The sequence below is a fragment of the Plecotus auritus genome, assembly GCF_963455305.1.
Source record: "Plecotus auritus genome assembly, chromosome: 7".
NCBI lineage: Eukaryota > Metazoa > Chordata > Mammalia > Chiroptera > Vespertilionidae > Plecotus > Plecotus auritus.
The window spans coordinates 91,772,849-92,037,156 of record NC_137774.1 but is presented as its reverse complement, the minus strand read 5'-3'; the positions used below and the strand labels follow the sequence as shown (position 1 = coordinate 92,037,156).

The window sequence follows — 264,308 nt, the reverse complement described above, 5'->3', positions numbered from 1 at the left end:
TGATCAGGGAGTCAGCAGACCAAGGGCTGGGGAAGGGCCCATGGAGGGCCTGCAGGCCTTTCCTTGCCTGGTTATCTGTGGCTGGGTGTGTGGAGAGGGTGTAGGGGAGGCCAGAGAAGGTGCAGGGAGGGTATCCTCTCAGAGTGAAGCCCATTTCTTAAATTAAGTCAAGTTGGCTTTAAACCTCACCACATTGATTTGGTTTCTACCAAGCCCTGGCCTCAACTCTGTTTGAGACTATGCCTAGGAATACGTTGCCCCAGTTAGGCATACCTCCTCCTGCCCTCCCCCTCATCTGCCTCTTGAAGCCCCTGCTCCACTCTCCAGCTTTACAGTGGGAGCTGCTTCAGGGGAGAAGGAGAGAGGGCCTGCAAGCTGGCTGGAAGCAAGCTTTCTTACCTTCCTTGGGCCATCTTTCTACCACACATGAGATGGAGAGCCCCTGAGCACTCTCACCCCTTGCACTCCCTTGCCCTGGCTCAGAGGAATAGACCTCTATCTTGGTTTCCCTATCGGCCTGCTAATTTCCTAAAAAGGGCTCCTTCCCTTGTGTTACTCATTTCAATGAATGGCATCACCATCTGTGCTGGCTTTTCTCTGTTTGCTCCTCTGAGTCTCTTCCCCACCCATCTCTGTCCTGCTCTGGGCCTTGGGAAGCTGACCTCTGCAGACAGGTTACCCAGGCTCCCTTGCTCTTGACTTCTGGTTGGATTCATCTGAGAGGAAGTATCGCCAGGAGAATGAAGGGTGGGAGGAGAGAGAAGTTAAGTATTTATTCCCTTGCTGAGCTCCTCTCCAACTCTGGTCCAATAGCCCCTTGTCCACAGCTCAGTTTTTCTGGCTAAGTTCTGGCATTTTTTCCTTCCCTGTGGCACCTGAGGCCTAGAGGTGATAACAGTTCCCACTGTTACAAGTCTCTGGTGCTTCTCTATTCTTTATTGCTCCATTCTCATATCCCACCCACACCTCTGTGCAGAGTCCCTTCATCAATCTTTCTTCAAGTAAACCTTTGGAGGGGCTGTCTACTTCATTCTGGGCCCCTGATCCATCCACCCTCCTTCTTTAAGTCTAGTCTCAAGTCAGAACCCTGTGAGACCTTGAGTCCTCCAGTTCCCCCTTCTTCCTACAGACCTTCCACCTCCTGGAACTGTACCTCCTCTTCACCCCCCTCCCCATGGTGTCTGACTGGGCCAGGCCTTGCTTGGTCCTGGTCCCCTGAAAAGTACCCGCCCCTCCCCATTTACTCTCTCCTGGAACACGCATCTCTACTCCAATAGCACTTGATAAATGAACCCTTCCAAGACCTCCCCATATAAAACAGCATCTCCTCACCCAATACTGTTTTTCACTCCTTTAAAAGAATCATTGTGGTAAAGTATACATAAAAGTTACCATTTTAATTATTTAAATGTACATTTACATTGTTGTGCAGCCATCACCCAAACTCAAACTGAAAATGCACACATGAAACATTAACTTCCCATCTCTTCTCCCCTGGCACCCACCATTTTACTCTGTGTCTATGAATTTGACTACTCTAAGTACCTCATATAGACAGAATTATACATAATTTGCCTTTTTGTGTCTTAGCATAAAATCCTCAAGGTTCATCCATATTGTGGAATGTGTTAGAACTTTCTTCCTTTTTAAGGCTGAATAATATTTTATTATATGGGTAGACCACATGTTGTGTATTCATTCATTCATCTATCAGTGAACATGTGGATTGTTTCCACCTTTTGGCTCTGGTGAACAATGCTGCTATGAACATAGTGTACAAATATCTGTTTGAGTCCCAGCTTTTAATTCTTTAGGGTATATACCCAAAAGTGCAATTACTTCTTTGTTTTATTTTTTGAGGAACCACCATACTGTTTTCCACAGCAGCTATAACATTGTCGTTCCCACCAGGAATGCAAAAGGCTTCCAATTTCTCCACATCCTTATCACCACTTATAATTTTCTATTGTTTTTAAAAATATAGTAATCCTAATAGGTGTGAATAGGTGTCTCATTTTGGTTTTGATTTGCATTTCCCTGATGACTAATAATGTTGAGCACCTTTTTGTGTGTACCTTGCCATTTGTATAGCTTCTGTGGCATATCTCCTTATTTTTATCTTATCGCCATCTGTCATATTACCCATCTGCTTATGGTTGTTTTTCTCTCTTCACACTCTAGACTTTGATCACTGCTGTATTCCCAGTTTCAGCACATAGTAGGTATTCAGTAAATATTTGTTGACTGAATGACTAAATGCTTCTCTTGATGGTTTCTCAATCCATCTTCTGCCTAGCTTCACCACCCAAAATGTTGGCTGTTTTACGTTCTGCCATAAATAAACCTTTATGGAACAATAGTGCCATAAATAAACCTTTCCAAAGTAGACATGGGACTCAGTGTCTGATTCAGAGCCCTGCATCTAGAGCAATTCAAGCTCTCCCATAGCCCAACTCACTTGCCTTCAATCTGTCACTAAATTTGGCATTGTCTGCCTTTTCTGTCTCCTCGCCCACCAACCAACCCTGTATCTCCCACTAGCCTTTATATTTGCTGCAGCACCTTTTTCTATTTCCATGTCCTTCAACACCCAGCTCCAGGGCCAACTCCCTTTCCAGGTGCCTGTCCTCCCAACCCCTGGTGCCTGATCATCTCTGCCAGGGGCCCCATGCTCAGGGGCAAGGGCAGGAAAGACCCTGTGATGAGAGACCTGGCCAAGCCAGGCTGGTGTCTTCACTCACCAGAGTTCCCAGGCCCAGAAAGTGGTTCATAGTGACCTTGACCTCAGAATTAGCTCTGCTCTTTCTTTTTTGCCCTACCTCTGCCACCCTCTCTCTGTGCCACCCTGAGTCTAGGATATGAACTTCATGAAGGCAGGGTTGGGTCATGGCTAACTCCATATATCCAACACCAGCATAGAGGAGGCAAGAATCATTGTTTGTTGAATTGAGTTGTCTGTTTTTTTTTGTCTGTCTCCAAGCTATTGTCTGTACTCCTCCTCCACCCCCTTCTTCCTCCTCTCCACCCCTCAGTCTACTTTGCTCTCTTTTTCTCTGGCTCTGCCTGTCTCTTTCCATTTATATCTTTGTATAATGTGAGGTAGACACACACCTTGGGGGCACTTGGCTTTGAAGTCATTCCCTCTCATCCAGTGCTTCTCAAAGTGTTTCCTCAATTCTCTGCATCAGAACCACCTTAAGTGCTTGTTAAATGTAATGGTGTCTGAGTGCTCTCCAGACCTACTCTAATGGCCATCTATTGCTGCGTAACAAATATTCCAAAACTTAATGACTCAAAACAACAACCATTTTATTATATCTCACAAGTTTGTGGATCAGAAATTTGGGCAGGACTTGTCTAAGTGACTCTTCTGCTCCATGAAGCATTAAATGGAATCACCTGGTGTTTTTCAGCTGATTAATGGTTGTGGATTGGAAGGTCTGGGCTCTGGTGGGGATGGCTGGGTTCAGCTCTCCTTCTTGCTTTCTCCAGGTAGTCTCTGGCCTCCTCTTGTGGTGTCACTAGCAGAGTTGTCAGGCTTCTCATATGGCAGCTCAGGGATCTGGAAGCAAGTGTTCCAAAAAAGGGGAATTAGAAGCTGCTAATCTCTTAAAGCCGAAGCTCAGAACACACATCACTTTCCCCACTTTCTATTGGTTAAAGCAGTTACAGAGCCTGTTCCTTTTAAAATCGCACTCCCCCACTTATATTCAAAGGTGGGGGACATAGATTCCATCTCTTAATGGGAGGAGGGGCCAGGAATTGGTGGTCGTCTTTAATCGGCCATATCTCTGGAGTCATACTCTGAGTTGGACCCACAGTCCCTCCTGAAATTGCAGAACTGATGCGATGGCCCTCATTTACACTAGAACTCATACTCCACATGCCTGGGGCTGTTACCTTGCCCAAAGCCCAGATTTGCTGCTGACTAGCTGGAGTTGGGAAAGCCTCACTGAGCCTCAGTTTTTTTTAATGTGTAAGATGGGGCTAGTAATTCCTGTCTCTGAGGATTGTATTCCTTTTCTAATTATTATAGATCTTCTCACTGTCGTAGCTTGCAGTGAATTGGTGATGTAGGGGAAAGGCCAGTGATGTTCTGCTGTCTTGCTACCTGGAAAATAATAACACCTGGCATCTGTATCCCTCTCCCTGTCTGATACTTTAACTGCTCACTCTTTGCCCCTGTCCAAACCATCAGTGTTTCTCTGCTGTTGTGCTTTCTCTCTCCTCGCTCCCTTCCCTGCTGTCACCCTGGTGGCCCCTCAGAGTCCAGCACTCTGCTGGGTCCACACTATGTTTGAGAATCACACTGCCTCTTCCTCTCTTGCCTCTCTGCCTGGCCCACCCCAGGCCTCTTCCTCTCCATTTCCTTCCTCCCCTTATAGCCTCTCTCTCTCTCTCTCTCTCTCTCTCTCTCTCTCTCTCTCTCTCTCTCTCTCTCTCTCTCTCGCCTGGGAAATTGAGGAGTCCCTTGTGGCAGACGGGCAGGACTGACCTTGAAGCAGATCTTTAATAAAAAATGAGCAGAGGCAGCAGCCTTCCCTATTCACCTCCCCTAGTCTCCCCTCCTCCTTTAGGTCTCCTGCTTTCCTCTCAACTTGTAAATCTACCAGGCCATTGCCTTCATTAGGGTCCTTTGGGAAGGTGCAGATCCCTGGGATGTGGTAATGTGAAGGAAGGAAGCTTTTGCTGGGACCAGGGGAAGTGGTAGAAGAAAGGAAGGGGCTATACTCTAAGATTGTGGGCTCTGCCTGCTCTGCCTTAGGACTTTACATGGGAATTCCCGCCCCTACCCAAGGCCTCACAACTGTGCCAATGGTTTAGCCCCCACCCTGGCCCAAGGCCATCCTTGGCTGGAGTTGGGACTTATCCACTCGGGGGACTTGGAATTAAATTCCCCACAGACCCAGGTTCCCCTTAGCCTGGACCCAGGAGTGAGAGTGGCCCACTTTGAACTTGGCTGTATCCCAGAGATTATGCTCATCCTCATTACCTCTAATTTTCACAGTTCTACCACACATGAGATGGAGAGCCCCTGAGCACTCTCACCCCTTGCACTCCCTTGCCCTGGCTCAGAGGAATAGACCTCTATCTTGGTTTCCCTATCAGCCTGCTAATTTCCTAAAAAGGGCTCCTTCCCTTGTGTTACTCATTTCAGTGAATGGCATCACCATCTGTGCTGGCTTTTCTCTGTTTGCTCCTCTGAGTCTCTTCCCCACCCATCTCTGTCCTGCTCTGGGCCTTGGGAAGCTGACCTCTGCAGACAGGTTACCCAGGCCTGGACCATGAGCTGAGGATCATTGTCCATCTCACAGATGAGATCACTGAGGGTCAGAGAGGTTCAGAGCTGCCCATAGCCATCTAATCCATAGGTGATCTGGCCAATGACTTGAGTCACAATCTGTCTGACCCAAAGCCAAGCTTGCCCCCTGAACCACTGGCCTCAGAGCTGTGCATAGGTCTTATTTCTACTTCTCAAGTCTGCAGCCCTGGCCCCTGCCATGACCAGGGCATACAGCTCCTTCTCCTCTCTGAGGCTCAAATCCACTCAGGCCCTCAAATGTGGGTCCTACGGGAGGGACAGACCTCCTAGAACCAGATTGCCAATTCCTCAGCTCTTCATATGTCCCCTCTCCCCCTGGACCTCTTGGGACCCCAGAGTCCACTGTGAGCTGTCCACATGGTGGGTGTGTGACTCTGGCCAGGGGAGCTACTCTGCCCCTTAGTTCTTGACAGGGTATATAGGACATGTAGACATATGTATGGATGTGTGTGCACAGAAAGTGGATATAGTGTGTGTAAAGATGTGGGGAAAATGAGTAAATGAATTTGCAAATTAATGAATGAGTGAGAAGTCATTCAAATGGATAAGTGAATGAGGCACTGAGTCAGTGAACTCTGCCCTTCCAGCAAGGTAGAGGCAGAGTGAAAAGATTGTGTCCTTTGTGAGTTCTCCCTCTCTATGAGGCCCAATGTGACAGAGAAGTCAAATGTTCATTCTCTGCTTCCCGAGAAGAGAGTTGTCAATGGGACATGAATGCCCATTCAAGAATTATATCTGCCAACATTCCTTGCATGTATATAAACCATGTGACTAATTCTCACCAATGGAATATAGGCAGAAGTGACATTTTCCTGGAAAAGGCACCTAAAGAGCAAGTGGCCCTCTTTGTCCTCTTCTCTTGTCCGTTGGCAGGGTGCTCAAAACTCCAAGGCCCTGGGGAGGGGAGAGAGAGCCACAAGATGGAAGGAGTTTGGGTACCTGTATTATCACATGGAGAAGAGCTGCCTTCTGACCAAGAACATCAGCATAAGTCTGTTAGAGAATGAGAAATAATAAGTAGTGATAAGCTACTGAAATTTTGTTATAGCAGCTAACATTGCCCTAATTAACACACTTATATAAATTAACCAGAGGCCCAGTGCATGAAATTCATGCACAGGTAGGGTCCCTAGCAGCTGCCAGCTGGGGCCTTCCTTCATTCCGTGCTGCCCTCTGGTGGTCAGCACATGTCATAGCAAGCGATCAGACTCCCAGTAGGTGGAGCTCCTGAGGGGACACTGTATATTAGGCTTTTATATATAGAGATTATTCATTGTCAAGCTATGGATTTTAGCTTTGAAACACTCAAGCAGAAGCTGTGGAGACTCTTGACAGGTGTCTGTGATGAGGGCCAGCCATTATCCTTTGCCTGCCGTCAGTGGGATAGGCAAGTGGAGACAGATAGCATGACCACACTGCTTTCTCCTCACCTCTCACATTCAGGAAGGGGTTAATGTTGCTCCTGGGTTGGGAAGGACTCAGTTGCAGGGGTTAAAATGACTAATTAGACAAAACTAATCTACAGTGTTAGAAGTCAGGAGAGTGGTTATTCTTGGGAGGTGGTGACTAGAAAGGGCACAGGAAGGCTAGTAATATTCTGTTTCTTGATCTGGATGCTGGGTACATGGATGTGTTCTATTTGTGAAAATTAATTCAGCTGTATATGGAAGATTTCTACACTTCCTGTGTGTATATCGTATTTCAAGAAAAAAAAATTCAATGCCCAGGAGAGGGAATGTTAGAGTGAGGAGAGAAAATGGGTGAAAGAAGATGAAATGGAAACAAGGTGAGAACGTCAGCAAAGGGACAAAGGAGGGGTGTGGGCAGGGCAGAGGGCAGCCCTGCCCCTTTAGCCATCACTGTAGCCTTAGACATTCGCCTTCTCTCTTTCTTTCTTTTTTTTTTTTTTTAAATAAATCTTTATTCAGATTATTACAATTATTTCTCCTTTTTTCCCCCATAGTTCCCCTCCAGCCATTTCCCACCCCACCTTCTGCCCTTACCTACCCCCCACTGTCCTCATCCATAGGTGTATGATTTTTGTCCAGTCTCTTTATGAACCCCCCCATACCCCTTTCCCCCTGAGAATTATCAGTCCACTCCCTTTCTATGCCCCTGATTCTATTGTATTCACCAGATTATTCTGTTCCTCAGGTTTTTAATTCACTTGATTTTTAGGTTCACTTGTTGATAGATATGTATTTGTTGTTCATAATTTTTATCTTTCCTTTTTTCTTCTTCCTCTTCTTTAAGAATGCCTTTCAGCATTTCATATAATACTGGTTTGGTGGTGATGAACTCCTTTAGCTTTTTCTTGTCTGTGAAACTCTTTATCTGCCCTTCAATTCTGAATGATAGCTTTGCTGGGTAGAGTAATCTTGGTTGTAGGTTCTTGCTATTCATCACATTGAAAATTTCTTGCCACTCCCGTCTGGCCTGCATAGTTTCCGTTGAAAAGTCAGCTGACATTCGTATGGGTGCTCCCCTGTAGGTAACTAACTGTTTTTCTCTTGCTGCTTTTAATATTCTCTCTTTGTCTTTTGCTCTTGGCATTTTAATTATGATGTGTCTTGGTGTAGTCCTCTTTGGATTCCTTTTGTTTGGGGTTCTGTGGGCTTCCTGGACTTGTAAGTCTATTTCTTTCACCAGGTGGGGGAAGTTTTCGGTCATTATTTCTTCAAATAGGTTTTCAGTATTTTGCTCTCTCTCTTCTTCTGGCACCCCCATAATTCTGATGTTGGTACGCTTGAAGTTGTCCCAGAGTCTTCTTACATTATCTTCAACTTTTTGGATTTTTTTTTTTGCTTTTTGCTTTTTCGGTTGAGTGTTTTTTGCTTCTTTGTATTTCAATTCTTTGACTTGATTTTTGTGTTCCTCTTGTCTGTTTTTGGGTCTCTGTATAATATTTTTTATTTCAGTCAGTGTATGTTTAATTTCTAGTTGGTCCTTTTTCATATCTTCGAGGGTCTCGTTATATTTATCGGCCTTTTCTAGGATATTCTTAAAAAGCCTTATAACCGTGGTTTTGAATTCTATATCCAGTCGTTTGTTTTCCTCCATTTCTTTCGTTTGTGATCTGATTCTTAGACGCCGCATTTTCACTGCTTCCCTGAGTTGGTAGATTTGTGTGCTAGGTTTCCAATTTGGCCCAGTGGGTCTGCCTCCCCAGTTAACCTGAGGTGGACACTCTTGGTGCACCCCTTTGTGGACTGTGTGTACAGCCTTGTTGTAATTAAGTCTTTATTGTTGTTGGTATCACTGGGAAGAATTGACCTCCAGGCCAGTTGGCTGTAAGGATCAGCTGTGTCTGTGCTGGGAGAAGTCCGGTGCTGGAGACAGCCTTATAGGATTAGACTTGCCAAATTGCAATAGCCTCTGTGCTCAGCTTGGATGGGGTGGAGTCTCAGTCTTGGCTTCCTGTCAGCCTTGCCCTTGCTAGCACGTGTGTGCCTTCAGTCCTCTGCCTTCCCGGCTCCCGATTCTCCGCCCGAGAGTCCAGACTCCCCCCACAAGAGCGTGGGTCTCCGGGGGCTCGCCTGGAACTGGGGTTCACTGCAGTCAGAACTGGGGCTCACTTCAGTCAGAACTGGTGTTCAGTGCCGTCAGGAGCCTCTGACTCCCTTCTGCTAGGGAAAGCCTGTGGCAGCCTCCGCAGCCTTTGTGCACACTGGCGCGAGCGGACTTTCAGTCTTCCGCCTTCCCCGGCTCCCGAGTCTCCGCCCGAGAGTCCAGACTCCCCCCACAAGAGCGTGGGTCCCCGGGGGCTCGCCTGGAACTGGGGTTCACTGCAGTCAGAACTGGGGCTCACTTCAGTCAGAACTGGGGTTTTGTGCCGTCAGGAGCCTCTCACTCCCTTCCGCTAGGGAAAGCCTGTGGCAGCCTCCCGCAGCCTTTGTGCGCACTGGCGCGAGCGGACTTTCAGTCTTCCGCCTTCCCCGGCTCCCGAGTCTCCGCCCGAGAGTCCAGACTCCCCCCACAAGAGCGTGGGTCCCCAGGGGCTCGCCCGGAATAGGTGTTCAGTGCAGTCAGAACTGGGGTTCAATGCGGTCGGGGGCTCCCTTCCCCCTTCCGCCAGAGAAAGCCAGCCAGGCACTCCGCCGCCCTTCCTCTCTGCGCGCACAAAGACCCTTTGCCGTACCTCCAATTCTCTGTGAGCTTTTCTCCTTCCTTCTAGTTGTAGAATTTTCACTCAGTCAGCTTTCCTGCGGTTCTGGATGGTGTCCGTTCTGTCTTTTAGTTGTAGTTTTGAAATTGTTGTGCGAGGCAGCAGTTTAGGTGTTTACCTATGCCGCCATCTTGGTTTCTCCCGCCTTCTCTCTTTCTTTGGCAGGTCACTGTAAGTCATCACCCACCACCCATTGTCCCTCCATCTTACACTGGGCACCTGCTATGTCCAGGTCCAGGAAGCATTCAGGCTGTCCCCCTGGTGGGTGTCCTGGCCTGAGAACCCTTACCCCCAAGCAGTGTGTGGCGAGCTGTCCTTGGAGGCCTGGAGCACAGGCCCCTCCACATTTTCCAACCTGGTCAGGGCACTCGTTGGGGGTGGGAAGGGAATAGGAGAGGCTGCAGAGATGGCAGCTGAGGCTATCTTGAAGGATGTGACCCAGTTTTATCTCCAGCATCTGTCTGCCACCTGAACCCATTGCACACATCCACATAACACACAAGCATCCAACTCACACACAGCTCACATGTATCTCACATGCATGCCACATGCATGCCCTCATGCTCCTTCATGCTACAATATATGCCCCATATACATCCCAATTACCTGTCCCACACCTGTGCCTCATACGCACATCCTGTGCACACACCCCATACATGTGCCACATTCATGCCTCATTGTTGTTAGGTGCCATTGAGTTCGCTCTGATTCCTGGCGACCCTGTAAGTGAGTGATGGTCACGATGTCCTGTCCTCAATAGCCCTGCTCAGCTGGGCTCATGCCTGTGGCTTCTTTTATGGAGTCAATCCATATTTTGTCTTCCTCTCTTTCTGCTGCCTTCTATTTTTCCCAGCATTATTTTTTTTCCCCAAAGAACCCTGCTTTCTCATGAAGTGCCCAAAGTAGGACAGCTTCGGTTTTGTTTCCGGCTTATTTGCTCTAGGATCCATACCTTGTCTACTCATCTACATACACACACTCACAAACCTATCTACACCTCCTCTACAGCCCTCAGACACATCGCATCACACAATTCCTGACATACACAGCACACACTTATACACACCAACATGAACATCCATGCCCAAAAACATGCACCAGCAAGATGTGCTGGGACAGAGATGGCCTGCCTGTGGGAGAAGCACATCCACAATGAACCAGACCCCCGGGACCCAGAGGTAGGAGTGGATTGACTGAGGGTCCCTTCATGGGGTACTAACTAACACGGGCCCATCTCTTCTATGAGGCCTAACTGTACAGTGGCCCAAGAGGAGCCTTCTCCGAGCTGTGGAAATCCTTACATGAAAGGACAGATAACTCATGTCCTTGTAGGGATCTGCCAGAGTCCCAGGCTCTGCCCAAGCTGACACAGCAGGCTGAGTGAGCTGGGGGCAGGGCTGGGAAGCAGAGCCAGGAAGGAGGCTGCTGAAGTTCCCGGGCCTTGGACTGGACCAAGCCCAGCTTGCCCACTCCAGCGGCCCTGGGGAGAGGTAGATAACTCGGGGCAGGCTGTCAGTGTAAGACAGGGAGAGTGCTGGCCTGTCTGGAAAAGGCCTGCACATGTGTGCGTGCACACATGCAGCATTAATGCACTTAATTGCACACTAAAAGCCCCCCAATGCACTAATGTCAGCAGGGTCTCTTTCTCCCCCCTGGTTTTGCTTTAATTACTCCTTCAGGGACCCTGGCAGGCCGAATTTGCTTTTTGAGCCAGAGGCCAGCTTGCTTAGTTCAGACAAATACTCACAAACCTATCTATGCCTCCTCTACACCTGTACAACCCTCAGACACACATTGTATCACACAATTCCTGACATACACGCACATACTTATCCCCACACCAACATGGGCCCCACATGTGCATCCATCACAAAAACATGCAGCAGCAAGATGTGCTTGTATGTTACGTGGATGTGTGCAATGGGTTCAGGTGACTGGAATCATGCTGGCCCAGCCCTGTGTGTGTGGGTGGTGGGAGGGGGAGGAAGTAGTGAGACCCTGTGCATCTGTGAGGCCTGTGGCTGCTCCTCAGACCCCTGTTTCTTTATCTCTGGCTCTTGCACAGCCAAGCCAGAGCCCTCTCCCAGCAGCCCCAGCCTCAGACCAGGAGGCTTCTTGTGAGCCATAGGGGGCCCTGAGGAAAATCCCAAGGATTGTCACCAATTATTGAGTGCCTACTGTGTGTTGTAATCCTGTCAGCAAGCCTAGCAATGGGCATCATCACCTCATTTTACTGGTGTGGAAACTGAAGCCCAGAGAAGTTAATTTGCTCAAGGCTCTACAGCCTTGGGGACCTGGAGGGGTGAGGAGGTATAGAGAGAGGTGAACTCCTTTTTACTTTATTTTATTGACTGGTTTTGAGAGAGAGAGAGGAAGAAAGGGAGAGGGAGAGAGAGAGAGAGATTTGTTGTTCCACTTATTTATGCATTCATTGGTTGCCTCTTGTATGTGCCCTGATCGAACCCGCAACCTTGATGTGTTGGCACAACGCTCTAATCAACTGAGCTGCCTGGCCAGGGCACAGAGTGAGGTGAGCTCTTGTTGGCTTTCAGCAGCCTCATCTTCTAGGCTGTCCTTCAGGACTACTCCAGCCTTCTGGACTCTTCCTTCTGGAAGGTTCTGTTGGACTGGGAAGCATGATGTCCAATTTATAATGAAGCATGGTGTCACAGTTTGTGTTCTATCTTCACGTTTTGCTCCTCTGAATATCTTCTATACGGCTATTTAGTTTTCTCTTTAAATCCGCTCCTGTTTGTTTGTACTCTGCCTGTATGAGCAATGCTGCCCAGAATGTACTGTTTCTAACCTTTAAACACACATCGCAATAAATGTGTCTAAGTCACGTCAGAGCCCGTTAGCGAGACCTTGCCTGGCACCAACCACTGTCGTGGCCTCTGCTTCCGTGCCAGGACTCTCCAGTGTGTGGTCAGCGTCCCTCCCACCCTCTCCTGTGGCCTCTGCCACAGTCCTCCCCCGCCCCCCCCCCCCCCCCCCCCCGCAGCGAAGCAATGACCTTGCTCCTCGCCTCTGGAAGGCACCTTGGGCTGGTGTCTGCTCAGGCTTCTGTGAGGACTCAAGTCCCGCCCACCAATCACTGCTGGCAAGGTCACTTGACTCAGTCTCAGTGAACCAGACCCCCACATCCCCATGCCCAGTAGGTACCTAGGACAGAGAAACTGTCCTGTAAAGGCAGCTAAAGCTGCACTGGGCTCGTACTGGGGTGGGGCTGGCTGGGCAGTTCCTCTCTGCTCTCCTGTTTGTAACAGAGGCCTCCTTACAGGCATGCTGGGAGATGGCAGCTGTGGAAGTTTCTGGGCGAGAAGAAGATGCTTTGTGATGCAAACAGGCACTTCATATACATACACCACATATCATATACACATACTACATGTACTATACCACACATACACATGTACATTACATAACACACACACACACACACACACACACACACACACACACAATCAACCCAGCCCATGAAAAGAGCATTTCCATTTCCAATCACCCCTACCCAGGCCCACCAGCCCACTTGCCTTTATCCCTGGCAGGAAGGAAGTTAACCTAATTACTGGCCTGCAGTCTGCCTAGCACGAGGCTCTCAGCCTAGCTGGGAGAATATTAACACCTGCAGGAGCTCAGGAGGGAGCGAGCACAGCGGAGGGAAGTTATTTTTAGGCAGTGGAGGTGGGGTTTGCAGTGGAGCTGAGCTGGTGGCTTAGGGAGGAAGGGGCTACACAGAGTGATGAAGAGTTACGGCCAGGCAGACCAGGCAGCCTGGCTGTGACCTCTCCTAAGAGGGACCAGGCCAGCCTGAGGCCCCCAGGAAGGGAGGGAGGGGACTGAGAGAAGGAGAGGGACTTGCCAAGACTTCCTACCAGAGCTGTCCGACTGAGCTGGGTTGCCAGCTGGGGAGAATGTGAAATGGCTCTAAAATGGGGAGAAGGCTCTGTGTGATCTGACAGCTTCTCTCCCACACTCACAGACAGACATACAGGATGGGAGAGCAGGGTGGTGCTTCTCTGTCAGGCCTTTGAGAGTAGCTGGGCAGTTGCAGGGGCTGTGACTTCCTCAAGGCATGGCAGTCTGTGAATGGCTGGTCCCTCCATTCAGGCCCCTGATGTGAGTCAACACCCTCCTCCAGCCCTTATGGAATGCTGCCAAGAATCTGCCTCCCAGCAGGGGGCACAGTGGGAGCATCTCCCCTCCAGAAGCACATAGACTTCAGAGCATGGTGAGCCAGGAACCCAAGAAATCCAAGGTTCTGGTTTCAAGAGACAGAACCAACCCACATGCAGGGAGAATCTGCCCAGTAGTGGAGGGAGCTACTGGGAGACACAAGATGTCTAAAACACAGCCCTACAGAGGCTGCAGGCACCTTGCTGAAGGGGGGAAGTTCTGCAGCTAGCCTCCCTGGGTTTCAATCCCAGCTCCCTTTACCTGCTGTGTGACCTTGGACTAGTTCCTCAATAGTTGTACCCACCTTAAAATGTTGTGATGAGGAGTAAAGGGATTATGCCTGCAAAACACTTAGGAGGGGTATACCAGTTTCCTGTGCTATTGTAACAATGTTTACAAATTTAGTCGCTTAAAACAACACAAATTTATTATGTAACAGTTTTGTAGGTTAGAAGTTCTAAAATCAAGTGTCAGCAGGGCTGTGTTCCTTCAGAGGCTCTTGGGGAGAATCTGTTTCCTTGCCTGCCTTTCTAGAGGCCATCTGCATTTCTTGGCTCATGGCCCCTCCCTCCATCTTCAAGGCTCAGGGTAGCATCTCTAAATCTCTCTCTCTCTCTCTCTGACCTGCTTCTGTCGTCACATCTCCTCCTCTGACTCAGACTCTCCTGCCCCTCTTTTGTAAGAACTCTTGTGATCACAGCAGGCCCAACCAGGTAATCAGGGAGACTCTCCCCATCTTAAAGTCTTTATTTTTAATTTTTATTTTTTTATAAATCTTTATTGTTCAGATTATTACAATTGTTCCTCTTCCCCCCGCCCCCCATAGCTCCCCTCCACCCGGTTCCCACCCCACCCTCTGCCCTTACCTCTCCCCCACTGTCCTCATCCATAGGTGTATGATTTTTGTCCAGTCTCTTCCTGCACCCCCACACCCCTTTCCCCCCAAAATTGTCAGTCCACTCCCATTCTATGCCCCTGATTCTATTATATTCACCAGTTTATTCTGTTCATCAGATTTTTTATTCACTTGATTTTTAGATTCACTTGTTGATAGATATGTATTTGTTGTTCATAATTTTTATCTTTACCTTTTTCTTCTTCTTCCTCTTCTTAAAGAATACCTTTCAGCATTTCATATAATACTGGTTTGGCGGTGATGAACTCCTTTAGTTTTTTCTTATCTGTGAAGCTCTTTATCTGCCCTTCAATTCTGAATGATAGCTTTGCTGGGTAGAGTAATCTTGGTTGTAGGTTCTTGCTATTCATCACTTTGAATATTTCTTGCCACTCCCATCTAGCCTGCATAGTTTCTGTTGAGAAATCAGCTGACAATCATATGGGTGCTCCCTTGTAGGTAACTAACTGTTTTTCTCTTGCTGCTTTTAATATTCTCTCTTTGTCTTTTGCTCTTGGCATTTTAATTATGATGTGTCTTGGTGTGGTCCTCTTTGGATTCCTTTTGTTTGGGGTTCTGTGTGCTTCCTGGACTTGTAAGTCTATTTCTTTCACCAGGTGGGGGTAGTTTTCAGTCATTATTTCTTCAAATAGGTTTTCAGTATCTTGCTCTCTCTCTTCTTCTGGCACCCCCATATTCGGATGTTGGTATGCTTGAAGTTGTCCCAGAGGCTCCTTACACTATATTCATATTTTTGGATTCTTTTTTCTTTTTTTTCCAGTTGGGTGTTTTTTGCTTCTTTGTATTTCAAATCTTTGACTTGATTCTTGCGATCCCCTAGTCTGCTGTTGGATCTCTGTATATTATTTTTTTAAAATATATTTTTATTGATTTTAGAGAGGAAGGAAGAGGGAGAAAGAGATAGAAACATCCATGATGAGAGAGAAACATGGATCAGCTGCCTCCTGTAAGTACCCCACTGGGTATAGAGCCCACAACCTGGGCATGTGCCCTTGACCAGAATTGAACCTGGGACCTTTCAGTTTGCGGGCCGATGCTCTATCCACTGAGCCAAACCGGCTAGGGCTGTATATTATTTTTTATTTCAGTCAGTGTATGCTTAATTTCTAGTTGGTCCTTTTTCATATCCTCGAGGGTCTCACTAAATTTATTGGCCTTTTCTAGAAAATTCTTGAAAAACCTTATAACCGTGGTTTTGAACTCTATATCCAGTCGTTTGCTTTCCTCCATTTCTTTCATTTGTGACCTGTTTCTTTGTTTCCGCATTTTGGCTGCTTCCTTGAGTTGATAGAGTGGCTTTGTGTGCTAGGTGTCCTATAGGGCCCAGTGGGTCAGCCTCCCCAGTTACCTGAGGTGGACACTCTTGGTGCATCCCTTTGTGGGCTGTGTGCACAATCTTGTTGTAGTTAAGCCTTGATTGTTGTTGGTATCACTGGGAGGAATTGACCTCCAGGCCAATTGGCCGTGAGGATCAGCTGTGTCTACGATGGGAGAACTTCTGTGCTGGAGACACCCTTATGAGACAAGACTTGCTTCAGTGGGGCTTTGGTGCTCACTGAGTCTGCCCCCTGAGTGTGTCCCTTATGGATCTGAGGAGTTGTAATCTGGATGGTCCCACTCTGACCCCTGGTTACACTGGCTCTTGGATCTCCAAGGAGGTGCAAATTTAGCCTCTGCCTGAGGCCACCCAGCAGGAGCTACGGAGAGATCTGCAGATTCCTCTTCTTTGTTTGGGTTTTGGAGGTGCCCAGATGAGGCCCAGCTGTGAAGCAATGCAAGCTGCTGTCGGGCCTTGGGCCTTTTGGATGTTCTGGGTCTCTCTGACTCAGCTGCAGTTTGATAGGTAAGTTTAGATTTCAAAGGACCAGGCCATTCGTATGCAAAAGCCTCTGCACACAGCTTGGATGGGGCAGAGTCTCAGGGCAGAGCAAACAGCAATGGTTTCCCGTCAGCCCTGCCCTAAGAGGCCCCTGGGTCTCAGTGTCCCCGGTAATCGCTGCAAGCACCTCTGAGAGAAAGCCGCCCTCGAGTTTTGCCCACTGCCAGACAGTCCAGTTTCTCCCCGTATGCATCTGGGTCCTGGGTCCCCAGAGTCTCGCCCAAAACTGGAGTTCAGAGCAGTTGGGAGCTTTTGTCTCCCTCCCGATTGAGAAAGCCAGCTGCGTACTCAGTTGCCAGCCCTCACCACGTGCGCGTCTCCGTACCTCTGCCTTCCACAGCTCCTCTGAGTCTCAGTGTGCTTTTCTCTTTCCTTCTAGTTGTAGAATTTCCACTCAGCCAGCCTTCCTGTGGTTCTGGATGATGTCCATTTTGTCTTAGTTGTAGTTTTGAAATGGTGCGAGGCAGCAGTTCAGGTGTTTACCTATGCTGCCATCTTGATTTCTCTCCCCCATCTTAAAGTCTTTAATCACAACTACAAAGTCCTCTTTGCCATGTTAGGTGACATATTAACAGGTTCCAGAGATTAGGACATAGACATCTTTGGGGGCCATTATTCTGCTTCCCACAAGGAGGCTTGGGAGGTAGTGAGTGCTCAGCAGACATGAGAGAGGGAAAAAATGCTCACTGCATGGATAGGGTGATCCAGTCCTACAGCTGAAGGATGGTTTAGCCAATAAGGGTTTCCAGGGGCTGCTGGGGAAAGTTGGCCCTGTTTTGGGCAAAAAGAAACATCAGGATAAGGTACTAGAGACATTACAACAAATCCCTGGTACACAGCTCTTTACAGTTTGTAAAGGGATTTTCATGATGATGTCATAGACGAGGAAACTGCGACTCACCAAAAGGGTGACACTTCACCCAAGGTCACTCAAGTATAAGTAATAGAGTCAGGACTTGAATCCAGGACTGTTTGATTCCCAGTCCCGGGGGGTCTTCCCACCACACCCTAGGTGCCTCTGCCCACCACAACTGATACATGCATGATGGATTAGAGGCCAGAAAGCCAGGAAAGCGGGGAGTGGGCCCCAAGAGAAGTGCACAGGGCACTAGGCTTGTGGCCCAGCTGCCAGAGCTTCCATCCTGCACTGTCACTCAAGCTGTGTGAGCCTGGGCAATCACCTTGTCCATAAAAGGGCTGGTAATGGGTGGTTGCTACGTAAAATGACAAACCCATGTATCAGCACAGGGAGTGGTGCTCGAGTGTGGGATTAGCTCAATAACATGCTTTGCAAAGATACACATTTGATTTTTAATTTCACAAGCAATACTCATTGTACATTCTGACCACTATCACAAGGGATTTCTCACTTCAATATTTAACTATCAAAGTATATTTGTTTCCTGAGGTGGCTATAACAAACCACCACAAACTAAGTGGCTGAAACAATAGAAATGTGTTGTCTCACAGTCCTGGAGGCCAGAGGCCACAGATCAAGGTGTTGGCAGAGTTGGCTACTTGAGGGCCATGAGAGAAAACTGTTCCAGGCTTCTCCCTTGCCTTCTTGTGGTTTGTGGGCAATTTTTGGCATTCCTGGGCTTGGAGATGCACCAACCCTGTTCTGTGCACATGTCTGTGTGCAAATGTCTTTTTTATAAGGTCACCAGTCTCTAGTGCAGCCGTGGGCAAACTATGGCCCGCGGGCCAGATCCGGCTCTTCTATCCGGTTCTCTTGCTCTCCCCTCCGCTCCTTTACTTTGAATTTATATTAGTTCACACAAACACTCCATCCATGCTTTTGTTCCGGCCCTCCGGTCCAGTTTAAGAACCCATTGTGGCCCTCAAGTCAAAAAGTTTGCCCACCCCTGCTCTAGTGTGATCTCATCTTAACTAATACATCTGCCACAACCCTATTTCCAAATAAGGTCCCATTCTCAAGTGCTTGTTAGGACTTCAACATATGAATGTTTAGGGACACAATTAAACCTACAACTTCAAATACAGAGTAAAAATCTGGGAGCACCCTACAAACAACACACACTCCAAAGACAACTTCCTCCTCCGTTCTAGAAATTCTGGAATACATTCTAGAATACACACTAACTGGCATGTATTCCTTCAAGACCTTTTGATATGCATTTACATTCTAACACAAATAAATTTTTGGGAGTGTTTTATCGTGTATGGAATCATTTAATTCATGTTTGTTTTCACTCAGGAAGTTGTGGAGAGCCTTTCTTGTCAGATGAGTGCTTCATTTATTAGCTTTGGCCTTGGGGAGGTTGATGGGATAGATGAAACCACTGGGAAACCACCTCAAAGCCCAGCATCTAGAGCCTCCCCTCTGGCTAAAGCATGGCTTGAAGGTCAGCAACTTGGTGCTGTGCTGGGGGCAGGGAGCTTGCTCTCTAGGTCAGCTCTCCAGTTTCTCTTGTCAATGAAAGAAAACACAAACCTATAGAAAATTTTTATGAGTTTATTTGAGAACATGCCCAGAAGTAAGACCTTAACGGATTGAGAAAATGCTCTGGAGAATGGTAGTTATACAGTTTTTTAAAAAAAATGCATTTAGAATCAAAGAAGAGAAAGTAAGGAAGGTTACATAAAATCCATTGGTGGAAGATTAAGAAGGCGTGAGAAAGCAAAGTGGGGAAATTTCTAGGATTGGATAAAAAGCAAAATGGAGAGATACTCCTTTTACGTTGGTGGATACAGGATAGTTAACATTTAACATGTACAGCACATAGAGATGGTATGCAGGCAGCAAGATAACAATGAGTCTCATGTTTGTGCTCTGGTGCCTGCAGTTGTGCCTTCGAGGGATTTGGGAAAGAAAATTACTCTGACATTTCAAAGGTATGTTTTCCCAGCTGCATAAGAACAATGGACAGGGCTGCTTAGGGTATGAAGATTGACCTTGGCTAAGAAAGCTATAGGACTGGGACGTGACTACCTGCTATGACCTGCCTGGTTAGGAATTTATGACCAGACCATTCTGTGTGGGTACTTTCCATCCCTGAGCTTGTCAGGTCTGCCAAGGAGTCCCTTTTACGTTCACACTCTGCAGAAGGGGCCCCATTCCATGGCAGTATTAAAATATTTGACCATCAGGAGCACTTTGGCACTGGATAATCAGTTCAGAAGAAGCCATGATGCCAGGCATTACCCCTTTTTTCTTTTTCTAAAATATATTTTATTGATTTTTTTTGCAGAGAGGGAGGATAGTCAGAAACATTGATGAGAGAGAAACATCAATCAGCTGCCTCCTGTACACCTCCTACTGGGGATGCTGCCTCCTGCACACCTCCTACTGGGGATGTGCCCGCAACCAAGGTACATGCCCTTGACCGGAATCAAACCTGGGACCTTTCAGTCTGCAGGCCGACGCTCTATCCACTGAGCCAAACCGGTTAGGGCAGGCATTACCCCTTTACCAATGGGAGGGCCAGGATGTCCCAGGAGATGAATAGGCAGATTGGGGCAGCAGCTGTTGATTAGTTGGTTCATGTATTTATTTCACAACCAGATCAGCTGTACTGGTGCAAGCCAGTTGAAGACCAACCCACCTGGCCCTCCTTTTGGCATCTGGTTCTGGGTGGCCCTATTCGACTTCGAGGGAATTTAGCATCCAGGAGAAGAGGAAGAGGAGTTAAGAAAAACAGAGTTTTGGTTGGTCAGCTGCCCTGCTTTCAGAAGTTGCTCCCAGCAGTGAGCCCACAGGCCCAGGATGGCAGGCAGGGGAGGGTGTGGTGGCTTCTTAAAAGTGGGTTGAGGATCAGATCCGTCTTGAGATGTCTGGGAAGCACTCTTGTGAAACTCAGAAATGCAAGCACTGGGAGGGCCCAGGCCCAGTGCCCTTGCGAGGCCTGCTGGAGGAGCTGCTGCAGATGCCTACACAGCTGCAGGCCTCAGGCCCTGGGCCTTTCCCCCCTGGGTTTGTATTACTTAATCCTCCTCCACCCCCTTCTGTGGCCTGCCTTGCTGTCTATACTGGGAGGAGCCCAGGGTTCCCGATTAACAGAAGTGGGAAGTTACCCCCAAGCTGCTCTGCCAACTCATCTCGTGGGGCATGGCCTTGAGTGTATTGGGCAAGGCTAATGGGGAGGAGGGAGTTTTCTTCCCAGACCCACTTCCCTGTTTGTCCCCTGCACTGATATTGTTTCTAGGCCCTGCCTCCAAACCTTGGTGCCAGTTACCACAGCCCTCCCTGGATTCCCTCCCACATGCGTTATCCCTGTCTGAAAGTGGCTGCCCCTCCAGCCTGGGTGATCAGAGACCAGGCAGGTCATGGAGCCAGATTTGGCTCTGGAATGCTAATCCTCACTCCACCACATGACCTTGACAGTCCCAAGAAGCAGTTTTGTAGCCCCAGCCTCTGTCTCCCCCTCCAGGCTACTTGGTGGATCTGCAGCATAAATACCTCCTATTCGGAGAGGTCAGGGTCATTCTCTCCGCTTTCCTTATTATAATTACCCAACTTGGCTATGTCTCCCTTGGATTAAATGGCAGCCTCTTTGCAGAATCAACTCTTTCGCCATCTAATTACCCTCGTTGTGGGTGCTCCACTGCTTCCACACCAACTTCCTCAGCTCTCTAAAGTCTGGTTCTTGCCTTCCCCTGGCAAAGGCCTCAGCCAGCTCATTATGGTCATTTCTCTATAAGTGTCAACCAAATTCACTATCGATGACAGATCAAAACACATGCATGCGATTGGCGCAAGAGCTTTATATGTATCAATTTAGCCTTTTATAGATATAGAATAAACTTAATTAATTAGACCTGCTTTCTGATTTAGCTAAACTTTTTCCAGCCCACCTTCTCTTTCAGGTAATTGTCAGCAACACAGCAGTAAATACCAACACGAAGCAGATTATTGTGGCTCATGCAGGGGGAACAAAGGGTAAAATATTTAACTGCAGCAGTGTTTGACTATATTCTGTGCAGTGAGAAAACCTGAATTCATTCTCAAGGTCCACCATTTCTTACTTCTTTTCAGTTGGGTCAAGTTTCTAAATCTCCGTTTTTCAGCTAATTAAAAGAAAATAGGATTCCACCAAGTCTCCTATCTACCTACTCCAGGACTTCTGTGAGGATCAAATGAGATGAGGCACGGGAAAATGCTTCACAGACATTTGGTTAAAGTGTAAAATGTCTCCACCTGGTTATAAAGCAAGTCGTGTTCCTGGGCTGAAGAAACTGCAAGGAGGCTAGTTGTTAGGGAGAGGAAGCTGGGCGTTGCTACATGATGTCATTACCCGGATGCTTAGCATATTAGCCTTATACTAGAGGCCCGATGAACAAAATCCGAGGAAGGGGCTCAGCCCTCACAGCCATGGCAGCTGCCTCGGCAGTCTGGAAGGTTGTTTGGCTGTCTGGTCTAATTAGCATATTACACTTTTATTATTATAGATACTCAATCCCTGGGTTTTTGTTCCTCACAGAGGGGAACAGGAATCCTGTGTCAGGTGACCAGAAGGCAGGGATGGCAGCCAGCTCTGGGATTGGGAGGTGTATAACTGAGGCTTGAAAGCAGGGATGCAGTTAGTTTAACCCACGCTGCTAACTGCTGATGCACTTCTGGGAGGTGGAAATGGACCTGGGAGATGCTGCTTTTCCTCCATGTCCCTGTCATTTCTCCCATTCACTGTCATCTCCTTTTGGGCCTTCAGCCCTTTAGCTGTGGGGCATCCCCAGTAGACATCTTTCCTATGTAGGTGTGGTCCGCAGCATGGGCTGCATCATAACAAGTCCCATCCTAGAACTCTGTCACCACCCTGCTCAGCACCTTTGACATCCTCCCTGTTCCCACTACCCACAGGATGACCTGGCATTCAAGAACCCCCCGTCCCCCCAGAATGACCTCACTACCATCATGTGCCCTATGCTGCCAAACACTTCATCACTCGTCAAACATGTCCTGAGCCCATTCCAAGCCCAACCCACTCCTGCTGCTGCCTGGTGTGCCCAGCCTGCCCTCCCTGCTGGACTCCGACCCAGCCTGCAGGGCCAGCTCAAATGCCATCTCCTCCTCTCTCCTGGATTACCTATATGGAGCAATCTTCTCTGATTCTGGCCTCTGCCAAATTGTCTAGAAGCAACCTTGTCCTCTATCAAGTCCAGCACTTTTCTGATACTAACGTTCCTGGCTTCTTTGTAAGCCCTGCAAGGAAGGAAGCTATTTAGTGTAAAGCGCTCTGGGGTAGCCAGTGTCAGTGTGGTGGACGGCCCCACCTCGCAGCATAATCTGGAAAAATGTCAAACATTTTAGCTTCTTGACCCTTCTTATTTTATAATCCTCACCCGAGGATATTTTTCCATTGACTTTTAGAGTGGAAGGGAGGAGACGGAAAGAAACATCGATGTAAGAGGGACACATCGATTGGTTGCCTCCTACACCTGCCCTGACCTGGGCCAGGTCTCTAGCCTGCAATTGAGGTACATGTCCTTAACTGGAATCGAACCTGAGACCTTTCAGTCTGAGGGCTGACACTCTATCCACTGAGCCAAACCCTTCTTCTTGGGCTGTTAGATCAGAACTTCTGAGGGGTGAGGCCAGAAACCTGAATTTTTTTAAAAAAATATATTTTATTGATTTTTCACAGAGAGGAAGAGTCAGAAACATCAATGAGAGAGAAACATCGATCAGTTGCCTCCTGCACACTCCCCACCGGGTATGTGCCCGCAACCAAGGTACACGCCCTTGACCGGAATCAAACCTGGGACCCCTGAGTCTGAAGGCCGGCGCTCCATCCACTGAGCCAAACCAGTCAGGGCCAGAAACCTGAATTTTATGCAAACTCTGGGAGGTACTAATGTAGTAATAACTGGTATATGGGATGGGCACTGACCTTTGTAAACCAAGACAACCTTTGTTGAGTCATCTGTACTAGGTCCTGCCTAGTCAGGGTTGCTTCAAGGAAGGATCCCATGAAATAGCAAACACACCCAAGATTGAACTAGCACAGTGCTTCACATATAAAACCACTGGGAGGAGTTAGTCTTAAAGCACAGTGATGTTCAGGACTACACTTTTTTTAAAATTGATTTTTTAGAGAGGAAGGGAGAGGGATGGAGTAAGGAACATCGATCAGCTGCCTCCTGCACACCCCCTACTGGGGATGTGCCCGCAACCAAGGTACATGCCCTTGACTGGAATCGAACCTGGGATCCTTCAGTCTGCAGGCCGACGCTCTATCCACTGAGCCAAACCGGTCAGGGCAGGACTACATTCTTTGTAATAGTGAAAATCTAAACCACCTAGTTATCCAACAGTGGAATACATTTTACAGTACATTCACCCTAGGGCAGTGATCGGCAAACTCAGTCAACAGAGCAGCAAACCGCGAGCCGCAGTTTGCCGACCACTGCCCTAGGGTTTATCCAGCTATTAAAGGTGATAAAGGAAAATACATCCACACTTTCACCTGTGGTAGCTAATCTCCAAAGTTGGCTCTCATAGATCCAGGCCTCCTGGTACTCAGATCTTACGTGGTCAGTGCACTCCCACCAGGCACCTGGGCTTGACTGTGACTTGCTTTCACCATGATGTGGCAGAAGTGATGCTGTGCCAGTTCTGATCTTAAGCCTAATGTCTGACAGCTATTACCCTTGCACTTCTGGGAACCCTGAGCCATAAAGAAATCTTCCCACCCTACAGTAGAGGCCTCATGAAGAGTGAGGCCCGAGACCTCATGGAGAAGTCCCAGCACCCCCCGCCCCCCCACACCAAACACCAGCTATGTGCCTGAGCCATTGTCTTGAGTGTGCTAGGACCTCGAAACTGGAGGAGCAGAGCCTCCCAGCAAAACCAGGTCAACCGGCAGGATCCTGAGACATAATAAAATGGCTTAAAAGCAACTAAATTAAGTGTGTGTGCTACATAGTAACAGATAACCAGACAAGCTGCAAAATGGCACATGAAGCATTATCTCAACTTAAGAAATATGCAAAATTAAGAGGACAAACACTATTTATTACAGCGACTTTTTTCTGCTTTATTTTTTGCCTAAGTTTTAGGTTTTAAACAATGAACATGTATAACTTGTTTAAGAAAACAATGATGTCATACTTGACTGTAAAATCCATTTGTTTCAGTTCCACTGGGTGTCCATAGCTCCACCCTGACCTGCCCTTTCACCTTCAGTGGAAGGTCATCACCACTTGCCAGAAAGTTCCCCATTTCCACTGCAGAGACCACGGATTTGTGGAGCAGATGCACCCAACACTTAAGGGAATCAGGTCTCCCTTTAATTCCCTGCATTTGTCCTAAGCTAAGCTAGTACAATAAAGTCTCTTTCAGGTGAGGAAGAAAGACACAAAGCCGCCTTTCCCTCAGGATAGACAGCATTGTGTCCTCAGCCCTGCCACCCAGCTGGTATTTTGGTCGTTTCTGCCCCCATCCCAACTTTTCTCAATATTGCCTATGGGATGTTAGTCACTTGAATATTACGGTTCCAACAGAAGAGGACAAAATTCAAAGTGGAACAGAGGTCAGCCAAGGCAGCCCCACTGTAGAAGATGGTACTGTTCTCTTAGCCAGAAAATACCACACAGAAAGAAGCAGGGGCAGAAAACAGTGGCCTGGCATCAGGCACCAAGCTATTACCCCATGCGGGTGAAAGGACACTGAGGAATCAGGCCTCAGCTGACCCTTCTTTAGTTTACACTGTGGAATGCAATGGTGCAAAGAATAGAGCTGGGAGGAGCAGTTACTGATATTTTAGACTTTCTTGAAGCTGCTGATGAAACCATCTTGCTTCAGTCTAATATTTAAATAACATGTAGTTTTTATTTGTGATGAAATGGATGCCAGATACTCTGAAGTCAGCTCTAATGGGGAAGAAAGCACAATTTTTATGGAAGAGACCTTGAAAAAGAATATCAAAGCCTGCTTTTATTGATGCACCAGTAGTAAACTGACCCATGATCTGGAAGGGATGGTAATGTTAATACATATCCATCATCAAAACTGAAACAGAAAGATATCTGAAATGGCTTTTACAGTGACATGATGCCTTAATAAGTTAAGGAAATGGATTGCTCACTAACTGCTTTCTCATTTCATGTTCTTTACGAAGTCTTCTCCTTTCTTGATTGAGGCTTTCAGCTCAGGAATGGCCTCAGCTATCATCTTCTCTTCGAAAGAGGAGATTTTGCCGATGCCTAGATTCTTCTCAACGCCCTTTTTCTGAAAGAGAGAGGAGACAGAACAGTTTTACAACAAAGTTAGTTTCCATGAGTGAGTTTGTTATAGAAAACCCAACTTTAACTTCATCATCTGTGCCTAGACCCATGGTTGGCAAACTGCGGCTCGCGAGCCACATGCGGCTCTTTGGCCCCTTGAGTGTGGCTCTTCCACAAAATACCACGGCCTGGGCTAGTCTATTTTGAAGAAGTGGCGTTAGAAGAAGTTTAAAAAATTTGGCTCTCAAAAGAAATTTCAATCGTTGTACTGTTGATATTTGGCTCTGTTGACTAATGAGTTTGCCGACCACTGGCCTAGATGATCCACACCTATGGCTCTGGGCAGCTGCTGCAAATACCCAGAGCTCAGGCTTCAGCCCGACAGTCCTAGGCTGGGATCTGGGCTGTGACTCTATGCATGTACCCTGGACAATGGTTTCCACACCAAGACTGCTTCCTCATCTATAAAACGAGCATACTATCTACCTCAAGGGAGACTGTGAATACACCTGGGAGACTCGGCCCATCAAGTACTCAACAATTAGTAGCACTTCAAGTTATTCTCCCTGACATAGAGCATACTTTTGGGTTCTAGTTTCTTTCCCAAGTTGGTAAAGGACTGAAGAAACATTTTATTATCCATCTGAATTGAATGTAATTAGGTAGGTGAACGTCTGACATTAGGCAAACAACACTGTCTCTGCTACTGTCCATCTCCTTGGAAAGCCCTTCCTGACCCGGACAATCAGCCTTGTGTGCTCCTTTCCTAAAGGTCTCACCACATCCTGCTCACGCCTGCGCTGAACTGGTTATTGAATTAATCTATTTAATGTCAGTCTGTGCATCACAGAGAGCCCCTGAGGCCTGAGGCCACGTCTTATTGACCTTTGAACATTGGGTGTCTGTGGGAAGGGCCTCTTTGTGGCACAGAAAGTCACTAATCTGTTTCTTTCTGGGAATGAGATGAAGGCCAGCACACATTTACCTGATTTCAGCAGTTTCACACTTAAGAAAGAAATGGAAACCTTGGCTTGATGGTTTGTGTGAATGAGATCTAGGGGCAGTGGCTCACTGAAGACTCAAGAGTCAACGCAACAAAAACCAGCCTGGCTAAAGCCAGCAATGTGACCAGATGGGCTCCATCCTAGACACAAGTTTCAAGGGAACAATCAGCAGAACATCCTAAGAAGGATACCCAGTGGGATGAGGAGCAAGGAACCAGGGATGCCTGAACTGGGAAGTGTAACAGCTGTGCATCATTTCCAGACTTCTTTGGAGGAAGAATTAGGCTTGGCAGGCCCTGAGGTCAGAACAAGAACTAACAAGTAGACGTTACAGGGAAATGGCTACAGGCTGGGGTGGAGAAGCCTCTTCGTTCAGAGCAGCCTGTGGGAGCATCTCTTTCAGAGAAGGTCTCATCAGGAAACACACTCAGGCAGCCACTGATGACTAGCTGTCATGCCCACGGGCAATGAAATTCCCGTGCCAGCCAGGATGTGCCAAGCCCACAGTCTCTCTTTGCTCTTAATTCAGTGATGCTCCTCCACCCTCAAAAACCCAAGCACTGGCCATCCAGTGAGATGTAGTGACTGCAAAAAAGAACTCTGAATTATGAAGCAGCCAGACAGGGCAGACCTAAGTCTTAATTAGCGTGAACTCTCCGTCCACAGTCAAGAGACCCAGCCTCTGGGATACATACCCCCAGCAGCAATGGTGTGGAGAAATAGGGACAGTCCGTTTCTTGGGACTTAATAAAGGAACATTCGACAACTCCTTCCTTTCCGTTGATTGCATCCAAAAGGGAAAAGACAAACCGGGCTCCAGCATATGCCATGGACAGGGTGGCAGAGCCTAGGGGGACACAGAAAGGTTAGCCAAGCTAGCACAGAGACTGTAAAATCCAGGTACGCCTGTCCTGCCAGCTAAATAAAGCACCTGTAAAATCTCTAGCTTTAGTCGTCCAGAATTTAGGTCAGCAGTCCTCAATCCACAAACTCATGAATGGCATGAATTAGCTTTGCCAACCTCAAACACCACTCTACTCCACTGAGCGGGCGGAACTACCCTCTGATATAGGGTTTTCTATCAAGTGAACATATAGGAAACTTAGAAAAAGGTTTGCTCCTTGCAGTCTTCAACTGTGAACTCTTTTAACAGTGACTCTGGCATCAGCACCCCACCCATGAACTGCCTCCGAGACCCTACCTGCTCCAGCTTTAGCCTTGACCACCTCCGTGCCAGCCTCCTGGATCCGTCCAGTGAGGGTTGTCAGCTGGTCCTGGGGGAAGTCCACCTTGGGAGTGCACTGCAAGCAAAAGTCACAGGGATCCTGTGAGCAGGTTCAGATTGCACTCTCCTCACCCTATTCACAGAGGGTTCTTTGCATCATCAATACATGGGAAACCAAGAGCCTTTCTTTAAAAAAAAGTCAACTTTGTTGGGAGGTGTAGTGAATTCCCTAATAAATTTAAAGAACTTTTTATATTTTGGACTAATTTTAGACTTACGGGAAAATTGTAAAAACAGTACAAAGACTTTCCTCACTTGTTTTCCTCATGTTAACATCTTAACACAAGCACAGTGCAAATAGGAAGAACAGGAGATGAGGACATCTAAACTCCAGACCTTATTAAAATATCACCACTCTTCCCCCTACTGTCCCTTTTCTGTTCCAGGACCTATTCAGGACCTTACAAGCAATGGACTAGGTTATTTCACACCTTAGTCATTCTCTAACAGTTTCCCAGACTTCCCTCGTCTTTCGTGACAATGTCAAGAGTACTGTCACTCATTTTGCAGAATGTCCATTAGTTTGGATCTGTAAGGTGTTTCCTCGGGATTTTGTGTAAGGTTATGCATTTTTGGCAAGATTAGCACAAATATTTTGTGTCCTTCTCAGTGCACTGTTTTTCGGGTTTATGAGGTTGATTTGATATCATTCTTAGTGGTGTTACCTGGTCTCTAGTCTAGTTATTACATAAAGCAGCTTTGCTTGCTCTGACCTCAGCAGAAATTCATGAATGTTTCTATCAGCAGTTTTCACTGTGTGCTGGAGCTGGCTGCTTTGAGCACCTTCTGACTACACTCACCCCATACAACTGTGGACCTGAAACACTGGAAGCTGACCACAGCCCCTCACCAGTCAAGAAACCCCTGGACAACTGGGATGGGGCTGCATCCATAGCATCCTTTCAAAATACAACAGATCTTTGTAATCTTTGTCAGTCTGTCCTGAGTGCCTCGAAGTGGATCTTAAGGCTTCTTGGCAAGGTCACAAACATACCTGAGAGATCAGGGGGATGATGGTCTTCCCAGCATGGCCGCCAATGACAGGAACATTGACTCGAGCTGGATCCAAACCCTGGTCAACAAAATGTGAAACATGATTAACTTTTAACAAGCTCTTTTGAATATAAAATATGTCACATCTACCCAAAACACCAATATTGGAAAAATCCACAGAAATCAGAACAAAACAAAAAAAATTAGAAGAGACTGACTCCAACCCTGTGCAAATCTACCATGGCCCCACCCCACAGTCTGACATCAGTCTGAACACAGGCAGTGAGGAGTAACTTGTCATCTTGTGAGGTCACGAGGTTTTTCCTTTATAATGAGTTGAAAACTGCCTCCTTGTAGGCACCCCTGCATTGTTCCCTATCAATCTATCTTCTCAGAATCAAAGGATGACAGTCCTCTTTCCCACAGCTAATGTTATTTCAATGCACAAGCCCAGACTTATGTGCCCACACTTTGTCAAAGAACAAATCAAAGTAAACTTCAAAACAATTCCAGGAAACTAAGGGTGAGAAATCTGTCAACTCAAACAATGATTGGGACAGAAAGAACAAAACTGGGAAAGCTCAGAACACCCTAGTTCATTAGTGGGCTAGCTGAGAGAGGCTGGTTCGTTTGTTAAACTGAGGTACAATGCCCCTAAGGACTCTGTGAACCAGGTATTCTTATGACAGACAAAAAAAGAACCTGGTGGAAGTTATGGGTCGGAGGTAACCTTTTCCAAATGCTGCAGCTGCTGAAGAGAGCAGCCCTAAGTTAGGAACCGCCAAGCCTCTGGTGGTGGTGGTGGGAGCAGGGGGGGGTGGGCGGAGGGGGAGCCAGGGACAGACAGGAATAGCAGGATCAACTGTGAAGCAGGGCGCTCAGAAGCCAAGGTGCTGTGCAGTCACCGGGGTCACAGGCATGAAAAAAGCCCCTGCTTTTGAGAAACCTGATGTCTAATGAGACAATACTAAGGGCCGTTCCAGCACAACACTATGGAAGCCAGAGGAGCACTTCATCAGCATGGGGAAGGCTTCCTGGGACTGACCTCATTCACCTGGGAAGGAACAGGAGGACTTGCCCCAAGGGAAGCATACTCTAGGCCTGTGGTTGGCAAACTGCGGCTCGCGAGCCACATGCGGCTCTTTGGCCCCTTGAGTGTGGCTCTTCCACAAAATACCACGGCCTGGGCGAGTCTATTTTGAAGAAGTGGCGTTAGAAGAAGTTTAAGTTTAAAAAATTCGGCTCTCAAAAGAAATTTCAATTGTTGTACTGTTGATATTTGGCTCTGTTGACTAATGAGTTTGCCGACCACTGCTCTAGGCAAAAGAAGCAAAGGCCAGTGGGTATGAAGAACGCATATAACATCAGCAGTGTATGAAATGTAAACTAGACAATTTTTGCGAGCCTAGTGGAAAGGGAATGCGAAAGTAAAAGGGGTCCAGGTGGCTGTGAGGGCTGAGGGAGGAACCAGGCACTGGGAGCTTAAGGGTCAATTTTGACTCAGGCAATTTTTCAGAATGTCAGACAGACTGAGGTAAAGGGCAGTTCACTTAGCTGACACTTGTCAAGCACCAGATTTTCTGGGAGGGGTCAAGATCCTCCATTCACCACCTCTAACAGTAAGGCTTCTAGGCTGAGAAGCACTATCTAATAGGACTTTCTATAAAAATACAGCAGTCATATGTGGCCATCAAGCACCTGAAATTTGACTAGTGTGATGGAGGACAAGCACTTCTGATTTTATTTATCTAATTTACCAGCCACATGTAGCTACTTCACTGTGCACAAGTAGGGGCCCAGGGGAAACGGTGTGCTCTGACAGCTGGCAGCACCGTGGGAACCCTAAGAGAATGAGCACTACTGCTTTCAGGAAACTGGGGTACAAGCTTCAGGAAGCTGGAACCTGGGCTCTCCAACCTGTGCACTCTCAGCTTCAATGTGATCTTCTCCACAAAGCCTTAAAGTGTCTCTCCATTCAACAGAGCTCCCAAGGCCTGGGGCCATGTCTTATGGACCTTGATGACCACCACACCTAGAATCAAGCCTGAAGAACACGCTGAAGTATGGATTAAAGTAGGTTGTCATCAGAACTCGAGACAGACCTGTCTGGTTCACAGGGGAGTAAAATAAAGGCCAATAGTCCTGTGTGTGCAACTTCTCACTAAGCTGTGTGCATGACAACGTCCCCTACTTTAGAGAGGCTCCTCTTATCTGAAAAGTCAGGAAAAAAATGGTCTGAAGTTCAAGGAAACTTTTTGGGGCCAAAATAAATGGTTCTGCTGGATCCACACGAAAAAGATTATACAGCAAGTTGTGAAAGGCACGGAAAACGCCAGATCTAGCACTGATGCCAAACCCACCTCAGGATGAGTCCACAGCTCAGTCCAGCAGCCCAGGAAGAAGCAGACAGCTGGCAAGCAGAACTCTCAGAGAAAAGCTACCGCAGGTAACCCAAGAAGGGGAGTCAGAACTACAGCCTGGGGACAGCAATTCTGCTATCTTAGGAGCTATCCAGTAATTTATCTAATGATTAGCAGGTAAATGCTGTTAATACTAGTTTTCAGAGGCAATGAGCTTGAAGAGCACAATTCAGTCCAGCCAATGAGAAACCTAGGGAAAGCCTGAAGCATCAAGAAGAGAAGAGTAAGCCGAAACCGGTTTGGCTCAGTGGATAGAGCGTCGGCCTGTGGACTGAAGGGTCCCGGGTTCGATTCCGGTCAAGGGCATGTGCCTTGGTTGCGGGCACATCCCCAGTGGGGGGTGTGCGGGAGGCAGCTGATCGATGTCTCTCTCTCATCGATGTTTCTAACTCTCTATCCCTCTCCCTTCTTCTCTGTAAAAAATCAATAAAATATATTAAAAAAAAAAAAAAGAAGAGAAGAGTAAGCTAAGTTAAGACTAAAGCTGTTGGTTTAAATCTGCAGGGGCCTGCTGATGCCCCAAGAAAATGTGAGAGCTATTTCCCACCACAGGGCAAGTTATTAAAAACATGTAAGCCCGGCCAGGGTGGCTCAGTGGTTGAGCCTCCTCCCATGAATCAAGAGGTCACCAGTTCCATTACCGGTTAGGGCACATGCTGAGATTGAGGCTTGATCCCCAGTAGGGGGCGTGCAGGAGGTAACCAACTGGTGACTGGTGTTTCTCATCGATGTTTCTATCTCTCTATCCCTCTCCCTTCTTTAAAATCAATAAAAACATATTTTAAAAAATTAAAAATAATTAAAACTCCCAAATTACAAGTGACCTGTAAATGCCCTGATGTTTTCTATGCCCATAAAACAACCAAGGATGGCCCAAAGTTCAGAAACGGGAGCTTGAAAGATACCCGATGTGGCTCTTACCTTCAGTTCTGCAACAAAAGCATTGGCTCTGACAACGTCCAGGGTTGTCACCCCAAATATCTTATTGGGGTTGTATACTCCATGCTTCTTAAAAACTTCAGATGTGATTGGGATGGTGGAGTTAACCTAATAAATCCAAGAGACAGCATAATTTGCCAGGCATTCTGAGAATATAGTCATGTATTATAAGAGATGGGCTATAGGGGTGGACTGCCTCTGCTACCAGAGTGCCTCCTTCCCCCTCCACATGAACAAAGAAACTCGGCACTGTAGCAGGCGCTCTTCCCCTTGGTGGCCCCTGAGCCCATAGTTCAAATATGCACGACACCCTGGAACTATCAACTTTAAAATGTGATGATGGCTACACAGGACATCTTCAGCTCCAGCTAGAACTTACACCTGAATGGCCATTCCTAACAAAAGACCATAGCACAGGGCTAAAAGCTCAGATGGCACAGGGTCAAGTCCCAGCTCTGTCACTCCATTGGTAACCCGGGGAAAGCTACTTTAACTCCCTAAGACTTGGTTCTTTATCTGTAAACGGGGATAAAACTACCTCATAAGGCTGTTGAGAAGATTAAATGACTATGTACATGGCAAGTGCCTAACACTTGGTTCACAGAAACAATATAATTAAAACTAAACAGCAAGATATATATTATGCCCGGCTGGTGTGGCTCAACAGTTGAGCACTGACCCAGCAACCAGGAGGTCGCCGGTTCGATTCCCAGTTAGGGCACATGCCCAGGTTGCGGGCTTGATCCCCAGTGTGGGGCCGTGCAGAAGGCAGCCAATCGATGATTCTCTCTCATCGATGTTTCTATCTCTCTCTCCCTTTCCCTTCTTGTCTCTCTAAAAATAAAAAAAAATATTAAAGAAAAAAAAAGATATATATTAGGCACTAGTCAGCTCCCTGATAAAAGAATCAACTGCTTTCTACTTTTGACCAAATGGCCCTGAGGAAAGGTGAGCAGGTTGGGAAAGACAGGATCCTCTTCTCAGAGGCCACTGCATAAGCTCTGCATGTTTATCAACGGTCACGTTCCTCAGTCAACATCACTATCATGGCTCTGTCAATCAGGAGGGAGAAATGAATGAAGAGGGCTACTGCTGAATACAACCCAAGGGCCTGATAGGACAGTTGTGGGAACCTTCCAGAGAGGACACAGCAGAGTTTCTGAACTGAAGATTAAGCAGGCAGGACCTGATGTCACTGCATATGAGATACATGTGTAAGTTTGAGAAGGAAGGGAGCATTGGGGAACTAGGAATTGCAAACCCTGGGTATAACATAGTAAAAGGAGTTCATCAGGCTCCCACAATCATGGCTGGAAGAAGCCTTAAGAATGGACTTATTTTCCAGGTTGAGAAACTAAGATTATTCAGATAAGGGAAGTGATTTGCCCAAAGGTATACAGTTGATGGAAAAACCAGGTTAAAACTCACTTAGTCTATGCCAGAAGGAATCCTTAGGAAACAAATGTAAGGACCTCTTTTTAGTGCTCCCAACTTACCATTTCAGTATGTTAGTCTGATTATTCTCCCCATAAGACATTAGTACACTTTTGCTGTGAGCTTTCATATGTATCAGCAACCTACCCGACAGCAGCACTCACCGGATTTGCAATGACACAGATCATGGCCTCAGGGCAATTCTGGGCACAGGCAGCAGTCAGGGTGGCCACAATTGTGGCATTGGTGTTGAATAGGTCATCCCGAGTCATGCCTGAGAATGATCCAATTCAAGATGTTCACAAAGCACAGGACAAATTTCTAAATATGTGCCAAGAGCTGTGTGTTAACTGTCAAACATGAGTGACACAGGGTCCCCATTTTATTTATTTAAACATATTTTTATTGATTTCACACAGGAAGGGAGAGGAAGAGATGGAAACATCAGTGATGAGAATCATTGACCGGCTGCCTCTGGCACGCCCCCCACTGGGGATTGAGCCCACAACCTTGGCATGTGCCCTTGACCAGAATCGAACCCAGGACCCTTTAGTCCACAGGCTGACGCTCTATCCATTGAGCCAAACAAGCTAGGGCAGGGTCCCCGTTTTAAGTTAAACTACCTTGTAGAGAAAATAGTCCAGTGTGACAAGTGCTGAAACAGAGGTCTGTGAGGGTGAGGAGTGGGGATGGGAGTCAGGAAGAGTGATATCTGAGGAGGAGGGTCATGAAGAATTCCCAAGGTGGAGACAGGTGGAAGAAAGGGCATTCTAGGCTGGGGAGGAGGGATGAAAAGGAAACACGAGGCCTTGATTTTTATACCATGGGCAATGGAGAGCTTTGAAATTTTTTCTGCAGCAGACAGATCTGACTAGATTCATTTTTCATGGAAAACCACTTCCTCAACTGCCTTGTAGGGAGATGCTAAAGAAGGTTTTCAAATACACACCTGGTTTTCTCGGGACTCCAGCTGGAATAACCACCAAATCACAACCTTTCAGGCAGTCTGGCAGCTGCTCAGGTCCGAGGTAGCCTAGAAAAAAACGCCCAAGAGAGCAATCTTATAGTTTGCAACCAAGAGAGGCTAGCACATCTATGGGGACAGAACCCAGAGAACTGCCCCACCTGTGTCCAATGCTGATCACAGGCCACAGAAAGGCTGGCAAGCCCACCTGTGATATGATTCCTTTCCTTGAGGACTGCCATCCTGTGAGCCTGACATTTCTGGCTGGCAGGAATGACCCCCTTTCATTCTACTTTCCTCCAGCCTCCATTTGCCCAGGCCTGGATTCTCCAGGGTTAACCCTCCAGGTTTGCATAAAACCAAACCAAGCCAGCTGCTAATCTTTACTCCCTAGCACATGTAAGTCGTTCTCAGCTCCCAGTTAGAAGAGTTGCTACTCTACATCATGATCATCCTAACAAAAGTGCCATCTTAGGGTCAGACCAGAAGGCACACTGAAGGCCACGAAAAAAACCCTATGTTGATAAAAAAGAACTCTTAAGTATTAGTACCTATTTTGTTTATTCCTAGTATCTGAGGAAAATAAGGTCTATATTCAAGGATTTCAGGGAAATCTGCTCCAAGACCAAATCTGCTTTGATTTTAATAGACTTTTTCCTTATTTGCAAAAGCTTTCAGAAACGCAAATCTACAACACAAAAGAAAATGAACAAACAAATTTAGTGGGACTATGGAAGGCTCATAAACATATGACTTGACAGTCAGCCTCCTGTGTTGTCTGTACCTTTCTGGACAGTAATTTGGTACTTTATAGTAACAGCTTTAATGTAGTCACACTTACTCTAAGTGCCCTAAGGACTCTAAGAAACAAAATATAAAAATGAGGATATTTATCACAGCTTATATATTTAGAGGAAAACAGGAAAGAGCCAATGGCCAACAGTATGGGAATAATAAGAAGTGATAAATTATAGTAAAGCTTTAAAAGGATGTCACCAAGAACTTGGTACATGGGAAATGTTGCTAAGATGTGAGGGTAAAATAAGCAGGACATATAATTTTATGTAATTATTAATTACTTCTTGGATAACATATCTCTATCTCCCAAATAGGAAGGCAGATTTGTCTAAGGTGGCCATGCTTTAGAGAAGGTAACCCTGGGTGGAGAGTTGGCCCATAACATGGGCATGAGACCTACAACGACTAGGAACAGCATTTCTCACTGCCCCAAGTCCCAGCAGGAGGCTCCCCATCACCATCCTCACAATACTTTTCAAGTTAGAAAAAATTTCAAATGGACAGGTCACACCATCTTTATTTTTTGGAAAGATACTGTTACTTAAATTTTTATAGATTCAAGTCCAAAAAAGTGTGATCATTTGTAAAAGTTAATTCTAAACTGAACATGAACATCCCAAGTCTCTGAACATCTAGTTTCATTCAAGGCTCTTACTGTAAACTTGGATCCTAGCCTCCTAGGGAGAAGAGATGTAAGTTCTCCAGGCCCAGTGTGCCCAGTACCTTTCACAGTCGCTCTGGTCTCAATGTGGCTCAAATCTGCAGCCACTCCAGGTGTATGAGCAATATCATAGAGGGTCAGGCGGCTCACCAAAGGGCTATTCTTCAGGAGAAGCGAAAGGGGCTGCCCAATTCCTCCAGAAGCCCCGAGCACAGCTACTTTAGCATTGTTCTAAAAAGTGGCACAGAGAAAGAACTCTTAAGATACAATCAGCATTAAATGGATTCTCATTAAAAGGATACCTCCTGCAAAGTACTGCACTGGCCTCTTATTGCACAGATGCCAAAGGAAGATACAACTGTAATTGTACCGTCCAAAGATCCAGTTTCCTTGTGAAGGTTAGAGGCTTGCCTCAGGAACATGGGGAAGAACTCATGTCTGTAGAGATTTGTGACAGGGTATACTTATAGCAGCCTCTAAAAGATGAATAAGCTTTACTCATTCAGGCAGCTGGACTGGTAACAGCAGCCTTACTTTCAATCTGCAATTTTAAAAACTATAAACTAACATTTATTGAGTACCTACCCACACTCTAGCCATCACACATGGGAATGCAGTAATGAAGACCTCTGCTGGCTCTGGAGTGGACATGCAAGCAGATGTGTGAGGAGCTGAGGGAAAAGAGCTATGTATACTGTGTGCAGAAGAGACAGGGTGGCAATCAACTGCCTGGGGAAGAGGGATCAGGTAAGATTCCAGCATAATCTTGGCTGGAGCCTAAGGCAGGATTAGGAGGGATATATATGTTTAAAAAGCTCCTTCTCTCCCAGGTAAGTTAGATCTGCATGCAGCCCCAGACTCCTTACCCCAAATCAACTCCCAAACTTTGGTGTTCATTAGAATCACCTGCTGAGGTCACAAAAACAAAACCAACAGAGGGCCAGGCTCCTTCAAATAGGCTCTATCAAGTTCCCCAAGTGATTCTGACACCAAAGTTTGAGAATCACTACTGCTCCACATCAAGCAGCAGTTGGCCTGGGCATGTCAGCTGGAAGCTTTAAAAGTGATAACTTAGTTGGGAGGGTGGGGGTTAGTCAACAGAGCGGCAAACCGTGGCTCGCGAGCCGCAGTTTGCCGACCACTGGCTTACTGGAACTAAAGTAATAAAACCTGACTTTAAAACAGCCACTCAGAGCTAAGTAGATCTAATTGGTCATCATCCAATCGCCTTCATTTTTTAAAAAACAGCTTCATTGAGATGTTATTTTCCATACCATACAATTCACTCATTTAAAATGTACAATCCAATGGTTTTTAGTATATTCATAGTTGTACAATCATTACCCTTTAAAGCAACTCTTATTTTCCATTTCCTTACAACCCCTGGCAACCACTAACCTTCTTTCGTCTCTAAGGACCTGCCTTTGCCTATTCTGGATATTTCACATATGAATGGTATCACACAACACACGGCTTTTTATTTGGCTTTTTTTACTGATCATGTTTTAAAGGTTAATCCATGTTGTTATCAGTACCCCATTTCTTTTAGCCATTCATCAGTTGATGGACAACTGGGTTATTTCCACCTTTTGGCTATCATGAATAGTGCTGCTATGAAGAGCCAAGTTTTTGTGCAGACATGTTTTTTTTAATTTTATTGATTTTTAGAGGAAGGGAGAGGGTTAGAGAAAGAAAAACACCATTGATCGGCTGCATCTTGCATACCTCTACTGGGAATTGAGCCGGCAACCCAGGCATGGTGACCTCTTGGTTCATGGGTCGATATTCAACCACTGAACCACTCTGGCAGGGCTGTTTTTAATCTCTTGGTTATATACCAAGGAATGGAATTGATGGGTCATGTGGCTACTCCATGTTTAACCTTTTGAGAAACTGCTAGACTGTTTTCCAAAATGGCTGATATTCATCCATTAAAGCTCACTACAATTCAACAGGCACCTACTTTTGCTACCCGCCAGACTGGCCCGCAAAGACTCACAAACTTAACAACACCTAGTGTAACAAGTGACACTGAGGCAGATTCTCAGAAGAGCAGTAGCACAAATAGGGGTAGAATAAACTGCTAGAGGGGGTTTTGAAGGATGGTAGTTTACCAAGTAGATAATGGAGGGAAGAGACAAGTAGTCCTGACAGTTCTTTATGACTCTAGCACTGTTGGATACATATGGCGAAAGGAAGAAGGGAGGGCCAAGCACAGAATTATTGGGTCCTGGCGGGCAATGGGGAACTACTGAAGGGCCTCAAAAGCTGGGAAGAACATGACCAGATCTGGGTTTCAGAAAGATATGAGACAGAGTGGAAGATGGACTGGAAATATACAATAGAAGCAAGGAGACTACTGTAATAGTTCAAACATGATTGAAGAGTGGGATAAAGGGAGCAGCAAGGATGGGTAGATTATGAGGGATTTGAGGAATAGTAGCTATAGATTAAGTCACCCCCTTCCCATCTTCACCCAAATGGTGAGTAGAGGAAGGAACCTGGGGTGACAATATCTGGCTCAAGCAGACAGCACTTCCTTTAACCAATAGAACTGACAAGAGTTTAGAGGTTTTGCCGAAACCGGTTTGGCTCAGTGGATAGAGCGTCGGCCTGCGGACTGAAGGGTCCCGGGTTCGATTCCAGTCAAGGGCATGTACCTTGGTTGCGGGCACATCCCCAGTGGGAGGTGTGCAGGAGGCAGCTGATCGATGTTTCTCTCTCATCGATGTTTCTAGCTCTCTATCCCTCTCCCTTCCTCTCTGTAAAAAATCAATAAAAAAAATATATTAAAAAAAAAAAAGAGTTTAGAGGTTTTGAAGAAAGGATAACGAATTGTTTGGCACACTGAATTTGGGCCACTTGAAACATCCATGCACAGTAGGTCCCTGGACAAAAGACTTGGTCTGGAGGTCACAGTGTCTGCACTGGAATTAATGGAAGCCAGGAACATGGACAAGGCACAAAAAGGAACAGAATGAGAAGAGCACTAGGGACAGAACACCAGCATTTAAGGGGTGGGAGGAAGGCCACCCCACCCCAGACATTTTAAACAACCAATTCAATTACTACTTCTTGGTGATCTTTCCTACAAGGGGCAGGTATGAGCCTCTCCTGATCGGGACTGCTGGGCGAGAGCCTGTGGCAGGCTCAGTGGGGCTGGGATGAGCGGGAGCAGCAGGCGGTGTCGGACTGCTGGTTTCAGCCCAATACCCGCAGGCCACACTGAGGGACCCCACTGGTGCACAAATCTGTGCACCGGGCCTCTAGTTAAATAATATTAACAGATACATTTTATAGGTGAGGAACTGAAGCAAAGAGGTTGTAATATACCCAGACTCACAAAGATAGCAAGTGATGAAGCTGGGATACAAGCCAAACATAGGCAATTTGAATCTGGAATTTGGGATCTTAAAAAGAGTCATAGAGAAAATAGATCTATGCTAAGTCCTGTTCTAGAGCTCATTCCCATTATACAAAAGGCATTCTTCCTCTCTAGGTCTCACTCAAGTCCCGACCAAAATTCCAGATATTCTCAGTGTTGTTGTTTCTAAACTAAACTCACAAATGAGACAGGAGCCTATTCCTGGCTGGTAGGCAGGCAGCTACCAGGAAGTTAGGAGACAAACTGAGAAAAGATAGCAGATGCAACAACTCAAAGCACAGTGTGTGGTCATCTAGGGCATCTGGATCCTTTCACTATTACTACTCATTGTATTCGACAGCAACTGATACTGGTAATAATGGGCTTCTGTTATTAAAAGCAAAAATCAAACCAAACAAACCCAAAACCAAAACAACCCCACACAGTACAATCTGCTTAAAGAGTGCAAACTCTAAATGCATGTACTACAACTAAGATTTGCATTTTTTTTAAAAAAATTCTCACCTGAGGATATATTTTTCATTGAGTCTAAAAAGAGGGGGGGAGGGAGGGAGGAAGGGAGGGAGAGAGAGAGAGAGAGAGAGAGAGAGAGAGAGAGAGAGAGAGAAACATCGATCAGTTGCCTCCATACTTACCCAGACCAGGGATTGGACCCGAGACCTTTTAATGCATGGGATGATGCTCTAACTGAGCCATACTGGCCAGGACTTTTATTTAAGTTGCTCCTTTAAAGATGAACCCTAACCATGGCCATTGTGGCTATAGCGTCATCCCACGCACCAGAGAGTCTCGGGTTTAATTCCCAGTTAAGGGCATGCACCTGGGTTGCAGGTTTGATTCCTGCGGCACATGTGGGAGGCAACCAACCAATGCATCTCTCACATAGATGGTTTTCTCTCTCTCCTCCTCTATCCCTTCCACTTCCTCTAAAAATATCAGTGGAAAAAGTATCTTTGGGTGAGGACTTACAAAAAAAAGAAAAAAGATGAACCCTTGACTACACAGAAAACTAGTCAGACCAATTCAGAACCTGAGATCTGGCAACCATATCCACTTCCAGATCTTCAATTATCATTTCCATATCTTTTTCCTAATCATATGGACTCCCAAATTCCAACTCCACATTCCCAGTTGTATTAGGCATTTCACTGGTCCCACAAACCCAAATGTCTAAATAAATTTATTTTCTTTACCTCTCCCATCCCAAATGGTACCCGTGTTCTCCCAAATTCAAACATTTGAACAAATTCTGCCTCCTCCCTTATTAGAAACACCCACTTAGGACATGAAGGACTTGGCACCTCAAATATCTTCCCATTATCAAACTTAGGTCCTCAGTATCACCTCTAAACCATCCTTTGTAAAATTCCAAGTTTTAATCATTTCCTTGCTCAAAAAGCTTCTGAAGTTCCTCATGCCCAAATTACTCAGCCTGGCTTCTAAGGCTAACCAGGGCAGTGGTTCCAATGTGGGAAGCACAAGATAATTCCAGGATAAAAATGGCCAAGTTTGTGTTTTTGTTTTTATCTGATAAAGAATTAAACTCTAGCCCTAGCCCAGTGGTCAGCAAACTGCGGCTCTCGAGCCACATGTGTCTCGTGAGCCGCAGTTTGCCGCTCTGTTGACGAGAGTTTGCCGACCACTGCCCTAGCCAGTTTGGCTCAGTGGACAGAGTATCGGCCCGGGGACTGAAGGGTCCTGGAATTCTGGTCAAGGGCACATACCTCAGTTATAAGTCCAATCCCGGCCTTGGTCAAGATGCAAGCGGGAGGCAACCAATCGATGTGTCTCTCTCACATCTGTCTTTCCCCCTCCCTTCTACTGTCTCTAAAAATCAGTGGAAAAATATCCTCAGGTGAAGATTAACAAAAAATAAAAAAGAAACTCTAGCAAGAGACAGATTGACCTGATGCCCTCACTAGGGTCCTTAAGTCAGTGTGTCCTATATGACACACAAGATGAACACAACCTAGGAGCAGGGAGAAGGGGGATGACCTCCTCATTCACTCCATCACTTTCAGTGTGCTGAGGTGGTTATTGTTTGTATATTACAAAATCTCATCAACTTAGTTAATATTTATAAAAACACAGCCTTTAAGTGGTGGAAGCTTTACTATGAGGTGAGAGTCCTTGGTAATCCAGGGGTTAGTTCATGATCTCTGGAAAAGAGCTGTCTATAAACTTGCTGACCTTTCCCAGGTTGAGGAGTGGTTGTCAACAGTACACTGCTTAGCAACTGTTTTGAAAATGGACACAGAGTAACACTTGCTTCATTTACAAATTTGCTTTTTAAAGTCTCTTCTAGTTTGTTTTTAAATTTCTATTTTTTGTTTGTGTTATACTCTAGCACATATCCGTAGAAATAAACACATTGAGGTTGCTCTGCTCTACACATTTTTACTGTAAAGGATACAGGATCTAAGGTCTCTAGACCAGTGGTCGGCAAACTCATTAGTCAACAGAGCCAAATATCAACAGTACAATAATTGAAATTTCTTTTGGGAGCCAAATTTTTTAAACTTCAACTTCTTCTAACGCCACTTCTTCAAAATAGACTCGCCCAGGCTGTGGTATTTTGTGGAAGAGCCACACTCAAGGGGCCAAAGAGCCGCATGTGGCTCGCGAGCTGCAGTTTGCCGACCACGGCTCTAGACCAATGTAACATTTGGCTCAAACTCATCTTTCTGACATACTGCCTTTCCAACATCTCTACTTGTATGTGTAACAGGCATTTTAAACTCAACATATATAAAACTGATATATTCCACCTGCCCCAAACCGCTCTCTTCCAGCAGTTTTTTCCCATCTCAGCAAACCCCAAAGCCTCAGAGTCCTCCATTCTCCTCTTTCTCTCAGTACTCCTCACCAAATCATGTCAGTAAGTCCCACTGTCTTACCTTTGGTCAGTTCCCTTCTCCCACTCCTCAGCATTAATCTTCATCACCTCCTACAGTCTTAAATTGATTCCTTTTTGGCTTATCTCAAGTGCTACTTCTCATTCACCTTGATATCCCCTGCAACACCCAGCCCAATTCTTGACAATCACGGATACTCAAGATACTTATTTTTCACATGAATTAAATGCACAGAAAAGTGATCTGAAGGACAGAAACTAGATAAGAAATTTGGAATCTACTTTAATAATCACCCCCCTTTTGGGTGTGGCAAGGTAGACATCTCTTGGGTTTTGATTTTGGTTGTATTTAGAATCACCTGGGGCACCTGGTAATAATAGAGGCCCAGATCCTACCCTCTTTAAATATTGGCCTGTTCTTTATTAGCTTTTTGGTGATTCTGCCACACGCCAGAGTTTGAGAACCACTATCCTAGAAAATATAGTTAAAAATAGCTTAGGCTTTAGTAATTCCAGGCCAAGTAATGCACTGTTACAACACTGGGGGCAGGCCCAGTCCACTACAGCATAAGGATCCTTCATAAAAGTCCTTAAGAGGAAGTAGTGTTCAGGTTCTTGAAGGGTTGGTTATCCAAAAACCATTGACAGTGATCAGGAGAGCTGAATTTTAATACTCTGGCTAAATGACTGTTAACTTTGGACCAGTTCTCTACCCTCGGTCCACGCCTATCTGTACTATGGAGTTAATAATTACACATTATTTGTACGGATGCTGCAAGAAGAACAAGGTTATTCACTCAACGTTGCATAAAAACATAAATTACTTTCGACCCTAGATCCCTGGCTTCTCAACCTTGAAGGACTGCAGTCTAAGAGCAAGCAAGCCCTCTGGAGAACCCCGAGGGGTCGAGCTTGGGGATTAGAAGAAGTGCACTGGTTCTGTAGTTGGGGCACCTTCCCCTCTCTCTTCCGTACTTCCCGCCCGGTATCAGGACCAGCCTAGGGTGCCCAACCGCCGACCAGTACCCGGCGGCCCTGCGGTGCAGGCTGGCCCCCGGGTCAGGGCTGCTCGCAAGCTAGGGACACACGTGGCCCAGGCCGGGGGCTTCCGCCTGCAGCCAGCCCCTCGTCGGGCCTACCTGGGCCGAGGTGCTGAAGCTGCGGCGGAGAGCGGCGCCCGCAGGCCGAGCGAGGGCGGAGAGCATGGCTGGGGCGGGAGGGCGCGGACCAGCAAGCGAAAGAGCTGGCGGCGGGCAAGTGACTCCAACGACCTCCACAAGATGCAGGGCCTCCTGGCTCTGTTCCGCTGGGCCTCGCGAGAGGAGCCCAGCTTCCGGCCCCGCCTCACGTCCCAGATCTCGCGGTATCACGGCTGTCCCGTTGGAAGGCGGAACGACGCTCCTGGCCCAGTGGGAGTGCAGCCTAAGGCTGGTTCGAATCCAGTTCGGCGAGTGGGGGAAGGGCTGTCAGAATTGGGGGACAAACTACCTCCCAAGAGGTGCAAGAGGACGGGGTTTAGGCTGGAAGAGCCTTAGAGGAGCCATTTTCCAGGTGGGGCTCTAGGCAGACTCTGACTGGGAGATTGGCCAGCAATCGCGCAGCAGGCCTGGCGGACTGGGTGCCGTCCGAAACCCCCCGACCGCAGCTGAACCCACTACCCCTGCCCCTGGAAAGGAAATGCGGCGGGGAGGAGAGGTTGAGCGTCCCAGAGGTGGGGTGGCAGGATGGGGGCTTCTTTAATCTGTCCCTCTCATGCACCCCTTTCTCACACTCACGTGCCGCCCACCCCCTGTCCCACTGAGGCACCGCAATTGAGAATGACCGACTATGAGCACTGACTTAGCTCTAGGCACTGTTCAATGAGCTTTTACAGGACAACAGTCTGTGTTACAGAGGAAGAAACAGGTATCTAGGTAACTTATGTTTTCACCCAGTCCCCAACCCTCAGGTCTGGCCAGCAATGCTGGGAACACGACCACATTGTTTCTGCTCTGGGAACGAAGAAACTGTGACTGCAGTTAAGGGACTTTATTCAGAGTTTACTCAGAAAATAATGATGTGGTTCCTGCTCAAAAGGAGTTGATGATTTAAATTTATAAATTAAGTTTAAGCTTCATTCCCCTCCTCCCCCTGCTATTTTCTGGGCTTACAAAGAATCCTTACCGTCAAAAAGTTCAGACAAGTGGGGCAGGTAGATTTGCTGCAGTTTGTTGCCTTCAGAGAGGAATGCACAATCCCATGGTGGGTTGGTGGGGAGGGGGGAAGGGAATCTATGACTAAGCCTGCTTGGAAGCTGTTAGGAAAGCAAAGATTAAAGGAACAATTCCCATGGGTGCTAAAGACAAGGTAGTGCATGGTGACTGGTTTACTATTTCCTCCCTTCCACTTGTTTATTGAGCTACTAAGATATGCCAGCCCAGTCTTGGAGCTGGGTGATCAACTGTGAACAAGATCCACTCATTTTATGCCTTTAAGACACTCAGCATCTAGTGAGAACCAGAGGTAAATTGCAAGCAGCATGATGTGGGCAACACTAGGAGACTTAAGAGGTACTGTGGAAACACAGAGGAGGTGTATCTAACCCAGATTTGGGGTGTGGGTGGGGCCTGTGTGAGAGAAGACCTCCAGAGGATGAAACATCTAAGCTGAGAGACATACAGGAAAAGTAGAACTACTCAGTGGGCCGATTCAGCTCCAGAGGAGCTGGGTATTGGAATTCTCAAAGGAGAGGGCACTAGGAGCTAGACCTTGTACAATGCAAAGTGTTTAAAGGAGAAGAGAGCCCAAAGAAAACCCTGGAGGTAGGAAAGCCTAGGCCTATATTCAGGAGACAGTGAATAGATAATTTCTGATGGAATGGGGATGAGAACAAGCAGTGTCCTTTATCTTGCCACTGACCACATTCTCTGGTTATTTACCTCTCTATTTTACGACTAGAACTTTGAGCATCTTGGGTGAGGTATCTCTTTAATCTCTGTGTCTTTATTGTCCAGCATTAACCAGGCTGAGAGTGAAGCTTTGAATTTGGGGAGAGTTGAAATGGTTTTAGATAAAGCTGGAAAAAGGTCGGAAAAAACAGATTGTGTAGGACCTATGAACATTAGCAGAGAAGTTTGTATTTTATTTCTTGGGAAGCAAGTGTTTATCAAAGGCTTTTATGTTGCCACCACAACTGTGAAGATTAGACTGACCCGGGCATGCTAAGGACTTCAAGGGAAAAATGTGGGGGGCAGGGAGATTGTGTAGGAGGCTATCGTATGAGATCGAGATCAAGATCTGAGTGATGACGGTGTTCATAGAAATGGAGAACGTGGGGCCAAAGAGGGAACAATCTTAAGGGCTTAAGAAATGAATGAAAGGGCCCTGACCGGTTTGGCTCAGCGGATAGAGCGTCGGCCTGAGGACTGAAAGGTCCCAGGTTCGATTCCGGTCAAGGGCATGTACCTTGGTTGCGGGCACATCCCCAGTAGGTGGTGTGCAGGAGGCAGCTGATTGATGTTTCTCTCTCATTGATGGTTCTAACTCTCTATCTCTCTCCTGTCCTCTCTCTGTAAAATCAATAAAATATATTTAAAAAAAAAAAGAAATGAATGAAAGGAATGTGGGAAATCAGCCTGAGAGAATTATATTTGTATAGAAGTGGAATTCAGGGGTTGTGTGGAAGGAGAGCTGGCTGGAGAAAATAAAGAGCTCCATTTAAGATGGGCTGAATTGGAAGTGATGGTGAGTTGTTCATCTTATCTAATAAAAGAGTAATATGCAAATTAACCATCGCTCCATTACACAAACCACACCCACCAGCCAATCAGGAGCAAGTATGCAAATTAACCCAACCAAGATGGCTGCGGCCACAGAAAGAGCAGGAAGCTTGGGTTTCCCTGGCAATGGAGGAAACCAAGCTTTCCGCACACCCTGGCCGCCCCAGGCCTCCACTCAAGGCTACAAAGTTTCAATTATAGAAGATAAATTAATCCCAACAAAAATGGCGGCAGTCACGGAGCTGGAGAGAGCAGGAGGCTTGAGTTGCCCCTGGAGATGGAGGAAGCCAAGCTTCTGCAGCCCTGGCCTGCCTTGGCCTAGGCTTAAGGCTACAAAGTTTCAATTATAGAAGATAAATAAATCCCAACAAAAATGACTGCGGCCACGGAGCGAGCAGGAGACTTGACTCTGCTGAAGGCTACAAAATTTCAGTTATAGAAGATAAATCCCAGATACCAGGGCCTCCCCTTGGATCGCCGAGGGGCGTGGCCAGCCTGCAAACCACCACAGGCCCCTTGCCAAGGCCTGCCCCACGCCCCAAGGGAACCCCCACCCTGACCTGGGACACCCTTCAGGGCAAACCAGCCGGCCCCCACCCGTGCACCAGGCCTCTATCCTAATAAAAGAGTAATATGCAAATTGACTGTCACTCCGACACACAAGATGGCTGCCCCTATGTGGTCAAAGATCCTGCCCCCATGTGGACACAAGATGGCTGCCACAAGATGGCCAGCAGGGGAGGGCAGTTGGGAGGGACCAGGCTTGCAGGGGAGGGCAGTTAGGGGTGACCAGGCTGGCAGAGGAGGGAAGTTGGGGGCAACCGGGCCTGCAGGGGAGGGCAGTTAGGGGTGACCAGGCCTGCAGGGGAAGACAGTTAGGGGCAAACAGGCTGGCAGTGGAGCAGTCAGGCATCAATCAGGATGGCAGGGGAGTGGTTAGGGGGTGATCAGGCTGGCAGACAGAAGTGGTTAGGGGCAATCAGGAAGGGAGGCAGGCAAGCAGTTGGGAGCCAGCAGTCCTGAATTGTGAGAGGGATGTCCGACTGCCCGTTTAGGCCCAATCCCGGTAGGACATCCCTCGGGCAGTCGGACATCCCTCGAGGGGTCCCAGATTGGAGAGGATGCAGGCTGGGCTGAGGGACACACCCCCATGCACGAATTTTGTGCACTGGGCCTCTAGTATAGAAATAACAGTAGACAAATGGGGAGTTACTTCTAAGAAATGTGGGATTGAAACTCAGGAGAGAGGCCAGGCCTGAAGTCATCCCTCTCAAAGGGAAAGTTAAGGCCAGGAGAGAGAAGCTAGAATCACAGATTCTCAGGCTCACCCCCACAGATGGGGCTTGATACCCTCCCCATCCCTGCCAAGTTAGCCCTGTCATCATCTCCACAACTCACTACCTCCCAAGTCCTTTACTGGGGCCATTCCAAACAACTTGACAACAAAGCTGTCCTTACAATCAGCTCCTATCTGCTTCCCTTTTAAATCCCAAGATTGTTCATAACAGTCTTAACAGCTGCTGTATCAAGCATTGACTATGCCAGGTGCTATGCTCTGCTTCGCCCATGTAACTTTCACTGAACATACAGGGCTGTATTCAAGAAGCCTAGTGCATTGTAAAACAGATTTATGTCTTCATCCCCACTCTTTCTTGAAATATTTGGTTGCCGTTGGGTTACATCTAGTCACCAGGACAGACTCACTGCAATAGCCTAAATGTCTAGTTCACATTAATAGTCAAAATTCTGAATTTAATTCAAAATTAAAGCAACTCTCCTTCTCTAGCTTTAGTTAGGCTCCTACCTTTCCAGAGGGTGGTGGTTGACTTCTTTATTTCTCCATCTTGCTTCCTCATCTCCCCTGTACCACCACACCATGCAGACTGAGGCTTCAGACCCATTGATATTGGAGGAGGATGTAAGAGTAGAGATGGGGCAGGAAAGGTCCCTTTGTCATGTGGCATTAGTAGTCTGTAAGCTTGATGAGAGTTTATCTGATTCTTTCCTCCATGCAGTTTTTGTGGGTCTCTCTTAACTGCAGTTTCCTTGACCTAGGGGTTACACTTGTCTTGCTGCTTTCAGTTGCTCTCTCAGCCTCTGGTTTCTGGAATCCCCCACTACCTGCAATTGGTCCTTTGGCCCTCCAGGTGGCTCCTCCTAGGCAAAGTCCATTTAACACGGCTTCTACCGTGTTTCCCCGAAAATAAGAATCCTCCGAAAATAAGACCTACTTACAGGTTTCCTTCTGAGTGGAATATAAGGCATCCCCCGAAAATAAGGCCCCCAGGCTCTGTCTCAGAATGAAAATTAATTTACCGTAAACTGGTCGCTAGGGCTGCCCCGACTGGCGTCTAGCAACCAGTGACGTTATGCGGAGTCCTGACATCACTGCTGTGTGGAGGCGGAGCAGAGGTCGGAGTGAGCCGTGAGCGCGGGGCGGGATAGAGGAGGAGACTTTCGCAGATGCGTGTAGAAGAACAGGAGGATTAGAGCGGATGGGATGCGGTGAAGGTGGTGAGTGCTGGTCTCTCTCTGGTGACACTACCTGATGCTCGTGGCCGCCTTCATGATGACTGAAGGTTCTCAGTCAGTGGCAGACCCTGCTCCAGCCCAGATCCAGGCCCCAGCAAGCCCAGTGACAGTCCCCAGGCAGGCCCCAGGGGGTAAATGTCTGATAAAGGGGTAGGGGGGATGTCTGGTGAAGGTGTTCAGTGGCACAGGGGTGGGGGGAGGGGGATCACTTAAAATGACACAGGAGGATCAGAGGGGACAATCAAAATGACACAGGAGGATCAGAGGGGACAATCAAAATGACACAGGAGGATCAAAAGGGGTTACTAAAATGGTAATCCCCCCTCTGATTCTCCTGTGCCATTTTGATTCCCCCCTCTGATCCCCCCTGTGTCATTTTGAGTGATCCCCCTCCCTCCACCTTGATACCCCAATTCCTTTTTTTTTACCCCTACAGTAGAAATGAGCGCAAAAAGAAAAAGCTACTCCGTGGAGTACAAGAAAGGAATCGTGGAAGACTTGGGGCCAAAATCTTACTGCTTTCTGCAAAGAGAAGATGTTGAGTATCCGATTGGTTCAGAAATGGCGAGCAAAGTATGGTAACCTCATTGAACAAGTGGACAAGGGAAATTCTGAAAAGCGCAAGTGTGGATCAGGTCGGCAACCATTATTTTCCGAGCTGGAAGACCTGATCTGTGAATGGGTTGTTGACAGGAGAGCAAAGGCTTTGGTTGTGAATAGGGATCAGATTCAAGAATTTGCCCTTGCAATGGCACCACAGTTTGACATAGCCCCCGAAGACTTCAAAGCATCACAACACTGGCTGGATAATTTCCTTCAGCGAAGTGAACTGTCTTTAAGAAGATCTACAACATTGTTTAGGTTGGAAGATACTCAAGTTATTAAGCGAGCACTTGCATTCAAGTCCTTTATTGATGATTCTGACTTCTCTAAATACAATCTTTCCAACATGATTGCTATGGATGAAACTGCAGTGTTTATGGGCCAATCATCTCAAACAACAATTGAAATTGAACAGCGGGGTGCCTCCTTGGCGTACATTCCCTCCACTGCTTATGAAAGTGCATGTGTTTCCTGTATTTTGGCAATTCGTCTGGATGGCACTAAAATCCCACCTTTAATCATTTCTAAGGGCAAGAAGGAAAAGATTGAACGTGTTTTGGGCATTTTTATTCTTGAAACTGAAAAAGCCTGGGCCACACAAGCGGTTATAAGGGAGTGGGTCGATTTAATGCTGCCGCTTGTTATGCAAGGGAGCCAAAGAGGTCTGCTAGTCTGGGATGCAGCCAGCACTCACCGCGCTAAAGACATGAAGACATTTCTTCACGAAAGAAAAATAGATCAGATAATGATTCCCGCAGGAATGACGGCCTATCTCCAGACTCTTGATATTGCAATAAACAAGCCATTCAAAGACAATTTGTGCATGGAAATTAATGACTACATTGAAAATAGAATGGAGAGATATCAGTGTGGAAACTTTGTGAAACCTAAACTGCAAGAAGTTGTGACTTGGGTGAAGAATTCATGGGAGAAAATCACTGACAGTTGCATTGCAAATGCACTGCGAGCAGGCTACCTTGACAAGAAGTACTCATTTAAAGACAGTGGTATTGCTAAACATGAGAGATTTGGTCCACTGATTCTGAAAGAAATGGAGTCACAAGAAATTCACCAGGAAATTCAGGAATTGGATTGTTATGATGATGTTCCAGAAGATGATGACATGATTGTCATTGAATAAATGAGTAAATTCTTGATACTGTAGGATTCACAGTTTGTCTGGTTTGTGTTGACAACTACCGTACTACTGTATACAGGTAATAAATTTCCTTTATTTTCATTTAACAATAAATGTGTACCGTATTCTTCTTCATGGAAAAATAAGACATCCCCTGAAAATAAGACCTAGCGTGTCTTTGGGGGCAAAAATTAATATAAGACACTGTCTTATTTTCGGGGAAACACAGTAGTTGGCCCTCTATCCTGCCTGGGCCACATCTGGTCTATAGGGAACACTAATGCATCTTTTGCCTCCACAGATTATGGGGTTGCAGACCATTTCAATGCAGCGGCCTCAGACTTTTCCAGGCGAGGGCCTACCACCAGCTTCTGTGCCTGCATAAGCTTCAGAGGGCACAGTCCAAGCTATTCTAGGAGTTTTCTCTCTGGTTTCATGAATTATGAATGTTTGAAACTTGTGTTTCAAACTTGTGAGATGTGAATTTTGAAAAAAAAGAAGGGTGCTGAAAGGAGGGGCTAAGGGGAAATGGGGAGGGGGAAGGATTAGGTAGGAGAGGATGAGGTCAAAGGATGCTTATCTCTGACTGGGAGAAAGCTAGAAGGGCAATCGGGCAGTGTGCAGGGGAGGGCCTTTCATACTCCGTGTCTTTAACTTTTCCAGGTAGAACTGGAAAATTATACAGAAGTTGCTCAATGAGGACTCAAGGATGGTGAGGAGGTTTGGATAAGAGTTGTAGGCCTTGGAGAAATCCTGGACAAATGAGAAATGATGAAAAAAGGATTCACTGGTGGTTATGGGAGCCAAGCTGAAGTTCTATAGTGTGTACTTTCTGTGTGTCCAAGTCCTCATTGTTTCCTATGCCCAGATCCCACACCAAGATCATGGACATACAGGTTGGGCTACAGACTCATATCCATATACACACCTGTGTATTCACATCTTTTTTTTTTTTTTTAAATCCTCACCTGAGGATATTTTTCCATTGATTTTTAGGGAGAGTGGAAGAGAGAGGGAAAGACAGAGACAAACACCAATGTGACAGAAAAACATCGATTGGTTGCCTTCTGCATGATTCCCAACCAGGGCCTGGACTGGGGAGGAGCCTGCAATCAAGGTACATGCCCTTGACTGGAATTGAACCCAGGACCCTTTGGTCCACAGGCTGATGCTCTATCCATGGAGAAACACTGACTAGGGCTGTATTCCCATCTTTGAACACATAAACACATGGATCTACACAGGGGATTTATTTTTATTTTTGATTGTCATATATGATACAGTATACCAATTTTAAGTGTTCAGTTGGTTGGTTTTGACCATTTACACCTTTGTAACGTCCACCCCAAACATGCGACAAAACATTTTCATTCCAGAAAGTTTTCTCATGATTCTTTTCATCAGTTCCCAAGACACCTACTTCCTGTCACCATAGATTCATTTTGCATGTTCTTCATTGTATATTCTTATACACAATATACAAATACATTGATACCCACTTTGCCCTAACCCCACACGAACACAAGTCACACACATGCACATACACTGACCATTTTGTACTGTAGGCTTAGACTGTGTTTAAGAGCTATTAGATGTTTGCTATTAGGTCACATATTGTATAATAATCTACTTTCTCTTCAACCCTAAAATCGTATCTCAAGTGAAATATTTTAAATCTTTCCTTTCAGAACCTTGGAGCTAAAACAAAGAGAGAGGTGCTAAACATTCCACCTTGCATGATAGTTTTCTTTATTTTCCTCTAGGGTATTGGAAACTGGGGACATATATTTTAAAACAGCACCATATTTAAATAGATAGATTTAGCTTTTAGTTGTGGCTTATTCCTGCTTAACGTCAAAAGGATTTGACTCTCCAAGATACAGTCCAGTAGAGCAACTATACGGTTATGGACTGGCAGAGTAGAGGCAGCAGGAAGCTGCTGGCAAAGAGCTCCCAAGAGCTTAGAGTCACTGATGGTGATAGAGCTAAGTCAGGAACAAAACCTTCAGTCTTCCAGACTAGTCAGATGTCAGGGAAGTGAAAGAAAAGCTGAGTTCAGAGTCTGGTCAGGGCCAAGGACCCATGTCAGGAGCAGAAGGTGAGGCCTAAGCCCATCAAGGAGCAGGGGAGAAACAAGTGCTAGAGGCAGAGTTGGAGGAGGTGAGACCAGACATGGTGGCCACAGCTTTTGGGAGATGGGTGTTGCAGTTCACCGGCTCTTATCTCCGACAACTGATTTGCTGCATAGGTAGACCTGTCAACTTCACAAGACCACTAGGCACCTCTTTGATGTAGTGAGCCTACATTTGGGGACATGGAAGTGAAGGTAAGATAGGAGATAAGGGATAGGGATGTGAGCAGCTGGTTCTAGACCTCAGGCCCATACCTGCTACTTCTGAAATACAGAGTTACTGGCTGTCACTAATAGGACCTGGTGCCCCTCTGAAACAAGAGATTTCTGTACCACTTCTGTATGCTCTGAAGCTCTGGGGTATTGTGGCCTGGGACTATGACCTCTAGCTTTCAAGGTTTAGGCACAAGAAGTGTTAGGCTGGAATCAAGGAAAGACTGTATTAGATCCTCGGGCAACACCTCTGGTCCCTATCACTTATAAGCTTGGCCATATCCTGCTGTGGTATTTGCCCTGAGATTCTTTGAATGGTGCTTTCTGTGTATTGGGCTTGTAGCCATCACCAGGTCCTAAATGAAGCTGAAAGGAGAGAGCTAGGGTAGGAGTAAAGGAACTTCTGTTTCCTAAGCTCCCGCTCTATGCCAGGGTCAGTACTGGGTAGTTTATATCAGTTATCTCAATGTAACATTCATGTAGCCTTTTTATTTTTTTATTTATTATTTTTTAAAAATATATTTTATTGATTTTTTACGGAGAGGAAGGGAGAGAGATAGAGTTAGAACCATCGATGAGAGAGAAACATCGATCAGCTGCCTCCTACACACCTCCTACTGGGGATGTGCCCACAACCAAGGTACGTGCCCTTGACCGGAATCGAACCTGGAACCTTTCAGTCCACAGGCTGACACTCTGTCCACTGAGCCAAACCGGTTTCAGCACATGTAGCCTTTTTAGTGTGTATTACTGTCTCAGTTTGCAAGTGAGGGTATTGATATATGCCACTGAATTTAAGCCTTGGTCATCCTGGCACAGCCTCAGTTTCCCACAGAGAACCAGGGGGTTAACGGGGCTGGCTGTGGACTCTGACTCATATCTGTGCAGTTCTCTGGTCCCTGCTCAGTCAAGAGCCCAAAGTGAAGTTCATGATCTCTCTGGCTTCTCCAGGAGCATTAAATGATACTCCTTTCCCACCAGAAGCCAATGCCCATCAATTGTGCCCACCCAGATTGAGTTGGAACGAGCATTAGGCCAAGCTCTCAGTGTCCGGGAACTCCTGTGAGAAGCCTGGGGTCAGGCCTAGCCTCTTATAGCCATGCAGTCAGTCAGAATGGAGGGCCCCAGGCATTGAGAAAGGCTGGGTCCAGCCAGTTTCCTCTTCAGTCTCAGGCTATGGCAACCCCTACCAACTGACTGCTTTCCTCAAATATAGACGTGCTCTCAGTGGAGCTGAGCTCACCAGACCCACTGCAGGACTGCTCTTGTCTGACTGGGAGAGCTATACACAAGCCCCCTGGTTTAGAGTTAGGTCATCACAGGGAGGGTGAAGTACCTTCTTCCTGGTGGGTGTCTAGTGTTTTGGGACAAGGCCTGTGCTGGCACACTGCTCTCCTGACAGAGTAGGTGGCTTTGCTTGCCACCCAGAAAGTTGTGTGGATTTGTCTGATGGGTCAATTAATAGAAGTTCAGTCTCTCATTCCATCAAACCAGATCTGCAGAAGGTGCTCCCCCAGACCACCCTTCCCACCAGCAAGAACTATCTCACTAAGCTCCCTGAAAGTCTCTTAAGAAGAGCAATGCTGTGCTGAAAGAGTCCAAAGGGGGATGTCTTAAACTTGCCATTTTGACTCCACTGTTGAAAACGACTTTGTAGAAATAATCAGTACAAATGAAATTCACAGTGGCAGAAATCATACTCAGTAAAACCTGATTGAGGAATCAAATCTTTAATGTAAAATTCACATGGAAAAACAGACATGATTTTGGAAAAAATAATCTTGACTAAACAAAATGGAAAGTAAAAAAAAATTAGAATTAGTTAACTGAAATATAGAAAATCAATTAAGGAGTAAATCAATGGAATCGATTAAGGAAAATATTTTTGGCAAAATCTCAAAAATAGTTTGATAGTTTTATGTAAAAGTGCAATATCAAAATATTCTTAGGGCTCAAATGGTGGAGCCAGAACATCTTAAACCCTGTAGATTTCAGTGTAGTGTTCAAAGGGATGTTAGCTCTCAGTCCTCCACCCATCCAGGCTAGTGGTACCACTGATCTTCAGCTCATGGGGTTGTGTCATCTCTCAGAACCCTACTGTGATATTCAGAAACTGCTCTCATCCCTCCTGCACTTGACCAGCACATGAGGGGCAGTTCTTGCCTGACCAGGGAGAGTGCTGTCTTTGGGAAGGAGATAAGTCTGAAGAAGATCCTTGTGGCTGAGTTTTTACCTGGATGCCAAGAGACAACCCGTTGGGCTAGTGAATAAAGAGATAGAGGTGGTAATGGGGAAATATACAGTAGGTGGGAGCTTAAGGATGGGGTGTGAGCGATAGACCAGATAGGTTGGAGCCAGTTTTTAGATTGGCTTAACAAAGTGGTTGGACTAGTCCCAAAGCCTGTCCTCTCTCCCCTGTACTCACCACATCCAGAATGGCCAGCAGACAGGGCTTTCAGAGGCTGAGGATCTGACCTGAGGTGGGGGTGGGGAGGTCCTTAAGAACCTACACATGGAATCGTACAGGTGGAATCTATATGTATGACATCATGTCAAGAAGGCCCTATTGGTGACCACAGTAGTGAACAAGAAGGACAAGTTCCCTGTCCTAACAAGCCATACATTTCAGTGGGAGGAGACTGTTGATAAAGCCAACAAACAATGAGTGATAATGTCAGGTAATGACAAGTGAGGTGAAGACCAACTTATATTTTGAAAAAGATCACCCTACCATGTGAAGACTAGACTGTAGGGAGAAAGCAAGAAGTCCAATTGGCAAGTATTGCATCATCAGGAGAGGGATGATAATATCTTGGTCTAGAACGTTAACCCCAGAGATGGAAAAAAGTAGATGGATTTGGAATATATTTAGGTAGTAGAGCTAATAGAGTAGATGTAAGGGGTGGAGGGAAACAGTAGATGTGGACTTATGTAACTAGGTGGATAATGGTGCTATTTATTGAGACTGAGAAGACTAAAAGATAAACATGCATTAGAGGTGTGGGCATGTGTGAATTAAAAGCCCAATATTGGTTATGTTACATATGAGATGATACTTAGGCATCCAAGTGGAGTCGAGCTCAGTGGAGAAGTCAAGCAGGGGTACAGTTTGGGACTCATTGGTATACAGGGGTGAAATGAATCAGCTAGACTCTAGATTTTAGAGTGGTGGTTCTCAACTAGCATTTTTAAAATTAAGCAATAATTTTCAGTTTACTAAATGAAACAGACCTGCAACATAGTCTGCATGAATACAAAAGCCATCTATAGCAAGTGACAAGGAAACTGGGTAAAAGGGGGGAAAGCATTGGAAAAAAAGATTCTCTTGAAATAAAAAAATCAAACCGTTATTATAAGGGACGTTACCAAGAACTGTTATATTTTCCCCATCTCATTGATGGAAGTCAACAAGAACATCTAGCACTTTGTGTTCATGTCAAATGTCAGATCAGAGCATCCTAACAAACAAAAAAGAAGCCCTTAATCTGCCAAACCATATAACAGTATATCAATAACTAACTCCAGAGTTCAAATTCAAAAGAAGAGAAAATGGCAATTGAAAAGCTGATGTGGCAGTAATCCTATGAATGGGTTTTTGATATCTCTTCTTCCAGGGGACATTTGGCAACTCCTGGTAATTTTTTTGGTTGTTACAGCTGGATTGGGGGAGGTTTGCTACTGGCAACCACAGGGTGGAGTCCAGGGATGCTGCTAAACATCCTACGATATACAGGTCAGCCCCCACAACAGAAGATTGTCTGGCCTCATCAGTACTGCTGAGGTTGAGAAGCCCTTTCCTAGAATGAAAGTATAGATAGAGAAGAAAGGTGACTATGACCAAGGGCATTCTTACGTGAAGATAGAGCCTCCCATAATGAAGACAGCAGGAACAGAGGTATGAGGGAAGCCTGGAGAGTATGTGTGTGTGGACTTCTGGAAGTGGAGAGTATTGGGGAAGGAGGAATGCTCAACTGGGTTAAACGCAGCTAAGAAATTTCCATCATTTGAGCACAGAGAGAAGTGACTAATGGATTAGGTGAGATGGACATTGTGATGACCTTGATAAGAACAGTTTCTGTGGTTTGATAGGGTTAGAAGCTCCAGGGGAGAAGCTTGTGCCAATAGCCAACACTTACTGAGCATTTATTTCCTCCCTGCTCAGAATACCTTACGTGTAATTTCATTAACCCACACACTACAAATAGGTACTATTATGCTCATTTTATAGAAGTGGCGATGCTAATATTACCCCCATTTTACAGAGATGCAAACTGAGGTACACAGAGACTAATTACCATAAGACAGCCCATAGTAAATGCCACAGCTAGGATTAGGATGTAGAGAGTTTGGAGGTGAGGAAGTGGAGACAGTGATTCAACACCACCCTTTTGAGAAATCTTGCTGTAAAGAGAACAAAGATGGGTACAGAGGATGTTTGTGTGCTAATAGGAATGATCCATGTAAAGGTTGAAATTGATGGAGGGGAGGCTGAGAACAGAAGTTCTTGAGGAAGTGTCAAGGGTTTGGGCTCTCCCTGAGCATCATACTGGTAACTGAAGTGGACCCTAACTGTTTTGATCAAGATGACCTACCTCTGGATTCAACTTCTCCATCAGTTCCTATTGGTGCTGGGCAGCTCCTTGCAGCCTCCACCCCTTGCTAAAAGGAGGCTTCCCTGCAGGGAGCTGCTGCACAGGCCCAGCCCTTCCCCTTCAGTGTCCTTGGAGCACCAGTCATGCTCAGGAACCAGTATCTCAGCCCTGTAGTCAGGAGCCAGGGCCCAAGTTGGCGAGGCGGTTTTGTCAGTACACATCAGCAATTCTCCACCCAACATTGACCTTCATGATCCATATCATAAGCCTCCTCAGGGTCTTCACTCATTACTCTCTCCCTGCTGTTGCCATACCAGTCTCCTTAAACTCTCTCAGGTACTGAATGTTTTTGCCTTCTTTTTCACCCTCTCTTCTGGCTAAGTCTTGCCTAGCCTCCTGTCTCAGCTTAGCAGTCACATCTCAGACAGCCTTTCTCTGATTCCCGCAACTAGGTTAGGTTCTCTCATTAGCACCTACTCCAACACTGAGAGTATAGTGCTTTTCTTACTTGTGTTTTGTGTCCAATGTCTGCATTCCATGCTAGAATGTAACCTTCATGAAGGTAGGTCTAGTTTACCACAGTTATTTTCAATGCCTGGCATGTAGTAGATGCTCAGTAATTATATGCTAAAAAAACAAATGAACTGTTGACTATTTTATAGCTTGCTTGTTATTTACATAGTTCATATGTTATTATATAGTTCAATATTTTATTCTCTACACACATTTCACTACAAAATTTATTCTTATTTTTATCAATCTTTACCTGAGGATATTTTTTTCATTGATTTTAGAGAGAAGGGAATGGAGAGAGGTGGGGAGGAAAAGGGAGAGAAAGGGAGAGAGAGAGAAGAGAGAGAGAGAGAGAGAGAGAGAGAGAGAGAGAGAGAGAGAGAGAGAGAGAGATGAGAGGTGAGAGAAAAACATTGATCAGCTGCCTCATGCATGAGCCCTGACTTGGTCAAACCCACAATGTTTCAGTGTATGGGACCATGCTTGAAACCATGGAGCCACAGCAGCCAGGGCTCACTACAGAATTTTGAGGCTTTCCTGATTTATGTTCATGATTACTTTAATCTTTGCCTGAAGATGCATTAAGAAAGAGTTTAATTCAATATCTTACTTTTTGAGCACTCATTTAAAATAGAAAGAGGTAATAAGCTTTACGTTATTGTTTCTTCCCTATAGGATGGCTAATTTGGTTCTATGTGAACCAATAGAGCTTTATAACATCTTGAATCAGGTCACAAAACTATCCAGATTGACTGAACCCAACTATCTCTGTTTATTGGGTAAGTACTTAAAATATTTTGTGGATAGCACTCTTCAAACATTATTTTTGATGAACCAAAAAACTTTTGGGGATAGAGGAATAAATGACTAGAAATAAGACTTATTAGGCATAGCGTAAAATGCTGCTACTCGTTCACATGACTTGGAAATCATTCCAGATTAAATCTAGATGTTCCTGACTCCTCTTGTTTTAGTGAAATATAGCAAACATCTAACAAATATATAGTAACAGTAATAAACACCATGTATTCAGATTTAACATAAATTAAATGTTACAGACACAGATGTAATCCTCTTCTGTATCCCATCCTGAACCCACTTCTTTCCCTCCCCAAAAGATAACTGCTTCTATATTTTTACATTTTTACTGCATATGCAGGCATCCCAAAATAATGTGTTTAAATATTTACACAAATAGTATCATAATGTACAATCATTATGCAACTTGCTGTTTTTGGCTTAAAATTATATTTTTAAGACCCCGCCCCCTGTCTAAATGTGAAGATCTAATTTATTTACTTTGACTGTTAGTTATGAAATGGATCTGTTCCTAATTGATTACAATGTGTTGCTTGCATTGTGTGCCTCTAATTATTAGGCTCTACAGCAGCGGTTGCAATGTGATTGCAATGTGTGTGCCTCTAATTATTAGGCTCTACAGCAGCGGTTCTCAACCTGTGGGTCGCGACCCACAGGTTGAGAACCGCTAGCAGGGTTGCCTAAGACGATCGGAAAACACAGATTTACATTACGATTCATAACAGTAGCAAAATTACAGTTATGAAGTATCAATGAAAATAATTTTATGGTTGGGGGTCACCACAACATGAGGAACTGTATTAAAGGGTCGCGGCATTAGAAAGGTTGAGAACCACTGCTCTAATGGATAGTGCTGCAATGAACAACTTTGTGCATCCCTCCTTATTCATGTGCAGCAGTTTACCTACCTATGGTATAGGCTTAAAGTAAGTCAGTGAACAGGGAAACAAGTAACATAATATTCCTGGGTCCCCATGATCTCCATGTTTACAGGTGACTATTATACATGCTTAAGTTTGGAACCATGATAAGAGGGAATACTCTGTCTTTACTCTCAGTAAGTTGAAATTTGATTTTTAAAGTTACTTTCTTCCATAGAAAATATATTATTCTGAAATAGTCTAACATCTGTACCTACCACAAATATTTATTTTTTATTGTGGTAATTTATACATATAAAATTTATCATTTTAAAGTGTACAGTTCAGTGACATTAAAGTACATTCACATTGTTGTGCAACTGTTGCCACTGTCTGGCACCAGAACTTTTTCATCATCCCAAATTGAAATTCTGTGTCCATTATTTTATTTTATTTTATTTTTTTTTTCAAATTTTTTATTAAGGTATTATATGTGTACATATCTTACTATTGCCCCCCCCCACCCCACTCCCATACATGCCCTCACCCCCCAATGTTTTGCATCCGTTGGTTACTCTTATATGCATGCATACAAGTCCTTCAGTTGATCTCTTATTTCCCCCACCTCTCCCTAACCTTACCGCTGTAATTAGACACTCTGTTTGATGCTTTACTGCCTCTGTATCTATCTTTTTGTTCATCAGTTTATAATGTTTTTCATTATCCCTAAATGAGTGAGATCATGTGGTATTTTTCTTTCATTGCCTGGCTTATTTCACTTAGCATAATGTTCTCTAATTCCATCCAGGTGTCTACAAATGGTAGTAATTCCTTCTTTTTTATGGCAGCATAGTATTCCATTGTGTAGATGTACCATAGTTTTCTGATCCAGTCATCTGCTGACGGGCACCTAGGCTGTTTCCAAATCTTAGCTATCGTAAATTGTGCTGCTATAAACATAGGGGTGCATATATCCTTTCTGATTGGTGTTTCTGGTTTCTTAGGATATATTCCTAGGAGTGGGATTACTGGGTCAAATGGGAGTTCCATTTTCAGTTTTTTGAGGAAACTCCATACTGTTCTCCACAGTGGCTGCACCAGTCTGCATTCCCACCAGCAGTGCACGAGGGTTCCTTTTTCTCCGCATCCTCGCCAACACTTGTCGTTTGTTGATTTGTTGATGATAGCCATTCTGACAGGTGTGAGATGGTATCGCATTGTCGTTTTGATTTGCATCTCTCGGATAATAAGTGACTTTGAGCATGTTTTCATGTGTCTCTTGGCCTTCCTTCTGTCTTCTTTCGAAAAGATTCTATTTAGGTCCGTTGCCCATTTTTTTTATTGGATCATTTATCTTCCTTTTATTAAGTTGTATAAGCTGCCTGTAGATGTTGGAAATTAAACCTTTATCAGTGATACCATTTGCAAATATGTTCTCCCATACAGTGGGGTTTCTTGTTGTTTTGTTGATGGTTTTTTTTGCTGTGCAAAAGCTTTTTATTTTGATGTAGTCCCATTTGTTTATTTTCTCTTTGGCTTCCATTGCCCTAGGGGCAGTATCACTGAAAAAGTTCTTTCGGCATATGTCTGAGATTTTGCTGCCTGAGGATTCCTCTAGTATTTTTATGGTTTCCCGTCTTATATTTAAGTCCTGTATCCATTTTGAGTTTATTTTTGTGTATGGTGTAAGTTGGTGATCTAGTTTCATTTTTTTGCATGTATCTGTCCAATTTTCCCAACACCATTTATTGAAGAGACTGTCTTGACTCCATTGTATGCTCATGCCTCCTTTGTCAAATATTAATTGCGCATATTGGTTTGGGTCGATATCTGGATTCTCTATTCTATTCCATTGATCTATATGTCTGTTCTTGTGCCAGTACCAGGCTGTTTTGAGGACAGTGGCTTTGTAATACAGCTTGAAATCTGGTATTGAGATCCCTCCTACTTTATTCTTCTTTCTCAGCATTGCTGTGGCTATTCGGGGTCTTTTTTTATTCCAGATGAATTTTTGGAGAGTTCTTTCTAGGTCTGTGAAATATGCTGTTGGTATTTTAATGGGGAGTGCATTGAATCTATAGATTGCTTTGGGTAGTATGGACATTTTGATGATGTTGATTCTACCAATCCATGAACATGGTATGTTCTTCCATCTGTTTACATCTTCCTCTATCTCTTTTTTCAGTGTCCTGTAGTTTTCCGCAAATAGGTCTTTTACCTCCTTGGTTAGGTTTATTCCTAAGTATCTTAATTTTTTTGGTGCGATGGAAAATGGGATTGCTTTTTTAGTCTCTCTTTCTGTAAGTTCACTGTTGGTGTATAGAAATGCCATAGATTTCTTGGCGTTAATTTTGTATCCTGCTACCTTGCCGAATTCATTTATTAAGTCTGTTAGTTTTTTGATAGAGTCTTTCGGGTTTTTTATGTACAATATCATGTCATCTGCAAATAAGGACAGCTTTACTTCTTCTTTTCCAATTTGGATGCCTTTTATTTCTTCTTCTTGTCTAATTGCAATGGCTAATACTTCCAGTACTATGTCAAACAGGAGTGGTGAGAGTGGGCATCCTTGTCTTGTTCCTGTTCTTAGGGGAAATGGTTTTAGTTTTTGCCCATTGAGTATGATGTTAGCTGTGGGTTTATCATATATAGCTTTTATTATGTTGAGGTATGATCCTTCTATTCCCACCTTGTTGAGAGTTTTTATCAAGAAAGGGTGTTGGATTTTGTCAAATGCTTTTTCTGCATCAATTGATATGACTATGTGATTTTTATCTCTCAATTTGTTTATGTGATGTATCACATTTATTGATTTTCGGATATTGAACCATCCTTGCATTCCTGGGATAAACCCTACTTGGTCATGGTGTATGATATTTCTGATGTACTGCTGGATCCGATTTGCTAGAATTTTGTTGAGGATTTTGGCATCTACATTCATGAGGGATATTGGCCTGTAATTCTCTTTCATTGTGTTGTCTTTATCTGGTTTTGGTATTAGGGTGATGCTGGCTTCATAGAAGGAGCTTGGAAGTGTTCCTTCCTCTTGAATTTTTTGGAATAGTCTGAGGAGGATAGGTTTTAGTTCTTCCTTGAATGTTTGGTAAAACTCTCCTGTGAAGCCGTCTGGCCCCGGGCTTTTGTTTGCCGGAAGCTCTTTGATGACTGCTTCAATTTCTTCCATAGTTACTGGCATATTGAGCTGTTTAGATTCTTCCTGATTGAGTTTTGGAAGGTTATATTTTTCTAGGAATATGTCCATTTCCTCCAGGTTGTCCAGTTTGTTGGAATAGAGTTGTTCGTAGTATTTTTTAACAATCCTTTGTATTTCGGCGGGATCTGTTGTTATTTCACCTCTTTCATTTCTGATTTTGTTTATTTGGGTCCTCTCTCTTTGCTTCTTGGTGAGCCTGGCTAGAGGTTCATCAATCTTGTTTATCCTTTCAAAGAACCAGCTCTTGGTTTTGTTGATCTTTTGTATTGTTTCTTTGGTCTCTATGTCGTTTATCTGTGCTCTGATCTTTATTATTTCCTTCCTTCTGCTTACACTGGGCTTTTCTTGTTGCTCTTTTTCTAACTCTTTGAGTTGTTGGGTTAGGTAATTTATTACCCCTGTTTCTTGTTTTTTGCAGTAGGCTTGTAGAGCTATGAACTTCCCTCTCAAGACTGCTTTCACTGTGTCCCATAGATTTTGGATTGTAGTGTTTTCATTGTCATTTGTTGTCATGATGTTTTTTATTTCTTCTTTGATCTCTCTGGTAACCCAGTCATGGTTTAATAGCATGCTGTTTAGTCTCCATGTGTTTGATTTCTTTGGGTTGTTTTTATTGTAGTTGATTTCCAGTTTTATGCCACTGTGGTCTGAGAAGATGCTTGATATGATTTCTATCTTCTTGAATTTGAAGAGACTTTGCCTATGTCCCAACATATGGTCTATCTTTGAAAATGACACATGTGCACTTGAGAAGAATGTATATTCTGTGGCTTTGGGGTGAAATGTTCTGAAGATGTCAATTAATTCCATCTGGTCTAGTGAGTCATTTAGGATTGATGTTTCTTTGCTGATTTTTTGTTTAGAGGATTTGTCCAATGGTGATAGTGGGGTATTAAAGTCTCCTACTATGATTGTATTGCTGTCAATCTCTCCCTTGATATCCTCCAGGAGTTTTTTTATGTATTTGGGTGCTCCTGTATTGGGTGCATATATGTTTACCAGAGTTATTTCTTCTTGTTGGATTGCTCCCTTTAGTATTATGAAGTGGCCTTCCTTATCTCTTGTTATGTCCTTCAGTTTGAGATCTAATTTGTCAGATATAAGTATTGCTACCCCAGCTTTTTTTTCAGTTCCATTTGCCTGGAAAACCTTTTTCCATCCCTTCACCCTCAGTCTGTGTGCGTCTTTTTTTCTGAGGTGAGTTTCTTGTAGACAGCAGATATATGGGTCATGTTTTCTTATCCAGTCCATTACCCTATGTCTTTTGATTGGGGCATTTAATCCATTTACATTTAAAGTTATTATTGATAGGTACTTATTTGTTGCCATTCCTATTCTTTACACCTGTGTTCCTTCTTCGCTTCCTATTTCTTTTTTTTTTTTTTTTTTTACAGCAGACCCTTTAGCATTTCTTGCATTGCTGGTTTGGTGGTAATAAATTCCCTTAGACCTTTTTTGTCTGTGAAGCTCCTGATTTCACCTTCAATTTTGATTGACAGCCTTGCTGGGTACAGTATTCTTGGATTCAGACCCTTCCTTTGCATGACTTTGTATATTTCATTCCATTCCCTTCTGGCCTGATGAGTTTCTGTTGAGAAATCAGTTGCTAGTCTGATGGGGGTTCCTTTGTATGTAACTTTCTGTCTCTCTCTGGCTGCTTTTAAGATTCTTACTTTGTCATTGGTGTTTGCCAATTTAATTATAATGTGCCTTGGCGTCGGTCTTTTGGGGTTCATTTTGCTTGGGACTCTGTGAGCTTCTTGGATTTGTGTGGGTTTTTTCTTCTCTATATCAGGGAAATTTTCTGTCATTATTTCTTCAAATAGGTTTTCTATTCCTTGCTCAGCTTCCTTTCCTTCTGGAACCCCTATTATGCGGATGTTGTTTTGTTTCGTGTTGTCCCAAAGTTCCCTTAGGCTCTCCTCCTGCCTTTTAATTTTTTTTTCTAGAAGTTGCTGTACTTGGGTATTTTTTCCCATCTTGTCTTCTAGCTCACTGATGCGGTCCTCTGCTTCTTCTAGTCTACTCTTGATGCTTTCTATTGAGTTCTTTACAGCAGCGATGTCATTTTTCATTTCTTCTTGGTTCTTCTTCATTTCCTCTTGGTTCTTGCTCATATTGTCGAATTTGTCTTCCATTCTTTTCAGCCACCTTATGACCATTTCTCTGAATTCTTTTTCTGGAAGGTTGCTTGCCTCCATTTCATTTACTTCCTTTTCTGGTGATGCCTGCTTTTCTTTCATGTGCGGGCTGTGTCTTTGTCTCCCCATGGTCTCTCTTCTCTGGGTGTCTGGTTATGTAGTTCTCTCTCTCCTGCGTCGATTTAAAGGCACAAAACACAGCACTACCAGGTACAACACACAAGGCACTGAACAGAAATGTATTCACGATATTAACAACCTCCAATAAAGGTGACCACCAGAGAAAGGCAAATCAGGGGATAGTAGAGAAAGAAGAAGCGGAAAAGGAAAGAAAGAAGAAGAAGAAGAAAAAAAGGGGGGTGTCAAAATGAAATTGGGAAAAGGGAAAAAAAGAAGAAAAAACGTAAGAGAGACAAGAAAGAGACTAAGAGAGAAAGGGAAACAGACTATATATATTGGGGATAAAACTCCAATAGAACAATCACTAATCCCAGCAAATGCCAGCAACAAGTACCTGGGGATTAATACAAACTACAACACCAACTAATATTGAGTGAGGCAAGGGAAAACAGAAGCACTATACAAACAAAAAAATAAACAAAAGAAGAATAAGCAAAACAATCTCACAAAAAAGCATAAAAATTCAATATAATCTACATTCAAACGAACAACAACAAAAGGACAGAGAGAAGAACAATTTTTTGGATAGTTAAGACAGCGAAGAGAGAGGTGTATGGACTTGGAGCAGGGGATTGGAGATTAGATATATAAGTAGGGTGAAATTTTAAAAGGGGGTAAACAGAAAGAATAGGGAAAATCTAAAGCAGGAAAGGGGTAAGATAAACAGGACACTGAAAAGGGAAAAGTGAGGAAGAGAGTGATGGCATAAAGGTAGATTTGAGATAGAGTAAAATGATGCTAAAGGAAAGATAAAAATAGAATGTAGAACATTAATCCCAAAACAAAATGAAGGGAAAATAAAATGACACTTAAAAAAAAAAAAAAGATAAAATAGCAGTAGTAATAATACGGATTGAAAATAAAAATGTAATAATTAAAAAGGTAAAATCAAGTGAGGAAAAAAAATTAGTTTCTTGAGTAAAAGATGCAAAAAATGAAAATAAAAAAATAAAAAATAAAAATAAAATGTGGAGTAGTGAAGGTCATTCACTTCCTCTGTTGTTCTGTTTGGCTCGCCTGTTTCTCAGTCCGGACAGTATTGCAGTTCCCTGCGTTCCACTGCTCTTCAGTGATGTAAGCCAGTCCTGATTTTAAGCAGGCGGTGTGTCTTAATTCGTATTCCTTTATTTTTGATTACACAAGAGTCAATTTGTGATTCAGCCCCTGGGTGGCAGTGTTTCTGGATTGACTTCTGGGTTTATCTATGGCCTCTCTAGGGAGTGTTAGAGTCTTCTTTCCCTGTGGCACCGGTAGGGTTTGTGGGAGTGGGCTGCCTCAGAGCTGACTCTCGGATGGTCACTCCCCGCTCCGATCCCCAGGTTCCAGAAAAACAACTTTCCCCTGCAGTCTCCCAGGGTGTCCCCAACTGGGTGAACCTATGAATTGGGCTTAGTAATCAGAAGCAAGAATTTCAAGAGGAAAAAGCCCAAGTGTGCGCACTCTGTGGCTGCGCGTAAGTCTAGCACACCCCTGAAATTCTTAGGGTGTCCCTGCACTTCAGATCAAAATGGGTTGCTTTTTAGAGAGCCCTTCTGTTAGCAGCTCTGAGGACCCCCTTCCACATTCACAGATCACGCCAGCCCCAGCAGCCACCGATTTTTCTAGGCACAGACTTCCCTGGTCCTCCAGCTCCCGCAAAACGCGCGTTCCTCTCTCCCGCCGGGACCAGAGACCTCACCTTATCCCAGGTGAAATCTGACCTTTCTGTGGTGGAGTGTAGAGCTCCTCTGAACCCGTGTGTCTGCGCCAATTGGGGAGCGTTGTTCTGGGGCTCGCAGCTGTTCCGTGGGTGCCGCAGTTGTGGATTCTCAGGCTTCTGATAAGCTCCACTTTCCGGTTCCAGATGGCGGCGACTCCGCGTCCAAGCCCGCAGCTCCGGGAGGGGACCCAGCCGCAGTGGGAGCTGCCAGGTCAGGGGAACCCCGTCTAGCAGTCTCCCACCTTCTTCTGGAGTTCAGCTGTCCCCCAACTTGCCAACAAACACTCCTAGTGCGACCCTCAGCTGTTCTTTCTTTCTGCTCCGGGACAAGGCTCGGAACACGTCTGTCTATTCCGCCGCCATTTTTCTCCCGGCCATTATTTTATTTTTAAACAAGAATGATTTTCATGGTTACATTCATGGCTTCTACCCTCAGTATCTTCTCTTGCTTTCCTACCCAGCTAACATTAGTTTCACTCATTTCTATTTATTTATATTTTTAAAAATCTTTATTGTTGAGACTATTAAAGATGCCCCACCCCCGTTATCCCCTTCACCAGGATCCTGCCCCACCCCAGGCCTTCACCACCCTATTGTCTGTATCCATGGGTTATGCATATCTACAGTATATCTATAAAAGCCTTATATGCAAAGTGTCCCCTCAAGAGTTCGACTGACCAGGAGTTCAATCGCTTGCTATGATGTGCGCTGACCATCAGGGGGCGGTATAGAACGAAGGAAGGCCCTGGCTAGCAGCTGGCACCGCTAGGGACACTACCCATGCACAAATTTTGTGCACTGGGCCTCTAGTATGCATATAAGTTCTTTGGCTAATCTCTTCCAACTCCCCCTCCCCCCTTCTCTCTGAGATTCTTTAATCTGTTCCAGTCTGTCCTGGAAACAAATGAAAATGAACACATAACAACCCAAAATCTATGGGACACAGCAAAAGCAGTCCTGAGAGGGAAGTTCATAGCACTGCAGGCATATTTCAAAAACAAGAAAAATCAGCAATAAACTATTTAACCCTACAACTTAAAGAACTAGAAAACTAGAAAGAGAACAACAAGAAAAGCCCAGAGTAAGTAGAAGGAAGGAAAGAATAAAGATCAGAGCAGAAATAAATACCTTAGGGACAAAAAAAAAAACAACACAAAAAACAAACTAACAAAAAAACAAACCACAAAAAATCAATGAAACCAAGAGTTGGTTCTTTGAAAGGATAAACAAAATTGCTAAACCATTAGCCAGACTCATCAAGAAACAAAGAGGACCCAAATAAAATCAGAAATGAAAGTGGAGAAGTAACCACAAACACCTCAGAAATACAAAGCATTTTAAGAATATACGATGAATAACTATATGCTAACAAGCTAGACAATGTGGATGAAATAGAAAAATTCCTAGAAAAATACAATCTCCCAAAAGTGAATCAGGAAGAATCATAAAATCTGAATAGGTTAATAACATTAAATAGAAGCAGTAATTAAATAAAACTCCCACCAAACAAAAGCCCCGGTCTGGACGGCTTCACAGGGGAGTTTTTCCAATCATTCAAAGAAGTACTAACACCTATACTCCTCAAACTATTTCAGAAAATCCAAGAGGAAGGAACACTTCCAGACTCTTTTTATGACGCCAGCATTATCCTAATTCCAAAACCAGATAAAGACACTACAAAGAAAGAGAATTATAGGCCAATATCCCTGATGAACATAGGTGCTAAAATCCTCAACAAAATATTAGCAAATCACATCCAGCAATATATTAAAAAGATCATACACCATGATCAAGTGGGATTTATTCCAGGGATGCAAGGCTGGTACAATACTCACAAATCAATAAATGTGATACATCACATAAACAAATTGAAAGATAAAAATCACACTATCATATCAATAGATGCAGAAAAAGCATTCGACAAAATGCAACACCCATTTTTGATAAAAACTCTGAGCAAAGTTGGAATAGAGGGAGCATAAACATCATAAAAGCCATATATGACAAACCTACAACCAACATCATATTCAATGGGCAAAAACAAAAACCAATGCCCTTAAGAACAGGAACAAGACAGGGATGCCCACTTTCACCACTCCTGTTCAGTATAGTACTGGAAGTGCTAGCCATAGCAATTAGACAAGAAGAAGAAATAAAAGTCATCCAAATTGGAAAAGAAGTAGAACTGTCATTATTCGCAGATGACATGATATTGTATATAGAAAACCCCAAAGACTCCATCAGAAAACTAGACTTAATAAATGAATTTGGCAAGGTAGCAGGATAAAAAATTAACACCCAGAAATCTATGGCTTTTTTATACATTAATAATGAACTCACAGAAAGAGAAACTAAACAAAAACAATCCCATTTACCATTGCAACAAAAAAATTATGATACCTAGGAATAAACTTAACTAAGGAGGTAAAAGACCTATACTTGGAAAACTACAGGACATTGAAAAAAGAGATAGAGGAAGACATAAACAAATGGAAGACTACACCATATTCATGGGTTGCTGGAATCAACATCATTAAAATGTCCATAACTACCCAAAGCAATCTATAGATTCAATGCAATCCCCATTAAGATACCAATGGACTATTTCACACACCTAGAACAAACTCTCCAAAAATTCATCTGGAATAAAAAAAGACCCTGAATAGCTGCAGCAATCCTGAGAAAGATGAACAAAGTTGGAGGGATCACAATACCAGATATCAAGCTATATTACAAAGCCACTGTTCTCAGAACTGCCTGGTACTGGCACAAGAACAAACATATAGATCAGTGGAACAGAAGAGAGAACCCAAGTCATTATGCTCAATTAATATTTGACAAAGGAGGCAAGAGCATACAATAGAGTCAATAAATGGTGTTGGGAAATTTGGACAGATACAGGCAAAAAAAATGAAACTAGGCCACCAACTTACACCATACACAAAAATAAACTCAAAATGGATAAAGGACTTAAGCATAAGATGGGAAACCATAAAAATCTTAGAAGAATCCATAGGCAGCAAAAATATCAGACATATGTTGTAGCAATATCTTTACTGATACAGTTTCTACGACAATGGAAACTAAAGAGAAAATAAACAAGTGGGACTACATTAAAATAAAAAGCTTCTGCACATCAAAAGAAGCCATCAACAGAACAATAAGAAAGCCCACTGCATAGAAGAATATATGTTATCTCTGATAAGGGTCTAATCTCCAAAATTTACAGGGAACTCATACATCTTAACAAAAGGAAGAAAAACAAATCAAAAAATGGGCAAAGGACCTAAATAGACACTTTTTGAAAGAAGACATAAAGAAGGCCAAGAGATATATGAAAACATGCTCAAAGTCACTAATCATCCAAGAGATGCAAATCAAAACGACAAAGAGGTACCACCTCACACCTGTCAGAATGGCTATCATCAACAAATCAACAAACGACAAGTGCTGGCAAGGATGTGGAAAAATGGATCCCTCATGCACTGCTGGTGGGAATGCAGACTGGTGCAGCCACTGTGGCAAACAGTGTGGAGTTTCCTCAAAAAATTCAAATTGGAACTCCCATTTGACCCAGTAATTCCATTTCTTGGAATATATCCCAAGAAATCAGAAACACCAGTCAGAAAGGATATATGCACCCCTATGTTCATAGCAGCACAATTTACAATAGCTAAGATTTGGAAACAGCCTAAGTGCTCATCAGCAGATGAGTGGATTAAAAAACAGTGGTACATATACACAATGGAATACTACACTGCTGTAAAAAAGAAGGAACTGGAGAAACCAAGATGGCGGCATAGGTAAACACCTAAACTGCTGCCTCACACAACAATTTCAAAACTACAACTAAAAGACAAAACGAACATAATCCAGAACCACAGGAAGGCTGGCTGAGTGGAAATTCTACAACTAGAAGGAAAGAGAAAAGCACACTGAGACTCAGAGAAACTGCAAAAGGCAGAGGTACTAAGATGCGCGCGCGAAGAGAGCTGGACACTGAGTGCACGGCTGGCTTTCTCAAGCGGGAGGGAGACAAAAGCTCCCGACTGCGCTGAACTCCAGTTCCGGGCGAGACTCTGGGGACCCAGACTCACACGGGGTGAAACTGGACTGTCAGAAAAGAGAAAAGCACACTGAGACTCAGAGGAACTGCGGAAGGCAGAGGTACCGAGGCGCATGCGGAGAGGGCAGGCAACTGAGTACGTGACTGGCTTTCTCAAGTGGAGGGAGACGAAAGCTCCTGACTGCACTGAACTCCAGTTCTGGTCGAGACTCTGGGGACCCAGATTCGTTCGTGGAGAAACTGGACTGTCAGGCAGTGGGTGGAACTCGAGGGCAGCTTTCTCTCAGAGGTGCTTGCAGTGATTACCACGGGACACTGAGACACAGGGGCCTATTAGGGCAGGGCTGACGGGAAACCAGTGCTGTCTGCTCTGCCCTGAGACTCCGCCCCATCCAAGCTGAGCACAGAGGCTTTTGCAAGTCTTGTCTCATAAGGGTGTCTGCAGCACAGAAGTTCTCCCAGTGTAGACACAGCTGATCCTCACAGCCAATTGGCCTGGAGGTCAAGTCCTCCCAGTGATACCAACAACAATCAAGGCTTAACTACAACAAGACTGTTCACACAGCCCACAAAGGGGTGCACCAAGAGTGTCCACCTCAGATAACTGGGGAGGCTGAGCCACTGGGCCCTATAGGACACCTAGCACACAAAGCCACTCTATCAACTCAGGGAAGCAGCCAAAATGCGGAGACAAAGAAACAGATCACAAATGAAAGAAATGGAGGAAAGCAAACTACTGGATATAGAGTTCAAAACCATGGTTATAAGGTTTTTCAAGAATTTTCTAGAAAAGACTGATAAATTTAGTGAGACCCTCAAGGATATGAAAAAGGACCAACTGGAAATTAAGGATACACTGACTGAAATAAAAAATATTATACAGAGATCTAACAGCAGACTAGAGGATCTCAAGAATCAAGTCAAAGATTTGAAATACAAAGAAGCAAAAAATACTCAACTGGAAAAGAAAAAAGAATCCAAAAATATGAAGACAGTGTAAGGAGCCTCTGAGATGACTTCAAGCGTACCAATATCAGAATTATGGGGGTGCCAGAAGAAGAGAGAGAGCAAGATACTGAGAACCTATTTGAAGAAATAATGACCGAAAACTTCCCCCACCTGGTGAAAGAAGTAGACTTACAAGTCCAGGAAGCACAGAGAACCCCAAACAAAAGGAATCCAAAGAGGACCACACCAAGACACATCATAATTAAAATGCCAAGAGCAAAAGACAAAGAGAGAATATTAAAAGCAGCAAGAGAAAAACAGTTAATTACCTACAAGGGAGCACCCATACGACTGTCAGTTGATTTCTCAACAGAAACTATGCAGGCTAGATGGGAGTGGCAAGAAATATTCAAAGTGATGAATAGCAAGAACCTACAACCAAGATTACTCTACCCAGCAAAGCTATCATTCAGAATTGAAGGGCAGATAAAGAGCTTCACAGATAAGAAAAAGCTAAAGGAGTTCATCACTGCCAAACCAGTATTATATGAAATGCTGAAAGGTATTCTTTAATAAGAGGAAGAAGAAGAAAAAGGTAAAGATAAAAATTATGAACAACAAATACATATCTATCAACAAGTGAATCTAAAACTCAAGTGAATAAAAAATCTGATGAACAGAATAAACTGGTGAATATAATAGAATCAGGGGCATAGAAAGGGAGTGGACTGACAATTTTGGGGGGAAAGGGGTGTGGGGGTGCAGTAAGAGACTGGACAAAAATCGTACACCTATGGATGAGGACAGTGGGTGGGGGGTCAGGGCAGAGGGTGGGGTGGGAACCGGGTGGAGGGGAGCTATGGGGGGAAAAAGAGGAACAGTTGTAATAATCTGAACAATAAAGATTTATTAAATTAAAAAAAAGGAAAATGCAAAAAAAAAAAGAAGGAACTCTTACCATTTGCAACAGCATGGATGGAACTGTAGAGCATCATGCTAAGTGAAGCCAGTTGGAGAAAGATAAATATCACATATCTCACTTATTTGTGAAATATAATGAACAACATAAACTGATGAACAAAAATAGAGTCAATAGGGAAAATAATATTTTAGAATCTAATAGACATAATCCTGTTATTTGCAGATTTTTAATATTTCCTACAACTTTTGTGACATCATGTTAGTTTTGATAATATTATTATACCTAAAATCTTTTTTTCTTGAAATATTAATGTTTATTGTGTGTAATATTATATTTAAGATCATTTTTTCTTGAATAATTGCATGTAACATTATTATATTTAAAATCGTTTTTCTTCAAAAAAATAAACGAATTTTCACTTCTAAAAAAAAGTAGTAGGTACAGATTTTAATCAGTAATGTACTCTTGCATTAGGGAGAAGAGTGAACTGAACTCCACTTCCGTTTGCACAGAGTTGACTGGTGTTTTATTTTTTATTTATTTTTTATATTTTTATTGATTTCCGAGAGGAAGGGAGAGGGAGAGAGAGAGAGATAGAAACATCAATGATGAGAGAGAATCATTGATTGGCTGCCTCCTGCATGCCCCCCACTGGGGATCGAGTCCATAACCTGCACTGGATATCGAGCCCACAACCTTGGCATATGCCCTGACTGGGTATCAAACCCGTGGCCTCTTGGTTCCTGGGTCAAGGCTCAACCGCTGAGCTACACCCGGCTGGGCGTGACTGGTGTTTTAAAGGGAGAATGAGGAAGTACGGTGTGGGGCAAATAGGGGCTCCGTAGAGTCGGGGAAGTGAAAAATCACAAAAAGGGGGTGGGGTCTAGTCCAAGTGAAATCCATCTGGGTTTGCTCACTAGCATTCATCAAAGTAAGGCTTCTATCTCCCCAGAGTCTGGGAGACAGGGCCCCTATCTTCAGGTCTTGGGTGGAGCAACCAGTTAAATTTTGTGGGAGTCTTGAATTTTCTTAGTCAGATACTTTAAGGGAGGCTGGGGTTATCCTAGGGATGTGACCTTGAGCTGTTTTTAAAGATATCTTAAAGATATCTTCAGATGTCTGAAGTTTTTTTCTCCTCCATTGGTTTATGAGTTCTTTATACATTCTGGGTACAGGTCTTCTGTTAGTTATTTGTGTTACAGATATTTTCTTTATTCTGTGGCTTGCCCTTTTACCTTCTGAATATTGTATTTTGATGAAAAGAGATAGAAGTTCTTAATGTGAAGGATTAAATTTGTCAATATTTTCTTTTATGGTTAATGCTTTCTTATGTGTTTTTTTTTTAAATAGACTTTGTTTTTTAGGTTTTATGCTCAGTTTTAGCACAGCAAAACTGAAAAGAAAGTACAGAGAGTTTCTATATTTTTCCTGCCCCCAGATAGCCTCCCCAGCTATCAACATCCAGTACCATCAGAGTATATATAATTGATGAAGCTACTTTGACCCGTCATTATCATCCAAAGTCCATAGTTTACATTAGGGTTCACTCTTAGTGTTATACATTCTGTGGGGTTGGACAAATATATAATGACATGTACCCATCATTATAGCATTATACAGAATAGTTTCACTGCTCTTACTAGTACAATCCTCTCTTCCCACTAACCCCTGGAAACCACTTATCATTTTACTGTCTCCACAGTTTTGCCTTTTCAGGAATGTCATATAGTCAGAATCATACAATATGTAGCCTTTTCAGATTGGCTTCTTTCACTTATATATGCATTTAACTTTCCTGTCTTTTCATGCGCTTGGTAGCAGTTTTTTTTTTTTTTAGCACTGCATAGTATTTCATTGTCTGGATCTATCATAGTTTATTTATCTACTAGAGGCCTGGTGCACGAAATTCATGCACGGAGGCGGGGGGTTCCCTCAGCTCAGCCTGCACTCTCTCCAACTGGGGCGCGTTGGGCCTAAACTGGCAGTTGGACATCCCTCTCACAATCTGGGACAGCTGGCTCCTAACTGCTCACCTGCCTGCCTGCATGCCTGATTGCCCCTGACTGCCTCTGCCTGCCAGCCTGATGGCCCCTAACTGCCCTCCCCTGCCGTCCTGGTTGCCCCCAACTGCCCTCCCCTGCTGGCCTGATTTCACCCCCAATGGCCCTCCCCTGCCGGCCTGATCTCGCCCCCAATTGCCCTCCCCTGTAGGCCTGATCTCACCTCCAACTGCCCTCCTCTGCTGGCCAATTTGGTTCTGATTGGTTGGTTTCTATGCTAGCATTAAAAGCTCCACCTCCTAGGCAGCCATTGGCTCCCACAGCACCCAGATTTGGTTCTGATTGGTCGGTGTCTCTGCCAGTCAGCGTCAGAAGCTCTGCCTTCTAGGAAGCTATTGGTTCTTCACAGCACCCACATTTGGTTCTGATTGGTTGGTTCCTATGCCAGTCAGCGTCAAAAGCTCCGCCTCCTAGACAACCATTGGTTCTCCACAGCACCCACATTTAGTTCTGATTGATCGGTTCCTATGCTAGTCAGCATCTCCGGGCCTATCTCTGGGCCTGATCAGAGAGGCAGGGCTTAACAGCAGCTCTCCTCTCTCCCCTCCCCACAGAGGCCAGGAGAGAAAGAAAAGCCCGGCTGCTGGTGATGCTCAGAAAGAAAGAGGGAGAGAAATAGAGAGGCAAGTACTGATCAATAGCTGCCACTGAGGCTGCAGATCAGACCCTGCCTCTCTCTCTGGGTCTCAGCCCTCTGGGCATTCAGTGCTGGTCGCCCCGGCAACCCAGCACTGACTGAAGGACTTACGGTTGGTCAGCCTTCAGTTGTGATCAGTGGTTATAGCCCTGGCCTTTTATATATTAGATGTATATTAGATTCACTATTTAAGCACATCTTGATTGCATCTAAGTTTTGGCAATTCTGAATAAAACTGCTATAAACATCTATGTGTAGGCTTTTGTGTGGGGAAATACAGGGGTAAAATAAAAGGAATATGATTACTGATAAGAATATGTTTAGTTTTGCTAGAAACTGCCAAACTGTCTGCCAAAATGGTCGTTCCATTTTGCCATCCCATCAGCAATGAATGAGGGTGTCTGTTGTTCCATATCCTCACCAGCCTTGGGTGTTGTCCATGTTTTGGATTTTTGACATTCTAATAGGTGTGAAGTGGTATTTCAATGTTGTTTTAATTTTCCATCCCCTTTTGACATATGATATTTAATATCTTTTCATATGCTTATTTGCCATCTGTATAGCTTCTTTGGAAAGATGTCTGTTCATATCTTTTGCCCATTTTTTAATGGGGTTGTTTGTTTTCTTATTGTTGAACATTAGGAACTCTGTATTTTGGATAACAGTCATATGTAGCATTTATGCATAAGGCTTAATTTCTGTTCCATGTTCCCCCAATTTTGAGGAGCATCAATAATGCACCTTTTGTCCTTACAGGAGCCTTAGAACCTTAGCTCCTAGGTGCTAAGGTCTAAAATTCCATGGGGACACTTAGCATGCACTCACTCTGGCTTTGATTTCTCCACTCCTCATTTTTTTGGGGCCTCAGAGAAAACTGCCCCTAAATCAAGATACAAAGTCTCACTACCCCTTAAGGCAGTGGTCAGCAAACTGCGGCTTGCCGCTCTGTTGACTAATGAGTTTGCCGACCACTGACCTAGACTCGATTCCAATAATTACAGGGTGTTGTTGTTCCTTGTGATTAAGCCCCCTATCCCAGTGGTCAGCAAACTCATTAGTCAACAGAGCGGCAAACCGCGGCTCGCGAGCCGCAGTTTGCCGACCACTGCCTTAAGGGGATGTGTGGTTGTGATGGGGCAGGTGAGTCTTGGTGTGGGCAGCTCAGAATAGTGGAACAACACCTTGAGTTTTAAGCTGACAGTAGCTATAACTTATTGGCCAAACAAATATATGATGATGATGTGAATTTTCTAGGTAGTTCGGTCATGTGCTCTTTGCAAATACAGTTATTAGTTAAATACTCTTCCTTTTCAGATGTGCGTTCCAAACAGGAGTATGATGAAAGCCATGTGATTACAGCCCGTCGAGTAAAGAAGGTATCCTGATATAGTCAGAATCTGGGGCCGGCTGGCTGTCTTACAGAAGATGGGAAGAGTGGGAAGTTTTATCCTAGATCCAGGAAGTGGCGTCTACTGTTGGACACTTTGGGCAGCAGAGGCAGGACCACTCTTGTGCATCTAACATGAGGGTCTCCCACACTTCTCACGCACTCCGTAGGGTGTCCCTCCCACCACCATGGTCAACAGCTTCATTAAACAAATACTGATTTAATACCTTTATGTGCCAGGCACTGTTCCAGACCCTGGCGATAGAACAAAATACAAGATGCCCTTAATTCATTGTCCGTGCCCTCTCTGAGCTTTTGTTCTACTTAGGAAACAGACCATAGGAGAGTCTGTTCCATATACATTTGTCCAATATGGTTTATTCTACTTAGGGAATAAACTATATGCTTACTGTAACTCAGAGATTTAAACTGCTCCCTCCCATTTCCATCAGATCCTTTCCCATCTTCCTTTCTCCATTCCAACTATTTAAAAAGACTAAGCCCTTCTTCAGCAGTCACCATACCCTGCTTTGGGAGTGAGGTCGTTTTCTCTACCTCCACTGGTTATCTTCTTTCTCAAGACATTGTCATGCCTGGCAGCCTTCACTCAGGATCCATCTCTGATCTCTGCAGTGCTGACCACATTCTCTGCCCTTGACTTCCAGGTTCTTTCTTGCCTCCCTGGTTCCTTCTCTGTCTCTTTGGTTCAGCTTCATTTTCTCCTTCTGCTACATATAAAGAAAACCACTGGGCTATCTTTGATCTCCTTCAGATCTTTTAGTATACTTTCTTGCTCAAAGATCTTACCCAAGCTCCCAGCTTCAAGTATGCACATAGTTGAGCTGTCCTGTCAATTTTACTTCTAAAAGTTTGTCTCATAAAATTCCCACGGCCACTTTGGGTACTCTAACTCTAGCTCTTTCCCAGATATAACTCGACAGGGAGCATGGGCCCTGGTTCATGTATTTTTCCAGGATAAGCTTGCTGCCTAACATGTTTTCCCAAACTCAATCCATGTTTATCTGGGGGTTTTTCGGTGTGTTTTTCTGTTGTTTTTTTGGTGTGTTTTTTGTTTTGTTTTGTTTTGTTTTGTTTTGCCCTTGGATTTTCAACTCTCTGGCTCCATTCCTCTAGCTCTAAACCCCCTGCATTTCCTTCTTTGCTTATTGTAGCCTATTCATAGCCCCTTCATGATACATGGCCTTCAGTTTTCAACTCAGCTCTCAAGTCTGCATATCCCTTTGATTATGGCAGCATCCCCAACTCTGGAAAAGAGCCATTCTCTCTATTTCAGGCCTTCAGAACCCTTAGGCAGACTGACACCTCTTGCCTCCTTTCACCAATGTTTTTGCCAGCAGATTGCAGCCTTTAGTGAACTCCCAGCCCCAGCAGGACACAGAGCCTCTCTATCTGATGCACCTCCCTGACCAGCCTTATCTCCAGCATACTTCTCTCACCTAACACCTCAATAGCATTGCCCTGTTGTGTTTCTTTGGTTCTAAGATGCCCATAACTCTAGCCCCTCATATTTTCACATTTCTAAAATTGGAATGTATCCCACAATTGATTTGCCTCAAAAACACATCTATTATTTTCTGCCTGGCACTCCCTCCCTCCCCGCCCCTTTTTGAGGGGGGACTTCTTCTCTCCCTGCTCAAACCAGGGGGGTCTAGTGGTGCTCAGTACAATAGTATCCAAACCCTGGCCACAAATCAGTCAAGGATAAAAACTGAACAGCTTAGAATTAGAATTAAAGAAGGCAGCTCTTTCTATTGTGATAGTGAAGTTTGGAGGATGGGAGTCTGAGCATCGCTATCGCTGGTGGCCATGACTTGGGCCTCAGGAAAAGTTGAGAAGGTGAAGTCATTGTGCAGGAGAAGCAGAGGAGGAGAGTCTGAGAGGGAGGTCTGGGCTTTAGAGCCCTGGTTCAGGTTTTACTCGGGACCAGTTGCTCCCTACCCTACCTGAAGTATTGTTGTATGCCAATAAATCCCTCTTTTTTTTTTTTTAAATATATTTTATTGATTTTTTACAGAGAGGAAGGGAGAGGGATAGATAGTTAGAAACATCAATGAGAGAGAAACATTGATCAGCTGCCTCCTGCATACCCCGCACTGGGGATGTGCCCGCAACCAAGGTACATGCCCTTGACTGGAACCGAACCCGGGACCCTCCAGTCCGCAGGCCGACGCTCTATCCACTGAGCCAAACCGGTCAGGGCAAATCCCTCTTTTTATGTACATTCCTGATTGCAACTGTTGTTAAATTGGTGGTGCATCGTACAACCAATGGTCTCTTAAGATCTAGGAAATAGAATCCATGTGGATTCTGAACATACTGCTCTCTCTGAGCACAGAGTAGGGGTATGTTTTGCTCATTATTGCATCCTGGGTGCTCTGTCTGGTTCCTGACATCAGGTCGGTACTCCATAGCTATTTGTTGACTAAAGGTAATGACTAGAAGCTGTTCCTTCTGCCTCAAACACCCCTCCAGTCGTTGGCCATCTGGCAAATTTCCGGAAAACACAGATATTTACATTACGATTCATTAACAGTAGCAAAATTAGTTATGAAGTAGCAATGAAAATAATTTTATGGTTGGGGGTCACCACAACATGAGGAACTGTATTAAAGGGTCGTGGCATTAGAAAGGTTGAGAACCACTGCTTTAGGATCTTAGGCAAGTCTGGTTCTGTAAGCTCATTCCCTTGTGGGCAGAAGGCACCGCTTGTTCCTGCCCTTATGTCCACCATGATGGTGACTAAACCACTTCCTGACTACTCTTCATGACCTCCTGGACCTGTTTGCCCATTCCTTCCTTTAACCATATTTATAGCCTAACGTGCCAGGAATTGTTCTAGTAATCCAGGATACATCAGTGTTCCTGCTCTCACAAAGCTTATATTTGAGCTTATAGTTGGCCTCATTTTATCTGCTTGCTCATGACTTCTGCTTATTCAAATCTGCTTATGCGGGATTTTGGCTTTGGCCCCTATCAACAACCACTTGCCCCCAGAGATAGGATATATTAGTTCAGTTGGTGAATCAGTAGGCAGACTGTTCTTTGGCCAGGCACTTATTTCTGGTCCAATTAGCTGTGGTCAGTTTTTCATAGCAGGGGATGTGGGTGTGGAAGATCCTTGGAATTTAGTAGACTCTCCAGTCAACTCTCAGTGCTCTGTGGCCATGTACAGTCAGGAAAACAGGCACAGTCCTACCTCCAGCTCCTCCTGGTGCTGGTGTGCAGGGAATATTTGCTCATCTGAACCCACCTGCCAACAGGCTTCTCTTGTGGTTTCTTTAGAAGGCAGATGAATATCTTATCCCGGAGTCTGTGGATCTAGAGTGTGTGAAGTACTGTGTGGTGTATGATAACAATTCCAGCTGCCTGGACCTAATCCTAAAAGATGACAGTGACAACTCTGGCAGTAGTAAAAACGGTAGGTTTTACACTAGCCATAAGAATAAGTTAACAGTTATTGGACACTTTTGACACATGCCAGTGTCAGGTGCTCTCCTGGGTCAACTCATGCAGTCTGCAGTACATCCCTAAGAGGATGGCAATATGAAGAACTGGGAAGAGCTCTGAACCTGCCACCGTTTCAGAGATGCTGGCTGAAGACATGAGGCTCCTGGGTCAAAGACAAAGGACTTTATTATTCAGAGCAATGGAAGTAACCAGAATGTCTTCATTTTCCTGCACTGGTGCCCAAGTCCCAGTTCTCACAGGGTGACATGAAGACAGCCAAGTACACTTATTCACGTAGTGCATTGTATTTTAGAACTCTGAGCTTAGGACGCCTGAATCTTTTATAATGGGCAGAAGCCTACCCATCATTGGCTCCGGAGGAAAAACAGTCTGTCTTCTAAAGCTATTGGTTATATAAATATCCTTGAAAAGCCACTTCCTTGTTTAAAGGACATGTCAAGATGTGAGAGACCATGGAGAATTGTCTCCTAATAGGTAACATCCCCATTTTATAGATGGGGAAATTAGGGCCTAGAAAGGCAAAGTAACTTGCCCAAGATCTCACACCTAGAGAGTTATCTATTGCCATATAGCAAACTACCTCCAAACTCAGTAGCTTGATATAACAAACAGTAATTATCTCATAGTTTCTGTGGGTCCAGAATTCAGGAGCAGCTTAGCTGGCAGGTTCTGGTACAGTGTCTGTCCTAAGGTTGTAGTCAAGATGTCAGCCAAGGTTGCTGTCGTTGGAAGGTCTGACTAGGCCAGGATGATCTCCATCTGAGATTACTCTCTCACATGGCTATAGCCAGGAGGCCTCAGTTTTATTCTGGCTGTTGGTAGGAGATTTTAGTTCCTTACCCCATATACCTCTCCATAGGACTGCTTGCATGGCCTCGTGACATGGCAGCTGGTAAAACCACCCCCTCCACACACTGCCCCAGAGTGAGTGATCAGAGAGAGAGAGAGAGAAAGGGAAAACTACATGTCTTTTATAACCTAGTCTTGGGGCTTATACACAGTCGCTTCCACCACATTCTATTCATTAGAGGGAAGTCACTGAGTATAGTCTACCGTCAAGGGGAAGGGAATTAGACTCAACCTTTTAAAGGGAGGCATTTGAAAGAATTTGTGGACTTTTTTTAAAAACCACACCTACTAAGTGGTGGGGCCAGGATTCAAACCTAGGTACTTTGGCTCTGTCCAGTCTTTTAAGGCCTGGGTAGTGATGTTGGAAAACAGTGCAAAGTCACTCAAGCCCTGAGCTGGAGCATTAAAATGTGATTGGTTCTAATGTGCTTTACTGATGTTCCACAGCAATCTCCATTCAGCCACTGCTTTGGGCTGACCACCCGTGGCCATTGACATGGGGCTCTGCTGTTTGTGGCTCAGTCACTAATATGTGTAGGTGGGTCTATGAGCTGGGGCATTCACACAAATGGTCACTGGGTGGCACTAGGTCTCCACCTTTAATAAAGCCAGTCTTCCCAGGAGGTCCTTATCCAGGAGATTATCTTCCCCAAACTCTCACAGTCTGAAGTACATTCCTATGAGGGTGGGTCTGGTCTGCTAATCCTAGGATTGTAGGCTGGACCCTGAAACCCTAGGGAACAGTGATCAATAAAAATAACCCTCTCTACATTCTATAACTGACCTCACTGTGCTATGCAGCTCCTGTAGGTAACTACAATCACAAAACAATAGCAAAACAATAAAAACCAAAACCACACATGCACACACCTTGCCCACTCAAGGCAACTTTTCTCCTTTAAAGTGGCATCTTTCAGGTAAATTCAGTCTTTGGGGTAAAAGACCATATCAAGGTTTCTCTTACCACCCCTTTCTCCTTTCCACTGTCAAGCACCCACCTCCCTGACCCTCAAGAAATTCTGGGAAAGATTTCCTTGAGGGGGAACCTTCATCACATCCCTGAAGCAGGTGTTTGTCTCTATGTAGTCCTTTTCTGTTGGCCTCTGGAAGAGGTGCAGCTCAGCCTATGGGGCCTTTGGCCATGGGCTGTGCCCAAAATGTCCACGTCTAGCGTAAGTCATGAGTGGTTCCCTCCACCTTGTCAGTGCATGGCACTGGCTCCTGGGGGACTCAGCCTTGTGCCCTCCTATCCAGGCTTTCCCTGACCTTCCACACGTGCTCCTCATCCCTGGGCCTGCTGCAGCTTCCAGTGTTCTGTTAACCACTCCCCACCTCTGCTGTGGGAGTCTCAGAATCCTAGTGGGAAATGGGCACAGCTGATTTTAGCCCTCTACCCCCGCCCCCCGCCCAGCCAGTATATTTATACCCCCTCAGCTGAGTGTCTTCTTAGGAATTCAGGAAGTATCTTCCCTTAGTCTTAGTCTCTAGGATGCTCTCTCTAAGATCTTTTTAGTATGCAAGGGGCAGCCCCCTTCTTGTATGAGCAACATTTCCCTTATGTTAAATCATCTTTCCTTGCAAACATGGATTATAGACACCCACAATGGGCTCATGATATGTGTGGGTGGAGCTCCCTGGACCAGGATATTTACACCAACTGTGAAGAGAAGCTTTGGGAATTTTTGGATTTTTTTCTCCTCCCTCAGCGAAGTCTGACTTTCAAGCCATTTGGCTAAGGACCTCAAATAATGTAACTTAAAGGTCAGGCTGAATGATGACTCCCTTGTACCAGGTGGTTGCCCTCCTCCCCTTGAAGCAGTGGGTGACCCAGTTCAAGGTGTGAGAAACCTCATGTCAATGGAGAACTCAAGATTAATGGGAATAGAAATGAACAAATTTTTAAAAAAAATTTTGTTAATCCTCACTGGAGAATATTTTTTCCATTGTTTTTTTTTTTTTTTGAAAGAGAATGGAAGGGAGTGGGAGAGACAGAGAGAGAGAGAAACATTAATGTGAGAGAGAAACATCAATTGGTTGCCTCGGGCACATGCCCTGACTTACCAGGCTGGAGACCGAGCCTGCAATTGAGGTATGTGTCCTTGACCTGAATCAAACCTGTGATCCTTCAGTCCACAGGCTGATGCTCCAACCACTGAGCTAAACCAGCTAGGGCAAAATAAACAACTTTAATGTTTCAAAAACATTAACCCCATTACATCCTTGCTGGATAACCTGGGTCCTGGCTTTCCGTCTGAGTCTCTAATTATATCCTGGAAACTGACCTTCCCCATCTCTGACCCCATCGTCCTTGTATGTGAATACTCCAGCTGGTTGTGTGACATTGGCAGGGGAGCAGCTGTCTGGTTTAAAGGCAGTAGTGGCCTGGAACTCTCTCCCTAACTTGCCTGGACCCTCTGACCTACCCCATCCTTACTCAGTCTCTCACTCAAGAGGGAGATGAGGCTGGGAGATCCTGGGAGATCCAGGGCTCTCTGGCTTCCAAGTCAGGCCCTCAGGGGTGGGCTTTGGCTCCTGTTTTTGCCAGCTACAGGTTTTCTCCTGGCCTTGCTATTTATTGTCTGCAGGCTCTTTCCCCAAATACAGTTTCTCCAGATGGGTCTCAAGCGGCTTTTTTTCCTTGGCCTTCTTTCCCCGGACAAAGGTTCATTATAGCTGTCAGAATCTATGCCCATCCCTTTCTCCTTTAGCTAGCTTTCCAGAGTCTGCTGCACAGTATTTCTCTTTAGGGTTCAGATCCTGGCCTTGGTTTATCTTGGCTTAGTCTTAATTATACAAACTTCCTGTCACATATCTAATTTGCATATAGTCTAATTGTCTACAGATCAATTAAAGCATTTTAGATTAAATTGATGTCAAAACCACAATGAGGCCCTGACCAGTTTGGCTGAGTGGATAGAGTGTTGGCCTGTGGACTGAAGGGTCCTGGATTCAATTCCAGCCAAGGCACATGCCCAGGTTGTGGGCTCAATCCCCAATGTGGGGCTTGCAGGAGGCAGCTAATCAAAGATTCTCTCTCATCATTGATGTTTCTATCTATTTCTCCCTCTCCTTTCCTCTCTGAAATCAATAAAAATATATTAAAAAAAAACACAAATCACAATGAGATAACACTTCACACCCACTATAATAAAAAAGACAATTGTTGACGAGGATGTAGGAAAATTTCAACACTCATACACTGCTGGTTGGAATGTAAAATGTTGCAGTCGCTGTTGAAAGTTTGGCACTTTCCTCAAAAGTTAGGTGTAGGGTTATTACATGGTCCAGCAATTTCACTCCTAGATAATGTACCCAAGAGAAATGAAAACATGTGCACACAAAAACTTGCTCATGAATGTTCATAGCAGCATTATTTCTAATTGCCAAAAAGTGGAAACAACCTAAATATCCACCAAGATTTATTTAAGAATGGATAATGAATGTTATATTGTGTGGTAGAGCCACACAATAATATTCAGCTGTAAAAAGGAATGAAGTGCTGACATGTGCTGCAACATAGATGAACTTTGAAAACATATGCCAAGTGAAAGAAGTCAGACATAATGTATGATGCCATTTATATGAAATGTCCAGAATAGGTAAATCCATAGAGAAGTTAGATTAGCAGTTTTCTAGAGCTGAGTCTTTGGAGGGAAATGAGAAGTGAACCCTCTAACTGGTACAGGGTTTCTTGGGTGATGAAAATGTTCTAAAATTGTGATGATTATACAACTCTGTGACTAAACTAAAAACTATTGAATTGTACACTAGCTGTACCATGTACAAATAGGTGACTTGTATGGTACACAAAATGCGGCATACAATATATGATACTATATATATTTACAGAAAAAGATTAACTTTCTTGGTGGTAAGTTGCTTTCACATTTTAATTTTAACACCCATTTCTATATTTGCTTCAGCCTCCTAGATAATTGCTTTTCAGAATAAAGTGGCCATTCGTTGTAGCTTTAGACAAATGGGGAACACGCAGGAGACATTCATTTCTTTGGTCTCCATTCTTAGAACTGTTGGCCGGAGGAGCTGCCATTGAATGTGGCAAAGCCATAGCCCACCTCACCCGCCACCCCGTTCAGATCCTGAGAGGGGGCTATGAGTCCTTCTCAGCCATGTACCACTTCTTCCGGACGCAGAAGATCATCTGGATGCCACAGGTAAGGCAGGGTGCTGAGCACAGGCAGGCTCAGATGGGAGCATGGCCTTCCCTTGAGGACCATGGGTTGGGGAACAGGGTAGGAGAAAGAGAGACAGACAACATGGAAAAGATGGAAGAAATATTGAAGGCTGGGCTTAAGAAATGAACTTGGGGTAGCCAGGAAGTCCAGTCCAAGATTATAAATTTATAATTGTCACATTTGGGGAAGAGCCAACATGGAGTTTAAAAGATGGGGCCTATTCAGAAGGCAGGGGAATTCTGGATTGTGGGTTGTAGTCAAAGTCAGAAAGGCAGGGATGGGTGTCATAATTCAAGCTGCCTCAGCTTTCTTAACTTTTGGGCCCAGAGGATACAAAAGGGTGAGAAAGCAGTCCCTGCCTTTGAGAAGTTCTTATCTAGTAGGGGAGACAAGGGGCACACCAGGTGTATGGAGCCCAGAGGAGAGGCACTACCTTCTGGAGCCAAATCTAGAAGAGGAGGAGCTTGTGAGGAAGAGGGGTGAGAGCATATAAAGCAAGCATTGGATAGCCATGATTGGCAGGCAGGAATCCATCCCTAGGGGGCATTGTGCAGTATCCGGTTTATTGAGGAGTCTGACTGCAGTGGAATGCAAACATCGAAGGCTTTCATTCTTTTCAGTAATTGCCTTTAGCTGTGCTCTTAATTTTGCCCTTAGTAACAATCTTGGGGAGATTCCATACTTTCTGGCCACTTTCAATTATGAAAAATTACAATTTAGTCATGAAACGATTTGAGAAATGTGTATATTAACTGGGTATTTGATGACAGTAGGAATTATTATTATACAGGGTAGGACAAAAGTAGGTTTACAAGATGCAAATCAAAACAACAATGAGGTACCACCTCACACCTGTCAGAATGGCTATCATTAACAAATCAACAAATGACAAGTGCTGGAGAGGATGCGGAGAAAAAGGAACTCTTCTGCACTGTTGGTGGGAATGCAGACCGGTGCAGCCATTGTGGAAAACAGTATGGTGTTTCCTCAAAAATTTAAAAATGGAAGTGCCATTTGACCCAGTAATACCACTTTTAGGAATATAACCTAAGAAAACAGAAACACCAATCAGAAAGGATACATGCACCCATATGTTCATAGCAGCACAATTCACCATAGCTAAGATTTGGAAACAGCCTAAATGCCCATCAGTAGATGGGTGGATTAGAAAACTATGGTACATCTACACAATGGAATACTATGCTGCCATAAAAAAGAAGGAATTCTTACCATTTGCAGCAGCATGGATGGAACTGGAGAACATTATGCTAAGTGAATTAAGACAGGCAGTGAAAGAAAAATACCACATGATCTCATTTATGTATAATAAAATAACCTGATGAACAAAAAGATAGATACAGAGGCAGAGAAACATTGAACAGACTGTCAAATTACAGTGGGAAGCCTGTGGGAGGAGGTAAGAGATCAACCAAAGGACTTGTATGCATGCATATAAGCATAATCATTGGACGGAAGACACTGGGGGGGGGTGGGTGAGGGCATGTGTGTGGGGGGGTGTGGGGGGGAGGCTGGGGGAAGGTCAATGGGGGAAAAAAATGAGACATATGTACTACTATTTGTAAAACTTTAAACAATAAAAAAAGAAAGAAAAAACAGTAAATACAAACCAAATTGCACAAACTGTTGTTTACAGTTGTTTGTATGGAAAATAATACTATCCTATCTAATAAAGAGGGAATATGCTAATTGACTCTCACACCATCGCAAAGATGGCAGCGCCCACACCCAATAAGGAGGGAATATGCTAATTGACTGCCCCCACCCTCAAAGATGGTGGCACCCAAGCCAATAAGGAGGGAATATGCTAATTGACTGTCACGCCTTCAAAGATGGTGGCACCCACAGCCACAAGATGATGGTGCCCAGTCTCCTCAGCCCCGCCGGGGCACCTGCCTCCAGAGTCCCCCAGTTCCCTTAGCTCCCCAGCCCCCCAGGGCCAGCTGAGGCACAGGCAAGCCTCAGATGGCAGCTGCCCAGTCGCCCAGGGCCGCCCAAGGCTCAAGTAACCAGGGCTGGCCGAGGCTTGCACTGCTGACAGTGGCAGCAGCAGAGGTGTGAGGGGCATCACCTTCCCCTTATTGCCTGGTCGCCTCCTGCCCCTGAGGGCTTCTGGACTGTGAGGGGGCAGGCCAGGCTGAGGGACATTCCCTCCAATGCATGAATTTTCATGCACTGGGCCTCTAGTAATTAATAAATAATAATACAAGAATAAACTCTTGTTTTGTATACTTACAACTGTAAACTTTTGCCCCACCCTATATTTCTTTAGGTTGTGATGACATTATTATGGTTATATTTTTTAAAATATGAGTTGGTATTTTTTAGACATAATGAAATATTTATGGGTAAAAGAATATGATATCTGAGATTTCCTGCAAAATAATCTGGGATTGGTTGGAAGTCAGTATAGATGAAACAAAATTGGCCATTAGTTGATAATGTTTGCAGAGGGGTGATAGATCTAGGGGCTTATTACACTGTTCTTTCTACTTCTGTGTATTTTTGAAATAAATTTTTAAAGGAAATAAGGACAATCAGTCTAGTATAAGCTAGGCTGGTTTAACATTCCAATCTCAAACCAAATCTCATCTCTTCCCATTCCCAGAACTGGGCAGCCTTGGGTTTGCTGGGGGCTTAGAGTGGGGAAGGGTGTGGGTTGGCTTCCAGGACATCTCCTCTCTTCCAACCTTCGGGGCCTGGCCCCTTTGGTGTTGAGGATCCAGTGTGTGACTGACTGCTGTCGGTGGAGGGGAGGTGCCTTCTTCTCACTCTGACTTCACCTGGTTATATGTGTTGCTGGTGGCCTTTGTTGCTCGTTTCCTTGGAGCTTTGTTGGGGAGGGGGGGCTGTTTATTATTGAAGATTCCTCAGAGAGAGAGCCAGCTGATATTTTAAGCCAGAAATACCCTTAATTCCCAATCTTGTCCTTCTTTTGGTAGTCCATGACCCTTCACTGCATCCATCCATACTCCTTCACCCAAATTCCTGAATGAGCCACAAGGAACTGTGATCACTACAGCCTCTCCTTGCCTTGCTGACTTGGCAGTTCCAACCAGCCTGTGCAAAAGGTGGGAACCCATGTCTGAGGTCATACCTGTTCCCAAATCTAGCTCTCCAAAGGACTATCTTCTGTACTTTCATGAAGGTAACCACACTACGATTTTTAGCTCAACAGGTGTATAGCCATTCTCCCCATCCTACAGATACTCCTCCTCTCTCCTAGAGGAGCACCGCCCACTGGCTTTGCAGTGTTCAAAGGCAGTATTTCTCTACAAACATGACACTGCTGATAACTCATTGCCCCTCCCCTTTTAAAGTTTTTTTAAAAAATATATTTTATTGATTTTTTACAGAGAGGAAGGGAGAGAGATAGAGAGTCAGAAACATCGATGAGAGAGAAACATCGATCAGCCCCCTCCTGCACACCCCCTACTGGGGATGTGCCCGCAACCAAGGTACATGCCCTTGACTGGAATCGAACCTGGGACCCTTCAGTTCGCAGGCCGACGCTCTATCCACTAAGCCAAACCAGTTAGGGCCCCTTTTAAAGTTTTATTAAGGTATAATTGACATAGGAATAACTGCACATGTTAAAATGTACAATGTGGTGAGTTTTGACATGTATGTACATCTGTGACCTGCCTTATAGAGATTGGGAAGAGGGGTGGGGTGGTGGCTGATGGTAGCTATCAGGGCCTGGTGTGGAGTTCTACCCTAATTGTTTGTGGTCTACTCTAGAATGTAGGTGCCTACTACTTGTCTCTTCTTGCTCGGTTACTAATTCAGGAGCAAGAGTGAAAGCCCCACCCACGTCCTGCTATTGTTCTGATATACTGTAAAGCAGGGGTGTCCTTAACTGCTCCCAAGGAACTCCTTCTATGAATGGAGATGGATACACCAAATTTAGGCTCTGAGACTGCCCCTCTACCTTAGACAGAGTGACCTATAATTTCCTGTTTTACATGTGGCGTCCCTTACATAAGATTTCACCTTGAGAAAAGGAGTTCTGTGACTAAAAGGAGTGTGCAGGCCACACTAGAGAGATGATGGTAAGCTACTGAATGTTTTTACATTGAGGGGTGGCATGGTCAGACTGTACTTAGATCAACTCTGATTGCAGTGCAGAGAGCATATCAGTGGGAACAGAGTAGATTTGGAGAGACCTACTAAGAGGTAGGGATGAAGAGTAGAGAATGGATTCAAGAAATACTTAAGAAGTGGCATTGATTAATTTGGAGTCGGGGGGACCCAGCTGGCATGGCTCAGTGGTTGAGGGTAGACCTATGAACCAGGAGGTCACAGTTTGATTCCCGGGTTGCGGGCTCGATCCCCAGTGGGGGCCATGCAGGGGGCAGCCGTTCAATGATTATCTCTCATCATTGATGTTTCTATCTCTCCCTCCCTTTCCCTTACTCTCTGAAATCAATAAATATATATTTTTAAAAATATGGAGGGGGTGATGGGAGAGGAGGAGGAGATTAGTATAATGCCCTGGTTTAGGTGTGGGCGACAGGGGGCTATGGTGTGGCTCATTGAGGTGGCAGACACAGGAGAAGGAGGCAGTGTGGGAGGAAAGTAGTGGGCTCAGTTTGGACATATTAATTTGATGCCTGCTTATCTTATTTTTTTTAAATATACTTTTATTGATTTTTAGAGAATGAGGAAGGGAGAGGTAGAGAGAGGGAGAGACATGTATTGGCTGCCTCCTGCCCGTCCCCTACTGGGGATTGAACCCACAACCTGGGCATGTGCCCTAACCGGGAATCAACCAATAACCTCTCTGTGCATGGGACGATGCTCAACCAAGTGAGCCACACCAGCCAGGGTAGATTATCTGTTTGTTTTGCATTTGTTGATGTGGCTATCAAAATTAAGTCATTTAGAAGTAACATGTGCTTGCTCTTTACAGCACAGAATGTTTTTATCCATGTCACACCCTCTTCCCCTGCAGCCTGCACAGGCACAGGAAAGGAAGGAAGCTGGTTTGAAAGCAGCAGAAAGAGAGTTGATAGATTTGTGATGGGTGTTTAGTGAGGTTTTCTAAATGGAAGTAGGATTTCATTTGGCTCCAGCAAGCTGAACATCCTGAGTGAGTGAGGTCAGCCTGACCCCTGGGGATGCTTTGGGGTCAACATCTGCAAATAGCGGGTCTCCCTGCAGGTAAAAGGGTCATGAATCTCTTTTGCAAACTTGAGGATTTGCTCTGTTCTTTGATAGAGTTTTTTGAGGCTGACAGCTTGGGAAGGATGTGGGCTCACAGTGGGTACACTGGGAGGGGAGATGTGCTGATGCCAGAAGACTTTGAAATGGACAGTGAAGTAGTCTTAGGTACTTAAGATGCTATTTTTGAGTCAGACTCAGAGCCAGAGGAATTTTTAGAACTGGGGTTGACCTTTGAAGTTACATAGGTCAGCATTTTCCATGAATACTGATGGAAAAATTATGACCTAACAGATATTAGAAACGTCAGTTTACACAATGTTAGTGGAATTATTTTTTCTTTTTTTGAGGTTTTGCCTAGGTTTTATTTTACTAAATATCACAAATACATTTTCAATTCATGCCAGCAATAACTGTGTAGCCAGTGTTTTATTACAAACATCTGAGCTACAAAAACTCAGTCCAAGGAACCATTAGGAAAATTTTCACCAGCTCTCTGTTCCCTGGAGGCACACTTTGAGAACAGGCACACTTTGAAAAGCATGTCTTAGACTGATGTGCTTTTCTGGCTGTTTTCCAACTTGTTTATAAAATTAGTTTTATTATTTAATGATTAGAGGCCCGGTGCACGAAATTCGTGCACAGGGTGGGAGGTGTCCCTCAGCCCAGCCTGCACCCTCTCCAATCTGGAACCCCTCAAGGGATGTCCGACTGCCCGTTTAGGCCCAATCCCCACCGGGATCGGGCCTAAACGGGCAGTCGGACATCCCTCTCACAATACAGGACTGCTGGCTCCCAACTGCTCGCCTGCCTGCCTTCCTGATTGCCCCTAACCGCTTCTGCCTGCCAGCCTGATCACCCCCTAACCACTCCCCTGCCAGCCTGATTGATGCCTAACTGCTCCCCTGCCAGCCTGTTTGCCCTTAACTGCCCTCCCCTGCAGGCCTGGTCACCCCTAACTGCCCTCCCCTGCAGGCCTGGTCACCCCTAACTGCCCTCCCTGCAGGCCTGGTCACCCCTAACTGCCCTCCCCTGCAGGCCTGGTCCATCCCAACTGCTCTCCCCTGCAGGCCTGGGTCCCTCCCAACTGCCTTTCCCTGCAGGCCTGGTCACCCCAACTTCCCTCCTCTGCCAGCTTGGTCACCCCTAACTTCCCTCCCCTGCAGGCTTGATCGCCCCCAACTGCCCTCCCTTGCAGGCCTGGTCCCTCCCAACTGCCCTCCCTTGCTGGCCATCTTGTGGTGGCCATCTTGTGTCCACATGGGAGCAGGATCTTTGACCACATGGGGGCAGCCATCTTGTGTGTTGGAATGATGGTCAATCTGCATATTACTCTTTTATTAGATAGGATAGAGGCCTGGTGCACGGTTGGGGGCCAGCTGGTTTGCCCTGAAGGGTGTCCCGGATCAGGGTGGGGGTTCCCTTGGGGCGTGGGGTGGCCTGGGCGAGGGGCCTGTGGTGGGTTGCAGGCTGGCCACACCCCCTGGCGACCCAAGCAGAGGCCCTGGTATCTGGGGCTTATTTATCTTCTACAATTGAAACTTTGTAGCCTGGAGCGGAGCCAAGCCTTCTGCTTGCTCCATGGCGGCAGCCATTTCTGTTGGGATTATCTTCTATAATTGAAACTTTGTAGCCTTAATCGGAGGCCTGTGCTGGCCAGGGTGTGTGGAAAGCTTGGCTTCCTCCATTGCCGGGGGCAACCCTAGCCTCCTGCTTTTTCCAGCTCCGTGGCTGCCGCCATTTCTGTTTGGATTTATGTATCTTCTATCATTGAAACTTTGTAGCCTTGAGTGGAGGCCTAGGCCAGCAAGGGCAGGCGGAAAGCTTGGCTTCCTCCATTGCCAGGGAAACCCAAGCCTCCCTCCTGCTCTCTGTGGCCGTAGCTATCTTGGTTGGGTTTATTTGCATATTTGCTCCTGATTGGCTGGTGGGCATGGCTTGTGGGTGTAGTGGAGTGATGGTTAATTTGCATATTACTCTTTTATTAGATAGGATGATTTTTTTCTAACCACATGATTGGCGCTCTAATAATCTTTCTTTGTAACAATCATATTTTCAATCCTCCAAGCTTTATTGATGTGTAATAGATATATAACATTGTATAAGTTTAAGGTATACAACATGATGATTTATATATGTATACTAGAGGCCCAGTGCACAAAATTTGTGCAGGGGGAGTATCCCCTCAACCCAGCCTGCACCCTCTCTAATCCAGGACATCCCTCCCACAATCTGGGACCACTGGCTCCTAACTGCTCACCTGCCTGCTAGCCTGATCACCCCCAACTGCCCCTTCTGCTGGCCTGGTCGCCCCTTACTGCCCCCCTGCCAGCCTGGTCGCCCCCAACTGCCCCCCTGCTGGCCTGGTCACCCCTTACTGCTCCCCCCCCCCCGCCAGCCTGGTTGCCCCTCACTGTCCCCCTCTGCTGGCCTGGTCACCCTTCACTGCCCCCCCCAGCCAGCCTGGTCACCCCCAACTGTCCCCCCCGCTGGCCTGGTCACCCCCAACTGCCCCCCCTTCGGCCCTGGTTGCCCCATGCAGCCTGCTGTTCAGCCATTTGGTCACCCCTCACTAATCCCCTGCTGGCCTGGTTGCCCCACGCAGCCTGTTTGGTCGTCCGTTTGGTTGCAATGGTCGCTTAGGCTTTTATTATTATGGATACTGTGAAATTATTACCATGATAAAGTTAAAACATCCATCACCTAACAAAATCACCTTTTTTTGTGTGTGTGGTGAAAACATTTAAAATCTACTCTCTTAGCAGTTTTCAAGTATGTAATGCAGTATATTAGAACTTCAGGAGTTATTTGCCTTATATCTGGAAGTTTGTACCTTTTCATCAACATCTTCCTATTCTTCCACTCTGCCCCAGCCCCTGGCAAACACACCTCTACTCTCTGTTTCTATGAGTTTTGCAGATGTCCACATATAAGTGAGATGATTTGTCTTTTTCTATCTGACATTTCACTTAGTATAATGCTCTCAAGGCCCATCTATGTTATTGCAAATTAATAGGAATTCCTTCTTTTTTATGACTGGATAATATTCAATTGTATGTATGTGCCACATTTTCCTTATCCACTTACCCATTGATGGACACTTAGGTTGTTTTCATGTTGTAAAATATGGCTATTATAAATAACTAGAGGCCTGGTGCACAAAGAGATTCGTGCAATAGACCTTCCTTCCCTTGGCTTCCAGCACCGGTTTTCCTCCGGCACCTGGGACCCAGGCCTTCGCTCCGGCCAGAGTCTGCCTTCTTTGTCTTTGCTGCAGACTCCGGCCGGAGTCTGCCATCTTCGCTACAGACTGCTGTCTTCGTCTTCGCTGCAGACTCTGGCCAGAGTCTGCTGTCTTTGCTGCAGACTCCGGAGTCTGCAGTCTTGTCTTCACTGTGGCACTCTGCTCCTGTAGATCCCTTCACCCCCTGCCCTCCCTCTCATAGCAGGCGTCCTGCCCCACCTGGCCACTCTGCGCCTGGAGCAGCTGGGCGGCCACCATCTTTGGCCTTCTAATTTGCATACTCACTCTGATTGGCTGTGGGCATAGCGGAGGTACGGTCAATTTACATGTTTGTCTATTATTAGGTAAGATGCTCATGTGAGCATCTGGGTGCAGATATCTCTTTGAGGTAGTTATTTTGTTTCCTTTGAATATATACTCAGAAGTGGGATTAGTGGATCATAGGGTAGTTCCATTATGGTTTTTTAGGAACCTCCATACTATTTCCCATAGTGGCTGGAGTTAGTGGATTTCTTTACTGTCAGACTTCTTTGAGCCTTTAATTGCTAATGTATATGGTGAGTTTCTGAGAGAGGAATATGCTTCCCATATGTACTTGGTTCTCTGAACCCTTTTTTCACAGTGCATTGTGAGGGACCAGTGTTTCTTACACTTTGGGGAATGTAGAAATAATCCTTTTCTTTGTTTCTTGGTTTTTCAAAGAAACCAAATTTTTTCTTATTATAACTTTGGACCTGGAATTCAGTAAGCTTCCATTTAAATGGTGGCCTATTCTTCCTACCTCTCTGTCAAAATTCATCAGAATTCATTTCCTAATGACAGATAGGCTCTGGTGAGGTGTTTTTGTTGTTGTTGTTGTTGTTTTTTAAGTATTTAAGTTGTGGTGGACTCTGAGTATAATAAAAGGGCTGTTCTTTCCAAGCCGGTGTGGTTCAGTGGTTGAGCATCTACCCATGAACTAGGAGGTCACAGTTTGATTCCTGGTCAGGGCACATGCCTCGGTTGCATGCTTGATCTTAGTAGGAGGTGTGCAGGAGGTAGCCAATCGATGATTCTCATCATTGATGTTTCTATCTCTCTCTTCTTCTCTTGAAATCAATGAAAACATTTTTTTTTTATGCAGTTGTTGGCCGCAGAGTATTAGACTCCATGGCCAAATGCAAACATGTGCCAAGGAAGGAAGAAGGATGCTGGTGTTCAGATTCAGCATGCTTTAGCATGATGCTATGCTATAGCTCAGTCCTTCTGTTACTACCAGCCCTGTACCTCCTCATGCAAGTTGTTACTTGCCAATCTCTTTAAATGCCCAGATCTCAATTTCATTTGCTGTCCTGGATAATCTTTCTAAGCTTGTTTGCTGAGCCACATTTTAAGAGACCAATACCCCCAACTCCAAATGAAAACAACTTCCCTGGGGAATGTTTATAGTAACCTCTCTCCTTCCCCACCCCAGGAATTGGATGAATTTCAGGCATATCCTGTTGAAATAGTGCCAGGAAGGATCTACCTGGGCGATTTCAGGCAAGCCTGCGATCCTAAAATTCAGAAGGATTTGAAAATCAAAGCACATGTCAATGTCTCCATGGAGACAGGACCATTGTAAGTAACAATACTATTAATTTTTAAAATATTAAGTATCATTTGTTTATATAAGATTCCTTATGACATGCATTTAGAAAGTTGAAAGGTCTCTTAGAAAACAGCATATACTGGAGTAGGGTTTTCACTTTTAACTTCATCTGTTCCTAGCCTATAGTCTGTTTCCTGGCTTGGCTGTGGCATCCTTTGCCCCTAACCAAGACCCCATACTTCTTTCAAATCTCACCAAAAATAAAACTTTCCTGGTTTTTAACATTGTGGTCAAAGTGTCCTATTCTACCCTGCTATGTCATCTCAGGCCCTCTGAGAAATAACCTCTATCTTAGTCCATTCAAGCTGCTATAACAGAATACAATTGACTGGTGGCTTATAAAACACAGAAATTTATTCTCATGGTGTGGAGGCTGGGATATCCAAGATCAATGTAGCAGGGATTTGCTGTCTAGTGAGAGCCTGCCTTCTGGTTCATAGACAGCCATATTTCCACTGGGTCCTCACATGGTAGAAGGGGCAGGGAACTCTCTGGGGCCTCCCATTCATGAGGCTTCGAGCTGAGGGTCAGATTTATAACAACAACAAATAAACAAACAAAACATCTAAAACAATGGTTTTCAGACAGTGGTTAATAGCATAGGACAGTGATTCCAGAATGAATGGAAAAAACCAAAGTGAGCCCCACAATCAGTTTAGCTTATTTCTTGGAGATTGCTAGAGCCCTACAATTAATTTAGCTTATTTCTTGGAGATTGTTTGAAGGGGACCAAAACAGATCTTCTCTTTCTTTTACTTTCTTTCTTTTTTTGTTGTTATTATTCACCCAAGGGTATTTTTCCATTGTTTTTTAGAGAGAGTGAAAGAGAGAGGTTAAGACAGAGAGAGAAACATCGATGTGAAAGAAACACATTGGTTGGTTGCCTCTGATCAGGGTCCGGGCCAGGGAGGAGCCTGCAACCGAGGTACATGTGACTGGAATCGAACCCAGGACCCTTTGGTCCACAGGCTGATGCTCTATCCACTGAGCCAAACCAGCAAGGGCTATTCTTTTATTTTTTGTTAATTTTCCCGTTTTTCCATTGATTTTTATTCTTTTTTTTAAATACAGTTTTTTATTGATTTCAGAGAGGAAGGGAGAGGGAGATAGAAACATCAATGATGAGAGAGAATCATTGATCAGTTACCTCCTGCACACCCACTACTAGGGATTGAGCCTGCCACCTGGCTGTGCCCTTGACTGGAATCGAACCCAGGACCCTTCAGTCCGCAGGCCAATGCTCTATCTACTGAGCCAAACCAGCTACGGATCCATTGATTTTTAGAGAGAGTGGGAGGAAGAGAGGGAGAGAGGGAGAGATACATCTATGTGAGAGAGACACATTGGTTGCCTCCTGCACATGCTCTGACGAAGGCTAGGTATCAAACCTGCAACCCATGAACATGCCCTTGACCAAGAATTGTGAACCCTTGACCCTTTGATGTCATTCTTTTTTTTGTTTTTTGTTTTTGTTTTTGTTTTTTGTAAAATATGTTTTATTGATTTTTTACAGAGAGGAAGGGAGAGGGATAGAGAGTTAGAAACATCGATGAGAGAGAAACATCGATCAGCCGCCTCCTGCACACCCCCTACTGGGGATGTGCCCGCAACCAAGGTACATGCCCTTGACTGGAATCGAACCTGGGACCCTTCAATCCGCAGGCTGACGCTCTATCCACTGAGCCAAACCGGTTTCAGCTGATGTCATTCTTTTTGAATTGAGGGTATAGAGCAGCCGTGGGCAAACTACGGCCCGTGGGCCGGATCCGGCCTGTTCGGCTGTTCTATCTGGCCCGCGGAGTCGAAAGAGCGGAGGGTTCTCTTGCTCTCCCCTCCACTCCTTTACTTTGAATTTATATTAGTTCACACAAACACTCCATCCATGCTTTTGTTCTGGCCCTCCGGTCCAGTTTAAGAACCCATTGTGGCCCTCGAGTCAAAAAGTTTGCCCACCCCTGGTATAGAGTCAAGAATCCAGAGAGGTCAGGTTGACTAGAATTCTCAAGAGAGACCTGCATGGTAAATAGAAGGCTGAATACAAAGAAAGGGCTCTGGACATCTGCAGAGAGCCCCCTTGTGTCTTCAGCTGAGTACATATAAGCACATGCATGTGAGGAAATGACTCAAGGTTGGGAGAAAAAACAATGGAAATTAATAGACAGTACAGTCCTCAGAGATTATGTGGGGTTAGGAGTCATTCGTATTTCAAGTCAGAGTAGACAAAACTCATAATATACAAGGCATCAAATAGAGTACTGAGAAGAATATTGTCTCAGTAGTGGGGAAAACCTAGCCCCAAATTAGGGATGAAAAATCCAGTGTCTGAAATGAAAAACACTCTAAATGAAATTAATAGCATATTAGACACTACAGAAAAAAAGATTGAATTTGAAGATATAGCAATAGAAAGTATCCAAAATAAAACATAGAGAAGAAAAAGACAAATAAAAAAGAACAGAACTTCAGTGAGATTAACATAGTTTCAAGTGGCCCACTACCATATGTGTAATTGGAATTTCAAAAGGAGAGGAAAGTGGGGAGATGTTTGAAGAAATAATGGCCAACATTTTTCCAAGTTTGATTAAAACAAAACAAAACACACCTATAAGTTCACAGACCCAAGCATCTCAACAGAAAGAAAACCACAGTAGGCACATCCTCTCAAATTGGTTAATATCAATGAAAAAGATAAAATCTTAAAAGTAGCTAGATAAAAAAGATGCATTATATACCAAGAAACAAAGATAAAGATGGTAGCAGAATTCATATTAGAAACAAAGAAATTGAGAAAACTGAAGTATTGAATGGAAAATGTGAACCTAGAAATATAACCAGTAAAAAATATATTTCAAATATGAAAGGAAAATACTTTTTCCAGGCATGCAAAAGTTGAAAAAAATTCATCAACAAATAGATGTAAACTACAAAAAAATATTACAGGAAGTCATTTAGGTAAAATGAAAACAATACCAGATGGCAATCTGAATATATACAAAAAGGATCAAGATCACCAGAAATGATCCTATATAATAAAAGCCTAATATGCAAATTGACCAAATGGTGGAACAACCAACCCATAACTATGATATGCACTGTCCACCAGGGGGCAGACACTCAATGCAGGAGCTGGCCCCAGCCCACAGGCCGGAGGCTAGCCAAGGCAGGTGCCAGCAGGGGCCCCCGATTGCCCCACAGATTGGCCCTGATTGCTGGTCAGGCCTAGGGACCCTACCGTACACGAATTTCATGCACCAACCCTCTATATACAATAATAAAAGAGAAAGATGCAAATTGACCGTACCTTCGCGATGCCCACCAGCCAATCAGTAGTGAGTATGCAAATTAATTCAACGAAGATGGTGGGTTAATTTGCATATGCAGGCACTGAGTGGCTGGGGGTGGGGCAGGACACTTGTGTCATCGCCATGGCAACGACGCAGGCGTTCCGCACCGCCCCAGCAGCTCCGGGCCTCTGGGCAGCATGGGAAGGTGGAAAGGTGGCTCCAGGCTGGAGCAAAAAGGCAGCTCCGGCCAGAGTGAAGGCGGTGCCAATAGCCAGGGGAAGGAAGGCCCATTCTTGCACGAATCTCCGTGCATCGGGCCTCTAGTAATTATGTAAAATACTTTCCCCTTGTTTGTAAATCTTCTCAAAGCATATTATTTAAAGACAAAATAACAACAATACATTTTGTGTTTATAGCATATGTAGAAGTAATATATATGCCCACAATTTACTAAGGCAGGAAGAGGGAAAATAGAACTATATACTTGTAAGGTTCTTACTCTGTTTACATGAAGTGGTATAATGATAATTGAACGTAGACTATAGTAAGTTAAAGATGTATTCTATACACTCTAAAGCAACCACCAAAAAATAGAACAAAACAAAAATAAGAGATATGATTAGTAAGATAACAAAAGAGATAAATGGAGTCATATAAAAATTCAGTAATCACACTAAGTGCAAATGGTCTAAATATTTCAATTAAAAGGCAGAGGTTGTAGGCTGTCTACAATATACTTTAGCCCTGGTTGGTTTAGCTCAGTGGATAGAGCATTGGCCTGTGGACTGAAGGGTTCTGGACTCGATTCTGGTCAAGGGCACATACCTAAGTTGCAGGCTTGATCCCTGGGCCTGGTTGGGGTGCATGCAGGAGACAACCAATCAATGTGTCTCTCTCACATCGATGTTTCTCTCTCTCAGTCTCTCCCCCTCCCTTCCATTCTCTCTTTAAAAAGTCAATAGAAAGAAAAAAGAATCCAAAAATATGAAGATAGTGTAAGGAGCCTTTGGGACAACTTCAAGCGTACCAACATCCAAATTATGGGGTCCCAGAAGAAGAGAGAGAGCAAGATATCAAAAACCTATTTGAAGAAATAATGACAGAAAACTTCCCCTACCTGGTGAAAAAAATAGACTTACAAGTCCAGGAAGTGCAGAGAACTCCAAACAAAAGGAATCCAAAGAGGATCACACCAAGACACATCATAATTAAAATGCCAAGAGCAAAAGACAAAGAGAGAATATTAAAAGCAGCAAGAGAAAAACAGTTACCTGCAAGGGAGTACCCATAAGATTGTCAGCTGATTTCTCACAGAAACTATGCAGGCCAAAAGGGAATGGCAAGAAATATTCAAAGTGATGAATAGCAAGAACCTACAACCAAGGTTACTTTACTCAGCAAAGCTATCATTCAGAATTGAAGGGCAGATAAAGAGCTTCATAGATAAGAAAAAGCTAAAGGAGTTCATCACCACCAAACCAGTATTATATGAAATGCTGAAAGGTATTCTTAAAGAAGAAGGAGAAGGAGAAGAAGGTAAAGATAAAAATTATGAACAACAAAGTGACAACAAATACATATCTATCAACAAGTGAATCTAAAAATCAAGTGAATAAAAAATCTGATGAACAGAATAAAATGGTGAATATAATAGAATCAGGGGCATAAAGGGAGTGGACTGATAATTCTCAGGGGGAAAGAGGTGTCGGGGGTGTGGGAGAGACTGGACAAAAATCATACACCTATGGATGAGGACAGTGGTGGGGGGTAAGGGTAGAGGGTGCGTGGGAACCGGGTGGAGGGGAGCTATGGGGGGAAAAAAGAGGAACAATTGTAATAATCTGAACAATAAAGATTTATTAAAAAACAAGTCAATAGAAAAATATCCTTGGGTGAGAATTAACAACAACAAAAATCTATTTTAAATACAAAGACAAAGATAGGTTAAAACAAAATGGATAGATTTGATTTTGGATAGTATATATGCAATGAAATATATAGATGATGTATCATAAAACTGTACACTTGAAACTTATGTAATTTTATTAACCAGTGTCACCCCAATAAATTTAATTAAAAAACTAAATGGATGGAAAAAGATATTCCAGAATGATAATAGTAATTAACAACAAAGAACTTCTGAGTGGTTATATTATTGTTAGATAAATTGGACTTCACAGCAAAAAGATACTACCAGTGATAAAGGTCATTTCATTATGAGAATGTAGTCAATTAATCTAGATTCTAGATTCTAGAGGACATAATAGACTTAAATGTGTAAGTAGCTAATATTGAAGTTTAAAATGTATAAAGTAAAAACTGATGGAGAAATAGAGAAACCCACAATTATAATTAGAGATTTCAACATCTCTCTCATTAGACAGAAAGTAGGTTATAATTTCAAAGACTAGGAGAGCACAATCATCCAATTTTACCTAATCAACATTTATAGGACACTCCAACCAATAACAGTAATGTTCTTCTAGTCTTTGAAGGTGTTCTACAATATACATTTTTTTCAAGAGGACATGTAACATTTTTGCCAAGATCAACTTTTCTTGGCCTTAAAACAAATATCAGTACACCTAAAAGGATCTAAGCTATACAAATTGTGTTTTCTACACTAACGAACTCACAGAAAGAGAAACTGAAAAAACAATCCCATTTACTATTGCAACAAAAAAATTAAGATACCTAGGAAATAAACTTAACTAAGAAGGTAAAAGACCTGTACTCAGAAAACTACAGGACATTGAAAAAAAGAGATAAAAACATAAACAAATGGAAGAATACACCATGTTCATGGATTGGTAGAATCAACATCATTAAAATGTCCATACTACCCCAAGCAATCTATAGATTCAATGCAATCCCCATTAAAATACCAACAGCATATTTCACTGACCTAGAACAAACTCTCCAAAAATTCATATGGAATAAAAAAGGACCCCGAATAGCTGCAGCAATCCTGAGAAAGAAGAACAAAGTTGGAGGGATCACAATACCAGATATCAAGCTATATTACAAAGCCACTGTTCTCAGAACTGCCTGGTACTGGCACAAGAACAGACATATAGATCAATGGAACAGAACAGAGAACCCAAGTCATTATGCTCAATTAATATTTGACAAAGGAGGAAAGAGCATATGATAGAGTCAAGACAGTCCCTTCAATAAATGGTGTTGGGAAAATTGGACAGATACAGGCAAAAAAATGAAAGTAGACCACCAACTTACACCATACACAAAACTCAAAATGGATAAAGGACTTAAATGTAAGACGGGAAATCATAAAAATCTTAGAAGAATCCATAGGCAGCAAATTATCAGACATATGTTGTAGCAATATCTTTACCGATACAGCTTCTAGGGCTATGGAAACTAAGAACAAAATAAACAAATGGACTACATCAAAATAAAAAGTTTCTGAACAGCAAAAGAAACTATCAACAAAACATCAAGAAAGCCCACTGCATGGGAGAACATATTTGCCAATGTTATATCCAATATGGGCCTAATCTCCAAAATTTATAGGGAACTCATACATCTTAACAAAAGGAAGATAAACAATCCAATTAAAAAATGGGCAAAGGACTTAAATAGACACTTTTCAAAAGTGGACATACAGAAGGCCAAGAGACATATGAAAACATGCTCAACCTCACTAATCATCCGAGAGATGCAAATCAAAACAACAATGAGGTACCATCTCACACCTGTCAGAATGGCTATCATCAACAAACGACAAGTGTTGGTGAGGATGTGGAGAAAAAGGAACCCTCATGCACTGCTGGCGGGAATGCAGACTGGTGCAGCCACTGTGGAGAACAGTACGGAGATTCCTCAAAAAATTAAAAATGGAACTCCCACTTGATCCAGTGATCCCAGTTCTAGGAATATATTCCAAGAAATCAGAAACACCAATCAGAAAGGACATATGCACCCCCATGTTCATAGCAGCACAATTTACCATAGCTAAGATTTGGAAACAGCCTAAGTGCCCATCAGCAGATGTGTGGATTAAAAAACAGTGGTACATCTACACAATAGAATATTATGCTGCTGTAAAAAAGAAGGAACTCTTACCATTTGCAACAGCATGGATGGACCTGGAGAGCATCATGCTAAGCAACATAAGCCAGTCAGAGAAAGAGAAATATCACATGATCTGATCTCACTCATTTGTGGAATATAATGAACAACATAAACTGATGAACAAAAATAGATCCAGAGACAGAGAAGCATCTAATAGACTTTCAAACCTCAGAGGGAAGGCAGGGGAGCGTGTGGGGGGGAGGTAAGAGATCAACCAATGCATGCATATAAGCATAACCAATGGACATGGACACTGGGGTGGTGGTGGTGTCCTGGGAGGTGGGAGTGGCTGGGGAGGGGTCAATGGGGAAAAAGGGAGACATATATAATACTTTGTTTTTTACTTATTTTTATTATTTTTAATTTTTTAATTTTTTCTTTATTAAGGTATTACATATGTGTCCTTATCCCCCCCATTGCCTCCCTACCCCACCCCCTCACTCATGCCCTCACCCCCCTGTTGCCTGTGTCCATTGGTTAGGCTTATATGCATGCATACAAGTCCTTTGGTTGATCTCTCCCCCTTACTCCCACCCTCCCCTACCTTCCCTCTGAGGATTGATGGTCTGATCGATGCTTCTCTGTCTCTGGATCTGTTTTTGTTCATCAGTTTATGTTGTTCATTATATTCCACAAATGAGTGAGATCATGTGATATTTATCTTTCTCTGGCTGGCTTATTTCACTTAGCATAATGTTCTCCAGGTCCATCCATGCTGTTGCAAATGTTAAGAGTTCTTCCTTTTTTACCACAACATAGTATTCCATTGTGTAGATGTACTACTGTTTTTTAATCCACTCATCTGCTGATGGGCACTTAGGCTGTTTCCAAATCTTAGCTATGGTAAATTGTGCTGCTATGAACATGGGGGTGCATATATCCTTTCTGATTGGTGTTTCTAGTTTCTTGGGATATATTCCTAGAAGTGGGATCACTGGATCAAGTGGGAGTTCCATTTTTAGTTTTTTGAGGAAACTCTATACTGTTCTCCACAGTGGTTGCACCAGTCTGTATTCCCACCAGCAGTGCATGAGGGTTCCTTTTTCTCCACATCCTTGCCAGCACTTGTCGTTTGTTGATGATAGCCATTCTGACAGGTGTGAGATGGTACCACATCGTCATTTTGATTTGCATCTCTCAGATGATTAGTGACTTTGAGCATGTTTTCATGACATATGTAATACTTTAAGCAATAAAAAATATTGTGTTCTCTGACTATAAAGGAGTTAAATTAGAAACCAATAACAGGATATCTGGGGGGAAATCCCAAGTGTTTGGAAACTAAATAGCACACTTCTAAGCAGCCTATCGGACAAAAATAAATCAAAAGGGAATTTAGAAAGTATTTTGAACTGAATGAAAATAAAAACACCATATATCAAAATTTGTGGATACAGCCAAAGCAGTACATAGAGGGAAATGTATAGCCTAAATGTCTACATTGTAAAAGAAGAGTCTCAAATCAAATCAAGTACCTATACTTACTTAAAAATTAGAAAAAGTAAGCATGAGAAAGGGACTGATAAAGATAAGAGTAGATATAAATGAAATAGAAAACAAAATAATTGGGAAAATCAGTGAAACTGTAAACTGGTTCTCTGGCCCTGGCCTGTGTTTCTCAGAGGTTAGAGTGTCAGCCCACACACCAAAGGGTCACACGTTCAGTTCCCAGTCAAAGGCATGTACTTGGGTTGTAGGTTCGACCCCAGTCCTGGTTGGGGTACTTGCAGGAGGCAACTAATTGATGTGTCTTTCTCACATGAATGTTTTTTCTCTCTTTCCCTCTCTCACTATCCCTTCATCCCTTCCACTGTCGCTAAAAATCAATGGAAAAAATATCCTCAGGTGAGGATTAACCAAAAAACAAAACAAAACAAAAATGGTTCTCTGAAAATATCAATATAATTGATAAACCTCTACCAAACTGATCAGAAGAGAAGAGATAGAAGACAAAAATTGCCAAGCTGTACTAATAAAAGAGAAATATGTAAATTGACCATCACTTCGCTACACCCACAGCCAATCAGGAGTGAGTATGCAAATTATCCCGACAAAGATGGCAGTGGCCCTGGCCTCTCTGGGCCTCTGGGCAGTGTGCCTCCTCACGGCCTTCCTGCTGCACTCCACACCTGTCAACCGTCCTTGCAGCCTCCCTGTGGCACAGCCCCTGGCCTCAGAGGCAACCCTTTGGTGCCTGAGGTAGTAGCTCCCGGTGTCTGGCGTCTCCCTCTACCCCACCCCTGCCCCGCTGCTCTGGTAAACAAAAACCTAGCATTGGAGCAGCCCTGTGGGGGGCGCGGATGCGCGCGGGAGCTCACTTGGTGCACAGTTAGTGCACCCAGGAGCCCCAGGCCAGCCAAAGGGAGGAAGAGGATGAGGAAGGGGGCCAGTTGCATCCCACTTTCACAATGGGAAAGTGAAACGCACTAGCGCACCCAACCTCTCAAGTCCTCCCTGCCTGCCTCGCTCCCCCCACCTCTTCCCCGCAGCACCTCCCCGGGAGCCCAGCGCTGCACAGAGGAACTCTCTGGAGAAGGAGGGCGAGGATGAAGCAGCGCCAGAGTGTGCAGAGGAAGCAGCGCTGGAGTGCGCAGGTCTTGACACTGTCGCCGCCACTACACAGGGTACCAGTGCGAGCCCACCGCGTGCCAGCAGCCAGGGGAAGGAAGGCCTATTCTTGCACAAATCTTCGTGCATTGGGCTTCTAGTATTAGGTATAAAAGAAGTAACATTATCATTATAGATCCTACAGATATTAAAAGGCATTTTCTGGGCATTTATCCCACAGAAGTAAAGACTTATATCCACACAAAAACCTGTACATAAATGTTTGCAGCAGCTTGTCAACTGGTGAATGGTTAGACAAACTTTGGTACATACATACCATGGAATGCTACTCAACAATTGTAGGGATGAACATGCAACAACTGGGATAAATCTTCAGGGAATTAAAGCCAAGCAGAAAAAATGGCCAATTACAAAAGGCTACATATTATCTGACTCTACTTATATAGCATTTTTGATATGGCAAAATTTTAAAAGTAAAGGACAGGTTAATTATCAAGGATTTAGGGAAGGGGGTTGAAGGAGGGTGGTATGGTTACAAAAGGTCAACACGGGGATCCTTGGTGTTAGAACTGTTCAGTATCTTGACTGGGAGAGGGAAAGATAGAAACATCAATAATGAGAGAGAATCATTGATTGGCTGCCTCTTGCATCCCCACTCTCACCCCCTACTGGGGATCCAGCTGCAACCCAAGCATTTGCCCTGACCAGAATCAAACCATGACTTCCTGGTTCATATGTAGATGCTCAACCACTGGGTAACACCAGCCAGGCCTGAATCTCTATTTTTTTTTTAATGTTCACATTTCCATTTTACATGTATAAAATTGACAATATGATGGTCCATAAAGCAAGACTCAATGAATTTCAGAAGATTAAAATCAAATATAATTTACATTTAACTATTGTGGAATTAATGGAGAAAGTAATAATTTAAAAATATAACCAGAAAATTCCTAGAAATTTAGAAATAAATTTCTAAATAGCCTGTGTATCAAAGAAATTCTCAATGGAAATTATGAAAATTTTCAACTACATGATAATGAAAATATAACATCAAAACTTGTGGAATGTAGCTAAGCTATGTTTAGAAGGATATTTATAGCCTTAAATACATTTATTAAAAAGAAGAAAGGCTAAAAATCAACTAGTTAAGTATTCATCTCAAGAAATTCCCAAAGGAATAGTAAACTAATCCCAAATAAAGAAGAAGGAAGGAATAATAAAAGCAGATAATTGAACTATAAACAATAAAATAGAGGTGATCAAGAAAGTCAAAATAGTTTTTAAAAAAACTAATAAATTTGATAAACCCTTGGCAAAAAAGAGAAAAGGCACAAATAACCATTTGTAAAAGGGGACACTACATATCCTACAGATATTTAACAGGTCTTAGGAGGATGTTAAGAAAACTTTACTGTGATAAACATGAAAATTTAGATGAAATGAACTAATAAAAATTTTCTCATAAAGAAAACTTTAGTGATGAATTTTACCTAATAGTTAAGGAGGAAATAAAGCCAATATTAAATTCTTTTAAATAATAAAGGAATAATTTTCAGTTTGTTTCATGAGACCACCATAGCTCTGATTTTATAACCTGACAAAGACATTATAATACAGAAAAATTATAGATTAATTTTCTTCATGAACATAGATGTAAAAATCCTAAACAAAATCTTAGCACATTATATACATTTATCTATCTATCTATCTATCTAACTATCTATCTATCTATCTATAAAAGCCTAATATGCAAAGTGTCCCCTTGGGAGTTTGACCCACCAGGAGTTGGATCTCTCGCTATGATGTGTGCTGACCACCAGGGGGTGGCGCAGAATTAAGGAAGGCCTGGCTGGCAGCTGGCAGCCAGGGAAGGGAGGCCCTGGCCGGCAGCCACTAGGGATCCTACCTGTGCAAGAATTTCGTGCAGTGGGTCTCTAGTATCCTTATAAAAAGGATAATACATAATGACTAAATTGAGTTTATTCCAAAGATGTTAATTTACCATATCAATAAATAGAGCAAAAATCAGGATTATCTCAACAGCCGCAGTGAAAGCATTTGATAATATTCACTTATACATTCAGGATTTTAAAAAAAACCTCTTAGCAAACTGGGAATAGAAGAAAACTTCTCTGAGCTAATAAAATAACTACAAAAATATCTGCAACAAACATCACACTTAATGGTGAAATGTTGAAAGTTTTCCTTCTAAGTCTGGGAAGAAGACAAAAATGCCACTATCACCACTCCTATTTAACATTGTACTGGAGGTCCTAAATGGTGAAATATGGCAAGAAAAAGAAATAAAAAATGAATCAAAAGGGAAAAAACTATCATTATTCACAGACAATATAATTGTATACACAGAAAATCCAAAATAACCTGCAGATAAATTATTAGATTTAAGTGAGGTTGCTTGGTACAAGATTAATATACAAATATGAATTGTTTTCTGCATACAAATAAGAAACACAAACTGAAATTTTAAAAAACATAGTTTACAAGAGCACAAAAATATTAAATACCTAGGATTATATCTCATAAAGGATATGTAAGATCTCTACACAGAAAATTATATAGCATTACTGTAAATTATTAAAGATCTGAATAAACAGAGGATGTACTGTCATTATAGATTAGAAGTATCAATTTTGTAAAGATATTGATTCTTGCCCAAATGATCTGTCGATTTAGTGTAATGCCAATAGAATTCCAACGGGTTTGTGGAAATTGATACAGTAATCTTAAAATATATAAATTTTATGGAAATGCAAAGGGCAAAAATAGCTGAATATTTGAAGAACAACAAATGGGAAAATTTACTGTACTTGACCAAATATTAAGATTTAAAAAACATGGCAAGTAAGGATGGTGATATTGGTGCAGGATAGAAAAATAAACTAGTGGAGCAGAATAGAGTTCAAACAGACCCATGCATATATGAACACTTGAGGTTTTTAAAATTTTTTTTTTTGTTAATCCTCACCCAAGGACATTTTTTCTATTGATTTTTAGAGAGAGTGGGAGGGAGGGCCTAGCTGGTTTGGCTCAGTGAATAGAGCATTGGACTGCTGACTGAAGGGTCCCGGGTTCAATTCAAGTCAAGGGCACATGCCCAGGTTGCGGGCTAGATCCCCAGTGGGGGCGTGCAGGAGGCAGCCGATCAATGATTCTCTCTCATCATTGATGTCTGTCTCTCTCTCTCTCCTCCCTTCCTCTCTGAAATCAATAAAAATAAATTTAAAAAAGAGAGAGAGGGAGAGAGGGGTAGGGACAGAGAGAAACATTGATGTGAGAGAGACACATTGACCAGTTGCCTCCTGCATGCACCCTGTCTAGGGCCAGAATTGAACTGGTGACCATTTAGTCCGTGGGCGACGCTCTAACCACTGAGCAACAGGCTAGGACTGGACACTTGAATTTTGACAAGGATTTTCTTCTAAAAGTTTATGGATTTAACCTTCACATGTTTTTACTTTGAAATAATTTTTGTATATGGTGCCAGAAATGGAATGTTTGTTGTTTTGCACGTGGAGATAATCATTTGTTCAAATTGCTTTGATACCTTTATTGAAAATCCTTGTCAAAATTAAAAATTCTGGAATATTTTTCATTGGTATATGTCTTTCTTCCTTTCTTCCTTTCTCCCACTCTTCCTCCCTCCCTCCCTCCCTCCCTCCCTCCCTCTCTCTCTCTCTCTCTCTTTCTTCTTTCTTTCTTTCTTTCTTTCTTTCTTTCTTTCTTTCTTTCTTTCTTTCTTTCTTTCAAGAGAGAAAGGGAGAGGGATAGAGAGATAGAAACATCAATGATGAGAGAGAATCATTGATTGGCTGCCTCCTGCACACCCCACTCTGGGGATTGAGCCTGCAACCCAAGCATGTGCCCTGACCGGGAATTGAACTGTGACCTCCTGGTTCATAGGTAGATGCTCAAGCACTGAGCAGGGCGGTATATGTTTTTCTTTACACCAGTTTCACACTGCTGATTACAGTAGTTTTCTAATAAATCTTGAAATCAAGTAGTGTTAGTCCTCTAATCTTGTTCTTTTTCAAAGTTGTTTTGTTTGCATTTCCATATAAATTTCATAATCAGCTTGTCAGTTTCTACGAAGAAGCTTGCTAGAATTTTGATTGAGATTGAACTGACATCTTAACAGTGTTGAATCTCTTGATCCATGAGCATGGTCTATTTCTCCATTTACTTTGCTCTTTAACTTCTCTCAGAAATATTTTATAGTTTTCAGTGTACATTTCTTGCACATTTTGTGTCAAGATTTTTTCCTAAGCATTCGAAGTTTTTCATGTGATTATAAGTGATATTTTAAGATTTTCAATATCTGATTATTTGTTGCTAGTACATAGAAATACAATTGATTTTTATATATTAACCATGTATTCTTCAACCTTCTCCATCCAGATACCTTCTCCACTGTAAGCTCTCCCCATTCCTCCTCTCATGTATCATGTGCAGGTCTTTTAAAAATGTTTTATTGTTGACACTATTGCAAATATCCCCCATTTCATGTGCAGGTCTTTATCCTAGCATCTAGCTAATTGGAGTGGTGCCATTTGTTTATGTGTCTGCCTCCCTCATCAGACTGGAAGCTCCTTGAAGCTGGGAGGGGCCCTATTTGATATTTGTGTCCACTAGGGTCCAGCCTAAGGTCTGGCACTCAATAGGCATTGAGTGAGTGTCTATGAGGAAAGAATGGATGGGTGGGCATGGGTAGGTGGGTGGAAAGGAAGGGAGGGAGGGAGAAATGGGTGAGGAGGGAAAGATGATGGATGAATGGATGGTTCATTGTGCTTGTATTTGTCACAGCAAGTGCTCATACAGAAACTAAACCAAACCAGCCTACTTTTGTTTCTGAATCTACTGAACTTTCTGCATGCCACAGTGGTCTGCATACTGAATGTCACCAGTAGGCCATAGTCTTCATAAACAACGTTATGAAGTGCTTACAGCATTCTGGGCATTGGGCCAGGCTCCTTGCAGGCACACTCTCATTAAGCATGTCACACACCTCATCTCTCCTCCACCATGTTCATAAAACTCTAGCCACTCTGACCTCCCTATTGTTTCTCAAATACACTACTACTAAACATACTGTCTGTCAGGGATTTTGCACTTCCATTATCCTATACCTGGAACACTCTTTCCTCAGATAACTGCCTAGCTTGTTCTCTCACCTCTTTTAAGCCTCTGCTCAAATGTCACCTCCTCAGTAAAGCCTTCCCTGACTACCCTATCTCAAATGCTATTCTCTATCCCTCTTATTTCCTCCCTTGAACATAGCAGGCTCATTCTCCAAAATCATGACATATTTCCTCCCATCCTCATTTTATTGTTTGCAGCATATTCTAGGAAAGTACCATGTTTGAATAATAATAATAATGTCATATTTACTGAGCACTTACTATTGCCAAGCAGATTGCTAAATGCTGTATATAGATTAATTGACTTAATCCATACTCCACTCCTATGAGGTAGGTGCTGTTTTTGTGAGAGGGGTTCAGGTCCTTGCCCACGTTTCCCTGATCTAGCCCAGCATCCCTCCCCTATGGTCCTGCTGCTATGAACAAGGGACACTACAGTGGGACTGTGTGTAAGTCTGCCCAATTACCTGTGCTTTTCTTCTGTTTAGTTTTGTAGGTGACGCTGACAAGCTTCTGCACATCCAGATAGAAGACTCCCTGGAAGCCTTCATTTCCCCCTTTCTGCGCCACCTCTGTCACTTTATTGGTAGGGAGCATTCTCTAACGAGGCAGCAACTGGCCTATGCCCAGGGGCACAGGGACTGTGGCACCTCATCCACATGCCTATTCCTGATTGGGACTCACAGTGCTCAGGAGAGAAAGGGCAGCACATGCCCAACCAGGTGTGGACAACCCCAAGACAAGCGTGCTTCTCCAAGGCCATCAGCAATATGCGCAGCCATGCGTTTACCTCTGGGGCAGTAGGGCCAAATAAAAGCTCCAGATTGGATCGAATACCCTATGTTGTGGCCTTGCCTGGACTGGTAGGCCCTTTTGGGCCTGGCTTCATTGCCTCTGTTGGCCTGTCATGAAATGAGGGTGTTGCCCCACCATGGGTGCCTATGTTCATGGAGACCTGCTCTGGTGACTCAGAGGTGACTTGTTCCTGCCCTTTTGTCTGGTTAGCAAGATGAGGTGGAAGGAAGGCTCCAGAGCTTCTGACTTCCCTGATTTTCATTGTTTATGCCCAGTGCCACTCTGTCCTCTCACCACACACAGCAGTGCCCAACAGTGGCTTACCTCATTGAAGACCGATTTTTCAGTCATTCCCCAGGCTCAGGATTGCCCTAGTTCAGTGGTCGGCAAACTCATTAGTCAACAGAGCGGCAAACCGCGGTTCGCAAGCCGCATATGGCTTGTGAGTCGCGGTTTGCCGACCACTGCCCTAGTTGAGTAAGATACTTGGAGTGAGTGAGGTTGAGTCAGGTCAGAGGCCCCACCCCAGACTACCTACTTGGCACCAACTCAGCCTCCAGCCTGAGTCGCTGCACAAGGGGGCAAAGGATGGTATTTTGGCTCAAACATCTCTTATTTTCACAGAATGTTGCAACTATCACTTAAGTAGCAGCTGAGACAGTCTTGCCACATGTCCCATGGGATGGCAGAGCTCTATGGCACAAAGAGGCCCCTTCTCCAGCCCTGACTTACTGGGTGGCCCTGGGCCAGTCCTTAACTGCTTGGTGCCTTAGTTTCCTTATTCATAAGATGAGTCAGTTGGCCTTAGTCATCTCTGAGTCCTGTTCCAGCACTGGAATGGTTATCTTCAGTTCTTGGGGGTTACCAAAACCAGCCTAGGATGACAGCTTAGATTTCCTCACCATCCCTCACTGGGCAAGATTCACACACAGACTCAGTGTCATTTTTAGGTATGTTTACAGCTGACATTTCTGTGCCAGCACTGGGCTAAGCACAACACAAAACTTTATGAGGTAGGCAGAATACTGTTATCCCATTTTCCAGATGAGGAAACTGCAGCAATAGTGAGTGGCAGAGCCAGGCTTCACACCAGCAACACTGTCTCTGTCAGTACCATGTGTCCTTGGGGGGATGATCCTCTGATTCCCACCCAAGGAGACCAACTGGTAGCAGACCTTCCTGGTCTGAAAGCCTGGAGAACCAAGAAAATGCCTTTGCATGATAATGCTGAATGCCCAGGTGTGATTCTCTTAAATTGCCAGTGAGGTCTGAGAATCCCATTTGCCAGGTGATGAAACAGTGGCCTAGAGATGTCATGTGACTTACCTAGGACATGGTGTACTTACTGGCTCTGAATCCACTCTTGGACCCACTGAGGCTAGTCATCTTACATCAACTCAGGTCCACAGGGAAGGGGCATCCCCCACAAACCTTCTTTCCTCTTGCAGATATCCACCTTGAACTTGGCTCTGTCATCCTGATATTCTCCACCCTGGGCATCAGTCGTAGCTGCGCGGCCATCTTGGCCTACCTCATGCACCGGAACGAGCAGACCTTGAAGGTATGCATTCCCTGGCCTAGGCTCTAACTATAGCCTCCTCCATGAGGTGGGGTCTGAGCCGCACCTGGGAGAAACAGTCCCTGGCACTGCCTCAGGACCCTAACTGGGGGATGAGATGGAGAAGGGTCAGGGAGGGGCGCTCCAAGTCCAGGGCTTTACCTAGCACACCACACTCAAGGGTAAGGACCCGACTGTGCTGGAGATCTGAGATTGGACACATGGGGCAGGCCCAGGGACTCAGACTGTGCAAGGCTGCAACTGGCAGTACCTTCTACATGTCCCCTACTGCCATTAGTCTGTCTGTTAGGGTTTGTTCATGGTTCTTCAAGAGAGGTGCATTGTTGTTGCTGCTTGGAGTCATAGAATTGCAGTGCTGGCAGGGCTTCAGCAGGTACCCACTCCAACAATTATTTTACCCTTGAGGGGAGCAGAGTCCAGAGAGGAGAAGGAAGTAGGGACCCATCACGACAAACCTCGTGGGAACTGAGGGCTTCTGACTCCCAGGGCATTACTTTCCCACTGCCCACTGCCCTAGGAGATCACAGGCCTATCCCGAGGGGAGGGCGAGCCTAGTTTGGCACAGCCTGTAATTGATTTCAGAGGGCATGGATAGGACCTGACAAGCTCCCACATTTGTCCAGGAGTGTGCTTGGAGGGACAAAGAATGACCGTGGTCAGAGCCCATCACCAGTGGTTCTGGCTGTTGACTCAGTGTGCTCTTTGCAGGTGCAATTATAGGCCAGAAAGTCTTGGATATCCAGCAATTCCACTTCTGGGTATACACCCAAAAGAAGTGAAAGCAGGGACTCAAAGAGATGTTTGTACTGTACACCCATATTCATAGCAGCATTATTCACAATAGACAAAAGGTGGAAGCAAACCAAGAGTTTATTGACAGATGAATGGATAAATAAAATGTGGTCTATTCATATAATGGAATATTATTCAGCCTTAAAAGGGCAGAAAACTCTGACATGCTGCAACAATTGAGGACATTATCCTAAGTGAAATAAGCCCATCACAGAAGACCAAATACTGTATGATTCCACTTATATGAAAGAGAAGTCAGATTCATAGAGCCAGGAAATAGAATGGTAGATGTTGTTTAATGGGCATGGAGTTTTAGTTTGGAAAGATGAAAAAGTAGAGATATATGCACAATATAGTGACTGTACTTAATGCCATTGAATTGTATGTCTAAAAATTATTAAAATGGTAAATTTCATGTTACGTGTATTTTACAATTAAAAAAAGAAGAGTCTGAATGCAAAATCAGAGGGCCTGGAGTGAGAGGCAAGATGCCTGCTCTCTCACCTTATCAAAGGTGAATTGTCGGGTGCACTCACACTGGGTTACTGCCTGCTTGTGGATTATTTTGGTGTGTGCTGGGACGGGGAGATATTGCTAATAATTCTGGGGAAGGAGGCCTGTGTGATTGCACCAGTAGAGATGCCTCTCCAGCCCTCTTCCCAGCAATGGGCTCTCTCCTGTGAGGGGCACTTCTTCAATGCCCTTTTTGAGCTGGTAGGGGAGAAGGCAAAGAGCTGGTAGAAGGCAGACCAAGCTCACCTACCTGAAGGGGGCTCAAGAGTTCTAGGACTTGAACTCCCTTGGAGTTTGAATGGGGCCAGTCTGTGAATTTCAGCAAGCCCTGTCCTGCTGTGGTCCCTGGTGTCTTCATTGTTCATAGGGAAGGTTGGGCACAGAAGGTCCTTGGAGCCTTCCAACTTTGACATTTGGTGATACGTCCTAACCCTGACAAGCAAATCACAGTCCTCTCTCTGGCCACATCAGAAGCAGGTGTTCCAGAGCCAGGTGGGGTGAAAGCAAAGAGAGGAGTCCCCTTACCCACTTGGCTCCTCTAAAGTTCTCCAGCAGCGAGGACCAGGCCCCCACAGTAATGTGGCACATGCAGGCCTGCACCTGATCTTTACTGCAGGGAGATGCTCAGCTCCAGCAATAAGGGTAAGGGATAGCTGGGCACAGTTGTTCTGGTCAGTGGGTAGCCAGGTACTTGGGCACCTGAGACTCAGACAATTCTGGTCTCAGGAGACACTCTGGTGCTCCCTTCCTGGAGCAGCAATTTTCATCTCATCTGCAGGGAAGTCCTGTTATGGGACACTCTGCAGAGATGCCATCTAGATAACTCTTGGCCAAAAAAGCACAGCTCCAGAAACTATGGGCGGAAGCACTGTTGCTGTGACCTTGCTATGTCCTCTCCAGACTCAGTGAGTCCTGTGTAGCCGTTAGCTTCTCCTGCTACCAATCAAGCACCCTGGATTACTGACACAGGTGGACCTGAGCTCAGCTCTGCGGCTGCCTGGGATCTGGCAGAGACATACCTGCCTTCCATTATCTGTATGGTCTTGGGCAGGGTCGGCAAACTCATTAATCAACAGAGCCAAATATCAACAGTACAACGATTGAAATTTCTTTTGAGAGCCAAATTTTTTAAACTTAAACTATATAGGTAGGTACATTGTTATTAACTTAATTAGGTTACTCCTAAGCTGGCCTTTGCTAAAAATTCAAGGGGCCAAAGAGCCGCATGTGGCTCGCGAGCCGCAGTTTGCCAACCACTGGTCTTGGGGATGGTCCTCAGTGCACTGGGGAAGCTGGGCCCTTGGCTGCGTCAGCTCAGCTGTGATAGAACCCACAGAACTGGCAAGAAGAATGGAGGTCACTCTCCTGTAACATACTGCTTCCTGGGCTTGTAGTCCCAGCTCAGCTCCTCAGGGCACCAAGGACAAAAGTCAGAAGTCAAGGAATGAGCTGGGAAGAATCTAGCACCAGAGCCACTCCTGCCTGTCCTGGGCTTTCAAAGCTTTGGTAGAAAGTTGTGTGGGACCCCAGAGCTGGTAAGCCTTTAAGAAAGCAATTACCTTTTTAAAAATATATATTTTATTGAATTTTTACAGAGAGGAAGGGAGAGGGATAGAGAGTTAGAAACTATCGATGAGAGGAAAACATAGATCAGCTGCCTCCTGCAACACCCACTACTGGGAATGTGTCCCCAACCAAGGTACATGCCCTTGACCAGAATTGAACCTGGGACCTTTCAGTCTGCAGGCAGATGCTCTAACCACTGAGCCAAACCGGTTAGGGCAACAATTTCCTTTTGAATTGCTGGGAGTAGCTTTGTCCCTTAAGATCTTCAGAGAAAAACAAAAACCAACTCCTGAGGCATTGTAATAGCTTACATTGGCAGAGTCATTCCACATGCAAGGCTGTTTTAAGTACTTTATGTGTAATGAAAACACAGTGACCTCCACAGCCTGTTATTATCCCATTTTGCAGGAGGCATATAGAGGCTGGGTAATTTGCCTGAGGCCCTACAGCTATAAGCAGCAGAGCCAGATGGCTCAGATGGAGAATCTGGGCTGTTTTTTTAAAAATCCTCCCTGAGGATATGTTTTTATTGATTTTTAGAGATAAAGAGGAAGAGAGAGAGAGATTGAGAGAGAGAGAGAGAGAGAATTGATCGGCACACCCCAATTGGGAATCAAACCCGAAACCTAGCTATGTGCCCTGACCCAGAATTGAACCTGCAACCTTTTTGTATATGAGCAATGCTCCAAGCAACTGAGCTTCTGACCAGGGCAAGAATCTGGACTTTTAACAAACCCCTAAAACAGCAGGGAGAGCACTTGCCTTGCAGTGTAAAGAATGGGGCACTGCTGGAACCGGTTTGGCTCAGTGGATAGAGCGTCGGCCTGCGGACTGAAGGGTCCCGGGTTCGATTCCGGTCAAGGGCATGTACCTTGGTTGCGGGCACATCCCCAGTGGGAGGTGTGCAGGAGGCAGCTGATCGATGTTTCTCTCTCATTGATGTTTCTGGCTTTCTATCCCTCTCCTTTCCTCTCTGTAAAATATCAATAAAATATATTAAAAAAAAAGAAAAAATGAATGGGGCACTGCCAGATTAGTGTGGCTTAGTCGTTGAGCATTGACCCATGAACCAAGAGGTCCCGGTTCAATTTTTAGTCAGGGCACATGCCTGGGTTGTGGGCTTAATCCCCAGTAGGGGGTGTGCAGGAGGCAGCAGATTGATGATTCTCATCATTGATGTTTCTATCTCTCTTTCTCTCCCTTTTCCTTCCTCTCTGAAATCAATACAAATATATTTTTAAAAAACAAAAACAAAAGAATGGGATACTGCTCCTTATCAAGAGTGAACTGGGCATGTACCTTCACCTTTCTGTCCCCTCGGTAGGCATAATAAGGCCTGTTTTTCCAGCTTGCTGCATTTGCTGTGAGTCCCAGCAGATACATTGTGGGCTGGAAATTGAGTGTGTGGGTGGGTATGGGGTGCTATGGTTATGGTTGGTTCTCAAGGGCCTGTTCTGACCTGGTCAGGACTTAGAAATCCTTATGACTGCACAGCTTTGCCCCTGGTATCACTGGGTTTCATTTACTAGAGGCCTGGTGCATGAAATTCATGCACGGCAGGGGCGGGGGCAGTCCCCTCAGCCCAGCCTGTACCCTCTCCAATCCGGGACCCCTCGAGGGATGTCCGACTACTGGTTTAGGCCCAATCCCAGGGATCAGGCCTAAACCAGCAGTTGGACATCCCTCTCACAATCTGGGACTGCTGGCTCCTAACTGCTCACTTGCCCACCTGCCTGATCGCTCCACCTGCCCTCCCTGCCAGCCTGATCACCCCTAACTGCCTCTGCCTGCCAGCCTGATAGCCCCTAACTGCCCCCCCTGCCAGCCTGGTCATCCCCAACTACCCCCCTGCTGGCCTGGTTGCCCCTTGCCTCCCATGTTGGCCTGTTGCCCCTAACTGCCTTCCCCGCCGGCCTGGTTGCCCCCAACTGCCCCCCTCTGCCAGCCTGGTCATCCCCAACTGCCCCCCTTTGCCAGCCTGGTTGCCCCCAACTGCCCCCCTCTGCCAGCCTGGTCGCCCCTAACTGTCCCCCCTCGCCAGCCTGGTTGCCCCACGCAGCCTGCTGGTTGTTACTGTGATGGCATCCCAGACAATTTGCATATTCCTCTATTATTAGTATAGATTTTAAATTGTGTCAAAACACAGATAACACAAAATTTACCATTTTAACTTTTTCAAGTGTAAAGTTCAGTAGTGTTAAGCATATTCACATTGTTTTGCAACAGATTTCCAGAACATTTTCATCTTGCAAAACTGAAACTCTAGCCCTGACCGGTTTGGATCAGTGGATAGAGCGTCGGCCTGCGGATTGAAGGGTCCTGGGTTCGATTCCGGTCAAGGGCATGTACCTTGGTTGCAGGCACATCCCCAATAGGGGGTGTGTAGGAGGCAGCTGATCGATGTTTCTCTCTCATCGATGTTTCTAACTCTCTATCGCTCTCCCTTCCTCTCTGTAAAAAATCAATAAAATATATTTTTTAAAAACCTGAAACTCTATACCCATTAAACAATAATTCCACATTCCCCTTCTCCCCTAGTCCCTGGCAACTACCATTCTTCTTTGTCTCTATGATTTTGACTATGCTAGGTACCCCACATAAATGGAATCAGACAATGTTTGTCCTTTTGTGACTGGCTTGTTTCACTTAGCAAAATGTCGTCAGAGTTCATCTATGTTGTATATGTGTCAGAATTTCCTGTTTTTAAAAGATTGAAATAATATTCCATGGTATGGAGCATTCACTAGTGAACCTATCTGGGCTGTTGCTTTCTGTTTTCAAAGGTTACTTTTTAATGATTCAACTTCTTTACTAGATACTAGGGCTATTCAGATTGTATGAGTTTTGTCAGATTGTGTCTTTCAAGGAGTTGGTCCATTTCATCTAAACTACATGTGGGCATAGAGTTGTTCATAGTATTCTTTTATTATCCTTTTCATGTTATTGGGATCTGTATTGAATTCCCCCTTTTTATTTCTGATATTAGTGATTTGTGTCTTCTCTCATCTTTTCTTTGTTAGGCTGGCTAGAGGCTTACTGAGCTTTTCTAAGAACCAGCTCTTGATTTCATTGATTTTCTCTATGGATTTGTTTTCAATTTTATTGATTTTTGCTCCAATTTAAAAAATATATATATTTTATTGATTTTTAGAGAGGAAAGGGAGAGAGAGATAGAAACATCAATGATGAGAGAGAATCATTGATTGGCTGCCTCCTGCACGCCCCCTACTAGGGATTGAGCCCACAACCCAGGCTTGTGCCCTTGACCGGAATCAAACCTGGGACCCTTTAGTCCACAGGCCGACAGTCTATCCATTGAGCCAAACCAGCTAGGGCTCCAATTTTTATTATTTTTTTCTCCTGCTTACTTGGATTTAATTTATCATGTATTTTAAGTTTCCTACAATGAAACTGATTGATTTAGATGAACATTCATCTTGGTGAATGTCCCATGTGAGCTTGAGAAGAATGTGTATTATTATGTTGCTGAGTGAAGTATTCTATAGATATCAATTATATCCAGTTAACTAATGAGTTCAGCTATATAGCCTTACTGACTTTCTGCCTGCTATATATGTCCATTACTGACAGAGGGGTGATGAAATCTCCAACTATAATCGTGGATTCATCTATTTCTCCTTGCAGTTCTATTAGTTTTGCTTTACATATATCGATGCTGTATTAGTTGCATAGCATTGCAGGTATAAGGCACATTTTGTTTATCCATTCATCTGTTGATGGACACTTGGGTTACTTTCACCTTTTGTTTACTGTGAGCAATATAATTCAATTGTATGTACAGTTGACACTTCAACAACATGGCTTTGAACTCTGCATATTAGTGGACTTGTTAGTTCAAACCTATGTTTTTCAAGGATCAACTGTATATTCCATTTGCAGTTAGGAATCCATGTATATAGAGGGTCAACTTAAGTTACATGTGCATTTTCAACTGCACAGTGGATTGACTCCCTAACCCTCACATTATTCAAGGGTCAATTATATATACCACATTTTGTTTATCCCTTCAACTGTTGATGGACACTTGGATTGTTTTCACTTTTTGACTATTATGAATAATGTTACTATGAACATAGATGTGCAAAAATCTCTTTGATACCCTGTTTTCAATTATTTTGGGTATATATCCAGAAGTAGAATTGCTGGGCCATATGGTAATTCTATTTTTAATTTTTTGAGGAATCTCCATACTGTTTTCCACAGTAGCTGTACCATCTTACATTTTAACAGAAGTACACAAGAGTTTCAATTTCTCTACATCCTCACCAACAGTTGTTTTTTTAATACATTTTTTAAACTATATTTTTATTTCAGAGTGGAAGGGAGAGGGAGAGAGAGATAGAAACATACAGCCTTCTGCACGCCCCCTACTGGGGATCGAGCCCACAGCCCAGGCATATGCCCTTGACCGGAATCGAACCCAGGAACCTTCTATCCACAGGCCGACACTCTATCCACTGAGCCAAATCAGCTAGGGCTGTGTATTGGTTGGTTTTTTTTTTTAAAGTAGCCATCTTAGTGGGTGTTAGGTGGTATGTCATTGTAATTTTGATTTGCATTTTCCTAATGTTTAGTGATACTGATCATATTTTCATATGTTTATTGGCCACTTGTATATTTCTTTGGAGAAATGTATATTCAAGTTATTTGTCCATCTTTTAAAAAAGAATAGTTTGTTGATTTTTTTTTTTTTTCAGAGAGAGAGTAAGGGAGAGGGAGAGAGAAACCTCAATGTGAGAGCAAACACATGCAATATCAGTGGCTGCCTGCTGCACACCCCCTAATGGGGGTTGAGCCCACAATGCAGGCATGTGCCCTGACCTGGAATCAAACCAGCAACCTTCTGGTGCAAGGAAGGATGCTCAACCAACAGAGCCACATCAGGCAGGGCACTTTGCCCATTTTTTAATTGGATTGGTTTTTGTTGTTGAGTTTTAGGAGTTTCTTATATTCTTCATATTAACACTTGGATATATATCTGGATATAAAGCTCTGGTATATGACTTGCAAATGTTTTCTTTTATTCCGTGGCTTGCCTTTTCACTCTGTTGATTGTTTCTTTTGATGCACAAAAGTTTTTAATTTTTATGTAGTCCAATTTATCTATTTATCCACCTGCGTTTTTAGTGTCATATTCAAGAAATAATTGCCAAGTCTGGTGTCATAAAGCTTTTCCTATATGTTTTCTTCTAAGGGTTTTATAGTTTAACTCTTTCATTTAGATCTTCGATTATTTTGAGTTCATTTTTAAAAATATATATTTTATTGCTTTTTTACAGAGAGGAAGGGAGAGGGATAGAGATTTAGAAACATCGATCAGCTGCCTCCTGCACACCCCCTACTGGGGATGTGCCCGCAACCAAGGTACGTGCCCTTGACTGGAATCGAACCTGGAACCCTTCAGTCCGCAGGCCGATGCTCTATCCACTGAGCCGAACCGGTCGGGGCTTGAGTTCATTTTTGTATGTGGTATAAGATAGGGTCCAGCTTCATTCATTTGCATGTGGATATCCAGTGTTCCCAGCACCATTTGTTAAAAAGGCTGTCCTTTCTCCATTAAATGGTTTTGGCACATTGGTGAAATCACTTGATCATATATATATATCTGAGGGTTTATTTCTGGGCTATTTCACTTCATTGGTCTTAAGTGTCTTTATGCTAGGACTACACTGTTTTGATTATTATCCTATATAATAAAGAGGTAATATGCAAATTGACCATCACTCCAACACACAAGATGGCCACCCCCATGTGGACACAAAATGGCTGCCACAAGATGGCCGGCAGGGGAGGGCAGTTGGGAGAGACCAGGCCTGCAGGGGAGGACAGTGGGGGGGACCCAAGCCTGCAAGGGAGGGCAGTTGGATGGACCAGGCCTACAGGGGAGGACAGTTGGGGGGGACCAGGCCTGTAAGGGAGGGCAGTTGGGAGGGACAATGCCTGCAGGTGAGGGCAGTTGGGAGGGACCAGGCCTGCAGAGGAGGGCAGTTGGGGGGGACCAGGCCTGCAGGGGAGGGAAGTTGGGGGCAACCAGGCCATCAGAGGAGGGCAGTTAGGGGTGACCAGGCCAGCGGAGGAGGGCAGTTAGGGGCAACCAGGCCGGCAAGGGAGGGAAGTTAGGGGCAATCGGGCCAGCAGGGGAGCAGTTAGGCATTGATCAGGCTGGCAGGGGAGTGGTTAGGGGGTGACAAGGCTGGCAGGCAGAAGCAGTTAGGGGCAATCAGGCAGGCAGACAGGTGAGCGGTTGGGAGGCAGCAGTCCTGGATTGGGCCTAAACGGGCAGTCAGACATCCCTCGAGGGGTCCCAGATTGGAGAGGGAGAGGGACACAACCCCCCCTCACTCCCCCGTCCATGAATTTCATGCACCGGGTTTCTAGTAATATTATAATAACTTTGAAGGTTTGAAATCAGGAAGTGTGTGGCCTCCAACTTTGTTTTTCTTTTTACATGATTGTTTTGGCTATTCAGTGATCCCTTGAGATTCCATATGATTTATAGGATATATTTTTCTATTTCTGCAAAAAAATGCTGTTGGATTTTTGATAGAGATTGCATTAAATGTATAGATCACATCAGGTAGTATTGACATCAATATTAAGTCTTCCAACCCATGTAAATTGGATATCTTTTCATTTATTTATATCTCTTAATTTCTTTCATCAACATTTTGTAGTTTTGGGGGTACAAGTCTTTCTCCTCCTTGATTAAGTTTATTCCTAAGTATTATTTTTGATGCTATTATAGATAAAATTAGAGGCCCAGTGCACGAATTCGTGCACAGATGGGGTCCGGCCGGTCTGGCCCCAATCGGGGTGGATCAGGGCGGGCCTGTTGGGAGGAGGAGACTGTGGGAGGTTGGCCGGTGGCCCACCCTGACCAGGCCTGATCAGGTCCAGGCTGGCTGGTGGGAGAGGCCAAGGGTGATTGGCCAACGGGCCCTGCCCCTGATTGGGATTGGGGAGGCGGTTGGGGGTGGGGCTGGCTCTGGGGATGGGCTGTGGGTGGTGGGCCAGCCGGCTCTGCCCCTGAATGGGGTGGAGGGGGTCCATTGGGGGTGGGGCCAGGTGAGGGGGAAGGGCCACGGCGGGGGGCATGTTGGCCGCCGCGCTGTCCTCAATTGGGGTGGGAGAGGCCAGGAACGAGGCTGGCTAGGGGGGGCTGCAAGAGGTTGGCCAACTGGTCACCCCCCAATCTGCTCATTGGCTGGCCGCAGTGGGCGTCATAGCGACTGGTTGTTCTGGTGGTTACGGCATTCCGATCGCTGGCTTTTTATATATATAGAAGATTGTTTTCTTAATTTCCCTTTTGGAATGTTCATTATTAATGTATAGATATGCAACTGTTTTTTTGTTGTTCTTGACAGTATTACAGATGTCCCACAACTGATTTTGAGTGTTTATTTTATATCCTGTAAATATGCTAAATTCATTTATTAGTTCTAACAAGTTTTTTTTTGGTGTGTGTGTTATCTTTAAGGTATTTTACATATAAGAACATGTCAGCTTGCAAAAAGAGATCATTTTACTACTTCCTTTCCAATTTGGATGCCTTTTATTTCTCCTTGTTCTTGTTTCTCCTAATTGCTCCAGCTAGGACTTCCAGTACAACATTGAATAGAAGTGGTGAAAACAGGCATCCTTGCTTTGTCCTGATCAAAGAAAGGAAAAGCAGTCAGTCTTTCATCGTTGAGTATGATGTTATCTGTGGGCTTTTCATATATGACCTTTATTAAGTTTTCTTTTATTCCTAGTTTGTTGAGGCACCGCTTTTGTCTTTTTCTTCTTCCTCTGTTCTCAATCCAGATCATACCAGCTTGTCACTTGACTTCCAGTAATAACCATTCTTACATTTTAGTGTGGACACCTGAAAGAAGGCAGCTTTGATTTTCCTTCTTCAGAGAATTAGCCCACAGTTCTCTTCCCCTTTCCCTTAATTTATCCACTTACAACACAAACCTCTGTTGAGGCTGCACCGTGTGCCAGGCATGGGCACGATGCTTTCTTGTTCACAGGAGGTCTCATGAATGTTGCCTCAATCTTCACAGGAGCCTCTGAAATAAGAATGATTCCTGTCTCTACATTCAGAAGCAGAGATGCAGAGGGGGTTGCCAGCTCTGACTCCTTTGCCCTAATGCAGTGGTCGGTAAACTCATTAGTCAACAGAGCCAAATATCAACAGTACAACGATTGAAATTTCTTTTGAGAGCCAAATTTTTTAAACTTAAACTTCTTCCAACGCCACTTTTTCCAAAATAGACTCGCCCAGGCCGTGGTATTTTGTGGAAAAGACACACTCAAGGGGCCAAAGAGCTGCATGTGGCTCGCGAGCCGCAGTTTGCCGACCACTGCCCTAATGTATTAACTCTTGTTATTTGTGTCCATCCCTTAAGCCATGTTGCTGGCCTATGAGCAAATGCCTCCTGTCCCTCCTGAGCTGGCTGTGATCTAAGTGGGAGGAGCCCAGGTCCAATTCTGAAGTCTTTCTCTCCTTATGTTCACAGAAGTCCTGGGAATACGTCAAGAAGTGCAAAAACAACGTGTGTCCAAACCGGGCCTTAGTGGCTCAGCTATCACAATGGGAGACGATTGTTCTCGGAGGCTTTATCACAGATATCTCAGTTCCACTCCGCTGATCTCTGTGGCCCAGCTCTGGGTCCCGAAGAACTTTGCTTGGGAGCTTCCTGTGGGTAGTGGGCTGGGATGTGTAACCAGGTTGGTGTGGAAAAAGGCCTTTGCTACCTGGAGCCTCTTGTCAGCTTCCTGCATTGATTCTTCCCAAGCTCCTTGTTCATGCCACATAGCAGTTACTCTGCTCAAACTGAGCGAGCACCCTGATCCCCCCATCATCCTGGACCACCCCCACTGCACTCCTGAGGCTGCCTATGGAAGAGCATCTGGCTGCCAGAGCAGCCCCGTGTGCTCCCCATGACTTGGACCCTTTGAAGGCTGCCTGGGGGGAGCTCTAGGGGTTTCCTCTGCCAGTGGTAGATCATAGGGGTATCACAATACCCACCCATGGGCACAGATTCCCCAGTCCTAGAGATGCAAGCCCAAACTCCACAACTGAGAGGCTCCTGGCATAAGGGTACACTTTTTTCTCATCTCCAGTCCCAGCATGCCCCACCACTCCATCACTTGTACCAATTTTCTTGCCTTCCTCCCACTCATTTCTGCCTACCTGTGTTCACCAAGGAGAGATTCGTAGTCCTCTCATCTTCCACACCCAGGCTTCTATAAATTCCTCAGGTCATAAAAGGAATTTTCTTCAGAATGCACTTCTGAGCACTGGTAGCACCCATAGAACAAGCCTGGAGTCAGGACAGGGCACAGACAAGGGGACTGATGAGGAATTTAGGATGTCCACCAATTGTTCATTCAGCGAATATTCCCTGCCACCTGGGCAGGGCTGGGGACATAGAGGCGAATGCCATCTCACCTCTGCAGAAGGTTGGAGGTCCCACCTACCCCCAGCAAGCCTAAGTCCTCGAGTGGGGTAAGGGCTTTTCTGGCCACGCAGGCTTTAGTCAGGTTCTTAGCTGGAACACATCCTGGGATGGCTGCAGTGATGCCTCTGTCGTTAGGGTCCTTGTGGTAGGCAGGGCAGAGCCTTTGGGAAGTTTTTGGCAGGGACATGGTGGGGATTAGCCTTGTTTTAGGAAGGGCAGTCTGTAGCTGTGTGAAGGGACAGTAGCGGTGAGCCTGGAGGCAGAGAGACAGGAGGCCGCTGTAAACATCCAAACGAGGTAAGAGGTTCAGAATTCCCTCCTCGCTGAGGCGCAACTTCCCAAGAACGAAAGTCTTTGAAGCAGGTGGCACCTCTGTGGGCTTTGGATTACTTCCAGCATGACGGGCCGGGGCACTGCTGGCTACACCACGCGGTTGGTACAACTAGTGGAGCCCATCGAGGGACCGCCGCAGCCCCAGACCTAGTCCAGGTCCGGAGTCGCTGGGCAAACGGCTCTGGGAGCACTTGGCTCCGCCCAGGCCCCGCCCCGGACCGGGATTGGCTCAGGGAGGGGCGGGGCCAACTTGTTCGCGGCTCCAGGCCCTGTTCCCATTGGTGGGAGCCGCGGCGCGAGCCCGGAAGCGGACAGGGGCGGGGGCGGAGGCGGTGGACGCTGAGGCACCTCGGCCGGCCCGGGTTGCAGCGGTGTCCTCTAGCCTCCGCTCGGCTGGCGCGGGGCCTGGCAGCCATGCATCCCACGCCCCCGGGCCCGCTGGGCGACTGCCTGCGGGACTGGGAGGAGCTGCAGCAGGATTTCCAGAGCATCCAGGTGAGCGACAATGCGGGCGCCCTTTGGCCCCGAGCCATGTCTCTCTGGCTGGGGGTCATTGGTCGGGCCGCGGTATGTCTGGCCTCGGGGAACAGGGGTCAGGAGTTGGGGACCCTGGCGTCGTTCCTAAGGGCGAGAGGCCCGGCGTCCCGGGGTCCCGCCTGGACTCTCCTCTCGGCCTCATGTCAGTGTCCGACGGAGGCACTCTAAGCCCGCGCGGCCGCGGAGACCCCGGCGGACCCCACTGCGCCCGTCGGACCTAGGGCCTCCCGCGAGGGCCTCGGAAAGAGGCCCCGACCCCAACCTCGCTTTTTCACAGAAGAATGGCCGCTTGAGTCAGAGCTGGTCGGGCCCAGTGTTGGGTCAGTCACTCAGCAAACATGCGGTGGGCGCCGCCCGACCGGAGCCGCGAGTAGTGCCGTCCCGCCCCTTAGGCAGCACATCTGGACTGAGTGCACCTAGGGTGCACCCCGGGAGGCAGTCGGGCTTGGGCCAGGGGAGGTGGTGTTTAGGTGAAGTCCCCGGCCTGGATGGGGCGGGGCCGATCCAGGGTGAAGGACATGTGGCTGCTGCAGAGTCGGGGGAGAAGTGGGTGGACCAGACCCTTCAGGCATCTCAGAGGCCTGGCCGGGATTTGGAGTCTCTTTGAGACCAGTGGGAAGCCACTGGAGGAATTGGCTGGCTCTGGCTTGTATTGGCCGCTCTGCTGTTCTGTGGGGAGTCCAGGGAGGAAGAGGGAGAGGTGGGGCTGGGTGTGGGCAGAGGTGGAACATGCTGGGTTCTGAGGGGGCGTGGTGGCAAGAGAAACAATACTCAGACAGGGTAGAGCTCAGGAAAGCTGTGTTTTTTATTAGGACTTTACCTCTCCTGGGCTGATTCCAGTCCCTTCCTGCTCACATTGAAGCCCAGCTGCACCCCTGGCCAGCCATACCTGCTGCCTTTAGTGCTTCTTCCTAGAGTCCTAAGTATAGCCGACCTAGTCTCCCAGCCTGATCACCACTGCCCTGGCCTCAGCCCCTGCCTGATCTTCCTCACATTACCCCTTGCCCAATCTCCAGGCTGCTGCTTCTCTAGACTCACCCACCAGGGCAAAGTGCTCTGGGAGGCTTTGGGCCAAAGGTACTGGGGGAGGTGTATGGGACCGGTCTTATAGTAGGAAGACCAAGGACTGAAGCTTGATGACCTTTAACCTGGGAGGAAGATGAAGGGAGTGACAGAGCAGAGGCATCTTACGCATTCCCAGCTCCCCCTGCACATGTGGCTGGATAGGCAGGAGCATTGGCCAAGGCCAGGGGTGGCTTCAGGTAGCCTGTTTGGTCCAGAAGGTGGACCTGTGGGCTTAGAATCCAGACTCAGGGTGGGACAGAGAGGGGTGGAAACAACTAGTAGATGAGCTTAGACTAAAAAAAACCTTCAGGGAACTAGCCAGTTTCTGGGAGAGGGGTGCCATGGGTGCTTCTGGGCTTGCAGAAAGAACTCTATCTCCTTGCCTGCCTTGGAGAGAGAGCAACCTTAGGGAGGTCCCTGGGGGCACAGCTGGCTGCCTCATCTCCTGCTGAGACCCTCCCAAGAAGCCCTGGAGGAATCTGTGCCCCAGGCCCTGCCCAGCAGGCTCTGGCTTAATGGCCCTCCAACCAGTCTGACCTTTCTCTCATCCTGGTCCTCAGGAGACCCACCGACTGTACCGTCTGAAGCTGGAAGAGCTGATCAAACTGCAGAACAATTGTACCAGCTCCATCAGTCGGCAGAAGAAGAAGCTCCAGGAGCTGGCCCTCGTCCTAAAGAAGTTAGGACCCTCCTCCCCTCCGAGGGCCCTCCATGGCCCCTCAGTCTTGGTGTCTTGGTTTGGGTGTGGGTGTCTCACCTGGTGGGTGGAGGGCTGGCGCTGACTCTGGGAGTGTCTTTGGCACAGCTCCTCCCCTCTCTGAGCCATGGTAGCCTTCCTGCCCCACAGGTGTTAGTGTGATATTCCTGCTCTGACTGGCTTCTGTGGTCCCACCTGCAGATGCAAACCCTCCCTCCCAGTGGGGGTCCAGGAGGCTTCGAAAGAGCTGGAGAACCAGATCAAGGAGCGCCAAGGCCTCTTCTTCGATATGGAAGCCTATTTGCCCAAGAAGAATGGGTGAGACCCTGCCCCCAAATTCAGTTCGCAGCCACTCCTGACAGATAGGTTTGAAGTGCACTCTTCCTCTGCTTGATCATTTAGTCAGTAGATGTTCCCTGGGCCCACTCTGGGCTGAGCAGTCAAGCATTCTCAGGGGAGCAGTCTATCTCAGGGGAGACAGCTGAGTGACAGCTCACTGTGATTGGGTGCTTTGTGGTAGACCTACAGTTGGACCTACAGTGAACAGGGGAGTAAGGGAGGCCCCTAATCCAGCCCAGGAGGTCAGAGAGCCTCCTGGAGTAACTGAGGCCTGAGTGGAGTTGAGCCTGGCCAACTCAGGAAGGCAGTAATAGCAGTGGGAGGTGAGAGGTCGTGATGAGAGCACAGGGGAGCCAGGCTGCAGAGCCCACTTTGGGCCCAGTAAGCAGGGGAGAGTGGCAGGTCAAGTAAGTATGCACTTCCACAAGTGAGAAGGATGAGTAGGTACAGTGCAGAACCCTAGGCTGAGTGAAAAAAATTCCAGCAGAGATGGCAGGTAGCCAGATAGCTGGGGGAGAGCATGTCCCAGAGGGCAAGGTAAGAAGGAGTGATCAGCCTCAGATCAGATGGCCTCAGGGGTCAAATGTAGTAATGAAGGGGAAATACTTCTTGGAGGTCATGGTGACCTTAGAGAGAACCACTTCATAGGGTGGTGTGGGTGGAAGTTGATATTGGGAATGACAGAAGAGCTGAGGAGACAGCCAAGTTTAGGTTACACTTCAGAAGCTTGGCTGTGAATGGAAAGAGGAACTAGTACCTAGAACAGCCTTGGGCAAACTACGGCCCGCGGGCCGGATCCGGCTGTTCTATCCGGTTCTCTTGCTCTCCCCTCCGCTCCTTTACTTTGAATTTATATTAGTTCACACAAACACTCCATCCATGCTTTTGTTCCGGCCCTCCAGTCCAGTTTAAGAACCCATTGTGGCCCTCGAGTCAAAAAGTTTGCCCACCCCTGACCTAGAACTTAGTGTGAGGGTTGGGGCTGGGGTGCGGCTTTTGCTTGAGCATATGTGTAACTTTGAACATAGGACAAATGAGTATACCTACCTGCTGAAAGGTGGGCCAGCAGAGGGAGAGACCCAGAAAAGGAACACCAGATGATGGAGGAAAACTCTAGGGAAGATGGAGGGCTGGACATGGGCCCCTGTTGTTTGGGGATGAGAGGAGGTGCGGAGATAAGCGTGACAGTGCAGGCAGGAGAGGTGTCAGATGCCAGGAAGGAGAAAGGATGGGATGGGGAGCCAGTGGTGGTCCTGAGAGGCAGCCTTGTCTAAGTGTCCACTATGCCCCTTAATTTCTTCACAGCCTTGGGCAAGTCCCTTAACTACTCTGAGCCCATCCATATGGCTTGAGTGTGAACAAGCCCATGTGTGGGTATAGTTGCTTAGTACATGACTGTGACTCTCTGGGAGAGTCTTGAGGTTTCTCTGGCAGAGAAGGACAAGACAAGCTTAGCTGATGGGTGTGATGGTAGTGCCAGGAACTGGGAGTTACAGGTTGGCAGAAAGTGGTTGACACGTGAAGGAGGGCTTGGGGATGTAGCTGGCTCAGGAAAGAGGAGCAGGGTCAACAGTGCCTGAGAGCCTCTGTGTGGGGCAGGTCCATGTGGTGAAAAGGGCTGGGCGGCTGGGCACTCTGATCAGAGTTATAACCAGTGTTGCTGAGGAGGCCATGCTTGGTTGGGAGGAGGTCCTGGAGTGGTTGTGAGTGTGGGTTGCTGCAGTGGACTTGGGGCCGCAGGTTCTCGAAAGCAGCAGGAACTGTAGGGTAGGTGCTAGACGGTGATCCTGCACCAAGACATTGAGTCCACTGCCCAGACCCACAGGAGCGATCTGAGATGTGGGCAAGGCTTTCATGGGGTGGAAGAGCCAGGCTGCTCTTGAGGACCCACGGTGGGGGGCGCTGGGGGAGCGTAGGTGACGATGCATAGGAGGGAGGGAAAGTTGTTTACCTTGAAGCAGGATTTAGGAGTAGGCAGAAACAAAGGCTGCGCTTCAGTGTTTCCTGGTCTGCAGCATCCCAAGGTCAGAGCCCTAAGCCAAGGCCATGGGAAGGCTGAGTGGGGGTGGTGATCCAGCGATTGGTCTGGCACACGCCAGGGCTCGGCTTTTTGGCTGCCTTCATTTGGGTCCTCTTCTTACCCCATCTCCCCCTTCCCTAGGTTGTACCTGAGCCTGGTTCTGGGCAATGTCAACGTGACACTCCTGAGCAAGCAGGCTAAGTAATTGGTTATTGTAGGCTGGTTCTCAGCCCAGCTCTCCACCCTTCTGGGGCCTTTCCACTGCTCCAACTGCCTTGGCCAAGCCTTGGGGTTCAGGGGCTACTCCCTCATGCTGGCCCATGCCATGCATGCAGGTGTGTCTGGAGCAGGTGCCTCCCTTCTCAGGCAAAGGTGAGGGTGGGTCCCACCAGCATCCCAGCCTGTCCCATGTGTGTGTGTGCCCACCCCAGGTTTGCCTACAAAGATGAGTACGAGAAGTTCAAGCTCTACCTCACCATCATCCTCATCCTCATCTCCTTCACCTGTCGCTTTCTCCTCAACTCCAGGTGGGTGTCCTACCGCTCGGGGCCAGACCTTGTTTTCTCCTGGCTCCAGCACCAACCCTGTGTTTCCCTCTGCAGGGTAACAGACGCTGCCTTCAACTTCCTGCTGGTCTGGTATTACTGCACACTGACCATCCGAGAGAGCATCCTTATCAACAATGGTTCCAGGTGGGCAAGGGCCTAACCCCAGCTCCTGGGAGGTGGGGAGGGGGTTAGGGGAGGGGGTACTGGAGCTACCCTAGAAAGTGGAGTGGTGGTGCCACGGCCCTCTGAGAAGCAGGAACTGGGCTGGGGTATTGGTTTCTTCCCACCTCAGACAGCTCCCTGTCCCCGAGCACCAATCCTGGGGGCTAAGGGTTACAGAAGTGACAGCAGCTTCCTGATACAGGATCAAAGGCTGGTGGGTTTTCCATCATTATGTGTCCACGTTCCTGTCGGGAGTCATGCTGACATGGTGAGTGGCCCAGCTTGGCTCTCAGGGACTTGGCAGTGGGGGAAGCGGGGGAGCCAGGACAGGAAGACTCGGCATCCCCAAGCTCCCACCCTTCTCTCTGCTTTCTGCCTTAGGCCCGACGGCCTCATGTATCAGAAGTTCCGGAACCAATTCCTGTCCTTCTCCATGTACCAGAGTGAGTGTCTCAGGTCCTTGCTCAGCTCAGGACTTGCCCAGAGAGAGGGGTGGGGAAAGGACTTGGGCTCCAGCTCAATCCTGATGCCCTCCACCCTCCAGGCTTCGTGCAGTTCCTGCAGTATTACTATCAGAGCGGCTGTCTGTATCGCCTTCGGGCCCTGGGTGAAAGGCACACCATGGATCTCACTGTGGGTGAGTCAGGCATGGCCCCTCCACTGGACCATGACCAGGAAGCTGGGAAGGGGAAGTCCTTTCCTCTCTACCTGGGTCTGAGTGATAGTGTCCGTCTCTGTCACTGGTTATTCTATGCCCTGCCCCTTCTCCTTCACAGAGGGCTTCCAGTCCTGGATGTGGCGGGGACTCACCTTCCTGCTGCCCTTTCTTTTCTTTGGACATGTAAGTTGTATCTGTGTCACCTTCCATCTGGCTGTCCAGCCCCTGCTCTGGCTCGAACAGGGACTGAGTTCTATGTGAAACCCCCCTCCTTCCCAGTTCTGGCAGCTTTTTAACGCGGTGACATTGTTCAGCTTGGCCCGGGATCCTGAGTGCAAGGAGTGGCAGGTGATCCAGGGACCCTGGGAAGCACGCTGGGAGGACTGTGGTTTGGCCTCTGTCCTAATCCTGATTCCTCTCCCAGGTGCTTATGTGCGGCCTCCCCTTCCTCATCCTCTTCCTTGGCAATTTCTTCACCACCCTGCGGGTTGTGCACCAGAAATTCCACAGTCAGCGGCACAGGAGCAAGAAAGATTGAGGCTGGGTCTCCTGCCCACTGGCCCGGAAGGGGCTTCTGTACCCCATGTGTTGTTTTAGGAGGTGGGACTCCCTCGTCCAGAAGGTCTTTCTGCTCTCTCTGGGTTTTGTGGGCCCCAAAGGCTGTGCTGGAGAAGATCTGGACCTGTGTCCCAGCCTGTGGCAAGCTGGGGGCCAGTGGCCTTAATAAAGGAAGAGAGGCACAGAGGTGGCACGAGGTGTGTGGTCTCCTGGTGGTTCTCTGTGCTGCCACAGCATGGGTTCTTGGGACTCCTGAGTTGGTCTCTTGGTGTCTCAATTAAGTAGACCTAGGTGGAGGCCCCAGATCTGTTTGAGGAACATCAGGCAAATACAGAAAACAACTTTATTCCAAGGGCCAGAGGTTATTTAAAATTATTTACATTCATTGAAAATCACGTGGAGGGGCCAAGCCCCTGCTCAGCTGAGAGAAAAGCCCCTTCTGTACTGCCACTGGAGGCCTGAGGTGTTCACAAAGTGAGGACCTGGTCACCCTTGGCCATATGCCCTTAGGCAGGGGGCCTTAGAGGGCACATCTTGGGCCCAGAGCAGTCTTTGTCACTGAGTCTGCATCCTGGGACACGGCCCAGCAGAATCCATCCAGGAAGCTACAGAAGGGGAGGAAGTGATTATATGGGGAAGCCAAGTCTATGGGGCGTGAGGGCAGAGCGGGGCTCTTAGCTCCACACATCCAGGGAGTATCGGCCCTTGGTCATCAGTTTCTTGATGTAGTCCACGGCCTGGGTGTGTTCCATGGACCCCAGCTCAGACACGATGTCGTAGAAGGTGTTCTGCACATCCCTCGCCATGTTCCGAGCATCCCTGTGGGGAGGAAGGTGGCATTGGGGGCTGGGCAAGGAGTGTCCCCATGGGCAGACAGAGCCTCAATCTTCCCACTCCTCTACCCTCACTCACCCACAGACATAGATGTGGGCGCCCCCCTCGTGGATCAGCTTCCACAGGTGCTCCTTGTCCCTCTTTAGTAAGTGCTGGACGTAGACCTGAGGGCAGAGGGTGGTGCCCGTGAGGAGGCCAGTCTCACAGCCCTCCACCCCGCCAGAGCCATTGGCCCCTTCCTCACCTTGTGGGGCTGTTCCCGGGAGAATGCCACATTGAGCTGGGTGAGGGAGCCCTCCTTGTGGAACTGGGCCAGCTCTTCACGATACAGGTAGTCCTCGTCAGAGCGGCGGCAGCCATAGTAGAGCAGTGTCTCACCCACCTCCTTACCTAGAGGGGGGAGTGCCCAGGGTGGGCATGGAATCTGTCCCATCCCTGCCCCTCCCCCTACTCCCCTCACATCCACCTGAGCCCACATACTCACCCTGCTGCTGCAGCCAGGCCCGCTCCTGAATGAAGCCTATGAAGGGGGCAACCCCAGTGCCGGGGCCTACCATGATGACAGGTGTGGCGGCCTTGAAGGGCAGACGGAACTGGGACTTGCGCACAAACATGGGCACCAGGGCCTTGCAGCCGTTCTCCCCTGCGGGCTCCTTGGCTCGAAGCCAGCTGGTGGCCACACCCTTGTTGATTCGGCCAGACTTGGTTTCATATTCCACAACCACAGCACAGATGTGCACAGAGTTGGAGTGGACCTGGTGGAGGGCAGGAGTGAGTGCAACAGTGATGCCCAAGGCCCCATCCTGCCACCAGCCCTGTCACCCGAGCTGCCTTAAGCGTTCTTCATACCCTTCATGGTGCCCAACCCCCAAAAGCCCCTTTCCAGTAGCTTTCCTGACTGGCTCTTGCCACCAGGGCTGGAAGCAGTGTGCAATCTTACAGCCAGCCTACTGGGTATTCTGCCCAGTGAACCCAGGAGCTTGGGTCAGAGCTGGAGCCGCGCTCAGGGCTCCCATGCCCTCAGAGAAGCCAATGCTATGCTTTCTGTAAGTTGCCAGCCTTTCCCCACCTTGGAGGAAGAAGCGATGGAGTAATAGCGGGCCTGCAGCCGAGGCAGCAGCTCACACAGGTGGTCGATGGGGGGTCGCAGGGATGGGTAATCCTGCAGGATGGCCAGGATGTGCCTCCGAGCCTCCACCACCCACCTGAGGTACAGCTCCTGGAGAAGACAGAACTTGGGGTGAGCCACGGGTGAGGGGACACAGTGGTTCCAGGGGACAGGGCTGAATTTGGACCCAAATCCCTTGAAGAGTGGCTTGGTGGAGCTGCAGCCCAGGGCTGAGGTGGTGGCAGTTTGGGTGCTGGGGGTGAAAGCAGCAGACTTACCTTGCCCTCGCCCGAGGAGGAGGCCATCTTGCGCAGGTGTTCCTGCTCTGAGGGCTCCGAGGCATACTGGGCCAGCTCGTAGAGCACGTTGGTGCGTGGCGGGTTGGTGATGTCCAGGTAGTAGGTGAGGGCTGTGCGGTAGGAGGTGGGGCAGGGGAATGGATGCTTCTTGTTGGATTCCTCTGCAGGGACAGAGAAGGAGGATTTGGTGTGAGGGGGTTGCCATGGGGTTGGAGTGGGGGAAGCCAAAGGCTGCTCTGCAGGAAGCAGGCAGCCCAGCTGGCACTGGAAGCAGGGCCAGCTCTTTGCGGGCCTTGGGGCTGAGCCTCAGGCTTTCAGCCAGCCTCAAACTTCAAGCCAGACAGGTAGTCCTCAGAGCCGGGACCTTGCCACTCCAGGAGAGTCCCTTCCTAAGTGGCTCAGAGAGAGGGCTGCAGAGGCAGGGCTCGCCCAGTGTGTGCCTGCCTGCGGGCTGAGCCCAGTCTACTGTGGGGGCCCCAGGCTCATGACTATGAGATGCCAACACCGGCTTTCAGCTGTGATGGCAGGGCCCCTCCAGGTCAGTTTTTATGCTTGGATACAGCTGGAGGTCTACACGGCACATAGCTGAGCTCTTGGTGCAGCATCCATATGCTCCAGGTGCAGCCACTGATGCAGGCCCCACTGCCAGCCTGGCTGTAGCCTTCTCTGCCACCAGTCAACAGGCCAGCTTTACTGATCTCCTCCCTCCAGACTAGAGCAGGGCCAGCCTGGGAGCTGCCAAAAAGCATCTCCCCTTCTTAGAGGCATGATTGTGGGGGCTGTTTATATAAAGCCTGTGCAGACGAGCCTCTGCTCAGGACACAGAGGGCCTGGCCCAGGAAGGGCTCAGCATTTAAGGGTTTGGGTCTATTTTTTTGGAAGGGTTTGAACTTCTTACTGCAGTATAGCCTACATGAAGCATACAAGTTATATGTGTATAGCGTAATTAATTTTCACAACATCCTTGTGTATCTAGCACCCAGATAAAAAAGCTGGGTGTTCCCAGCACCCCAGAGCCCTCTGTACTGAGCCCAGAAACAGGGCTCAGGCTTCACACTGCAGGAAATGCTGTGTGAGTGCACCTTTACTAAAGCTACACATCTGCCGTGGGGAGTTCTGAGCCTCTGCACCTCTTTCTGAGCAGTTCTCAGCAGTGAAGGGTCCCCTGCAGGGATTCAGATTCTCCTGGGGCGGGGGGGCAAGTGAGCATACCACACCCTCCCCAGCAAGGTGCCATCTCCGATGGCACAAGGACATGACATCCCCACGGAATGAGAGAGACAGACCCAGTGTGTGTCCACTGTGCCTCCACTGCTGTCATAACTAATTATAATATAAATCAGCCCCCTTTCCTGGTGAGAAGGAGCAGCCAGGCTAGGAGACCGAGGATGAGAGTGAGTGGGGCAGCACCAGGTAGAGCTGGGCCCCAGGTGGATGGTCAGTGGGGGTACCAAGGGGTCAGAGCAAGAGGCCAGAGGTAGTCCTTTGAAACCTTGGGGAAAATCCTATACCATATTTAGTGCCTCTTGCACTCTGAGTACCCTGCATGGACCTGGAGGGCTGTTAGCGTTGCTGACTCCGATCCCCAAGTTTACAGGTGAGGAGATGCAGGCTCTGGAACAGGGAGAGGGCAGCCCTAGGTCATCAGTAGCCAGTAATGGTGGAGCCAGGCCTAGGAACCAGGGCCCTTGCCAGTAGTCCCCTCTTTAGGCCTCCCTTCTTCCCTCCCTCATAGGGCTATGCCGGTGAGGGGATGGAGGGAACCCTAGACCCCATAGCTACTTTTGCTCCCTGCCCCCCAAGTTTGCTACAAAACTGATAACTGTGGGTACCAGGGCTTCAGGCCTAAGCAGCTCAACCTACGGGCCTTGCCAAGGGACTTATTCCTGTCAGCCACCTCAGGCCCAGGCAGGCAAGGGGGAGTGGCCTTGATTCCAGAACTCACCATCAAGATTGTTCAGGGACATGACAACATCCAGGTCAGCACCCAGGATCTCGCCGATCTGGTTGACCAGGGCAGAGTCATTGGCTGGGTAAACAGCTACATGGTCACCCGATTCATACCTGGGGGGAGATATTCGTAAGGCTCAGGAGGAGGGTGGAAGGCCTCTGTACCCAAATCAGGAGGCCCCAAGTGAAGGTGTGGGAGAGGGAGTGGCAGTAGCTGGTACCTGATTTTGGAATCTGAGATGTCTAATTCCAGGTGCATGAGGTGTCGCTCAGTTCCCTGGTTCAGCTTCCGGTTGGTGGTGACGACAGCCAAGAATGGATTCTTGGCATCAAAGGGGCTGGGTGGAGAAGAGAGCAGCTCAGTGATTGGCCAGGTCTTCAATCTGAATCTCCCTGCCCCAAAGGGACCCTTCTGGTTTCACAGAACACAGAGAACCTCAGAGTTGGCACCAAGGGCCACAAGGAAACCTCTCCAAGTATGTAAAGGGCTCTCCCAGCCAGATCCCAAGCAGTGCTCTTGACAACTCCACAAAGTAGGTGGAGCTTGGTTATCAATGTCTCCATTTACAGATATGGAAACTGAAGCTGGGAGACCCTCCATACTCTAAACCCATTGGTGAGTTGAGTGAAAAGGAGGACTAGGCCCATGAAGGTAGCTCCCCAAGGCAGAAGTTGCTTGGGTCCCTGAGTGACTGTGTGGAGCAGAGCTGCTTCATCCAATGTGTCTGGGACTACAACAGGAACAGGAGGTGAACTTTTACTCTGTACAGTCACTGCAATGTTAGAACTTCCTGTTATAGTGGGACTCCAGCCGGGCTGATTAAGCAGAGCTGCTGGTCTTGAATTCTGGTGGTATAAGCAGGACTTTCCTGGGCAGTTCCAGCAGGAATCTGGGCAACACCCGGGTGTAAGGCAAATCAAGGGCCCACGTGAGGAACTTTATGTTTTTGGACAAAAAAAGTTGAGGGAGAATTTAAGGAGTGTGCCCTTTTGCCAAAGTTCAACCTAGAACTTGTTATTTCCTGGTTCAGGAACTGGTATGTACCTCCCACCCCAATATATTTACAGAGCAAAATGTCAGCAAATAATGTACAAACTCAGCAAATGCCAGTCTCTCAGAGGCTGTGCCCTGGACTGAGGGACCACTGGGTGGGGAGGGGTCCTGAGGGTCCTAAACATGGAGCAGCCTCCCATCTCTCTGCTCTGGGCCTCATGCCCACTTCTGGAAAAGGGTGGAGATAAGGACACTCCACAGGATGGGGTCTGCAGGGATACACAAACTACCCGTTGTTTCCTGTTCCCAGGTGCCTGAGATGGGTGTGCCAAGAGCCACAGGGCCTGGCCCGAACCATGCTCTCCACTCACGGTTTCTGGTTCTTGTAGCTCTTCAGACGGCCCACCTCACCCACATACACCTTGGCCATGTCTATGTCTGTGTGAACCACAAGCTCGTACTGGCGAATGCTAGAAAGGGAAGACCAAGTGTGAGGCTGGGATCTGGTGGCCGGTAGGAGGCTCAGGGATCAGTCCCAAGATAGGAGGGAGGCTGAGTCAGGGAGTGACACTGTCAGGAGATGGTACATGAGGGTCCAGATTGGACACAAGAGGTGGGAGGGAGCCAGCATAGAGCTGGGGAAGGGCTGGTGCAGCCTGGGGTTCAGCAGCTTCCAAGGGGTTCTGAGAGAAGGGAAGGCAGGCCCATCACTTCAGGCAAAGCCCAGCACCTTAGCCTGGGACTTTGCACCCTCCTGTACCTGACTGAGCTTTCACCAGCCTTTCATTCTCGAGTCCCACCACCACCAACCAGGCCAGGTCTCCCACCCTCAGGAGGCACTCACCCTCACCCTCACACCTACCCCCAGCCTCACCCTCACCCTCACCCTCACCCTCATCCTCATCCCCAGCCCAATCCAAGGGCACACACTCACCTGGACTCCTCTCCAGTGGCTTCCACCCCAAAGTGCTCACACACAGCCGGCCAAAACTGCTCTCGCCATGTGATGAAATCCTCCTCCAGGCTGGGGAGAGGAGGTAATGAGCCAGGCCCCAGGCCACCCAATTGTGGCAATGGGTTGGCTTCCCCAAAGGTCTGGACTCCCCAGCACCCCCAAAAGCTCATTTCAAACTGGCCCGCCCAGTGATATAACCCATGGCATCAGGAAGTGTCTTGAGTATCTGTGCTAACCATGTGTGGCTTCTATCTGAGCTGGGCAACCAGGAGGATGGGGAAAAGCAAAGAAAGCCTGTTTGGGGCTGGGGGTGGGCGACTCCCTTCCCTTGTGTGTCTCGGAATTCCAGCAGACCCCATGGCTTTGCACTCCCCTGTGCCACAGCCAACCCCTAACCCTGACGGTTCCTGACATCTGGGGTGGGAGGCTCTGGGGAGGGGGGCCAGCATGCAAGGCTGGGTCTGGAGCACTCACTTCCCGTCATCGTCGCCCATCCCCAGCTCAAAGATCCGCTGGGCACCAAGCTGCTCTAGCCGCTTATCCACATACTTGCCCATGGCATTGAAGTGCTCATAGGTCTTGTTCCCAAGGCCAAACACCTGTGTGGACAGAGGGGCGAGTCTGAGGCCCAGCCAGCAGTCAGGGGTGGTTCCCTACAGCGCTGGCCAAGCAGCTAGGCAGCACTGTGAGGTGGGCCACCTTTGGCCCTGGAAGTGGCTTTGTTTTGATGACCTGCAGACCAGGGCCCCCTCCACAGTCAGCCTCTAAGCCTCAACCCTGGGTGGCTAGCAGGGCAATTCACCCCCCCACCCCACCCTCCAGGTTCTCCTTGTCCAGCCAAATCTTGGTCATCCCGCCACACCTTTCTTGTCTTTAGTCTCCAGCAACAAATGTCCCCTGGAGCAAAGTAGGGCTGGGGACATGGGAGCAGAAGCTCTCTTAGTGCTGGAGTCCAGGGTGGAAGAGGGGTTCCATTGCCCCATGAGCAGACTTCCCTGAGGCTCCCTGCCACAAGCTACCTGCCAGCCTCCCCCACCCTGTCCTGACACCTTGGCCTGCCCTCCATGATCAGAATGAGGTGAGACCTCTTAGACATAGGGGTCCAAAGGTCGGGGAAGGTACCACAGTCTGCCACCTGGGAGCCCAGGGAGCCACTGGAGGAAAGATGGGGTGACTCACCGCATACTTGACTCCAGAGAGGTCCACATCTGTCTCCTGAAGCCAGTCATAGAAGTCCTGAGCATTGTCAGTAGGGTCACCCTCGCCGTAGGTGGCCATACAGAACACTGCCAGGGAGTTCTCTATTTCTGGCAGGCTGCCCAGGTCGGCCTGGAGAGACAAGGGCAGGGCCCAGGCCCAGTGACCATGACTCAGCCTGCTTGAAGTCAGGTCTGTACCTGATGGGGTGCAGACAAGCGAGTCCAGGGGTCGAGTGGAGTGGGTACACTTACAGAGGAAAGGGTGCTGACAGGCACAAACAGGCTGGGTTCCAGGCACCAGCTGGCACTCAGAAGGTGGTTCCCTGTGCATCAGCCCAGGCCACCACAGAGAACCTCACTGTCCCTCAAAGTCCCTGGAGCACGGCAGGGCCTAGGCCCTCACTAATTCCTAGCCAACTGTTCTCTGACTGCAAACCCAGGTCTGGAGACAGAGAGATAGATGCCTGTCCCCAAGACCGAAGGCAGCATGAAGAGGGTGGAGGGCGGTTTGGTTTGGGAGATGGAGTGGCAGGAGCAGGAAGCAGCTGGCACTCAGGAGAGAGTGGTTCTGAGGGAAAGGACATTTGTTGTACTGTTGGAGCTGCATGAGCAGCCGGGCAATGAGTAGCAATGACCCCACCAGGGTAGAAGCCAGAAGGCAACTCCTCGAGAATTCTTCTCAGGACCAGTGGCTCACTGCCAGCCTCCTTCCCTCCTGGGTACCTAAGGCTTGGCTTCCCCTTCCCTGTCCACTGCTTCCACCTGGGGCAGGTGGCTTGGCTGTCATTAGCTCTCCTGACCCAGAAACAGGAAAGAGGGCTGCTTAAAGTTTCTTGCATTTTGAAGAGCTGTACCCATGCGAGGGGCCAATCCAGGAGGAGAATGAGCAAGGTAAGCCTCCTCCACAGCCCTCAGAGACAGGCTGGAGACAGACTGGGCAGCTGAGTCTGAAGTCAGGGCTGAGTTCTGCAGACAGTACTGTGGTGGCCCAAAGGAGTGACAGGGAGGGGGAGGGAGAGGAACCGGGCAGCTCCAAACAGGGCCTTTCCATTTTCAGGTTCTCCTGGTCCCTCTCCAAGCTGCACTCTTCCCTCGGGCCCTGTCCCTGCTCCTGCTCTAGCCCAAACACAGGAGTTTATGGCCTCATTTCAAAGCCCAGCAGAAAGGTTCCCAGAGATGGCTGTCTAACATTTCTCATCTGTAGATAAGGCAAGGAAGGCCCACAGGGGCAGGGGCTCGCCCAGGGGATTAGAGCCCAGATTCCTCCTCAATCGGCTCCCTTGCCATGTCAGTTTGGGGGGTAGGGTGGGGTGTTCAGATGGAAAATTCCTCTCCTGACCTGCTTTCATTTTTAAATGGGCTTCCATCATCTGTACATTATATTGAGGGTTCACAAGTCAAGTCTCCTTCCATCACCATTTATCCCCCTGTACTCTCTTATACCTCCCCCACCCTCCTCAGGTGTTCTTAATGTCCTTAAAACTAGGGCCAACTGGCTATTAGTACAAATGGTAGGAGACATCCATTCCTGTCTGTCCCTTTGGCCAACTCAACCCTTTAAGCATCTCCACGATCCAGAGATGCCATCCTTAAATTAATGCTGCTGGAAGAGCTGGGAGGAAGGGCCACGGCGTGGTGAGAGCTCACCAAGTCATACTCCTCGGGGTCTGCTGACATGCCCCGCATTCCATAGCGGTGGGCATCCTTGGACAAGCGGTTGGCGAACTCCTCGGCAGTCCCCGTCTGGGAGCCATAGAACACGATGACATTCCTGCCCTGGGGAAGGCCAGATACTCGGAGTCAGTGAAGGGCCACGTAGCAAAGGCTTCCCCAGAGACTCCAGGTGACCACAGGGGCAGGCCAGGTAGGTGGGGCACCTCAAGGACACCCACCTTCCTTGCTGCTTCAAGTCCTTTCTAAGTCATTCTGGGGCTAGGATCTCACTGCCACAGCTCCCAGGTGGATGAGGCAAAGGCCACCTAGCTGACTCCCGTCATCAAGGTAATCTCATAGAGCTACTCAAGATCACACTTTGGACAGATTTTTAAATGACATGCAGAAAAACACAACTTATGTTCAGTAAAAAAGGATGACTAGACAGTATGTATAGTATAATCCAATTTTGTTATATATCCACACCCATATATGTGTGTGTGTGTGTGTGTGTGTGTGTGTGTGTGTGTGTGTGTGTATATATATATATATATATATATATATATGTTTTGTTTATATATATACATACACAAAAGGAAAAGACTGGCAAGAAATATACCAAGAGCCTCTAAATGGGGAATTATGGGTGAGTTTTCTGGATGAATATAAAAGTAACACATACTTATGAAAATGTAGACAACAGGGAAAAGTACCATATAGATTGGGTCTCACACTCTTCATCCCACCCTCCTGCTGTGCCTTCTACAGCAGCTACTGAAAAAGCCCCATCTCTATTCCCAGATTTCCTGCAGCCAGGGATGCAGCAAACTAGGCGCAGCCAACTGGATGGGCTTTTTGAGATCTGGAAGGTGGAAGTGAGGCACAGGCCCCCTTCTGGTCCCCTATGTAGACATGAGGTTTCTCTGCAGTGGTATCCGGAGCCCAACCCCTACAGTGGTCTCTGGTTTTTGCACCTAGCCCCAACTGATACAGGTAAAATGGACAAAATAAAACATATGAGTTACAACTGGTTTAAAGTGTTCTCATGCTTTTTACATTTCCTGAGTTTTCTACAAATCATTTAAAATGGTATTTTAAAATAATCACTATAAAAACTACTGAATAAAGGAGAAAATGCTTCTGATATCAGGTTAAGGGAACCAAACAGGATATAAATAGTAGCTAAATATTTATGATAGCATCAAAACATATAAAGTACTTAGAAATAAACCTTGTAAGATTCCAGACAGTGGCAGCAAAGGGACCTAGCAGTCATTAAACTCTGCACTCTCACACAATTGCAGAAAAGAAATGTAGTTTCACTTAAGAATGACCTTAATGAAACAGTAAGAATTACTAATTGTATTAAGTCTCATCCTTTGTAATTTTATTTTATTTTTTAATATTTTTATTGATTTCAGAGAGGAAGGGAGAGGGAAAGAGAGATAGAAACATCAATGATGAGTGAGAATCATTGATTGCCTGCCTCCTGTATGCCCCACATTGGGGATCAAGCCCACAACCTGGGCATGGGTATCCAACTGTGACCTCCTGGTTCACAGGTCGACGCTCAACCACTGAGCCACACTGGCTGGGCAGGTATGGGTTTTTTGGGGGGACGATGAAAATGTTCTAAAATTGATTGTGGTGATGGTTTGCACAACTCTGTGAATATACTAAAAATACACTAAAATACTTTAAATGGGTGAACTGTATGGAATGTGAATTTTATCACAATAAAACTGTTACCCAAAAGAAATAAATACATCTGAAATAAGAGCCAGGAAAACTGAAAAATAGAAGGGATGGGGAGGGGCGGAGAAGTGCCTGGCACTACCAGATATTAAAACAAGTATAAAACTTCAATAATTAAAACAGTTTGATAGTGTACATACTCGGACAGCTAGATCAAAGTATAAGAATAGGGAAATATGGAAACAGACCCAAAAACCCATGGGAATTATGTGTATGATAAAACCAATGGAGAAATGACAGACTCTATTACAAGGAATTTTGACTCTGTAAAAAAACCCAGTAGTCGTGGCTGTTATGGCTCAGTAGGTTGTGTGTCATCCTATGCATAGAAAGGTTACCGGTTTGATTCCCAGGTTGCAGGTTCAATCTCTGGCCGGGGTGTGTGCAGGAAGCAACTTGTAAGTTTCTCTCTCACACACAGATGTTTCTCTCTCATACTCTCCCTTTCCTTTTCTTTCCTTCTCCATTCCTCTCTCTAAAATCAATTTAAAAATATATTAAAGGAAAAACAGTAGTATTGGATCCATACCTTACATTTTGTGCCAGGATATAAAGTCCCAGTGAATTGAATTTTAAATATGAAAAATGAAATCATAAAAGTACTAGAAGAAAACATGAAAGAACTCCTTTATCTCTTTAGAGTGAGGAAGGCCTTTCAAATGATGGCTCAAAGTCCATAAGTAATAGAAATAAGAATAAAGTGGACTATGTAACTTTTACAAACACACACACACACACACACACACACACACGATAAATCAAGTCAACGGCAACTATTAACTGGGAAAAACATTTTTACCTCATATCACAGACAAGAGGTAAACCTCCCTAAGAATTTTAAGCAGTTCCTCAAAAAAGATCAATCTCACCAGAAAAATGGGCAAAATATTTGAACAGATAATCTATAAAAACAGAAAAAAATGAATGCCACTGTAACATGAAAATCTGCTTAACCTCATTCATAAGAAAAATGCAAGTTACAACTATACAGAGATAGCTTTTTTTTTAAACCTAGAAAACTGGCAAAACCCCAAACTTTGATAACAAATTCTTGATGGCAAAGCTGAGAGGGACAGGTTTTCTTACACATTGCTAATGAGAGTGCCCTAGTGTGACCTTTATGGGGGGCAATTTGGTAGCTTAATTACAAATTAATATACCAGCACCTTTGATTTAATAATTCCACTTCTGGTATTTTATTGCATTTGCAAATATGCAAATTGATCTACATAGTCACAGCAGCATTGTTTATAAGACCTTAAGATTAGAAATATTCCAAGTGCCCATCAACAGGGTATTGTTTAAAGAAATAAGAATACAGTCACATAATGGAATCATGCAGCTACAATAAAGCATGAGGAAGGTATGTTTATATTGCTATGGAAGATACATCATTAAATTAGTATGGTCTATAACAATGTATATACTATGCCATTCTTTTGTTTTAAGAAAAGTGTAATATAAAATAAGAATCTCTGTGTTTTTGTCTGTGCACAAAGAAGCTCTAGAAGGTTCCATAAAATACTAAGAATAATGATGATGAGTGGCAGGGACCAGAGAGTTTCCACTGAATAGTTTGTTTTGAATTTTAACCATGTGATTGCTGTACCTTTCCATTCAATTCAAAATTTAGATAAATGGCACAGCCGGTGTGGCTCAGTGGTTGAGTGTTGACCTATGAACCAGAAGGTCATGGTTCGATTCAGGTCAGGGCACATGTCCAGGTTGCAGGCTCAGTCCCCAGTAGGGGCGTGTAGGAGGCAGCCAATCAATGATTCTCTCTCATCATTGATGTTTCTATCTCCCTCTCCCTTCCTCTCTGAATCAATAAAAATATAACTTTAAAAAAAATTTAGCCCTAGCTGGTTTGTCTCAGTGGATAGAGCATTGGCCTGTGGACTGAAGGTCCCAGGTTTGATTCTGGCCAAGGGCACATGCCCGGGGTTGCCAGCTCGATCCCCATTAGGGGGCATGCAGAAGGCAGCCAATCAATGATTCGCTTTCATCATTGATGTTTCTATCTCTCTCTCCCTCTCCCTTCCTCTCTGAAATCAATAAAAATATATTTTAAAATAGTTAGAAAAATGAAAACAAAGATAAAACTGTACCTGTGCCATGACCACAGCTATGTGAGGTTTATATCTGCTTAGGGTCAGAGCCTGGACTGGGAGGGAGGAGACAGCAGGGCATCCTGAGTTGGAGGGACCGTTTGTTCTTATAGTTGTTCAAGAAATAAACATTCAGATAACAAAGTAAATGGTCCCAGCAAAAGCAGAACAGCTTTGGAGCTTTGGGGCTTTGGGTAAGAGAAGAACATACTTGTAAGAGAGCTGGGCCTGGGTTCCCACCACTCTCCAGTCCAGGGCAGCTGGCCTCCTGCTGAACTCCCCTAAAGCATCCGCCAGGGCCAAGACTTGTTGGCAAGGGCACAAACACAGAAAGCAAACTCACCGTCTTCTTCATCTTTTCCACGAAGCTGCTGTCTTTGACAGAGGAGGTCCTGAAAAACAAGTGTCAGATAAGTATGGCATACATGTGGCAGCATTGAGAAGCACTGTCAGTGAGCATGCCAGCAGCCACCTCTGGTCCAGTGCAGGGGCTTCCAGGCCTCCTCCATATTCCCTGACAGTAAATCCAACACCTGGCAGAGCCAGGAGCCCCACCCCCACACAGATGAGAACAAAGAACAGTCAAGGACCTCACTTCCCCATCCCTCAGCATCCACAGCCAGTGATCCCCACGGCCTTTTCTCACCTCCAATCCCTAGCTCACACAACACCAGGAGTCTTCTGAATATGTGTTTTACTGTTCCGCTGCCTGCTTCACTCTCAAACCCTCAATGCTCCCATGACCCACAGGATAGGGTACACAAGTCCCTTTAGAATCTGTCCCCAGCCTTGCCCGATTCTCCCACCACACACCAGTCTCTTCATGATAGCCCTCTGAATTCTGCCAAGTCATCACCTCCACTCAGAGCATCTTCAATACTCTTCCTCACCAATAGATCCCTGCTCCACCTCAAGGCCCCGCCTAAGTACAACTCCCCTGTCATCCTGGCACTTTCTAGAGCCCTGAACTAGGCCCTGTCCCCTCAGAGAGCAGCATTACCACTGGGTACATCACAGCCTCAGGATCCTCTGTCCACTCTCTACCTCCTGGCTGCCAGGCTCCTGCCCCCTCCCTGTTTCCTGTCCTTTTTCTTCTCTCTTTCCTGCCCCTTAGGACTGCAGGGCCACCTAAAAAAGCCAAGTGAGCCTCTCTAGGAACTTTCAGGCCTAAGGTGGGAAAAACAGGAGCTATTTGAAAAATACGAATATCTGACAAAGGACTTGGGTTGAGAATATAAATCAATCAGAAAAAGTATATAATCCAACAGAAAAATTGTCAAAAGACTTAACAGGCACTTTCTTAAAGAAAGCACCTAAACAGCCAAAAACTCATGGAAAGGTGCCCAACATTCATGTCCAGGTCGAGTGGTGGAGCAACTAGAATTCCCACACACTTTCAAGGGAGGGCAATATGGCACAACTCCTTTGTTAGGCTGTTTGGCAGTATCTCCTATAACCAGAAATTCACTCTTCAGTATGCACCCGTTAGAGTCCATTTGTACCAATGCACCAAGAGGAGTGCCAGGAATGTTCCTGGCAGCATTAGACATGCGAATCCCCATAGGGAAAAACCTTGTTGTCCATCAGCATAATAAACAAACTGTGGTGTACTCACACAATGGAACATTCTTCATTTCAGCAACAAAAGAGATGATCACTACACAAACTAACATGAATAAATCTCATAAACATGATGTTGAGTGAAATAAGCCAGACAGAAAAGAGTATACATATATGATTTCACTATATAAAGTCTCCAAACAGACAAAACTAGTATGTGGGGACAGCGGGCAGGAGACGGCAGGGGGACTCCTGGGGTGCTGGTAATGGGCAAAATATTTGATCCGGAGGTGATTACCACATATTCACATGGCGAGAATCACTGATCTGTATGTACCTTTCTGCAGATATTATACTTCAATAAAAAGTTTATACTTATTCTTGGGCAGGCATGGGAGGCAACAAGGTGGAGAAGGCCGGGCAGGGGTTCTGGAGTCAGGCACCCCTGGGTGCCATTCTTAGCCTGCCAACTCGAAATTGAGTGAACTTGAACCAGAATTAATTGTTCCTCAATTAAAAAATGGGAATAACAAAACACTTCAAACGTTTCTGCAAAGATCAAATCAAGAAAAAGTATATAAAGGAGAGCATCTAGCATGAGGCAGGCTCCATGATTGATGGCTGTCACTGGGGAGTTCTAGGCACTCGCCTGGCCACCTCCCCTGCCATACCACAGTCAACAGCAGAGTCTCTGGGCAGCCAGAGGGCACCACCAAGTCCCTGCACAAAAGCTGAGGTACAGAGTGACAGTGGGTGTGTGCAGGGTATTGAGTAGTCCCAGTTTTTCAGAAGTTAGCTGCTGGCTGGCCTCCACACTAATGCCATTTATTTATTTAACAAATCTTTTTAATGAGTAGCCAAGATTATTCCAATTCCCAATTCAGACAAGTCCAGCCACACAGCTGTGTTTTTCATAAAACATGGATGGATCATGAATGGGATCAAAGCAGGGCAGAAGGGACTGGATGAGGTATGAAGGGGCCGGAAGTGGGATGTGTCTCAGGTTGGATGAGCTGGGATCAGAAGTGAGACGGGGCTGGCCTTGGGGAGGGCACAGAGCCTCCACCTTCCCCCTTCCCTGTTAGGGCTTTCTGGAGGCTGCCTAGAGCAGCGGCTCCCTTCTGCCTTCAGCCTGCCAGCCGAGGGTCCACATGCTGGTCAGCAAAGCTGGCCAGGGGTGAGGATGCAATTGCAGACAGCCAAGCACTTTGCCCCTGGGGCGACGTGTTAGAAATGCAGGGTCTCAGGGAAGATGCTGTGAGATCACATTGAAGAAGCTCCTTCCACAAAGCAGGCTCATCCGCAGGGGGTGCTGAATGCCCACTTAATAGACAGTTGACAGAGGCTCAACAGCAGCCCGGTCCTCTGGCCAGGAAGTGGCCAGGCAAGGACCAATCCCAGCCTGATTCCAAGATCTCTGCTCTTTCCCCTACATCCTCCAGCACATGGAAAAGGGTAGGAAAGAGTGGAATGCCAGCAGGCGCACACACGCATGTCACAACAGCGTAAAAGTGATGTCCCTCAGGAGTAGATGCCTGAAGTCCATGAAAAAACTTACTAAGTGAGGTTTCTTTTAAGAATGCCTCAGCAAAGCTGTTTAGACACATAATTTTGTAAACATAAAGATGGAAGTTTCCTGTTTAAGCCCCCACTGGGTTTTTCACTAGGTTAGTAGGTCCAGGACTATTAGGGCCTACTAAACTATTTAGAATGAAATAGTAGGCTACTTTCAGGGCCTTCGTGGTAAATAATGTTACATGTGGGCCCTCTGGGAGGCAAGGTCCCAGTGCCTGATTTGGCCACTCCAGCTTCTCCCTCTGTCCTGGAGGCCCTGTCAGTGCAGCAGCCCCTCCAGGGGCCAGGAGGAAGGCAGCTGGGGACCAGCCACCTGCTTGGCTTTCCCACCCAGTGATGGCCTAGCCTCCTAGGAACTCAGAGAGGCCCTCCCCACTATCCTAGCACCCCCAGGCAGACCCATCCCAACATGAGCAGGGCCATGGCAAGAGCATGAATGGAGGCCCTCAGGCCTGCCTCTTTTCTTTCCCAACTCCCAGCTCCAACCTACACTCCAAAGGGGTCTTGTGTCTGGACATCTTTCCTACATGTCCAACTTCTACCCATGCCCAGCCATCAACATCCACATGTTCACTACCCCTCTAGTTTATGTGTAGCCTAAATAGAACACTGAATGTCTGTCTCCACACTAACATGGCATGCTCCCCAAGACACACTGTTAGATGAGGAAAGCAAGGTGCACAACAATGTGAATTCTACACTATGTTCCTTTTGAATGCAGAATCATGATAATATATTACCTACTAAACATAAATTTAAATGGATGGTTAAGAAAACTATCAGCAACCTAGACAAACGTAACTGATGAAATATGAGAAAAAAAAACATACAAAACTAAATGCAATTTCCATTTATATGAAATGTGCAAAACAGGCAAATCCATAGAGATAGAGTGGTACCAGGGGCTGGGGGAGAAGGGGGCGAGATTGCTTAATGGGAACAGTGGTGCCCTTTGAGGTGATGAAATGTTTTTGAATTAGATAGTGACAATGGTTGAACAACACTGTGACTATACTAAAAGCCCCAAGATCGCACACTTTACTAGTAAAATGGTTAATATGGTGAATTTTAACTCAGTTTAAAAAATGAAAACAAACTAAATGCATTTAGTTGACACATAAAAAGGGCTAGGCTTGAGTTTTTGGAATATTCATTTATATGCAACTCTTTCTCAGTTTCTCAACCACTGCCAGTCCCTAGGTGGGGATGAACATGGCAGAAGCCCTGGTAGAAATATAGAATGACACTGTAGAGCCTGTGGAAACACAAGCTATGGTGTGACAGCAAGGTAATAAACACATCTTCATTTACACTCAGCCTCTTTCAGGGTATAATGTATGACTGGCAGGAGGAAAACAAGAATTTGTGTCCTTGAAAAATGGAGTGTACACTATTAATTATTCATAGAAAAAGGACCTGGAGAGAATATACCAGCATCTTGACAGAGAATATTGAAGGGTTAGGATAATAGGTAAGATGGTTTCTATAATTTTCCAAATTTTTGATTTTCACATACTATCTAATAAAAGAGTAATATGCAAATTAGCCATCACTCCACTATACCCACAAGCCACGCCCATAAGCCATGCCCACCAGCCAATCAGGAGTGAATATGCAAATAAACCCAACCAAGATAGCTACGGCCACAGAGAGCAGGAGGGAGGCTTGGGTTTCCCCGGCAACAGAGGAAGCCAAGATTTCTGCCTGCCCTTGCCAGCCTAGGCCTCCAGTCAAGGCTACAAAGTTTCAATGATAGAAGATACATAAATCCAAACAGAAATGGCAGCAGCCATGGAGCTGGAAAGAGCAGGAGGCTAGGGTTGCCCACGGCGATGGAGGAAGCCAAGCTTTCGCACACCCTGGCCGGCCCAGGCCTCACTTAAGGCTACAAAGTTTCAATTACAGAAGATACATAAATCCCAATAGAAATGGCTGCCACCATGGAGCAAGCAGAAGGCTTGGCTCTGCTCCAGGCTACAAAGTTTCAATTGTAGAAGATAAATAAACCCCAGATACCAGGGCCTCTGCTTGGGTCGCCAGGGGGCGTGGCCGGCCTGCAAACCACCACAGGCCCCTCGCCCAGGCCGCCCCACGCCCCAAGGGAACCCCCACCCTGATCCGGGACACCCTTCAGGGCAAACCAGCTGGCCCCCACCCGTGCACCAGACCTCTATCCTATCTAATAAAAGAGTAATATGCAGATTGACCATCCCTCCAACACACAAGATGGCTGCCCCCATGTGGTCAAAGATCCTGCCCCCATGTGGACACAAGATGGCCACAACAAGATGGCCAACAGGGGAGGGCAGTTGGGAGGGACCAGGCCTGCAAGGGAGGGCTGTTGGGGGCAATCAAGCCTGCAGGGGAGAGCAGTTGGGGGGGACCAGGCCTGCAGAGGAGGGCAGTTGGGGGGGACCCAGGCCTGCAGGGGAGGGCAGTTAGGGGGGGGGACCAGGCCTTCAGGGGAGGGCAGTTAGGGGGGACCAGGCCTGCAGGGGAGAGCAGTTGGGGGGGACAAGGCCTGCAGGGGAGGGCAGTTAGGGGTGACCAGGCCTGCAGGGAGGGCAGTTAGGGGTTACCAGGCCTGCAGGGGAGGGCAGTTAGGGGCAAACAGGCTGGCAGGGGAGCAGTTAGGCATCAATCAGGCTGGCAGGGGAGTGGTTAGGGGGTGATCAGGCTGGCAGGCAGAAGTGGTTAGGGGCAATCAGGAAGGCAGGCAGGCGAGCAGTTGGGAGCCAGCAGTCCTGGATTGTGAGAGGGATGTCCGACTGCCCGTTTAGGCCTGGTCCCCCCTAACTGTCCTCCCCACCGGGATCGGGCCTAAACGGGCAGTTGGACATCCCTTGAGGGGTCCAACTGCCTTGGACATCCCTTGAGGGGTCAGTTGGACATCCCTTGAGGGGTCCCAGATTGGAGAGGGTCCCGGCTGGGCTGAGGGACACACTCCCCTGTGCACGAATTTCGTGCATCGGGACTCCAGTTATTTTTATAACTAAAAATACATTTTAAAGTTTTAAAAAATGGGGGGCAACTCACAAGTCTAAAAATAGGGAAGAGGCCACAATCAGCACAATACCTGGCAGTCAGCACACATTTGATCAGCTTCTGGGGCGGTCAGTCCTGAGTCCTCTGCCCAGAAGGTTGGCAGAGGTAGCCTGACATCAGCTGAAAAGCCAAATCCTATTTCTTCTCAAAATGAAGAGGCTTCCACAGAAGCTACAACTTGAAGAAGGTGGATTTGATGCCTTGCTGAAGAAGGGACAAGAAGCACCCCCACTGCCCAGTGAATGCTGGGCTGCTCCTCCATCTGCAGGTGACACGTGCCAGCTGGGGTGGGCAGGGCACTGTGCCAGCACCAAGGGCAAGAGACTGAAAAAGGCAGCCTCTTTCTTACAGGGGAGAAATACGGGCCCTGAGGATAATCATGGAGGGATGGGAGAGGCCACACATCAGGAGCAGAGACTTGGTTCAAATCCTGGTTCTGCCACCAAATGAGCCTGTGACAAGTCATGGCCTCTCAAGGCCTGAAGTTCCTCTTATTGAAAATACTGCATCTTGGCTCTGCAGCCTCCCAGTGCCTTGCACAGCACCTGGGACTTGGTTAGTTCTCAGGGATAGAGGGTGTTCTCAGAATGAGGTGGTTTGGGTCACTCTGATTTCTAAGGCTCAGAGATGGATCAGACGGCCTAGACCACAGAGCTTTGGAGGGAGCAGGCACCATGCCTGGAGAAACCAGGAAGGGCCTCTTGGAAGAGCTGAGCTCTAGTCTCAGAGACAAAATGGCTCCCAAGAGAGAAAGCCATGGGAACCGGCAGCCGAAGGGCTCCTAGCTGAGGCCCATGTAGCCGGGGGAGCTCAGCTACAGCCCTGACAGTGCGTAGTGGGTGGGGAGGAGGGCCTCAGTGTGGCCTCCTGATGCAGTTTCACAGGGCGGGAGTCACAGGTTGGAAGCTCTGGGAGCAGAGAGCGGAGGCCTCTAGGCAAGTCTGGCTGGGAACATCAGAGGCAGGCAAGATGGCTAGCCCTGCCTGTCCCGGAGGAAGGGTTCTCCCAAGAAGCATGAGCACTTCTGAAGGCCAGCCTGGTCCCTTACTAGCTTCAACACCCAGCGAAAGGAAGAACACTCCCACCCTCTCCCCTCGACCCCAGGGATGGCTTCCAGAGATTAGGGAAACCCAAGGGGACTGAAGAAGACCCCATGCCTCTAGCCCAGCCGTGGGCAAACTACGGCCCGCCAGCCGGATCCGGCCCGTTCAGCTGTTCTATCCGGCCCGCGGAGCCGAAAGAGTGGAGGGTTCTCTTGCTCTCCCCTCCCCTCCTTCACCAGCAGCAGTGTTAACATGGCAACGTCGGGAAACACGGCCGCAGCTCCTTCTTCTGAGTGGGCGGATTTATATCCGCCCATTCAGTAGAAGGAACAACCTCTCAATCTTCCAGAGGCTCCTTGTAATGCCTGCGGACATCACCCTGGGAATGCGTAGACACGTTATCGTGGTGATGTAGGGAGACACGCCCCTGGAGAGCACAGTATCAGAGCACAGTTTGAAATGAATAAAACTATTGAAATAAAAATTAAAAAAAGACCGTACCCTTTTATGTAATGATGTTTACTTTGAATTTATATTAGTTCACACAAACACTCCATCCATGCTTTCGTTCTGGCCCTCTGGTCCAGTTTAAGAACCCACTGTGGCCCTCGAGTCAAAAAGTTTGCCCACCCCTGCTCTAGCCAGTGCCCCAACCGGGCTGTTTCCTGATGTTCTCACTAGTTACACCTGGCCTGCAGGGGCACAGCAGAACCTATCTCCACACCCGAGTGCCCTTGACTGGCTTTACCCCGCCTGACAGCTCCACACAGGAACCTGATCTTTCACAGGCGCAGGAGTCGGTGACTGGGACCTTCCTGGTTTCCAGTCCATATCCTGTCCTTCGGAAGCAGGAAAATGTAGCCTACAAATCCGGGACTGATGGGACCAACAGTGCCCCTGCCCAACCCAACTATGCTGGTCAACTCTACACAGTACCTTCCTCATGCCTCCGGGGCATCCCTGCCCCAAAAGAAGTTCCAACTCACTAGAACAGGGGTCGCCAACCTTTTGGACCTCACGGACCAGCAGTGGTCTGCAGACCACCGATTGGCGACCGCTGCCCTAGAGTATAGGTGTCAAGTGTCCCTCAGCCAGAGGGCCACAGACACAGTCTGCTGCCAGGGACAGTTTGGGACTGACCTTCTCAGGGTGGGCTCGTCCTGCGGAGATGAGTACATGCACCCCATGGTTTCTCACTCCCAGCTCCAGGACTTAAGGAAGAAAGCAGGTTGTAGCTCTCTCCTGGAAACAGGCCAGGAGCCAGCAGTTAGGAAGTCGGGTTCTGTCCATCCTCTACAGAGGGCTGGGCCCATTAACTTTGAAAGTGCTCCTGGACACCCCAAAGTCCTCCGGAATCTCGGCTGAGCCCCTACGTGCATCTGTCCCCATAAGCCTGAGAACACTGGAACATCTGGCAGTTCCAGCAGGGAGGAACCAGGACTCTGGGCTGAAATCTCCCGTGATCCCCTGCGTTTGGGCACACCCCCCTCCTCCTTCGGTATGGACCGAGGGAAGGAGAAAACCTTCCCAACCCCAATCCTCGGGTCTCCTTGGAAACTGTTTATATCAGAGCCCTTTCTCTCCACAGCCTCCTCCTTTCCTTTCCCATTTGAAAAAAATAAAATAAAAGGAACTCATGGAGGCTGAATAAAGCTCTTCTAGACACTAGAAGGCAGTTGTGCAGGTTGCTATGGCAGGGCCGTCTCTCCATAAAGGAAGCTGCATTGATCCCGCTGCCAGGGTGCCTCAGGATCATATTAAATTAGATCTGGTTCCTGTCTTCCTCCCCACAAAAGAACTGAGGGCAACAGAGCCTAAGACACTAGTCTTAGTCTGTCACCTGGAGCATGTACGCTTTGAAACCAGCACATCTTACCCTCCCATTGCGCGGTGGGGGACTGCCTGGCAAGGTGGTCACTGCATTGGCTGCTGAGATGGTTCGCCTAAAGGAGTGCCCCTTCAAAGAACCCAAGTGTAAACACCCCAACGCAAGAGGCTACAGCTGGCCCAGGCTATGAGCCCAGAGACCATGCAGCTCCAGAATGGAGCACAAAAGGTTCCAATTAGGGCTCTCCACTCCTAAATTGGGAGCAGGAGTCTCTGGTTCAGGCTTCAGAAGTCAACTGGAGCCCTCTGTGTGGGAACGACGAAAGGGGGGTGGACAAAAGCACTGAGTCACTTGGACAGAGATGAACCAAGATGTCCCAGTGTGATTCATTTGTTTCCAGTCCCACGCAACGCTCAGGATTTCTGAAAACTGCAACTCAAATTTAATTTTCTGCACAGCCAAACTGATTTCTTCTGGGACTTCCTCCTGCCCTTGGCGACACACAGGGCAGATGCTTTTGAACAGCTCCCTTCCACTGCCAGTGTATGATGGCAAGTTCTCCAAGCCCCAGGGTAGCAGGTCCCCTAGTCAGAGAGAGGCTGAGAGCTGAGACATGACACACGATGGTGCAGGGCTGTGTGCAGGCTGGCCGGCACAGAACAAGCTTAGACTTTGAGGCTTCTACCGTGGGAAGTGGCTCCACCAAGAGGGCCCAGATTTCTCTACCATGGGTAGTCCTTGGGGCAGAAAGCTATTAGTTTGAAAGAGCTGACTTTTGTGAAAACAAAGTGGTTTTCTGGAGCTTAAATAAAAAACACCGTAGCTCTCTCCACTGATGGGACCAGAACGGAAACCAGCACTGATGGGAGAGCAGTGTGGAAGGTGCCTCCTGAGACAGCGGCCTTCAGCAGGTTGGAGGTTAAACCAGGTGTGGGAGGCCATGGGTCAAAGACAAAAAAAGCAAATGGGATCTCTACTTACTGAGTGCCTGCTGCATGCCAGCTAGTATTCAAGGAGCTTTATATATATACTAGAGGCCTGATGCACAAAAATTCGTGCAAGAGTAGGCCTTCCTTCCCCCGGTTGCTGGCACCGGCTTCTCTCTGGCACCCGGGACCCAGGCTGGCTTCCCTCAGGCCACCCGCAGGCACCCAGGACCCGGGCTGACTTCCCTCAGGCCCCAGCTTTGTCAGGAAGGGCATCCAGAATGACATCTCATCTAATTAGCATATTACCCTTTTATTATTATAGATATTTTTCACTGAATCCTCCAAGCTTGTGAAGTAGGCAAGGATTCCTATCCACATTTGACACCTGAGGAGAGTGAGGCTCAGGGGTGAAGTGGTAACTCAACTCCAGGCACCGTGGTCCAGCATCAGGGTTCATGTCTGCTCCCACTGAGCGTGGCTGTGCCTACCCACCCCAACCTGTATGTCAAGGCACACAAGTCCGAGGTGTGTCACTGGGCACATTCAGAAAGCATACTTCACAGCCCTCCCAGGCATCCTAGGTCCTTGTCATTTGGGTGCTCTAAAACACAAGGGGGCTATTGTTTCCCTCATGGACCCCCTCATGGACAGCCTTCAAAATGTATCCACCAAGATAAGGGCTCCTTAATCTGCCAAGGCCTGGCCACCTGCCCTCCCAACACCACAGGGTGTTCTTTGGCTTCTCTCTTCTGAACCTTAAAGACCACTGGGCAGTGACTTAGCCAGTCAGGTGTTAGGCAGGGCTGCTGCTATTGTTCAGGAGAGTGAAGAGTGAGACTGAGGTCCAAGGAGCTGCTCAGGGATATTCAGCTGCTAGTCAGTGACAGAGGGGAAAAACAAAATGGCCATGCCATCATCTGCAATCAAAGGGGGAAAGGCAAGAAAGCAGGGTAGCTGGGGAACAGCGATGAAGCCAGCATGGGGAGTTAGCAGAAGTGAGTGCAAAGGTGTGTAAACAAAACCCCTGAGGCACCAGCACCAAGTGCCCCGATGATGCCCAGCAAGATCAACAGATCGACCTGTGTTCAGCTCTGCATCACTTTTTTTTAAAAAATATATTTTATTGATATTTTACAGAGAGGAAGGGAGAGGAATAGAGAGCTAGAAACATCGATGAGAGAGAAACATCGATCAGCTGCCTCCTGCACACCTCCTACTGGGGATGTACCCGCAACCAAGGTACATGCCCTTGACCAGAATCGAACCCGGGACCCTTGAGTCCGCAGGCCGACGCTCTATCCACTGAGCCAAACCGGTTTCGGCAGCTCTGCATCACTTTCGTAGACAATGCACCATCGAAGTTGCAGACACTAGCAAGCACGGCAAAACCAGCCCATCTCATCAGAGAACAGGAAAGAAGAAAAGGCAGGTTAAGTCCCTTAGTGGTCAGGTAGTGGAAGAAAACCCTGGCCAGTGCTTACAGGGGCAGGGTGAACATCCTGAGCCCATTTCCTCACCATTTCCACAGACAATGGGTAAACTCATTTCTGTTTCTATTTTCATGTTTGGCAAAGCCAAGAAACTCTCTATAGAAAGTTAGATGTGGAAGAACTCTAGCTCACTTTTCACCTGTCGACACTCAAAGACAAAGCTGAATAGAAACGATGCCAGCAGCCTTGACTCCTGGCTTTCCTGGACCTTCTGTCCAGAGTAAGTCCCCAGATCCAACTCACGGGAACATGAGCTCTTTTGTGGCTTTTCACAAGCAACCCCCTGTGGGATGCAATCAGCAAAATCCAGACTGTGGGAAACTCTGAAACAAATGATCTGGTTTCTTCAAAAATGCTTCAAGAAAAAAATGGATAGAGGGGAAGCCCCTGAATCGAGAGACTTCCTGTCATAGTAAGAAGTAGCCAGGCACAAAAGGCTGTAGCTATATAATACCATTTGTGTGACATTTGGGAAAAGGCAAAACTACAGGGACCAAAATTAGACCAGTGGTTGCTGAGGTAGAGAAGGGTGGGTACTGACTGCAAAGGGACCTGTGGGGAGCTTTTGGGGATGATGGAATATTCTGTATATTGGTTGTAACACTGATTACACACCTGCATACATCTCAGGACTCATCAAAATGTACACTTAAATAAATAGTGAATTTTACTTAATTTTTCTTAAAAGGTAAATTTATTGCATGTTGACTGCCCCTGCCCCCAAAAGCCTTATAAGATTTATTAATCAATTTTAATGTATGGGTCTTGTTTAGATTCTAATTTTTTAAAAAACTTAAAAAGATTTATCAGTCAATCAAGGAACTAGGAACAAATGATGATTGAGTACCTAACTATACTGGAGCTTACTGTTGACTTTCAGGAGTATAACATTAAGTTCTGTTTTAAAAGGTGTGTCCTGCCCTGGCCAGTTTGGCTCAGTGGATAGAGCGCTGGCCTGTGGACTGAAGAGTCCCAGGTTCGATTTTGGTCAAGGACACATGCTTGGGTTGTGGGCTCGGTCCAACATGCAGGAGGCAGGCAATCAATGATTCCCTCTCATCAATGATGTTTCTATCTCCCTCTTCCTCTCCCTTCCTCTCTGAAATCAATAAAAATATATCAAAAAAAGAAAAGGGCATCCTTAAATTTTAGAAGACTAAAATATATGCATATTTCCATACAATTTCATAAGAAATATTTCCAATTTCCTATCCTATATAATAAAGAGGTAATATGCAAATTGACCATTACTCCAACACACAAGATGGCTGCCTCCATGTGGTCAAAGATGGCCACCACAAGACGGCCGGCAGGGGAGGGCAGTTGGGGGCGACCAGGCCTGCAGGGGAGGGCAGTTGGAGGTGACCAGGCCTGCAGGGGAGGGCAGTTGGGGGCAACCAGGTCAGCAGGGGAGGGCAGTTAGGGGCGACCAGGCTGGCAAGGGAGGGTAGTTAGGGGTGACCAGGCTGGCAGGCAAAAGCGGTTAGGGGCAATCAGGCAGGCAGGCAGATGAGCAGTTGGGAGCCAGCAGTCTTGGATTGTGAGAGGGATGTCCCAGATTGGAGAGGGTGCAGGCTGAGCTGAGGGACACACCTCTCCCCCGTGCACGAATTTCGTGCACCGGGCCTCTAGTAAAATAATAATTTCTTTATTCATCATTTCTACGAATTATATGCTTAATTATAAAATTGTATGATTGATTTAAGAGAATCCAGGAGCAGTGGAGGTGAAAGAAACAAGAACGGTGGAGAGATGATAGTTGCTTTGGTTTTTATTTGAAATGTTCCATAATAAAAAGCTTCTTTTTCTTTAAAGTACTCTTAGGTGCCAGAAGTGAAACAGAGGCGGAGGGTCAGGATTGGGGGTGCACTACAGTGCTTCTCAGAGCAGCGAGCACAGCAGAGGAAGAGCAAAGCATCCGGGGGCCTGGGCCCGCTGGATGAGGGCTGCCTGCACCTATCTCATGCTCATCTCTACAAGTTGGTCCTGAGGACGAGAGAGAGGAATGGTAAGTGGTCTAACCCTGCTAACCACAGCTCTCGATCAGCCTTGAAAAAATTTTTTTTACTTCACTGTCTTCCTTTTAACAGCCTTGATCTCTTTTCTCCAGTTGCCCCTTAACCCCAAATCTCCTAAATTTGGGCTTTGCTAACACCCCTTGCCCCATCAGCTTACTCCCAGAGGAATCCTTGCCCTCCATGTCAAGCCTCTCCCGCTCCTTCCCAAACTTGCTCCTGAGCCTGTGTGCCTTGTCAGCCTCATTTTCAACTGTCCCTCCTGGCTTCTCCATGCCCAGCCAGGCCCCCACAGCCCATCAGCTGTGCCTTCACGTTACTTGTTCCTTGGAACTCTCTTCTCAGGCCTCATCATCTCACTGGACACTTCCTGAAAGGCCCTTTTCTGAAATTGGAGTCTGGTCATTTCACTGTTCCACTGAACACTCCAATTAGGCTCCAGCCTGCCATTTCCACACCCCCACTCCCCCTTATCCTGAACACACACCCTCACCATCCCACCAAACGGAGCACTGCCTTTCTAACACATCATGTGGTCCTTCTCTCTCGACCTCAGGTGGACCACCATAGCCTGACAAACTCCCACTCTACTTACAGACTCAACTCACATGTCACCTCCTCTTTTTTTTAAAAAAAAATATTTATTTTATTGATTTTTTTACAGAGAGAAAGGGAGAGGGATAGAGAACCAGAGACATCAATCAGCTGCCTCCTGCATACCCCCCCAATGGGGATGTGCCCGCAACCAAGGTACATACCCTTGACTGGAATCGAACCCGGGACCCCCCAGTCTGCAGGCTGACACTCTATCCACTGAGCCAAACCGGCCAGGGCTCACCTCCTCTTGAAAGCCTTCCACAACCTGTCAAATGCTTGTCCCTGCTCCTGAGTGTCAAAGCCTGTCCCTGCTCCTGAGTGTCCCTGGCTCTTCACACGTGTGTTTTCCAGCACAGCCCACTCCAGATGGATCTATTCTCATGACTGCCCTTCCCACGGGACTGGAAGGCAGGGACTTTGTTTTAGCCATCTGTCTGTCCCAAAGACTTAACACACAGTCTCATAGAAACGTTTGTCTGACTTGATGGATCCCAGATTTCAACATCACCTCCCATGCTGCCCCTTTCTACCAGAGGCTGGGTAGCTACCATGTGCTCCCCCTGTGTTACTGTCAACGTTCTAGTCCCACAGTGTTGCTCTTGAGGTAGAACCCTGCCCAGGGGAAAAGTTAGAGTAAAGTCTACTATGACAGGTGTATTAAACCTTTTCCCATCCTTATCCTGGAGGGCAAAGACTGTCTCCAGTACCCTCCTGGACTGATGTTGAGTTGTTCAGAGAGTAAGCTCCAGGCTCCAGAAGTGTCCACAGGTGATATCTTTGTCAGCCAGCTACTCATGGACAATGGCAGCAGAGGGCATCTGGGATCCTGAGATTCTGAAAGCCAAATCTAGAATGTGATGAGGGCCCCGGAGGCCAGTACACCTGGAGAGATTCACTTGAGCACACAGGGCCTCCTCCTGGATCCCCTGTACCTACAAGTCCAGGGTCTGGGGACTGCAGGTATGTGTCTTATGCTTCCATGCTATTCAATGTGCTTGCTGGTCAGACGTAGTTGGTCCCATTGATTTTGGTCCCATTGGTATGGTTTTTAAAAATATTCATGACCAAAGGTTTAGACACAGTGTCCCAGGTTGCTAAGGCCTTAAAAGACCTTAAAACACCAACCAGAAATCATAGTGAGAATTCATGGTATAGCCCCAGGCCACACACAGTCCCCACACCACTGACCTGCTAGGTAAAGGAAGCTCTGGGCTGTGGCAGAAATCACCGGTGCTCAATGAAAATAAGTAGTCAGGGACCATAATGTAGGGTTTATAGTGGAAGGTCCAAGCTTGTGGCCTGTTGTATCAGCTAAGTAATCTCTCTGAGTCTGTTTTTCCATCTTTGAAATGGAATATATCTAAAATACTGAAGGCAGCATGCAAAGTGTGAGAAACACGGGTTGTGAAGTTTGCAGATCTGGGTTTAAAAGCCAACTCTGCTACTTATAAGTTAGGTGGCCTTGAGCAAACTCCTCAATCACTCACATCTTCGTTTCCTCATCTGCAAAATCTATATATAAAAAAGGCTAAGTGACCAGCCGACTGGCTGGTAGGTATGACGTGCACTGACCACCAGAGAGCAGACGCTCAAAGCAGGAGCTGCTGATCAACAGCAACTTTGCAGAGTGCCCTCTCGCACTCCGGGACCCCTCGGGGGATGTCAAACTGACGGTTTCGGCCCAATCCCCAGTTTCAGCCCAATCCCTGCAGGCCAGGCCAAGGGAGGGACCCTGCCAGAGGGACCCTGCTCACTCTGCAGGCACCCCAGATGCAGCTGGCCGGGAAGGGACCGAGGGAGGTTGGCTCCAGGGCGTGTCCAGCCCATATTGCCCAGCCCCACCCCACTGGCCACCTTTTAATTAATTTCCTTTCAATGTGCACGAATCTGTGTACCAGGCCTCTAGTGAGATTATAATGCCTTCTTGGAAGGTCTCCTGTAAGACTGGAGATACCAATAATAAGGGAAAAAAAATAATAATACACTATGAGCCTCATCATGCACCAGAACTGGGCAAGAAGCTCTACAATGGATTAAGTCATTTAATTGTTACAATCCTATGAGGAAAGTACTATTATTATCTTCAATTTACAGTTGAGGATATGGCCTTCAAAAAATTAAGTAATGGCAAATGTCACATGGCTACTATGTGGTAGTCAGGATTCAAACCTTAATCACCCAACTATAAGGGCCCAGAACTTAGCCACTGTACTATAAATGTTTCCCTTTATAAAATCCCTGGCCATAGCAAATATTCAACATGATATAATGAGGGGGGAAAAATAAGGTTAAAATTTTATGATCAAGAAGAGGAAACTATAGTTTCAGCATCCTGGCAAAGAGAAACAATTAGAATCTACAAAATGCAAGTGCTCCCACAGTCTAGGAGTTTTACTGCAAGTCCATCTTGCAAGACAAGAGAAGTGATGGGGAGAAGAGCAGTTCCATGTGCTCCCATGGAACATCCATATCCACTCATTGTGGGTGTGGGGGGTACACCTCCATTTTACAGACGAGGAAACGCAGGGCTACTGTAAGCTGGGAACTGGATGCTGGTCCCCGTATCTTGAGTATCACATTTTTCCCACCAAAAATATGCTGCTATACCAGAAATGCAACTGAATCAGCCCCAGTTGGAACAGGCTGAATTCCGGCTCACCTACCCATTCTCCTGTCCTTCCTCTGGCCCTCTGATGTCAAAGCCCTCTCAGCCTCCGGATGCGTCACCACCTTTTAGGACATTTGCAATACCACCTCCCACAGCACATTTTCCGGTCTCTCCACCAGGAGGAATACTTTTCTTAGAGTTCTGGCAGCCAGAGTCTCCCTCTCCCCCAACATCCTCTTCATCGGTGGCCTTTCTCTGATGAGCCATGAGGCCACCCACCCGGTCTAGCACACAGTTCTGTTGCAGAGGCCCTGATTAGATAATTCACATGAAAAGCGCTTCATAAACCACTTGTTAAAAGTCCTTTTCAACATCCTCACTTCTCAACTTCTATAATGTAAATGCCACCTCTTATTCTTATAGCACCTAGCTAGGGCTTTGTGCAAAATACATTCTGACACAAACACTAAGCAGCTACCATGGAATAATGCTAGGTGACCATCATAAACATTATCCCATTTAATACTTGCAAGAGCCCCGTGAGATTGGGGTTAGTGATTCCATTTGGCAGATGAAGAAACTGAGGCAGCATGAGGTTAAGGGTCTTGCCCAGGATCTGCAAGCTTGATAAACATGGGAACTTCATCTATTTTATTCATGGTTATTTAGGACTTAGTAGGGCCTCAGTAAATATTTGCTAAATTTTTTAAAATGTAAAAGTAATGTGGTACATCTACACAATGGACTATGCTGTGTTAAAAAAGAAAGAACTCTTACCATTTGCAACAGCATGAATGGACCTGGAGAGCATTATGCTAAGCGAAATAAGCCAGTCAGAGAAAGATAAATATCACATGATCTCACTCATTCATGGCAAATAATGAACAACATAAACTGATGAACAAAAACAAATCCGGAGACAGAGAAGCATCTTTCAGACCCTCAAACCTCAGAGGGAAGGTAGGGGAAGGTGGGGGTAAGAGGGAGAGATCAACCAAAGGACTTGTATGCATCCATATAAGCCTAACCAATGGCCACAGACACTAGGGGGGTGAGGGCATGAGTGGGGGGTTGAGGGACAATGGGGAGATAAGGACACATATGTAATACCTTAATCAATAAAATAAAATAAATGTAAAACTAATGCCCTGTTAGTGGTAAAATAGGTCCTTCAGTAATGTGTTTCATTCAACATAATCTTAATATTAATGAGATGCCCTAGGAACTTAACTCTTGCTTTTATCAAGCCTGTGGCAAAACTGGTTTCATTATCCTATCAACAATATTAAGTGAGGATTTAATAAATTGTATTCCCTGAATATCTGCTTTAAAGCTGGAGGACTATAACTTTTCTGGGAGAGGAAACTGTTACCAAAAGTGGAATAGGGAATTAGGACTTGACAGAAACCTGTATGTTCACTCTGCCCAACCCTTGGAGTTCTGACCTGAGCACAGCCCCATCTTCTGCACCTGAGATTTGTTCCTTGGATCCCCCAAGGAGCTGTGCCCTGGGCTTCTCTCAGCACAGAGCCTGGCCTGGCAGACCCACTCAAACCTGCCTGAAAGAACATAACCTGGTGCAGGAATGATATGGAACTCAATCTTGAGGAGACCGTGGTGACCTCATTTTTTCATACCTAAAGACCATCTTTACTCTTACTTCCTTAATATTTTTCTTTAAACTAAGTCACCTTTTTAATTAAACTTTATTAAAAGGAAGTTTTATGGAAGGCTAAAAAAAAAATTAAAATGAAAACAGTGTTAGTAAAGTCAGGCTGGATACTGCCTGTGATATTGTAACATAAAAAAAATGCAGCCCGGCCAGTGTGGTTCAGTGGTCAAGCATCAACCCATGAACCAGGAGGTCATGGTTTGATTCCTGGTCAGGGCACATGCCTGGGTTGCAGGCTCAATTCCCAGGAGGGGGCATGCAGGAGGCAGCCAATCAATGATTTTCTCTCATCACTGATATTTCTATCCCTCTCTCCCTCTCCCTTCCTCTCTGAAATCAATAAAAATATATTTTTAAAAAATACATATTTCATCTTCATCCTGTTTCTGGCACAGAGCTCCTAAAACCCTTAGAATTTCCTAAGTGATAAGAGCGATAAAAGTATCTTCTGTTATTTGTAACAAACAAGCCCCTTTCAACCACACCTGAGTTTATAATGAAGTGACTTTTGGAAAGCCCTTAAGGATGGGGCTAGTAGCCAAGGGAACCAACCCTGAGATTTACTTTCAGCCTCGTCCCTGACCTCTGGGGAGGGGAGAGGGACTGGAGATTGAACTAATCCCCAATGGCCAGTGATTTAATCAATCATGCCTAGATAACGAAGCCTCCATAAAAACCCAAAAGAATAGGGTTTGCAGAGCCTCAGGGTTGCTGAATTGGTGAAAGTGCTAGAAAGTGGAACACCTGAAGAGGGCATAGAAGCTCTGTGACCTTTCCCCATCGCTTGACCTACTCACCTTTTCCATCTACTGTTCCTGAGTTATATACTTTTGTAATAAACTAGTAACCTAGTAAGTAAACTGCTTCCCTGAATTCTGTGAATCACTCTAGCAAATTAATCAACCCTGAGGAGGGAACCTCTGGTTTATAGCTGGTTGGTCAGAAGCACAGGTGACAAACTGGACTTTCGATTTGGCATCCAAAGCGGGTAGGGAGTCATATGGGACTGAGCCTTTAAGCTGTGGGATCTGCCAGGGGTGGGCAAACTTTTTGACTCGAGGGCCACAATGGGTTCTTAAACTGGACCGGAGGGCCGGAACAAAAGCATGGATGGAGTGTTTGTGTGAACTAATATAAATTCAAAGTAAAGGAGCGGAGAGGAGAGCAAAAGAACCCTCCGCTCTTTTGGCTCCGCGGGCCGGATAGAACAACCGAACGGGCCGGATCCAGCCCGCGGGCCGTAGTTTGCCCACGGCTGTGTCTAGACAGTTGGTATGAGGAGAGTTTGAGAACTGCTTGGTGCAGGGAGTATTGAGAGTTGAGGGGAAAAAATAGTTTTCCTCTTATAGTGTCACTCTCCAAAACTCTAAGCTGGTGATAGCCCTCTTCACTTACAAAAAGAAATCAGCAACTATTAGATTTAAGGACATATTAGCACCAAACTGCAACTTTCTTCTTGTCAGTAGTGAAAAGAATTGAAAGAAAATTCTAAAAGGAGTAATCACCTTGCTTTATGGTCCTGTGTCAACAGCACCTCTATGATCCCATCTGTTTACAAAATGGAAATGTAATAGGCAGCTAGACAGACATGAGCAGAACATGGACGATGGGCCAGGTACAAAAGGTCACCTATCAAGGGACAAAATTGGAAAAACAAGGACCTCGTCCCCAGGGTAACCTTTCCTCACCTAGCATATCACCGGTCATGTGCTTGGTTTGAACTCCTGACCTTTCGTATCAGCGAGCCATGTGGTTTAGACCCCTGACTTTTCTTCCCTAGAGATAACATCTAGGCCTCAGTTGTATTTCAGCTCTAGGCCCAGAGAAGCAGCAAAACCAGACAACTGACACCATGGCTGCCTCAGACAGCTGCATTAACTAATCACCCCCTGTCCTGGCTCCAACCAATCTGCCCATGACCCTGAAAGAGCACACCTGGAAAGCTAATGATTATTCTATTGAGACCCTTCCCTGAGAGTTCCCCTAAGATTCCCACCTGCAAGAGAGAGAATATCCTCAATGCAAAGTACCCAGCAGGAGTAGCTCCTTCTGGGCTAACGCTCTGAACCTGTCTCCAAGACCCCCTTTACTCTGACTTCCCAGTGAGCTAAAGCAGCTCCCCCCGCACCTCCAAGTTAGGTCTCATCTATGCCCTTCCTTATTTCACTGTCCCAAGTGTGTTTTTGCTGTAGCCAATAAATTCTTGCTTGCTTTGCTGCATTTTGTCTCTTGTCTGAAATCTTTCCTTCAAGAAGACAAGAAACAAGGTCTCATCATCTTGCGGGTAAACAAAGATCACAGGCTGGGAAGGTGCCAGTTCCAGCTCTGCCTTGTGCAGATGATCCTGGGCAGCATCTGTAACATCACTGAGCCTTAGGTTATCTATCGGTAAAATGGTGTCTTCTACTCTGAATGGTCCCTGTGAAGTTCAAATAAGACAGACATAACTCTAAAGTGCTGTGTAAACACAAAAAAAGATTTGAAGCACAGTCTACCAATAAGGAAAAGCCAAGACTCATCCCCAGATGATTCAGGGAACCTGTGTCGCTCCCGGCTGGCTCACTCCTGACCGAGGCCCAAGTACAGAATGCTGCTTGGACTGCCAGAAACATCCCAGAGCTCTAGAATGCTGAGGAAGAGAGATCCCGACAGCATCACTTACATGGCTTGAATTTTGGTGAACTCAGGGATTTCGTCTTTTTCCTTTCTGAAGAAGAACCAGTAGGTCAGGAGACCCACAATGAGTGAAAACAGGATCATGTCCGTCATGCTGAAAAGAGACACTTCCTCAGCCACAGTCTCAGACCCGGTGGCGCTGGTATCTGTGTTGGAGTCCCCCATGTTGATCACGAAACTGTGGGAAGAGAGAAATAACAGACTTCAGCAGAGAGGAGCAGGGTCCACCTGAAGCCTGCTGAGGAGACCCCTGACAGCTTCAGCCTGGGCCTCATGCCCATGGGCTACAGCAACAGGCCAAGCATCAGGGTAGGAGCTGCTGGCTCCTGGGGAATAACCTCTGAGCCCTTGGTATAAGTTGCCTGGTAAGAGTTTCTCTGTATACACAGATAGTTTAGGCAGCAATGTCATTTAAGGTGAATACCTGGGACTCTGAATCACATTTAATCAGTCTGACCTCTGGGGTGCTGGAGATTAAGATTACAGACCATGACGCTCCATGCCAAAAAGACTGACCAAAAAACCATGGAAAAAAAAGACACACACACCAAAAAACAAAACCTGGACACCAAGGATCAAGTGAGCTTCCCCAGCTGGTGATATATACTTCATATGCATTGCCACACACAGTTCCTGGGAAAATTAAGAGCTGTCCGTGTCACTCCTGAGAGAAGACAACTGGAAGTTACAAAGACATATTTCCTGGTTTCTCCACCCTATGAAGCCTTTTCCTTCGCTGATTTTAGTCTGTACCCTTCTGCCATAATAAACCATAACTGGGAGTAAAACAGCTTTTCTGAGTTCTTGAGTCCTGGTGAATCACTAAACCAGAGGATGGTCATGGGGAACCTATCAATACATCAACCCTCTTAGTTTCCTTGAAAGATGCTCAACTGGTTCTTCCAGCATTGAAACCTGACATACAGGTAGATGTTATATGAGTCAACAAAGACCAAAGTAAGAGTACCAGAAACCTCAGCAGCCCACTTCTGCCACCTACCAACGAGGCTAGGCTCAGCTTTGGAATTGCATCAGTCCATTTTGCAATCACTGCTTTTACCAACTGGGTTGCTTTCACCACAAGCATGGCTTCCAGACTTAGTTAGAAACGCATGTCATATCTCAGCAACTCAGGCACTAGGGGATTGCTACATATCTGACTTCCGTTAGCTGCCACTGCCTCCAGGAAACCACAGGGCTAGCCCTGAGCAACTAGAGCACCCTAGCATCTGAGGGCTCCTGGCATCAGCCCTTCCCTTCTGCAACTTGTTGGGAATGGGTTATTCAGAATGGGCCCTCAAACTTCATTCTATGCTTTATTAATCTGAGTTGCTTTCTAATGTCTGAGTTCCTGAGATAAACTCAACTCATACCTTTTGATATCTTATGTTAAAGGACAAACTCAACTCTAGTGCCCACAGAGAGGACTGTTTATGTTTAAGTATTAACTTATAAACACATTCAATATTTATTCAGTGTTAGTCATCTTTTTATCCAATTGAGTCATGTTATCTGTCATGCCCAAAGCCTTCGGTCAAGCTCTCACAAAACCATGGAGAGAGGATCTGCTGGGATGGATTCTGGGAGGACCACAAAATCATGAGGCAGCAGACACTCAAAGCAAGGGGTTCTGGTCAGGACTAATGTGCTGCCACGGGAAAGCCCCCACCTGGCATGCCTCACAAAGCAGCAGTCAATGGACTTCTGCTTCCTGTCCTTCTGCCCTTCTAACTCATGCCACCCAGCCCCCCTTCTTTACCAAGGGGTAACTAAAGCTAAAACTGTTGATAGGTATGTAAGTTGATTGCACAATGCACAACTCAGGAGAAAAAGCTCATTCCTGGTAGGTGGTTTCAAAGCAATGGTGCCTTGGAGGGCTAAGAAGACTGCACATCGGCACTTACACAATCCCATTATTTTAATAATGTTTGGGTTCAATCCACCCAGACCACTGCAAGAAACTCCCAACAAGCCCTTCTCCACACAGTAGCCAGAGGGATCCTTTGAAAAAGTAAGTCAGATCTTGTCACTTCCCTAATCAAAACTCTTAAATGGCTTCATACTTAGTACAAAATCTGGAGTCTTTACCAATGAGTATTGTATGATCTGGCCCCTGCTTACCACTCCCACCACGTTTCTTACTACTCTGCCCTTTCCTCACACTTCACCAGTCACACTGGCCTCCTTGCTACTCCCCAAGCCACCTTATGTCTCAAGGCCTATGCACATGTTAACATGTTGCCCAGGGTTCTCTCTCTTCATTCAAGTCTCAACTATCACCACCTGAGAGAGACTTTGCCTCGCTATCATATCTGGTCCCTCTTCCTTCCCTTGCCCCCTCACAAGACAGATCACTACCTGACACATTTTTTCCCACTGGCCATCTCCCTGAAAACAGGGTTAGCCCACAAGGGCAGGGACTGCACTTTGTTCACAGCCTGACAGATAATGAGCACCTAGTATCAACTTGTAAATAAATAAAGGAAGGATTCTAGAGTAGCTGGGTTGGCAATACAGATTACAGAGTGGTTTTATAATCTGAAAAGCACAATACAGATGCGTCATTAGAACACAGTTTGTGAAGTTATGTCCACTCTTCTTCACTCTTGCTGTCTCTAATACCTGCACTTACTGATTCTTGCAATATCTCAGGCCTCTCTGTCTTAGGTCAGAGTCAGACCACCAGAAATTTCTGCCCCCAACAGTGAAAATATGTAGGCACTCCCACTGGAAATGTAACTGACTCCCTGTAGCAGGTAGGGGTGGGGCTCAGGCCCGGAAGCCCTCCCATCAGTACACTGGGCACTGTCAGCACTCAGATGTGGGGTCTCAACAAAACTAAGAGTGTCCCCAGTAGCTCTGACTCTGAAGTATGAAACTTCAGACAGACAAGAGCTACAGAAGAGTGCTGGAAAACACCTGGCGAACCTTTATCTGAGGCTGATCTGCAATGAGGAATTGGAGGATCCAAATGGGTAAGCACCTTGCCAAGTGGCAAAACTACGGCTTCCCAGGGAAGGGCTATGTTCAGTACCTGTCCAAATAGAAAGACCTGTTGAACACATATCTCTCCCTTGCTCTGCTATGAACCCCTAAGGGAAGAATAAACTCATGGGCACCTCTGAATCTGGCACATGGTGGGAAGGAAGGGCTGGCAGGCTGGCAAGAAGGAAGGAACTTGGGGGAAAAACCTTGGCCCCACACTTCCTACACTAGAACACAGAGCATCATTCCTGAGGTCTGAAGCTGTGAATAAGCTGTTAAACCATTATTATGATCTACTTAAACCATTATTTTCACACTGAAGCACACACACAAACACCCACCCTTGTCTCCAGCCTGTATCTTTGTACCCCTGCTCCAGAGTCTTTTTGTGCCTGAAATGTTCTTCTTCTACTTGTTTCTTACTCAGTCTTCAGACCTCAGCATAAATGTCACTTCTACGGGTCACACTTTCCTGGCAAATTACTTGACACATAATCCAGTGCTCAATAACTACCCATGGAATGAGTGAAGGCAGTCAATAAATACATTATGCCACAAAACGTAAAATTTACATCAATCGGTTACTTGAAGCTTATGGATTTAAATGAAATTTGGCAATGGGACAGAGGCTCCCAAACTCTCTCAATTCATGGAATCCCTGGTTATCTCAGTAAAATTTTGGGGGTATTCTAGGCCCAAATCAATACCTAATAGTTCCATATGGGAAGTAGTCAGGTCTAACAACCACTAAAAACCCAGCTTTGCAAAGACACAAAGTTATCAAAAGAAATGTAGATCTAACATTGAAACTGAACTACCCCAAGACAGTACTAACATGGACAGATGTGGGCTTTCACTAATGTGGACTTCCACTGCACTGGAAAATTAGGCACCTCTGGAGGTTTATTGTGGTGCCTCAGCAGTCTGGGAACAAAGACCCTATGACAGTCACTCTCCTCTGCTGTGTGACATATTTTGATGGAAAATTTTTGGATGTCCTGCCTGACAAGTCCTCCATTTCAGTGTGACAGGGTGACCATAAGATTATCTGAGGTCCCCGCAGGCACTCCAAAGATACTTTGGAAGCCCTGTGTGATCTTTCTGCCCTGTGAGTAATTTCTTCTTTCCACGTGCAGAGCTCATGGGGTCAAAGGCAAGATTTGTCAGCAACAGAAGAAAGGGAGGGAGGGAAGGAGGGGGAGAGAGAGAGAGAGAGAGAGAGAGAGAGAGAGAGAGAGAGAGAGAGAGAGAAATGGACATGAGAAAATAGAAAGAGTAATTTCTTAACTAGACCAGAGTCTTGCCACACCCCTGCCACCAACTGGCTGAGCCTCTGTAAATCTCTTAAGGGCAGTAGGTTTTGAAGTCCCCATCTGTAAAATTAGGCACAGAAAAGGGGGTATATGGAAAGACCACCCCAAAGAAAACAGATCTGACTTGATCTTTTATTATAAATTAGGTCTACACATAATTTTTTATTATAAAAGACAGAAAAGGGCATATACACTATTCCTCCTGAATTTAAACAGCCAGCCAATTTCCACTAATGGTGTGGGCCAAGGTTAGCAACTACACAGTCCCAGCACCAGCCAGCAGGCAGCCCACCACAATGCAGAAGAGATGAACAAATCACTGGCCTCTGTGTTCTAATGGCGCATCTGTATTGTGCTTTTCAGATTATAAAGCCACTCTGTAATCTGTATTGCCAACCCAGCTACTCTAGAATCCTTCCTTTATTTATTTACAGGCAGGGGCAATGGTGGACCTTCACCAGCTTCTGAAAGAACAAACAAGGTAAGAACAGAAGGCCCCTTTCCCCATCCAACTGTTTACAATATCAAAGAATAAAATCACCTTCCATGAAGCATTTGTGGCTTTCATTTACTATATTCAACTTCTGGTCAGTAAACAAGACTGGTCAACCAACCCAGCACTGACATCAGAGTGAGCCCATCACCTGATGCAGCAAGAAGGAAGTGAACAAGCAATTTAGTCGTCCCCTTCAGTATGCAAATCACCCAGCAGCAAACAGTCACTGTCACCCGGAGGCAGCCCAGTTGAGTCTGGCATCCACCCCCCAGCTTCAGTGAGAAGAGAGTCTGCCCAGGCCCAAAACCTCTGCCAAGGTTTAGTGGCTTTAAGGTGAGGGAAAATCCTCAAGGAAATAAAGACTGCTCTTGCCTAAAACTCATCCTCCAGAAACTGAGAGGTGCTCAGGGTACCTTTCCCAAGGCAGCCTGCTAAAGAGCAGTGCTCAAAAGGGCAACTGGAATAGATTTCTCTCTAACCAGTGTCCATAAAGTTCATCATCCAAACTGAGATGTCGTTGGTGTGGATTTCTTTGGGTTTATCCTCTTTGGGATTTTCTCAGCTTCTTGATTTTGTAGATTTGAGGACTTTTCAACCATTATTTTCTTCAAATACTTTTTCATCCCCACCCTCTTTCTCCTCTCTTTCTGGGACTATGATGACATAAATGTTTTTTATTAGTCCCATAACCTCCTGAGGCTCTATTCAGTTTTTTAAAAAATATTTTTAATTGATTTTAGTGAGAGGGAAAGAGAGAAACATCAATGATGAGAGATGATCATAGATCGGCTGCCTCCTGCATGCCCCCTACTGGGGATTAAGCCTGCAACCCTGGCATGTGCTCTGACCGGGAATTGAACCATGACCTCCTGGTTCATGGGCCGATGCTCAACCACTGAGCCACAACTGCTGGACTCTGTTCAATTTTATCAGTCTAGTTTCTCAGTTGTTCAGACTGGCAATTCCTACTGTTCTATCTTCAAGTTCACTGATGATTTTCTGTCTTCTTCATTCTATGGTGGAGCCATCCATTGAGGTTTTTTATTTTTCAGTATTGTATTTTTCAGTTCTAGGATGTCTGTCTGGGTCTTCTTTATATCTTGTATGATTCAAACATCTGTATCACATTGATGTTGGCATCTGTTGATTGTCTTTTCCCAGACAAGTTGAGAACTTCCTAGTTCTTAGTATGGTAAGTGATTTTTTGTTTTGTTTTAATCCTCACCCAACAACATGCTTATTGATTTTAGAGAGATGGAGAGAGAAACATTGATCGGTTGCCTTCCCACATGGGCCCCGACTGGGGACTGAACCCGCAACCTAGGTATGTGCCTGACTAAGAATCAAGCTCACAACCTTTCAGTGTACAGGGCCATCCTATAACCAGCTGACCCACACTGGCCAGGGCTAGTGAGTGATTTCTTATTGTATCCTCTCTTTTTATTTAAATCCTCTTTTTCAGGCCTCCTCTGCCACCACACTGGTGGGGGATGGAGAGCACCAACTCATTGCTGTCATTCATAGGCATAGCCCAACAGTTGCAATGCCATGGGGAAGCCTGGTGGGGGGGGGGCGTGGAATAGAGGTCTGAGGACAAAGAAAGTAAGATGGTCCAAAACAGTCAAAGAAGTTATACTAGCATCTGAGCTCGGTCATGAAAAATGAAACAGTCCACCAATCAGATAAGGGAGATAAGAGAAATCCCCGACAGAATTAGTAGATATCAAGGCCTAACCATGAAAGAAAAATAGCTACAGAATTTGGTGTAATTCAAGTGTGGTACAATGGGATGCATTTATATGTGTGGGTGTAAGGGTGGTAAGAGATGAGTCTTTTAAATGAGACTGAGACCAGGACCCAGGAGCCCTCTATGTGTCTGAAGTCTTTGGGTCCTGGGTAGCCAGTGACGATAGGGCAAGGGTGTGACATGATTAGAAAGAACTATGCCATAGGATGGTAATGCTATACACTGGTGCTTGCACCACGTCATGATATCAGTAAGTCACAGAGCCTTGACCAAGGCAGCCTAGATGAGAATATGTTCAGGCCAATGCTCCACAGCAGATGCTCAAATGCCTCTAGCTAACAACCTTTCCCCTACATAACAGCTTATGAGTGTGATCTGGAGACACATGACTGGTATTGTAAAAGCTGGATCTGTGAAAGCATGACTTGGCGAGAACCAGACAGAAGAGCCAGCATCATTCAGCACAAATTGAGCTGACAATTTGTGGAACCGGAACTGCAGCTGGTCGTGGAGAGCCTTGCAGGCTTATTTCAATCAGTCTTTCTGGAGCCTTGGCCACTTAGCCTGAACACCATGTGGGGTGAACCCACAGATCCCTAAACCCTTGGCAACATACTCCAGAGCCTTTTGTGGATATAACTTAGTAATATTGTTAAAAGTCAGCACAGGGCAATTTGTGGGTACAAGATACTTCAGAGGAGTTCCGTGAGAGAATAGAAAATATATATTGGTCTCTGTCTCTGGTTCCTGGAACAGCTCCTAAAACCCTTGGAATTTCCTGAGTGATAGAAGTGTCTTTTGTTCTAATGAGGCAGCTCCTGGATGTCTCCTGGTCACCAGAAAGACAAAGTCATGATTAGAAGCTGGGGATTTTCAGCCCCAACCCCCAAACTCCAGAAAATGGAGTTAAAATTGATGATGCCTATGTGATGAAGCCTCCATAAAATTCCAATAGTATGGAGTTTGAGACCTCCAGGTCAGTGAACACATCCACATACTGAGGTGACATACTCCCACTTCCACAGGACAGAAGCTCCTGCACTCAGGACCCCCTCACACCTTGCCCTATTAACCTCTTCAGCTGGCTGTACATCTACACCCTTTATCATGTCCTTCAATAAACTGGTCAAGGTAAGTAACTGTTTTCCTGAGTTCTGTGAGCCACTCTAGCAAATTAACTGAACCCAAGGAGGAGGTCATTAGAACCCCCATTGATAGCCTTCCGTCAGTAGCACCTAGACTTGTAACTGGCATCTGACAGGGTGGTCTTCTGGGATCTGATGACATATCTGCAGGTAGACAATGTCAGAATCGAGTTAAATTGTAGAACTCCCAGCTGTTGTCACAGAAAATGAAGGGTTGTGATTGTGGTAGTAGTGTGAGAGTAAAGGAAAGACTCAGGAGGGAAGACTGGGTTTTTCTAACACAAGTTCATCCTCCTGACCATTCCTTTGCCTCAATTAAGTTTGAATTCAAATAAGGCAAAGAGAAACACAAATTTGAGACTTGCCTTAATTTACTCAGGTGCTGGTCAAACCAGTTCTGAAGGCTGCTTCTGCCTCTAGTACAGCCGTGGGCAAACGGATCCGGCCCATTCGGCTGTTCTATCCGGCCCGCAGAGCCGAAAGAGCGGAGGGTTCTCTTGCTCTCCCCTCTGCTCCTTCACCAGCAGCAGTGTTAACATGGCAACGTCGGGAAACACGGCCGCAGCTCCTTCTTCTGAGTGAGGAACAACCTCAGTAGAAGGAACAACCTCTCAGTCTTCCAGAGGCTCCTTGTAATGCCCGCGGACGCGTCTCCCGACATCACCCTGGGAATGCGTAGACACGTTATCGTGGTGATGTAGGGAGACACGTCCCTGGAGAGCACAGTATCAGAGCCTTTCTGAGGTAAGATTAAGAGCTCTACTCAAACACAATTTTTTCCTGTTCCCACATTCTGTACATCACAATGACTTGTTAATAAAACAACAAAGACTTTCAGCTTTTAGGGCTTGTATCCACTGCAGTTTTTTTTCCCACTGCGGACGCGTGCAGCAGGGAAAAAGACACACAGAGGACATGTCACACTAGCCATGCTGTGGCTGCATTTTTTTGCTGATACGGATGCGGTATCAGTAACGCTACCGTGGCCACTAACTGCATGTGTTAGCGGCAAAATAAATGCATTTTGTGCTGCGTTTGCTTCTCCCCCTTGTGCCTGTAAAAATGCGTGCTACAGGGCATTTGTGTTAACATGCACCACTGCACATTAGCATCAATGCCAACATGATGGAAACCTGTGTACCCTGCATTAACCCTAGCTGCGCTGCATTGCAGTACTGCACCACACTGCAACGGCAGCACGGCTAGTGTGAACAAACCCTAATTCAGTGGGTTGAACAAAAAGATTGTATAGAAATGTGATGAACTAAAGATTTTATTACAAAATCGATTAATTTCAGGGTTTCAGAAGTAATTGGACAAATGAAAAACTGAAAATCAAATGTTCATATCTAATACTTGGATGAAACCCTTTCCTGGTAATGACAGCCTGAAGTCTTGTACTTATGGACATCACCAGATGCTGGGTTTTCTCCTTTGTAACGCTCTGCCAGGCTGTCACAGTAGGGGTATATATATAAATATCCTGCCATTTCCAGCTTTTAATAAGAAAAACTGTTGCAATGGGCATTTAAAAGTGGCACTTGGTTGTTTTTATAGAGTCCAGTGGATGCAATCTGACATTGATAATGGGCTCTTTCACACTATGTGCACTGCGGCTGTTTTTTTGCCAGTAACGGAAGTGCTAGTGGTAACTACTGGTTACCCATGTTTTGCACTGCCCTAGCACCTCCCATACAAGTGTGTCTGGAAGACACAGCAATGTGCAGCTATGTGTGTTACCATAAACAAAGGGCCTGTGTGAAAGATACACAGGTTTCCTATGGAGGAAAGGGTTGTTCTCTATGGTCAGGGTGTGCCTCTGTCCCATGTCTGAACTTTTTCAGATGATTTTGTTATATATATATATTTTTTAGAAGACCAAAAATGTTATAGTAGAGCAAATTTAATCACTTGTTTTTATACTTTACTGTCTTATTTTAGTAAAGAATTTAATAAGAGAACAGTACTATTGGTTTTAGCCCAATATTAAACATGAGTGGACCAAAGAAAAGGAAAGTGGTCAGTGAATGCCGAGTGTTTAAGAGGGAGTGGACAACAAAATATTTTTTCACCGAAGTCCGATCAATGCCGGTATGTCTGATATGCCAGGAAACACTTGCAGTCTTCAAAGAGTACAATCTCAGCTGTCACTTTGCCACAAAGCATGGCAACTATGCTAGCAAGCAGTCACCTCAAGAATGGGAGGCTACTGCACAGAGGTTGATGGCTAAATTACAGGCTCAGCAAAATGTCTTTCACGGACAAACTGCAATTCAAGAGACAACTACCAAAGCAAGTTTTATGCTATCATTCAAATTAGCAAAAGCTAGCAAACCTCTCTCTGAAGGCGAGTTTTTGAAAGAATATATGATAGAGACAGCAGGTCTCTTGTGTCCAGAGAGCAAAGGCAAGTTTGAAAAACTCAGCTTATCGTGCAGGACAGTGACTCTGATTGATGAAGACTTGGCCAGAAAGTTAAATAGTAAGGCAGAGTTCTTTAAGTTTTATTCACTAGCATTGGATGAAAGTAATGACGTAAAGGACACTGCTCAGCTCTTAATTTTTATCCGAGGGATTAGTGACAATTTTGAAATTACGGAGGAGTTTTTAGCCATGGAGCCACTGAAAGGAAAAACACGGGGAGAGGACTTGTATGACCGGGTGTCTACTGTCATCGAGAAAATGAAGCTACCATGGAGTAAACTTGCTAATGTCACGACAGATGGATCTCCAAATTTAACTGGAAAAAATGTTGGACTGCTAAAAAGAATTCAGGATAAAGTGAAAGAGGAGAACCCTAACCAAGATGTTATTTTTCTTCACTGTATTATTCACCAGGAATCATTGTGCAAGTCTATATTACAACTTAATTATGTTGTTAATCCAGTCGTAAAGCTTGTTAATTTCATTTGAGCAAAGGGACTTCAGCACCATCAGTTTATTAAGTTTCTGGAGGAAACTGATGCGGATCACCACAACTTACTTTACCACTCTCGTGTCCGCTGGTTGAGTTTGGACAAAGTTTTCCAACGAGTGTGGGAGCTCAAAGAAGAGATTGGTGCATTTTTGAAATTAAAGGGGAAGTCTGACGAATTTACTGAGCTGAGTGACAAGAATTGGCTGTGTGACTTTGCATTTGCTATAGATATATTTTCACATTTGAATGAGCTAAATGTGAAGCTACAGGGAAAAGATCAGTATGTACATGACATGTACACTAATGTGAAAGCCTTTAAATCGAAGCTGATTTTCTTTTCCAGACAAATTTCAGACAAAGTCTTCACTCATTTTGCCACACTAGCCACACAGAAGGAGACCATCCAAAACGTGAATACAGCAAATCACTGGATGACCTGCATGCAGAATTCTGTCGTCGGTTTTCTGATGTTGAAAAAATTGACCAGTCACTTCAACTGATGGCCTGTCCTTTGTCACAAAACCCTGAAACAGCACCAGAAGAGGTGCAACTGGAACTCATCGATCTTCAGTCTGACTTTGTCCTAAAGGAGAAATTCAGCTCTCTTGAACTAAGAGACTTTTATGCTTCACTTAATGAAGCCACTTTTCCAAACATCCGGAGGATGGCACAGAAGATACTGGTGCTGTTTGGGTCAACCTATGTTTGTGAGCAGACATTTAGCGTCATGAACATAAACAAAGCCCCTCACAGATCCAGCTTAACTGACGAACACCTCAGATCTATCCTGAGAATAGCCACAACAAAACTAACTCCAGACTTTGATGCATTAGCTAAAAAAGGAGACCAACAACACTGTTCCCACTGAAGTTGATGTTTTAAAGACCAAAAACCTTTCAACCCAGTCTACATTGCCATCTACATCTACGTCCTGGGCATAATTTGGAAGTTGCACTAAAGAAAATCTTTAATTTACTGTTTACACATTTTGTTCTTTTCTATTTGTTTTAGTTTTAAATTATTTTATTATATTTAAGTTTAATTTGAAAGGCTTTTGTACCTTTCCTTTGTTAGGCAATTTTATTTTGCCTTTGCCATCTTCAATATAAGGTATGTTATTGTGCTATGATTCCTCCATTTTTTGAAGTTTCAAATTATAATAATTAGTGTTTACATTCTTCTTGTTAAAATGTTTGAAATGAATAAAACTATTGAAATAAAAAAAAAAGACCGTACCCTTTTATGTAATGATGTTTACTTTGAATTTATATTAGTTCACACAAACACTCCATCCATGCTTTTGTTCCAGCCCTCTGGTCCAGTTTAAGAACCCATTGTGGCCCTCGAGTCAAAAAGTTTGCCCATACCTGCTCTAGTACATCGGCAGGAATAAGGGGTGACAGTCTGAAAAGAACCCTTAGAGAGCAATCAGACCCGACACCCTCCCCTGCCAAACACACACGCAGCAAGCCTGTAGCACAGACAATAATGCACCCTCCCCGTTTTACAGAAATGAGAATGAGATGGGCCAATGTCCATATGACCTCCCAAAGTGAATGTGCACTAAGGGCTCATTAATAGAGGTACAGATGGACTCCACATGTAGCATCAAGGACAAACTGGAACACAACCAGAAAGAGTTCCCAGGAAGGTGCAGTCCCAAAACATGTCACGTGAGAAACAGTAAAGAACTGGAAAGTTTACTATTCTAAGGAAAAGGAGAGTCAGAGGCAGCTGATACCTTCTTTGGGTTGTCAGAAAACAGAGAAAGGAGAGGCCCCAAAGTGCAGAAGTGGTGCCTGGTGATGGAGGGAAGAGTTGTACACACTCTGTAAGAAGAGCTTTCTGACAAAGGTGCCTGGAAAAGAACAAACTGCTGTGAGGCATGGCCCCCTATCTTAGCAGATGTGCCAACAGAAGGCTGGGTGATCTGAGTTTAATGACAGAGAGAGTACCTGCCATCCTAGGGGCCTGGGACACAGACCCACCAAATTAATGCTCATTAAATGGAACTGGCTGATTGGTAACAATGTTGAGGGAAATCCCAAGGCTCTGACCTTTAATACTTAAATGCTGACTCCTGGATCTCTTGCATTGAACACTCTGAATGAATTCTCTCTCTCTCTCTCTCTCTCTCTCTCTCTCTCAGTTTACATTAAATAAGAGCTAGGGAAAGCAAGGATGCAATGACAGACATCCCACAGTGATATGTGATCCCATAGCATATCCTAACGCCCCAGGAAAGAGGCTTAGGATAGATCTCTGAAAATGAAAATGGCAGGAAGGGTGAAGTACTAACTCTTTCATTTAAAAAAACTGGTCCCATATGTTTTTGCTCAGCTAAGGAAACCATCAACAAAATGAAAAGACAAGCAACTGAATGGGAAAACATATTCCCCTGATAAGGGATTAATATCCAAAATTTATAAGGAACTTATAAAACTCAACGCAAAAAAAAACAATTAAAAAATGAGCAAAGGACCTGAATAGACACTTTTCCAAAGAGGATATACAGATGACCAATAGACATGAAAAGATGCTCAATGTCACTAACCATCAGAGAAATGCAAATTAAAACCACAATGAGATATCACCTTACACCTGTAAGAATGGCTACCATCAACAAGTGTTGGTTAGGATGGAGAAAAGGGATCCTTTGTGCACTGTTGGTGGGGAATGCAAACTGGTACAGCCACTGTGGAAAACAGTATGGAGCTTTTTACCTCAAAAAATTAAAAAGGGAACTGCCTTATGACCCAGTGATTCCACTTCTGGGAATTTATCCAAAGAAACCCAAAACACTAATTCGAAAGAATATATGCACCCTATGTTCATTGCAATGTTATTTACAATAGCGAAGATTTGGAAGCAGCCCAAGTGTCCATCAGTAGATGAGTGGATAAAATAGCTAGGGTACATTTACTAGTACACAATGGAATACTACTCAGCTGTAAAAAAAAAAAAAAAAAGAAAAGAAAATTTTACCCTTTGAAACAATGTGGATGGATCTGGAGAACATTATGCTAAGTGAAATAAGCCAGTCAGAGAAAGACAAGTACCATATGATTTCACTATATGTGGAATTTAATGAACAAACTAAACTACCTTGCAAAACAGAGACAAACTCACAGATAGAGAGCAGGCTGACAGCTCTCAGGGTGGGGGTTGGCAGGAAGCATGGAGGGACTGAGCAAAAAAAAAAGAAAAACAAGACAAAGCACTCATGGATACAGACAACAGTGTGGTGACTGGGGACTGGGGAGAGGGAGGTGGGTGGAAGTGGTAGAGGGTATAGGAGGATGAATGGTGATGGAAATAAAATAAAATTTAATTTAATTTAATTAAAAACAAACAAAAACTGGTCCTAACAACAGTCTGTGCTTCACACAGAGTTGTCTCAGCGTTATCAAGGAGCTTCTTACCGGGTAAATGGCCTGGCTCCCCCCAGCACACCATTATCATGTCCTAATTATGTCTTTAAAACCCAACTCCAGGCCCTGGCTGAGTAGCTCAGTTGGTTAAAGCGTTCTCTCAGTACACCAAGGTTGCAGGTTTGATCCCTGGTCCAGGCACATACAAGAAACAACCAAAGAATGCATAAGTAAGTGGAACAACAAATCCATATATCTTTCTCTCTCTCCCTCTTCCCCCCCGCCCCACCTCAAAAATTAATAAATAAAAAAGACACAACTCGGGCTGCACAGATGCTGCTCCCTAATGGTACTTTCACTGCTCCTTCTGGCTCCAAGAGGGAGGACTCGGTATCTGCAAACAGTGACAGAGAGGAAAAGGAATGCAGGACTCAGGCACCTCAACAACCATTTGTGCCAGAATTTCCAGACTCTCCCTGCACAGCCACCACTTCCCAGACTTGTCTCACCCTGCTCAAATGTTTGATTAAAAGCCAGGCCAGCCCTAGCCTGTTTGGCTCAGTGGATAGAGCATTGACCTGTGGACTGAAGGGTCCCAGGTATGATGCTGGCCAAGGGCACATGCCCAGGTTTCGGGCTCGATCCCCAGTGGGGGGCGTGCAGGAGGCAGCCAAACAATGATTCTCTCTCATCATTGATGTTTCTATCTCTCTCTTCCTCTTCCTTCCTCTCTGAAATCAATTTAAAAAATACTTTTAAAAAAAGGGAACTTTAAAACAAAGAAAATGTATTCTGTTTTATAAACATTTTTTTTCATGCTGCTAGAGGACCCTTTATAAGGATATTTCCTTTGGCTGTCCAATAGTCTACTGACTTGATGTACCATTACTTACTTAATTACTTCCCTATTCTTCATTCATTGAAATATTTTTGATCACATAAATATATACGGACACGAGAGAGAAAAGCACAGCTCTGCTATGCAAAAGTTCACAATCTGGTCAAGGAAACACAGAAAACACTGTAGTCAAATGTGAGAAATGCAATAAAACCACAGTGCTGTGAGGATAGAGAAGTGACTAACCTGCCCCAGGAAAATGGGGGGATACTCCACAAATGGGCAATTTTAGCAGGGTTGTTTCCAATTCCTCACTTTGTTAAATAAGAGTAGCAGTGGTTGCCCACTATAAGCAAGCATGGGGCCTGGCACTTCTTGGGTGTATGTATGTTACTATGTCAGCCACCTCCCACGGAAATTACTATTATGGCCTAAAATGATGAGCTCAATGCTCAGATCAGTTTAAATGGTTTGTGTGATGTGGTAAGTTGTAGAGACTAAATTAAAATGTGTGTCTACAAAAATAAATAAATAAATAAAATAAAATGTGTGTCTACTTCTGAAGTCCATTCTGATTTCCTCCCTAAATAATATTAATAAAAGCATCTTTAAATAAAAAAGATTTTCTCTCTAAAAAAATTCCTTAAATTCTCAACTAGATTTGAATTTATAGAACTCTTGCTAGATACATTGTCTTCAAATAGGATCAATCTCTAGCCAAGCTAATAAGAAAAAAGCGGGGGGGGGGGGGGGTTTGACATAAATTACTAATATAGGGAATAAAAGAGGAGACATCATTAGATTCTAGAGACATTACTATGGTAACATGGGAAATTATGAACAACATTATGCTAACATTTGATAACTTAGATGAAATGGACAAATTTCTTTATAAACATACACTATCAGAGCTCATCCAAGAAAAATAGATAACCTGAAAAGTTTAAAATAATCCAAATTCCATTGTTAAAACACTTCACCAAAAATGAATACCAGGAGCAGATAGCATTGGTAAATTCTAAACATTTAAGGAAGAAATAATACCAATTATATACAACACCTGTCAGAAATAGATTTTCCAACTCATTTTATGAGGCCTGTGTTACCCTAATACCAAAACCAGACAAAGATAGTACCAAAAGAAAACAAAAAACAACTACAAACCAACATACCTTAAAACATAGATGCAAAAATCTAAAATATTAGCAAATTTAAAAAGATACTACAACTTATAAAAAAGATACTACATCATGATCAAATGGAGTTTACTCCAGGAATAAAGGTTGGTTTGATATTCAAAAACAATATAATTTACTCAAATAGGCTTAAAAAAAAAAAACACCATATGATCATCTTAATAGATGGAGAAATAGTATCTAACAAATTCAACATCCATTCATGATGAAAACACTGGGCAGACTGGGAATAATAGAGAACTACTTTAACCTGATAGTCATGGACATGTTATTACAATAATAGTACTGACTTAATTGGGTTATTGTGAGGGTTAAGTAAGCTGCATTTGTAAAGGTTTAGAGCAGTGCCTAGCACAGAGCATGTAATAAATGTAGCTGTTACTATTAAAAGTTCTGAATAAGAAATAAACAACAACCAAAAATTAAGTAGCTGCAGCTATGCTATGAAAACAAATGACCTACTGCTACATGCAATAATACGATGAATCTCAACAGATGTAATATTGAATGAGAGAAGTCAAATATGAAAAAGGACCAAACATTTATAGTTTAACTTCAAGAATAGACAAAGTAATCTATGGTGATAGATATCAGAATAGTGGTTATCTTTGGAGCAAGGGTCATGAGTAGGAGACAAAAGGGAAGCTTCTGGCATGCTGGACAATGTGTATCTTGACCTGGTATTTCCAGGGTAGTTACAGGGGGAGCTGATCTATATAAAAATTCGTGAAGCTGTACATTGAAGGTTTGTGAAACTTACTATACACAAGTTACTGCAAAATAAGTAAGCATCTAAAATACAATAGCATATGTGCTATGGCCCCAATGATGTAAATATTTATGTATGTGTATGCAAAAGATGATATATAAAAGGATCATCACAAAAATATTATGTCAGGGGTGAGAGTTTATTTTTCCCCCACTTTATGTTTAATGTATTATTTACAGTCTTTTTTAAAAAAATAATAAGCATGTGTTATTTACCTAATCAGAAAAATATTCTTAAAGCTATTTTCTTATGGGAAAAAAAACACACACACACACCCTGGCCCCCAGGTCCAGGGATTCCCTTCTTGGAATGTGCCTCTCACTGGGCCAGTGACATGTTCACTGCAGCACTGCTATGTTTTCAATCCAAATTACAGAATGCTGTGCAGTAGTTAAAAATAATTAGATGAAATTAATGGCACGTTAGACTGCCAAAACACATTAAATAAAAAAGAAAGTCATATCCTCATTATGAAGCAATTAGTGAAATAAAAGGAAAATTACATATTTCTCCAGAAAATGATCCAAGAGGATAGGTACAATATAATGGTGATTTCCTGAATGTCTAGAATATGATTGGGGTGGTGGGTATCTAAAGAGAGCTTTGCTTTGTCTGTCCTTTTATAATGAGACATCTGATAGTCATGTGCTACTTTGGAAACTAAAAATAAATATATGGGAGCTGGATAGCATACTGAAGAAGGAAGTTACAAATATGGGAAGAGAGAATGAGAAATGAACACTGTGGTGTTGGACTGAAATTGGAGGTATCCATGTGCACAATGTTTTTTAAAAAATATATTAAGATAGATCTAGACATATGTATATGATTATGTGTATTTCCTAGTTTTTTCTGCTGAGAGGGCCTAGACTTAACTCAGGAACAAGGAGCCATCTTGGTTTCTAAACCATTCTCCATCTAAAGGAACCAGGGCTCCTTGGAAAAATGGCTGACTCCAGAATTAGGGAAGGAAAAGTAGTGAATAAACCTGAAGCATTTTGCTGTGCTAAATAATAGGGAAGGGCTTGAGTAATGATAGGACATGTCCGAAATCTACGAGGATGGGGGCGTTGACTCACTGGCCAAATCTGGGACGATTTGAACATAAAGAACATAGTGACAGATTATAACCCATAGGATGAAAAAAATAACCTATGAGTCAATACTGATATATATATAGATGAATAAATACATGGGCAAAAAGAGAAAGTTCTTCATTACAGAAGAATGCCAGCTAATAAATGTAGAAGAAATGAAAGACAGAAAACCACTAATTAGCAACCACCATAGTTATAACTATCTCAGACAAGAATTATGAATGCTAGCCCTAGCCGGTTTGGCTCGGTAGAGAGAAGAGTCCCAGGTTCAATTCTGGTCAAGGGAACATGACCGGGTGGCAGGCTCGATCCCCAGTGGGGGGCATGTAGGAGGCAGCCAATCAATGATTCTCTCTCATCATTGATGTTTCTATCTCTCTCTCCCTCTTCCTTCCTCTCTGAAATCAATAAAAAAAAATATTAAAAAAAATTATGAATCTAAAACTTGTGGGTAAAAGTTTGTTGAGAAACTGATTGTTACATAGGGGAAAATAGAATTTCATAATGGAGAACCTGGCTGACACCACCATAACCAAGTGATCAAAGTTAACAGCTCCAATATTGGGGAAAAGTGACATCACCTGCCACCTGATATGATGTTCCTGTGTTCCTAAGTACACAATACCATTTCTGTGATATCCTGCCAAAAATACATAACCTTAATTTTATCATGAAGAAACATCAGACAAATCCAAACTGAGGAATATTCTACAAAGAAATGGCATGACTTTTTCAAAAATGTCAAGGTCATAAAAGACAGAAAAAGACTGAGGAATCAGTCTACATCAAAGAAAACTAAAAAGTGGTTACAGTTAAATGAAATCTTGGACCAGGAAAAAAATTGTTTTTCTTTTGTTATAAGACATTAGTGGCAAAATTTGAAAAAAACTCTATGTTTAGACAATATAGTATTTACAATGTTCATTTCCTGATACTGATTATTGTACTATGATTATGTAGGAAAATGACCTTGATTTTTAGAAAATAAACACTTAAGTACTTAGGAATAAATGAGCACCATATCTCAACTAGGTCAATAAAAAATGTTTAAAAACATGTATAGACAGAGAAAATGATAAAGCAAACACAGAATAATGTTAATACTTAGGAATTTTAATTGAAGAGTATTCAAGAATTCTTTGGATTATTTTGGCAACTTCTCTGTAAATCTGAAACAATTTCAGAATAAAGAGCCAAGAATAATATCTGCCTACTGAAGAGATATGCTACATTAAAAAACAAAGTTAAAGAAAATGCAATCCAAACACCTACTATTTGTTTATGTTCTACCCATTTTTTTACATGTATACTATAAAGATATATTTATTTTTAATATTATTGAGTGCATACTACATACAATTTTTTAAATTTATTTTCAATTTTCCAGATTTTTAAAAATTGAATTTATTGGGGTGACATCAGTTAATAAAATTATATAGGTTTTGCCCTGTGGTGTGACTCAGCTTGGAGCATCATTCCATACACCAAAAGGTCACGGGTTCAATTCCCAGTTAGAGCACATACCAACGTTGCAGGTTCAATCCCTGGTCAGGGTGCAACCAATCCATGTTTCTCTCCCACATTGATGTTTTTCTCTCTCCCTCTCCCTTTCCCTCTCTCTAATACCAATAAAAACATATCCTTGGGTAAGAATTCAAAAAATTATATAGGGTTCAGGTGTATAATTCTATAATACATCATCTCTGTATACCATATTGTGTATTCACCACCCCAAGTATACTACATATAATTTTGTTTTGCTTTTTTCATTTATTAAATTGTAAACATTGTAAATTCTCAAATGTTATTCCAGTCTATAAATATAATCATTTTTTCCAATGTAACAAATAATGCCGTGATAAACATGATGAATATTTTTTCAAGATAAATCTTCATGCACCTCTAATTACTTCCTTAAAAATAGTTTCTGAGCTTATCTTAGAAATATTTCTGAATCAATAGAAATAAGTATTTTTAAGGCTCTTGAGTTGCTGTCAAATAATTTTCCAAAAAGCAATTCATTTTTAACATTTCTTTGCAGCTCTCCCTCTATAACAGTGGTTCTCAACCTTTCTAATGCCACGACCCTTTAAAACAGTTCCTCATGTTGTGATGACCCCCAACCATAAAGTTATTTTCGTTGCTACTTCATAACTGTAATTTTGCTATTGTTAATGAATCATAATGTAAATATCTGTGTTTTCTGATGGTCTTAGGCTCTACAGCAGCGGTTCTCAACCTGTGGATCGCGACCCACAGGTTGAGAACCGCTAGCAGGGTCGCCTAAGACCATCAGAAAACACACATATTTACATTACGATTCATAACAGTAGCAAAATTACAGTTATGAAGTAGCAACGAAAATAACTTTATGGTTGGGGGTCACCACAACATGAGGAACTGTATTAAAGGGTCGTGGCATTAGAAAGGTTGAGAACAACTGCTCTATAAGACCCATTGCTAACCAGGAGAGAAGAGAGCAACTCTAAAAAGCACTGTGCTCACAAAAGCCTCTGAGGCAACCAATTCCAATCATATGTCACACGGATGTTTGTTTCTCCCTCCCTCCCTCCCTCCTTTCCGGTCTCTCTGAAAAGCAATGGAAAAAATATCATTGGGTGAGGATTAACAAACACACACACAAAATACCCCACATAGCTTAGAACTCAGAACTCTTGCTAAACCCCAGTGTCCCTCTGTCCCCATTTTTCTACCATCATTAGACAACATCAGCTCAATCTCTGCAATCTTCCACTGGCCAGAACGGAAAAACTATGGCATTTAATCCAACTTCACCTGTTTGCTGTGGCGTAAACAGTAGCCTGTACTTGTTCCAAACCATTTTAACAGAGTTATTAAAAACTCACAACAATATAAACCAGTCAGTAATAAACAGATGCCATGGTGATAGAGGACTGTCCTGCAGTGTCTATAAAAGCATCCACAATGAATACACCCCATCTACAAGACTGTGTATCAGCATAAACCACTGGCTAATGACAGTTTCATATTGCCCTGACCATGTTCTCTTAATGAGTAGGAAGATAAACTCCTCTGAAGCTGGCCTGACATTATACCATGCTGTCACCTGGGACAGGTATACTAGGTCACTCAAGGTGCTCCTGACACTGACAGTGTAATGCTCCCTCTGACAGACACTATGAGGAGAGCTGTGTACTCAGCTGCAGCGGGCTGTGGGGACACAGCTGAGTTTTAAGAACCACGGCGCCACTGCATCTGCTGTGGCTTCCTGTTAGAAAAGACGCCTACCACATCAAATAGTACACCTGTGTGAGGGGAAAGGTGTCCTCCTCTAAGCATCAACCCATACCCAAGTGCCTTAATGCATACTTATGCAATGTCCAGTGTAGGCAAGGTGACTGCTCTGCACTTGACCTCCATAAAGGGTCTAGGTAGTTCAAGCAGCTTTTTCCTTGTGACTTCACCACCTCAGCATATAACTTCTAGGTTTTCTGAGATGGGGAGAAGACTATGGGAGGAATCAGCCCCAGGTCTTAAATGCTTCAGGCCAGAAGTGACACATATTACTCCCTCTCAGAGGTTGCTAGCCAAAGCTAACCTCAAGAGGGATAAGAAATGTGGGGGAGCACAGAAATATGCAGTGAGCAGTAAGTGTCTGCCACAGGTGTGTAGAGCTTGTTCAACGTGATGAGGAGACAGCAGCAGAACTACTAGGAGTCTAGCTGCTCAAGGATTCATGACCTATAAACTGGACTTTTTAAAATACAGATATAATTCACTTACCATAAAAGTCACCATTCTAAAGTGTATAATTTAATGGTATATTCACCCATTGTGCAACCATCACTGCTAATCCCAGAATAGTTTCATCACCCCAAAAAGAAATCTCATACCCATTCTGGGCTTTTCTTCCCTTTTTTGCTCTGGAAATCATGGAAGAACCTCTATACTATGTATCCTTAACCCTAGGTTCCATTCTCCCCACCCCCACCATTTTCTATTTGTCTCATCTATTTTTTTTCCTAAATAAATACTATAACAATAATTAATATAATTAAGCACTTAAACTATTACATTCTACTATTTCATTTCATCCTTACAAGGCCCTCTGACGTATAGGAACCATAATTATCTCAAAGATTCAAGTCTGTGTCCAAAGTCAGGGAATTGATATGTGGTAGAAGCAGGATTCAAACCAGGGTAACTGGCAATAGAACCACTCTGTCATCCACTTGCATGCCCTTCGAAACCTTTTTAGAACAAGGCAAAGTTACAAATAGAAGTTGCTTCCTTAATGACCTGGGATTCATTTTGCAGTTGGCATCCTGGTTGTACCATCAGGTGAAAGTATTACTCAAAATTAAATACACCCTAGAGGCATGGTAGAAGTTGGTGTGTGGCTGGAGCTATCCTGTATTTCTGTTCCCCTAGTGATCAAGAAGCCTGGCATAACATGGTGCTCAATACATATATTTGCCCAATTACTGAATCAATAAAATCTTCCAAACCAGAGTTATCACTCCACACACAATGATACAGCATGCTGGCTCTTTAGCCATGAGCATCTGAACAGAACCGGTGCTTCCTTCTGAGAACTCTTGGTTCTGCTTAAAGTCACCCACTAAGGGGCAAGAAGCCAAGCCAGGCTTTTCAATTTTCATAGCAAAATGGCAGGACACTACTCATAAGATGTGCTTAAAAACCTCAGGACCTCCACTGTGACTGTCTGTTTCCTACTTCTGGCAAAGGGTCCCTCTGTACTCACTTTCCCGGATTCTCCCGCTTTACCCCTGATGATAAAATACATCACTCTGAATCTATTCTCTTGCTCCCATCCCCTATATCTGCCCTTACTATTATACTAGAGCCTAAAGTTCTCTGTCCTTAACCCAAGATGGGTCCCAGAAAGGGCTACTTACCTGTGGGTCATGCTCTTCTGTTCTTTAGAATATTCCCTCCACCCCTGCCCTTAAGCCATCATCATCCTATAGATCTTGTACACACATATTCAGTCCCAGCATCTCAAAGAGGGCCTAGTACACATGAAATGCTCTACAAACACCTGCTCAATCATAATAGCTTCCCTTGACTGATTTTTGGTACAATTACCTGCCTCTCAGGGTCCTTCTCTCAATGGTTTTGCTGAAAAGAGTGTGGGCCTTGACAGTCAACAAACTTAAAAGCCAGGTGAGCCATGAAAGAACATGGGCTTTACAGGTAAACAGACCTTGCTTCAAACCCCAAATATGCCATCTACAAGCCATGGGGGCCCTTTACTTATGACATTACTTATCACTCAACCTCAGTCCCCTCGTTGACCATCCACAGAGTTATGATCATCACATTGGACATAAAACATCCAACACAGGACCTGACTTACAACATACATTCAAAGGTTAAACTAGATCCCTTTTATTCATTTCATTAGAATTTTTAAAATAAATAAATTTATTCATGTTTTTGGCATCCAGGTAGCTGACCTAGAAATATCTAAATAGACGTAGACTACTGTGGGATGGGGACTCAAGTTCTTTCTCTTCTTAATAATTACTGAATTAAATTTTTAATAAACTATCAATTGCTGGAAGAACTTAAAACATTTACAATTTTACACCTACATGGAAAACTAAAATCCTATAAAAAGTTCAGGTGGCACCTTAGAATAATCTTGAAAAATACAGATAAGACTCAATATTAACAGTCAATATGCAGAAGAAAGCTTAGCAGTATACTTGGGAGAGAGAAAGCATAATCAGTCATTTATCTATTTATTCCTTCATTCACCCAGTTAGTATTTAGTGAATGACTACCTTTACACCTGGCATTGCTGCATGCACTGGCTCATACTCATGGAAATGATGAGAAGTTCCCTGTCCTCACTGAATTCACAGTCTACTCCAAGCATATTGCCATTAGGCAGAGGGAGATTTAGACTCGTTTTATTATAAGCTACGTCCATATCCTTTATGGAAGTAGATGGAAAGGGAAGAAAAACACAAAACAATAAGACAGTGAGGGCAATTGTAAATTCTAGAGCAAAGGAGGGGTGATAAAAACAGGGCTGTAAGCCCTGGCTGGTGTTGCTACTGGTTAGAGCATAGGCCTGCACACCAAAGGGTCACAGGTTCAATTCCTGGTCAAGGGCACAAAACTGGTCTGGGCACATGCAGGAGGCAACCAAGTAATGTATCTCTTTCTCTCATCAATGTTTCTCTCTTTCTCCCTCTCTCCTTCCTTCCCTCCCTCCCTTCCAGTCTCTCTGAAAAGAAAGAAAAGAAAAATCAATGGAAAAAATATCCTTGGGTGAGGATTAAAAACAAAAAATAGGGCTGTGAGATCAATCTAGCAATGGTACCATGGGCAGGTCTTCAGAGTGGGGAAGGAATTACGGACTCAGAAGGCCACTTATGGGTCTAGCACAACCAGGAAATAACAAGGGGCTACAATAAGGCTATGGCAGTGGAAAGAGATTCAAAGACAAAAACAATGAAAGGACAGCAACATGGTGGAAATCCAGAACGAAGACAGGAAAAAGGGACAGATGTCATTTGTCCTTAGAGCTTTAGAGACCTGGAAGATGGTGAGGTCACTAATTGGGATGAGATCTTGCTGGTGGGGTTTCCAGGTAGGCCATGGGCCATGGGCTTTTTCATCTCTGTTGTCATGCTAAATGACCTTTTAGAGTTTGCAAGTTATATTACCTAAGGAACGTCATCCAACAGGTCCACATAACACTGCAAAGGTTCCGAAACCAACAAATGCTCTTCCTTACAAGACCACAAATCCCTGACTCTATGCCTGGAATGTGTCCCCACCTAAATGCCCCCCACTCCCCACGCACAATTGGCTAATATATTCTCCTGTATATTCAAGAACCATCATCCCTCTTTGCAGTGTTAGAAACTGACCCTAAATGACCTAAGATACAAAATGAGCAAATCTGGGTTTAGAGAAGGTGAGAACGAGTTCATGTGTTCCTACTGTCCTCAAACCTTTGTACAGATCCAGCCTACTCAATGCAATGATGATGTGTGCTTGTGAGGATCGAAGTACTGCAAGATCATGGTGCTCATACATAAGCACCAAAGGAAGAGGGAATGTGGAAGGCTGATCTTGGCAAACCGGGTGGGGTGGGCAGGACCACAGGAAAAGGCACTAAAGATAAAGCTATGGGGAGATTAAAAAATGACTAAACATAATTCATAAATGTCACCTGGAAGTAAATTATATAAGTCCCACATCAGAGGGCACACTCCACAGAATCCATTTCCCCGTTATTACAACCAGGTAGACAAAAGCCAACTACTTCCATTCTATTTTTCTACCACAGGATGTCTCCTAAAGAATCCAATTCTCTGAGAAACAGTCCACAGCTGATGGCACCAGAGTTTGACCCAACATTATATTCTAGTCTTGAAACTGATTAATTTCTGGGAGCATCTGTACATTCTCTAAGCTGTGCACAGACACTGTGCAAAGGATATTAGAATGCCTCACCCTCCAGCACCACAATTACAAGATAATGCTTATATTTCTCCCCAACATAGTCATCTTTACAGGTAAAATAAATAAGCCCCCCACATCAGCAGTTTTCTCCATAAGCCACTCAGAAGGTCCCCCAGGTGCTTTGTTCAAAACATACCCAAGCATTAACCAAGCTGCCACACCAACCATGCATAACAGAGGCTGATGAACCTGGCTCCAATGGACCCAACCAACAGGAGCCACTAATCTTCAAAGAGCCATAGTTTGCCCTGGCCGGTGTGGCTCAGTTGGTTGAGCATCATCCCATGCACCAAAAGGTCACCAGTTCAATTCCTGATCAGTGCACATGCCTGGGTTGCTGGCTTGATCAAAGGAGGGGTGATAAAATCAATGTAGGTAGGGGGCATGCAGGAAGCAGCCGAAGGATGTTACTCACATCAATGTTTCTCTCTCTCTCTACCCTCTTCCTCTCTCTCTCAAATCAATAAAAACGTATTTTTTAAAATTCAAAGAGCCATGGTTTGCCCATGGGAAGCCTCTGCCACCTTCACACACACACACACACACACACACACACACACACACACACACACACACACCAACAGTTATACAATTAATGTAACCACCTCATGTGGGGAGGGGGTGGAAAAGGAAAAAACCTTTTAGGATGTGGAGCTCTAAAATGGTATGATACAGATTCAGGCAGAGTTAGATTCCCAAATGATGAAGTCACTCAGAGAGAAAGATATTGGACAAGAAGAAAGTCTGGATATTCAATACAGGAAAACACTTCCGTGCCAGTCACATCACTGGCTTATTTAAAGGCCTTCCCATCCCAGCCACCTTCCCTGTTCACAGCCACCTTCCCTGTTCACAGCCACCTTCAGGTAAGCCCTAATCACTCCAACCCTCATGCAAACTACACCTTACACCCCCCAGAAGGGGTGTGCCTTGGTGGGTTCCCTACCTACCCTCCAAGACCCAACTCAAATGTCACCTCTTCTCTGGGGACTTGCAAGACTCCCCCCACATAAGGACAGCTCATCCTGAATGCTCCCCAGCACACACCAGGCTCAGCACCAAGGATAAGCACCTCATATGTATTTATCTCGAGAATGAACTCAAGGCTCTGCCATAATTGTTTACTTTATGTTTGTTCCCCTTTCCCGCAGAGTTCGCAAGTGCCTAAACCAGGCCCTAAACATAGAAGCTTAGACCCGGAAGACCAAATAAGTGTTTTGTAAGTGTCATTCCACAGGACAGAAACACTGCCAAGGGAGCATTACTGCAGAAATATGTATAAACATCTCTGAGCTGTTCCAGGGAAGAAGGGGAAATAGTCCTTCATTCCTCACTTCATTGATGAAGAAAGTAAGGCCTGGTGTGGGCCACTCCCTGTATAAACTGCTAAGCTGACTGACCCAGGAGCTTCTCCCTACCTACCCAATGAGTCCAAGTTTCTGTCAAATGCCAGATAACAGAATTGTCCAGAAAAATGAATTTTGTTCTGTAGCCTATATAATAAGAATAATAAAGAACTGCCATTATCTATCAGATATTTATTTAAGTTTCTTACACTATAATTAAATGTACAGTGAAACATACAAGAAAGACATGCTTATTGTGCTTTGCAGTATTGCAAGTGAGGACAAATAATCATGTTATTAAGTACTTATATGTATTAGGAGATTCTCCTTCCATCAAAGCAAACAAACAAAAAAACAATCCTCTTAGAAAATGAGATACAGCACAAAAAGAGGAGTGAGGACCCTGGAAAAAGATGGCCCTGGATGAGGCCTCAGCTTCACCCTCACAACCTTGAGCAAATTATTTCATTGCTGAGATCCCTCCCCAGCTATGAAGTGGGCAAAGAAACACCAGCTTTTGGAGTCATTAGAAGAACTTAAAATATATACATGTGTATGTTTGTATGTGCACACACAGTGGGCATACATAATATAAATTTTGTACAGTCTGGCACAAATTTTTCTGAAATAAAGCTTCTCTTTTATTTGCAACTGGCCTTAGAATTATGAATTTTAAAATGATGAGTCTCTGTTGGTGGGAACATAACAAGGTATCATTTTTGGAGGGGAATTTGACAATACCTATTGACATTTAAAGTCACACCATTCTACAAACACTCTTCTCTCTCTCTTTCTGTCTCTTTTGCATTATTTTTCTCCGTAGGGGGAAAAAAGTCTCAGTGTAAGGCTATGAAGGACATTCACTGTCTATATTGCATATTTTTATGACATTCTTTTTTATAATGAGCACTTAAAATTTTTTGTAAACAGAAAAAAATACATTTTTATAAAAAGTAATTTCTCCATTTCATTTCTTCTGATTTTGTTTTTTTAATATACTTTTATTGTTATTATTATTAAAATATTTTTATTGATTTCAGAGAGGAAGAGAGAGGGAGAGAGACAGAAACATCAATGATGAGAGAGAATCATCGATCGGCTGCCTCCTGCACTCCCCACACTGGAGATCAAGCCCACAACCTGGGCATGTGCCCTGACCGAGAATCGAACTGTGACCTCCTGGTTCATGGGTCAACCACTGAGCCATGCCAGCTGGGCTGATTTTAATTTTTTAATGAATCTTACATAAAATAAAAAGTTAAATCCCAAATTATTTATCACCATTTGAAAAACCATATGTGTTATTTGTCTTCCCCCCACCCCCCCCCGCCCTCTACACACACACACACACACACACTAGACAATCAGATCTATGGGGGACTTGTCTGTTTTGGTCACTGCTATACCCATGACATTTCAAAAACTGCCTGGTACATAGTCAATAATTGTTAACTGAACTCACTTAAAAGCTCACATTGTTCCAGTTCTTTCATTATACAAAAATATTTGCCCAATTGCACAAGATAAAGAACAAGACACTCATCGAGAATTCATAATAGCAAAAAGCTACAAACCACATAAATTTTTTTCCAATAATACTGCTTACTAGAATATTCTGTCATTTTTAAAAGAATGAGGCTTTACCCTGGTAGGTGTGGCTCAGTGGTTGAGCATCGACCTATGAACCAGGAGGTCATGGGTTGTGGGCTGGATCCCCAGTAAGGGGCATGCAGGAGGAAGCCAATTGATGATTCTCTCTCATCATTGATGTTTCTCTCTCTCCCTCCCCCGGCTCTGAAATCAATAAAGATTAAAAAAAAAAAAAAAAAAAAAAAAAGAATGAGGCTTTAAAAAAGAATGAGTTGGTTCTCTACATAGTGATATAGAAAGACCTCATGTTAAGTAATAAAAAGCAAGCCTCAGAACAGTATGATTAGTTATATCTAAGTTTTTGTTTAAAATTAAAATAGTAAAAAGGTTCTGTTGTTTTAAGTTAAAAACAGATAATAAATGTTTTTTATATGCAAAGAAAAATATCTGGAGAATATATACTACACCACTAGCAGTGATTTTTTTTTTTTTTGTCTCAGTGAAAGGCTATGCAGGATGTTCATTATAGTGCATATTTCTGTAATAGTTTTTAAAATAATGAGGACTTAATATTTTTGTAAACAGAAAAATAGTTATATGGAAAGTCATTTCTCCATTTTACTGTTTTCTGGTTGTAACTTTCAAATGTATCAGACATACAAATTAAATCCCAAAGCACTAAACTGAGGTCCATGGGTTTGCCAAAAGAAACAGTGCTAGTGCCACAGCTGGAACTCAGGTTCCCTGACTCCCAATCCAGTGCTCTGCTCCTTCCTAAATCACAGGAAGCAGAGATATTGCAGGGACAGCTGGGCTCTCTGGAACTATTAAAGGTCTTACAACTATACAGAAGCTTCCATTAGGGAAAAAATAAGAAGTTGCTTAAGAGCTAAATTCTTATTAACTTAAAATGTTCATGTGTTTAGCAAGTAAATGTTCAGGATTGGTCAAGAAGTTCTGATTTCAAAGTCTATTTCCCAAGTACACTCAGACTTACTCAGGTCCTGATTTCAAAGAGGATCAAGCCAGTCATTGGCAGGTCCTAAAACTTCAGGTTCCTCAGGCAACTGACATCTGTGGCTGATTATAAACTCACTAGAGGCCCCATGCATGAAATTTGTGCACTTACGGGGGGGGGGGGTGTCCCTCAGCCCAGATGTCCCACTGACATGGAGGCGGAAGAGGTTCCCGCCACTGCCACTGTGCTCGCCAGCCATGAGCCCAGCTTCTGGCTGAACAGCACACCTCCCTGTGGGAGTGCGCTGACCACCAGGGGGCAGCTCCTGCACTGAGCATCTGCCCCCTGGTGGTCAGTGTGCATCATAGCGACCGGTCGTTCTGTTCGATTTGCATATTAGTCTTTTATTATATAGGATACCACCCAGGGGTAGTTACCTGCCTGATTCCTGTTGGCTGCAGTCAATGCTGCTATCTCCAGGTGCTGAAGTATAACTCTGGGGTTCCTTTTATCTAAAAACTACCTGCCCTTTTTTTTAACGTGCTAGACATGAAGAATTTTAGAGTTAAGACCACTCTGAAGTTTTCAACACCACAACACAACTGGAAGCTAATACTCCATTCTCTGAAATGCAGATCTGTTTTTTGGACTCTTGAGATAATGATTAAGCTATGTACCCAGTGAAGCAGCTTTCTACATCAGGAGTATGAGAAGTATGAGAAGCTCAAGAACTGACCACTCTCTCAAAAGGGAAATAAGAACTCCTTAGAGGGACACAAAGACAAGACGGTAATTCCTTCTGGGTTTTCTCCTTTACTGGGACTTTTGGACTGTTTCCCTGATCAAGCCAACCCCACAATCATTCAAAGGGGATTTGTGTAGGCAGAACTTGTGCATAGTTAATGAATCAATGGCTTCTCCCCAAACAGGAATTATAGGACTGCACAGTGAGGACAATGAATCCCAGAAGGTTAGTTAATTGCTCAGCTTAAAGGAATTTAAGTTCTCAATGTCACCCTCCCTTCAAGACCCTCTTTGGATCCACAGAACCTCAAACCTGTGGTGGCAGCAGAGTGGGCTGTATGTATCACTGCCTGTGCTACTGAGAAGGAAACAGAGGCTCAAGAAGTTAAGCGTCCTGCCAAGGTGCCAAGATTCAGACCCAGAACATCCACTCCAGCCTTGTCTCCCTTGGTGCCAGCACTACTCTCTAGCTTGGCCAAGCTCAGAGGGAAGGCTGCATTTTGGAGGTCCAACAGAGGAGGCAGTCACGTTCATTTAAATGGCCCCAATCTCCTCAGTACTGGTCACCAACTTACACAATGGTGATCAGTCTTAAGAAATAAAAGGCAAAATGCAAGGTCAAGTACCCGTCGCCCAGGAGACCTTGACCTCTTACCCAATAGCTCCCAAGAGCTAAGTAAGGGTGTCAAGGCTGCCCAGCAGAGTCCGGCAAATATCTGTCGCAGCGGCTGCCAAGGCACCTACCTGTGACAGGCACTACTCCCCAGGGATGCCTGGGCCTCGACCACACGCAAAGTGATTCCCAGAAGAGGCCAGGCTGCCCTGCTCCCTTGACTGAGCCCACCTGATGCTGCTGGATAGGATTCGGGTCCCATTCGCACTCATAGGGCGCCTCCTACGTGAGTTACCCCCAAAACTGCCGCCTGGAGATCCATTGTACCGACGGGGAAACTGAGGCTTGGAGAGGAAAAGTGGCTTAGCCCGAGGGTTAGCGCGGGCCCTGGAACCGGCGCCCTCTGACGCCGAGACCCGAGGGGCTGGTCTGGCATCCTCGGTTGTGGAAAAGATGACCCTCAAGCCGCCGCAAGGGGTCAGTTCGAGGGGAAGGTCCACCCGGGATGAGCCGAGGTTGGAGCCGCGCTTTCCGTGCCAGCGTCGGGTGAGACACTCAGCGACCCAGCCCAGCGCCACCGGCCGGGGCGGTCGCGGCGACCACAAGGCATCGGGCGGCGGAGCTACGGCACCCCGAGCCCTGGCGCCTGTATTTTACCAACCAGGAACCCTGGATTTCCCTCACTTACCTCGAGCTACTCCGCAGCACTCCCGAATCTGAGCCGGACCAGGCCCGCACCACTGAGGTGCTACCACCGCCCGCTCCTAACGCGGGGGTGGGGGCGTGGCCATCGGTGGCACCGCCCTGCCCAACAGGGCCGCGCGCTCCCGGGCCAGGTTTTCCCCCTGCGAATCCGTGTCCTTGGTACGGGCCGCTAGGCCACGCCCCCTCCGCGTTCAGGCAGGGCATCCGGGCACGAGAGCTGGCGCGTGGTTCTGTGGCGGGCGGGACTCCCGAGCGGACCGCTTCTCCTGTGACCCTAGTTGCGTTCGCTGGGCCGCTGCCCACCCTCTCATGGGTCACCACGGGGCCATGGCTGTGCACCGCGGTGTCTAGCCTGCTGTAGGTCGCGCTTGGAAGGTGTTCGCCGCTTTTTCTCCCCCGCGGCCCTGTTTCCTGACCCAGGCTACGTGCACAGGTGGTCCGGGTCCCTCCTGCCCGACCTCGGATTGGAATGCTGGCCTGCTTGGGTCGGGGGCGGGAAGTCACCAGGCAGGGGCAAGGACTGAAGGGACCAGAAGTTGGCGCCTCGGGTTGGAAAAGCCTGGCTGTTTTGGTCCCGGGTAAGACTCCCCACTCTACCCTCTACTGAGGTTCCCAAATTATAGGTGTCAAGGTACCCTCGACGTCGTAGGGCTCCTTGGGACAGCTTACGTTACAGGTGTCCATGTAAGAATGTCCAAACCTCATTTATTTGAGCCAAACAGAATATCCTGGAAGCAAGATCTCATCAGACTGAAAAATAAAAATAAAATAAAAAACTAAGAAAAATAACAGTTTGGAACTTCTTTTATGTATTTAGAATTAAGGAGGGAATGTAAGGAAGAGTGCATGAAGGTGGGAGAAAGCAAGGCGGCGATCTGATTACAGCAGCGATTTTCAACCTTTCCCATTCATCTCATGGCACACATAAACTACTTACTAAAATTCTTCAGCACACCAAAAAACACATTTTTTGCCGATCTGACAAAAAAATAGGTATGATTCATTCACACCAGACGGCTATTGTGTTGGTTGATGTTATTTTTTTATTTGACAGTCTAAGGTCAGTTCCTCTGACTAAGTAGGTATTGCATGTTTTAAAAATTCTTGCAGCACACCAGTATGCCACAACACACCAGTTGAAAATCGCTGGATAGTGAACAAGATTATGTGCCCTCCTGAGGGTGGCCATTGCTTTAGAACAAGCATGTCAAATTCAAAGGGGCCAAATAAACAAGGTTTAAGTTTTATGTGGGCCACAAAAAAACAAAAGCTTCAATTTTCATAGAAACATAGGTTTATTTCAATAGAGACATGCTGAATACAAAGGGCTGAAATAAATGAGTACTAAATGCACCAGTTAATAATGCAGATTTCATAATCAAAGAAAACACAATTTTAGCCAAAACCGGTTTGGCTCAGTGGATAGAGCGTCGGCCTGCGGACTGAAAGGTCCCAGGTTCGATTCCGGTCAAGGGCACGTAACTTGGTCGCGGGCACATCTCCAGTAGGAGGTGTGCAAGAGGCAGCTGATCAATGTTTCTCTCTCATCGATGTTTCTAACTCTCTATCCCTCTTCCTTCCTCTCTGTAAAAAATCAATAAAATATATTAAAAAAACAACAACACAATTTTAAGAGAAACATCAAAAATGCTTTATTCGAAGTAATGTCCATTGCTGGCTACACATTTCCCCCATCTTTCAGGTAATTTGTGAATAGTCCCAACAGAACTTTTCTTGTTTTGAGGCAAACCATTCAGAGACCCAATTTTCCACTTCCTCGTACGTTTTGAAGTGCTGTTCAGAAAGTGCATGTGCCATGGATCGGAACAAGTGGTAATCTGAAGGAGCAAGGTCTGGTGAATACAACGGGTGGGTTAACACTTCCCAGGCAAGATCTTTTAACGTGTCTTTAACTGGTTTTGAAGTGTGTGATGGTGCGTCATCATGAAGCAAAATTACTTTGCCGTGTCTTCTGGCCCATTCTGGTCGTTTTACCATCAAAGCATAGTTCAAATTGATTATTTGTTGTCGGTAGCGATCAGTATTAACAGTTTCACCTGGTTTTAGAAGCTCATAATACACTACACCTTCCTGATCCCACTAAACGCAGAGCATTGTCTTCTTTCCAAAGCAATTTGGCCTTGCAGTCAATGTTGATGGTTGACCTGGATCAACCCATGATTTTGTGCATTTGGGATTCTCAAAATAAACCCACTTTCATCGCCAGTCACAATTCGATGCAAAAAAGACTTTCTTTTGTGCCGTTGAAGCAACATTTTACTGATGACTTTTCGGTTTTCCATTTGTCTTTCGTTCAGTTGATGCGGCACCCATTTTCTTTCCTTTAAAATCTTTCCCATTGCTTGTAAACGATCAGAAATTGCTGAGCAACGTTTAATCTTTCTGCAAGTTGTTTTTGAGTTTGACATGCATCTTCATCCAATAATGCTTGTAATTTGTTGGTCTTCAAACTTTTTCTGTTGACCTGGACGTTCTTTGTCTTTCACATCGAAATCATCACTTTTAAAGCATTTAAACCAGCGTTCATAAGTATCTTGAGATGGAGCATGTTCACCATAAGCTTCCCGAAGTATACGATAACTGTTTCTTCAAAATAAAGTAATGAATTAAAATTTCCCACAAATGCTCTTTTTTTGGCACGAAATTCGACATTTTTAAGCGTAAAAATATCTATGATGTTAACACCTTCAGAAAATTTGACATATGAAGTTTTGAAGCTTGTCAATACAACAAAATAGCATACATATCAAATCGCATATATATCAACATATGTGTAACTCCACCTATTGAAAAAAATCTGCATTCTTAACCAGTACACCTGGTAATTGTTAACATAAAATAATAGAACATTTTAATAAAAATTAATATTTTTTCTTGAACATTAACTTACCAGTCACTGAATAACTGCACAAATTAATAAGCGTAATGCAAACAAACGTATTTTTTTTGTTCTCCAAAAGTGAAATATTGCCTGTTGTGCACACTAAACAAGTCAGTCCAAGACTAATGACGTGGCAATCGGCTGCTAAAATATTCACTGTTAGTATTAGTGGAGAGAAATGGTGCGCCTGCACATAAGGCGCCTAAGGCAGTGGTCGGCAAACTCATCAGTCAGCAAAGCCAAATATCAACAGTACAACGATTGAAATTTCTTTTGAGAGCCAAATTTTTTAAACTTAAACTTCTTCTAACACCACTTCTTCAACATAGACTCGCCCAGGCCATGGTATTTTGTGGAAGAGCCACACTCAAGGAGCCAAAGAGCCGCATGTGGCTCACGAGCCGCAGTTTGCCGACCACTGGCCTAAGGGAAATGAATGCAACATGATTATAGTAATCAGTCATCAATGAACACTGTAGTTCGTTATTAATAACTAGAGGCCTGGTGCACAAAAATGTGTGCACTGGGGGGGGGGCGCGGGGGGGGGGTCCCTTAGCCCGGCCTGTGCCCTCTCAAAGTTCGACCTCTCACAATTCGGGACCCCTTGCTCTTTACTGCCCACCTGCTCGCTGCTCCTTAGCACTGCATCTGCTGCAGAGGCGGGAGAGGCTCCCTCCAGTCTCTGCACTCTCCAGCAGCAAGCAGCTTCTGGCTGAGCAGTGCTCCCCCTGTGGAAGCGCACTGACCACCAGGGGGCAGCTCCTGCATTGAGCATCTGCCCCCTGGTGGTCAGTACACATCATTGTGACCAGTCGTTCCGCCATTCAGTCAATTTGCATATTAGGCTTTTATTATATAGGATAATGTATAACAGGATATTGTAAAAATTAAGTTATGAAATTTTTATTAAAACATTTCTTACATATTGGCTGGGCTGCAAAAATATTCATTGTGGGCCACAAGTTTGACATGCTTGATTTAGAAGGAGAGGTTTGAAAGGGGACATTTCAGCACTGTGTTCATCTAGATGCACAAAAACAATGGACAGGATTTGCTTACAGCAAAGATAAGCCTTTTAACCAAGCAGTTATATATGCCTGGGGCTTGACCATGATCTGCCCAGTTAGGAATTTATGATCAGATCATCTTGTGAGGTTACTTTCTATAGAACCTCTTTTTCATCCACATAAGGTGTTGAGGATTAGGTGATATAACTCCTGAAGGACTTAGCGCAGTGCGATAGTAAGTTCTCTAGAAGTATGTCATTGCTATCATTATTACTACAGGCTGCGCTGGACATTTCTTTTGGAACAGTGGGCAACTCGTTTCATTCAGAGCTGATTCTCTTTCTTTGAAAACAGGACCAACCAACTGACAACCAAATACTTTGAAAATAGTAAAGTCCTGTATAGAGGGAATTATTATGGTGGCCCATTTCAGGTTTTCTGTAACCAGGAACCAGTCCTTCCAACAGGTTTGATGAATATAATAGCCTTCAGGATGGGGCACACCCTGTCCAACTAAGGGACTAAACATGTAACTCCTATACTATTTCCTCAAGAGAGTAGTGGGGAAATTCATCACCCAGATCTCTGATACGCCCACCTTTTCAACACCTTGTTGACCATCTCCTCTGAGTGTCCCAGTGAGATCTCAAATGGGACACTCACAGGACACTTTGTGGATCCTTGCACCTGCTCTATGAAGCCAGACTTATTCATAACACAGAGTGCTGCCTCTCTCTAATAATAGCATCCCTGAGTCAGGAAATAGGATTCTTCTGTTGCTTTTTCCCATTGAACCAGTAATTGAACCCTATGAATTCTATCTCCAGGACCTCCCCACCTCACCTTTTCTGCTGCCCCAGCCCTAATTCAGTCCTACCTGAAGGGTTGGCCTTTCAACTGGATGACCTCAGCAGTTAGTGACTGCATGCCACCTCCAGTTTCTTCTACACCCACTGCTAAGAAAACTTCCCCATACACGTACTACTGTGCTCACTGTCCCCATACGCGTACTACTGTGCTCACTGTCCCCATATACGTACTACTGTGCTCACTGTGCTCACTGTCCCCATATGCGTACTACTGTGCTTACTGTCCCCATATACGTACTACTGTGCTCACTGTGCTCACTGTCCCCATATGCGTACTACTGTGCTCACTGTCCCCATATACGTACTACTGTGCTCACTGTGCTCACTGTCCCCATATGCGTACTACTGTGCTTACTGTCCCCATATACGTACTACTGTGCTCACTGTGCTCACTGTCCCCATATGCGTACTACTGTGCTCACTGTCCCCATATACGTACTACTGTGCTCACTGTCCCCATATATGTACTACTGTGCTCACTGTCCCCATACGCGTACTACTGTGCTCACTGTCCCCATATGTGTACTACTGTGCTCACTGTCCCCATATACGTACTACTGTGCTCACTGTCCCCATACACGTACTACTGTGCTCACTGTCCCCATATGTGTACTACTGTGCTCACTGTCCCCATATACGTACTACTGTGCTCACTGTCCCCATATATGTACTACTGTGCTCACTGTCCCCATATGTGTACTACTGTGCTCACTGTCCCCATATACGTACTACTGTGCTCACTGTCCCCATATGTGTACTACTGTGCTCACTGTCCCCATATGCGTACTACTGTGCTCACTGTCCCCATATGTGTACTACTGTGCTCACTGTCCCCATATGCGTACTACTGTGCTCACTGTCCCCATATATGTACTACTGTGCTCACTGTCCCCATACGCGTACTACTGTGCTCACTGTCCCCATATACGTACTACTGTGCTCACTGTGCTCACTGTCCCCATATGCGTACTACTGTGCTCACTGTCCCCATACGCGTACTACTGTGCTCACTGTCCCCATACAGGTACTACTATGCTCACTGTCCCCATGACGTACTACTGTGCTCACTGTCCCCATACACGTACTACTGTGCTCACTGTCCCCATACACGTACTACTGTGCTTCTTGTCCCTGTACTCTTCTTTCTCAGAACACACTCTCACTAGCCAGTTTGGACTGGGGGGAGAGGGGAGAGTAGGTAGATACACATTTCACACTAATAAATTCTTGATGGATAAAATATTTAAATGATTAAAGAGAGCAAGAAGAAAAATGAAAAGTCCTACAAGAAACCATGGGAGAATTTGTGTTAATCTACAAAAGGCCCTTCTGAGTTATGACACAAACCCCATATATGTATATGACCTCTCTGGAAAGAAAAAAAAAAAAGGTAACATGGTTGTTTCCAGAGGTGAATTGGGAAGGGGAAGGGGAGTGTCACTGTTTGCCCTTTGTATCTTTCATTTTGTGCCTTATGAATATTTTACTTATTCTGAGTCAAATACATAAATATGTTTTTTTAACACCCAAATAAGCTTATCGCTGGCCAAAAACCAACACTTTTTAGCAGCTTCCAATACCTAAATAGTCACTATACACTTATTTTTCTTAACTTAAAATTGTATACTGTATGTATGTGTGGGGTTATAAACAATATTTCTTGCCAGCTCACCTTTGTTTCTTCTCATCTTCACTGCCCAGAAAGAATCACTTACTGCCTTATTTAGCCCTTCTTCTGTAGTTATTTCCAGGCTGGTAAATAAGTGTTTTTGTGGCTGGCTGTTGTCCTACATTTTAGGTCTTATCTCTTGAATCCTACTAATGACGGGTTGGGTCATGTCACACAGCCCGCCTTTACCCGCCCCCCTCCCCCCCAACATTTCAACATAATTATTTATATACCTACTTTACTTCCTCTTTTAGTCATCTTTTTAAGTGATGTAAGCCTGGGACCATCCCCTGCCAGCAGTATCACACTGTTATACAATGAAGCCATCAGCATCCTTGCCCTTCCCTTTGTGTCCCCACCTCTGACTTCCAACTTCAGTTGTCTGAATTCTGGACATTTTCATTATTGAGCTTGATAACATTTACATTCTACATATGTGTTCTTTGCTTTGTCTGTCATTTGGGTTTAAAAGTCAACTCAGAAAGCATTGACGTTGTTCTAATGTTGTTCAGGGTGTGTGTGCTCAGCCAAGTCAACCACCCCTGTGATTACAGGTTTCTTCTTGTACAGCTGTCCACTTCCTGGAGGTTCTTTTCTTTTCTGGCATGATTTAAAAGAAGCAGATCCTCAGTCTCTCCTTGGATTTGGTGTATGAAGCTTTCTCTAGAGACTTCCTCCAGGGTTCTCACACTGCCTCCTTCCCCTATCTAGGTTAGCTACTGTCAAGGATCGAGGCTGAATTCCTATCTGGGTCTCAGTTCTCACATCAGGTTCACAATCAAAGTTTGTGCAATGAATGGATTTCCTTACTCTGGAACATAAGAGCATTCAAAATCTGGCCCCAACCTGTCTTTCCATCTTAATCTTCATAACTTGCTTCCACAAACTTTACACTCCAGCAAAATTGTATGGGTTCTCATACATGGTATGCATTTTGATTCTTTAAAGCCATCAGGAATGTTGCTCTTTTCCATGTCTATATCTTACCAGTTCTTCTACCCACCCTCCCCCAGAAAGCTGTCCTGATCCCTCCAGGAGTGATGGCACCTTCGCTTCTGTCCAGCCATGTGACCCAGAATATTTTCTACTTTAAATCATGTCTCCAAAGTTTTGGTCTTTGGTCCCTCCAGGGTGGGTCTGTGCTAGAGGCCTACTCTCTCTGTCTCTCTACCCCGAAGTCCTACCAAATGGGATAAGAGGAAGCTAAGGGACTGGGCTATGGTCATTGCAGAACAAGGACTTTGTGGCTGATCCAAGGCCCTGCTTTGTTGGTTTTGGGGGGCTATCTTCACTGAAATGGAAGAAGGTTTGTCCAGGCATAGGTGCAGGTGCCACTAAGGGAGAGATGGGGGACCACCAGGATAGTGGGTCTTTCTCTGATGCACACAATCCATTTCCACACCCACACTGTCCCCACATAAGTTTTTCTGAATGCAAACAACCAGAAAACTCAAGACACCTACAACAGACAAAAAGCTCAGGGACTGGGGGGCCAGAAGCTGGCTCCTAAAGCAATGCTTCTTTTCCCAGGAGAAGCTTTTAAACATGTAGTATCCCATGAAGCTAAGGGAGGCATTAACCTGTATCAGTACCTTTTGATGACCACAATCCCTTGAAACCTTTCCCTGTTCTATAGAACCAAACATTTCCTCAGCGCTTACAGTGGCTGCCACTTGCTATAAGATGGAGGTGAGGGGTTAACTACTGAGCACCAACTAGATCCTAAGCACTGTGTTAAACATTCTACAACACGCATTACTACAAATCTCTCACAAATATTTGCTATTATCCCCACTTGATAGATGAGTAAATAGAGACTCAGAGAGGTAAAGGAATCTGTTCCAAGGTCCCCAAGATCCCACAACTATTAAGTGTTTACATTGTGATAGGGCCTTGTGCCCATTGGTGATCTTGTCAAGCATGTCCAAACCCTTCCCACTTCACTGCAGCCCTGGGAGCTGACCTTTCCCAGTGATGGGTCTGGCTCCCTTGGAGCACCCACCCAGCCCCTGGGGTCTTTGTTCAGCTCTCAATTTGAAGTGGTACCACTCCTCACACTAGTGTAGGCTCCCCACACTCCATTGGCTGAGGGCTCCACCCTCAGTCTCTCAGGGCTCCTGTTCCAGTCAGCTTGACTCTTCCCTGCTCCCTCTGACTCTGACTTCCTCTTTTATGGGCACACAGAGTTTTAAGGCCATGCTATACAGAACCTTTAAGGCCATGCTATACATCCCGCTACCTTGAGCGGGAACTCATTCCAAGCAGGCCTAAAAGGGGCTGACCTGTCCTTTAGTAAGAAGAAAAAGAGGATTCCAGGTCAGCTCAGAGAAGTTGGGTTGACATTCCCACAGAGGAATGTGGTTGATAAACTGATGTACCCCTCCTTTACTTCTCAGAAATGACAAGTGTCAAACCAGCTCTCTGACATAGTGTCAGAAAGGCCACTCCAAGCCCTTTGAATTAATCATTGCCCTGTCCCTTTCTCTTAGGAGGTTTCGGTGAGAGTGCAGGACAAATGAGTTTGCAGATTTCCTGATCCCCCAGGGCTGTGATGACCCTACAACAGGGATGAGACAGTCACCAAAGCACAGAACCACAGAACCTCCATCTGGATTATGCCTCCACTGCTAACCACATTCATGGTCTTGCCCAAGTCTCTTTATTTCCCTCCTTAGATAAGATAATCAGTTTTCTTATTAGCAAAGTAGGGGAAAATTCTGTCCCTGCCACTTCCATGTGTTCTGAGGCTCATGATAATGACCAAAGGATGAGTATGTGATAGCAGGGTAGAAGGCAGGTCCATACCCAGGTGAACATTATTGTCCAAGAGGAAAGGGGGAAGGAGCATGAAGACACACCTCCCTAACCTCTTAAGTCCCTGGCCAAACCACACACCTGACCTTGTGCCTAGGACAGCCTTGGGCAAACTACGGCCCGCGGGCCAGATCTGGCTGTTCTATCTGGTTCTCTTGCTCTCCCCTCCGCTCCTTTACTTTGAATTTATATTAGTTCACACAAACACTCCATCCATGCTTTTGTTCCGGCCCTCCGGTCCAGTTTAAGAACCCATTGTGGCCCTCGAGTCAAAAAGTTTGCCCACCCCTGGCCTAGGAGGACCCTGAACTTCCTGAAGCTCTTTGATGAGCACTTGGTCTTGCCCCCATTCTACAAATGAGGAAACTGAGGCAGAAAAATGAAGCAGCCCCATCTAGTTGGCACTCCAGAGTTTGTCCTTTTTCTACGAATGGGATGCTACGCTGCCCAAACCTCTTTTACAAAAGACCTCAGTCATTCTAGTTCTTGTCTGAAGTCAAGGACAGCTGGCTTAGCCTGCCCAAACCTCCTAGCTCAGGCCTCCTGTCTGGTCATGAGCCAGATCTTTATAAAACAGAGCAGAGCCCTGGCCAGTGTAGCTCAGTTGATTCGAGTGTTGTCCTGTACACTGAAGGGTAGCAGGTTCAATTCCCAGTCAGGGCACATACCTAGGTTGCTGGTTTGATCCCCAGTTGGGATTCATAAGGGAGGCAACTGATAGATGTTTCTTTCTCCTTCCCTTCCTCTCTCTAAAATCAATGGAAAACATATCCTCAGGTAAAAATTTAAAAATCCTATCTAATAAAAGAGTAATATGCAAATTGACCATCACTCCAACACACAAGATGGCCAGCAGGGGAGGGCAGTTGGGAGGGACCAGGCCTGCAAGGGAGGGCAGTTGTGGGTGATCAGGCCAGCAGGGGAGGGCAGTTGGGGGCAATCAAGCCTGCAGGGGAGGGAAGTTAGGGGTGACCAGGCCAGCAGAGGAGGGAAGTTGGGGGCAACCGGGCCTGCAGGGAAGGGCAGTTGGGGGGGACCTAGGCCTGCAGGGGAGAGCAGTTGGGGGGGACCAGGCCTGCAGGGGAGGGCAGTTAGGGGTGACCAGGCTGGCAGGGGAGGGCAGTTAGGGGTGACCAGGCCTGCAGGGGAGGGCAGTTGGGGGCAAACAGGCTGGCAGGGGAGTGGTTAGGGGTGATCAGGCTGGCAGGAAGAAGCGGTTAGGGGCCATCAGGAAGGCAGGCAGGCGAACAGTTGGGAGCCAGCAGTCCTGGATTGTGAGAAGGATGTCCGACTGCCTGTTTAGGACCTATCCTACCGGAATCGGGCCTAAACGGGCAGTCGGACATTCCTCGAGGGGTCCCAGATTGGAGAGGGTGCAGGCTGGGCTGAGGGACACACACCCCCGTGCACGAATTTCGTGCACCGGGCCTCTAGTCCTATATAATAAAAGGCTAATATGCAAATCGACCAAATGACGGAAAGACGGGTCGCTATGATGCACACTGACCACCAGAGGCAGATGCTCAATGCAGGAGCTGCCCACTGGTGGTCAGTGCGCTCCCACAGGGGGAGCAACACTCAGCCAGAAGCCTGGCTCACTGCTGGCAAGCGCAGCAGTGGTGGCAGGAGCCTCTCCCACCTTGGACAGCTCTTGGACTGCAAGAGGGCTCAGGCCAGGCTGAGGGATTCCTCCCAAATGCACAAATTTTGTGCACCAGGCCTCTAGTAAATAAATAAAAACAGAGTAGAGGCCCTGGCAGCTGGGCTTTTAAGTCAGATGTGGGTGGCCCTGCTGTCTGTAGAGTGAGCTGGCCAACTGGGTGCTGATGTGGATATGCTGTCTGTAGGTAGTGATATGGGGACTAGGTAAATTGCTCCCAGGGAACAGCTGAGAAGAGAAAGCAGAGGCAGCTGTGGCACTGGACGAGAAGTCACTGCAACCTCAGGGCTTCCAGAAAAGACCATGCCAGTACAGGAGATAGCAGAGGCCCTGGATGACTCAAAAGGCAATCACTGAGCTACCTGCATCAGAATCGGCATGGGGCCTGTTAAAGCTGCCAACTAGGGCATCTCTACCCCCAGCCACTGGATCAGAATCTCTGGAGGTAAGGCAGAAATTGAAATTTTAAATAAGCTGCATTCTTATCCACACTGGAATATAAGAATCAGTGCTTTATTGGGTTAACTTGGCCATAACTGTAGGACGGGGGAGTCTACAGTACAGCTCAGATAGAGCCAAACAGGAAAGCAGATAAAGAGGAAGGCGTGGATGCTGTGAAGGGTGAAACCCAGATGATGACCAGCCTGGCTCCCTAAGGTTCTAAACAAATTTCTCCAGACCAGCCTCCCTGCCATCCCCACACTGAGAGGTCCCTCTAACCACAGCCAAAGTTCAACAGTTTCAAAGAGGCAGTCCTGAAGTGAAAGAACAAACAGCCTTTGGCAACAGCAGATCAGGTTTCTAATCTTGGTACAACAGCCAAGGCCCAGACAGCTGTGTGACCTTGTATGGTCCTGTGGGCCCTTGCAACAAGGTCTCCAGAATTAAAAAGGTTAATGTGTATAAAGTGGCCAAGTATGCAGTGGTTCTCAGGGACCAGAATTCCTTTTTCTTTCCTACTCCTTACATCCCCCAAACCTCTTCTCTTTGTTCCTTTCTGTGTTATACAACCAAAGTTTAAATCCTTCCTGGGTTTGTGGGCAAGGAGCTAGGCCAAGTTACAGAGCAAATGGGAGGGTGTCCTGGTAAGAACTTTGAGAGCCACACCCACCCTCCCTCCTCTCCCTCCACATTCTTTTCCAGGTGTTGCTAGGCTGGGACCTTTGCCTCTCACCCAAAAGCAAAGAGCCCTTATGTTCCCCAAATTGCCTTGTTGCTGCTGGCTGTTGCCATGGCAACCAGAGCCCACTGACAACCCTTGTGAAAGGACCTCTGAGGAGGAGCCTGCTTGGTATCCATTAATGTTTAGTTCAGACACAGTGAGAGCATCTACTATGTGCCTGTGCTGAGCAGTCATTTAGCAGAAATGGAAGCAGGTTAGAGCTGGTCCCTGGTTTTGAGGACCTGACAGTCTCCTGGCCAACTCATGTTCAAGCACCTATTGGTCTAGTTCAGTGTTCGTTAAAGTGGGGTCCCCAAACCAGTAGCATCAGCATCACCTGGGAATTTGTTAGAAAGCCCAGATTTCAGGCCCCTTCCCAAGTTTACTGAACCGGAAATTCTGGGGGAGTGGGGGTTCTGAAATCTGTGTTTTAACAAAAGCTCTCTAGGAGGTGCTGATGCATGCTGAAGTTTGAGAACCACAGATGTAACTAAAAACCTCACACATTCCCAAAAGGTGGGTACTATGGTTCCCATATTATAGATGAGGAAACTGAGGCTCTGTCCTGCTCTGGTGTGGAGACTAGCTGACTAGTTTACAAAGAGGTTAGACTCTCAGATCCCTCATATTCTACCTCTGTAGCACCTGGATGATGAGATAATGAGCAGATATTTTTCCTGGGTCCTGCCTAGAGACACCTAGGCCCATGAAGCTATCTTGCACTGTATCTAGCAGGGGCTCAACTGGGACTAAGATGAGGCTTTCCCGCTCATCCTGTACCTCTGAGCATAGTGACATATGCGGGGTGAAATGAGAGCCTCACAATGGAGCAGAGAAGACAACCACCAGCCCCAAACAAGATGACATTGAGCTGACATATGCCCCCCCAGGCAAGGCCATCCCAGCTCCTAAGCCCCTTCCTGCCCAAATCCCAATCCTGTGACCGGGTCTCCTGTGGTCATTCACCTACAGGCTAGGTTGGTCTCTTTCCAAGCTTCTGCCCACAGACTCTGAGGGTCCCATCTTACACAGCATCTGCCTGAACACCCCTTCCTCACATTTGGAATCGCCTAGTTGGCAACTAATGGATAACAATCTTTTGCACATATCCCATGACGGCACTCACTGCTTTTGGGGGCAACCCATCCATCTATGAGATCTCTGACTGGCTTAAATTTCCCTTTGAATGAGCTGACATACATCCCCATGTAATTTTTACTGTTTACAATGGGAGTTAGTCTAATGCTGCTTAACAGAGATTACAGGCTTATTTTTGTAAGTGTGATATGAAGTAAGAATACCTATTCCAATCGTATCCAATGACTCTACCACCCACCTTTGTAGATAAACAAAGCAGGTAGAACATAACAACCCATTACCTTGAGGACCGTAGGAATAGGACCCTGGGTGGCAGGAAGGACAGGAAGAAACGGAGGACAACATAGCTGACTTGGAACTTCCATCCTGCCACTTACTCACTGAGAGACTCTGGCAGGACTGGAGTAAGTTAATGCATTTTGGGGCCTCTTTTTGTCTGTTTGTTTTCTGTGAGGCCTCTTCCAAAAAAAAAAAAAAAGAATGTAAGATCACAAATATAATTATCCAGAAGTTGTTTCATTCTGTTAGATAAAGTCACAGATGGATTGTTTGTAATGAGAAAAGTTAAAACTCACTCCATAGTGTTTTCAGTTATAATTTTCTTATATATTATTGTTTTTAGAAAATGGGGGACCCTAGAGCTTAAGCGACTTAAGCTTCATGGAAATCTGCCTCAGACCCTGGACAAGTCATCCCCTTCTCTGGGTCTCGGTTTCTCATCTGTAAAATGAGGGTGAACAGGCCCAATTTCTGAGGTTAATTTAAGGATCAAACAAACTAAATGATGGGGAAAGTATCTGCTGAGATCTGATTGTATTTTCTAATATTTAAAGATGAATGCTTGGCATTTGGGTATGAGGGAAACAGGTGGAATGTTCCTAAGATGAGGGGAAGAGGGCCTGATGGCCATCCTAGCTTAGCATTCTGCATGTGGGAGACCTCAGCAAAAGCTCAGTGAGACAGCTAGTGAAATGGGCAGACTAGCTCTCTAGACAAGGGACAATGGAATGACCCCTTGTCACCAATCACTATTTTTTGTTTTCAGGATTATTTTTCACAAGATTCTTTCCAAAACAGCCATCAATTCATTTCTGGGGGAGTAGTTTTGCCCACATTTGGGCTCAGAGAGACTTTTCACCCAGAGGCAGCTTTCTGGGGCCTACAAAAAAACCCTTTACTTCGGGGGGGTTGTGTCTGACAAGGAAGAAAACCTGATCAGGCCTCCCATGCAGATCCATGGGGATGATAACATGATTATATTTTCACAACATTGCCTCTGCCAAGAGAAAAAAAGGTGATGCTGTAGCTCAGGAAATTTAAACAACTCTGGCCTCATTCCCCAAACATGTTTTTCAAGAGGGATTAGTGTTTCACCTGAGAAGGAAGGAGCCCTATAAATTTCCTTCTTGCCTGGGCTGCCCAGCTTGTACATGGCTATCCACACTCTCGGGTTGAAGAGGGTGTCGAGGTCAGCCGCCTCCCCTTTTGGTTTTGCTTTTTGTTGTTGTTATTATTAATTCTCACCCGAGGATGTTTTTTCCATTGCCTTTTTAGGGAGTGGAAGGGAGGGAGGGAAAGGGAGAGAGAAACATTGATGTGAGAGAGACATATCAATTGGTTGCCTTCCACATGTGCCCCAGTCAGGGCATGGGATCAAACCTGCAACCGAGGTACATGCCTTTGACTGGGACACGAACCGGAGACCCTTTGGTGTATGGGCCAATGCTCTAACCACTGAGAATGCCGGCCAGGGCCTCCTCCCCTTTTTAAAGTCTCCAGAAGACAACCTAATTCCTGACCTAAGCCAGGTGCATTGAAGTCTCCAGTTCCAGATACTGCTGATACCCACCCCAGAGAATCTAGGAGCCTCCCAGGCTGCAAGTGGACCCCCATCCATCTCTGTAGGCCTGTTTGCAGAGAGACTCAGTCTCCCCCAGGTCTTCTAGAGCAGTGGCTTCCATACTTGATTAAGCAGAGGAATCCCCAAGCACCATGCCAGGGAGCCCCATTTAGGAAGCCAGAGGTCAGGAATCTATGAACATTTTCACAAGCATTTTTACCCTGTAGGTAGTCCAGGAAGCACAGAGCTAGAGATATTAGGGTGGTTCTTCAGAGACTCAGCCCCACGCCCTGCAGCTGGGCCCCCACTGCCCACCCAGGCCCCCTGGAATTGTGCAGCAGGCACTGCCCTTGACAGGCCAGCCCGTGCTTTCCTAGCTGTGTGGCCTTGGGCACTCCACTCCACTTCTCTCGGCCAAAAATGCTTGCCTGGCCTGCCTCCAGGGAAGAGAAGATGACCATGAAGAAGATCTGTGTCCCATAAGACCCTGGGAAATTACCCAGAGTTGCCAGTTCTTGGCTTGAGTACTTAGGGCGGCAAGATGAGATGAGGGTGAGAGCAGGTCAAGTGGGAGATGGAAGAGTGAGGCACACTAAGTCAAACTTCAAGCAGAGATGCTCAGCACAGAGAAAGTTTCAAGATCATCACATGCAACCTCTTTCCTCATTTTACCGATGAGAAAACTCAGTCCAGAGAGGTTGAAAAACTTGCCCTGTCAATGTCATGGCTTGGACTAGAGCCCTCCATTCAGCATCCCTATCCAGGACTTTTCTTACTATACCACTAGGCCCAGGTCCCACACCAGCCCTTCCCCTCCTCCTTCCCCCAGAATAGGATGGGATGAAAGGCACAGCAGAGCCTTGCCAGCTACTGCACCTCCTCACTGAGGTTGGCTTCCACCATCCTGCCCCAGCCCTCCTTAGGTCTCAGTTCCAGTTGACCTGATCAGTACAGGCATAAAGTTTTCTTTCCTCCTTGCCCCAAACCACACTTCCCTCATAAGGGTAAGGAGGGCTGGGGCAGCTGGACTGCCCCCTCCAAGAGCTCAGCCTCTGGCCCCTACCTCTCTATCCTGCCCTGTCCCCATGCTGAGGAGGCACCCACCTGGGAAGATGGGAATGTGGGTGCCCCTGGCAGGGATGGTCAGCTGGGGCAGGTCCTGTGAGAGGGCCGTCCTGTCTTCCCAGGACTTGAGCCCCATGGTGGCCTCTTATGGGTCAGAAAAGCGTGGTCTGGGGGGTTAGGGGTGTAGCCCAGGGTATCTGTATCTGAGAAATAGCCCCACCCTGAGTGCTCCTAACCAGGCACTGAAGGCAGCAGGCTGAGGCTAGATAGAGCTGGTTTCAGAACAGTCTCTGTCTTGGTCAAAACCTTCACCCCTCACAAAACAGCACAGAAGCCCCATCCATCCACACGCTGGCTTTCCATGGGGCTAAGAGCAGGGCCCAGGGGAGTGAGGCCCATTTGGGACACATGATCTCCCCAGCTCCCTGCAGTCCTCTCTTAGGGGGCTTAGATTCCTGCATCAGGAGCCAGACAGATATGGCAGCTCCCACCTAACTTTGGGACCTTGAACAAGTTATGATACCCCTGAGCCTCAGTTTCTTCATCTCTAAGAGAAATAATTATAATACTTCATAGGATTGACACTGGATCTGTCATGTAGGTACTCAATCTCTATTTGAATGAATGAATGAATGAATGAATGAATGAATGAATGAACAAATGAACAAACAGAAAGGTGACTAGGATGATGAGGGATCTGGAAACCAGACCAAATATACCATAGCAACCTTATTTCTTAAACAGCTCACCTTGCCTGATCCAGACATACCTAAGGGCTCTCCTCTTTTCCTACCTCCATCTATGAATGTTTCACCACTTTGCTCTCACTGTCAGAGTGTGATTCCCTCTCAGTCCTGCTGGTTGACTCCCAGTGGACCCTGCGCCCAGATGATCTCAATGGCAACTGGCTTAAGAATGATACATGACTGGTTTCTGGCCAATAAAACAGGAGGGAAGGTTGTAGAGGGCCCCCTGGGAATGCACATGGATGACCTTTAAATTAATGTCAGTTGAGTCTGAGGTGATTGGCATGGTCCTCCCCCGGAGACAGCCTCCCAAAATGGCGGAGACTGTTACCAGTACTGATTTCTTACCTTTATCCGTGTGCTGGGAATAAGGAATGAATAGGACCTTGACTTACCCAGGTCTTGATATGCTAAATCCCATCCTTGTACCAGGAATGAGGAATGAATAGGACCTGGGAACACCCAAAACTCCTTTGACCTTAAACCCCCCTTTTGGAAACTAATAAATGCACTGTGTTGTCTGTGGTGGGTGTGACTGTCCCTCCATCAGAGTGACAGCCTCCCACCCGGATCCCAGCTTGTCTCTATTTCTGTGTCTGGTCTCATTTTTTCTTTAATTTTTAATCCCCAGCTCCTCCGCTCAGGAACCTGAGCGGGTCGCGGAAAACAGAGAAACAGCCCCCCACAGAAGGTCTGCTGAGAGGCTGCAGAGAAGGGGTTCTTGACTCCCCAGAGAGACAGACACTAGAAGAAATAGCCCCTTTCTGCCTCAGGATATTGTGTTGCATTGTGATTCCCAGAACTTGTACAGCGTCTTGTGACCATGAGGGAAACTGGCCTGAGGACAATGACAGCGATGAGGACTGTAGAGCAGAGGATTCCTAAACCATTGGTCACACCATGCCGGCCACCCATGCTGCCTCTGGACTTCTTTCCCTAGAATATAAAGAATGTTCGTATTTGTTAAGCCAATTAGAATTGGGGTTTTGCTACTTGAAGCTGAATGTATTCTACATAATCTTCTCCCCAGACCTCACTTGCATCACTCCCCATCACCAGTCAGCAGAACCCCCACTTATATGCCCAACCCTGGGCTGTGTTCTTAGGACCCCAAGATTACCCAGGCACTGCACCTGTCCTGGGAAACCTCATAGTTTTGAAGGGAGGGACTGGCAGGTAATTAGATGGCTACAAGCTTGTGAATGGAGGCTGAGGGTGTGTGGGGAGGGACAGACTAACTGTCCTGGGCAATTTGAGAAGGGTTCTGGGAGTTGGCATTTGTGGTAGGAATCTTATAGACAGACAAAAAGAATGTGTTTCAGGCAGAGCTATCAGGGTCAATGAAGATGTGCAGTTTGCTTAGAGAACATCTGGTGGGGTTCATTTAGGCCCATTGGGGAGGAGGGGAGTGGTGAGCAACAGGTACATTTTAGATCAGAAGAACCTAAGTGTTCAGGAGAGAAGTGACAAGGATCTCACCTGGGTAGATGCCGGGAGCCATAAAAGCAGTTTGGTCTTACTTCCTGGTCAGCCCTACTTCCTGATTAAGCAAGAACAAAGAAAGCCCGCACGCGCCAAAGAAGCCCGCGAGCGCCAAGGGCCAGAAGAACCTCCCACATCAGAGTAACCAATCAGCTAGGACAGATTCCTAGTCCCCAACCAATCATCCCATGGCAACTCCTTATCCTACCCCTCCCCTCCTGAATGCTTATATACCGCAACACTCGAATAAAAAACGAGGCTTGATCAGAACCCTGTCTTGCCTCCGTTCTTCGCGTTCCTTGTTTGTTTCATTCTCTTAGGTGGTTCCTGCGTGCCCTCGTTGTTGCCCCGCGGGCCGGGGCAAATTGGCGCCCAACGTGGGGCACCCTGGGGACCCCCGACGAGAACGTCTACCGGAGAAGCCCTGGCCAGGCACCCCCCCAGAGTCGCCGCGAGGACCTGCGAGTGAAGACTCAGCACTAGATCGCCACGGTCCCACCCGCCGTGAGACAGATCGGAGTAAGGTAGGTAGACGATTTTTCAAACAAGATTTCAGAACATTTCACCCCTTTTTGCTCGACTGCTATTATTGGCTCTCTTGGTCGATTCCTTCCTGCCCACTAATAAGCACTCACTTGTCGATTTGGGGAAGAGTGAAGAGTCTGATTCACTTGAATTAGTATCGTCGCCCGGCTTTCTTGTCGCGAATTCTCTCCAATTAGATCTACTCTTAAAACCTTGAGCTTGCTTTGAACAAAAGGTCGTTCACCTCACAGACTCAACAAAGGGAATTCCTACTCCCTGACAAGGGCAAAAGGGGTCTTCCCGCCTGTGTGGATCTGTGTAGGCGGATTATACCTACCGACTGTTTCACGCAAGCAAGGGAGTAAAGGGTAGAGTCGAAAAGAGAGTAATTCCACCTGAATCCCTGGGTTGACGGGAAAATTCAGGCTGACCTGGAACGGGGATTATACGTCCCAGAGGCTTACGTGGGGGAAGGGGTCACTCGGAGAGCCATCCAGTTGACCAATAATGGGGAATTCTTTGAGTACCCATGAAATGTTCCTTGACGGTGTCAAGATGTCCCTCAGAGCGCGAGGAATAAGGGTTAAAAGAAAAGACCTTAGGCAGTTCTTTGAGTTTGTTCATGATACCTGCCCTTGGTTCCCCCTAGAAGGAACTATTAATCAAAAACGCTGGGAATGGGTAGGAGATGCCCTACAGGATTTTTATCGGGCCTTTGGCCCTGAGAAGATTCCCGTTACTGCCTTTTCTTATTGGAACCTAATTCATGACATTCTAAAAATCCATTCTCAGGACCCTGATGTTAGAGAGGTCATCAAAACAGGAGAGGAGCCGAAACGGGTTTGACTCAGTGGATAGAGTGTCGGCCTGCGGACTGAAGGGTCCCGGGTTCGATTCCGGTCAAGGGCATGTAACTTGGTTGCGGGCACATCCCCGGTAGGGGGTGTGCAGGAGGCAGCTGATCGATGTTTCTCTCTCATCGATGTTTCTAACTCTCTATCCCTCTCCTTTCCTCTCTGTAAAAAATCAATAAAATATATTAAAAAAAAAAAAAAAAAAACCAGGAGAGGAGATTCTTAAGGAAAACTCCCGTCCCCCCTCAACATGCCCTTCAGTCGTTATAGATCTCACAGGAGAACCCCCAGAGACCCCTAAAGCCCAAAAACCTTTAAATATTAAAAAAGAACCAGAAAAGCCACAAGAAAAAATCCCCAATATCTACCCCTCGCTTACCTTTAAAAAAAAAAAGATTACTCGGATCACCTAACCCCCGAAGAACAAGAAACCTTATATGAGGAGGCAGCTCGCTATCATGATGACCCTTGGCGCCTAACTGCCCGGCGCTTCATAGACCCCCCCCCCTATAATCCCAATTCCCTAGTTCATCCTTTTCCTCTTCCAGATTTTAACTTCCGTCCATCTGACCCCATCAGACAAGCTAAAATAACCCTTGCTCGAGAAGTTTTCTTCTTTAAAGGAAATTTTACAGCAGAAACGAGAGCATGTCCAACTTATTAAAGAAATTCAAGCCCTCGAGGCTGAGCTTTCCACCCTAAATCCTACCCAACAGAATACTCCTCCCTCAACAAAATCACCCCCCAACAGACGAAAAACTAAAACTAAAGCCCCGCCCCAGGCTCTATCGGCTAAAAACAAACCCCCTCTCCTTGCCTTCCCGGTCACCGCAGTCGCGGCCCTAAACCCCCCTCAAAAGATATAGGGGAAGAGGAAGAAAACTCCCCTGATGAAGATGATACTCCCCCAGACTCCCAAAATCCTGATCAAGACCCTACAGATAATGACTCTGAAACAGAGGACCCAGACCCCGAGCCCCAACACAAGAATCAGAAATACCGTCGCCTAAACCTTAAACACATAAAAGATTTAAAGGCGGCGGTTACTAATTACGGGCCCACGGCTCCTTATACAGTAGCTATACTTGAGAGCCTGAGTGATCGCTGGCTAACTCCTAATGACTGGATCTCTCTAGCCCGAGCGACACTCTCGGGGGGTGAATATGTCCTCTGGAGAACAGATTTTGTTGAAAACTGCTGAGAAACCGCCCAGCACAATAGTGAAAGCAAAACCTCGCGCTCTTGAACGAGAGATAAGTTACTCGGCCGGAGTCCCTATGACTCCAATGAGGCACAGGCGGCCTTCCCCCCTGGGTTATTAGCTCAAATTCAAAACGCAGGCCTTAAGGCCTGGTGCCAACTCCCCCCAAAGGGCTCAGCCACAACCTCCTTGGCCAAGGTCCGACAGGGCCCTGATGAGCCTTATAGCGATTTCATCAGTCGCCTCACTGATGGCGCGGAACGGCTGATTGGCGAGGGCAAGAATGAGAGCACATTTATTAAACATCTTGCCTATGAGAATGCCAACCCGATATGTCAGGAAACCTTAAGACTGTACCGGTGTGGGAGCCTTTCTGATTATATCAAGTTATGTTCAGGGATTGGTACTTCCCACTCTCTTGGCCTAGCTATAGGGGCAGCTTTAAAGAACTTCGGCCCGGAAAAACAAAGAGCCTGTTATAACTGTAAACAACCTGGGCATTTTGCTCGTGATTGTCCTACAAAGGAGCCTCAGACGCCAACCCTCCAGAAACCCCCCTCTAACAACTCATCAGATCGAAAACCCCCTAGAACCCCCTGCCCACGCTGCCGGCACGGTCTTCACTGGGCTAAGGAATGCTACTCTAAAACGGATATAGAGGGCAAGCCTTTACCACCAAAACAGGGAAACTTCCAGAGGGGCCAGCCCTCGGCCCCAAACCAGGGACTGAATCGGGGGCTATCCAATTCGTCCCACAGACGCTACCCCCTCAACAGATCCTTCACACTCAGGAGTCAGTTCCCTCCTCCGAGCCACCCCCGGCAGTGCAGGATTGGACCTCTGTCCCACCGCCAAATATGTACTAACTCCCGATATGGGTCCACAAGCAATCCCTACAGGGATTTATGGACCATTACCTAAGGGCACCATGGGACTTATTTTAGGAAGAAGTAGCTTATCTATGAAAGGATTAGAAGAATATCACTACTTGCTCCTGGGAGAGGTGCAGAGAATGTACAGTTTGAATTTGAATTGCCATTGGCTTAGAGCAAAGAGTATCCTTACATGGTATTTTTCCTGGTTTGTATGCTTAAAGAATGTGGTTTCTTGTTCAAATTAAAATCTTAGTTTGTATTTGGAATTTAAAATCTATAATAAGAAATGAAACTCCACTCCTGAAACAGCCTCTGGTGTGGAGAAATTCAATGGTGGCAGGAGAGGGCAAAGCTATCTGCTCTCCTGCAATGAGATTACTTAAAAGTTTTCTTTAAAATTCATAAAATAATCCGCAGGAAGATTCTGATCTTGGCCAAATTGGGTGTTAGTTATAAAGAAAAAATTTGAGATCTGTCTTTTAAGCATGAAAAAATGTGGCCAGATCTGTTGCAAAAACTTCCCCTAAAGTAAGCAGGATGTAGGGGAAGGGAGAGACACGTGGCGATCCAATATAGATACCACTCCCCAAGAAAGCCACCATAAGAGGCCTCATATTCGCCATCTTTCCTTTTTCCAGCTAATGAATTAAAGTTTTTACAAATTCATAAATGCATCGGGGATTTCTCTGCTCATGTAAAGCGAAAAAGCCAGTTTAAAAACGAGTGCGCATAGTTTTTGAACTGGGCTTGACACTTTTCTGTGTACAGAATAAAAACCCTAGAGATTTTAGCTTTAAAGATGGTGAAGATGAACTGGGAGACAAATTAAAGCTAGTTTCCCAAGGCATTTTAAGCAGCCCCTTTTGAAATTCCCGCCCTGAGGCAAGTAACCAGCAGGAAGTAGATAACAAGTTTGCATATGAATGGCGGATGCAAAAACTAGTAAATCATATATGAATATAAATATTTGTTTGATGGTTTTTTTTTCCATGTTAAAATTTCAAGGCCTTAACAGAGATGATTCTTGTAAAGCTCCAAGGGCCCAGAGTAATACAAGAAAATTATTCTCTCTTCTTAAAAGAAATCCTTTTAAAACATCTAATATACTTGAAATTGCATGGTATTATTCTACAATGTCATTATAATTTTTGATATTTTACAAACAGCATATTGTACAATTAATCCAAACAAACTTAAAAATCTAAAATTTTTTTAATGTTTGGCAGCAATTTAAAAGGGACATGAAAGGATTCAATTCCTTCCACTGTGTGAAAGGCCCCTTGGGAAGGTACTTGAGCATTCTATATTGGCCCTTTTTGTCAAAAGGAACCCTCTTCTCACAATTCAATTGCCCACAGCTGTTGCTTGAGTTTTCAGTTCATTCTGAGGTTGAAACCTCATGTTGGATGGTACCATAGATCTGTCTCTCGCACAATGGCGTGAGCTGGGCCCTCCCTGGAGAAGAAACCTGGGTTCCCCAAGATATATGATCAATGCCGGGGCCCCCCACCAGTGGCGGGATCCCAAGGCAGGTGCTGGGCATGGAGGCCATAGGGGCATAGGCTACCAAGGAGACAGAACTGAACCTTACATCACCCTGCTTGGCCCCTGAGGATGGCTGGTTAGTCAATGACGGGTAAGACTCCTCAAGGGAGGGGCAACCTAAGACAGGCACAGTCGCAGGGGCCATCAGGAGAGAACTTGGGGGTCAACAGAGGTGTGGCATAGATCCTCACCCCCCCAACATTACAGGGGTTTGAACACTCGCCCCTTCTGAGGGAGGTCTCCTGCCCCATGGCTGCTTCGTGCTTCCCATGCCCAGCTCAGATTGGGACCCAGGCAACAGAGAAGTGGTTGATGGCAGCTGCCCTATACCTAAATCTAGCCTAAATCCAGGAGTGCTCAGGGCTTTCTCAAGGATGCATATAATCCTTTCCATTAACTAAAATTGTTGTTAAGTATTAAATTTGACAGTAAAATAGTCAAGTTTTCAGATTAATTTAAATTGGCTAAATGAAATAAGGGAATATTCAAGAAAATCTAAGGCTGTTCCTAAAGTATTAACCAAAATTTCTATTTGTAGTTCATTTCATGGTAAAATTGCTTAACATGCAATGAACCTAAAACAGTCATATTTTTGTGCAAAAAATTAAAATTTAAAGTTATCAAGACTGCATTATATATTTTCCAAAAGCCTCCTAATAATTAAATCAAAAAAAGGGGGGATAGTGGAGTAATATTATGTAAGGAAAAATACCTTGTAAGTAAATTACATCTAGAAAAATTTTTACTTTGAAAATTAATTTTCATTTGTTACGCTAACAGCAAGACACCCATGAAAAACACACATGGTGTCAAAATAAGCCAAAGGAAAATTAGTTGGGCAAAAATAAAAAGGATCCCAAGTCAAATTTATAGAAAAGACACCTTTATTAACTTTTGGTCGAGAATATGTTTGTATATTTTCAGAAAAAAAAAACCATGTGGATTCCTGCAACAGAGAGGAATTAGTAGGAAATAATTCAGCCATGAAGACAAGAGGAGACGGCATACGCTGAGGGGCTCTTCTATAGGCCCTACCTGCAACCTAAGACAGGCACTGAATCAGAGCGATTCAGTTAAGCCGATGACGGGTAATGCAGGCGTTAAACCAGGTATCCCGAGTCTCCCGACCTAAAGACAGGCGCAGCCACCGCAGGGAAGGCTCTCTGGCCTTAATTCCAGGCTCTACCTCTCCTCCTCGAAAGATACTTGTGGGCTTGGGAAACCCACGGGAGGAGCCAGGTCACTACTCCCTCGCTCGGTTAAAGCCCACTCCTGCTTAAAAACAGAAAGGGAGGAGATGCCGGGAGCCATAAAAGCAGTTTGGTCTTACTTCCTGGTCAGCCCTACTTCCTGATTAAGCAAGAACAAAGAAAGCCCGCACTGCCAAAGAAGCCCGCGAGCGCCAAGGGCCAGAAGAACCTCCCACATCAGAGTAACCAATCAGCTAGGACAGATACCCAGTCCCCAACCAATCATCCCATGGCAACTCCTTATCCTACCCCTCCCCTCCTGAGTGCTTATATACCGCAACGCTCGAATAAAAAACGAGGCTTGATCAGAACCCTGTCTTGCCTCCGTTCTTCGCGTTCCTTGTTTGTTTCATTCTCTTAGGTGGTTCCTGCGTGCCGTCGTTGTTGCCCCGCGGGCCGGGGCAGGTAGAGCCGGTGGTGAGAACTGCTGAAAGAGGCATTGTAGAGGCCCAATACTAGGCCTCAGAGACCGAGGGAGACAGTGAGCCTGAAGGTGGAGGGCAAGGATTAGGTACCTGGTATATAAGGGAGGGCTGGTGGCTGTGTAAGTCTTGGAGCAGGAGACTGGTTTAGCCAGATATCTGACTGTAGGACAAAGGCATAATGGCCACCATGATGAGAAGGTATCTTTATTATTTAAAAATATATATTTTTATTGGTTTCAGAGAGGAAGGGAGAGGGAGAGAGAGATAGAAATATCAATGATGAGAGAGAATCATTGATTGGCTGCCTCCTGCATGTCCCCACTGGGGATCGAGCCCACAACCTGGCCATGTGCCCTGACCAGGAATCGAACCATGACCTCCTATTTCATACGTCGACACTCAACCACTGAGCCACACCCTATGGGCTGAGAAGGTATCTTTAGACTGAAAAATGATGCAATGCAAGCAATTCTATAGAATATAATATTTATTATAGGGTAATTTACTTACAGAAAGATTGGGTCAGAGCAGACAGACAACCTAGCAATCCTCAAAGATTATTCCCCACTAACAGACCCTTGTTACAGTATTTTTATAGTATAGTTCAGTTACTAATGATTGACAAGACAAAGAATACAGTACAAACCAGAGGCCATACCTTTTGGGGGTCTTGTGATAGATGGTTGCTTATGATCAATCACTAGGCCATTACTAACAAACATATTTATGGCTACTTCTGTTGTTAATCCTCACCTGAGGATATTTTTCCATTTGTTTTTAGAGAGAGTGGAAGGGAGGGAGAGAGACCCAGAGAGCGAGAAACATGGATGTGAGAGAGACACATTGATTGGTTGCTTCCCACACAAGCCCCGACCAGGGCCAGGGATTGAGCCTGCAACTGAATTACCTTGACCAGAATCAAACCTGGGACCCTTCGGTCTACAGGCCGATGCTCTATCCACTGAGCCAAATTGGCTAGTGCTGGCTACTTTTTATTTTTCCTGTAAGGCGACAAGGACAGTGGGTTACACCTGACATCCCAGTGGGGTTTTACCTACAGCCCCTTCTCTCCCCAGGGCCCTGGCTGGGACAATCATTTGCAGAGTTATCATCAGCCCAGTGAGGGGATCCATGTGGGCCCCGACTCCCAACTCATGGACAGGCAAATGCAGGGCGCGAACCTCTAGAGGTCCACCCAGCCCAAACTGGTCAAGCCCCTCCCTCCTGCTCCTGAAAGTGCTCTGCTTGTCTCAGGGTCCTTATAGTGTGGATTCTCATGTGTGAGGTGGCTCCGACTGCCCACCCAGGGCCATATGGTTTTCAGCCTGGGATTCGCACACCTGCCCACCCGCCCAGGGACTGCTGCTAAGAAGTCCCAGCCCTAGGAACTCATTTCCAGGCAGGAGACCCTGTGCTGGTCAGTCCCACTGCGTTTGCCATGTGCATCAGCACCCACCCCACAGAACAGCCTCATCATCCAGAGAAAAAGGAAAAGCAAAGTGCTGAGGGTCTCGCCCGCAGTTCCCAAGTGTAAGCTGCACACATGGAACCCAAACACCAGATAGCCGGGTGTGCCAGGAATGTCAGGCTACAAATCATTCTTTTTTTTTTTTTAATTTAATAAATCTTTATTGTTCAGATTATTACAATTGTTTCTCCTTTTTCCCCCCATAGCTCCCCTCCACCCGGTTCCCACCCCACCCTTTGCCCTTACCTCCCCCCACACTGTCCTCATCTATAAGTGTACGATTTTTGTCCAGTCTCTTCCTGCACCCCCCATACACCTTTCCCCGAGAATTATCAGTCCACTCCCTTTCTATGCCCCTGATTCTATTATATTCACCAGTTTATTCTGTTCCTCAGATTTTTAATTCACTTGATTTTTAGGTTCACTTGTTGATAGATATGTATTTGTTGTTCATAATTTTTCTCTTTACTTTTTTCTTCTTCCTCTTCTTAAAGAATACCTTTCAGCATTTCATATAATACTGGTTTGGTGGTGATGAACTCCTTTAGCTTTTTATTATCCGTGAAGCTCTTTATCTGACCTTCCATTCTGAATAATAGCTTTGCTGGGTAGAGTAGTCTTGGTTGTAGGTTCTTGCTATTCATCTCTTTGAATATTTCTTGCCACTCCCGTCTGGCCTGCATAGTTTCTGTTGAGAAATCAGCTGACAATCGTATGGGTACTCCCTTGTAGGTAATTAACTGTTTTTCTCTTGCTGCTTTTAATATTCTCTCTTTGTCTTTTGCTCTTGGCATCTTAATTATGATGTGTCTTGGTGTGGTCCTCTTTGGATTCCTTTTGTTTGGGGTTCTGTGTGCTTCCTGGACTTGTAAGTCTATTTCTTTCACCAGGTGGGGGAAGTTTTCTGTCATTATTTCTTCCAATAGGTTTTCAGTATGTTGCTCTCTCTCTTCTTCTGGCACCCCCATAATTCTGATGTTGGTACACTTGAAGTTGTCCCAGAGGCTTCTTACACTATCTTCAACTTTTTGGATTCTTTTTTCTTTTTTTTGCTTTTCCGGTTGAGTGTTTTTTGCTTCTTTGTATTTCAAATCTTTGACTTGATACTTGCGTTTCTCTAGTCTGCTGTTGGGTCTCTGTATAATATTTTTTATTTCAGTCAGTGTATGTTTAATTTCTAGTTGGTCCTTTTTCATATCTTCGAGGGTCTCGTTATATTTATCGACCTTTTCTAGGATATTCTTGAAAAGCCTTATAACCATGGTTTTGAATTCTATATCCAGTCGTTTGTTTTCCTCCATTTCTTTTGTTTGTGATCTGTTTCTTCGTCTCCCCATTTTTCACTGCTTCCCTGAGTTGGTAGGGTAGCTTTGTGTGCTAGGTTTCCTATATGGCCCAGTGGGTCGGCCTCCCCAGTTAACCTGAGGTGGACACTCTTGGTGCACCCCTTTGTAGACTGTGTGTACAGCCTTGTTGTAGTTAAGTCTTTATTGTTGTTGGTATCACTGGGAGGAATTGACCTGCAGGACAGTTGGCTGGGAGGATCAGCTGTGTCTACACTGGGAGATTTTCGGTGCTGGAGACAGCCTTATAGGATTAGCCTTGCCAGACTGCAAAAGTCTCTGTGCTCAGCTTGGAAGGGGTGGAGTCTCAGGGCGGAGCAGACAGTCTTGGCTTCCGGTCAGCCCTGCCCTTGCGCGCGCACGAGTCTCCAGACCTCTGCCTTCTGCGGTTCCCGAGTTTCCGCCTTACAGTCCAGATTTCCCCCGTAAGAGTGTGGGTCCCCAGGGGCTCGCCCAGAACTGGGGTTCAGTGCAGTCAGGAGCTTCTGACTCCCTTCCGCTAGGGAAAGCCTGTGGTAACCTCCGCAGTCAGTCTTTGTGGGCACTCCAGACCCCTGCCACCGCAGCTCCCCTGAGTCTGCGAGTCTCCGTGTGTCTTTCTCTCTACCTGACAGTCCAAACTCCCCCTGTATGAGCCTGAGTCCACAGGGTTTCGCCCAGAACTGGGGTTCAGTGCAGTCAGAACTGGGATTCAGTGCAGTCGGGGGCTTCCTTCCCCCTTCCACCAGAGAAAGCCAGCCAGGCACTCCGCCGCCCTTCCTCTCTGCGCACACGTCTCCGTACCTCAGCTCTTTGCCGCTCCTTCTCCGTGAGCTTTCCTCTTTCCTTCTAGTTGTAGAATTTCCACTCAGCCAGCTTTCCTGTGGTTCTGGATGGTGTCCGTTCTGTCTTTTAGTTGTAGTTTTGAAATTGTTGTGTGGGGCAGCAGTTTAGGTGCTTACCTATGCCGCCATCTTGGTTTCTCTTACAAATCATTCTTAGTGCTCACTGTTCTGAGCACTGAGCGTAGAAATAGCCACTTCTTCTGTGCCCCAGTGCCACAGATGCAGCATGGCAGCTGCATCTGTGGTGCCAGCAGGTCCTACTTTTTAATGGAGCATAGATACTCATCAATTAGAAGGCTTTGAGATGCTTGCTAAGGACAACGAGGTTGGTCAAAGGTCACAGCATGAAAGATACCTGTGACACAGAGATGATCTTCATTCTGTTGTATAATCCCCTCCCACAGAGTATCAGGACTGGCCTATGTGACTACTACAGAATAAACAGAAAGGATGATAGGCGACTCCCAAAGCCAGGTCATAAAAGTCATGGAAACATCTACCTTAATCTCTTGGATCTGGGGGAGCCAGCTGGCATGAAGGAACATGTGGTGAGCTGTTACAGCCATGGCATACTCTGCCCCACATTGGGCGCCATATGTGCTGAGCCAGCTCATCCAGGTGGTGAAGGATTGAGAAAAGACAGACAAGAGAAAAAAGCTGGGTCTGGGTGGGACGCTGTCCTCTCTGATGGAGAGCTAGTGACAGCACCACAGCTTGAAAGCTGTGTCTTTATTTTATAGCCAGATTCCATGAGGCAAAGTAAGGGCATGGTCAAAATGTTTACAACATTCTCCTGGGTTTTGAATCTACTCAATTACATGCACCTGAACTCTATCAAGCCCACATCACTCAGCCACGTGGGACCACAGGTTCGGACCATAGGGTCAAGCTTACAACTATAGCCTTTGGCTATAATTGTGCTAAGAGGACTTTGCCCTCCAAGCTAGGACTTGCACGTGGCTTTGCCACAAGAGGACCGTGCCCTCTCATTAGTCCGAGGCTTGAACCTGTCCAAACACTATGGCCACTTTCCACAGGAATACTCAAGCAGCTTCATGGAGAGGCCCATGTGGTACAGGACTAAAACCGTCTGCCAATAGTCAGCAAGGCATTGGGCTTTGCCCCCCTTCCCCCTCCCACCCCGCCCCAATCTTGTGAGTGAGCAATCATGCAAACAGATCCTCTGGCCTCAGTCAAGCCTTTAGATGATTACAGTCCCAGCTGACGTCTTGGCTGTAACTTCAAGAGAGGTCTTGACCAACTCAGCTAAGCTGCTCCCAAATTTTTAACCCACAAAAACTTTGAGACAATAAATATTTGTTATGTTAAGCTGCCCGATATGGGGGTAATTTATTATGCAGCAATAGATAACTAAAACAAAGACCTAGGCCTCTAAGATCTTATTGTCCTACCTGTCCTTCCTAGGATGAGGGAAGATAATTATTATCACTTTGGCCCCAGAAATAGCCTCTCCCCTCACAGATGAGGCCCTACCACCTATGCCCACTGCAGAGCCCATGAACACGGTGAAGGAACCTTGTAGAAAACTGCCCTAAGTAGATTTAACAAATAAAAATACAGGATGTCCAGTTAAATGTGACTTTTAGAAAAACAGCAAATTATTTATTTATATATGTATACCAAATATTACACAGGACATGCTTATACTGAAAAAGTATTCATTATTTATCTGGAACTCAAGTTAACTGGGCATCCTGTATTTTACCTGGTAACTCTTTTACTAAGAGTCTGGAGTCACTGCTGTTTCCACATACACCTGGGAGTAGCCTTGGTCCCCATAAATCTTCTCTTCAGTTGAAAATATACCCACAAATATTTAAAAAAATAAAGGATCATAAAATAATACTATGAAAAAATAATAATATACCATCAAGGGGCTCTAAATCACTGCCAAACACCCTGCTGAATCCTAAGGCCCTGAAGACTAGGGCACGATCCCTGCTCTCACAGAGCTTTCAAGTAGGGGAAGGAGATGTGCAACAAAATAAATTACCAGATTTGTAAAGTGCTGGGCATCAGGGAGGCACTCAGCCTCAGCTATCAGCAACAGAAAACCCAACCAAAAAGGCTTAAATAAAGGTTTTATTTCCCACACAAAACAAGAAGTTCGAAGTATGTCTTCTGCTGGCTTTGGCTCAGTAGGTCAATAGTGTCAAAGCCAAGACCTCTGTAATTTTACTGGCTTTTCCCTCATGACAGCAAGGTGACTGCCACAGCTCCAGCCATCAAGTCTGTGTTCAAGACTGAATAAAGAGTGGAAAGCAAAGGTTTTCCAACCCTGCCTTCTGCAGTTGATTTGTTTGTGTTTTATTGGTCAGAACTGAGTCACATGGCCACCTTTAATTGCAAGGGAGGCTGGAAAAATGGACCATAGGATTATCATGATTGGATTAGACCAGTCCAATACATTGCCGAGTAAGGGAGAAGAGGGGAAGGGTATTGGGCAGGCCCAGTTATGTCTGCCAGGTGCTCCAACAGAAATTCATACAAAGTGCTTTGCAAACTCATGCTCCACCTGAGGGATGGTGGTCAGGTGAGGCTTCATGGAGGAGGTAGCTTTTGAGCTGAGGCTTGTGGAATCACCTGGCATTTGCCAAGAAGAAAAGGGACAAGGAAATTCCAGGCAGGGAGGACAGTGCTAACAACTGCATATTGACCAGGGGATGGGTGGAGATATCAGTGAGGCCAGTTCACGAAGGGCCTTGATGGCCATGCTAAGCAGTTTGTGCTTAACCAGGCGGAGAGCATTTTTCTCTCACTTCACTCAGCTTACAGCAGCATTGGACACATTTGACCACCCTCCTTTCTTGCTTTCTGCCATGTACAACCCTCCGATGTTCCCTTCCTGTGCTCCTGCTCAGGGTCCTTTGAAAACTCCTGCTCCTCTACATGGCCACCAGAGTTTTGTGTTTAACCCCCCACTGAACCATGCTCCTTTCTCCCACGGCACTTGCCACAGTGGTAATTAGATATTTATCTGTGTGGCTGTTTGACTACATACTGTCTCTCCCTCTGCTTGCTTGTAAGCTGATTCTGTGCACCAGTCCCTGACACACAGCAGACCCTTATAAAAATCTATTGAATGAACTGATGAATAAAGGGCAACATGTGTGTATGGAGTGTGGGAACTGAAGGGGTGTGAGCTGGGAAGATGTGTGGCTTGTCTCCTTTTGTTCCAGTCACTCAGTTGGTTATGATAGGAGGGGGACAGAAACTAGGGATGAGATGCAGGCAGGTCCGATATGGGAGACCAGATAGGATTCTGCTCCCAGGTCTTTGGTTCTGCCTCTGAGGACCGCCAACTAGAACAGAGTGAGACCCCATGAGGGAAAAAGGGATTTAATTCCAACTGATGTGTCTCATGTCTGGGTATCCCACTTCCTCCTTGCAAGGAGAGGATGGTAACACTAACCGCCCCCCCCCCCCGCAACAACACACACACACACACACACACACACACACACACACACACACACACTGGCCAGCTGGGGAAAAGGCAGCAGAGAGAGTGACACCATTGTTTTTGAGTGGACTCACTTCCGTGTACATGGCTCCCTCACTGCACCTGCTGAATTCAGGATGGGCTCTACATTCCAGCTGTTGGCAGGAACATCCTTAGAGATCCAGCAATTATCAGGAAAGCTCTGAATAAGGGACCAGGGACCAGAGAAGGACAGCATCTTGCAGCTGTGCTTGCCCTGGAACAGTGATCCAGACCCTGAAGAGGTAAGGTCTGTTGATCCCACTGCCTCCATCTCCTACCCACCCTTTTAGAGCCCTCAGGGGACACAGCCTGCCAAGGATGAGACTCAGATCCAGGGTGGTAAGGGAGGAGAGGAGACAGACAGGCTCTGGAGTGGTTTCAGTGGTCGCCAACTGGTGGTCCGCGGACCACTGGTGGTCCATGAGGTCCGAAAAGTTGGTGGCCTCTGGTTTAGATGATAGAAAAGAGTCAGAAAGCCTAGCTAGCATTTGGGAGAAATGTCTATTATATGAATGACGCCCGGGTACACTCATTCATATAATTTTGAGAGTTAATGGTCTTCTGGACTCTACAGCTCATCAAGTTAGCCCTCTGTGGTACCCTTCCTCTGCTTACTCAGTGGCAGAACCCCCACCTCCCAAGGCAGGCTGTTCATCTTCAGACAGGCCCCACTCTGCCACTGCATGTGCCCATGAAGTTCCCAGAGAAGCCAGCTGAGGTGGGCAGCATGATCTCCATCTTGCAGCTGAGTGAACTGGACTGGGAGGCCAAGGCCACATAGTAAAGCAGGCTCCTGACACTCATGCCAGGGCTCCCTCCCTCTCCAATGCTCGGCCTTTCCTATCAGCCCCTACCAACACCCTGGCTCAGTGTTCCAGTTCTCCCTGTGCTGTGCTGAAATCTATCCCTTTGCCTTCCACAGCCACCTGAGGGGCATGTGGACCTTTCTCCAAAAAACTTTTTCCTTGTCTGTTTGTCTGTGTTCCCATCTGGTCACAGCTTCTGTCCACTCTAGGGAAAAGCATTGCTGCGCTCTCACTGCAGGAGAGGGTGGGGATGGGAGGAGCCAGGGACTCCCAAGAGGGGCTCAGAAGACTGGGCATTGGTCTCCCCAGGTCTGCCTGTGGGCCTGTCGCCAGACTGGGACCCGGCAGGAGTGGGTCTGCCTCAAGCCGGCCTGTAGTGTGTGGGTTCTTGACTTCGTGCAGGAAGGATTTTACAATAGGAGTCCAGGTGATTTTGAGAGTACGTTTATTAACTCTGGGGACAGTGACAGACGGAAGGGCTTAGGGTAGAAGAAGCAACAGAAAAGAGACTAGATGGAGCTCTGCTTTGGCTCCCTAGAGATGTTATAGGAAAGAAGTGAGCCATGGCGGGGCTGCTGTCAGCTCACTGGAAAGTCAGAGAAAAGGGGCCTTGGAGACAGGTTTAGGCGGTTAGTCCAGGATGAGCTGCCACTGCCCCCTGCTCTCATGGTTACAAATTTCATGGGGACCCTTAGAGTTTAGGAGAGAAAAACAAAGATGCAAGCCTGAGAGGGAAGAAAAGTGTGGACTTGCCCCAGAGAGAGCCTGCGCTGACATCCTTTGTTTTGATGATTTTTAACTCTCTTCCTCAGGGGCTGGAATCTTAGGGGAGCGTTTCAGCAGAATGTTCATCAGTTTCCCAGGTGTGTTTTTTAATATGCTGATGAATCAAAATTAAGGCATAGGGGAGTTTGGGATCATTCTCTCGTCAGCTTCACTGCTTTACTTTTATCTTGGGTCTGCTTTCTGTCTGTAATTGTTTTTTGTGTTGCTAGTTCCCCTGACTTTACCTGTCCTTGGATTTGGCTGGTACAAATGGCACTAATTGGGGCTCTGTTACCTATTTCTCTGACAAGGTGATTTAAGCTATTTATTCTCTCATTAGGGAGGAGAGGTATAAATCATTTGCTCTGAGTGTCCTTGGTTAGGGAAGATAAGGTCTTGCGATTCACTAACTAAGCAATTTTCAATCTTTTTCATCTCATGGCATACATCAACTAATTACTAAAATTCTGTGGCACACCAAAAAATAGACTTTTTGCCAATCTAACAACAAAAAAATAGGTATAGTGTTGATTCATTCACACCAGATGGCAATTGTGTTCACTGTTGTCATTTTTTTGTTTGACAATCTAAGGGAAAAGAGGTCAGTGTCCCTGACTAAATAGTCAGATATTGCATGTTTTAAAAATTCTTGCAGCACAACAGTTGAAAATCACTGCATTAGCTATCTGTGAATTAAATTGTTCGGCCTTATTTAATTCTTATTCTTGGAGGGAGGGGTAGAGAGAAAGAGGAGGGAGAAAGAGAAACATCAGTTTGTTGTTCCAATTATTTATGCATTCGTTGGTTGCTTCTTGTAGGGTAAGACCCAGGTATGACTTGGGACATGCTTATACTGACCAGGGATCGAATGTGCAACCTTGGCATATCAGGACAATGCTCTAAGAGCTGTTTGGCCAGGGCCAGTTTAATTACTTTGTCTTAGGTTTCCCATTTCATTTGCCAAGAAATTGCCTTTCTTCTCACTATCCTGCCTCACGCCCACGAATTGTGTTCCCAGCTGATCATGACACTTCATCACACTGTTGTAGTAAAATGGACCCTGGCTGTACCCCAGCAGCCTGGCACAGTGGTCAGGGGCCAGAGCTGTGGTGTTCTGCCACCCGGCTTCAATCCTCGCTTAATGGTATCACCTTCGATAATAGATTTTGCTTCTCTGTTTTGCTGTATAAATATGCCAATGATAGTAGTTCCTACTTCACAGGATTGTTGCAATGATTAAATGAGTCATTTACCCAACAAATAGTTATTGAGTGCCTGCTATGTGCCAGGACAGGGAGAACCAGAACTGTTCTAGGCACTGGGATTAAGGCTCTGATCTCATGGGACTCCAATTCAGTCAAAGTATACTGATGGCCTGCTGAGTGCCAGAAGCCAGACATCTGGTGACATCTGGCCATTGTCTACAGCCTTTGGATGCCACCAGCCAACAAAGGGGTGCATTTGGAGGAAGAACAGCAAGATAGGTGGGCCAAAGTGAAGTCTGGGTCTTTCCTACATGCCTCAACGACTCTTCCATCAATGCTCATCTGCTAGGAAAGGCCGCTGCAGGCTGCTAGGGAGAACAAAGCCAGGTCTCACCCCTCCTTTTATCACTCTTTCCTAGCTCTGGACTTTGCCTTTTAGGACTGGCAAGGAGGGCAGGCCAGGCTCCCTGGCTGGAGAGCTTGAACTGTTACCTAATGCCACTGGGCTCCTCCCAGGGCCAGCAGCAACCTGAGCTCCAGCCCCCTTCTCCCTTTGTCCCCCATCTCCTTCCTGCAACCTGACTCCAGCCAGACCTTGGTTCTCAGGAAAGCAGAACATTTCCCAGGTACAGAAGCCACCAGGAAGGCCTGGCACCCTTGGAAAGGGAGGGGCCCAGGGCCTGCAGGGAGGCCCAGGCTTCTTCTATCACCACTAGCATTGACTCCAGAGACAAACTCAGCCTAAACATTCCAGGGGGCTTGTGGGACACCGAGAGGGACCCAGCCACATTAGCTGGAGAGGTGTGGGTGGAGGCCAACACAGGCCAGGGCAGGGCCAGAGCAGCCTGCACCCCAGCAAAAAGTCTCTGGGGAATGGGATGTTGCTGGTGTGTGGGATTTGCCTTCACTCCCTGTGCAGCCTCAGGAAAGGCTTCTTTCCCTTCAGAACCAGAGGGGTTCAAAGGGCCTTTCCAGCACATTCATTAGTGACTCTAGGCCAAACCAACTTGTGAAGGGCTTTTCCACAGGAAAAACTTTCAATACGCAGTCCCTGTACCATGCCGTCTGCTTCTTCAAGCTTATCCACCTGCTCTCGTGTTAAACCCACACACGGCAATACATCCACTCATAACCTCCCCAGGCTGCCACTCTCGTATACACACTCAACATTCCTCCGTCCAATCCAGAGCTACTGCAGGAAGGAAGACTGATGGGGGTGCTGTTATTGGAACCTCCTGCCCTCTCCCCCAGGTCCCAGGAGAGGTTCTGCTCCCTTCCTCCCCTCCCTCTTTGCATCTCAGGTAAGGAGAAGGGAAACCAGATTAGCAGGATTTGACACCTGCAGTTCAGGCCAGCTGTCTTCTCTTATAGCACGGGGAGGGACATGGGCTCAGTGCTGTCCCGGCACCCATGGCCAAGGTGGCAGAGAGCTTTCCTTCCCCTGACAGAGCCCTCGGGAAGTCAGGGCTGAGACAGCCTCCTTCTCTCTGTCTGCCCACTGCCTCAGACAGCAGAAAGGGTAAGAGTGTGGAGCAGGTGAGGTCTGGGAGAGTAGGATACCTGGGCTCCATCCTTCCATCTGGGGAAATGGTCTATGCCCTATCTTACCTCTAATGCCAGGTAACTTTTCCATGCACCTGAAGCCCTGAGAGTAATAGGAGAGGGACCACACCCGGGAGTGTAGGCAACAAAAAACAACAGAGGGCTCAAGGGTTTTAGATTCATTTTTTGTCAACCACAGGAATGCCCCTGGCTGAAAGCCTGTGGCCATAAGCCAGTCCATCGCATGACAGGCCTGGAGACCTGCGGAGACCCTGTGGTAGAGATTTCAGGCCTCTGGAAGGGTCAGCTCTGCTTGTCCCTAATCATCCAACCTCCTTGAGACCCTTGAGCCCTGGGTTCACAGGGGCAGCTCCAGGGGAGAGCTCAGTTTCAGCCTGGTTCTGTCACTAGGTAAATTTGTGTGGCTCCCTTTAGACCCCTGCACCAAACAAACAGGGAACCTCAGTCTCTACCGCCCACAGGATCAAGACCAAGTTCCTTAGGCTTGGGACCTCCACCATGGCGCCTGTGGCCTCTCCACGTTCATGTCTTTGCACTGGCCCTGTGGACCCTTTCACACCTAAGTTCCTGGCTAGTCAGACTGAACACATTTGTCCTGAAATATGCTGTTCTTTACTCCTGGAACACCCTTCTTTACATTCCACTCCGAGGGGGCTGCTCAGCGCTCCAGGCCAGGTTCAGGGATCAGCTCCTCTGGGACACCATCCCTGGGCCCTGCAGGGCTGACTGCTCCCTCTTCTGTGCTCTGCAGTGGGGGAGCAGATGTCTCTTCTGGATCTGGTAATACTTTGGGTTTCATCTGCCTCACCAGATGGCACTGGGACCAGGCCTTGGTTGTTTTTATGGCCCCAGGCCCTGGAATGAGGCCCAGGATGCAGCAGGTGCTCAGTAACTATTTAATGAGAAGTGAATTAATGAATAAATTAGTAAGTAGAAGGGTGAGGGTGGACATTGCCAGGGGTTAGGCTCCCAGGATCTATGTATGGCCCTTGACTCTGAGTTCCCCGTGGGCCAGGTGGATAGGTCACTGGGCTTAGAGCACTAAACTGAGCATGAGTATGCCCTCCCTCCCACACCCAAGTTGCCCACATGCAGTTTCCCAGGGTGATAAGTACTGATTGAGCAACTACTGTGTGCAACACCACGTGCCGTCTATCTCCCCACCCTCCAACTATTCTGTCCTGTTCCTTGAACCTGCCCAGCCCATTCCCACTGGGCCCTCTACTCTTGTTCCTCTGTCTTCCTGGAATGCTCTTTGTTCTGATCCTCTCATGGCTGCTCCTTGGATTCTTTCAGGTCTCAGCAAAAAACTCCTCAGGGAGGCCTTCCCTGATCTCAAGTTGCTGCTCTCTGTTCTCATTAGTCTGTTTAATGCTCTGTACCATGCTAACTCATATTTTTCTTGTTTATTTATTTGTCTGTTTGCCAATTGTCTTTCCCTCCCTCACTCCTCCCACAACATATGCACACATTGTTAAGAAGGCAGCATTTGGCCACCTTCTTCACTGCTGCATCCCAGCACTGGAATAGCACCTGGCACACAGTAGCTGCTCAGTAGATGTTTAGTGGATGTTCAGTGAATGAGTATAAGTGAATGCCAGGCTTCTGGGACAAGGGTCCAAGCCAGACAGTCTTGTCCTCAAGGAGTTCACGGTGCAGTAGTCAGACAGGTACCCAGAAAAGGCTAAAGGAAATCGATACAATTTGCCACCGTTGATAAAATCTTTCACCACCCACAGAAGCTGCATTGATTGCACATCACGCCAGGTGCCTCTGTTCTTTAATGTTCACAACCTCCCTAAAGGTAGGAATTACTATTTCCACTTGCCGGTGAGGGAGCAGAAGCTTGGGTGGTATGCCTGCCTCCAGGTCAAACATGAGAAAGAAGCATGGTTTTAAGCCCTCCCCTCTTTAACATACACTGAGTGGCCAGATTATTATGACCACCCCATCAGTACTTCGTTGGGCCACCTTTTGCCTGCGATACTGCGGCGATTCTTCTTGGCATTGACTCCACGAGATGTTGAAAGGTGATGTATCTGACACCATGCCTGATGAATAGCACTGTCCAGTTCTGTGAGATTTGATGGTTGTGGAAGCAGCTGCCTGATGGCTCTTTTAACTTCGTCCCACAAATGCTCAATTGGATTGAGATCTGGTGATTGTGGGGGCCACCTAAGCAAGGTAAAGCCTCCCTCATGTTCTTGAAACCACTCCTGCACAATATGAGCACTGTGGCATGGCACATCGTCTTGTTGGAAGAAGCCATCTCCATTGGGACATGCCATAATCATGATAGGATGAACTTGATCAGCAACGATACTTAGGTATGTTGTGCTATTCAGATGTTGTTCCACACGAATTAAAGGGCCCAGATCATGCCAGGAAAACATGCCCCAAACCATAACACTGCCCCCACCAGCTTGAAGGTTTGCACTCATGCATGCAGGGTGCATGCTTTCATGCTGTTTCCGCCAAATTCTCACTCTGCTATTTGCATGATGCAACTAGAAACGTGATTCATCAGACCACATGACTTCTTTCCAGGGCTCAGCTGTCCAATCCTTGTGTCCCTGTGCGAATTGGAGACATTTTATCTTGGTAACTGCAGACAGCAAAGGTGTTCGAACAGGCCTTCGGCTTCCATATCCCATACAATGCAGTGTGCGGCTAATTTGCCTACAAACATCAGGTGGTCATAATAATCTGGCCACTCAGTGTGTGTGTGTGTGTGTGTGTGTGTGTGTGTGTGTGTGTGTATTTTTTTTTTTTTAAAGAGGGTGAGTGGAGAAGGACTGGTGCCTGCAAGAAGAGCTAAAGGTGGGGATGGATTGCAGGAAGGGTAGAGATCTATCCCATCCAGCCTGGGGTGGGGGACTCCTTTCTGCTCTCCTCTGCCCAGGGAGATCCCAGGCTGCAGATGGGGTTGGTTCTGTGTGTCCTGCCTACAGGGCCTGATGGGAGAGAGATGTCACCTGCTCTTACCCAAGCTCCCTGTCTCTCTCGCAGAGTTCCCAGCCATCCTGGAAAGGTTTGGAGTGCTCCCACACACCAACACCACCATCCGCCACAGAAGAGTCTATTAGCAGAGGGCCTCAGGATAACTCCTGAACACTGGGCCCCAGAGTCTACGCCTGACCTCCTGGAGTCAGCACCCCCAAGCGGGTTCAACTGGATCACATGAGAGCCCCTACCTGCTTGTGATCTTAGCTGTTCACCAGCTCACTCCTCCATCCAATGACCAGAGCAGTGGAGGGAGCAAAAACAAGTCAGGAGACCTGAGTTCTGTGCTGGCTCTGTTACAGATTCACTGTGTGTCCTTAGCCAATAACTTCCTCTCTCTGGGCCTCACTATTCTGAATGCAGTGTGAGGGCTGGACTCAGGATCTTTTACAGAGTTCCCTCAATGTTTGAGCCTAATTCATAGGAATGGCCCTCTGATGATGCAATTCCAGGAAGGGTGTGATGGGCAAATGGAATGGGAGGTTTAGAGGACTTTCCAGTTGCCCTGTTCATTATGAGCCACAAATGGTCACACCTGCTTGTGAGTGAGCCTTTCCAGAGGTGTCCTGCCAGCTGTCTGGTTATCTCACACAGTGCCAGCAGCATGGTGTGTTTGGGGAAAGACAGGAAGGTGGTGGGGACAAGATTGGGGAGGTATTCAGAAAACTATGGTACATCTACACAATGGAATACTATGCTGCCATAAAAAAGAAGGAATTACTACCATTTGTAGGCACCTGGATGGAATTAGAGAACATTATGCTAAGTGAAATAAGCCAGTCAATGAAAGAAAAATACCACATGATCTCACTCATTTGGGGATAATGAAAAACATTATAAACTGATGAACAAAAACATAGATACAGAGGCAGTAAAGCATCAAACAGACTGTCAAATTACAGCGGTAAGGTTAGGGAGAGGTGGGGGAAATAAGAGATCAACTGAAGGACTTATATGCATGTATATAAGAGTAACCAACGGATGCAAAACATTGGGGGGTGAGGGCATGTATGGGAGTGGGTTGGGGGGGCAATGGTAAGATATGTACACATATAATACCTTAATAAAAAAAAAGTTCAAGCTCAAAAAAAAAAAAAAGATTGGGGAGGTAGGCTGGAATCATGTTGGACAAGGTGGAGGGAGAGGGAGTGCTTGCTTTGCTCTGTGAAGTAACATGTATACATGCATGCAGGTACAGTGTGTACTTGTGCACAGATCAACTTATGCATGATTTTGTGCATGGGTAGGTATGAATACATGTAGGTGTGTGCCTTAACCACATACATGTACATTTTTGTGGGTGCATAGCTACCTGTTTGAACTTAATGTATGGATGAGGCCCCAGATTTGTGAACTCAAAATGTTGTGTGCTTATGCCTGTGTAGGGTGTGTGTGTGTGGGGGGGGGGGGGGGGTCTGGGGGCTGCATGGTTCCAACTGCCTTGGATACTGGGAAGGCCCGAGCTGTCCAGAGCCACCTCAATGGGCAGCCTACCTGGCCCTTGGTGCCTGGGGGCTGTAGCTAGGCCCCCAGGAGGAGGAGTTCCATTAAGCTGGCAGCTTTAGGATATGAGTTGGCCATGGCTCAAGGGCACAGTTGGGCAGGCAACTCTTTGGAGACCTTCCTGGGGGAGGGGATCTAGGTTCAAAACAGAACTATGGAGCAAGGTTCCAGGCGACTTGTGATCTGGAGATGGCCCCAAGCTTCAGGTCCAGATTAGGGTGCTGCTGTTACAGCTAGCAACTGTCTAGGCATGGACATCAGAGCTCAGGAAGCATCTGGGATAGAGGTTGGGGTGGTCCCCCTGTGGGTTTCAGGAGCCCAAGGGTCCAGCACCCACTCTGATGGCCAGCTCCCCTCTCTTCCCTCCCCCATTCTATGCTTGGGGAAACTCATCCTACTGGATTGTCCTACTTCCAACCCTACTCTGGTCTCTCCCCACTCCCACTCACTGTAAGCAGGCACCTTCAGGCAGGACAGGAGCACTGGACTTCAAGTGGGAACGCTATGTGTATGTACACCGGTACACTCTCAGCTTGGCCACACTCTCCTTGTGGCCCCTGAAAGTCATTTTGTGCTCTATCTAGGCTTTGTTTCTGCCTGTCCAACCCCACTGGCCAGGGCCTCAGGCCAGGTTCTCCTCACTTCCATCTTGGGCTATTGCAACCATCAATTTCCTGTCCGCCTCTCAGCCTCTGCGCTCCAATTCTCTGCCCCACCTACTGGACCCCACCTTCCTGTGTTGCTCACACTGTCACCTTCTGTCCTCCTGGTCCCTCCCTTGCCTGGTTAACTCTCCTCCTCCCAGAAGTCTCTTCTCTGACTCTCCCAGGTGGGCTTCTCTCAGACTAACTCCACACAGCATGTCTCCCTTAATGAACTAGGAGTGCATGTAAGGCAAGGCTGGTTCTTTTCCATCTTTATGTTCCCAAAGCTCAAGACAGGCCTGGAACTCAGTAGTTGCTCACAAAGTATGTGTTAAAAGAAAGAAAGGGAAAAAAAGATAGAAGGGAGAAAGATAGAGGAGAGAGAGAGAGAGAGAGAGAGAGAGAGAGAGAGAGAGAGAGAGAGAGAGAATACATGTTGGAGAGAAGGAACCCTTGCAGAATGCTCATTTCATGCCCTTTCACTGCTCTAGGAGCCAGCTGTTTTCCTCCCTTACTCCCAGGGCTGGGGAGCATAGCAGGCCCCAGGGGGAGGTTCATAGAGGGCTATCATAGTGCAATTCCGCTTCTCTGCTGCCTCCTGCTGCTGAAGAAAAGAAACTGCTGGAAGTTTCTCTGGCTGCAGTGTCCTGCCCTGCCTTGGGGATAGGAGAGACATTTTTTGGAGTGCAGGGAATAATGGCTTTCCCTTATGCTGAATGTGCTGATTCTTCATTCTCCTAAAAACAGCCAGAGGACATGGTTGGTGCTGTCCTTCCCTCCCTCCAAAGCCCACTCTCCATGGAAGGGTGTGAGCTGCAAATCTGATCTCCAGCTTTTCAGGGTGGTCAAGGGGCCTTCTGAGCACCTGTAAAGTGTGGCTGAATTACAATTCTTTGTTTATCCATTCCCAGTCCCTCCCCTCAAACCTGGCCTGAGTTACCCAAAGGCAGGGATCACCTGTTCATTTGTTCAACAAATATTTGAGCATCAGCCTCATGTTGGGGGTTCTCTGATCTCACTGACCTGGGTGGATTTGGACTTTCATCTTAATCTCTAGCCCCAACTTGAGGATTGGCAGACACTCTTGTTTTCAGACATGGGACACACTAGTGGATGACTCAATAGGAAAATGGGGAGGGGCTTTGGATCCCCTCTAGGTCCTCTAAAATGTATGTTGAGGGGAGAAATGGCCCCCTCTGACCTCGGTCCAGGCTTCCTGCTATTAGCTGTGGCCAGACCAATGAAAGCCCAGAGGAACAGACTAAGAAGAACCAGTCTCAAAGCAGCAGTGTGGTAGGGGCCCAAGTCAGGGGCTGCTGCTGGCTACACTGCCAGCACCATCCTGCCTCCTTGGAACTCCACTAGTAAAACCAGGGCAAAGGAGACTGTTGGACTCAACAACCTCTGAGGACCCTCACAAGTCTGTTACTTGGGGACCTGTGAGAGGGCTCCCAGCCAGGCCAGGAAATAGAGCTGGAACTAACCACTGGTGATCCCAAGGCCCACGGCTTCCGCAGCTCCACAGCACAGTTCACACAGGAAGGCAGACACAAGGGATGCCACCCTGCCACACTCAGAGCAGATGCCCTCTCATCTGCTTCTGGGTACAGGCCTGAGACTGGGGTGGAGGGAAAATGTTTTAAGGAACAAAAATGTTTAAGGAACACATAGCAGCCTGTGTTCACTGAATGACACCATGGGAAATGTGCCAGATGTGGTTGGAGACAGAGGCCCCAGGCCAGGCCCTGCCAGACCTGCTCTGTGACTGCAGACAAGTCCCAGCTGTAGTCTGGGCACCCAACTTCTTGGCTAGCAACCCTACTTCACAATCCCCCTGGGGAGTCATCCTCTGTGCTTCATCCCCCACCCCCTTGTCTAGAGTAGGTGCCTGTCACTGTCTGCCCTCATCTGGGCTGGGTGGATTTGTAGATGTCTTATTGCCTCTAATACCCAGAATGTATCAAAGAGCCGGCCCAGAGTAGGACATCTGGCGCCTGGAATTAACAGATGTCATGTTAGGATATCCATGAAAACACCTGCAACTTGGCATGCGTTCTCAATGTGAACCCGCTGCAAGGAGCTCCGGCTGATGGCTTATAGAAGCCATGCGCTCCCTCAGGCTCACAACCTGTCCTGTTCTGCATCAAAGGAGCCCCCTCCACCCAAAATTACATTTCCTGGGCTCACTTGCCAAAAGGTTCCTGGTTAACTTGGCCCATGGGAGACCCTGATGCTAGAGGACAGGTGGAGAAGTGAGGGCTCTTGCTTCAGATGCCATCAGTGCCAGTGCCCGTATCACCCACTCCTTAGTATAAGGTCTTGCCAGGGAGTCCTTGTGGTGATCCCACTTCTGGCTCTGGTAACACCCTCTCCTCCCTAAGAGTAGTGGCTTCCTGCCGTTGCCAATCTCAAGGTTGCCAAACCTTCCTGTCTGCCCTTTTAGTTCTCCCAGCACCTTTGCAGCTCATTTCCCATATCAAATCCCCATTGGGTGGAGGTGGCCATTTGCCTGATTTGACCCCTGCTAGACCTCTCCACTTCACCATCACACCCTACAACACCCCTGCCCAAATCCTGCTCTCCATATTCCCCAGCCAGACCACAGAGACCACAAACCAGGTTAGAGGCTGTTTCTTTATACAAAGGTAATCAACACCAGCATGCTGCTGCAGTTCACATTGGTCCTTCTCACCACTTCTGGGGCAGCAGAAGTCTTAAGGGTTGGGGAGTGAGCAGTCACTGCAGGGGAAAAACACTACACATGCCTGGGGACTGCCGAGCACACCAGCTGGGAGGTCCCAAAGGGCAGACACAGACACTATACAGTCAAGAGTACTATACACAGTGACAGGAAGGAAATGCAGAGCTGGAACTAACCACTGGTGGCTACTGACAACCAAGAAGCCCAGCTGTGCCACTACAGAGCTAGGCGTCGTCATGTAATCAGTCTTGCTTCTGCAGCTACAAAATGGGGACAATAAACTATACTTCACAAAGTTGTCATGAAAATGAAATAAAGCCCTAGCTGGTTTGGCTCAGTGAATAGAGTATCGGCCTGCAGACTGAAGGGTCCCAGGTTCAATTCCAGTCAAGGGCACATGCCTGGGTTGTGGGCTCAATCCCCGTAGGGGGTGTGCAGGAGGCAGCCAATCAATGATTCTCTCTCATCATTGATGTTTCTATCTCTCTCTCTGTCTCCCTTCCTCTCTGAAATCAATAAAAATATATAAAAAAAGAAAAAGAAAAAAAATGAAATAAGGACATATAGCAAAGTACTCAACACAGAGCCTGGCACAGAGGTGTTTAATAAATAATTTTTTGTCAAGAAAACCTTAGCTCAGAGAGGATCTTCTTCAGAAGGTCAGATGTAAGATAATTTCCCTAGAAATTTCCCATCAAGCAATCAGGATCCTTGAGCATTCCTTGGAGTCTGTAGTCTCTGGAGTGGGCAGGGCCCTGGAATATTCAGTGGCAGGGCAGTTGAGGGGGATGAGGGGCTGGACCCCTAAGGAGATTGCTACGGAACCTGGGTAGACACAGGAGTTAGGGGCTGTGCCAAAATGGTTCTGCACATAACACAGGCCGGAGGCAGGCTGGTAGGGAGGCAGGCTGGGTATGTGCCCAGGAGCACAGGCTGGCCAGGAAGCCAGTTTCTGGCCACTGGCATGCTGCATCTGAGCAACAAGGGGGCTCGGGGACAGGTGAGGGTAGCTGCTTTGTGTGGGGTAGGAGCCGGGTACAGGGTTCAGCCTGGAATTGAACAAGAGAAAAAATGGTCATTCAGCTAGAAATGCCAAGGCACACAGCACCCTCAGCTGTCATTCCACATGAGAAAAGCTTGGGGTCACTGTGCTACTTCATATTACAATGTGCTTTGGACACTGCTCTAACGGACTCTAAGTACTAACCAGGGAGAAAGATTAAACTCAACCAAACAGAAAACAGATGCCCAGAGAGGGAAGGTCCCACTCATGGTCCTGCAGCAAGCCAGCAGGAGGAAGGGATATTGGGCTCATGAGTGAGACCACCCGAGTGTAACCTACTCGCAGCAGCTTGCAAACTGGGTGGAGATGGGGACCAGATCACAGTAATCAGCGGCTGGCTCAGCAATTCTACCCAAAGAGAAAGGATCCATTCCTGTGGGAAGGAGGGTAGGAAGGCTCTAATGGGGTAACAAAGGGCTTGGGCCCTGGCCTTGTCTGCTGTGAGATTTTCTACCTGCGATTTCAGAAACAAACACTCACTCACAGCTCAAAGTCCTGGCTGGCTGAAACCAAAGTGACAGGTGTGGGGAGCTATCTGTGCTGAGGCTCAAGACCCCAAAACAGACACATGTGGCTGAGCCTGTGAATGGAGGCACAGCCTAAGTTTTACCCTCTGAACTTTTGTCAAAGTTCCAAATATGGAGAATGAATGCCAATACCATTGATGTCTGCTAGGTGATTGGACTAAACCTGTGTACATTGTAATTAAAACCTGACCTTACAAATCAAATGTACAGGTAAGTACTGACACCAGATACTTAATAGCACTTCCAGGACATTTTAAAATGTAGAGGTTTTGGCCTACCAGAAGTTCGACAAGAGCCTCCAGGGAGGCAAAGCTGTCTAGACAGCCATGTCAACTGCCCAAACACGTGTTGTAATATTGCCCGTGTGCCTTGTCAGACCATCTGACACTGTGTCCTGTTCTGGGTACCTATAGCAGGCCAGGATAATGAGGGACCAAACATGGGAGGAACTGAAAAAGTTACCATGTCCCCCACCCAGATCTCAATGTCACGGTGAAGCAGAATCACAACTGGCATCAGTGAGTCACAGTTATAGAGAGGTGACTGCAATTCAACATGAAGAACTTTCTCATCAGGGGCTGCCTTCGAGTGAGCTCCCAGCCACTAGGGGTGTGAGTTAAGACTGGGTGACCTTGACCACAGCCAGCTGTTTCAGAGGGGACTCTTTCACAGAGTGGGAAATTGCATTCGAGGACCCTTAAGTCCTCTCTAGACTCCATGAGAACAATTAAAAGTCCAAAAGCCACAATTCACCTCATTCTGTATTTAAACAGTCTCCCACACAGTTAGACCTCAGGAATTACTTGTCTGGAGCAAAGTCGGTGAATGTGCATCTTTTATTTTGCAATTATCCACCTCCCCCAAATATGTGCTTTTGAAAAATGGTCAAAAGGCTTTAAGCCTGTGAAGGCTGAGAATGTCCACCTCCTAAAATAAGAGCAGCCTCCAATTTATCCCAAACCCCATATCCAGGCAGTCACAGAGGGCAAAATTTACCTCACAGATGGCTGAATGCAAAAAGGGGCCACTGGCATCCTGACTTCACAGTGAGCCCTTACTTTTGGAGGAACAGTGTCATCTGAGCATGGACAGGAACCAGAGGAGGACAAGAGGCCGACAGTGTGGCAGTGGAAAGGGAGTAAGGAAAGCCTGGAAGCAGGGGACCCTTGCTCTAGACTGAGCTCTCCTGCCTGTGTTACAAGGAGAAAGACTCTTGTCCTCTTCAGGCCTCCTCTCTAAAAGGAAGCAATGAGGCTACAAGAGCTCTGACAGTTTGCTTACACTGTTCATTGAGAGTTAATGAGCCTGGACTAGAAATAGTAAACTTCACCTTCTCTTGCTGGGTGGCCAAGAAAACCTGATCTCTCATGTCTTGGGGTGTGCTACCTACTAAGCCACCAAGTCAGCTGTGTGGTCTGTCTGTGCTTCTTACCAGTATGCCATGCTAGAGCCCAATCCAACCTGCAGAGTGCTTGTCAGAGCTGAGGGCTGGTAATAACACTGTATAGGACCACTCCCTCAAGCTGGCTGTCACAGTCACTCACAAGTGCTTCTAATGCCTTCCCCCTTCCATTCCTGCTCACTCCCTACTTCAGATGCAGTTGGCCAGAATCTAGAGTGCTCAGAAGACATCTGTGCATAGATTTTCTGGGCCCAGAGCTACTCACATACTATTTCTTTTTTCCCCGTGACACTGAACTAGTCACACTATCTACAAGCCCTGGAATTGCTTTAATAAGATTTAAGAGTTCTGTAACTTACTTCCGGTTCTGGGCTGCCCTTCTTTCGGCTGAAGAACCTGAGATGTATTTGAATATCGAAATCCTCCTCATAAGGCTGAAAGGGAACTTCTGGTCAAGCTTCAATGCTATTTTCTCTGAGAGGTCGAAGGAATAGCAGTATGTGAGGCCATCTGAGGTTGGCATATTAAGTAAAATTGGAGACAGCTAAAGAGAGGAGTGCTGAACACTCCTCAGAGAAGAATACAGGTTCCCACATTTAATATACAGGGGCATTAGTGCTTTTTCCACCATAAACTCTGATTGGTTTTTCAAGCTCAGGGGAAAACAAAATTTAAGTTTCCATCCCCTATACCTCAGAGGGAACAAGGCCCAGCAAAAGGAGAGGGCAGAGCCCTGGCCGGTGTGGGTCAGTTTGTTGGGCATCATCCCAGGAACGGAGGGATTGCAGGTTCGATTCCCAGTCAAGGCACATGCCCAGGTTGCGGGCTCAATCCCCAGTGGGAATTGTGCAGGAGGCAGCCAATCAATGTTTTGCTTTCACATTGATGTTTCTATCTCTCTCTTCCTCTCTAAAATCAATAAAAATATATTTAAAAATAAAAGCAAGGATTGGAGAAGCAACTATATGCTACCCACAGGAAACAAGCTTTGAATATAAAGACATTAAAAATATAAGGATGAGCCCTAACTGGTTTGGCTCAGTGGATAAGAGCGTCGGCCTGCGTACTGAAAGGTCCCAGGTTCGATTCTGGTTAAGGGCATGTACCTTGGTTACAGGCACATCCCCAGTAGGGGGTGTGCAGGAGGCAGCTGATCGATGTTTCTCTCTCATCAATGTTTCTAACTCTCTATCCCTCTCCCTTCCTCTCTGTAAAAATCAATAAAATATATTTTAAAATACATATATAAGGATGAAAAAACATATACCATGCAAATCCCAATTTTAAGAAAGTAGAAAGTTGGAATAATGATTAGTATCAGATAACGAAGACTTTAGGGCAAAGAATATTAACATAGAATAAAGGGGTCTATTTCATAATAATAAAAGGGAACTCATTAAGATGACATAACAATCCTAAATGTGTATGCATCCAACTATAAAGTTTCAAAATATTTGAAGCAAAAACTAATGAGAACTGAAAGGAAAAAATAAATCCACAATTTTAGTTTGATTTCTATAGTTCTCTCAGTAATTGAGAGAACAAGTGAGAAGGCTCTGCCTTCTCCTTTTGCTGTGCCTTGACCTAACTGGCATATATTAAACTTTATACCCACCAACTGCAGAATGCACCTTCTTTTCACATGCACATAGAACATTCACCAAGATGTACCAACTGCTGGGCCAGAACTGAAGTTAAAAGAGCTGTGAAAGCCCTAACCGGTTTGGCTCAGTGGATAGAGCGTCGACCTGCAGACTCAAGGGTCCCAGGTTTGATTCCGGTCAAGGGCATGTACCTTGGTTGCGGGCACATCCCCAGTGGGGGGTGTGCAGGAGGCAGCTGATTGATGTTTCTCATCAATGTTTCTAACTCTCTCTCCCTCTCCCTTCCTCTCTGTAAAAAATCAATAAAAAAATATTTTAAAAAAAAGAGCTGTAAAATTACTAAGGATAGTCTCTAACCTCATGAAATTAAGAATCAATATCAAAAAGAAATCTGGAAAATCACCATTTAGAAATTAAGCAACTCACTTATAAATAAATCCTGGGTCAAAAAAGAAATCCCAAGGAAAATCAGAAAATACTTTTAACTGAACGATGACACAACATATCAAAATTTGTAGAATGCAGCTAAAATAGTGCATATAGGGGAATATTTAGGTTTCAATTTTCATATTAGGAAAAAGGTTTAAATCAATAAAATAAAAATAATAGCTATGTTATCAATGTGTATTTATATACTACCTATCCCAATAGATAATTGAATCACAAATTAAAAGTGATTTTAGGAATGTACCTATCTAACTCCAAAACTACCAATTCTAATGTTTAAAAGAGTAACCCGCCCTGGCCAGTGTGGCTCAGTTGGCTGAGTATCGTCCCAAGGTTACAGGTTCAATTTCTGGTAGGGTACATGCCCGGGTTACGGATTAGATTCCTAGAAGGGGACATGCAGGAGGTGGCTGATGGATGTTTCTCTCACATTGATGTTTCTTTCTCTTTCCCTCTCCCTTCCTCTCTCTCTCTAAATCAATAAAAACATATTTTAAAATAATAATAAAATAAATAAATATTTTAGATCCCCCCAATTGCCACACTATTTATATAAGGGATGTAAAACTTGTTCTAAGTTTTTAACAACCCATATGCTAAAAGCCTATCATTAAAAAAAGTGGGTGGCTTTTGTTGTGCGCATGCACATGCATGGATGTGTGCGTGTGTGTCTTATGAGAAAAAGACTAAACAAAACAAAATTCAAACAAACAAATCTGTTTCCTATTCCTTTCATGGAACATCTCCAGCTCATGGATATTTCAGATTCTTCTAATGAAAACTCTTAACATAATTAGTCAAATGTAAATTTACACTTAGTTTACAAGGGAAAAAAATCAAATCAGAAATTTTTGTTGTTAATCCTCATCCAAGGATATTTTTTCAATTGATTTTTTAGAGAGAGTGGAAGGGAAGGAGAGAAAGAGAAAAGAAGAGAGAAACATCAATGTGAGAGAGACCCATCGATTAGCTGCCTCCTGCACTTGGCCACGACCAGAGCAGGACTGAACCTGCAACTTAGGTACATGCCCTTGACCGGACTCGAACCCGAGACCCTTTGGTGCATGGGCCAATATTCCAACCACTGAGCAACACCGGCCAGGGCTAAATCAGAATATTTTACTAACTGGAAACACTAAGCGGGAATGAAGAGAGAGCTATATTGATATTTTCCAGAGGAGATTATAGCCTAGAAGAGGGAAGCGAGAGATCTACCCAAGGCCATGTGGTTTTCAAAGCTGAAAGCTATAACCCAGATTACCTATATCTGATCCCATGGCTCTACCTACATGACCCCTCTAGACTCTCGAATTTGGTTTACTCTTTGGGATGTCAATGTTCTATTATTCCCTTCTAGGAAGGATACATGCTAGCCCAACTCCAAGTCCACAGACATTACTGAGAAAAGAGGTCTGAGGAATGAGCCAGGAAGCACACAGCAGGAGCCATGGCACCAGTATTGAGGGTAGAACCATGCCGAATACCAGGGCCCTTCTCATCCGGGAGCGGACAACATTGACTCCCAGCATGGCAAAAGCCACTGGGGTGAAACCTCTGGCATCCTCCACCTCCCCCAACTTCAACAGCGATGACACGGCCTCAAATGACAAGTAGATGATAGCGGAGATGAGGGCGAAGATCACGGTGAAGAAACAGTGGCGGACGGTGCCCACGGTTCTCTCAAAATTGCCAGCAAAGCGCCAGATGATGATAGTACCACAGAGCAGGGAAACTGGATTCTCATAGACAAAGATGTAGGTCACCAGCCTGTAAACTGTAGAGGAAGTTGGGTTAGAGGCCTGACAATGGGTTGCTCCAAGGTGGGAAAGACAGGTTACAACCCACCTAGAAAAGGGGGAGTAGCTCCTAAAATACAGCACTGAGAACCAGTGAAAATCAGCCAGGAGCCAAGATAAGCAATGGGAAACAACAATGATCAGAACCCAAAAATAGAGGCATGAATGTCTAAATCTCTGTTCTTTCCCACACCTAGAGTCTTATCAGTGCCTGATTTCCATGTGGAAAAAAAATACTTTGTAGCACGAGATGGTCTTTGAATTTGTAATTTGCTTTATGCCCCCTTTTTAGGTTTTAATACTGACCTATCTCACCAGGCAGTTTGAGGGTTAATTAATTGTAACAGCTTCAGGGTGGATTGAGTGGGTGTCCCTTAACACTCTGTATGCCAGTCTCCTCGGCTGTAATCCTGACCTCTCCTTCCATAGTGGCTGTTCAGAGGAAGAAAAAAGGGACCATGAATTATTTTGCACCTATAAAGATCACTATAATCCTATCTAGTAAAAGGGTAATATGCAAATTAACCATCACTCCGTCACAAATATGGCAGCGCCCATAGCAGTCGGGGTGCTGGATGCTGGCGGCGTTGCCCCGATCACGAGCCCCAGGGTCCCACGTGCCCCGGTCCGCGGAGGGAGGGCGGGTGGGCCTATGGCCAGAGGCCGGCCAGGGCGTGGGACGCTGGCATCATTGCAGGCCGGGCTGAGGGACCTACCCCCCTCCCCCTGCCCACGCATGAATTTCGTGCACTGGGCCTCTAGTCTACATAAAATTATCACTAACAATATAGGTGTAAAACTCTGAAGTCTTCCTTAAAAGTGCTTACCCAATCCTACAGGTAGAGTGACACTTTATGTGCAATAAGACAGCAAAGTATTTAACTTTTCTAAAAGCAGGCATGTCTCATGTACTTTTGTCCTTGTAGGCCAAAACATTAAACTGAAGAAGGGGGACTGGTGAAGTGGCAGTAACACTGGCCTTGGAGCCTAAAGACTTGGAGTGGAATCTTGGTTCTATCATGTAAGGGAAGGCTGAACTTAGTCAAGTCACCTGGCCTCTTGGCTTATTTCCTCATTGTGAAGTAACAGATTATACTTGAGGCCTTCAGAGGTCTTTTATGTGTCTAATACTCATATGCCCATGAACCCCACACTCAGGGAAGCTGTAAATTAAAGAAAAAGAGGAGCTCAGTTTAGGCTGACATTTTGCATCTGTCTATGACCTCTCTGTATCCCAGTGGGGGAGTTTTAGATTTGAACAGGGAGGCAGGCTGTGATCCTCAGTCAGGCCATCTCTGTTAGGCTTCATTATCTGAAGCGTACATCATTGTTTATCAAATACTTCCACAACTAAAATTTCAAGTATAATGTGAAGATTCTAGAAGCAACTCTATATGATTTGGGGATTATATACCCCAAAGCTCCAGTTCCAAAACATCACACGATGAAAAGAAAAATCTGGGTTGTCTCAACTGACTTACAGTTCTGTTTATCTGCATTAAGCCTCAGTCTCTTCTAACGGGCAATAATAAAGCCTACATAAAGGGATCATGAAGAGGATTAAATAATGTGAAATGCTTTGCAAAACAGCAAGTCATATAAATTTCCCACTTCCTCCTCAGAAAAGAATGGAATTTTAAGAGCAAATGTTTATACTTAATTGCTCTGCAAATTTCTCTCCCCTAAAGAAATCTAGCCCCTCTCCCCATGAGCTGGGACTCTGAGTCAGGATTAAAATACAAACGAAGAAGCAGAAGAAATTCTAAACCTCAAGAGGCCAGTTCGCTTATACAGAGGTAGCCACAGATAAAGTTGTAATGTCTTGATGAAGACGAGAGGGAAAAGACATTCCAGTGGGAGGGAGTTAGGCCCTAAAGCAGACCTGAGTGTGTATATGACAAGGGAGGGGGAGAGGGAAAATCCTTCCCGGAACGTGCGCATGGGTGAATGAAACCTGTTTCCTAGCGAATGAATTGTGGGGGCCTTCATCAGTCCAGTGGAGACAGGGAAGGGAACAAATTAGAGTAGGGAAAGATTACAATGATGACGAACGGGGGCTCTGGAGAGACAAAGACGTGGAATGTGGGGCTGGTCCTCCGGGTAGAGAAGATGATGATGCGGACGGAGTAGCTGGAGGTAAGGTCTGATGGCGCGGGTGCTGGGAGGCCAAAGCCCAGGGCCTGGCGAGGTCGGAGGAAAAAGGCTGACACCAGGCGCTCGAGCCCGCCCTGCTCACCTTGCCAGTTGCGCAGGCAATCGGATCGCAGAGAGAGGCCGGAGGGCGGCAGGGGCGGCTGCAGCAGAAACAGGCGGGGCCCGGACACCAGGAGCGAGAGCAGCGCCGTGAAGAAGGTGGCGGACGGCACCTCTGGACGCAAGCACCAGCTTCGACGTCCGGGTTCCGAGGCCGCCATAGCCACCACGGCTCCCGCGCCTGCTGGGCGCCACCAATTCGCCGGCTCCTTCCGCCTGCCAGTGGCTATCTCCCCTGGCAACAGCGGGGCAGGCGGCCGGAAGCTCCGCCTCCCCCAGGCCCCGCTCGCTTCGAGCTGCCCAATCCGGTTGCGGGGACCAGCCTCCTTCGCGCATAGGCAGCGGGGAGTCCTGCCTGCACCCTCTACCTCCGCGGGCTTGTGGCCCCGCCGGCTCCGGACTGTGATTTGAATTTCATCTCCGCTCTAGGTACCTAATCACACACACACACACACACACACACACACACACACACACACACACACACACACACTGAGGTCTGGGGTTTGAATTTCATCTCCGCTCTAGGTACCTAATCACACACACACACACACACACACACACACACACACTCACACACACACACACACACACACACACACACTGAGGTCTGGGGTTTGAATTTCATCTCCGCTCTAGGTACCTAATCACACACACACACACACACACACACACACACACACTCACACACACACTCACACACACACACACACACACACACACACACACACACACACACACTGAGGTCTGGGGAGGTCCCTGGGTCATTCAGTTAAATGGCAATGACGGAATTAGAACTCAGGTCCTCCCACTGCTAAGGAACAGTTGGGGATCGGGACACCTATGCCATGACCTGGATTTGGCCAAATGTACAGCTGGGGCAGCCTTCCGTGGCTGGGTTGGAGAGGCAGGAACGTGAAACTAAAGAGGGATTATATGAAGGCACTGAAGTGTTAGGAATGTAATATACCACCTTAATAATCAAGATTTCAGCATTTGAAGTTAGAAATGCGCTTTTGCCAGAGAACAGCTGTTTAAGGTAGAACACTGGAATATTGTTTCCCTGATTACAGATGCTCTAGAAGTTGAGGCAACTTGCCCAAGGTCCCAAGTGGGAAATGGTAGTACTGGGATTTGAATTGGGCTTGCTAGGCTCGAATTTTCTGCCCTTTTCCCTATATTTCCCTCTAATGTCCTGCCTCTGTCTGTAAATTTGACTTGAGGCCACACAGACTACTGAAAAATAAATGCTTCCCAGTCTGTGCTGGATATGCAGATCCATTCTCAGGCCCTACTCTGCCCCTTCTCTGTAACTTTAGCGGTGTCTGTGTTCCCTTGAACATCAGGAAGAGAACCAGAGATTCTTTTGTGTTTAGTACTAAAATATAAGCATAATTTTCCAGACATAAATATAAAGCAGTGGGGCATATTTAAATGAATACTGTGTACATGTAAACTAATGCTGCTCATGACACAGCAGTGGGCATGAAAATTAAGGTTTTACTCAACAGGATGCAAGATATAAATCAGGATTGTGGTGGAGCAGCTAAAAATAGTAGGCGGGAACTGAGGCTGCTGGAACTGAAGTCTGAGCCTTGGAAAGAGTAAGGGGGTGGTGGTCCCATCTCCTCTGTGCCAGTCAGGCCATTCCAGGAGCTCTGGGTCTACTAGACCCACATTCTGAAAAAAGATGTGGAAAAACTATAGCTTGTCCAACAAACAGTGACCAGGATTGGGAGCGGGGGGAAGGAAGAGGGAACAAAGAGACTTTCCTTTCAGAATGGGCTTTCCTAGAGAAGAGGGAGTAGATTGATTCTGTGTTTCTCTGGAGTGGAGCACTGAGGCAGAATGGTGGAAATGGCACAATGGGACACACGCTTAAGAAAGAACTTTCTGACAGTTTGGGTTGTCCATCCATGGAATGAGCTGCTTTGATCCATAGTGGGCTTCCGGGTATGTGCAAGCAGAGGCCATCTGGTGACTTGATGAGAATGTTGAAGAGCATCGGGTTGAAGGTGGAACTAGATGCCTTTAAAAGTCTTTTTGGATCTTCAGTTCTAAGACTCTATAAACAAACACAAATGCATATGGAGGGTTGATACACTTTCCAGAGGGTTGAAGATAATCTCATTTGGTTTGGCAGAATGAGTTGTGATGACTGCACATATCCTACAGCCAAAGGCTGTGAAGTCGAATGCAGGGAGCACCCAGAGGTCTCCTGTCTCTAATTTTGTGTGTCTCTCCGATTCTGCCTTCCTCTCCTCATTTTTTTCCAGTTACGCCTCCAGAAAACCCAAGACCTTCCTTAAACTCATGGGGGTGGAGAACTGGAATGAAAAAACAGAGCCTCCTTCAGCAGGAGGGCATGGGGATGGGGCACCATGGGACTGTGAGATCATTTTTATCCTATCTGCTTTGCCCTTGGTCCACAAAGAGACTTCCAGCCTCAAATGAGCTACCCAGAGACACCTCTGTTTATAGTTCTGCTGGGCTTCCTCCTCCTGTGTGGAGAGTGCCTGGTTCTCCACATACCAGACTTTGAGGCTGGGGTACAGGTGACTTCTCAGGGAGCACGCACACCAATGTGGACATTTCTAGCTCAAATCTGTCAGCAAATGCTGTCATCTCTACCTGCAACCTATTCCTCACCCAGCAGCCTGGGTAGTTTATTAAAAAGTAAATTAGAGCCTGGTTGGCGTGGCTCAGTGGTTGAGTGTCGACCTATGAGCCAGGAAGTCATGGTTAGATTCCTGGTCAGGGCACATGCCTGCCTTGTGAGCTTGATCCCTAGTGTGGGGCATGCAGGAGGCAGCCTATTAATTATTCTCTGTCATCATTGATATTTCTCTCCCTCTCTAGAACCAATAAAATATATTTTTTAAAAAGAATGCTTATTTTAAAAAAGTAAATTAGAAGGTACTCTTGTTACAATTTAGAATTAATAGGACACCCCAAATGTCCAATTCCTTGCTAACCTTCTTCAGCTCATCTTCTACCACTCTACACGCCCTGTGGGAGACGAAATAATGACCCCCCCCCCCCGCCAAAGATGTCCATGTCCTAATCCCCAGAACCTCTGTGTAGCAAAAAGGGACTTTGCAGATGTGATTAAATTAGAAATCTTGAAATGGGAAGATTATCCTAGATTATTTGAGTGGGCCCAATGGAATCCTGAGTGTCCATTTAAGGAGACAGGAGGGTCAGAGGGAAAGAAGGTGATATGATAGAAGCAGAGGTTGGAGCTATTGGAGCTATGTGCTTTGAAAATGGAGGCAGGGGCCATGAGCCAAAGAATGAGGCAACCATGAGAAGCTGGAAAAGGCAAGGAATCCCCTAGCAGGAGTGGGGAACCTTTTTTCTGCTAAGGGCCGTTTGGATATTTCTAACATTTGTTGGCCATACAAAATTATCAACTTAAAAATTAGCCTGCTATATTTGTTGTTTTTTTTTTATATTTTTAAAATAAATCTTTATTCAGATTATTACAATTGTTTCTCCTCTTTCTCCCCATAGCTCCCCTCCACCTGGTTCCCACCCCACCTTCTGCCCTTACCTCCCCCCCGCTGTCCTCATCCATGGGTGTATGATTTTTTTCCAGTCTCTTCCTGAGCCCCCCCATACCCCTTTCCCCCTGAGAATTACCAGTCCACTCCCTTTCTATGTCCCTGATTCTATTATACTCACCAGATTATTCTGTTCCTCAGGTTTTTAATTCACTTGATTTTTAGGTTCACTTGTTGATAAATATGTATTTGTTGTTCATAATTTTTATCTTTACTTTTTTCTTCTTCCTCTTCTTTAAGAATACCTTTCAGCATTTCATATAATACTGGTTTGGTGGTGATGAACTCCTTTAGCTTTTTCTTATCTGTGAAGCTCTTTATCTGACCTTCAATTCTGAATGATAGCTTTGCTGGGTAGAGTAATCTTGGTTGTAGGTTCTTGCTATTCATCACTTTGAATATTTCTTGCCACTCCCTTCTGGCCTGCATAATTTCTGTTGAGAAATCAGCTGACAATCGTATGGGTACTCCCTTGTAGGTAACTAACTGTTTTTCTCTTGCTGCTTTTAATATTCTCTCTTTGTCTTTTGCTCTTGGCATTTTAATTATGATGTGTCTTGGTGTGGTCCTCTTTGGATTCCTTTTGTTTGGGGTTCTGTGTGCTTCCTGGACTTGTAAGTCTATTTCTTTCACCAGGTGGGGGAAGTTTTCTGTCATTATTTCTTCCAATAGGTTTTCAGTATCTTGCTCTCTCTCTTCTTCTGGCACCCCCATAATTCTGATGTTGGTACGCTTGAAGTTGTCCCAGAGTCTTCTTACATTATCTTCAACTTTTTGGATTTTTTTTTTTTGCTTTTTGCTTTTTCGGTTGAGTGTTTTTTGCTTCTTTGTATTTCAATTCTTTGACTTGATTCTTGTGTTCCTTCAGTCTGTTGTTGGGTCTCTGTATAATATTTTTTATTTCAGTCAGTGTATGTTTAATTTCTAGTTGGTCCTTTTTCATATCTTCGAGGGTCTCGTTATATTTATCGGCCTTTTCTAGGATATTCTTGAAAAGCCTTATAACCGTGGTTTTGAATTCTATATCCAGTCGTTTGTTTTCCTCCATTTCTTTCGTTTGTGATCTGATTCTTTGACGCCGCATTTTCACTGCTTCCCTGAGTTGGTAGGGTAGATTTGTGTGCTAGGTTTCCTATATGGCCCAGTGGGTCGGCCTCCCCAGTTAACCTGAGGTGGACACTCTTGGTGTACCCCTTTGTGGACTGTGTGTACAGCCTTGTTGTAATTAAGTCTTGATTGTTGTTGGTATCACTGGGAGGAATTGACCTGCAGGACAGTTGGCTGTAAGGATCAGCTGTGTCTACGCTGGGAGAAGTTCGGTGTTGGAGACAGCCTTATAGGATTAGACTTGCCAAATTGCAATAGCCTCTGTGCTCAGCTTGGATGGGGTGGAGTCTCAGGGCGGAGCAGACAGTCTTGGCTTCCAGTCAGCCTTGCCCTTGTGCGCGTGCGCGCCTGCAGACCTCTGCCTTCCCTGGCTTCTGACTCCCTTCCACTAGGGAAAGCCTGTGGCAACCTCCGCAGCCTTTGTGCGCACTGGCATGCGGGTACCTGCCAACGCTCCCGAGTCTCCGCCCGAGAGTCCAGATTCCCCCAACAAGAGTGTGGGTCCCCAGGGGCTCGCCTGGAACTGGGGTTCAGTGCAGTCAGAACTGGGGCTCAGTGCAGTCAGGAGCTTCGGACTCCCTTCTGCTAGGGAAAGCCTGTGGCAACCTCCGCAGCCTTTGTGCACACTGGCGCGCGCACCTCCGGAACCCTGCCTGCTGGGGCTCTCCCGGGTCTCCCCCGGGTCTCCGAGTCTCTGGGTGCCTTTCTCTCTACCTGACAGTCCAGACTCCCCCTGTATGAGCCTGGGTCCATGGGGTTTCGCCCGGGACTGGGGTTCAGTGCGGTCGGGGGCTTCCTTCCCCCTTCCGCCAGAGAAAGTCAGCCAGGCTCTCAACCGCCCTTCCTCTCTGCGCGCACAAAGACCCTTTGCCGTACCTCCAATTCTCTGTGAGCTTTTCTCTTTCCTTCTAGTTGTAGAATTTCCACTCAGCCAGCTTTCCTGTGGTTCTGGATAGTGTCCGTTCTGTCTTTTAGTTGTAGTTTTGAAATTGTTGTGCGAGGCAGCAGTTTAGGTGCTTACCTATGCCGCCATCTTGGTTTCTCTAGCCTGCTATATTTGGTCAAACAATTAACTCTCCCCTAATGCCTTTGCAGGGCCAGGCCAAATAATTTTGTGGGCCTTATACGGCCCAAGGGCTGGATGCTCCCACCCCTGCCCTAGAGCTCCAGAAGGAACAGGTCTGCTGACACCTAGATTTTAGCCCATTCTGGACTTCTGACCCCAGAACCGAAAGATTATAAAGTTGTTTTTTCCCCAGTCCTTTTTATTATAGTAAAATACATATAACATTTACCATTTTAACCATTTTAAGTGTGCAGTTAAGTGCTATTAAGTACATTAATTTTGTGCAACTAGTGCCACCACCCATCTCTATAACTTTTCATCTTGTAAAACTGGAACTCTGTGCCCATTAAACAATAACTTCCAATTCCATACTCCCCCAGCCCCTGGAAACTGCCATTCTACTTTCTGTCCATAGAGATTTTGACTAGGCATCTCATATAAGAAGAATCATGCAACATTTGTCTTTTTGTGACTGGCTTATTCCACGTAGCATAATGTCCTCAAGGCTCATCTATGTTGTAGCATGTGTCAAAATGTCCTTCCTTTTGAAGGCTGTGTAATTTTTCATTGTATGGTTATATTACATTTTGTTTATCCATTCATCTGTCAATGGATGCTTGGGTTGCTTCTACTCCTTAGCTATTGTGCTTAATGCTGCTGAGAACATAGGGGTACAAATACCCCTTTAAGACTTAGTTTTCAATTCTTTTGGGTATATATCCAGAAGTGAAATTGCTGGATCATATAATATTTCTATTTTTAATATTTTGAGCAGCTGTACCATTTTACATTCTCACCAACAATGCACAATTCCAATTTCTCTGTATCCTTATCAACACATTATTTTTTTTTTCATAGTAGACATCCTAATGCAGTGGTCGGCAAACTCATTAGTCAACAGAGCCAAATATCAACAGTACAACGATTGAAATTTCTTTTGAGAGCCAAATTTTTTAAACTTCTTCTAATGCCACTTCTTCAAAATAGACGCCCAGGCCATGGTATTTTGTGGAAGAGTCACACTCAAGGGGCCAAAGAGCCGCATGTGGCTCGCGAGCCGCAGTTTGCCAACCACGGTAATGAGTGTGAAGTGGTAATTCGTGGGTTTTTTAAAAATATGTTTTTATTTATTTCAGAGAGAAAGCGAGAGGGGGGGGGAGGGAGAGAGATAGAAACATCAATGATGAGAGAGAATCATTGATTGGCTGCCTCCTTCAAGCCCCCTACTGGGGATCGAGCCTGCAACCTGGGCATGTGCCCTTGACTGGAATTGAACCCAGGGCCTTTCAAGTCTGCAGGCTGACGCTCTGTCCACTGAGCCAAACCAGCTAGGGCAACTTGTGTTGTTTTAAGCCACTAAATTTGTAGTAATTTGTTACAGTAGCAATAGGAAGTGAATATATTCCCTCACTACACTGGTGTCCTTTCTGTTTTCAAACCAGCCAAAATCTTTCTCGCTTCAGGGCCTTTGAATGTGCTCTTCCTTCTGTTGAAACGTTCTCCTGGATCTTAGTGCGATGGCCTCCTTCTTAGCCATCAGGTCTCCAGCTCAGACGCTGCTTCCTCAGAAGTGCCTTCCCAGATCGCTCTCCTGTTATTTCTTCTTTCAGTGCAACTTGCCACAGTTGCGTATCATCTCATCTACTCGTGTCTCTGCTTATCTGATTGTCTGTCACTATTACTAAACTGAGCTCCCCAACGGCAGTGACCTGCTATATCCTCCTCCAGCACCTAGAATAGAACCTGGCACATAGTCAGTGCTCAGAAATATTTGTTAGTCCCTCCTCTACATAGCTGGTGTCTGGCCGCAGTAGGTCAGAGGGCTTGTGGAGGTGATGAGCACCAAATTTCTCACTTTGCACCGCCAAGACAGCTCTGGGATCAGTGCCAACCACCCACCCACCTTGGCCAGCCAGGGTGTCCCTGGATTTACACCCCCAAACTCCCACCTGCACCCCAGGACGAGTCTGAGGAAGGAATTGAATGCCCTGGAGGGGTGGGGTTAGGGTGAGGACTGTAGTGTGGCTCCCTGTTGCTCTTCCCTCTCTTTTTTCCTGTCCTGTGAGGATGGCAGTGGTGCAAAATGGCTTTTGTTATCAGTTCCCTACTCAAGCTTGGCACTCAAACCTCAAAGCCATGTACTCACTGTCCCCTGGTGGACAGTTGGGTGCAGGGTTCCTTGAGTCTGGTGGAGAAATGGTCCCCTCTCAAGGCAAACGCTGCCCCCTCCTGGTTGTCTCGGGAGGCTGCTCATAGTTACATGGAAGGCTTTAATTTGGGGACAGCTGAACGGGCCCCCTTAGATCCAAAATCCTGATGGCAAACCCTCAAGGTAATGTGACTGCAGTCTTATGTGGCATTTATTTGCCAAGCCATCTTTTCCCAATTCTCTTTTTCCACACTCTCAGGATGGAGTACAGAGCAATAAGCCTTCTGCCTAAGCACATTATCCCCCCTCCTCCCTTACAGAAGCAATGCCAGTTCCACCCACCTCTTCTGGCTGTCATCTGGTTTCTACAATGATCCTTTTGGGTTGTTCAAACATTACCTCTATACCTGGCCGGGTAGCTAAGTTGGAATGTTGTCCCAATGCACCAAGATTGTGGGTTCGATCTCCAGTCAGGGCACATACAAGAAGCAACAATGAATGCATAAATAAGTGGAACAACAAATCTCTCTCTCTCAAATCAATTTTAAAAAACAAAAATTATCTTCAATGTTAGTAAAATGGTTGTGTGTTTACAGTGTAGTATGATATAGCTACATGCAATCTTATGCTGCAATTTAAAATTATATTTATCAACCCAAGAGAAGTGAAAAGATATTTCCACACAAAAACTTGCAGCAGGGTGTTCATAGGGTTATTCATAATAATTCCAAAGTCAAAACAACCCAAATGTCCATCAGCTTGTGGATAGACAAAGGTGGTGTATACATACGAGAATGAAATGCTGAACATGCTATAATATGGATGAACTTGGAAAGATGCTAAGTGAAACAAATCTGAAAGTGGCACATATTGTATGATTCCATTTATATGAAATGTCTACAGTAGGCAAATCCATAGAGACAGAACATATATTATTGGTTTCCACAAGCTGGAGGAAAAGGGGAATAGGGAATGAGTGCTAACAGGTATGGTATCTTTTTATTGGGGTGATAAAAATGTTTTACAGTAGTGGTGAGGGTTGCATATACTGAATATACTGAAAGCTGTAGAACTGTACACTTAAAATAGTGAATTTTATAGTATGTGGATTATATCTCAATAAAAATATGTGCCGAAACCGGTTTGGCTCAGTGGATAGAGCATCGGCCTGCAGACTGAGGGGTCCCAGGTTCGATTCCGGTCAAGGGCACATACTTTGGTTGCGGGCACATCCCCAGTGGGAGGTGTGCGGGAGGCAGCTGATTGATGTTTCTCTCTCATTGATGTTTCTAACTCTCTATCCCTCTCCCTTCCTCTCTGTAAAATATCAATAAAATATATTTTTTAAAAAAAATATGTGCAAAGAAATACAAATAAAAAAAAACTAAAAACCTGGTAGAAATGTGTACCAAAAAGAATGAACTTTATTGTGCATTAGTTTAAAAATAAATTTTAAATATGAAGAAATTTCAAGTATCTTGAGGGTGACCCTACATCTGAATCAAATTTGTACCTCCCAGAAGTCTAGTACATTGCCTTATGCTTAGCAGTGGTGTATTAAAGTCAATGATAATGAAATCAAAATTATTTCCTTTGGGTAAGCATTAGCACCTTTACGGTAATTACTCTTCCATTTCCATGGCTCAGTGTTGACAAGAGGTTCCTATTTCTTGGTGACTGACAAGCCTTCAGTTACAGTGAGTGCACATTGACCTGGAAAGTCACTTTCTGTGGTGTTGCCAGCTACCAACCTAGGTCAGTGTGCACTCTGCCTTCCAGAACAAAAAGACACCTCAGTCTGACTGGACAGACTGCCTTCCACCCATAATTTCTCTTCTGTACATTCTGACCCAACTTCCTCTGCCTCCTCCCTGGAGTTTTTAAACATGTGTGTACACACACACACACACACACACACACACACACACACACACTGGATTATGACTGAGCAAGAAATAACCTTTCATTGGGTTAAGCCTCTGGCATTTGCAGGTTTATCTTTCTCAGCAAGGCCCTGGAGCAAACAGATGGCATACACACTCAAAATGGGGCCCTTGAGGGGAACTTAATTAAAGGGACTATTTATAAAGGTGTGGGTGAGGTAGGGATGGTGCAGTACCCCAGGGCTGGGGATGGCTGAAGCCATTACATCTCCTAGGCCTGAAGGGGAAAGGAGAGGGCATTGTTCCTGGGCCTGATGAGAGTATCTGTATCAATAGAGGGATGAGTCACCTTGCTGGTACCTTCCATTGGTCAACTTCCCCTGAAGCTAAGAGCTGGGGAGCTCCTGGTGGGTAAAGGTCAGCCTCCTCTACAGAGAAGAATGTAGAAGGGTGGAGAGTGTCTGGAGGATGTAAAATATCCTTTCCACCCTATTAGAGCTGCCACTGCTATTACCCTAAATTATACTGCAACCAAGAGTCAAACCTCCTTTACAGGAATTTATTCTCTACAGTTTGTGGGTGGGGTGGGGCAGGGGCAGTGAGGAGGGGCTGGAGGGGAAGGATGCATTGGCTTTGAATCAGAATGCCTGAATTTAAAGGGATAATAAGATTTGCTTCCCAAATCTGTGAAAAGGAACAAATAAGTTAATATGTGTGGAAGTTTTATAAAGTACTATACTATAGAAAAATAACTTTCTGTAATACACCCCACTAGGAACCCTCTCCAGGATCACAGTCTAACCCAGACTCTCCATTCCTAAAGACTTACAGCTGCCCCACACAAGGGATTAATTTACAAGTATTGAATTTTCCACTCTGATTTCATAAAACTATTTTTTCAAAACTTACCCTAAACCTCTGACACCAGTGTCTTTATTATCACCAAACCCTCCTCTTAAACACACACACACACACACACACACACACACACACACACACACACCTTTCTGTTATGGAACATTTTTTAAAATATATTTTTATTGATTTCAGAGATAACGCCGGTGGTCTTGATTCGGCATCTAGAAGGGTTTAGGAATCTGGAGAAGGCGCTGTGCGTAAATTAAAGTCCAGAGACGAAACATAATTTTGAAAGGTATTATGAGGAGTCAGAGAAGACTTAGCTAAAAGGAACTAAGTTCTTGTCTCAGGACCCCTTGTTTTTTATTAACACAATTTGTCCTAAGGTAAGATGGAGATATACACATCAAAGGCCAGGGTTTCGTACACAAATTCATTGTCAGATTGGCTGTTCAGGTGTTTGGCCGGGAGGAAGCAATAACATGTAGATTAAGAAGCCCTGAGCTGTCTGGCAGCAAGCAATCATCCTTTTCAGGTTTGGGGAAATGCCTTTCAGCCATCCCAGATGATTCAGCCATGCTGACATGCTGGAATTGGCTTCTGGCACAGAGAGGGTGAGGGAGAGAGAGATAGAAACCAATGATGAGAGAAAATCCTGGGATCAGCTGCCTCCTGCACGCCCCACACTGAGATCAAGCCCACAACCAGGACATGTGCCCTGACTGGGAATCAAACCGTGACCTCCTCCCTGTTCACAGGTTGAAGCTCAACCACTGAGCCATGCCAGCCGGGCTGTTAAGGAACATTTTAAACAGATATGCAAGTCAAGAGAAGAGAATAGTGAAACCCAAGTACCCATCACCAGCTTTAATAATTACTATTTTTTAAAAATATGTTTTCATTTATTTCAGAGAGCAGAAGGAAGAGGGAGAGAGGAATAGAAACATCAGTGATGAGAGAGAATAATTGATCTGCTGCCTCCTGTATGCTCCCTACTGAGGATCGAACCCACAACCCCAGCATGTGCCCCAACTGGGAATTAAACCGTGACCTGATTCATGGGTCCACGTTCAGCCACTGAGCAATGGCTTTAATAATTATTAATGCCTGGCCAATCTTGTTTCCTCTACACCTCACCGACTTCTCTCCTATATTATTATTTTCTTTTTTTAAACAAACTGAGGTAAAAGTCACATAACATAAAATTAAGCATTTTAAAGCATACAATTCAGCAACATTTAGTACATTCACAATGTTGTGCAACCACCACCTCTGTCTAGTATCAAAACATATTCATCTCCCCAAAGTTAAACTGTACACACATTAAGCAGTCACTCCCTTCCCCAGCCCCTGGCAACCACTAATCTGCTTGCTGTCTCTATGGATTTAGTTTTCTGGACATTTCATAGAAGATGTGACATTTTGAGTCTGCTTTCACTTTCTTAGCACAATGTTTTCAAGAGTCATCCAGGTCATTGCTTCATGTAATTCATTTTGCCAATATATTGCAATTTTTTATCTAGTCTTCTGTTGATGGACATTTGGATTGTTTACACATTTTTGCTATTATAAATAACTAGAGGCCCGGTGCACGAAATTCATGTAGGGGGGGGTTGTCCCTCAGCCCAGCCGGGACCCTCTCCAATCTGGGATCCCTCTCACAATCCAGGACTGCTGGCTCCCAACTGCTCACCTGCCTGCCTTCCTGATTGCCCCTAACCACTTCAGCCTGCCAGCCTGATCACCCCCTAACCACTCCCCTGCTAGCCTGATTGATACCTAACTGCTCCCCTGCCAGCCTGTTTGCCCCTAACTGCCCTCCCCTGCAGGCCTGGTCACCCGTAACTGCCCTCCCCTGCAGGCCTGGTCCCCCCCAACTGCTCTCTCCTGCAGGCCTGGGTCCCCCCCAACTGCCCTTCCCTGCAGGCCTGGTCACCCCCAACTTCCCTCTGCCGGCCTGGTCACCCCTAACTGCCCTCCCCTGCTGGCCAGATTGCCCACAACTGCCCTCCCCCGCTGGCCATCTTGTGGTGGCCATCTTGTGTCCACATGGGGATTGGATCTTTGACCACATGGAAGCAGCCATCTTGCGTGTTGGAGTGATAGTCAATCTGCATATTACTCTTTTATTAGATAGGATAGAGGTCTGGTGCACCGGTGGGGGCCAGCTGGTTTGCCCTGAAGGGTGTCCCGGATCAGGGTGGGGGTTCCCTTGGGGCGTGGGGCGGCCTGGGCGAGGGGCCTGTGGTGGTTTGCAGGCCGGCCACGCCCCCCGGCGACCCAAGTGGCGGCCCTTGTATCTGGGATTTATTTATCTTCTACAATTGAAACTTCGTAGCCTGGAGCAGAGCCAAGCCTTCTGTTCACTCAGTGGCGGCAGCCATTTCTGTTGGGATTTATTTTTCTATAATTGAAACTTTGTAGCCTTAAGCGGAGGCCAAAGCAGGCCAGGGCTGCAGAAGCTTGGCTTCCTCCATCGCCAGGGGCAACCCTAGCCTCCTGCTCTCTCCAGCTCCATGGCTGCTGCCATTTCTGTTGGGATTTCTTTATCTTCTATAATTGAAACTTTGTAGCCTGGAGTGGAGGCCTGGGCCGGCAAGGGCAGGCGGAAAGCTTGGCTTCCTCCATTGCTGGGGAAACCCAAGCCTCCCTCCTGCTCTCTGTGGCCGCAGCCATCTTGGTTGGGTTTATTTGCATATTTGCTCCTGATTGGCTGGTGGGCGTGGTTGGTGGGCATAGCTTGTGCGTGTAGCAGAGGTATGGTCAATTTGCATATTACTCTTTCATTAGATAGGATGCTGCTATGAACATGCATGTACATGGATTAGTTTAAGTGCCTGCTCTCAATTCTTTGTGGTATATTCCTCAAAGTAGAATTTCTGGGTGTTTTAAAGGTATCCAGAATTTGTTTTAATCAGGCATGCAGACCTGAAAACCACTGTCA

The 264,308-nt window shown here is 45.8% G+C and overlaps 5 protein-coding genes across 8 annotated transcripts; 2 read left to right on the top strand and 3 right to left on the bottom strand.

The window, feature by feature from the left end:
* Positions 1-25,332: 25,332 nt before the first annotated feature.
* Positions 25,333-43,741, bottom strand: MDH2 (malate dehydrogenase 2). The gene is made up of 9 exons (XM_080680949.1): positions 43,519-43,741; positions 36,203-36,371; positions 34,667-34,750; positions 33,882-33,991; positions 32,266-32,391; positions 28,926-29,003; positions 27,848-27,947; positions 27,342-27,493; positions 25,333-25,646 (listed from the first exon to the last, which is right to left on the bottom strand). Exons 1-9 carry the CDS (start codon positions 43,582-43,584, stop codon positions 25,515-25,517), a joined length of 1,017 nt encoding a protein of 338 aa, XP_080537075.1. The 5' UTR covers positions 43,585-43,741; the 3' UTR covers positions 25,333-25,514.
* Positions 43,739-124,496, top strand: STYXL1 (serine/threonine/tyrosine interacting like 1). Its single transcript, XM_080680950.1, has 9 exons — positions 43,739-43,930; positions 58,535-58,638; positions 76,720-76,781; positions 80,096-80,231; positions 85,157-85,305; positions 95,205-95,350; positions 110,976-111,073; positions 112,731-112,843; positions 124,255-124,496. The coding sequence occupies exons 2-9, from the start codon at positions 58,536-58,538 to the stop codon at positions 124,384-124,386; spliced, it is 939 nt and encodes a 312-aa protein (XP_080537076.1). The 5' UTR covers positions 43,739-43,930; position 58,535; the 3' UTR covers positions 124,387-124,496.
* A 1,273-nt stretch (positions 124,497-125,769) lies between these two features.
* TMEM120A (transmembrane protein 120A) lies at positions 125,770-132,302 on the top strand. Its single transcript, XM_080680948.1, has 12 exons — positions 125,770-126,027; positions 127,695-127,813; positions 128,033-128,149; positions 130,332-130,391; positions 130,622-130,717; positions 130,793-130,882; positions 131,103-131,168; positions 131,282-131,343; positions 131,445-131,537; positions 131,677-131,741; positions 131,838-131,906; positions 131,983-132,302. Exons 1-12 carry the CDS (start codon positions 125,947-125,949, stop codon positions 132,094-132,096), a joined length of 1,032 nt encoding a protein of 343 aa, XP_080537074.1. The 5' UTR covers positions 125,770-125,946; the 3' UTR covers positions 132,097-132,302.
* Positions 132,303-132,445: 143 nt separating this feature from the next.
* POR (cytochrome p450 oxidoreductase) lies at positions 132,446-250,824 on the bottom strand. Of its 4 annotated transcripts, none has more exons than XM_080680945.1 (16): positions 250,722-250,824; positions 165,996-166,187; positions 145,315-145,363; positions 141,103-141,231; positions 139,436-139,585; positions 138,731-138,855; positions 138,236-138,325; positions 137,673-137,771; positions 136,529-136,645; positions 136,303-136,421; positions 134,337-134,518; positions 134,020-134,169; positions 133,435-133,705; positions 133,195-133,340; positions 133,029-133,114; positions 132,446-132,935 (listed from the first exon to the last, which is right to left on the bottom strand). In XM_080680945.1, the coding sequence occupies exons 2-16, from the start codon at positions 166,172-166,174 to the stop codon at positions 132,791-132,793; spliced, it is 2,037 nt and encodes a 678-aa protein (XP_080537071.1). In that variant the 5' UTR covers positions 166,175-166,187; positions 250,722-250,824; the 3' UTR covers positions 132,446-132,790. The 4 variants fall into 4 exon arrangements, with proteins under 4 accessions (XP_080537071.1, XP_080537068.1, XP_080537069.1 ...); XM_080680942.1 differs by lacking the exon at positions 250,722-250,824 and adding an exon at positions 197,311-198,074; XM_080680943.1 differs by lacking the exon at positions 250,722-250,824 and adding an exon at positions 166,558-166,667.
* Positions 241,567-250,968, bottom strand: RHBDD2 (rhomboid domain containing 2). The gene is made up of 4 exons (XM_080680947.1): positions 250,722-250,968; positions 248,056-248,463; positions 244,998-245,148; positions 241,567-242,695 (listed from the first exon to the last, which is right to left on the bottom strand). Exons 1-4 carry the CDS (start codon positions 250,897-250,899, stop codon positions 242,341-242,343), a joined length of 1,092 nt encoding a protein of 363 aa, XP_080537073.1. The 5' UTR covers positions 250,900-250,968; the 3' UTR covers positions 241,567-242,340.
* Positions 250,969-264,308: the final 13,340 nt, after the last annotated feature.

Bases quoted from the DNA above. Each gene is read 5' to 3' on its own strand.
- MDH2 (XM_080680949.1), bottom strand. From the start codon at position 43,584: ATGCTCTCCGCCCTCGCTCGGCCTGCGGGCGCCGCTCTCCGCCGCAGC. The intron at 34,751-36,202 runs GTACTGGGCACA...GTTTTTTTCTAG, and splicing joins GACCAGAGCGACTGTGAAAG to GCTACCTCGGACCTGAGCAG. The intron at 25,647-27,341 runs GTATGTATCCCA...TCTCTCTTTCAG, and splicing joins CCACACCATTGCTGCTGGGG to AAAAAGGGCGTTGAGAAGAA.
- STYXL1 (XM_080680950.1), top strand. From the start codon at position 58,536: ATGGCTAATTTGGTTCTATGTGAACCAATAGAGCTTTATAACATCTTG. The intron at 58,639-76,719 runs GTAAGTACTTAA...CTTCCTTTTCAG, and splicing joins CAACTATCTCTGTTTATTGG to ATGTGCGTTCCAAACAGGAG. The intron at 80,232-85,156 runs GTAGGTTTTACA...CTCCATTCTTAG, and splicing joins CTCTGGCAGTAGTAAAAACG to AACTGTTGGCCGGAGGAGCT.
- TMEM120A (XM_080680948.1), top strand. From the start codon at position 125,947: ATGCATCCCACGCCCCCGGGCCCGCTGGGCGACTGCCTGCGGGACTGG. The intron at 130,392-130,621 runs GTAATTGGTTAT...TGCCCACCCCAG, and splicing joins CTCCTGAGCAAGCAGGCTAA to GTTTGCCTACAAAGATGAGT. The intron at 130,718-130,792 runs GTGGGTGTCCTA...TTCCCTCTGCAG, and splicing joins CGCTTTCTCCTCAACTCCAG to GGTAACAGACGCTGCCTTCA.
- POR (XM_080680942.1), bottom strand. From the start codon at position 197,531: ATGCCCTGCCTGAACGCGGAGGGGGCGTGGCCTAGCGGCCCGTACCAA. The intron at 133,706-134,019 runs GTGGGGAAAGGC...GCCCTCCACCAG, and splicing joins CCATCGCTTCTTCCTCCAAG to GTCCACTCCAACTCTGTGCA. The intron at 132,936-133,028 runs GTGAGTGAGGGT...TCCTCCCCACAG, and splicing joins GCCCACATCTATGTCTGTGG to GGATGCTCGGAACATGGCGA.
- RHBDD2 (XM_080680947.1), bottom strand. From the start codon at position 250,899: ATGGCGGCCTCGGAACCCGGACGTCGAAGCTGGTGCTTGCGTCCAGAG. The intron at 248,464-250,721 runs GTGAGCAGGGCG...CTTCCTCTACAG, and splicing joins TTGCCTGCGCAACTGGCAAG to TTTACAGGCTGGTGACCTAC. The intron at 242,696-244,997 runs GTAAGTTACAGA...GTTCAATTCCAG, and splicing joins AGGGCAGCCCAGAACCGGAA to GCTGAACCCTGTACCCGGCT.